Genomic DNA, 222,289 nt, shown 5'->3' on the forward strand with positions numbered 1-222,289 from the left:
TGTTGCCATTGGGGCGAAACGTAGCAGTACAGCACTAAGAGCAGAATTAATTGAAGTACCGTGATTTGATTTCAAGATGTTTTTAATTTCAATTACAATCTTCAGCATTACATTGCGCAAATATTCACAATTCTCCAGCAGGCGGCGGCATGACCTCAAATAGCCATAGGCTGTATCTATTCCAGATTTATGAATCAGATGAAGAAACATCGGGTCATTCTGATGTTGGATTTTAAAATTAAAGCCTCTTTAAAGATCGAATAATCTCATTCTGCAAATTCGAATTTGCAGAATTGTCTATTCCATTCTATACCATTCTGATCAAAATGGTATTAAAAGAAAATTCCCTGTTTGCACAGATTAATTTCACTTTAGACTATTAGTACACCACCTCACCTCAGTGTCACTGAGAAAGTAAGGCTATTTACCCCTTAATCCAGAATGAAACTATAAGGAAACTACTATTTTTTAAACAGACCATTTTAACTTCAGACTGAATCTAGACCACCTCAGCATATCACTTCATCAAATCAAATCAAATCATGAGAGGGTTTAAAATGGAAAGCCCTCAGATGTCAGACCGTTTATTCTGTAAGGAGAATACTCCGCTAAAAGCTTAGTCTGGTTCAGGGTCATGGCAGCAAGAGGAGGACCAGGCTTTAGGCCTCCTCTCTAGCATTGTCCTGCTATTTGTCCAAATTCATGGCAACAGATCTGAGTATTTACACAGTTTGACTGATAAATTAAGAGCTTTGGTCTTTGGTTTGGTGTCCTCTCCAACACCAAGGTAGATGTATCTTCTGCAGTGTTGCTTTACCATAAAGCTAATCTCTCAACCATTTTCCTTTCACTTGTGAACAAACCACTGAGGTACTTGAACTGCTCGTCTTCCTGTGATGGACTTTCCCTTTACACCATGAAATTTGGGCCATGAAAATCAGTCTTGGCAAACTTGAATACACTAAATAGTTTGACTTCATGCCGACCACGTTTAGGGACCAAACTGACATAATGTGAAGCAAGGAGGTAGTATCCGAGTATAAGACGCAATCTGGAAAGTCATGCTGAGCAACTCCAAGTAAATTTAATGATGACTTTAATATGAGTAATATCCCAAATAACAGGTTAAATCCAAAAACACAAATCCAACAAGAGGTTACATTCACACCAAAGACAAACAAAGGTCTTTTAAAAACAATAAACTAGTTAGACAGAATCAGGTAGAACAGGCAGGAAAAACTTGAAAATAAGCAGGTTCGTCATCAAACCACATGAGGGGAAAGACACTGTATATTATATTTACTGACTGTTTTCATCCCTTTTTGCACCAGCCACTTTATGTCTATTTGTTATGTGCCTTACATTTTTGTTCTATTTCATTTATACACATTTATATATATATATATATATTTTTTTTTTTCTTCTTCTTTAAATCTCGCATTTGTACATTTTATGTTTAAATTGCTGCACCATAGACCTTTTAGGAAGAAAAATTCAAACCTGTGTATGTGCTGCACATGTCAGAAATTACAATAAATTTGATTTTGACTTTTGACAATATACACTGAGGCTGACAAGTCACAGGTGAGATTCACTGGAGGACCAATCAGACAAAAGACACAGCAAAGACAGGTGAGGGTAATCACAAAGCCAGGGAAAAGACAAAGATAGGAAGTAAAACGAACTTAAATGCAAAGAGGAACCCGAGTTCAAAATAAAACAAGAAACCAACTCTCTCCAGACACTCCACAGCACCCTAAAAGAACCACACTGCACAGTTTTTTATGATGTCTTAATGACATTAAGGTGATTAGCTTAATAGTCTGATGCGTATTTGGAAATGTATTATTTATGTTCTAATCAAATCTATAATTGCAGGAATGCATGCCTTTCAGCATGAAATGGTAGGCACAAAATAAGATCAGTAAAGGTTTGATATTGTCTAATAAGGCTATTAATACTGTTAAGAAAAGAAAAAGTAAAGCACTATCTGGAAATTGTGTTGGCTGATTTGTGATTGATTTATTAGTTATTATTTGTGAAAATTTGTTGAACCACCCAGCTAAAAAAACTTATTAATTATTCAGAAGTGTAAGAAATGTCCTTCTATATCAGGTAGGTTTACTGTAATTTAACTGCAGTTTAGTCTATAGAAAAGGCTATTTTATGAGTTTGCAGATGTTTCGGTCTTCATTTTACTTCAAGTGTACAGTTGATAGAAATACTTGTTTTGCATATATAATTCTGTTTTGTATCACTAATGTTTTACGAATGAGCCATGGGGTGCAGTTATAAAGTGATTAAACATTTAAACTTTAATTCTTATTTTCACTTAACCTATGGTTTAGTTGAGCCCAGTGCACATAGTGTACTCATGCTTCTGATACTGATGTAAGTGCACAGTGTGGTATATTACTATCATGAATATAACTGCTGAGAAATACTATCTTTTTGGTACCTCTGTTGATATTACAAGTCATAGCCACCTGTAATGCCTCCTCCACATCTGCTAAACAGAGACGGAACTGTTTAGCAGCATTTTGGCTACTTTGAATTTTGAGAGGTGATATTAATTTGACTACCAAAATGTATTTAAAGAATGTCATCTATATTTCACAGTGTTCTCTGTTCCATTTCACCTTACGCATGTGACGTAATCGTGTTGTTACTTTTTGTAATCCATCACTGTAAGTATTTATTATATTGGCCTTTTCCTCCACAGTTACAGTATGGATTGTTGATGACAGCGTTGTCCATGGTGGTTCACAGAGAGCTGCAGAGACAGAGGGTCTGTTGTATGGCTGATGTGCACTGCCATGGCAAAGTCTTTCTTTTCCCCTTCTTTCAAGGAAGAGCAATGCTGAATATCCTCATCATTCACTGTAGTGGCAGCGACAAGGGGGAGGTCACCGACATGAAGCGGGTCATGATGAAGGACATGCCCCGGTTTCACCTCCAGCACCTAGGCGTCATAACATAGATTTGTCTTCGACAGAAAAGGGACCAGGGGAAAGCCAGTGCTAATCCAGACAAAACTGATACTGCCAAGAAATTCTCAGCAGTGCTATGGCTACAGATGCTCATAATATTAATGGTGCCATGATTTAGCACTGTCACATTGGACATGCCAGACCTAGGTTATTTTTAGGAGACGGTAAGTAGTTAATTTGATGATGTTTTTAAGTACACTGGTCATGTGACTTGACTTTCAATTTGTGTCAGGCCAAAGACAAACAAAGCTCTGACTGTTATGTTCATAAATGTGGTTAAAGAAGAGCTGTAGCCATAACACTTACCACCTCTGCTCTTCCTCATTCCTATCATTATCATTAGAAGTTTGATCATATTTGTTCACATTTTACCACATGCCAAAGTGTCCTCGGGCAAGACACTGAACCCTGAGTTGCTCTGTGTTAGTTAGATTTATTTTTAATAAACCATTTTGGCTATACAAGCTGTAGTTTAATAAATAAAAGTCAGATCTTGCATTCGGGACATCAATAACACATTTTGGACCGACAACAATGAAGTCCTGTTCGGAGTCCTGTCCCTCGTCTCATGTTGAGTTGGTTCACTGCTGCAACCTGTCCTGATCACCTGGGGCAAACCTACACAGGCAAGTATGTAAAGTAATGTAGATATAACATCACTTTATTTTACCCTCCAACATGTCATCATCTATTTAAGGAAACGAGATTGTGGATACAGTAGTCATCACATTCTGTGTGTTCTAGTCTATTCTTGTTTAGTTACAGGCCTATTTCCAACGATTATTTCTAATAAAAATATATCACTCATGTAACACACCACTGATATTAATTTAATACTTCTGTAAGTGACAGAATGAAAAAAAAAAGACTTTATGGCACAAGCTTAGTTTTCACTGTCACTCACAAATCATTATCGCCAAGTAACAAACTCAGGGACACATTTTGGTTGAACTTCAGCGTAACATACACACATGTCTGAAGGTTCTCAGTCATCCAGGTCATGGCATATCCAAAAATGCTAAAGTAAGGCAACTGGACTGGAGAGTTTCTTGAAGACGTTTCTCCACTCATCCAAGTAGTTTCTTCAGTTCTAAAGGGCTGGTGAGGAATTGGGTTTAAATAGGAACATCTCTGTGTGTTACTCATCTGAAACTTAGTGACTTGTGTTTGTTAATTGCCAGATACCTGTTGTTGGAGGAGACCCTGTCCTTTTCCAATGAATGGTTCTCTAAAGACCCACCTTCAGTCAGAGGCTCAAGTCTCATGGTGTGGACTGGGTGAAACTTCTTGTTAGTTTCTTCGAACAATATTTCTTGAAATGCAAGCATATGTAAACTTCCAGATTGTATGTGATCACAATCCTCTTAAAATGGTTTCATTATTTATTAGTACAAGTGCTTATTTTTTTGGTGCTTTCACTTCACTGTTACATTATAATATAGTCTACCTTCCATAAACTGTACGCAAACTGCTCGGCTGCAGACAGAGAGGATTTGCAGGATCAGAAAAGATTGAGAAAAACTTATTTGTCCACAAGGGTGCAATTAAGGGCACACAGTGTGTGTGTGTGTGTGTGTGTGTGTGTGTGTGTGTGTGTGTGTGTGTGTGTGTGTGTGTGTGTGTAAATGAACAACACAAACCTGGTGATGAGTAGTGCAAGTGAGTGAATATTATACAGTACATTTGGGTGCAAAATGAATACGATAGGTAAAGTATGATGCGCAAAATGCAGTCGAGAATATAACAGCAGATCAAGATAAAAGGCAGCCGGCGTCATGAAGGACTCTTTCCGTCCAGCTATAGTCCATCCATCCACCTCCCCTCAGAGCGAAGGCTGCCACAGCTTCAGATCCTGAACCAACAGAAGCTGCTTTCCAGAAGCTGATGCACAACCCAATCACTATGTTCCAGGTGCAAGAAACTTTGTATGTGGAACATCTGTATATCACTTTCTTATTTATTAATACCCATTTTAAGCCCATTGCAGCTTTACTTATTTTTTTAGTTTGTTTATATTTTTAGGTTATTGTTTATCCTCTTGTGGGTGGACCTCAGTGCTTAGTTTCGTTTCCTTTCATGTACCTCATGTATTAGAATGACAATAAAAATCTCGAAACCAAAACCGAACACCGGGAGGCCATTATTGACCTTTGACAGGCTCATCCCTCTCACTCACAGCCACCACGCCCCCTACGCAGACCTTTAATCCTTCATAAAAATACGAATGAGTTATAAAACAACTCACCACCCGAATAGTGATATTAACTACATTTACAGTTGCAGGCTATAAACACTTTTATTAATTCTGTAAAGTAGAGCATTTTAACAAGGAGATCTATGGGGGTTGGCTACCTTTCGGAGCCAGGGTCAAACGGTAAATGAATGAACTGCAGTTTTTTACACATCCGGACGTGTCCACTAATGCTGGTGCTCCAGTTCCAAACATTTCTCCCCCAGGGTCTAAACTCCAGAGTCGTACTTGTGACTTGGCCTGTAAAACTATTAAATTAAAAAAGTTAAATAACAATAATAATAATTTTCCTTTGGCCGGGATTCTTATACTCACATTACCCACCCTTGCCACAGGACGTGAAGGCAACATGGTACTGTCCCGCGAAAGGTGACGTCAGCAGGTACAGGTAAACGGCACACCTTTACTTCACTTGAAAGCACACACTCACGCCACGGAGAGGGGCTTGCTTGCGGAAGAGAAGTGGGGACAGCTGATACAAGTGTTTTTATGTTTTTTTTGTTTCGATCCATGTTACTATCCGAATGATGGAGACACGTTCATGACCCGGACGCAGAACTTCACATCTACATCTGCATTACTGCCAACATGTTCTTCAAGGAGGTCGAGGTAAACAACTTTTTCTTAAACTTATTAACATTGCCGCGTTAGGAAAAAATATCTCCTCCTGGCTGGACCACACAACGCAAACTGCAGTGTAGACTACTTTTACTTTACATTACATTAGACTGACTTATCAATTGACTGTATATTGCAAACTGTCCTTAGCTGGGGACCCGGTGTTATTGTAAAAACACAAAACACAAATGCTGGCTGCGTGGAGACAATACATCAAAATCACACAATCAGACCATCTATTATCAACACATTATCAACATCAGTTCAATAATCTCTCTTGCATTACACCTGAGCCTTGCATAGAGTCACACACACTGTACACATATTGTACTATTTAATTTCTTATATTTAGTTATTAATATTATTGATTAATTAGTTACATTTACAAGGACAGAGTATTTTAAAAAGCTCTCATTACATTTGAGCACAAGGTCTTCTGGTCATCAGCTGTGTCTAGACTCAGTGCTTTCTCATCAGATCAAGGAACAGATGTTCTCACAGAGGTGTTGTTCAATGCTGAGAATCTTCCAAGAATTTTATTCACTGAAGAAAAACTGTCACTGACTGTCATTACATGGTGATGTTGGAGCCGCCTTGTGGTCTGTGATGTGTTCACTTGCTGCTCAAGAGTTCATGAAAGAACTTCTGGATTGCCTACTGTGATTTAAGCGTTAGAATATTTATTTCAGAAAGATATACAGTAGGTAAAGTTTCTCCATCAATGGAGGAAGAGCATGTCCAGAGGTCCTAGCAGAAAATACTGATATGAATACATTTTGCATGGTCAAGTAACTTTTTATCTGTTGATAAAAGCATGAGATTAATTGCTTAGGCTGAATATTTTTAAGCCATCGTCATTGCAGTTACAATTGATACTTATGATGTAATGCAAAATGAAACAAATACTGTTAGCTGAAATACTAAGGTATTGTAAAAATGGGGAGAGAAGACATGAAATTAAGATACCACTCACTTTTATTATACAGCAATATTCACTTTGTGCCACTAATGTACCAACAGTGCAAGAAACAACAGTGCATTTAATTTGTTTGCTATGAATTTAACATTTTGTTCATAAGAGTGTGACTCCTGTCTGGATCTCAATATAGATCTCTTATTATGTGATCGTTTTCTAATGCATTGCAAATTTATGTAAACAGAGATGATCAAGTTGAGTATTTTAGTGCTAACCTTATTGTGTGCGTGTGTGTGTGTGTGTGTGCAGGAAAACACAGAGCTGCTGGAACTACGGAAGGACAGCTTAAGCGCGGAGCGTTTACTTCCTTCAGTGGTATGAATTCACCTTTGGTCTATCTTCTCTCATCTCACCATTTCCACAGGTCGCTTTAGTGTAAGATAGCAGTAGACAGAACCTTGTCAGTACCATGCAAACACAGAATATGTCTTCTTGTATGAAAGGACTATTTTGCCAAAATACAAATTAACAGATCAAGATAACACTTGAAAAGTGTTCTTGTCCCTTGTCTCATTTGCTTATCTTGAGCGCATTTGGAAATGTTACTGGACCTCACTGCTTCCTTTTAAGTCCACTTCTGTCCTTTAATGTATACTTTACATATTGGGGCATCCAGAATAACTTCACTTACACCTTCATTTCCTGGTACTTTCCCTACCCTAACCTGGACCTCAACCGTAACATTAACATAACGTTTTCATTAACCAGTAACCCACAAATGAGTGATTTTACAATTGAGGACACCACTTTTGTCCACATTTGCATCCACTGTTCATCAGTAGAAGTGATGTAAGTGAATCCCATGACCTGGATTACACTGACAGGCTGCAGCATGTCAGACTGCAAGTCTATCTCTCAGACTCACTAGCAATACCGGTATACCCCAAGGAACGGTACAGTCACCTTTTTTGTTCACAGTCTACAACTCAGACTTTCTCAGATGACTCCTCTATTGTTAACTGTGAAGTAAAGAGACATAATTGAGAACTTGATTGAGGATGGTGTGACAACTGTCACTTTCGCTTAACATTGGGAAAACCAAGGAGCTAGTAGTGGACTCCTGACACAGCCGGGGGTAGGTGATGGAAATGCTGGACTGGATTGGTCAGAGAACATAAGGGCACTCTACAGGGCAGGATAGAGTCGACTTTTTTTTTTTTTTCTAAGGGGGCTCAGATACTTTAATGTGCACTAGGCTGCTACAGAAGTTCACCCACTCTGTAGTGGCCCACATCTTCTTACTTGCTGTTGTGACCCAAGGAGGTAGTCTTAGAAACTTGTGCTTCCAACAGAGTGGGCACGCTGGTGAGGAAGGTCAGATCTTTGGTGCAAATGGAACTGGACATTGTAGAAGCAGTGAGTAGAGAACGAGAGGAAAGAGGAAAGCTATCGTGGACAACCCCTCTCATTCTCTATGTCAAGCTGAGGCCTTTAGAGTGCTCTTTCTTGCCACCGTCCGTCAGGCTGACCTTTCACCTAAAGTGCCGTGTCTGGAAATACTGATAGATACACATACACATACAATACTTTTTTTTCTTAGCAGATGTCCTGTATGTATGCAGACTACTATTTTCTTCTCTATCTTATTGTAATGTTGCTCTGATGTCTGATTTCCTTTAATTTTATCCTGTGACCTTAAGACATGTTATGATATTAACATAACATAATAACATTACTGTATAATGTTATTATGTGTATACACAAGATAGATATATTCCAGGTCCATGTTCTGGCATCTCTCTGACAAGTCAGTTACATCTGTATTAATTGGGTATTTTGTCTTTGTTTAGCCCACACAGAAGACATTTGACTACATACTGGTGGGACACAAAGGGCACGATGACTTGGACCCGAAGTCTCAGAGACAGAGCGATTTTATCCAACAGCTAAAAAAGAAAAACATCTCAGTCACTGTGAGTTTTTTTTTTCTTTTTCAAAATGCATTAATGTAATATACTATTAAAGAATGCTTATGAAGAGAACCTACTAATATATGTGTGTTGTGTGTTAGACAATCATCCATGATGACAAAGTGTTTTATGGCCTGCGGGCTCCCAAGGAGACGTTTGAAGACTACCAGTACCTGCTTAAAGTCTCAGACTCCTGCAACTGGCGTGGAGATGTAAGAGGAGAGATCCCCCAGGCCACCAGGTAAAGCACACACATTGGTGAATTCTGTACAGTTCATTCCAGGAAGTTACATTTTGAAGGTTGACCTTCTGAATAGTCTACTGTTCCCCAACCAGAGGACTCCTACCCTTTGCCAAGTCCCCATTTTGTATGTTATTGTTGCCAGTTTAGACAAACAGTAGCAATAAATGTTAGCAACCCTGCAAACGTCGGCAGATACTGGAACAGTTTAACAGTTTTCAGTCACAATCATGGTAGTTTCGAGTTTCATGCTGACATTTGTGAACAGGGCGTAGAGCCAGACGCAACTCAAAGTATTACTTTCGTTACTGAATTCTTGGCGAGCTGCAGAAGATAATGACATAAATTGCCTTCCTATTTATTTTGTACCTCTGCTCCCTTAGCACTGCCAAAAAGCACAGGGTAATGCCTTTGTTTTTCTTTTAAATAGAAATACCGTTGTACAATTTTTTTTCCCACCACAGCATAGTAGTGCTTTCACAGTAGGTTTTTCATAAAGTTTTCTCTTATCTTACTTCTGTTCTCCTAGATCACATGTGAACTGAGTGACTGTATTAAGTCCAATGAATAGGGCTGTCAAAGCTGATGTGATGAGAACACTTAAACCCAAACACCTGTTGTAATATTTAGGTAGAGCTGTAGCTGACCTGTAGGGTAGAGAGGATAGCTTGTACCATAGCTCCAGAAGCTCCAGCAGACAGTGTAATCATCTATTCTCTACTACAGAGATCGGCTGATCATCAGAAACTCCATGAACTCAGTAGTATTCTCTGTAACTCAGTAATATTTTTGACCTTGACACTGTCTTGAGTGATCTAATAGTATAATATATGTATATAGGGCTGCTTAAAAGTATTTGCCCTCAGAATTTCTGCGAGGAAGTCGCCCAACACATCAGTGTTTTAGTCTCCAGACATGAGCCTCTCTTTTAAACCAAACGATTCTACTTTGGTTTTATGAGTCCACAGAATATTTTCCAATAGTCTTCAGCAGACTGGCAGAGCAGTGGCTTTGTCTTTGCCACTTTGCCTTGAACACTATGGTTCTTCAGTGTTCTACTGGCAGTGGATTTATGAACATTAACATTAGACCTTTAGTTGCTTCAGGCCCTGAACAACTCTGTTGTGGAGTTTCACCACATTGATTGGAAACACTTGTGAACAGATTGACTCTAATGTAGTGCAATTACTGAAGAACTTTTTATTGTTCCTCCAGGATCCGTATTGTCTATTTCATTCTCCATCATACGCGCCTCGACTCAGGAGGTGAGTTTGATTTGTTCAAGAAAGTGTAGTTAATTTTTTTAACCTCACCTCAACCGGGCTATTTGCACAGATTTTTAATTGTCAAGAACGAGTATGCATTTTTGTCATAACACATGACTACTTTTATGATATGATATCGAGTTGTGATTGTTTATGTGGACGTCTGCTTTCTTTTTTCTATAAGAGGACCTAAACGACCTGTTGAAGGACAATGTCTTTGAAACTTTGTTCTGCCTCCATGAGGTAAGTCAACCTAACTTCCTCTCTGCATTAGGGATCTTAATTTTGAACACTGGCTGACACCCATGTGTCCCTTGCTTAGAGCACAGTCAACCTCAGTAGATCACATTGTGTTGAAGTCATGCTTAAAGAAATGTTTAAAGCAATAATAAGAAAAATAAGATGATCTCTCAAGGGCGCAGTTAATGAATTATCAATATTTTTTTAAGAGACTTCAGAAATACCTTCTTTGCATGATGTTTATACTGATTTCAACTTAGATCTACTTTAACCTCATTTCTCAAAGTGAAAAGTAACAAATTCAAGGATTATCTTATCTTGTCTATTGATGGATCATGTCCACTGTTACACTTTAATTACACTATTCTGCTACACAGTTATTTATTCACAGTAAGGATCTGATCTGCTGCTAATAAATGAGACCTTAACAGATCCAAAAGAGTCCAGAAAACCCCAGGTTTATGACGTCCATACCACACCAACATTAGTGAAATGCACAGCAAACCGTCCTAGTTCTCTGTTTAGCTTGTGATTCACATCTATTTATTAAGAAAGAATATTGTCAGGCACACACTACTGTTTTTTGGGTGAATGTATCCGTCCGACATTATTTCATGTGATGAAAATAACATCAAACAAGTTATTTCCATCACAGGGAATCATCAGACTCAGGCTATGTGCCTCATACAGTTCGAGAATAAGCGTATATCCCTTTAAGAAGGATAGAAAACTTCAACTAAGCTCAGTGAGTTTAATGAACTAAAAGCATCTTAACTTGTTTGCTCTACCTTCAGTTGTTATTTGGTAGGAAAAACTTGAAAGACTAATAAGGATGCAAATGAATACACAAATAAACATATACAGTTGGGTACGGGAAAGAAACACAGCAGAGAGAACAATAAATACATGCAGTAGATCACAGAAAGGAACACCAGTCAAGCGCAGAAAAAAGGGAAGTGAATGGAAACAAAACAAAACAATTTAGCTAAAGTTCTGTATTCATTATAGTACAGTACCGGAAGTGGAAAGGTTGACATTTTTGTGATCTCTCCTTTAAAGTAATAACGTGAAATTTTAACGTGTTCTTGCAAATGTATTTCTGTCCAGATGTTTCCATGCTGATATTGAGTGTGCTTCCATGTCAGATTCAAACAACTGATTGTATGTTTATTTTCCTCATCATTCTCAGAGGAAGAAACAGAAAGAGCTGAGAAAGAAGTGGGCTCGTTGGTCGGCTGCTTTTACACCACAACCGGTCATGGACATCCAGTCAGTATTTGTCTGCAATGTACTGTTTGTCTACTGAAAGTTACAGACAGACAGGCATAGATGTCTACCTGTCTGTAATTGTCAGTGACTGTCACTTCAGAAAACACTTATACCTCTTTAAGTTATGTGCACATACAATGCTGCTTAATACTTTTTCCGCCGGTCAGAATTTTCTACATTTCTGCATAAAAATGACTCAAAAGTCCTCAAGGTAGATATGATAACCCAATCAAACAAAGGACACAGAAATGTGTTCAGAAAATGAATCATTTTTACATATTATTGTACATCATTGCACATTTGATAAATGATGACAAGCTGGCCAATAATTTTCACATTGTCAACAACAGTGCTGTGATCTTCTGTTTTTGTGTATCGTAGATAATAAAAAATATAACAAATTATGGAACCATAGTGATCCTTGCCAGTAATAGCAGAACTTGTAAACTGTATACAGGTGTATACTGTCAGCTTTCTGTACTACTAACGTGTTGTGTCTTGTATACATGTGGGTGAGACAAAACTAAATTTAATGTGTCTGGTGGGTTCATCCCTGTTTGTTTTCTCTCTGCAGGTCTTACTTTGGGGAGAAGGTGGCTCTGTACTACCTGTGGCTGGGTTGGTACACTACACTGCTGGCCCCTGCTGCTGCTCTAGGTGTTGTAGTGTTCCTTTATGGGCTAGCCTTTTTTAACAGTAGCCCTCTCATGTAAGTCAGTTATATTTATACATAAAAAAATGCTGCTTTTGGTGTGACTCAGCGATAGGTGTATGTTGTTTATAAACTTGATCTTTTTGAATCCTTAGTAACGAAGTGTGTCAGTCCAACATCACCATGTGCCCTCGCTGTGACAATAGGTGTAAGGCGTGGGAACTGTCCGACACCTGCTCCTACGCAAAGGTGAGCTTATTTTTCAATCAGCTGTTGCCATATCACAATAGAATATGAAGTCAATGTATCGGTGTGCCCAAGTACAAGTACACTAACAGACAAACAGGGTGTTATAGTAGCAAGGATTACATTGACTGGGTTAGATTGGGTTATTCTTACAGAATAATTAATCAACTATACATCTCTTGAAATGTCAGAGACCCCTGCAGGGAACCAGTTGAAGCAGTTACATGAAAGTACAGGCAGCATTATTCCCCACTGGTAGAAAACTGGCCGCTGGATCCTATAATGATACAAGTAAACATCGAATTCCAGTGTCAGTAATCTGTGGGAACTCCACAGATCAGTTTGTTCACTGGGTGATTCTAAACTGAATTTTAGCCTATTATGTTTACTGTTAAACATCTCCATTCTCCATGTCCTCCATATCCTCACTCTTACACACATGACATTGGTCCACCACGTGTCCTCGGGGAAGCCTGCCTAACAATTCCTCATTAGCCAATGATGCACCGATAAGCTATAACACTCAGACATTATGTAGAGCCTTGTTGTTACTGCCACATTTTCCAGCTGGAGTCAGCTGGACAGGCATTGGTTTGCATCTCAATGACTGCACGTTGACATTTTGGTAATTAAAAGATTTCTTTCTGTTCTTTTCTTTAGTGGTCCAGTCTGCTTTATCTACCAACTATCTTGTGTATTTTGTGTTGTTCCAACACATGGCTTACGATAATGTACTATGCCAGTTTCACAGAGGTGGAGGTCCACTGAAGTTTATTTCTTCTGTAGCAATTATCAAGATTAACTTGTTACTCATTGACTAGTGTGATAATTCAAATACTTGCTGTTATAAAATGCTTCTAAATGTCCACAGGCAGACCCTGCCTTTCAGTGTAAAGTCGTCGCATAAAGGCTGGTAGAATTCCATAGTTCAAATAACTAATAGTAAAGTAATTTAGAGGCCTTACATGTTGCAACCAAAACTTCCACCAGGCTAAAGTACAGATATCTACAGCGGTCTAATGTTCCACTCTTGTGTTTCTTGCCCCAAGCAATTCTCTTCTTATTATTGTTCTTCTTAGTTAAGACCTAGCTCAGAACATTTTAACGTCCAACCATAGTCATGTCAGTGTGATCCTATCTGCTTCATTTCCCTTGTTCATGAAAAATTCATTCCCTCGCCACTTGGAAGGAGGGAACAATTACCAACTGACACCTTTGGAATGTAAACAGCAGTAAGATAACCTCTCGATACTCAGCATCTGCTTTATTGGCCAAATACGTGTGCACATACAAGGAATTTGACTCCACCCACTTTTCTCATTGGAACAAAACAAAGCAGTGTAAAAATGAATACATAAAAAATAGAAAACTGTACAACGTGAGACTGAAGATAATGCCGGTGGCTTGCAAAACAGTTGGACTTGCCAGCTCAATAGGTGAAGCATTATACAGATGTACCGCCTCAAAAGGTCACCCTAACAGTGGCACAAATGGGTGACAAAATGTGCAGTGGCCTTATCTGTCACTTGCATCAGCATTCACACAACAGAAGCAGTTGAATGCCAGTGAGCCAACTAGCCAAACTTTAGAGAAAGAAGTGAGACAATGACTTCAGTTTATTCTTCAGTTTGCCAGACTCCTTCACTACTGTTCTCCACCAGCAGGTTCTCTGAATGCATATTCCACATCTTTTCACAGCCTGTACAATAAGCATTTTAATGGCATCCCTGTAGTACTCTACTCTGAGTAGGCAATGGAAATTATCTATCCAGGCCCAGGCCAGTAAAAGAGCTTGGATAGTTCTCCAACATTTGACCAAAACTTCCCTCAAATGCTTAATGTAAAACCAAAAGTCCAAAAATAAATAAACTTGAGCTTGCTCCAGAAACCAAACTGAGGAGAGCAACAATATTCCTCCTTAAAAAGTCTTCATTGTTCCCTACTAGGCTCTGCACCTTATCTTGTGGAATCCATCCCTGCCTTTGAAACAATAGTGTCACACCTCTCAAACCAATCCCTTACACTCTCTGGGCAGATTTCCGTTTGTGTCCAAACATTACATTGCCTCTAAACATTACTTTGTGGTATTAAGTTATACCCTGCCAAACCAGTTTCAAGCTTGTGTTGACTTATCTGTCTGAACACGCTTCAGCATACAAATACCTGTGTCAGAACTGCCTTCTTTTGCACCCTGCTGTACACAACAACACACAAGTTTTCTTATCACTTAATTAACTAATTAACTTCATTATCACTAGAAGACCACGGGCTACATCTTTCTTGATTGTCACACCTTTTCACTAAAGGGATTTTCTACATATCCCAATAAGAATACTGAAGACATCAAAAGTATGAAGGAATACATGCGGTGATATAGTTTAGTGTTAAACAAAGCAGAATGTGTCTTATACTTTAGTTTCTTTAAAGTAGCCACCTTTTGCTTCAATGCCACCTTTGAATACTGTCATATTTTCAATCAGCCTCATGACGTAGTTAGCTGGGATGGTTTTCCAACAGTCTTTCTAGAGCTGTTAAGTACTTGTTGGTGCCTTCAGTCTGTGGTCCAACTTATCCCAAACCATCTCAGTTGAGTTTAGGTTGGGTGATTATGGAGACCAGGTCAAATAACCCCTACCTAGCCTTTCCTGGAGGTGTGTTAAAATACATCTGAATCTCCACAGACAGACCCAGTAGCAAATCTATTTAGAGGAAACAAAAGCTCTCATCCAACCAAAGTACAGAGTTGCGCTGGTCTAATGTCCACCCTTGCGTTTCTTGGCCCAACCAATTATGTTCTCGTTCTTCTTCCTCAGTATTGACTTCTTTGCAGCAATTCAACCACGAAAGCCTGATTGACCCAGTCTCCCAAGAACAGTTGGTATTCTGATATGTCTGCCACCTGAACTCTGAAGCATTTGTATGAGCTCTAATTCTAGGTGCTCTTAATTTGCAGATGGTATGGGTTGGTAACTCTAATGAACTTTTCGTCTGCAGAAGAATTAACTCTTACTCATTTCATTATAGCTCTTTATGGGTTTTACAAGTGCATCTGATATAGATTCAGATTTCTTTAATTGACTGTCCTTCATCCTTCATAAAGTAACAATGGACTGTAGTTTCTCATTACTTAGTTGAGTAGTTCTTGCCATAATATGGATTAGAACAGTAGTTGAATAGGGCTATTCACTCTAGTGCCGTGAACCAACCGCGCCTCTGTCCAAGACAAGAAATTCCAGAAGTTCATTATTGATGAGACACACCTGTTTATGGAAAACCATCCCAGATGACTACTTCAGTGAAGTTGATTGAGAGAATGTCGACAGTGTACAAAGCTGTCGGCAAAAGTTGTCTACTCTGAGGAATCTCAAATATAAAGCCTATTCTGCTTTGTATAACATTTTCTTGTGTACTGCATAATCCCATCTGTAGGTATCTGCAATGTATCCACAACATAGAAAAAAAAATCACTGAATGGGAAGATGTTTCCAAAGTTGTTACTAAAGACTGAGTATGATATTAAATGAAGTATTTCCATTTATGTTAGTTTACATGAGAATGTCACACTCATTTTCACACTCATCTTAATTGCATTAATATTCCACTGGATGATTATATATAAACATATATGTATGAAAATGCCCTAAAATTACAATTATATTACATTAATTTCTTGGACTGCATTTTATCCTACAAAGAAATTGGGACAGTCCTACTCTCTAGAGAGGAGGCTGATAAAATTAGAAAGATTACAACTACATACTCTCTTTATCACTTGGCCTGGAGCTACACAAGAAGACAGAGATGCAATTCAGTGCACTAGAAATTATATTTAAAATAAATGGTGGCACTAATAAAATGTTACATTAACTGATATTTCTGATCCTTTTATTTTAATCAAACCTTGGATCTATTTTAGACACAAACATAGCAACCCGGTCCTGATTTGTGTGCTTGTGTGGTACAAGATCATAAGCTTCTCTCTTCCTTAAATACATGGTGTGTTTGTATCTTCACAGGTCAGTCTTTTGTTTGACAACGAGGGCACTGTGGCTTTTGCTATGTTCATGGCAATCTGGGGTGAGTCTCTAATTGAATCTAAGTGGATTCACTCAGGACATCTAACGTGATGTACTGTTTATTAAAAATTTTAATTAATCGTGTGTTTTCAGCCACGCTGTTCCTGGAGCTGTGGAAGAGACACAGAGCCAGACATGTTTCTAAGTGGAATGTCTATGACTGGTGTGAAGAGGAGGTACAGTTTTCACTATGACTTGTAGACAATCATCTGTTTTCTGATACAGTGTAGTCACCTGTATTGTTAACTGATACCTTGGCTTACAGAATAATGACTGGCTAGACCTAATTATGATAGTACATTTTCTGTGTTGTTAAAGCTCAGTGCATTTACTTTGATTTAACCAAAAGTTTATCTAAAATTAAAATTGCTTTGTGATGAGGTACCTGCTGGATAAAGCTGATGTACCCTCATGTTAATACACAATACAACCACATACAACCAAAACTGAACTGATTTTCCAAAACTAAAATTAAGTACAAACTTATCTCCAGCTCCTTTCCTCCCTAGCTGTGTTTTTTTCTGACTTGTTTTCCCATTTTTTGTAAGATTACAGTATGAACACTTTATGAAGAGTAACACTGTATGTCACAACTTCAGATTTCCATTCTTTTTTTTTAAATCATGGTCTTTTTCTTTCTTCACACATACATAATACAATCATCTATTTGACTTTTCTAATTATCTTGTTGGTCTTTCTCAGTAGTGACGTCTTTGCAGAAATTCAACCATAGAAACCACAAAACAGCACCAGTAGAACTGTCCATACCATAGGTCAAATAAGTAACCCCTTTGCTATGGACCCTCTTCCAACCACATAACAATAGTTTAACACCTTAGATTCTAACATAGTGCAATTCTAGTGGAAACATAAACCCTTCCAAATGTTAGAATTTACCACCGAGCAAGTCATCATCGCTCTTGTTAAGTGCTTCATTTCTGGATGCAGCATTCCTTGTAATATGTGTGTCTTAAAACTTTGCTCTCTTGTATCAACAGGAGGAACTGATCATGGATATAGTCAATGATAAAAACTGTACACCCAGACAGTTCACACATTCATACTATCGCAGTACTCTGGTCCTCATCCTGGTCACAGTTATGGTAAGACAAACAGTCATGCATGGATCTACTGTATTGCCCTTCAGAATAATTGTGGTGCAAGGTGTGGAAGTTTGCATTTCCAACATTATTATGACCTCATTATAAAGATGCTTGTGGACTCTACTCTTCAGCTTATCAAACACATCATATCCTCTTTTATTGTTCATTCTTATGTTCGCACATACAAGTCATTTGTTTTGATTGTTGCTACAATAACAAAAGTCCTCTCAGCAGACAGCAAGTGAAATAGGAAGTCATGAATGGCTTATTTAAGAGGTCCTAATCAAACAGGACCTGAAAAAGTGACCTGAAAAGTTCTTGTCTCAACAGTCGTAATGTGTTTTTTCACTGTTAACCCATCTTGCCTACTTCCTGCTGATTTCTGATAAAGTAAACTTGGTACATCTTATCAGTGAAAAAATTTAAAATGATTAAAAGAAGCAACACGTCTGTCAACTTAATGGGATTGTTGTGTTCCAGCTAATGGTGATCATCGGCATAGCTCATGCTCTGGTGGTCTTTCGAGTGGTGGCTGCCCCCTTGATTTCAGAATGCAAGTGGGAATTTTTGGAGGCCTACGCCAACCCTGTGGCTGTGATGCTTGGGGCCGTGCTGCACTACGTCACCATTCAGATCATGACCCGGGTATGTATACCAGTTTTATAGTCCTCATGCAATATGCACTGAATGTAGAATAAGAGGACAGGGGGGAACACCAGAGCCTAGTCCAGACCAAAATAATTCAAGTCAGCTTCACTTTGAGTGGGTTTACATGAACTGGAAATGCAAAGCCAGGCTGCAGTACTAAAAACCATATGAACAGTAGCCTTTTGGAAATAAAGGCCATGGACCAAATAAACCTCTATCAAACTGATGACAAGAGGAAGGTGTTGTGATAAAAAAAAATAAAAATTAGAACAGCTCATGAGCCAAAGCTATCAAATAATTTTTCAAACATGATCTCTTTTGATTGACCCACTGAAGAAGTCAGACAGAGCCACAACAAGCAAGAGCAAAAATATATGGCTATGAAAAATACACACACATACTCCACTTGGAATGTTGTGTGTTTGAAAAAATCAAGAAAATGTTAGTTTTGACTGAGTTCAACCAGAATGTACAGGTCATCTAAACTGAGTTGGATTTGTTTTGGAATTTGGGGCCTCTTATTGTCAGCGGTTTTGCCTTTTAAACAAGGCCCTGTCTCATCTGGAGAGTGCAAGAAGCACTGTGAGAGTCACTTTCTTTGACTTCTCCAGTGTCTTCAACAGCATCCAACCCATCCACCTGAGAGACACGCTACTGGACATGCAACTTCACCCTGACATTGCTGCCTAGATTTTAGACTACCTCACAGGACGGCCGCAATATGTCAGGGTGGACAGCTGCACATCTGAGGTCCTGACGAGCAACATGGGCGTGCCCCAAGGATGGTACTGGCACCATTTTTCTTCACCCTCTACACCTCCGACTTCGCTACATCTCTGGCACCAGCCACCTCCAAAAGTTTTCAGATGACTCTTCCATAGTCAGACAGTACAGAGGACTGATCGAGAGCTTTGTTGACTGGAGTAACTGGAACCACCTACAACTCAACCTCAGCAAGACTGTGGAGGTGGTGGTGGACTACAGGAGGAATCGGAGGAGTCCTGCCCCAGTCACCACCCAGGGTGAGGAGGTGGAGATTGTGGATGCATACAAGTATCTTGGGGTCCAAATAAACAATTAACTGGCCTGGTCACACAATACAGATGCCCTCGACAGGAAAGGACAAAGCAAGATGTTCTTCTTGAGGAGATTGAGGTCGTTTGGCGTCTGTAGTAGACTCCTCAAGACCTTCTACCAGTCCATGGTGGCCAGCGTGCTCTTCTCTGCTGTGGTGTGCTGTTGGGGCGGGGCCAAGACTGGTGAGATCAACAGACTCAATAAACTGGTGAGGAAAGTCTGCTCGATGGTGGAATTGAACTTGGACTGCTTAGAAACAGTGGCTAAGAGGAGCATGAAGGACAAAATCTATGCAATATTGGAAGATCTCTCTTACCTTCGGCACGATGAGCTGTGGCTGATGGGCAGCTCATTCAGCCAGCAGATCATCCCACCCCGGAGCAGAACTGAACGCTTCAGACGCTCCTTTCTTATCTTATCTTATCTTATCTTATCTTATCTTATCTTATCTTATCTTATCTTATCTTATCTTATCTTAAACTGTTCATGCTGTGTCTTAACTTGACATACTATGGTGCACTACTGAATGAAAAATCTCACAACGTCCAAGCCACCCAACATAGCCTACCATCTTGTAGCTTCAGAGGGCCCTTCTCGAGTCTCTTAACTGGCCATCCACAGTCATCCCAGTCCTACTTCGTCTACTACCACTAATGACTACAATAATGCTCATGACTGTTTGTGTCTTTCATTTAACAAACCTGCAGGTGAACAGATGGGTGTCCCTGAAGCTATGCTCCATAGGTGAGAACAGAGGCTTTATTGATCATGCATTCCTGCAATTAATAAAGAGTGTTTTTAAAGATTTAAACTAAAGATTTTTACTAACATTTACGCAGATGAGCCACAACATTCTGATTACTCACAGATGATTAGCTGATAATAAATGTCTTTAAATTGTCTGGGATACAGCACAATAGCATGGACAAGGCTTGAGGGAAGCTCCTGGTCAATGCTGTCCTTATCAACATAGATCCAAGGAGAAACACAAAATGAAATAACCACAGGAGGGGATTAGGTGTTGAAACATTTTTGATGCGTTTTGATGCATTTTTGATGCGTCAACATTGTAGAGTCAACTTCAAGTCAGGATTACAGAATTTCTTGGTAACGTCTTGATGCCCCTTAACTTGGTTCACACAATTTCAGCAGTTGTGGCAGCAGATGAAAAATGAGCCACATATTTGCCAGGTGATCATATGTTCTGGCTCATCGGTGTAAAAATCAAGCATTCAGTGGTTTCAGAAATTCCCCACCACTTACTGTACATTGTTGTGCTCCTGTCCATGTGTCCGTTCAGAGAAGCTGAACACCACTGCTGCAAAAGAGAGGAGCTTCACAGTCAAGATGTTCACTTTCCAGTTCTTCACTCTCTTCTCCTCTCTCTTCTATGTTGCCTTTTTTCTGGGCAGGTACTGTTTATAAATTGTTACAGTCATAAATTGTGAAAATTATGAGGTCAAGTGTGTACTGTTGTTCCTCAGTAACCGCAAGCGCTTCAGATAGTATAAAATATGAAAGAGTTTGGGTTCAAATCAAAGCTTGTTTTTTACTCCCGCAACCGGTCTATGCAGAGCCTACTCTGATGAAAGCATTTATACATGTGCTGAGGTGTGTTGGCATTGTTCTCTAACTATGCCACCACGATGCTAGATGGCGACTTGTCTGCTGTGTTGAGTTGAGGAACTGAGCAGACTGATACTTACTCTGATATATTGATATCATACCCACTGCTGGTTATCTTTGGACAGACGCAGATCAGGAGAAAATGTTCCCATGTCAAGATGTCCCAAGGATTGTATCGAAAAACATACTGAGCAGTGAAATGAAATCAAACTCTAAATGTGTCACATTAGTTTTCACTGTTGTTGTATAGTTTGTATTTTTATAATGAAATTTGTTAAAGGTCTCATGTGATTTAGCTTAGAGGGAAATATACTGGTAGATTGTTTTTAGGTTACAAAAATCTGTTAACAAGGAGGGTTCAGCTGCTGATCTGAAGTCTTTTTGCCTCAGGATAAATGGCCATCCAGGAAACTATGTACGTCTTGCTGGGTTCAGACTGGAAGAGGTAAGAAGATTCATTCAGTGTTCCGAGGTTAAGCTACACCTGCAGTGTTTAATGTTCACCTGTGTTGTGTTTTGTAGTGCCATCCCAGTGGTTGTTTGACAGATCTCTTTATCCAAATGGCAGTGATCATGCTGCTGAAGCAGACTCTCAACAACATCTTTGAGTTTACTGTGCCGTGAGTATTTTCAAGTCTCATTTAAGAAGGGAGCTGATAAAGTTGAACTAACTTCAAGACCTCATAAAAAAAAAAAAAACTCTGAGTGGTAATGTTTCATATTCTCCGTTCATGTGGTTTTCCAGCTGGCTGAAGAATTGTGTGCGCAAAAATGCCGCAAAGAAGCTGGAAAGGAAGTGTGGGTACTGTTATAGAAAGGCCTGCCGTGATGAACAAGGCCGGATTGAACCATGTGATATCTGCAAAGTTAGGGACTGGCTACGTAACTATCACCTGGGCAACACTGACTCCTTCAGCCTGTTTAATGAATTCCTTGAAATGGGTAGGTCCACAGGCCTTATTACCTTTGCTTATTAATTATTCTGGATACAACTATCGATTTGGCTTGTTATTGTTTTCACATACACCAATCAGCCACAACATTAAAACCACTGATAGGAGAAGTGAATAACAATGACCTTTGTGGACCAGATGTGAACATGTGGATGTTCTGGCTTAAATCTGGACATGTACCAACCACCTAGACTAGGCCAGACACCCCCACCCCATAGCACAGACACACACGCAAAAACAGTTTATGAACAACTTAAAAAAACAACAACAAAAAAAACAGAACAGGGTGTCGATCTGGCCTCAAAATTCACTAGATCTAAACTGATCAAGTATCTGTGAGATGATCCACAGAGGCCCCTCCCCTCAACCCATAGGACCCAAAAACCTCCACTAACCCCCACTAACATTCAGTTACCAGTCACCACAGGACACCCTCAGGAGGCCCATGTCCATTCACTGACGAGCACAAGGGAGAGCTACATGAGCTACACGTGATCATAATTTTTTGTCTGCTCGCTGTATGTCAATGACACTTAACACTGTTTTATATTTCATTTTGAACTCACTCACTTTTACCCTGTGGAAACATCTCAGAATAACAATGCTGTCTGTACCCTCCAGTCATCCAGTTCAGTTTCACCACCATATTTGTGGCAGCATTCCCCCTCGCTCCCCTTCTCGCTCTCTTCAACAACATCCTTGAGATACGCCTGGATGCCATAAAGATGGTCGATCTGGAGCGACGCATGGTTCCTAGGAAGACCAATGACATTGGTGCGTCTGTTTATACCTGTATCAGGCAAACTTGTGTGAAGTGTCAAAAGACTGAACCAGTTAAACATATAAAAGTTACTGACATGAAACATTCAATCTTCCAAATGTATAATAAACATAATAAAAAACCATACATATAACCGTTCATAACATATTTCTTGTTCATCATGTCCCTACAGGTGTGTGGACGAAGGTCTTGGAAGCCATTGGAGTGTTAGCAGTGATCGCTAATGGTCTGGTCATTGGAGTCACATCAGACTTTATTCCTCGTCTTGTCTACCGTTACCATTATGGCCCATGTGCGACTGGAGCCTCTCATACAGAGTCAGCCATACTTCATCTGATAGAAACATGCCAAGCAGACAATTTAATGTGTTATCTCATTGTGCATTTCGTGCTCTTGTTGCAGCTGCATGGAGGGATATATTGATGACACTCTGGCCACGGCTAATGTGACGCACAAACACCAAGAGGGTTTCAACGTCACAAGTTGCCGGTAAGACTAAGACTGAAGTATTCTGCTCATTGTAAACATGGACATACTTTATTTGCGAATGTGACATGGCAACTTGTTTTATGTGTGCAGCTACAGAGACTACAGGAGCGAGGACTACAGCCTGACTTCTCAGTTCTGGTTGGTCCTAGCTATGCGGTTTGGCTTTGTCATCCTCTTTGAGGTTTGTCTCTTAGGTGTGGTGGAGACTGTGTTGTGTACATTACAGTACATTGATAAAGTCAGTTAAATGGTTCTGTCCTGTGTGTTTCTACAGCACGTTGTGGTCATCTGTAAATTTGTAGCTGCCTGGTTCGTCCCCAATACTCCTCTTAAAGTGAAAAATGAACGGCTGCGCGACAAACTGGATCGGCTGAAGAAAGAGCTGTCGTAAGTTGGCATCAAAGCAGGACATGTTCAAGTTATATTAGCTGACATGAAACTAATGCTATCAACACACAGCTTACAGCTTACACATACAGCTATGATATGGAAATAACTGTAAATTTGGTGTTTTCTTAATAATAATCAGTTGTTATTTCCCCTGTGCCTGCTCCAAAGGACTATGCAAGATGAGAACTCGATCTAAATGAAAATATATCACTATTTTAAACTCTAATATTGTAAAATAACTGCAACTGACTAATTTTCTCTAAGGATAAAGCAAACTGATACAACTTATATTTAGAAAAATAAGGGAATGTAATTGCTAACTGGATTCTTATACTTATTTATTCAGGACAAACTTTTCTATGGGCATTGGGAGCATTGTTTGCTGCTCCAGTAAATAGGACAGAAGTTTACTTACAGCAGAAAGCTGGCAAGACCTCAGCTGGAGAAGTATAGAGAATGATGTAGCCACCTAAAAATGTCCACCTAGTTTGCCCTCTTCAGACACCAGACTCCACTACAATTAGTGATGTGTTAGCGTATTGTTTGGCTTTATAAGGGAGCAAATGTGTTAGCAATAATTAATACTCACTGACATGAATATTAATTATTAGAATCTGAAATTTTGACATTTTTATTAACCCTTCCCTTACCCTCAAAATCCCATTCTCAAAATATCCGTCTGGATTCTTTTGCTCATGTTGACTATATATAACAATGTTTAAAGGGTCAGTAATCACAGGGCACCACCTTGGCATGCGGGAACAATAAAAAATAGCATACTCAGCCTCACTGAAATAGTGTTATTCAGTTTGAAGTGATCAATAATTATATTATAACTATAACAAAAAGTAGCAATCAATAGTAAACATTGAAGGATTTGGTGATTTAAACAACAGTCCTTGCTCCTGCACACTACAACAGTGAAGACATATAAATGAGAACATGCATGTGCATGTGTTGGGTGCGCAATGTTCTTCACGGGAAGTGGCACTTCTGCGTCTTTGCGCAGGACGTGAACCCATGATACAGGACAAATGAATCTATGAAATAGGAGGTTTAACTCTCCCCTGCACCTGTGTGGTTGTGTTAGAAGCTCCTCAGAGGCATGATCCTTAAGATGCCCATTCAGAAGAGAGGATTGTTAGTTTAGTTGTGACTTGGATAGATACAGAATCCTGACAGTTTACACTATCTAATGACAAACCCCCACCGCCTGCACTCCTGTTACAATAGTATGTGTGACTCACAACCTCCAGCTGTTTATCATATTAAGACTTGTCTGCGTTGTTTGTAATTGTCTGCTATGGAGAGTGTGGTCAGCCGTCAGCACAGGGACATGTTATATGAAATGAATTTTTAATACATTTAAAATCCGAAGACTATAGCCTAATTCAGCCGATAAGCCAGCGTAAGGTAGAACTCGAAGGAGGTGTGCTGTACTGAACACTGAACATATCATAAAGCTAGTGCTCCTTGTAATTACAGACACTGTTTAACTGAACAGTCAAAAATACATTACAGTGAAGTATTGCTTCCAGTGTCTTTATCCAGTACTATTACCATGACAAAAAAGTGCCACTTCCCTCTAATAGCTTTCAAAATATTGACCTTCTCTTATTCCCTCAAAGATACCAATGCATGAACCATGATGTGAAACCAGATGATGTGGAATGGAATGTCTTTCTAAATGAAACTAAAGCTTGTTTTGGCTGGGATAGCTTTTAGCTGTGTTTGTTCATTCTGTGCAGAAAAAAAAGGTACATTGAAATGTTGTAGGCTTATTTTTGAAAGACTTAGTGTACAAAACTAATAACCTGAGAGAGGAGGTACCCTACTGAATACCATTTGAAAAAAAAACAAAACATTGTCTAGATTTGTAGACATTCAGTGTTGGTTCTGGTGAGAAAAAAAATCATACTGTACAATACCTCTTACAACCAGCTTCATTGAACTGATGGAAATTGGTCATTAATGGACTTTTATAATATTTCTTTAGGTGCCCCAATAATAAGGAACTTCAGAAAACACTGCATTGCCGTTCACTTCAAACCCTGCAACACATGGGCATGGCTTCCCATGGCAGAAATATGTTCACCCACAGACAAAACACCTAAGCAAAACAGAGAAATGTAGTTTATGTTGCTCAGTGCAGTGAAGAAAGTACAGATTTTAACATTGAGGAAACACAACAACCCCTTCACATGCACATGGCTCATGACAGGAGAGTCAGCTTGTCAGGAAACGATTGAGCGGTCCACCTCACCTACACCTGAGGGGCAAAGCACCGAGGAGGAAAGGGATAGGAAGCCATCTATGTCAAATCAGGAAATTCTTCTCTGCTACTTGCTTGAGTGGAGATCAGTCTGCCCCTGTTTCAACTTATTCGGATATACCATGACCTGGATGACTGAGAAGATTTAGTGTTATAGATGAACTGGGATAATCTGTCAACAGTAACTCTGCACCATTCATTGTCAATAAAAAAACAAAAACATTTCCCCCAAACATTAGATATCTCTATGTGTCAAGGCCCCACCAAATACAAAGACGGAGTGCGAGATTTAGAGCGACTGCTCAAGTTTTCCTGCAAAATGAAGGAGTCACGTTAATAAATTAAGCCCCTACAAGATGCATGGGCCAAACCTGTGGGTACTCAAGTCATCCTGTGAGGCACCAGGCCCACCTGTCAGTACTTAGGTTTATGATGTCATGTCTAAGTTCCTTTTATTCATTTTATCCTTTTCCATCTTTTTATTTTTTCAGTGAAATTAAACGGGCCAAATCAACCGATGTCTGACGTCCCAAACCAGACCTCAGATCTGCTGCCACTGACGAGTCCTGGCCAGAAGCATGAAACAGGGGTGGTTATGTGGTCTTGTTTTTGTGGCTCATATTTGCTGGTGAAATCTAATCTAGAGTGCGTTGTTTATGTGTTGAGATACTATTGGACTTTTATTTTTTCCTGCCAACATTTTACCATACAACCATCACCATGCATTCAGCACAACTGATAATCTTGCGAGGTATTTATATCATTCATTCATTTGTTCATTCATTCTTTTGTTTGATGTAACCATTTGTCTTCTGGAGGGTTGTGGATCTCATCCCAGAGCTAACACAGAGACACAGACGACCATTCACATTCACATGCATTTTTATATTAAGTTGTACTGAATAATAAATGTACTAAAATATTAATTTTTTATTTACTGTTTTCTTTAAAGCAGATTCACAGACATGTTTGCCTCATATTGGAAAAATATCAGTTTTGTAGTTCATTGAAGACGGGCACTGAATTAAGTGTCTTCTGAGATTACAACAATTGCAGTCGGGGAAAGAAGGGGCATTGCTGTTCATTAGGGGCTTTTGCCATAATGATGTGTCACTCTTGAAGTGTTAGTAGACAAATAGTGCCAACGCACTGCAAAAACTACAAAAAATGTAAATGTTAGTAGCCAAATGTTAGAAGCCACAAACCAGGAGCGCAGCACATTGTGAGAGTGACAAACATTTTAATTTTATTTGCTCGTACAATAAATATGCACTAATATTTGTACATCAAAACATAATATATACATAATTATAAAATATGATGAATCTAGCTGTGTTTTTATGATCACAACTTATTTTACGCTTCAACCAGTTAAATGCAGTAGTGATAAACTGATATAACGGTATACTGTGTAGATATCGGGTATTGTATTGTGTATATATACACAGTGACACTTTTTTGTGCCCTTCACAATTTTTAACGTTTCACACAAGGCCCGAAAGTAGACAAAGACATGCCAGTCAAACAAATGAAATAGAAATGTTGAAGTGGTTCTGCAATGAGGAGTTATTATTTCTCCCAGCATCCGCAGACAACTGATCAGATGCTACTGGAAATGTCTGTCTGACGTTACTACTGCAAAAGAGGGTCACACCAGACAATGAAGGCAGGGGTTCACCACTTTTACAACTGACACATATGTACAAATAATTAGTTTTCTTGAATAAACAAATGCAGAAATAGAATATTCCAGTTTCATTTGTTTTATTGGGTTGTCTTTGTCTACTTTCAGGGTTCAAGGACTCAAAAACACTCACATGTCTTGAGGCATTTTTATGCAGAAATGTAGAACATTCTGAAGGGTGCAAAAACTATGTACACACTAAACACCGAAATACATAATAGCAAGCGGGTGATGTCAAGGTTATCATATGTTATACGGCAATGTAATATTCTGTGCTCTTGGAAATATCAGTCAGTAGACGGTACAGTTGGCAGAGGAGCGTTGGGTGCACATGAAGTCACTGGTCACCTCTTTATACCCCCTGGATTCAGTTAGGCCACTTCCTGTTCAACAAATGACAGGAGATATGTCAGGTATGATGAGCACGTGTCCACAGAACACAAAAACTGCACAAGAATAACAACTTAGATCGCGGTATGCACTGTGTGAAACCTTTCAGACACTGAATTTGTGGAACTACCTTTAATGATTAATTCTATCAAACCGGACTACTCACTGCAACTAAAGGGTTTTAATAGACTGTCAGAGGTTTTATCAACATACTGTTAAACATCTTACCTTCCATGAGGTTGTAGAGGTTACAGTAGTTGGTGCCATGGTCTTTAATGGCATACCAGTTCTGGGAGATGGACATGGCCTAGAGACAGAGTTAAATAGTACACAGGTTACACAGACCTGACGCAGACAAAAGGAGAATAAAGGCAAATGCCACAAACACAGGCCTACAAACTACAGGCTGACTAAGAGAGTCTCAGAAATACCAGAAACAAAAATAGGAAGGAGCTTGGACTCATACACTGTAGATCATTTCAAACCAGAAACGAAAGTTAACCTGTTGCCTTAAAAGTATGTGAGCTGAAACAACAAAACAAAACAAAACTGTGGTTGAACTGGTTTTAACTAGTTATAATATTTCTTGCTTTAACTTGATACTATGAGTTAAAACAGCCCATTATGTTACATTATTCACTGAAGAAAACTCATGTTATCTTGTCAAATGAACTCACAGTTCCTCGCTATTTCAACTAACATTTCCAAGTTAAGATCAGTTTAACTGAATTCATATCAAATGCTGTTTTAAGTTGAGAGCGCTAGGCATTTTTGTTTCTCCTTAGATTTCTCATCTTGACCACAGTGGTTTAAGCCTCTTTTGTAGGGCCTTGTTTCAGAGGTATCACCATTTCACGGTTATAGTTCTATTGTATTAAAAAAATAAAATGTGAAAACCGTGACAGGGTCTATATTTCCTAGTATTAAAATCATATCACCTTCCTCCTCACTCAAAACTTCAAGGCATGAGTTAAATGACTGACCACACAGACACAGAAAACTCACAAGAAGTCAAGCCAATGGATCACTTTAAGTTTAGAAAACTTACAAAATTGAGTTCAATATCAAAAACTCATCATGACTATTGGAGTTAAAAATATGAAATACATTCACATAACTTAATGGAGCTGTAATGTTTTACAGTGTAGGAACTATGATTAGGATTTGTTTGTCAGTGGTTATATGACATTCTTGTGGTGGCTAAGAGCACAACACAACGTCAGTTAGGAAAATGTCCCTATTAGTTTGACAAAACATACACTGCAAATACAACACAACCAGATAACGAAATCCAACGCAAACACTCAAACCCCAGAATATACCAACAAATACATATCCATGCTGCAAATACTGAATGTTTAAATCTGTATTTCTGGTGTTTGACAGAAACTGTCAGGCAGTGCATTATGGGTGAAAACCTACCGTAACATGACAGGAAGTGAAGAAGTGATACGAGACCAGACGGAAGTTGAGGATGTCCACATAACTCGTAAACGGAGTAGTGTGCTTGGCAGCTATGAAGTGGACAGAGGCAGACTGCAGCTGTAGACAGAACAGGAGTTGATTAAATTTAAACTATGATTATGATTAAATAAAAACTAGTCGGCAGAACAACACTAGCTCTGTCTGCACAGGAAGTCAGATGCATCACTGAACTGGAAAATGGGTGAATAAACAGCAGGCTAGCTAGACATCGTCACATTCAACTACCCGATTCAAGAAATACAGAATGAAGTGATAGGAGGGGAAAGGTGCTCGAGCTGCCTCATGCCGTTGCTGTCCTTTGTTATGCCACCCCCTTAAGACTAGTCTTGCTAATTAATACTTTTTTCTTCTTGTTTGTTGAATGATGTCACTTGAACCGTATAAAAACTCACTGAAACTCACTGAACCAGGAGACATATGTGTAGCATATTATATATTATTGACTATTAATATTTTGCATGACATTTTGCTATCATTGGGCAGTGGCTATTTCCAGCTAACACAGATATGAGCGGTAAGGCAGATGTGTATTAACAAGACTGTCTCTCAATTCAGTACCATGTGCTGTTCTATAGCCATAAACCACTGCTCATCTAGCACCATTAATCAACATCTTAATTACTCAGTATGGATAGTATGGATGAAATGCAAGTAAGTTAAGAAATTCACTACACCTAAGAACAGGACATTTAATAGCCTCGGGTGTTTCTTAAATGACCCACAACAAAAATAAAGATTCTACAGCTCAAGAGTCAAGTGTTTTGTATTATACAAGCACACACGCACACACACACACACACACACACACACACACACACACACACACACACACACACACACACACACACACACACATATACATACCTTGTACAGGCACTTTTGTCCTCCCATGGTGCAGCCAGACATTGTTCTCCATTTCTTAATCTGTGAAACCAGGGATTCATAAACCACTTGACATGGTATCCCAAAGTACCTGCATGGAACAAAACAAGCACAGATACTGAATGTGCTTTTGGGGAATTGTCAGTAGGTAAATTTAAATTGGAGGTGTGTAACCTGTCGGACACAGCTTTTTATCTAACAGCTGCTCCTTTTCGTTCTATCGAATCTTTCTGGAATATTTTAAACAGATCCACTGTCAGAAATATTCCACATTTCATTGTTGTCTTGAAGAACAACAGCGTTAAGTACTTGGCTTGTCCAGACAACCCTTTTGTCAGTTAAAAGCTTTTCTTTCTATTGTGTATCTGCTTTATGGTAGATAAACTAAAATGTCTGTGTCAAGATGGCCCGAGCCAATTAAAAACTGCTGATATGAGACCAAGGCTTTTCATCACAAGAAATATCTCAGTCCACTGTCTTTTGTAACACTAGCTGACGAACTTACACAGCAACATTTACCAAATATAACACATATCAGTGTTTTAAACAGGAACACCAGAAATGCCTAGGAGTTTCAGATAAATTATGCAAATAGCTAGTATGTCCTATTAAATGTGATATTGCCAACAAAGTTGTGGATACATTCGGAATAATAAACGAAGATTGTTTTCATTTCCATTTCTAAAGCATCAGACACAGGAATTATGAAAAGGTTCAGTATGCTACATACAATAAAATAAATAGAATTAGCAAAGTGAAGCAATAATCACATGCAGGCCCTCAGTAACAGTGGAATGATGACTGAACATAACATTTATTGAAACTCACTAGAACTGGAAACAACACTACTAATACATATTTACCACATACTCAGTATGTTCTGTCCATACAAGACATGAAAAGATGGAAGAGTAAAACCATTATGGCTTTTATAACTGGTATAGCAAACATAACACTATCAGACTATGTACAAAAGAAATTATACTATACCATTCTACTTTGCACTGTGCGTGGAGAAATCCCTCACAACACAGCCCAGATGAGCCGACTAGGAAAACTGCAACCACCCAGTGGAATAAATGCATTTTGCTCCAAACTGCATCAACAACTTCAAGCTCGATTCACAATGGCAATGGGTCCAGTGACCGAAAAACATAAAAGAAGAAAAAAAAGCAAGAAATCACAAGATTATCATGTGCTTCTCTAAACTGAGAAACAGTTTAAATTGGATTAACTTCTGTCAGTAAACAGAAGCTACACAGATACTTGGCTCACAGAGACACCTAGAGACAGTCTGTAATGGAGCAAGGGAGATGCACAATGACAGCCATAGAAAAATTTACCTATAGGTGGTCTCCCACTGTTGATACTGCTGCTGACGGTTGTCGTGGGAAATACTGTAACATATTATTTGACAGGTTAAAAGGTAGTCTACTAGGAAAAGTGTGCTTTGGATAACAGACCTATACTTCAAATAATGTGTCCTCTGGTAACATGTTTAACCTACATTATTATGTAAATGTGTGAAACTGTACAACAATGATTCTAAAAATAATCTTAAATCCCTTGGTATAACAGTGAGGCAGGATGGGGCCCTCATAGACCAGTGTTGTACTACATTTTCAGAAGTCAGGACATCAGAAGGTGGTTACTGTGCATGTGCAGCGCAGATGTACAGAGAAAAGTTCCTAAAAAAAACCCATACATTTGGAACAATAACATGAGTTGAGAGGATGGAGAACAGAGGTGAAGAAATAACGTATTTTATGGATGATCAGAGGAGTTATTTCAGTTGTTTAAATACATATAATAAATAATCTATAGAATGTTAATGCTGGTGTAAATGCTATCATTTGTATTAAGTCATTAAGAACATTAAGAAACTTACAAGTTGATTTGGGTAATCTGCCCCTTCAAATGTAAAACTCTACGTTACCTTTGGCGCCATCTTGAGGCTTACATTTGGTGTTACAATAATGGGGAGTTGTCACTGAGTTAACAGGAAGTATTATTATAATATAATTATTATTATTATTATAATTATAAACTGGACCGGGTTCTTCATCAGAGGCAATTCCCAGTAAACGCGACGTTCATTACGAACAGTACACATTTTGATGGGATGTATAAGTCTGAATGACTGATCCAAATCAGAGTCTAATTTGGTCTGAATGACTCAAATTAGACTGGCATTTTAAAAAGTCTTTTGAACGGTTCTTAGAAAGGAACGGATGCACAATACCCAGTCCTCACATACGAAGAGAAATAAGTCCCATCTCTTGCACTGCGTCTTCCCTAGAAAACTACCATTGTTTACCTGAAAAATTATGGAAGAGTCCCATTGACAGCAGGATGTCTCAATCAGTGTACGTGAGCGTCACCACTGACAGCACGTGTCATACCCTGACCATGAATATAAACAATGACGTAGAACATTCAACATATTTCCTGAACGTTGCGTAATTCACATGGTAATTCAACATATAAATAATAAAACAAATAATTGTTGAGCATACTTAGATAAATACACACATACATCGTTAGATATGTACTTGGATACATTTTATTTAATTATTTTGTATAAATCCATTGTCCTCGCTATCAGTTTCAGCCGAACTGTTTTTGTGAGGGAACAGGAAATACGTATCTATGCCTATTATATACGCGTATAAATGCGTTTAAAAGCGTATAAATGAAGATTTATTTTCCGGCACCAGCATGTCAAACTCTTGCGTGAGCCTGAAGACGTGCGTTTAAAGCCGCAGCTCGAGCCGTCACGTATTACACGTAGCCGGCGGGAAATGAGGAAACATCAGGAAGCAGAACACCTCCTCCTCCTCCTCCCTCTCGCAGACCTACTGCCTCCTCCTCCTCCTTTTATATATTTGCTACCACCGAACAGCTGAAGCTTTACTCGCTTGTCCGAAGAGTTTTCTCACAGAGGTCTGCTCCGACTGAACGCAGGGGTCGCCATGAAGCTGCTGGTCCTCCTCTTCCTCCTCTTCCTCCTCAGTCTGTTGAGCTCCGTAGACTGCAGGTGTTTCTGTCAGGTGAGTGACTGACTGTAATATTCTTCCTGTAGTTTCTGCTGTTGTGTTGTGTCGCTGCCTGCATTACGAGACGTATGTTTATTTTATTTAAAAGCTTTAATTAGAAGTGAACTCTTTATTGAAATAGATGTTAAAAGCACACCTTAAAATCAACCTCCAGCTCTTTTAGGAAGACTCTCAGTTCTCCAGCCATCACGATGAAAACACGAGGCAACTGCATATGTTTGAACTTGTTCAAGTTTTAAATGACTGATGGGGAGTATAGGCTTTTATCAGGAACTTCTGTGGGTGGTGTACACCTGAATCCGCCTTAAACTCACATGATTCTAGACTGACTCACCTGAAATAGGTGGACCTCAGATTAACGTGGGTAGTATTTTCTTCCTCTTTTTGTTTATGATTAGCAGACACATGTTGTGAATGGTGGTGATATAAAAGTCCTGCACTAAATCTTAACTTCATGATTGTTTAATGTTGATGTTGACACAGTGTCAGAAAGGTGGTAATTAAGCTGGATGATAATTTTTTGGTGATGGGACTAGTAGCATTATAACAAGAACATGCATCGGGACAGCACAATATAAATCAATAGCACTACTAACCACAGTGTCATAAAAAAACATTAGTAATTTATCCAATGCATCTCTAGCTACAGGATGCAATCGAAAACACTGAACAGGAAGTTCAAATACCAAGAGCAGATAAGTAAATCTGCTTGAGCTCAGTCCGGAAGAGAGAAAGAAAGGCAAGATAACTTCAGGGAATCACCTTATTCTCATAATATTAATAATCATAACAGTTCTGAGCTTTGAGTGTTGCTGAAACCAGGGGAAGTAGTGGCATATTTTGTGTTGTTGTTCAGTTTGTTTATCTCAAACCAGTAGTTTGTGGTTCCTGTTTAAGGTGACCGGTGACCTGGACGACTGCGCCTGTGACGTGGAGACCATCGACGGCTTCAACAACGATCAGCTTTTCCCCAAACTTCAATCTCTCCTTGAGTCAGACTACTTCAGGTTCTATAAGGTGAGATGAACTGAGCTGATGCAACCCCCTTCACACACACACATATACACATTATGTGCGTTACTCAGGATGTGTTTGGACTGAATCTTCTGCAGGTGAACCTGAATAAGCCGTGTCCATTCTGGACGGCCGACAGTCACTGTGGCCTGAGGGACTGCGCTGTGAAGCCGTGCTCTCTTGTGAGTTCATCCACCTGCTGTAAACAAACCCAGTTAAACCTGTTATTAGTGTAGATCTGTGCCCGGATAACTTGGCAGTGAAGTCCATACACGCAGCAGCGTTCCTCCTCTGAGCATCTGTCCAACGCATTTTCACACTGAGGTCAAACTGTGGACACAAGTGAAATTACGAGAACGCCTTTAATTTTAATATCCGGTGCAAATGCAAACCCCTAGATTACACGTGTTAATCATTGAATAGATGTAATGATGGATGAACCCTCCATGATGGTGGCGTCTCCAGCCATCGCCCACCTTGAACCAGCTAGTTCAAAAATGGTCAAAAAGGTGAAGACGAGGCAGACAGCTAGGACTGTTTTAGCTACGTTTACTTTAATCAATCATTTTAATTCAGCCTTTAATATTTCCTTTTAATGTGTCTCTATATGTCACGCCAACTTTGAGCTCTTCACCTGCCCCACCTGAAACCCAAATGTTGCCAGAGTCAAAACCCTGCTCAGATACAGTTGTCATGTTGAAACTAGGTGAAATGCGTGACAGTATTTACATCACACTGACTAAAACTCTGTCTACGCACAGAATGAGGTGCCTGAAGGGATCCGATCCTCGTCCCAGAACAAGGTGAGTCAGTCAAACGTGCTTTAAAGTCCTATTATTGATACTATTTTATGCACAATTCTGATGTTAAATACATCTGTATTGACAAAGGGGACGCACAAAAGAGAAAATGGGAAATCTTTAATTAAAAGCATTTTGAAAACAATAACAGTTTGGTGCTGCAGCATGTGACTCAGTTGTAAGTGCTCTAACAATTGTAAATGACTAATTTTCTGTAACAGATTAGGGATCATGACCAGTCATAATATTGATATGTCAAACTTTAGGATTGTAAAATAAGTACTTGGGACACCCATGTTTTGACTTTTTCCCTTTTCATTCTCCATGACGTTTTGTGTTATTATTTTCCTTAGTTTTCATAGTTGAATATTGCTCTTGAATGTGAGGACGTACATTTCCTGTTTATTTTACATTTTAATATGTCTGTGTTTGTGTTCAGTATTCAGAGGAAGCAAACAGGCAGTCTGATGAGTGTGAGCAGGCGGAGCATCTCGGAGCTGTAGACGTGTCTTTAAGGTCAGTTTTGTCAACATTCTAACTTACAAACAATAAATATATTCATACAGTTCTTTATCCTTGTATGAAATTCATGTTTCATCATATCAGTACAGGATTTTTTCACTGGCAAATTATGTTGTGGAGTTTTTTTTTTTTTTTTTTTTTTGCTTGCTAGCCTCTGAGCTAGACTTAGATTTAGACTTAGACAGACTTTATGATCCTCGAAGGAAATTACTTGGTCACAATAATACCCATTGCTGTTATTTTACTTATGATTAACAGACTACTGCATCCTGCTGGTATCAAGAGTTATTTCCTTTTACTCAACTACCCAGATAAGCAGAACCTGGAGCATCAGGCCAACAAGACAAATTACAAATGAAAACTATACAGTATATAATACTGTATAGTTTTATATCATATATAATATATATATATAATTTAGTTAATAAAACAGCATTGGTCTGCATTTAATCTTCATAATCTTTATCTTTATATGAATTTCTTTCCACATTTGATTTTGTAAAATTGTATGTTGAAATCTAAGCTGTTAGAAAGTTTCCATTTCTTTAATCCGTCTGTTGTCGTGATGATAAGAAGTTGTGAAAGTCAAATGAGATCCTGCAGGAAGTCGTTGGAACACCTAAAGTAAACAGGTGAAACTAAACACACCGACTTCTCTGTTTTCATTCTCAGCGTCGAGACCCAAGAGGCTCTGCTTGAATGGAACAAACACGATGATGAGACAGAGCGTTTCTGCGTGGTTGATGGTACAGTTCAGCCAATCACTCAAACAAATGAATGAATCAAGCTTCTATACCACTGTAATAGTGTAAACCTCTGCATTCAACAATATACATAAAAGTGTGGGTCAGGATAAATTACATTTTTGATTTGTAATCACAATACATAATATTTCTGGAAATATAAAAAGAAACATTGTTGGTATGATGACAGTAAGACTACACCATGTTTTAGATGGTGTGGAGGTAAAATTAGTAGCAGCATAATTAAAAGAACAAGAATGACTGCAGTGAACAGGAAGTGAGGAATATTTTGCAGGTACATGATAAAATCAGATCATATCAAAAAAAGTTTAGTGTTTATAGAATATGATGATGAAAATATGTCAACTTTAATTTTTTTTTTTTTTTTTTACATTTTTGGAAATATAAAGATGAAAAGCAGCACAGGAATCCAGAAAACTAGAACAAAAAACTGATTTGCAAATATAATGACAAGTATAGTGTTACTCCTATAGTGTAACAGTACACCAAAGTATTAGCACATGTAATGGAAACTGTTTTGGGTTTTGATTTCTTAACACATTCATGAGTCATCCATCACTACACAATCATGATGGACTGTTGCAGCGTTGCTGGGGTGTAACTCCTCTAATCAAACAGATAATGTGACAGCTGACTAAAGTGTTACTGTTTCCCAGACGAGCAGTCACCTGACTCCCAGTACGTTGACCTGCTGCTGAACCCTGAGCGCTTCACGGGATACAAAGGACCAGAGGCCTGGCAGATCTGGAACAGCATCTACGAGGAGAACTGCTTCAAGTAAACTCTTTATATTGTACATGTTCATATTCTGCCTTAAGAGCAGACTCAGGAGTGTTTGATTGAAGCCACATGGAGGAGGGCTAAAAATCGAAGGGAGTAAAATTCAAAGTCCTCCCTCACAGAATGAATTACCTCTATTTTTGTGACATATTTAAGAACTTTACCTCACTGGGTCTTTGATGAGAATATATAGAAACTCTTAAGTAACATAAACTAACCAAGTGAAGCAGAATGAAGCTCTGCTATTGTTGGATGGTGTCATTATTATGGTTAAGCTCCATCAAAAAAAAAAAAAAAAAGCCATCATCCAGATGACAACTCTTACATAATGAATGCATTTATCAACTGAAATAGACACGAGACATAAGAGATTAATGACTTCCTTTGTTTCCCCTTCGCAGGCCGTACACTGTCAGACGACCTCTTGTCCCTGAGTCGTTCCAGAGCAGCTCAGGAAGTGAAAGTAAGACCTCTTTAATATTACACCCCACAAAATAGCCACCAGTGCATTAACAGACGGAGAATATAAACACTTTTTTTCTGAAATATGTCACTTTACCGATGTGCAAAAGTCCAGACATGTTTTTTCTTAGTTTCGTTATCTGACACTAATGAAACCTGCTTTTTCAATAACATACACCAACATATGTGTAGATCATTGACTGTATAAAAATGAATAAACTCTACATCGCGTTGACACACAGTTTGATTCTCAGTGCGGACTGTGGAGAACGGTCACTGACGTCTCTGTGTTTATTTACAGCGAGGACCTTCTACAGCTGGCTGGAAGGTGAGCTGATGTTTCAGCTGTTGTGTTGTGTTGTGTTTTTCGTTCTCCTTTCGTCAGCTTTCTCTCCGTCTTCGTCCACCAGGTCAGTGTGTGGAAAAGAGGGCTTTCTACCGGCTCATCTCCGGCCTCCATTCCAGCATCAATATACACCTGAGCGCCAGATACCTGCTGGATGGTGAGACACACAATCGCACACTTTTCCCAGGGTCATGATTTAATAAGCTTTGCTTTAACTTGTCCTCTCTTTCCTTGCAGACACCTGGTTCCAAAAGAAGTGGGGTCACAACGTGTCTGAGTTCAGGCAGAGATTCGACTCTGAGCTGACGGCCGGTGAGGGACCCAAGAGGCTCCGCAACCTCTATTTCCTGTACCTGATAGAGCTGCGAGCGCTGGCCAAAGCTCTGCCGGTCTTCCAGCAGCCGTCTTTACGACTGTACACGGGCAGACCTGAGGAGGACCACAAACACAAAGAGCTGCTGCTGGAAATCCTGCAGCTGGCCAGGTCAGTCAGTGAGACCCCTCCAGGTGTCCTGGTGTTTTGATCATAACCAGACCCGAGCGACTCATCTTGTAATAGTCCGTCTTTTAATATCACACGTCTTTCCCTGCTCCTCTAGATCTTTTCCTTTGCACTTTGATGAGAGGTCTCTGTTTGCTGGGGATGAAAAGGAAGCAGCAAAACTGAAGGTAAACACAACATCTTGCAGAACTAATATCCAAAAAATAATTTGGACTGTAAATATTTTATAATAAACAAGCTGAAGGTGACATTTATATCTCAGTTTCTGTAATGTAATGCATTTTCTTCCAGCTCGTATCAGAACAACGGTTACGTTTACATCGACAGTTTTCCTAATTTGAGATTCAAACTTTATCCGTTTACATGACAACTCAGTTGTCTACAGCAGCAGCTGGAATTTTAGCCTATTCCTCAGTTCAGAGGACTTCCTCACATGAACTGCTTGTTTTACGTCTGTCCACAACATTTCTATTGGATTAAGGTCAGGACTTTGACTTAGTCATTCCAAGACATTTATTTTGTTTTTCTTTAACTATTCTTTTGTAGAGTGACTTGTGTTTGGGGTCATGTCTTGCTCCATGATCCAGTTTCTCTTTGCCATCATAGACTTCGTTTAACATGTGTGGTGAAGTTCAGACTGGGAGATTTCTTTTTAAACTAAACAGAGCATTGGACAACATCTCATTATAACAGTCTCATTATACTGAATAGAAACACACCAGTCTTTCAGAACTGAAGAAACTACTTGGATGAAACGTCTTCAGTCTTCAGAAACTCTCCAGTCTAGTTGTCTTTGTTTCAGCCTGTCCTTTTGGATTGATCTGGTTCTTTTAGCCCCGCTGGACAAAAATCACTTGACAATTTGATTTAATTATTGTGTAACTCCACTGTTCATGTCAGGAGGACATCAGACTGGCCTTCCTCAACATCTCCAGGATCATGGACTGTGTTGGCTGCTTCAAATGTCGCCTGTGGGGGAAACTACAGGTAAAATGTTCTGTTGCTTGCCAACCTCCCAAAGTCTCCAATATGCTTTAAAATGAAACCTCCTGCCAATTATTTAAGTCAATAATATAACAAAGGCACAAGGATTTTCTGCTAATGCGGCCGTATGGGCCCAAACACTGCCTGCAGACCTCGCTTGGTGTAGTTTGGAACCATCTGCTGCATAGTGACCCAGCCTTTATGCCCCTCTCTCTTGTCATCAGACTCAAGGATTAGGCACAGCGCTGAAGATTTTGTTTTCAGAGCGACAGATTGAAGCTCTGCCCAAATCCAGCAACCAGCGACCCAGTTTCCAACTGAGCCGGCAGGAGATCGTCTCCCTGCTCAACGCCTTCGGAAGGTGAGGAAGTGTTACATGTCACGTTCTGTTCTTCAACATGTGGCTGGTGTGGACCTGGTCACTTCAGGTTGGCTTCAGTTTTCTGACCTTGCATCAGGCCAGCAAGTGTTTGCCAGATTAAAATAATAGAATTATCCAGCTGATAATCAGGAATGTATGAACCAGCTCCATCTTTCAGTCCGGGAGGTTACTGCTTAGTGTCGACAGAACTCAATTTGTCTATTCATTTATATTTAAAATATTGACTATTGATAAAAATTGTACCAGAGCCAACCTAAACTCTGCAGGAATTAAACTCAGAACCTCAAACTTTCATGTATGAATTGACTTTAATGGGAACATATGCTGCAGTCAGACTTATGTTTCTGATGCCTCACAGGATTTCCACCAGTATCAGAGAACTGAAGAACTTCAGATCACTGCTAGCGGAGGAGCGATGAGGACATCAAGAGCCTTTCAACCATTTTCTGATGAGATATAAATTCAAATCTGCACATTTTTGGCAGTGATGCAAAGGTATCCGTCCATTTAGCTGACTTAGACTTGCTGACTTCAAGTGTCTTTATGGAAGCTCTAATTTTAACAGACAGAAAATGGTCATCAGCTCCAGAAACATTCATTCAGACTTAATTTTTTTTTATATGAAAACGTGCTTTAATCAATGAAATCAGGTCAGATGTTGTTCTTCAGTCATGTGTTTTTGTGTTTATGCTTTTGTCCTGAAGATGGCGATGTTTATAAAGAAAACTTTTCTTTTGTCCTAAGAAAAACTTGAATGTAAAGACACTGTTAAGATGGAAATGAACATGTTTTTCCTACCTACTGTTGATGTTCTGGTTTACTATGCCTTTAGGTACACTTTGACGTTTCTTCTTCCACCCTCCATAGCTTCTTTATGTAAGAATTCATTTAAACCTACAATAATAATGAAACCTGTTTGTGTACTGGAGGTGAATTTTAGAAACCTGTTGGTACTAACCACAAATCGTTCATTTACATTACAGAAAGTTGAATCTGGCTTACTGGTGGTTTAGTTTGGACTATGATGAAGAAATTAAATGCATTAAAGGACTGAAAAAAGTAACAAATTGTTTGTAAAATGAATTTATTTTTATTTATATGTGTACTAAGTTTGGTTTGGAAATAAAGGCTGATTATGTCATTTTATTTTTTTTACTACTGATCTTTTGTTCACGTGTTGTAAACAATTATTTGTTTTATTGTTTTTTATGCAAAGGTTTTTGTGAAATGAATGAACTTTCCCTTAAATATAAAATTTTAATAAAGAGATATTTGAAAGAAATATAGATTCTCTTTTATAATTTTTTATTATAGTTTTATTTCATTATTATTTTCCTCATTGTCTTATTAATCTTACAAGAATACACAACTGAAATAAATGTATTTTGCAAAGACAGATAAATTCATTTTTAAATGTAAGCTTTTGCTAACTTCCTCCCTTGGTTTGAAGATATAGACTAGAGATAGTTTAATGTTTACTTGTCAGTTTATCTTACATCCGTTGTAACAATTAAAACTTAATTTTATACAATGCATTAATTAAAAAATGTAATTTTAATAAGTTATGATATAAATAATATATACATTTTATATACGTTTTATCATTATATTAACAATTAATCACTTATTATCATTCATGAAATGTTTAATGTTTAGAACATTTAAATTCAGTTTGAGTTTATTTATTTTTCTAAAAATTCTGTACACTTATTGAAAAATATATATATTTATTCATCTTGTAATTAATTAAGAGTGATTAAATAAATTGTATGATCATATCAACAAGTAGTCATTTCATTTAAAAGTTAATTTAATTTAATTTAACTGAAGTTATTTTGCATATAGTCTCTGTAATTAATAAAAAATTATTCTTTTTAATTACCAGCTCAGTTTTCTGTCTTACTGTATTATAGCCTCCATAGACTATATGGTTGTCACTCAGTCTGAGCTGGTATGAAGTTAGCCGCAAATACAGCACACCATTTCCTGTCTGTACTAACAATTGCACGAATACATCTCATCTCATCTTTCATACCACTTAATCCTCACTAGGGTCGTGGGGGGTTGCTGGAGCCTATCCAAGCTGGCATCAGGTGAAGGCGGGGTACACCCTGCACAGGTCATTGCGCAAATACATATCAAAATAAAAGTCTGCAATTATCTTTCACAAATAAAGGAATGAAACTGAGTTCTCGTCAGGATTCTAGCTTCGACTGAGAGAAATGTTTATGCTCTAGATTCAAAGTCAATAAATAAATTCTCAATTTACAATAGAAATAAAAGCCCTATATAGCTCTAAATATTCCAATTAACTTAACTGATATTTACAGCAAGGCTACGACGCTGTCCAGTGTTTCTGTTATTTTAGACACACACAAGGTAAGACAGCATGTTAAAAACACTTACAGAAATAAGAACACAAACCACAATATACAAACGCATATTTTATTGTAACACTGATAAGAATTGTAACACAATGAGGTAAGTTAAATAATCCACATCTGTGATGTTCTTGAACCACAAAATATTCACCACCCTATCAGTAACAACTCCACAAAGTCCGCAAACAGTGGCTGTTAATGCCCTGTCAGTTCAGTTCACAGTTTAATACAAACACATTTTTTCTGTTTCTTATGAGGACAAGAGCAATACTGTTACTGACAAACCCCAACCCCTCCCCCTGTCCTTCAGTCACAGACCAAAACTTACCGGTTGTGTATTTGTTTCCTTTTTAAGAGATGAAACTCAGTAGAAAATATCCCCTGAGGGAGGAACATTCTTTTGAATTTCTGATGAGAAAGAAGCCACTACAGACACTGGCAGGCTCAGTCTGAGTTTGCTACCATTTCTGCTGATGACTTGGCACGGTCTCACAGGGCACTAGGAGATACAGTAAGCCAGCATTTAAGTTGCTCTGTAGTGTGGCCAAACCGTGTAAAAACGATCTTACGATGCCTGATGAGTTATTAAACACTCTACAGACATCAGCTGGACAGGACAGCGTGTCTTAAACGCCAGGACCCTGCCCTCTGAGCTCTGACCAGAGTCCTTGTTGAGAGAGTGGTCAGAGAATAGTTTCTCTGCACTCAAGGCTTTGTTCAGACGACGGGGAGCCCAGTGGGTCGGTGGAGGCGCTGGTTGTTTGTTGGAGATGTTTTGGACGGCGCGTGGAAGGGGATGGGGATGAACTCAAAGCACCGCAGCTCTGGAGGTGAAGGTCCTCGTGGCCACGCTTCCGGGGGCTGCCTATGATGCGTTGGGTCATCACCTGGCACAAAGACACGCTCGAGTCAACATAAGTCAGTAGTTGTGATATGTAAAATTCCTGTCCACCAATCAACTTCTTTACATCAATTAACATGTGATTTTTGTTAGTGAAATGTATTTAGTAATTGTAAAATTTGTGAATCTGTCAAATGAAGTCAGGTTCTGATGCTATTCTCTGTACAAATTCCCACTATGCTTCCAAGCTCAATTATTTCCCATAATACAAACCTCTGTAGGTATCATTTGTTGGCCCCACTGCTAACAACACAGGGGTCTTCAACGTTTTTCAGGCCAAGGACCCCAAACTGATAAAGAGATTACTTAGTGATCCCCTACATATTATATGCTATTTATAAACATACATTATTATTATCATTTTGCATCCAATATTAAGCTATCCCTTATCCCTTTACTAAAATATGTTGGATTCATGGTGATGTGTATTTAAAGAAGTTTAAATTTGTGAGGGAAACCAAAAAACATATGAAAATGTCTGATCAAAGATTTTGCGACCCCCCCTGCAGTACCTCTGTGGACCCCCTAGGGGTCGTGGACCCGCTGTTGAAAACCTATGCATTGACACACCATTGGCATTGTCGCTCAGCTCAAAGAACACCAATTCACCTACAGCTCTATTATGTGTTTTATGTACTGTGGTTGTGCCTTTGTCATGTTATATATATGTCACATCTGTAAGAGTATTCTGTTCATCACATTAATTTGAAGTGGTTTGATTACCAATACCAGTTTATTACTGGGAAGCTAACATGTCTGGGACCAGCTGCATTTCTTAATTTTAGAATTTTGTCTGAACAGACCAGCTCTATAGGACCATCTTCTTAGAGCAAAGTGCCCTGTTGTCTGGTGGAAAACCAAAGTTTACATTTGGCATTCAACCTCCGAACCTATTCCAGAGTCTCAGCGTTTTATTTGTCTTTGTTTGTTTTCTGGCTTGTACAGAGCATTAGAGCTTCACAGGGCCTCTAGCATGCTATTGACCTTAGTCCAATTCGATCACTGCACACAAACAACCATCAAAACCAGAAGAAGACCTGCAGTTTTCTAAATTGCACTGAAGCACCACAGCCTGTTGTTCACCATCTAATCCAGTTACCTGATCTATGACATTGGCACTAAAGATGGCCTCCTCCATGTGTTTCTCGTCCGACTTAATGACACACTTGATGTTGTTGACAACCTGCTGGACTTCAGGAGGTAGACTGCAGCTGGAGTGCTCCAGGAACTTGGCCACTAATATTTTGGTGTCTTTGTACATCTTTAGGTCAGCCAGGGAGTGTGGACGGTCGTTGGAGGAGTGCGTGTGCGCGGATCGGGGTTTGAGTTGGATGTCAACTTTCCTGCCCTCCTTCTGCTGCCTCCTGGCACATAAATGACCCGGTTTCGCTTCGATGGCCTCTGTTGAAGCGTCTCTTGGCTCTGAATAGAAAACAAAAAACAAAACACATGGTATCACATACAGTTCTTGAAAGTGACGCTCCGTCTGTGTGTAGATTGTCACAAGCCAGTTAAAATTAGCGAGGACTCTTTTTCCACATGGATGCATTTATATCAAATATCTGTAACAGTGTCTTGTGAAAATTGTAAATTTCTAAAACACAATGCATCAGTATAGGTAATCTAATCGACTCATTGTTTCTTCAAATAGTTATTATTTATTTTTATCATGTCTTTCCCAATAATCCTTTAGCTAAAAATATAAAATGGCTAAATCCAGAAACACTTTGTGGTTTGCACTGGACAGTGACAATACCTAGCAAAGGTTTAGAAAGGTTTGTGATGTGCAGTTTGTCCACCAAGATTTTTGACAAAACAGACAGTGAAAAGCTGTGTAGCAGCAGACATGCAAATTGTAGATGTCTGATTTCCTCACCAACACCACAGGAATTCATAATTTGTTAGTTCATACCCTGTTCTGGGGATGTGTGAGCTGAATCGTCAGCAGCAGGGTTATTTCCAGAGGCGCAGCCACAATTCTCTCCTGTAGAGGGAGAGAGACATCTTAGTAAGGACCTAACATTTCTGAGAATAACACAATGCTGTAAGGCTGCAACTCATTTCTGTAGGTCTTCCACTTGATCATTTGTTTAGCCGATAGAAAAAAACAACTGTGGTTTCTAGAAAAACGGCAAATGATCACTTTTGAGAACCAGTAAGATGGCAACCTAGAGTCTAAATCCTGTGTAAAATATTTCTCCAGACTTACTTCCTGTTGTGGTGGAGCAGGAGATAGGGTCGCTGGTGGAACGGACAATGCGTGCCAGTTTGCGGTACCTCCTGGCAGCTCGGAGCATCCGAGGCCTCTCTGAAGGTGAGTGGCCACTTTGGGCTGAGGTAGAGGGGGGCTGTGATGCTGAGGAGGGTGACCAAACACTGAAACACAGTCTCGGGCCACGTGGCCTGTTAGGAGGGGAAGGCGAAGGAGACGGAGCCAAAGGGCTGATAGCCGAGGTTCCACCAGACGATGCCACAGACGTGGGGGAGCATGGCTGAGGAGGCGGGGGGATAGTGACAGGGAGTGTGAGCTTCCGGCTCATCATTCGTGCTTTAATGAGGGAGTGTGTTGACGCTTTAGCTGGCTCCTCTGGTAAATGTTTAGCTGAGGCCAGCTCATCACACATGTGCATTGCTGCCCTGAGCTCCTCACACGGATGTGTGTTCTCCGCTGGATCCTCCTGGTCCAGGTTGCTAAAGTTCTCTGACGACCAGTCCGGAGAGCGTTCCAGTGACTCCTGGGTGTGTGAGGACTCACTGTAGCCGGTATCACTCGGGCGAGGGTCCGTATTGGCCAAGCCACGATGGCGCCGCGAGGAGCCGCGAGTGCAGAGCTCCAGGCTGGTGCAGCTTCCATCAGTGGGCGCCGTGTGGAGGGTGCCATAGGGTGAGGAGTCAGAGCCCTGGACCTCCAGGGAGCACAAGTCCTCGGAGGAGCAGGTCTGGTCCTGATCAGCCACCTCTGACACCATCAGGGACGCACTGTCCACAGAGGCTGAAAATAAGGCAGAAAGTATCACTAGCATGACTACTAGTAACATAGTTAACAACTTCCTGCAATGTTCAACGGTTCCAGGTGTCTTTACCCTGAGTGCTGAGTCCTGCAGTAGTGTTTCTCTCACACAGACTGGACTCAGTGGCCTGTTGCTCTATGCTGGTGGTGACCTGCAAAGACAAAATGATTAGCAGAGACATAACACAGCAGCACTGCTTAATAAAATATTCATGTCTTGCATGTAATGTATGCATTGCATAACAGCAGTGTGGCACTTAACCTACAATACCACTGACTGGTCTGTAGAGGGCTCTACCAGACCACGACACAGTCATTCCTATCTTTAAAGGGCAGGGGTACCAGAGCAGAAAACTACTGTGTCATGTAGCGCTGAATAAGAAACTTTAATTAGAATCACTAATGCCCTACTCAAGGAACAGCATATGACATTTCAGGTGCGAAAAGCGTTTCTGCTAATTCCCATTAAGGACACTGTTTAAAATAGGTACGAAGACAACTATGGATTTACCACGCGCTGTAATTGAACAGTGGATTAAAAGCCCCAGGTGTTAAATAATGTCGAGAATATAATAGATAATAGGATAAAAGGATTTTCTCACATATTAGACCGTTATTTTTAGCAAAAAACTGCAGCAAAACCTCAGAGTGAGGGAAAAGAAGGCTGTGATCACTTCAACCTGACAGTCGAGGCAGACCGCCCCAGTCAGTCTGAAACAGCAGGTGATAATCAGCTTCAATTTGGCAGTGATTTTTCGACTCACAGACTTGACAGGCAACATCTCAAAATGCAGACATGAATGATGAAAGCCGTATTTGATACTGATAAATATGAAATACATACCGTAGTAGCAGTACTCTTTTAACACATGAGTGCACAAAACACTAAAGTTTGAGCTGTATATCCACTCGTATGGATAGACAGTTTTAACATTCACACCTCTATCTGTGGAGGTTCCCAACCATTAAGGTCAGAACAAAACAAAAGCAAAGCTGAAACAAGGTCAGTTGGACTCATTTGGTTTCTTGGAGATGTTCTGCACGTGTTCATATTAGGAACATCTGTGGTGTCCATCTGGTGTCTACGACTCACAGATGTTTCCAGTCTAACTCTTGACTCCACACCAGTCATTCAGAACTGAAGAAGCTACCTGGATGTGTCACGAAATATCTTCAAGAAGCTCAATAAGTCTACTAGTTTAATTTTTTTCTTTGATTCACGAATCTGACTTTCCAATGATTCACCTTGAAATTATTCTTGTCTTTGAAGAATATCTCATTAAAATTTACATCATTTCCAGTTTTAACTAAAGGGCTACATTTTTAATAGCACCACTCATCCGACTATCTGCTTAAAATAAATTAAACTGATTTTAAAATGCCAAATTAATAAAGAAAAGAAAGTTTAAACCCAGTGACGAAAAAACGATTTTACTGCTTTCTTAGTTGCCTGCTTACAGTATAGACCCCTTGAGGGCAGAGCTTAACTGGATGCATGTCAAACACTATAGCTTGTAAATGACGGTAAGTATATTTTTATGGACTGTTTTGGCAAAAATGGATGAGGAAAGCACATATTTTAGAGAATATACTAATACACTCGCTCTTCAAAACCGTGAGTGTTATTTTAAAAAGGTGACTGACTGATGGGACTATATTCACTGGATGGACGATTTGACCAAAGGAAGACACAGAGGGGACGAAGTCTGGTCTGTCTTTATCAAGTGAAGCCTCTCCAACAAAGAAATTACAAGAAGTAAGTTGAGCCACTGTGGAGGGTAACGTAGTAAATGCAACCTCTGCTTGGACACCCATGAAACACACAACTTACATTGCACTACCTAGCGGTTAGCATTAGCATTAACATGTAACAAGACCCAAATAAACATTAACTTAATGTAATTTCAGTCACGATTTATTCTAACCCATAATGTTTTCCAGGCGTAAACTGATGATGCATTACATATTAATCTGACCTGATATGAAGTGTGCCTGTTTTTGACTGTCTCACTCCAGTCTTTCTTTTAATCGCCAAAGCCAAACCAAAGTTGTCTATGACTGGCAGTGGCTGGTATGTGGTAAAACTTAAAGTCACTGTTTTTGATTTTTCAGTTTTGGCACCAAAAAAATAAAACAACTGAGACGACATTTTCATGGTTGAAAGTAACAGTGTTCGCCTCAGACTTCCCTCTGTTTTGCCTCCAGATAACGTTGTGACGTCGCAGTGATGTAGGCCATGAAGGGGTCTATAGTATGGTGTTTTAAAGACATGGTTGTTTTTCCTCACCTGACTGGCAGGGGTTTGTCCCACCACAGACTCATATGGAGGGGGCAGGTCAGTTGGGTACAGTGTCCCTGGGCTGTTGATAGGAACTCCGTAAATGGCACTGAAGGGGGAATGGGGAAAGTCCAGGTGCAGGCCTCTGCCACGGACATACAAGCAGAAATTCAATAAAGCAGTAGAAACATCCAGATCATATCTAGTAAAGCTGGAATACAAAGAACTGAGACTTCATTGAGCCAGTCTAACTATGCTGAGTGTTTAAGCAACTGGAGCATCCAGCATGGATATATATATCGTCTATTAAAATGCTAAGAGAGAATGGATGAAAGACATATTCTGGTCTCCAACACTCCAGCCCAGACAATATACTGTATATCAGTGCTGCACCTCTCTACGTGCACCGCCACCACCGTTTTATATGGTGCCAATTAAGAATAAGCAGCCATGTGTGCTGTCATATCTTTTAATTACAACCCAATTCTCCTCCAAAGTGGCAGAGCGTGAAATATAACCAGAGAATCTCCACCAATCATTCGAGGCATGATGATGTCATGGCACAGCCGTGAGCAGAGACACCATAAATGCTTCCTCTGCCTTGTATATATTTATGGCGTAATTGACAAACAGATGTGGCATTGTGCCAAATGGCCATAACAGCGTCTCTCTCTCTCTCTCTCTCTCTCTCTTTCTCTCTCTCTGTGGTAAGACTGAGAAAATGGAGGGAGTGATGAGGGAGGGGTCAAATGATCTTTCAGGACAGCTGAGATTCACGGATGTCACAGCTGTTTAGTGGCAGGAAATTGTCTGAGCTGACTGCAAATGACAGTAACACATGTGATAGTCACAGTGAAAGAGTAAATAGACATGATGCCTTTGTATTTGGATTGACTTTATTTTCTGTCACGGTTTACAGGAGTCTACATTAAATATTAATGTTGAATCACGTAAGTAAAGAACGTATCATACATCTTCTGTGCTCCTCCCAAGCGAAGCATTCTGCCTGATTTGTCTAATAATCTAAGATCACTTTTGTGTCACATAAAGACATCCATACACGATTTCAGGTGCCTGTGGGTGAGCAGGAACGACACAGCATGATCCAATTCCATAAAATTCTAGATAGTCAATATGCCATATGTGTGAATTATCCTGTGCATCTGTTACAGAGTAAGCCTTGAAGCTGGGAAATGAAAATGCAGTGCACAAGTATCAGCTCTCATTCACTTGAATAGAGCTGCAAACTTGCACAACATTAAAAAAAAAAAAAAAGACTAGAAACACAATCATCCCTACATGAAACAATAGTCTCAATTGCCATATAACATTTCATATAGAGTTAGCTACTAAAGTATTTTAGGAAACAAGGCTATTGTGTAAAATTATACTGACTTGTAACCAGTGGACTGTGGTCAGCAATAACAGACAATCTTATTCTGTGGAAGTGCCCACACGTCCCAGGGGACAGGTTGGTAGAAGAGTTTCAGAATGATGGTAATCAGTAGTATTTTGCTTCTCACCTCTGTCCGTCCATTGAGGGGGTGCAGGTGTACTCTGGGGGGTAGTATGGTGGCGGGGGAATGGGAGGAATAAACTCATCAAAGTCCAGTGTCTGGTGGAGGATGGTTCCATGGGGGGTCATGCAGTCAGCATTCAGGGCTCGAGCTCGGTGCGGCATAAACTGAAACGCAGCACAGAAAATAAAACAACCAGGCTTTTATTCCAACTGATACTGAGCTGTTCATTTCTTATTTTAAACCATAATTCATCCAGGCATAACTAATTTCTCAAATAAGAACTGTTTATAGCACCTTCTTGGTGTTATTTCACACAATTACATGTTTTCAGATGCGTGATGCTGGTAACTGATGGAGCTCTGCTGCAGGAACTAAAAGTCAAGGGCCTTGCTCAGTGGGCAGTTTTCTCAGTGGGAAAGTAATTTTTTTTCTTTTTTAATCTCCCCTGCCTTAATTAACTTGTCTAAATTTACTGAGCTAAACAGTAAGGTTAACAACTTTTGTGGTGAATGAGCCGAATTAGAGTCACACCCTTGGAAACTCGACAAGACTCCTGGTGATAAGACACAATGGTTTTGTTCTTTTCTTCACTGTGACTAGCCAGATGCCACCATGTCCAGTTGATTCAATTTACATAAGTTTTTGTGTTGGTGTTAATGTCTGCCTTGGTGTGTGATTGTATACAAGGTTATCGTATCGTATCGTATCGTATCGTATCGTATCGTATCGTATCGTACATTCTGCTTGATGTAGTGTTAATGCATCATTAGGCAGTATCAGGGCAATTATAACATTAACAAAGTCAATGTATTTATGTCTCCACATCGCTGTTATCAGGTTTTTTCTGACTACATCTCAGAGTAAGCTCCAACTAGGTCTTATATGAGGATGAGAAGGATTTCCCATTTACATTTTTAAAAATTGTATAGTCCAAACAGCTTCTGATGTATTTGTCTCAGCTCTTACATCATTGCATGTCTCTTGTTTCATAGAAATAGATCTCAAAGATAACTAATAGACCACAGTTGCCTTTATTTCTATGGTTATTTATCCCAATGTATAGAATAGCAGAAACTGTGTAAATAATATGTAGACCGTTTCAAGATCGTTTCATTCACCAGTTTTATTCATCAGTTCTTTTTTTTGTTGTTGTTTTTTTTTTTTTTTTGCTTCCAGTTGCCAGAAACATTATAGTTTTCACAGAACTTAAATCTCATGAATTTTCTGCAGTCATAAGGGTTCACTGGATTTAAAACTTTTCTAGTCTATTTTACCAGCTACTATACATCTAAGATCAGTGACCATTCCCTACCTCTTCGGCGTGCACAAGTTATACATCTTAGATCATGAAATGTGTATTACTCTTGCTTCAGATGCTGACAGTTTTGCAAATAAAATCAAAAATCAGCGAAGTTCTTCAAAGCCAGCACAATTTTTGTTGCAGAGAGAGGAGGTCCTGTGGCAAATGACCTTCACTCTGTGTGTTTACATTAACTTGTATTTACCAAGCAGATTGACTCTGGTATCTTAAAACAGATGAAGGTTGCCTGTGTGTTTGCCTAGAGGATAGTAATCTTCAAACCAAAAAAAAAAAAAAATTTTTTTGGTTATATTTTGTTTTAGTTTTTAACAGCAGGAGGTCACTGAGAAGAAAATAAATTCAGGTATTGTTGTCGTCTTCCATTGCACCACGCTCACCATCTGCAGCACATCAGTTGAGACCATCTGCATACAGCACATTGCAGTGGCTAGAGCACACACAATGGTGGAGATGACGTTCAGGGCGCACACGCTAAAGAGCAGCTCCTGCAGGAGGGAGAGAGAGGGAGGGAGCGGGGGAGGGAGGAGACTGTTATAAAAAAAATGTGACAAATTACAGTGGTGTAGTGAGTAGAGGAAATAGGAAAGGAAGACAGTAGAGGCATGATATTTGAGGAAAATGAGAACTAAAAGAGGCAAATATGGAACAACAGGGAGAAACACAGAAAGGGCGGATGGTGACAGAAACAGATGCCATGAGGTAACCAAGAGACACAAACAGGCAGCGCTGGAGTCAAACAACCCAAGTAAAAAGGTTAAAGACTAATGGAAAGAAATATGACCTCTGTATAAGTTCAGGTAATAATTCAATATGTGGGAAAATCAGCTCATTAAAATCCAAGGTTAAGCATCAACACACTCGCACACACTGCAGGCTCTGCAGAGAACCACGAGGGGACACACCAGTACTGAGGCTGTCAGCAAAAAGAAATGTGCAAGCTTGTGAAATTCTAACCCAGCACCCCGAATCAGAGGAAAGACTTATATAACTGCATCCACATTACGCTGCTGCTGGTGTATTTACTTATCTAAAAACAAACTGTTCTATTTAAGTGGCTCATTTTTTTGACATCCTGTCCTGACAAATACACCTGCAATAACATGACTTGATGAATTCATTTCCCAAAGAAGAGCACGGGAACCGTAATAATATCTGCCTTGAAATTGAATCCGAGAATAGCTGCCTGGCGCATATAATGTGCTGAGAGGACGGAGGGTGAGATTAGCTTGTGTTGCTGGTTATAACATGAGAAATATATATATATATAAAAAAAAATCATATCAGCATGTGTATAAAATATGTGTGTGCAGTCCATTCAGATGCATGAATACAATCATGAAACATATGCTGATGTTCCTCTGTATGAAGATCACAGAGCTCATCTGTTTTAACAAATTCACTTACACAGTCATTATCACAATACTAGTGTCAGAGCTATTATTATCCAGCAGCATAAGACGCTCAAAATCACACCGCTGCTGGCACACCAAACAAAACACATCCATAAATATAACAATATTTTTCCTTAGAGGCAAGAAATAGACCAAATAGACTGGATTTAAATCTCTGCATGTTCTTTGCAGACAGAGGCTCATGTATGAAGCTCCTCAGCTTCCACACAAGGCTTTTTCCAGCCTGTCGCACAGATTATTCACCAGATTCAGTACGCACGTAATTAGCAGTGACATTACAAACCCCGGCTTGTATTAATCCTGCGGAGAGGACAGCCATCTCACCTGCTGAGGTTTACCCAGTCATGGTTTGTAGTCAGGGCGTAATAGACGATCAATTTTGGTGTTTACAACGGGCAGTTCGTTTTTTGCCAAACAGACCGCGCTACCCACTTCAGTTCCTTTTGAAGTTTTTGATATATAATGGATCATGTTGGCATCAGAGATGTTTAAAGTTTCCAGCCCTGCAACCGTTTTTTTTTTTTTTTTTTTTTTAAAGCATGTTTGATAGTAGCTGCCAAAGATCAAGTCTGCATGAGCCAGGAGTTAAAGCAGAGATGACGCTAGTTGGAGCTGAGGTGAAGTTGTGCCAATTATAAACTACAACAAATGCATGTTTGTGTTGGAAACTCTCTGGGTTGGAGGGAAGTTTGGAGGACATGTCTGACATTTTAAACTTCAAAAATCCAAACTAGTCACAAAATGGAATCAGTGAGAGGAGATTGTCAATGGTTTAGTGATGATTGTTCTTTATACCCTTAAAACCACTCACTGAACACTTGAATAAGGCCCAGCACATCACAGTAAACCTGTTTTACCATTGGTAACGTTATTACACCAATCAGCCACAACATTAAAACCACTGACAGGAGATGTAAATAACACTGACCATCATGTGACAATACAATATTCTGCATTCACCCACCTAGACCACCCCCCCCCCTGCATAGCAATGACATTCCTTGATGGTAGCAGCCATCCCAGCAGGATGCAGGCTGACACAGACACACACAAAATGGTTTAGGAACAACTCAAACAACATGAAGAACAGCACAATGTGTTGACCTGGCCTCCAAATTTACTAGATCTCAAACAACCCAAAGACCCCCACTAACAACATTCTGTTTCCAGACACCACAGAACACCCTCAGAAGACCCATGTCCACTTTCTGATGAGTCATGTTGTTTTTATCAAGCAGGTGGTTGTAATGTTATACCTCATCAGTGTAGTTTGACTTCACTTCAGCATGTTTTTGTATACACATAATTTTGAAAGAAACAAAAACATGCTGGAGGCAGTGTGGCCATACAGATCTAAATCACAAACCAATTCCTTTGGCCTTGCCCAAAGATAGTCTTTGAGATGAGTGTGAGTTCAGTATTAAATTAGGTATTAGGATACATAAACCCCAAGAAGTGTTGCATATTATATCTTGAAAATGCAACTTCGTCATGGCGATAAAAGATAATTAGTCAAAATTCTACATACAGGAAGGACAAGAAATAGACCCCATCCAGATGTAAACTGATTATGTTTAGAAAATAACATCAGCCCTGAATTATTGCAGTGACAATAATGTATCAGAGATTTATTACATAGTTAAACTGTACTAGTATTTTTTTTTTTTTTTTCACATCACTAATATTCAGCTGGGCACAGGCTTCAAATAGCTGCTCCAAAATACTCCAGATTCAGAGGAACAACGGTGTGCACCCTGCTTTGCTTAATAGTCTCACATTACCATCCTCTGTTCTGGCATCGCTATCCAGCTCTATATAGGATCTGACAGAACATTCAGAAGCCCTGCAGCAGTTCCAGGGAGGTCAGTTAGGTCTGTTGACAAAGCCCTTGGGAGATTTCCTAACCTCTGATGACAGTAACACAGCAGAAGTTCTGATCTCTGTGATACCAATTCCTTTAAAATACTAAGTACCAAGACTGTGCAGTAAAAAAGGGGTCTTTCCACATACACAGGCTCTTCATCCCCTACGGCAGATCACTATTAAAGATTAGCTCTGCAATCGAGGAGGGTCGTTTCCTGACTTTGTTCTTACATTAGTGGTTCTTAACCTGACTCCCAGGAATGCCTTGGGAGCCCCATGAGGACAGTGTTCGGGTTGGTTTACTGACAAACCTCAAGTTGGAGGGATTTCTATTTAGTGGCTGACATATTCAGATGACATGATCAGATGAATGCAGGCGGCACAGTGGAGTAGTGGTTAGCAGTGACAGTATCTTGGTGCATATATCTGGATTTGAACCCAACAGCTGACTGGGATCTTTCTGTGCGGAGTTTGCATGTTCTCCCTGTGTCTGCGAGAGTTTTCTCTGGCCACTCACACTGACTTCCTCCCACCGTCCAAAGACATGCTCGTTAGGGTAATTGGTGATTCTTAATTGGCCGTAGGTGTGAGCGTGAATGGTCGTCTGTCTCTGTGCGTTAGCCCTGTGATAGACTGGAGACCTGTCCAGAGTGTACCCTGCCTCTCACCTGATGACAGCTGGACTCCAGCCTTCTAGTGACCCTCTTGAGGACAAGCAGCCACACGAAAAATCAAGTGTACTGCTTTAACGGAAGCATGGATCAGAAAACTGTTAACGTGAAGCACTACCTTGATACTTTCCCACTAATGGATGTTAATCAGAGCAGTAACAATGCTGAACCAGCAGCTCACTTTCATTGCTCATTTCAGCAGAATGCACATGCAGTTTCCCCTATAAGCAAACAGTGTGGCACAGAAGAGTAGATTAGATACCATTTTGCTGTAACAAATTTGACACAAATGCCAAATGAGTGAGAGAGGTCAGTGATTAATGTTGCACCTGATTTGACTCTGAAGTGAAGGTTTGGAAGTCATTAGCTGAGATTTGGACGTCAGTACAAGGTGAATAGAACAAAATGAGCAACTCAAACGCTGTGACTTCTCAGTGCTGATGTAGGATGAGTCAAGCATGTCAACAATTAGATTTCATATTATATTTGCTCGCTTTAAATCTGTGACTATGACAGCGTTCTGCACACATTGTTTCTGCGCTTGTCATCACAAAATGTTCATATCCTCAAATCCAGTTGCACAGATAAAAGTGTAAACAGCAAAAACACAGCCACAATCAGTCACATAAGGCTCTGACACATCATCAGCACCTCACGACAGTCCAACAAAGACAGATTGGCGGCACACAACATCACATCAAAGGCTACAAATGATCACCAGCTGGTGCAAGGCATACAAGCAAGGTCTGCATCTGTGGGTGAGGAAACAACTGTCTCTGTGCCTTAACAGCAGGATAAGAAGATAAGTCCCATTGGAATATTATCACCAACTTTAAACTGCCAGTTTATGTCCCTAAAAACACCCACAGAGGTGCGACAAAAGATACTGGCAAGAATTTAGTCTGGATTCTTTGGTATTTGCTCAGAATACAAATTGAGAACATGTCAGAGAATATGGCCTTGCTTCTTAGAAACTTAGAAAAGGCAGAAAATACAATGACTGAAAAATCTATTGGTAGAACAGCCGGGATTTTGGACAAGAAGAGCAAACATTGCCAAAAGCACCACAAAAACTACAGGCGGCAGCAACAAGGCGGTTGGTGAGAGGTTGGCATATCTGTGAAGGGAGCGAGGAACAAGACATCAGCTCTGTTCCTTCATTCACTACACTCCATGTGAGTTAGCTGACTCAAATGTGTTCACAGTTGATCATTTATGTGTCCTGTTGTGGCAGCTTTAACTGTGAGGGATCTTTCCTGGGATGACACTGAAATTTCATCCTCCACAGCATAAATTAACCTGTGTGAGCACCAGAGCTTCAAGCTTCAAACTTCAAGCATCAAGCCTTGACAAGGAAGGCTTGTCCTGAAGGCTTAGGCTGCGCGCTTGATCATTATTGTTGTGGTATTTAATCAGCCGCACAGACGTGGGAAAGTGCGTTTCATTGATTTCCCTTGTGAGCACAATGTACACGCGAGAACACAGCGAATCCAGCCAGGCGAAGGAACATGATAACACCACAGCGTAAACCGTTTCCTGCTCACTAGATATTTAACCTCTAGAAGATACCTTGCCTCAGGTCAATCAGGTTAGTGAGTTACAGAACAAGGTTACACATGCGCCCTTCAACAGGAAATCACAAATTACCTCAACACCCCCTTTCACCACTTATGATTTACAGCCTGCAGGCATCGAGGTGAAAAGAAAAACGGGATGGAAATGAAATTTGTCTGCTAAAACTGACTGGCAGCTTTATTTTAAAAATCAAGTTTCAAACAGATGAACAAAAGTAATGGATAAGAAATTAAGTAGTCGCCTGCAACTGAGTGTATCTGCTTTGATAATTCAGTGTTCCCCCATATGCCTTGTGGTTTAGTGACAGAGGAACTCCACGGCAGCTGCATCAGGAGTTCATTAAGACCAGCAACAGTCTAACAGCCATCTGAAATGGCCAAGGACTCCTGGGACTGACAGCTTCCTCTTAGACATAACTCAATACGTCTGACTAGGTTGGCACTTAATAAAGGTTTATAGCACCAATTCCACTTCTCTTTTAATGACTGATGATCACAATGACAAATGTGCTTGGTCTTTCCTCTTTCTGTTAGCGTGCTTAGTACTAAGAAGCCTTTTATTTGGTTATCATGGTTTTCTAAGGGACATAAAAATGAATAAAATGAATGGTAGAATGGAAGTAATAAATACTGTTATGTCATTCCTCCATACACATGGTATAAAGGAATTCTACCGAGGTCATGAAAGCTACAGCCTGACCACGCTGCACACCTTATACTCAGAGCACTTCTGTAAAAACAAAATGCTGTTTTCTTGCTAAATTAATCCGATTCTGATTAGAGAAGTCGGATTAGTCTGGTGAGGCTGTATTCATATATGCAGAAAATTGCAAGGCAATTTACACTAGGGTGTTTTGAACATTTTAGTCTGGACCAAACTGTGGATGGACGCATCACTGATATCCCTCAAGCCGCACCATAACATGCCTGAAAATGGAGAAATAAAATCTCAAAAGTTAATGTCTGCAGACACAAAATCCACTTTTCCCCTAACACCTCAATCACATTTCAATTTCCAACTCTGGATGGAAGAAAAGTATAAAAAAATAACAAAATAAATCCAATTTCTATAATCAGATTGGCATTATGAGATTTGGAGTTTGGTTCATGCAATTGTGTTTTTTTTGGAGTTGTGTCTCAGTCTGTCGTCCCACGTGGATTTCAGTCTCTAACAACTGCAACATAACAGAGAGGATAGAGGCTAGATGTTCTGGAGAAATGTGAAACTCAAGTTTTACTCAACCTTTGTAAAGCAAAATATATTGTTAATGTAGCTACCACTTTAGGTTAGACATGTACAGTCTGTACAGAAATGTTTTCTGCATGTGATTATAACTTGAAGAGTCAACTCCACAGAAAAACATGCTGGGTTCCACCCACCTTGAGACGTAGACGAATGGTATTGCAATCCCTCAGTGGGTTCAGTTTCAACGTCTCTCCCAGGTTGTTGCAGCTCGAGCTCTGCTTCTGCAGCTCGCAGCATACACACACTCCATCGCTGTCAAACTTGAGCTGGGGGGGAGGAGGGGAGAACACGCATCCACACTCAAGCATGCCCGCCACGTACACAAAAACACACAGAGGTACAGAAACACACACGCACACACAGATGCACAGATCAGACCTGGGCTTAGCGTGTTCATGTGTTAATTCTGACAGTCTCAATTAAACTATGCAGTCAAAACTTTAGACACACATCACATACTCCGAGTGAGAATGTCCAATCTACGTGTAGAAGAAGACAAAAGACTGTGAGATATGATGAGCTAACCAGGAAGGAGTGGAGGTAGAGCATACCTCGGCTATGTGTCCCAGATTGAGAGAAAGCAGGACATGAACCCAACAAGTGTGGGTTAATTACATTGGGGAGAGGAAATGAGGAACATTAATATTTCAGTCACGACTGGGGGAGGGTCTCAGGGGAGCAACGTAAAGCAGCAAAGTTGGTGTAGCTGCTCGGGAACGTGGTCCCTCTTGTGCAAGGAGAAAAGCTGCTTATAATGTGGATGAGGTGGGGTTAGTGGGTTGTGTGCTAGGTGATTCACTGGGGACGTCTCCAGGCATGAAACCGATAGGAACGGCGCTAAGAATTCAGATTAAACAAATCAGCTAAGCATCTCATTATGAGAAGTTTGGAATACAGCCACTTGACGGCTGAATTAACTTATGAAACGGAAGCTCATGATGCAATTTTCTACTTCACTCTGCTACATGAAAGTACTTCATACTAAAAGCCACTTGTGCTTAAAAAGAACCGTGTCAGAAAATGGAGGCTAGAGGAAGCAATTGTGTTGAGATATACGGATAACAGTTCTGTTCTAATGTCGCACTCGGTTGATCAAATGAGAAGTGATGAAAATGGTTCTGTATGAACGTAATAAAATAGCTTCAGTGAGAAGTCAAACCAACTGTTTCACCTGCACACAGCTGACCGATCACTGCGAGTAGTGGAAGTGGATGTTTGAATGCCAAGTTTCTGAAAGGTACAAATATTGTTGGAGATAATGGGAAAAGGGCATTTCTGACAGGTGACAACTGACAAGCACATCTGGTGGAGTATGCTAGGAGTTTAATGCCGCTGTATTTATGATCGCACCATTACAAAGTCAGGGCACCTTAGAATATTCTGCTGTGGGTTTTTAACCCCGACTTTGAGTTGGAGTCACTTAACTCTTCCAAAGTTGTTTATCTATATTTTGGCTAGTTTTGGTTGCGGCAAAGCTGGAGCCATTAGTCACCGACAGACAAATAGCTCAGTTCATTTTTGGTGGTGACTCAGATCTGCTGCCTGTTTACAACAGAAGTGCTGCCTCACGTCCTGGCATTCATGTTGGCGGAGTGGACTGGATGCAGACAATGTTCATTCCCCACTGATGTCAAAGTTACTGGTTTCGCAGTTGACATCAACTACAACAACAAAGTTGAAACGCTTCAAGTCTTTCCCTAAGAAGTGACGTCTTCTGAAATGATCCACCTTCTTTTGCTATTTGTGACATTTTTTACTTTATGTAACTGTGCGAACATCATATAACAAATTAAATCTGATCTATTCAGTTCTGATTAGGACCACTTCCTAGGTTGGACACAGGCTGGATGTTTTCTAAACTGTAATACTAGAATGAATGTGATATTTGTAATAATCCTAATCCCTTACTGGTAAAAACAAAACAAAAAAAAGTTTAAATGAAGCAACTACATTCCAAACGTTTTCACAGCATTCCTGACATTCCTGTCTCCAACTCAGTACAAACACCGCTTCATAAGAAGTCACAACTTAAACATGTACTCCACAACATTTGTGCCTCTTCCTCATCATTTTGTATCACGTGCTAACAAATTCACTGGTTTCTACTGCACACCAGCCTATAAATGAAACTGTTAGCACTTATTTCAGGGTCTAAGTCCGTATGACAACGTGCTACGTGTGACATCTTGTTATTTCGCACACGTGGGAACAGTTTATAAGGAAATCTCACATTAGCCCCTTTATAAAAAGATAATTAATTATTTTATTTCATTACATTTTGGCAAATGAAGGTGGAATGGTGTTTTTAAGGCATAGTAAATCAATCATATATTCACGGAATATAAAAAAAAAATGTAAAAATGTGTGTATATAGTGTAGTGCACATATGTTTAGACCAGTGGCTCTGCATCCTATTTTTTATAATGCCAGAGGTGTATAGGAAAAGTTTTCAAGCCTCACACACTGACAGCCACATTAAATGGCTTGTCAAGACGGACATCTATCTCGTCCACACAAAAAAAGCCTCAGAGTGCACATGGGTTAAGGTCCAGTTGGTCTCACCAGCTGACAGTCTTCCAGAGAGTTGACAAGCTGAGCGTTCTGGCAGGAGAGGATGGAGCCCGCCAGGTTGAGCATCACACACACCGCAGAGAGCAGCATGAAGAATGTGATCTGTGACAGAGAAAGGAGAGAGAGGCAGAGGGGAATTGACAAAAAAGGACAACACAATGTCAAAATGTTGCTGCTGAAACTGATCCAACACCTTTGTGGTACTGCCTCTGGAAGCAGTTGTAAAACCAGAGCCACAGTGTACTCCCCTAATCAAACACACTGATTTTAACAGATCATCAAAGAGGAAATTAGAAAGGATGTCAAGAGAAATCGATAGACTGTTCCTCCTCTGAGATCCAGTGTTTGGAGTGGAGAGAAATCATAATTACAGAAAAGCTTATTGATGAATGGAAATCCTAAACCCACCGTGGACCTTTTCTGTGTTCCTCGACGTCAGAACACTGGTGAATGAAGTCGTGAATGTCTGTCAGTCAGTGTAAATGCACCCATCTCAGCAGAACCAATATTTAAGCCGGAATCCCTTCATCCCCTTTTCCCTGAAGGTGAAGTCCTCTTTTTATCATGGATATCAGTCCCGTTTCCCGAAATACGGCTATGTTTAAATTACAGGTCAAGTGTGCCTGAATGAGTTTTATAATTGACAAGCAGCTCTCTCGCACTGTGCGACCAGAACTCCCTCCTCAGCTCTTTGATTTGGAGAAATCTGATGACAGCAGCAGTCTCAAAAACTCATAACTGACCAATTTTAATAAAAACCACAGTAAGGCCAATGTTCAAAGTCTGCTTTAGCAAAGCGTTGGAACCCCGGAACAGTCTCGGTGCAGGACACAAAGGGCACCAGCAGGAGGAGTTTGATGGACACGAAGGTTATTGAGAACACACATAAGCAGATGGAGAGGAGGAGACGAGGACAAGGGCGGAGAAGGGAAGGAACCGGAGGTGGCATGTAATAAACAGATGGAGCGATAAGTTTAAGTGCTTTTCACCGCAGCAGAAAATTGAAAGATTGAGAGGCCGATGGATGAGCTCAAGGGGCAACTCCTGGGATGGCATAGGCTGAAAATCAGACGGAAAGCAGCAAAGACAAAAGGAAAGGACAAGAAGCAAGTCAACCATTTGTAGGTGTTAATGGGCATCCAGGAGAAGAGACAGACAGATCAAGTCTCAAGAGTCTCTTGATGCATCAGTGGTAATGATGTGTGGATCTAATTAATTAGTACTTCATTTTAATGTGATATCAGCTGTCTGGTTCCCTGGTTGATCAGCTGCATTAGAACAAGGAACAGCTCAGAGAAAGTTGGCTCTGACACATGCTAAGAAGGAAGTACTAACCATTTACAAATTCATTTTGATGTTCGATGCATTTGATGTTTTTCTGAGCATTTGGCTGGCTCAGCCACAGGAACTTTAATACACTATTCTACGAATTCAAAAAGGAAAAGCCTGAAGATTTGTTGTGGGTGTGCTTGTATTCACTCAGTGACAAGGCAAAAAAGACATTATCGAGAAGAAAAACTCGCTGTGTCTGAGCAGATTGCACTTTGAGTCTGTATCAAAAAAGTGACAGCAAAATAAACAGTACCAAACAAAACAGACAGAAGACGAATGAGGCGATTATCGGAATTCACTAAACTTAACAATTTTCTCGTACAAATCATGTGAACATGTTTAGATGTCTTAGATGAACTAAATCAGTTATATATGATATTGTCAGACAGTGTGAAGTTGCTAATTTGAGCTACATGTACACAGTGTATTACTTATGTTACATCCTGTCAAGCAGATTTAAACATGACAGCATATGACAACAGGATCACCAGGGTGTGTTGGAGCTCTGATAAACTGTCATCATGTCCAAACATTAGTTTTGTAGTATTGATTAGATGCCTGTGGATAACAGATATTGATTGTGTGTTCTGGGCTGGTGGGATCTGCCTGTTACTGTGGAGGAAAAAGACTAACATTTAAATTTGGGAAGCGTGTCACTCTTCATTCACCACGACAAGTGTTTTGAAAATCTCTTATGGAGATTTATGAAAAGCAGACGGCATGCAGCATCATTAATGCGAGAATGCCTTTCTCTTTCAAATATTCAGACAATTTCTCGGCTGGCGATTTGAATTTATTTTTGACATGCAACACGCACCTCTGAGTGCTCTCCACAGTGGAGTTTAGATTTGTTTGGTAGATGAGTTCTGTAAACAGTGGTTATCCAGAATCACATTATACAGGCTGGTTCGTATTGTATTGATGAACCTGACAGTAATAGTTAAGGTTTACAGTGAGCTGTGCTGCAGAGATGAACAATAACTATCACAGCGAGGATATTGTAACGCACAAACTAGTGAAAGGAGAAGCTTCTTCCAAGACACGCAGGCCTTAAGTTGTAGTTTAATGAACGATACAGTGCTATGCCTCAAACAATAACCAGAAGCAATTCCAGCAGAGAACAAAATAGCTTCTTTAAAAAAACAGTTAAAACATGCTCTAGATCAAAAATTTAAATATGCACAATTGTGTTCCTATTAAAAAATGGCCTTGTGTGACCAGAGTGTCACCTGCATGCCCCGACACTTTTTATGTGCCGAGCTGATTGTCAGGCCTGGTCCCACACCGGTGCCTTCTCATTACAATGTAGGATCACATAGCACCATTTAGCAGCCAGTCATTAATTACTGCTGCGCTGCTCTCTGCATGCTAAAGAGGAAAACACACACACACGCACAAAGAAAAGGCCACATACACGCCACTTGGTCGCCGTAGCAGCCGAGGCAGATTTACGCCACCCGTCATCATCACATCGTTTAGCACTCACTGCGGAGGACAATACAATCACCATCCATCTTCATCACTGCGCATAGACTACAATATAAGACCCAAGGTTCAGGTGTGCTACTGTAATTCTCCATAACTGTCACTGAGGTTAGAATCATTTGGTTACTGCTTTGCCTCTTCTCATTCTGCATCCAGCCTTTTCCTGAAACCGCAGAGAAAAGAGACGACGGTATGGGTGGACCATGCAAAGGCAAAGGCTTAATGCACGTCCCTCCTAATGGTTTTACTTAATTCCATAATAGCTGACCGCAGGACATGTGTCAACAAAGAAGAATGCTAAGTAGAAAATTTCCTTTAGTGACAGACCTTTGGATAGAATCAGCTGTTCACCTATTTCCTGTCTGAGCCAAGCTGACCGGTTTCTGGCTGAAGCCTTACATTTAACAGACATGTTATATCACCAGTGAAATCGATTCCCGGGTCAGGACAAATATCAAATTATTCCTTCCGATGAAAGGTGTGGAGTTTCACTGGCTTTGGAAAGTCTTTGTAAAACCATGTCAGATCAACATTTTACACAACTCATACATCAGCATTTACTTTCAACAAAACTGCATAAATAAGCAAAGTCAGAAATAGATTCGTGCACGTCTGTAACTCAAAAACATTTCATCTTTCCATCCTAAAGCTCTTCTCATCTCTCTGTGCTGCCGCCAACACAGAGAAACAAGCTTATTTATCACCTCTGTTTATTTGCAGTAGGATAAATCGGAGATAAGATAAGCAAGAGTGAGGAAACTTGCCTGCTGCAGCAGCAAATAGCACCTTTCATTAGCCTTTCATTGTTTCATTGCAAGCCAACTAATAAAAACCCAAATATATTTAATAGAAATAGGACCCAGGGGAATTAGGGGGCTCATATATCACTAACTGACAACTTCAGCAGTATTTTAAGCAGAGACCAATGAATATTTCATGGCCTCAAGTTTGCACACTTGCACAACTGTCATGCAGAAGTACAGTAGGTTATAATGAAGACATTACACATATTTCATTGACGGTCGGACCCCTGACAAATTACTGTACATAACAATAATTGTGGCATGTAAAAAAGTTTCAGCAGCTTAAGTCACTACTTGGTAAGCTCACGTTTAGCAGGTTTCATAACCTTTAAATGTTTTTCTAGTGAGCTAAAAGGCTTTGTGTACATGCCTTGAGAATTGTCTGACATGCTTCCTTCCACCTCTGAGATCAGGCTGCCTTGTCTCACAGCATGTTTAAGAGGTACCTACAGATGATGCTCAAAATTGTCAGCTTGTTAGTTTGGGATCAACAGCATTCCTCTGCCACTGAGTGTTCCACAACCCCTGGCTTCACTCCCAATTCTTAAAGGGATACACCACCCCTGTATGAAATTTAGTTACTCACAGTGTTCCCCAGAGTTGGATAAGTGAGAAAAAGCTATTTTCAAGCGATCGGTCCAGCATATGAAAACCCCCAACTTCCGTCAGCAAACCGGCGTGACTGGTTTTCAGGTGTTGCGTTGTGTCTTTGTGCTCGGCAGCGGTGCTTTGCCACAATATAGACCCCAGTCTATATCTGCCCTATGTAATCCCTTCCTGTTAATTACACTGATATTTGTCCTCGATGTGAATGTACACTACACAATTAGTAATTAGGAAAATTCTTGAGTTTACTTATCAATTTTGCTAATGACTGGCTAATTGGCGCCACTACATTACAGCGCCTATGCTAAGTTAAAGCTAACAGCGGATTAGGACAATGCCTGGGCCGGTTTAAAAACGCTTTTTTCTCACTTATCCAACTCTGTGGAATACGGTGAGTGACTAAACTTTTGGCCAATGACCTCAACTTTAACACATTTGTTCACAGTCTTGCATTCCAAAACTGCTGTAGTTCATGCAAACGTTGCTTTGCGTGCTTTAAATGTTGGATTTTGTGATGAGGCAACGTTTTTTTATCCGAGGACACCTCTATGCTGACACTCTGTAGCCTACATCCATTGCTCCACCACTCCTGTCAGCTAAACTGTCATGCAGTTCTTTTGCAACAATGCCAGGCTTTTAATTTGCCTTTTTTTGTCCCTGTATCACATCATAATATCCTCTTAACGTGTCTTTTTCTTGTTGATATTTCAGACAATTCAAACTGAAAGTTGGATTCACTCACTTGTAAGTTATCAGCTCTAGCTCTATTCAGTTTTTGACCTGGCTTCTTAACATCCTTTCAATTAAGGCTAATTAAGTAAATTAAGTAGGAGGAGCCTCATTTAGTCTCATTATGTCTGCAGGGGCTGTGTTAAAAAAATCACTTAAAAGATACAGTAGTTTCTGAATCATCACAACTGGAGCCAATTCTGACAATGTACACGATGCATGTACAATTATGTCTACATTTTTTTTTACAGTATTACTGTTGACGGCAGCGCATAGAAAGAAAGAAGAGCACATATACACATGTGCAAAAAAAAAAAAACGCAACATGTGAGCAACAGCGAAACCCTTATTATTACAGAGATGCATTAAAATAACCTTGTGCACAACGACCTTTGTGAGTAGTTACAGGGATTATCTGCCTTTGCCTCGTTGAGTTAGGCAGATGCTGCAATTCCGACATTCATCAGCTAATCAAAGATGCATTAAAAGTGCAAACCACAGCATGTTATGCAATTCTGTGTACACTTCATTCTCACAATGCTCACACATTCAGAGTGAATGTGGTGCATTAGTAGCCTGCATAATAATAACCATAGGGAATCTGTCTGCTCGCGTGGTAATGTTAATGCTATTGTACCTTGAATGTTGGTAACAAAAATGTGTATTTTTATCAACAACCCTAAGGAATGTATACTTCTAATAAAACTATGTAATCTGAAGTGATTCTATGTTCTTACTTTGGTCTTACTTTGTTCATTTTATAAAGAAAATAAATCAAAAACTCTGCTACTTCACATGTAACTGATTAGTAAAACGCATCCAATAAAAATGACAGTGATTCAAAACATTTCTGTTGTTACTTATGCCATCAGACTGTCAGGGTTAAATAACCACATCTCCTCATATTCAGTGACTGTACTAGTGCATCTAGCAACATTTAAACAAGCCTCTTTGAAAAGAGTTGTGGTCTGCAGTTGTGGTTTGGACAATAAAATACCCAAAGAATGGACAGTTTTGAGCACATGTTAATTGTACAAAAGCAGGGTTTGAAACGCATCCTTTGACTGCAGCACAAATTAGTATTTAGTCTGCAGCAGCACTGCGCCACAACACTATTTATTTTCAATTATCGTTGAGCCACGAGAGATGGAAGCAATGTTGTTTTGTTTTTGCTGCTGCTCAGCAGATCACTGGCAGTCTGATTCAGTTCCTCTGTGACACTGTCTATCAATCCTCAGGCCCCTGCAGAGCAAAATCCACTTTACAGACAATAAGGCATCATCACTGTATATTGATGAAGAGGAAGGAGCGCTATATGGGCATTATGGAGTACACTGGGAGTTCCAACTTCAAAAACTAAAATCAGAGCAGTAGCATCGCTGGTTCCCACTGCTAACTATCAGGCTGTTGTATATTTATTTATGCGTGTGTGTGTGTGTTAGGTGTTGGTTGACCCTGAGTTCAGTGAGTCCAAATAAACAGTGGAGGTGTTGATATTAACTTTCAGCAGCAGAACCCAGGGGACATCACTATGAGGCATGTGTAATGACCTAATGGCCCACTATTGCTGCTGGGAAAATTAAGTTCATCTCTGGAGAACGCATCACTTTAAAACCCTCAGACTTGTTCAGGTATGTGTTTAGAGATACATAGACACACATATGAATGAGCCACAATTCCAACTCGACAAAATTATTGGTGAGAATCAATGAGGAGCTGTTTATTTGTACTGTATGGGCAACATATGGCAACATGGGGTTTTCCATCTGTAAAATATCTGCAATATATCATCTTTTAAGTAAACAGCATGTGTGAAACTAGTTTGGATTGCCATAATTTGAGTAACCTTTATGCTTTTTTTCCTTTTTAAATGTAACAAATACTAACAAATACAGAGAAGTCTAGTGCTATGTAATTCAATTAAAGTTCAGATTCATATTTACACAATCACCACATGGTAACAAATTCAACTTAATATTTTACAACAAAATCAGATTTTGATTTGTGTGGTTTAAAAGATGAAAAGTAGAAGTTCATTTAAAGATAACACTTTTTAAAAATTTTTTTTATAAAACTTGTATGGTGTCACGTGTGCATTGACACTGAAGGGCGCAAACAGGATCAAATATTTGCCCTTTCAAAGTAAAAGAGCATATAAATAACACACCAAGTCATGTTGCTTTATGGTGCAAAATGACACATGAAGAGCTTAAAATGAGTTGTCGGGACACATGAAATATGCCTTAAGGGGCATGCTAGAGTACTTATACGCAATTTACAGAAGCCTAATCCTGCTGGGAAATAACTTCTTTTCAGAACACGTCACTTTGAGCCCTCAGCCATGTACGGATATGGGCTGAGAGATACTTAGACACGCACATTTCCATAAGCCACAACTCTAACCCAACAAATACACTGCTGAGACTCCTTGAGCAGAAAAACCGAACCAGTAAAATAATCTGCATGCTTTAGACACTGCATAGGACAAAGGTTTCAATTCACAACAAAGAAACATATAAGAGCATCTTTTTTCCTGACGTTAGTGAATTTGTCATTAAATGTCTTGACCTCTCATTAAACCATTATGGTGGACATGATCCAACCGTTTTCACAGTCAAACAGTAAGACAGTGGACTCCAGCGACATCAGCCTAGAAGAAATGTTTTGATGTTGATCTTTATCACTTGTTCACTAGATGTTTTTTTTTTCTATTTTCGTTGCCTGTAAGAATGGAAGGACACCTTGCCTCTTGCCGTAGTATGCTTTGATATGTAGTTATCTTGACAGCATGTCCGACTTCATCACCACAGGATGTGATGGATTAGTTCCTGTGGTTAGAGACATCATGTGGACATTGCAGTCTAACAACTTTTGCTTGTGGCAAGTGGAACAAAAGACAGGCTAGGATACATATTACAGGCTAGAGCGCCTTTTCAATTTAACCATTTGACTTTTTAATAATGTGCAAAAGCCTTAGAGCTTCGTACCACCAACCTTCAACAACAGGGGAGACAGCCAATCACACAGGCAGTTACTGGGTGAGTGAAGAAAGTAGTTGTGCAGGCTCTGCATAAGCAAGCATAAGAGTTGATCTCAGTGCCAGTGCTCACACGTATTGATTAAAACAGACCATGGAAGACAATATCACCCCGAGGGTCAGTCGCTGATTAACCTCCACTTCTCAACATTTTAATCAACCACTGACCTCTAAAGAGCTAAAACAAGGAGGCTCTGCCTTCTCTGCTCCACTCCCCAGGCTCTTGGTGGGGGGCTGCTGTAATGAGACAGGCCTATAATGAACCAGGTCCCAGCAGACATGCACACCACACAGGCTTACAGAGGGAACTTGCCGCTTGCTTGTCATTGGAAATTAACAATGTTGTCTCATGAGTGAATGCGTAAGTCACGGAGTGTAAAACAAATATGTCAAATGTGATACACAAAAATCACAGTACACGACCAGCGTAAACAAGTTTGGAAATCTTATAAATTGTTCTTTTAGCTTTAAAATCATGTTCTGTGCCGTGGGTCCTCTGATGCATACTTAGTAGAATGGGACTCAAACTGGGCTTTGAACCAATGCACACTGTATTTATTGACAACTGGAGCTTATATGTTCTGTCATTATGTTTCTCAGTCCAAATAACACACATTATATATAATATAAAATGTAAATGCAAACATTTTTGAAGTTTAACATCATATTAAACAGATTGCTTAAACTATGTATTTCTCATCTTACTAAGAAAAAAACTCCAATGAAATTCTATATAGGCATTTATGGCGCTGTGTTGTGTCATATCAGGTTTGGTGGATGAAATGTCTCCATAACTAGTGGATGGATTGCTGTTGCTAAAACGTGGTACAGAGATCTGAATCATTCAGTTTAACGCCTGCAAAAACAAAACAGGTTACATCATTCCATCTGTTTAACGTTGGGATCTTTGTTGACATTAGTGTTAAGTATCTCTCTTCCGAAGATGAGTATCACAACACTGCCATTATGGCAGCAGACACTTGTTATTTAGCAATAGTCTTCTGAAGGAGGGTGGTTAAATACAGTAGATTTATCACCTTGACATTCGCTGCCTGCAGTGGTAGTTCTTGTGCTTATCCAAACCGTCCAACATTTCATCATAAGAGCACAAGTCACAGAATTAAACTGTGAGAGACACAAACCTTAACAGCACTTTGAACACTATTCTAAGCATTTCACAATGAAACATTGTTCCGTGTGCAATTTCTTTGTTTTCCCCGTGTACTTGCGGAAGCAATACTATATAATACCATTCAACCACGATACTTGGTTATTAAATCTTGTTTTTTTTTAAAGATTTTTATTTTAAGCTAAAATTGGTCGTAACTACTGAAGGAAAGCGATGTGAGCTGAGCTATAACTGTTTGCTGAAACACCTCTGCTGCTGGTGCCCGGATCATGCTGCTGCTGCCGCTCCTCTGAGACATCAGATAAGAGGCTCTATCTAATTCATATTATAATTAATATGGAGCCTCCCTTCCTGCGTCTCAGGGCCTTAGGGAAGAACACCATTCATCAGGCATTATCTCGAGCCCAAAGGTTCCTGTTCACCCAGCCAACCGTGCTCGGCTGCACTCTGCTCCCAGCTCACACTCACACGCTCATACCTTTGTCCGATCCCTCACCTGTCACTTCCTGTCATTTTACGCATAATGGGACCATTGTGGAGGACAGAACTGAAGAATCAGAGATGTTTAGTGTAGGGGGTGTGCTTAGGTGGGGTTTTAATATGCAATGAGAAACAATGCGATATAAATGAAAGGGAGAGTAATGAAGAGACAAAAGGAGGCAGCCAGATTCAAAAAGCCTCCCGAATTGCCTTAAGGGAGGCTTCTTTCAGTCTGTGTGGGAAACTGAGCAAAGTGGGTCCTGTTTTTGTTTTTTACAATATGCTCAAAACACTTCACGTATGTGTTTCCTTTTAATAGTGTCTGTTCGTTCACTGACGTAGTATAAGAAGAAAGAATTTAGGTGTGCAACCCCCAGAGTTAAATGCACAATAAAAAATAATAAATCAAAAAAAGCAGTGTATAGTAGCAGCAGGGGAGGCACAGACAGTGATGTGATACAACGTTTACCCACCAAGATCTCTTGCTTATTGAAAAAACATTGAGAAAAATTTGTCTGCTTTGAAGTTGTGGCACCCTGCCGAGTCTTATTTCTAGGAAATATGATGCTAAACAAAAGAAGCAACATATTAGTCATTCAGAGATGTGGTCCACAGCAAATCTCGGTGGAAATTGGACTACGTGAGCATAAAACTGAGTGATAAAAACCACAGTAGCTGTAGTTGATATTATACTGTGTACCCACTGTATAATAAAGTATAAACTGTAGTTTATATATGCTCATTTTAGGTTTTTAAAACTTGTAAATGTAAAATACATCTAGGTGAAGTATAAAAGTTCCATAAAAAACGAAAACCTGTCCCTCAGCTGATTTGTCAGCAGCAATTACTGAAGGTAAAAGCAAATGCAGTTTAATACCACAGGTCAATGATTTCTGAGGTCAGCGAAACACACTACTGATTTAACAAATTAGCCAGAAGTTAATTGACCTTTGTTCATAATTCGGTGAGTAGCAGTGATCTGATTTTCTGCTTCACACAGCACGAGTCTGAATCAACAGTTTAAACATTTAAACTGAAATGTTTATTGGCTTATTTTGTAGACACATTTTGATGAACACTAGAGCCAAAGCGTTTCACTGGCAAAACATATTGGATTTCCACATCTGACTACTTCATTATTAAAGTCAGCTTGTGAAAAGTGAAAAGCTTTTCAGGCTTTCTTTAGCAGCAGTCTTGGAAACCATGTTGGGTGGCAGCTCACTAAAAGCATGATGACTCTGGTGTGATGCTTTAAAGCATAATATTTCAATAGACACTGCATCCCCCGTAAGTAAAACCCTTTCTTCGCATAGAAATATGCAACAAAGTAGGATAATGAGTGGGTTCAACAAGCTAGACACCAACCCAGCACCTTACAAACGGTATAAACTGCTATTTGAAATTACAAAAGGATTCTAATACATGCAGCAGAATCTAAGAATCAGTGCGTTGCCTGAGGCCTACACAGCTGACTCTACAGTTTACTACTAAAGGGCTGATGTGAGCATGTTCCCTTGGGTAGGAATCACTGCTCCGAAGTCGCCCCCTTAATCACCCTCTTCTTTTTTTTATCAGCAGTTACGACTGAAGTTGTTTCACAGAGCCAAGATGCTCTGATTCACTAATCTGAATGCGTTTTTTGACAGTTTTGCAGAAAGTGAGAAGAAAAGAGGTAGGCTGAGGAGCAGTGGGAGACGGAGAGTGGCAGTGCTAATGCAAACTGACCAGAAGTGACAGGCAAACCGCGACCAGAGGGAGGACACTCCTGAAACACACATCCATGTACTCTCTCTTTCAGTTTGCCTGCTGTACAAAGAACAAACACGCTCTCTTTATTCAGGTTGGCAGCGAGGTGGATGAGAGGCCACTCTTCAACAGGAGCACTTGGGGCGAAGCCTCCATGTTGGCAGGCGTCCACCCTGCTTAAGTGTCCCTTAAGAAAGACACTTCAGCTCCCTGCACCAGGTTAACAGAGCTCACATTAATAGCTCTGGTTAAGGGTTAATTATAGGCTGTTTATTGCTGATCTTGCATCCTGATTGAATAGGAGACACTCTCTAATAGCTTTTAAACACACTTATACCCGACTAAGACCTAAGCTACATCTATTTGCTTTCGTTACACTTAATGTACCAAAATCATAACTTGTTGTGACTTATCATAACTGTGGCACTGTGATATATCTTTCATTGCACCAAAGAAACAACCACGTTTTTGGACTTTCAGATTTGATGTTGCCTGGCAACTGTGAAAATGCTTCTTATTTATTTATTTATTTGAGGACCAGATAAAATTTATGGAAACAAACCCAAAGCTTCAGTACCTGTTTTTGTTCCTGTGCCCAGGGCACATCACATTCTCACATGTTCTTTAGTTTACTGAACCATTGAAAACGAGACATGAGAATGGATAAATGGGGAGTAATGGAACTAAAACATCCATCACACCATTCTGAGTGAGTCTGGTGGTGAAAATGAGAAATTGGAGTACAATAGACCACTTTTCTGTTAGTAGACATGATGATGCTTTTCGGTTGAATGGACAATTGTATAGACAATCTATCATTACCACCTCTGCAATGGCTGGGCATTTACACAGACCTGATAAAGAAACCAAGTGTGTACACGACATTGAAAATAAGTGTGAAATCTTTAGATGCCCACAACTGTGTTCTGAATGGTGATGAATAAGACTTAACTTACAAAGACTTAACAGATGTGTTTTTTGTTGTATGAGCTGATGTTCTGCCTAGCTAGCAGCAATACTGGAAAACAAACATGTTCTCCTTGGGCTCAGGCCAAGGAGAACCAAACCAGCGGCTATTTCTTGATAGCTAATTGCACTTGCATGTCTGGATAAGTAACCTACATGTCATATTTGTCGGTCATAAAGTTAAGGTCATGTGCTATATACATGTTGCCCATAAAATTGGAATCATTTTGTTTTCAGACACATCCCTCCTTTATTTCATTTTCATTTACATAAATCACAATGCCACTCTCATTTCATGAGAAGAGGCAAAAAATTGTTTTAACATAACATTATGGGCACATACAGTCTATGTGATTGTTCTATAGGCTAATGAATATGCTAATGGAGTCTATGATACAGGCCGATAGCTATAAGGCTAATGAAATAGCTAAATGTTGCTAGCTGTGCTATGTTTAGCGACATGTTTCACTTTGGTTTCCCATCTGACACCGCAGCAAAGGTGTTGTTGCAGTCATGCAGTATCAACACCCTACTGTTCAAGGTGAAGCTGCCAACTTACCTAATGTGCTAATTTGTGATGACACCAACCTTAGAGGAGCTACCAAACTTAAAAAAATAAATAATAATAATTCAACACAGCAAGATGACATTCTGATAACGTTAAGTGAACTGTAGCCGCCCATTCTGAATACTAGTTGCCTCCATTTCTCAGTTGTTTTGCCTCCAGTTAGCCGTCATTATGTAGTCATGAAATATGATGTGAAGGGTCCATATAGAGGGAAGTGAGGACTCTGGTCTGTCCTATTTAAATACCACTGGTACACGTCTTATCAATCATGTTGAAATACAGTTAGTCAATGAATGAAACAGTAAACACAACTATGGCAGGCCAATGCCAATGCCAAGGCCTGGAGGCCTGGTGTCTACAGCATGCTGAAATCCTGTACTTTAATCTGCAGATCATTATGCAAGTGTGCTGTTGTATGATTTCTATACAGTAGCAATCTTGGCAAAAGTTGGGATAAAAGACAAAAATAGCATAATTTGGGATTCAGAGAGGCTGTTGAGCTACTGTTGAGTTCTTGTCCCATAAATGTATTGATTTCAATTTGTATTTCAGAATCTTATTACTACTTATACTAGTACTTATCACGTACTATGCTTATCACTAGGGTTGCGGGGGTTACTGGAGCCTATCCCTGTTGTCATCGGGTGAGAGGCGGAGTACACCCTGGACAGGTCGGCAGTCTATCACAGGGACACAGAGACAAACAACCATTCGCACTCACACTCACACCAAGAGACACACCAATTTAGAGTCACCAATTAAGCTCACAAGCATGTCTTTGGAGGTGGGAGGAAACCAGAGTACCCAGAGAAGACCCATGCAGACACATGGAGAATATGCAAACTCCCAACAGAAAGGCCCGAGCTGGATTCGAACCCAGAACTTGCTGGGAGGCATCAGCGCTAACTACAGTTGTTTTTTTCTTCTTTTTTTTTCAAAACTTATTTTACATGCAGTATTGTGAGTGGCTCTCATTTCCAGGCCTTCTCCTAAAACCTTTTCCCTGCCAGCTCCGTAGATTAACTCAAAAGAACGGAAAGGAAAATCTGACTGTAAAATCATAAAGTCCCACAGAGAACATGTGAATGGGAGTAATCGTGTCCCAGAGCTATTCTGGAGTGTTTTCCCTCTGTTTGAAGCAGTGCAACGTTTCCTGCAGATTTATTCTTTGTACTGTGTGTCTGTACCCCTAAGCAACACCTTTCACTCATACTTCCTCAGCTCACACATTTGCAAACGTCTGCACTTTTGTTTTCATCTCTCTCTCTCTGTCTGTCTGACACACACACTTCCTGCCTCCCTGTTTTCCTTTAGCAGCTTCTGACAGGTGGTCCTGCGGGGCCCATATCAGTTGGCAGTGGGTTACATCTCCCACTAAAACCTCTCCATCTGGGTCAAGTCAGAGAACAACAGGCCTCTAAGGAAGCGGGAGATAGAAGACACACACACAGATGCACACACATACAGAAAAAATGCAAACTGGGATGCTGATTTGAAATCAGTGTGGATGAATTATTTATGTGTCTGCGTATGTGAATGCATGTGTGCATCTTGGACTACATGTGCGTACACAGTTGTAGTTAGAATCCTTGAGCCTGGAGTTATTTCACGGTTCCCTAATTACATGATGATAGATCAAGATAGAGAATTTTACAAAGTTTTACTACTGTATTATCAAGCCAGTCATCCATTAGCCATTCGTCAACTTCCAGCCTGGTTGCCTAGGTAACCGTCCTGTACATTTCTCACCCAACTTTTTATTTGCATCATACATATCCTTAGCCTAATAGCATAACTGCCTAAGTCATATTGGAAAGTTTTCAGAAAAATTGAGGATCAATGTTAATGTTCATGAATCCACCAACAGGAGAACACTGATCAACCATGGCGTTCATGGCAGAGTGGCAAATACAAAAAGAACATTTCTGCCCGTCTGCAGTTTGCTAAACATTGTGTGCACTAGCCAGAAGACCACTGAGTAAATGTTTTGTGGACGAACGAAACCAAAGTAGAATTGTTTGGTTTAAATTAAAGGCTCATGTCTGGAGACTAAACAACACAGCCTTCCAGCACCAGAACCTCACCCCGTCTGTGAAACATGGGGGCGGTAATGTCCTTGTTTGGGTCAGGTTTGCTGCATCTGGGCCAGGACGACCTGCCATCATTAATGGACCAGTGAATTCTGAATCATATCAATAAATGTCAGGACATCTGTCTGTGAGTTGAATCTGACCAGAGACACTGGGTCATAGAGCAGGACAAACATACAAGTCATTCTGTAAAAGAACGGTTAAAGAATAACAAGATGAATGTTTAGGAACGGTTGAGTAAAAGTCCTGACCTGAATCCAATAGAAATGTTGTGAAAAGACCTGAAAAGGACGTCACATTGGATACTGAAATTAAGCGTTCAAATACTTGCACACAACACTGATATGTACATATAATTAATTCTTTTCAGTCATTTTTATGTAGAAATGTAGAAAAGTCTGATGGGTGCAAATACTGTTAAGTGTATGTTGTCCAAAATAAGAGATGAGATCGGCACTACTGCACAGAAAGAGTTTTTTGACCATCGTACTGCAGTTAAGATGTTCTACTGCGATATTAGACGCCACAGGTGAAAAGTCTGTCACACTGGTTTTCCGTACCCTGCAGCCGTACCGGGTGAGCCTTCAACAGCTACAAGCTTGTCAGTTGTGAAGCATAGTGGCTGTAGTCGTGCCGCAGTATCAACTCACTCATCTGTGAAATATGGCTGACATGACTGTGTGCAGACCACACTTACATTTCGAGTCCCTGACAAGTGACCACAGAGCGCTAGTTGTTCAGTTAACTGTTGAACGTGAACTGGTGGACCCTGCCTTTTGATGCCAAGATGCAATCACCACAATGTCACACACAGTTCTAAGTGTTTGCAACAGAAAGAGATTGTCACCGATGTGGCAGAAGGGAGAGGAGAGAGGAGACTGTTTGTGATGCGTAACAATGGCTGAAAGTTGGGCACACGCTATTTCTTTTCATGTCCTTGTGGTTTGACTGACTGCATAAAATTTCTCACTTGCTGCAATTCTATTGTCATTATCATGGGATAGTTTCAACCAGTTTCATTTCAGAGACTGAACAGGACGACGATGCACAGAAAAAGCATTGCTCTGTCCAGCAAAGGTGTGTGTAGTCGGTTTTAGACGCCAGAGGACTTTTGGCAGGTAGATGACACACAATATGATTAAATTTAGCCTACGGTGAGTCACTGGTCTTTAGGAAGCAATATTTTGCTGCATCTCCTTTATTTAATTCCTATTAATCATATATAGAGTTCATAATGACAATGGTCGCATGTTAAGACTAATTTCTACCAATTGTCCATTTTTGCAGCAGACATATTATTTTAGTTTGACCCGCTCACTGTTCCTCATACAGCTGCGAGCCTATGATGCTGTTTGGGGAAAGGGTTCAGCAAACATTTCTCAATTAATGATTCATACGAAATGTGTATTGGTAGCGCACATTTCTCTACCACTTAAAGTGTTTGTTTGTTTTGTGCTAATAAATGGCTCAGGTAATCCAACATCCACCAACAGTAGTACTTTGGTGTCATTAGCTATTACAAACATCTGACATATTCTGAACTTGCAAACATGCAGCTTTAGACTATATATATATAAGACTAACAAGTATCAATCATTTGGCATAAACCTAGACTTCATTAAAGGTGCAATGTCTTAACTGTAATTCATGTAATGCAATACTAAATTATTCATACTTATTACACATAACATGTCTTCATCATTCTTTATCTCCAATACTTTCTTGTTTGATCCAATGTTCTGCAGAATTATTCAGACATTCAGCATCCAATACCTCCAGAAGAGACATCATAACATGTGGCTGATATCTGATAACTTTGAGCGTCCGTGAGCAAAATATCTCCTTTGGCAGAAAAGTTACACCATCCTGGAAAGTTTTCTGTGACTGGAACAGATGCCAAATGTTCAGGACACTGCCTCGTATGCTCATTTCTCTAATCAGTTTAGTAGATGTTATTTTAGATGCAACTTAAATCAACAAGTCCAGCCAAATTTACAGTACTTCTGTTTTAGTTCAATCAGGTTTGGTATAAACTTGGATTACATCAAACTAAAGCAGTGATTGTGCATTGCTGCTCACTGGTAGCAGCACAAGAGACGTCAAATCAGGTGGTCACAAAATCTAGTGTTTGTTGTTGAGTATTGTAAAGTGAACTAAATGGAGACAACACCATGAGAGGGCCTTTTATTTTATACCTTTCTTGAAGTAACAAATTCCAGTCTTATACGCAGTAATGAGGCTTTACAGTATTTATCAGTCTTTACAAAATGATGTAAAGATGTCCACAATGCACTGTAAATACTGTGGCCAGTGAGTGCATGTTGGAAAATGCGATTAGAGATTGCATTTTGTGTCCAAATCTAATAGTTTTAGACGACCGAGGGAAACAATAGAAAAAATAGTTGGTGAATGAAATGTGAACTTCAACTATTGACGCTGCGTTTCATGAAATTCACAAGGGTTTAAATCTAACATTTATATGGACAAATATTGTCTGGAGTAGTTTTGAAGACGGAGCAGAGGAGGATTTATCGGCTTTTTCACAGCTGCTCTTCAGGAAACTTTCTCTGGTAATTATCTAGTTCCGTGTTGAAACTCTGTAAAACTCAGCTCATCCATCTGACATATAAAACGTACGTGCAGACGATGGTGCACAACGACTTTAATAAAGACGAGATTATAAGCTTTGTATGAAAACAATAGCTTGTTTGCTTGCCTGGATGCCTGTGTGTGTGTGTGTGTGTGTGTGTGTGTGTGTGTGTGTGTGTGTGTGTGTGAGTGTTAGGATGACTAGCCACACCACATGCTGCTCATTCCTGTAGTTTGCTGCGTGGACATGGGGATTAGCATTTTAGGTGAGCGGATATTTTTTTGTAATGTTCAAGGACAGAAAAATGTCGATGCCCTGGCTTGTGTGATTTATATTCAGAGAGGAGATACACATAATGGCCACTATACCACAATATTCCCATTTCTACACATGCAAAAAATAAAAACAGCAGCCAACAAATCCTCTCACATGTGCACAGCCGTACAGTCATGTCAACACCCACCTCTGCATTTATTGCAGCATTGCTATAAATAATCTGCTGCACGGTCATTATGATCAAAACACAACCAAACCGCTGAAGATTACAAGCTGAAGTTCTCATCACTGCTCCTTTGTTTCTAATGATTCATGAATAAGTCAATAGTCACCACACTGCGAGGGAAATTTTGAAAATACAATGTGATGTAATATAAGTATACACTCAGACCTCATGGCTTAGACCGGTGCAGACAAAAACACACATATCTAAACCTGCTTTCGACAGAACCAGGGACAGAAGCTGCTAATGGGCTAATTTCACTCCCAATTACAGGATTAATTTTTTCATCTAGGTCCGCTTGAAAAATGCTCAGCTACCGGAGGGTGAAACTGAGTGGAGAAACCCGCCGTCTCCAGCTGTGGATGGCCTTTTAATCCGTCAATTAGCTAAATGATAAGAAACTGCGCTCGCCAAGTACATAGTAGATTTTCATGTTGTTGTGGTTATTACTGATTTTAATTCCACTGGTGTAGCGAGGTCTGTTTCCTCATCACAGTCAGCAAGCACGCCTCTGCTTTCTCTCTTCCTCCCCCTTTCATCTGTTACAGGCAGGAATATTTATGGGCTGTCAGGGTCACAGGCTGTCACAGACAGCACCTCATAAAACCTTTCACCGATGTCCTGCTGGCCCTAATGTAGTTATGGGATCGTGATGGAAAGTCAGATATATGTTCGCTCTGTTAGTGATTTGCGTTCCTCCTTAGCTATATATTTATAGATGGGGAAAGTATAGATGTGTGTTTATATGTTTACTATTTGTTAAATGTGGGAAGCTGCTGCTCTCACGACACTATGGTGGGTATGAGTTTTGTGTGTATGTATGTGTGTGCGTATGCTTGTGTGGAATAAACATTGACCAAAGACACTTGGATTTCTCCCCAGGAAACCTTTGGCCATTAGTGCGTCGTCTGAAGTGTAAATCTTAATGCAGTCTGAAACAAACTGACACACACACAAACACACTTGTTAAACTAAGTTCAAACAGCAGGGATATCCCTCCATGAAACTCTCACAAATTTCTCCACAGCCCCTCAGTCTTCCAGCATTCAATCCAAAACACATCCATCAAGATAAAGCTCTTCTGCATAAACACACCATTCTATTACTCATTCTATTAGTGAATCAAAGCAAAAGGGAAAATGAATGAACAAAGTTTAGTTTTCTGAACTCTTCCATCTACTAGGCAAATGCCAACAAATAAAGGAAGAGGAGTACAATCAAATGACTAAATTGAAGTAATACTACAATTTGTAACTCTGTGATACCTGCATATATGCCTATTTACTTAAGTTATTGTATTTAAAACACATGCTAATGACTGTGAGTCTTTACTAAATGAACATGTTATGAATGATCTTATTGGTCACTAAGGATCACTTCAACATTTCTCTCCGTATATCCACACATATCCGCCTTTCCTCACACTTGAATGAAAACTGCCTGTTTGCGTAGCTATTTTCTTCAAAGTTGACCATACTATAAGCTGTAATTTGACAAATGCTAGAGCAGCGTTTACAAACGCCCCAGACTTAAAGTACCTTGGTGTGTGGAATATACAATATTACTAAAACCCTTGGATGGATGAAATGGATTTGGCATCAATTTGTCTAAACCTCCTTCCTATGCAAACTTTGTCTCTCTGACAACTTCTGCAGATTTCCTCCTTTGTCTCCAAGGTAACAACAGAGGGCTTTGACACTTAAAAACAGTAGTCCTCAATATTGAGATTGTTTCAATTCTGGTAGGTAAATACCGAATCATATTGCCTAATAGTAGTAAACAGAATAAATTACTATAACAGAATATGTACTCTAGTCCTCCTAGTCCTCTAGCTTCCCAACACCACAACAAATGATGTCAGTGTCCTCATTGGTAGCTACCCATAGCTACCCCATACAGCATGATTACTGAATGACATGTTGTGACATGAAGGCAGGCACTTATGTCTAAAGGTTTAATGTGAATGATTGTCTTTAGTGTCCATGGACTGTACATGCAGGCAGCAGAGGTACCACCATATTCGTTGGATCAGCCAGGAAACATGCTCCGGCTCCAATCTGTCAATCTAAAGGTTAATGGATGCATAGGAGAGTCACACCACATCACTACTGAGGTGACTATCTTGGTGGAGATGAAAGGTCTGCACTCTGTGATGGCACAATAGCAGTTCAAGAGGTGCTGGTCAAGGCTAGATCTGCTATAATTGAAGTTTTCTCCAGGAGTCGACATTGTTACAAGGGGTGAAACATGCTTAGCTTTAAGCGCTTTTGGGAATGTACAACAGCACCTGTTTTCCTTTCAAAACAATGAAACAATAAGGCCAGCACTGAAAAAAGGGGTGATAATCCCAGCAGACACATAATATTCTCATGGCACACAATATAGGTCAGGCACCCGCTAGTGTCAAGATAAACCATTCTAGCTAGGTTAATTAAAGTATTATAGTGGAAGATTGCCATGTACAGTTCTTCGGACAGTAATTCAATACAAAAAGAAAAACCCTCTAATATATTTCGTTTGATTATTCCACAAGTTCTAAAGGCCAGATGGCTTCATCCAATGTAATGAATTAAAGTGAGAATCTGAGCTTTTTAGTTTTAGCCACATCATTATTTAAGAGCTTGTCAGGCATGTGATTGCCCACACACAAACTACAAAACGTTTGGATTGTTCACAGCACATCAGTCATCCAATTCATTCCCTGCATCGAAAATGAAACAAGACTTGGAATCTACACTCTTGAAGCCCTGTGAGGCTGTCACAGCTTTGAACAACATGCTAACGTCAGCATGCTAGCATGCTCACAATGACAAGACAGTGAGGAGCAGTCATCAAAGTCAGTGCAATACCTCCTCTGGACACCAAGGATCTCCCTGTGTCAGACATACTTTAGTAGGGTCTGAGGTATTAACTGATGTACTATCCATATATCGTCATTGCTAACATCACAAAGTCACAGTCTATTTAGAAAAAGCTCAATGGTCAGACAGTGAAACAAGGAAGTACTCAGACCGTAGTACAAGCCTTCAGAGTCTCACAACAATGTGCACTTCAACCCCTTTGGGGACATGAACATAAAGTAGCTGCACATGTACGACTCTGTTACCTCCTGACACCTCACAAGTGCATTGACCGTTTCACCTCGAGACAGCTGTGCTTCTCCATTATTTAAATCCATCCTGCTGCACTTTCACAGAAGTACCCGGTCACTATAGCGTACATATCGTTTTCTTTTTGTGAATGGACAAACTGAACTAAAATAGAGCATGAGATGCATCCTCTGCACTTTCATTTGTGTCATTTAATTTGATTTTATTTTTATTTTTTTAAATCATTTGTCTACCTTATTATGGCTTCAAATTTTTCACTGTGGTAAATGAAAAGGGTGACTGTGAGATATTCACGGCTGCAGTGTGTGTTATATAGTTAAACATGGGACTAAGAGACTGATTTAGGGAACTCCTCCTCTCTTTTGATCATCTTTTCAGGACACAACCCAAGATCGCATCTTTTGGTACCTATTCTAAAATTTTTGCATGTTGTCATAAAATACCAGTCACTTTTAGGAATAACAACATGAAGAAAGGTCCCTAATCAGTAGCCCACAGATTGATTGGGGCTATTATGCAAGTGATTATACAGGGCTGCTGTTCTCAAATAAAATTTTTGAACCTGTAATGTCCGTAAAGATATAACTTTCAGCTTTCATAGTTCTGTCAGTGTAAAAACGTGTCTGTGTACAAATAAGTGTTACAGGTTTGTTCAGAGGTGTTTGTATGTTCTCAGTGCAGACTGGATCAGGCTTGCCGCTCCGACTTCCTTTCAGTCTTGATGTTAAGCTAAGTTAAATCTCCCCTAACCCAGACACAACAGTGTTTGTGATCCCACTCTCAGTCAGAAACAGAATGTATTATAGAAAATTAGCTAAGGGACATGACATCCCAGTTGGTAAAAGAGAAAAAGGCAATGAGAAGAAAGGAAACAGATGATGTTTTCTGAGACAAATGCTAGACTCTGCAGTCTATTAAAAAAGTCGTTTCCAAACAGGGCAAACAAGGACTTCCTGCCCTCAGACTCACTCTCTATCTTTCTGTCTCTCTCTAAACACATAATCCATCACAGTCACAAACAGCAGAAGACTGCAGGTAGTCTTGTCTCGTCTCCAAGCTCAGAAAATGTGACACAGCATTAATGCAGCAGACAAGAAAACTAGGTGGAAAAAGTTTATTAGCCATTTTAAGAAAGGGTGAACAAGGAGTGTTTCCTTCAAACATGAACACAGTGCGTTTTCTCATTCATCTTAACGGAATATCTGAATAAATCTCTGACATGGTGTTCACAAGAGAAGTTTGGGTTTGACAGAAATTCTTTCTCAGCACGTCTCATTTCTCCACAATCGTGTTTTTCTCTTCTGGCATACAAACATCCTGTCTCCAAACATTGCTCTTATGAGTTGACATGACTGCAGTGTGTCAGAGCTGAAGATACTGCACAAGCTCGCTTCGCTAAACCCTGTCTCACCTCTTCTATTTATATCTCATACCTACCTGTTCGAAACATATGCAATATGAATACAAACATCTTTGTTAGTCTAGATGCTGCAAAGAGCAAAACCTATATTAGCATAAAACCACCCTTGCCAATAACTGAAATTTCTTAGACATGTATCTTCTATTTGGAGAAGCTTTTAACTTAGCTTAGGCTGATTTTTATAGACTCATTACAAGGGAGCTCTAGGGCCAGTTGCAACACCAGGGTGCTAAAAAGTTGGATGTAAAAGAAGCAACATCCAGGTAGACTCAGAGTCATGAGGGCCCCCACCAGCAAACTCAAGCACAGCTTTTCATCTGAGCTCAAGCTGCTACTGGAGATTGCTGCCAAACTAAATTTCATTGTAACTTGTGTGCAATGACCATAAAAGTTCATCTCTTCAAAATAGACTTAAGAGAAATACCACTTTTCTGAACCGGACTACAATATCCCATCTTACAACATGCTGGGCAGTACTATTAAATGCTATTGATGGTGCTGAGTTGCAGCCTGTTGTTATACAGACTATACATATCTGCTGCTCACAGTATTTAGCACACAAGTTGTCTGTTGTCAGCATTCAAGAATATAGATTTCACTGTTGCAAAGCATTACCTTCGACTGTATTAGTGCTATCATCAGTTAGTAGTCGATGTTGAGTTACCATAGTGATGAAAGCAGATGTCCCTGGTAGCCTGTTTCATATATTTCTGTACACATTAAATGAACAAGACCTCAGTTTTAGTTTCCCTTTTACCATTTTGTACAAAGCTAAGCCAACCAACTTCTGGTTTCAGCTATAAACAGATATAAAAGTGAGCAATTCTCTCATCAAACACATGAAATTATTACTTCTCAGGCACTGTTCCTTAAAATCTTTCACCTTCTTGTTGTTTGGTCGAACCAACTCCCCAAAACCAGAATATGAGAATTTTATACAATTTGGCCATAAAACAAAATAAAAACACCCATTCACGCCAACTATGCATCAAAATCTAACAAACTGACCATTTGCTTGATAAATGACAAACACTTAAACAATAAAAGATTTGCAGATAAATCCTGGCTGGCTAACCGAGTTATCAACTAATCCTCTGAACACAAAATAGTTTTGCAGGCTGAAATCCTAAACCCCACAGACCATGCGCTTATCCCCTGTTATCATATGGAGAGGAGGGAGAGCCTGATCTCTTAACAGCCAGTTGAGAAACAAGTCTTTAACACACACACTTAAACAATCTGGAGAAACTCCAGATATTATGAATCACGATGCAGATCATAGCCACCCACAATTGGCAGATGGGATAGTGCAGTGTTGCCAAGCCTGAAGGCGTCCAGCCGGTGTATTAGTCACCTGCCAGTCATCACTGGGTCAAGGCCAGAAAAACTCGCCAGTCAGGACGGAACATTTGATGGTACAGTAACAAAAACAGGATCAGATATTACCTTTGGACCCTTCTGTGAAGCAGCAACCATGGACTGAGAACTCTGCACACTAGTGGGCACAGATTATTCCAGTGAATTAGTCTTGCTTTTAAGAAAAGACTAGTGAGAGGATTTACAGTGCAGAAAGTGTGACCAATGTCTATGCACCCCTCGATGATGGGATGTTTCTTTTGATCCCTGAGAGCTGAAATGATTCCAGTCTCTCTCTCTGGCCTACTGTTTCACAAAGGGGACGAGATGGAGGGGAAAGAAATAGAAATGTGAAAAGAGAGGAAGCAGATATGAGTAGCAGGGAAGCAAGGTGATAAAAGTAAAGGGAGTGAGACAAGATGGGGAGGGGTGTGAGATGATGCACTGTAGGTAAACTGCAGTAAAGCAATGATATAATTTATGGCATTGAGAGAGTATGAGATAGCTTTGGACAGGGGCTTTTACTTTGTGCTCTACTTTAAAATACAGACAAAGACGTCAGTAACAAGTATGCATGCAGTATATGTCCTGTAGTTAAACACAGGAGGAGAAAGAAATAATTCATGTTATGTATAATATCACACATGCATGTAAGAGAAATGTGGACAATATGGCATGATCCCCCATATGGCAGTCACTTCAATGTTTCAAAAAGCTGCTCTATAATATCACTACAATAATTTCCTGAAACCATCAACACTGTGATGTAAAACCACACAACAAGCATAGGACCTACATTAGCCATAGTTATTTTAAAAAAATAACAATAATAATATCCTTCACTTTTGACCATGTACTTAAAACGATAATCTGTGACATGCAACTTTTAATTCATAAGAGCTTTCTTAAGTTAAGTAAAAGTGGCAGTGCAAAAAAAAAAAAAAAAAAAAGTGAGCTGACACCTTCAGAGGCGTGTTCTGAAGCGACTCCCGAAAAACTGTTGGTCACTATGAATAATACATTAGCTGAAGCATTATGTATAATTCAGAATGGGCTATTATTTGATGGGAGGTTACAGCTCTTTTTTTCTTTATTAAGGGTGAAAGCAACAACAACAAAAAAAGCTAGAATTGGTTACTTCACATGTAGCTTCATCACTCGTCCATAGAACTAAATTCTCTATATTGACAGAATGTGATTTATAGGAGCAACAGCATTTGTTTTTATTTTAATTTCAAATGCATTTTGTATTATATCATGCCACTTTGAATAACTATTCTTCTCAACCATGATGGGTTTGAAATTTGTTTTTCTCCTAAGTTCAAAATTTCACTTTCATCATGTGCTTGAGAGTTCAGAGATGAAACAAAGGATTCTGTCCAACTGAGAAACAATATTTTCCCATCTACGTAGGATGAGAAAGGAAAAATGGAAATTGCTAAGACTTCTAACTGACTTTGGTCGTGTTATTTCCAGGTCAGCTGCTATGGATGAGAAGTACAACACTGAAGCTGCGATTCAGGGACTTTACCACAACCTGAAAATAACACATAACGACATCCAGTGACTGTTACGGTTTCTACAGCTGCTAAACCACAAGTGTGACTAGCAACAAGGTTTGGACTCATTGACTCTGTCACACTGTGTTAATAAGCTGAGATGACAGCTGAAGGACTCTTTAGCAGGCTCAGCAATACACTGCAGCAAGAAGACAGGCCTGCACTATGCGCAAATAAACAGTAAGCATTAGTTAATGCCAGTATCTTTAAACACTGCAAGTTGTTCCTCCACAGTCAAGTTCCAGTTTACAATGATTTCCGTCCAGATTTATAACATAAAGTGACGATTTCCTAAGGAGTTCTATTTTTGGCAAGGAGGAAGCTACATGTATGAGACCAGCAAGACACATGCCGTGTCCACATTGAGACTATTTTTTAAAATAGAACAGAGGACTGGTGGAGGGCTTCATCACACAGTGCATCGACGATCACCTGAAGCTCAATATCAGGCGAATCTAAGCGCTTGTGGTGAACTACCAGCAGAACAGGAGGAACCCTCTCTCTTGGCTGACATCCAGAGACAGAGAAGAATTGAAGAGAGTGGGCTCCTTGTAGATATTTATGTGAAATATCTACAATTAGCATCATCTAGTCTGATCATTTGATCTTTTTATTTTTTGTGAAGAAAGTATTTCAAAACTTACATTCTGAAAATGAGACAGTTAAATGGACAACAGACAGTGATTCCTCCAACTACGGTATCATAAACTTGAGGGCTTTTTTTAACTTTATTTTGATAGGTGGCAGTGAAGAGAGACAGGAATGATGTCCTAGATATGCTAGCTCAGCCATATGAGCTATCGGGGCGCCCACAAGTCTTGATTTAAGAGTAACATCAACATGCTTCTACTTCCAAAAATTGGCACCATTTCTACTTATACCACTTCGACAGCACTGTCTTTTGCAGATAGTATGTTGTTTACTCAGCTAGAATGCGGTGACAAGGCATCAGGTATCACTGGTTTGTTTAGAGTTGTGGACATTCAGAGGACACTCACCACGAGAGAGAGCGGCCTCTTCCATGACACCACTCCGATGAGTCCAGAGAGCAGAACCTGGGAGAGACAAACCCAAAACAGACGCTGTGAGAGGTGAATGACATTGAAAATGTACAAATGTACACACGTAGAATGTATTTTTGTACAATCTAGATCTTATTTTCTTAGTTTTAGTGATGCTGATAAAAATTATATAAGAAATAATAACCTTGTGAGAGAAATAAAGGCCAAAACTACAAACATAAATATGAAGATTATAAAAATGGTCAACAACAAAACCACACTTTGTACAATAGCCCATTCATACACAAAACACTGTTTTCAAAGGTCTTTGTCTACATGATGGGGTGAATAATAAAAACAGTGCTCTCTTGTTTAGATATTACATATTCCGCCTATCATTAGATCAGTCCCAGGTACATTTCCTTTGAGCAAAAGAAAAACAAACAACATGATTCTGTAGTTCGATGAGTTGAGAAACTCAACCCATCATGTTTTTGTAGGGCTATTATGTGCGTATGTCCACATGTCCTGAGTATCTCAGGATGTTGTTTGAAATTGAAGGTAGCGAGAGCAAGAGATGGAAAAAGTGGTTTGGTGCAGTGGCCGTAGCAATAGAGGCGTTATATCGAACTGTTGAGGTGGAGAGGGAACCGAGGCGTAAGGAAAAGCTTTCGATTTACCATTCGATCTAAATTCCAACCCTCACCTATGGTCATTAACTTTGGGTAGTGACCGAAAGAATGGCACTGTGGATACAAGAGACTGAAATGAGATGTCTGCTAACCTACTATCACCTAGAAATGGGGTGAGCTCAGAGTAGATCGGCTACTCCTTTGAATAGAAAGGGGCCAGGTGAGGTAGTCGGGGAATCTGATGAGGCTGCCTCCTGGGCATCACCCTGTGGAGGTTTGCAGGGAACAGAGAGCAGAACCTGGGCTACACCAAGTATTTGCTGGAAGCATTATATATCTATAATGACCTGGGAATGCCTAGGGATCCCCCAACAGGAGTGTGAGTACCTGGTTTGGGAGAGGGACTTCAATTAAAATTCACTAAAATTTAGCAGTTTGACTGTTAATCTTTTATCAGTCCGAGGCTTTTATAATTCCACCTACAGCGTGACTCAAAGGAGGAAGATTACTAGATCTGTGCTTTTATGAACTGCACTGACATTAGCGGCAGGGACAAAACGTGGATGGTCACCAAGGTGAACTAATCTCATCTCTGAAGTGACGACAGATGGGACCTACTGATATACAGTGAAGTACAAAAGTACTTACACGTATACACATGTGGTCTACCGGGAGCAGGCTTGGTTGTACAACCTCGCAGCAGCAGGAAGGGAAGTCCTCTGGTAACATAGTGCAGGTGACGTTCCCCAAAATTTTACCACAAGGACATATAGTCCATGAGTTTGATGGACTTGAAGCATCAGGAGAGATAACATTAAACAGCTGTGTCGTATTTTGCTTTCAAGAAAAGAGCAGCGAAGGCAAGTGCAGCTGGCTCCGTCCATACAGTAACAATATTTTATGCTCAGCTTGTGTCACTGAGACATTTTTGGGTGGAAACAAGAGCATTATGTAGGCATGCCTGCAACACCTAGTAGAAACTCAGTATTAACTTGAAGTCCTTCCGCAGCTGAGAGTCTCTTTCAAAGAAATATGGTTAACAAACACAGCAGATAGATGTTTATTTCCTACTTCCAACAGCAAACATGTTTTTTGTTGTTTTCTCTTTAAACCACGAGTGTTACTTAATCTCATCTAAGTAGTACTTAAACTCAAACCAGGATGTGTTTAACAAGGTTAGGTTCATTCTGGAGGGCAGGTACAAACTCTGTGTGTTGTTTTGCACTTTGGAGGACAGAAAACGCAGCATCTTGTATTACTACAACAGCGGCTTCATCAGATTGTCTCACAGGACTTACTGGAACTCCGGGTTTCTCCATTAGCAGTGATTTGCTTTTAGAATTTGTGCTCCATATACATGGAACCAGTTTCCCTGAAGCTTTGCGTCAGGGCTGACATGAAACAACTCAAGCCATTCTGTTGCGTGTTTCCCTCTAATAACACTTATCACTCCCACGTGTTATCGGTTATTGTGTCCATTTAGTTTTAATCAAACAAATCACGTTTTTAAATCAGATTTAAATTGAAAAAAGGAGGAAGAAAAAGCACCCATTGGTTTTCTCAGGACTCTTCTCTCAGGGTGTGGGACTGCATTTTTACAGTGAAGGTGTGAATTTGCGTATCATCGAAAATGTGTGTGAACAAAGGGTACTCGTAGCCTCCAGCTCTCTGTTCTTTCACGGTCTCCCTCTGCCTTTCACCTCTCTTCACCCTCCATTAAACACCAACATGCTCTCTTTACTTCCCCCATCATGCTCTGCTTCTTCATTGCCTCGACTCACTTCCTTGATATCCACCTTCTCTCTCTGAGAATTTCTATCACACTCCGTATCCGTATTTCTTGCTCCTGCTCTGCACCCACGCGGTCACACTATATTCTGCACTTACACACTTCCACTACACTATATCCAGCCTTCGCATTTCTCTTTCCCTCTCCATCTTGTTCCACTTTCTCGTCAATCTTCTTCACACAATTTTATGCCCACAAGAATGGGAATGGGTTGTCAATATTTCATTTGAGCATGCAGGTACATGCACACAAAATCAAAGTTTAAAATAATGTGTGTAGAACATTGAAACAGTGTAATAAAGCAAAAAAACAAACAAACAAAAACCAAGATATGAATCAAACTAATATAAAATATGTTTCCTGAAGTTGTCCACATTCTGCGTTTCTGGAAAGCTCTTCTATGCCAAATGCTTTTACACTGCCTCTCCTATTATTCGACTGTCTCTACAAGCTCATTTGTATTCTTGACAGTTCGCATTAAACGTTGGCTTTGAGTCTAAACGGCATGCGCTTTTGAGTTTGTCACTTTCACTCCAATCTCTGTGAGGCAAGACGCTACGTGAGGATGCTACTTAAAAAAACAAATGATGCTGCACAGTTGAATCAACGGACAAAAAACAGCCACAGAGAAGAAATGTGGCTGACTTTTAGGAGCATTGTCTGAAGATGTTATCCACATCCAGAGGACTTGGATGTCTGTACTAACTGTGTCCGCTCTGCTCATTGCTGACATAAACTGCATCAAGAGGACGAGGCTTGTGTTACTGCAGGTACTATTCCCTCTCTCTATACTGGTGCCAAGCACTGCGACAAGGACTCCAGAGATGTTGTGTCACCGTTTTAAAAATCTCTTCCTCCCGCCCCCCCACCTCTCCTGGCAGCCGACAGAAAATGCACTGCACAATCAGGGTTGAACGAGAGCATATCATAATGCAGTTCATGCTTTCTTGTCCAACTCTAAGCGAAGATTTCTGTACTGTGCAACATGAAGTTACTTCATATATCTACACGTTTTCATTTTTAATAACGTTTCAGTTCCTATACATTATATATGGTGTTTATAATATTAACTTCCTGCTTAATGCGATGGAGTGGGATGACTTCCAAGATCACGGGACTGCAGATAAATGGAAAACAATCTGGACATGCAAACGTGCCTTATTTTACTCAGTGTGTACATACAGTGTAAGTCTGTGAGAAATCTCTGACATCCAGATGACGTTGTGCCTGAAACAAAGCTAAAGCAAAGGGAACGGGACTTGAGAAGAAAGTCCAACTCGACTTAGTGTCTGCGTCTAATCCATTCTGTTCTCTACATTATGATTCTTATCACACTGATGTGGAAGCATGGAGCAGATGCCCTGCTTTTTTAGTAGTTATCACACACAGTGATGGATGACTGGATGGGCAGCAGCACTGCAGCAGAGACTGAGACATAAATCTAGGGAAGCTTTTCCTCTCTTTGTCTCATTTTTGCTCGCACCATGCTTCCTGTCCCTTCAGCATACGATGCATGCCTGTGGACCCATGTACATGTGTGTGTGCGTGGGACAGTGTGTGCGTACGTATCTGTGTTTCGCGCGATGTGAGGGCAGGAACCATGTGATAACTTTGCTGTCTGTCAGTCGCTGGAGGCTTTTCCTCTTGGCCGCTTCCAGAACAGGATTAACATTAAATACTTAGCAGCATTAGTCACCAAAACCTGGATAGCACACACCCACTATCAAACTTGGTGGGTGGGGGGTGTGTGTGTGTGTGTGTGTGTGTGGGGGGGGGGGGGGGGGGGGGGGTGAAGATATGTTGATATTTTATGCTATTCTGTTTTAATATAGTAGGAATGATCAAAAAGCCCAGTATAAGCAAAGGAAACCAAAAAACACAAACACTAACTAAACGTTTTCTACAGAATATGGGTTCATGTGTATTTATATATCCATCATATACAATGAATAATTTGTTCAGGAATAGCATCCAGAGCCTTACGTTGGGGTTGGATCGCATTAAAGCTTTGATGTTGTTAGTCAGCAGAGGGGGATGTTTGCATCCTTGAGCTTATCAGCTTAAGTGACACACAGGCGGTAACTTAAAAATGACGAATGATACGATAAAGTAAGTACAAAAACCTAAATAATTTTTACACTTTTCAGGACTATATAAGGCTATAAGATTTTCTTTGTGGGGATCTGACACATGCAGTTTCACAAGGACACACGCATGCACAGTAGTGACAAGTGCAAATGGAACAGAGAGATAAAAGTGTGGCTTTGGTTTGTCACAGGACTAGAACAGAGAAGCCAGTGTCACAGCCATGAAATAATGTATTGCTCTGATACTGTGACAGAGACAGCTAATACCTATCCACACACACACACAAAAAAAAATGACTTATAAAGTAAAACTTTTAAAGATAAGCATTGTGTTACAAAGTCAGTGTGAAAAGCACGGGATCCTCATTGGATACCCACACGAGAAAAAAAACAGTGAGTAACATAGCTGCTGCAGCAAATTCCTGGTGTGCACACAACATGTAGCACATATACACAGTTCGGCGCACAATTTACAACAGACAGATGCATGGCATTTATGATGAGTAATTGTCATTCTTTGCGATGTAATTCTGTCATTTCTTGCTTTTTCTTCACGGATGTATTTGCTAGTGATTCAGCATTAGGTCATGTTATTGCAGTCAAAGAGATGAAAGGGGTTCATAAGTAAGGATGGTAAATGTCACCCCCAGTAGAGATACAGTACTGCACTTGTGAAGACATGTCAAAGAATGTACTGTTATACCTAGAAATCAAATTCAGCTGTTTAAGAAAAGGTTGCTCAGATGTTTGGTTAAGGGTCCTCTCCTTGCATTGATGTAGCACCCCAAGACACACCACTGTTAAAGAAAATTATAATTAAGCTTTTTTTTTCATGAAAATAATCCCTTTGTGTCTTATGAGGACCTTGAGAAGAAGAGAAGGAAGGAACTGCACAGGGTGATATATTTTATATATTGCCTTCGATGTGAGAAAGTTAACATGATCTTCCAAATGTATTATAACAGGTAATAACGTGGCACTAATATTAGATTATCCTTAAGATGAACCTTAAGGTTCACCTAATATTAGCCCAGCTACCTTGATAAGATAAATATTCAGATGAGCCGGTATGAAGCAATGCTTTGAACACAGCAGTGAGTTTCAATTAGGGCCTACATGGATGACATGACGACTATGATGTCAACTGCTCCATGTACTAGCGGACTGCTGGTTAAGTTAAACAGCAATCTGCAGTGGGCTAGGATAAAAGTGAAGCCAAAATCTAGGAGTATTTCAATTGTTAAAGGAAAGGTAGTATATAAGAGGTTTGTTATAAATGAAGGAATGGTGAAAATGCAAGTCTTAGTGATAAAGCGCAGTTTGAAGGATTGAGGCAGGAAATGAGTCAAAGCATTTTGAGCATAAACTGGTCAGGGCTCTCAGGAAAGTTAAGGTTATTGTGTTTTCAATTTGGTCTATTGCCCCAGCTGATGTGGCCACTGATAGTATATGAGGTTCCTCTGTCAAAGGTGGAGAAGCTAGAAAGGATGATTAACTCATCTATCAGTAAATGGCTCTGCGACCAGGTTGCTTAAGCAGTGCAGCCTCGTATGGGAAAGGCATAATGGAACTCCCAGTAACTAGTCTGACATTGGAGTTTAAGTGTGTTAGACTGGAGATGACTCTCACTCAGTCGAAGGATCCAGTAGTTATGTGCACAGCTCCCACAGTTAAAACAGGGAGGAAGTGGTCTCCAAAAGACGCAGTGCAAGAAGCACAGGCCGCCCTCAGTTATAGGGAAATCATAGGTCATGTACAGCAAGGGTGTAGAGGCCTGGGGCTGTGTGCAGGGAAAAATCTGTGGAGCAAGGCATCATTATTATTATTATTATTATTATTATCATCAGTACCAGAAAAGAGAAAGATGGTAGTGGAAAAGATACATAAACAAGATGTACTAAGGCAGTGTTGCAGGCTAAGGAAGGACAGTAGGTGAACTGGGAGAGTGTAGAGAAAAGGAAGAGAGCTGTGGAGAATTGAAGCTAGTAGGATTACGTTTACGATGGCGGCTATTTATGATGTGCTGCCATCTCCCCAGAACCTAAACCAGTGGTTAGGGGAGGATGCTGCCTGCCCACTGTGTTCTTGTCAATGTACACTTAGCCACATTCTGACAGGTTGCAGGGTTAATCTTTCTCAAGGGTGATATACCTGGCATCACAACCAGGTTCTGAAATGTTTAACAGCTGCAATTGAGGAAAAAATAGTATGAGTAAATTCCTTATCTGCTAAAAAGAAGAACAGGCATTTTATGTTTACAGGAGGGAGAAAAGGCCTGAACAGCGAGGATCAGACATAGCGCAGGGCAGCTAAGGGTAGGTGGAGTCTGGGAGTTGAGGGCCACCTTAAATGGGCAGCTGATTATCCCAGCATCCGGCTACATCTGGACCTGCTATTGTGGTCGGAACCAGAGAAGGCAGTGTTACTTACTTACTGGTTACTTACAGTTTACTGTCCTGTGGGAGGACAGAGTTGACGAGGCTAATGAGCGCAAGAGAACTAGATGGCAACAGAAGCTGAGCAGAGGGTGGAGTGCCTATGTGCAGACGGTGGAGATGGGTTGTCGTGGATTTGTGGCAAAATCCACCATTGCTCTCTTGAGTGAGCTGGGCATTTGCGGGAGAAAACTGAGGGTTGCCGTAAACAACATGTCCCTGGCAGCAGAGCAAGCAAGTGAATTTCTGTGGCAGGAAACAGGCTAGCTGGGAAGCTTGCTAAAGGTAAGGCTAGCTGAGTAGTTGTAGTAGTTGCTACATGGTTCAGTCCGAGCCAAGGGTACGAAGTTGTGCATGTGTTTTTTGTTTGGTTTACATGTGCAGGGCGAACCGCAAGACCATTTGCTGGTTTGATTTTGTGTTTGGGTGGGCGGATCGTGGTTTAGTCTTGTATCCTCAATCTCCATCCCTTACCCAAACCTGGGTCTGTATCCTTCTTGAGGTGTCATAGGCCTAACTTAACGAAACATCTGTGAAGGGAGGTCCCCACTTGAAAACCCCAGTGATGTGCCACCTACTGCCTTCTGCCGTTGGCTAGGCTAGTTAGCTAATGTCTTCTTGTTGGTTGCTAACTGGTAGCTGATTGCTAGCCTGCTGGCTTTCAGTTGGACTGGTCCTCTAAACGTGTTTTGCCACAGATCGTGGCACAAGGGATTGTAACATCTTTGTAGTTATGAATAGGGAAAGAGGCATCTAATTCAATGAAACACTGAATGTCCCTTCCCAAAAAGTTTTTCCTTTTAGTTTTGTTCATTTATGTGAACTGAACTAATCTAACCTGTGAATACGGCCAGTATTAGTATATAGTATAGTATATATTTTCTTTATAAAAGTATAAAAGAAAATATAGGACCATAGGTGCAACTGGACACAGTTATAAAGAGAATATAATCACATGCACATTAAAATCTTGTTAGAATTAAATTGTGAGCACAAATCTCATAATTTCATATTTCATGTCATTACAAATATTTTTACTTCCATATGGACACACTGCATGTAAATGATACGTGGATTTATATTGTTGTGCTCCCTCTGTGCAGTGAATGCAAATAAAATCAGGTAGAGTCAGTTATAGAGTCAAATCGAGTCAATTTTATTTATGAGGCCTGATATCATAAGTCACACATTTTCCTCAAGGGACTTTAGCACGTGTACAGAATATGACACCTTGGTAGTTTGGTTTTGGATATGGAAAGCTAATCTCAAGAAAAGCAGGATGGACACACCTGCAACGGATGTAGCAGAGAAGCGTGAAGTAAAAATACATTTCTATTATATTCTGTTAAGATATTTATTGTTTTAATTGATTTTTATAGTTTCTTTTATTTCAAACTGTTTTTAAACCTTACATTCAAATTTGAGACTTCCTGAGATAACAAGGCCACAGTGGAGGATAACTCCATATTATTAACTGGAAATAGAAAGATATGCAAGGGCTGAAACTGCCATGGATTCCACCTAAATCACAGTCTTGACCTATTCTTATTCATTTATGCATGGCACCAATCAAAGAAGCCATTACTGAGAGTGAGGGTTTAGAAAGCAGGCCGTTTCTCAAACATCATCACTGCCAAGATGGATGGAGCTGGCGCGGTTGCTGTGGTAACCACGGACTGGCCATTTGCCAAGATCCATAATGATTTCCCATCAGCTGCTGCATTGAGAGGAGCAGGGATCCTCGCTGGTTCAGAACAGGCTCGTGTTGGATTGCACAAGAATCCCCCATGACCTCATCACACACACACAGATACAGACCATATATTGTATAATCCTGGTATTACATGGCAATGCTTCACACTAGAGCCAGAGCAGACAGCTCTCCGTGACACACACAAACATATATTGCACATATCCATCTCTGAGGCACTTTATCTCCAGCAACTAAGACAGTCAGCTTTTATTTTCTTTCTCTGGACCTTTCTCTTGGTTCATGTTGGAAAACAAGGGTTTTCATCCTCTCTGTGTTCTTCTTGCTCTGCAGCCTCTTTGCAGGGTAACCTGAAACAATATATGGAGGAGTGTGCACAGCTTTATGTGGGTTTTTCTTTGTGTGTGTATCCGCCTTTAAGTGCAGGAATGTGTGAACTGAGCAGAATGTGTCCAGGGAAAGCTCCTCCAGTGTCTGTTCATGAAACGAGGATATTCTGATTAAATATGTGCCTTTTAAGGGTATTGTGTGTCAGAAAGTTCACTTAAAAATGCACCTCGTTAGCATGCTGATGTTAGCATTTTTTCAAAGCGCCACTTAATGGTTTCAATGACCTGCTGTCCTTCAACGGTAAAAATATTTACCTATGACTATCTTGAACTGAAGTGTAATTATTTATGCTACAAGTGATCCAGTCTTTCACAAATTTAGGAATTCAAAAACAACAATTAGTTTCCTACATTTGATTAATGGTGTAGTACTTAATTCTCTTGTCTAAAAAAAACATAAGCCTAGGAGACACAGACGGTTGCTGTAAAGATGAAATTTTAAAGAAAATCACCTTGTGTTTCTCCTTGAAGAACATTTGACACTTTATGGTTGTACTGTACATGTCCCCAAACGAAAGACAAATGAAAGTGAGCTGTAGTGTCAGGGGAGCTGAACTCCTAAAGCTTGTGTGACAATTATTGGTTGTAACCTTGGCGTAACCTTTGGTGGCCATGAAAGAGCAGCCTTAGATGTACCTGTGTGTAAGCATACTGCATGCGTGTGGGTGCCTGTATGATCATATTAAGTCACAGACGGCATGAAAATCACACGGACAGGTCATGCTGTAGTGTCCCTACCTCCGCAGAGCGCCTACAATGCAGCTAGTCTGACTGAAGCTCATGTGGACAAAGCTAACAGACGCGCACGCTTGGCTTCCTTGTGTTCCTGCTGTTTCAACAGCAGCAGCCGTCCTCCTCCACATTCCTCCTTTTTCCTACAGTATTCCCTTTTCTCCTCACCCACCACCTGCTCCTCCTTCCTAACCCCTCCCCCCCCCCAGCCTTGTATATCATCACTTCACTTTGGAGCTCAGCAGCACCCCACCGGAGTAACCATGGAAACAGTGGAACAACAGCAGGTTGGCTGTTGCTGCTGCCTGGAGGCGTGGCATGCCAGCCACCCTTTGCTCTTCTCCTTGCACTCCTACCAGTCTATAGCATCTCAGCTGAAACCATGAATCAAGAATGTCCTACTGAATGTCAATTAGTCTATATCACAACAGTAACAGAGGGCCGATATGTATTGTACTTCCCCCCAGTGTGCTCCACCATAGCAACAAGAACTGTAGTATGATCATGCATTATACAACATTTACAGCATTACAGTCTGGAAAGCTACAAACAATAACTTTGCCATTTGTTGCTAAGGGATACACACACTGCACTGTATGTGCTTCTCTCCACTCAAGGTGGTGCCTCCAAGGTTTAAGATGCAATCTCAAATATGGACTTCATAAGCATGCCCAATAAAGAGTGGGTAAAGGGAAAGATGGATCAGTCCAAGTGGACGTTGCACAGTTCATCAGAATGGGCCTTAAAGTATAAACTTAGGAGAGCTGTGCCATATAACCATCGTTACCATCCTAAGCTTGAGTTTATTATCTTGCTGTGTTAAGGCCAATGTAGCTCCTTCCCACATTCCTTGAGAAATCCTTCAAAAACCAATGTTCTGAGCAAGGCTACATGTTTTCAACTGAAACCCACCACCTGTAAAGAAAGACAAGCTCTCTGTAATGTCACCCAAAGGATTCCTGAAGAGGAGATTTTAGATCTGTGTGGACGTTCTGGTCATTGCAACCCTGGCAGTGCCCAACTTAATCCGTGCTAATTCAGAGATGGACAAAGAAGTGGAGCATAGGTGGAGCAGGCTACAAACCTGTTTTTTTCTGCCATAAAGTTTGGGCGTTTTAACCTCAAGTGGCTTTTCAAAGAACTGTAGCTTTTGGCACTTCAGCGCTGACTTTGAATTTCTCAGAAAGATCCTAGTTACTGAATTCTGTCATTATTCCTTCAGCAATTATTGAAACGAGCAAATAACCTCCTTGAATAAAGTACAGAGAAAAACTAAAGTGCAATGGTCCCATTGCCCTGAATATTGCTGCGTTTCAACTTTACCAATATGGTATTCATCTTGACTATTTCCATGCTGGTCCGCTCTGGTCTTCCTCTAAATTCGCTTTTAATACTGCAGTTCATCTACACACAAGTACAGGTTAGTGTGTGAACAAGATGATTGCTTAAGACTTGTTATACTGTAGTACACTCACTTCATCAATTATTTATTCATATAGCACTTTTAATTTACTAGGGTACAGTGATTCAAAATGCTTTACATAATTTAAATTGAAACAATAGAAACCTTTTTATGTAAATGTAAAGCCAAGAGCAGAGATACATACAGGATAAAAAGAAAAGGTGGTTCCATGATTGAGGTTCAGGTGGAGGTAGTGATGGAGAAGTATGTTTGATGCCTTTGTACATGATGAAAAGTAATAAACAGTAAAGGAGCATTCCATAGATTAACAGAGACCCTACATCGTTGCCCTGTCTGGTCAGCAAGTGTCCTCCAGCTAAGTGTTCATTTCAGACGAAGTGACTGAAGCGAGAAAGAAGAGAACGGTGAGGTTGAAAAACCCTTGACCTGTTTCTGGGAATTGGAAGGATGGTGAGAAGACAGCAGATCTGATTGGTTGTGAGTGAGCTGAGAGAAAGAAAGAGCGGGGAGAGGAGAGGCTGCTCTGTGACTTTTTCTGATTTAGATCACCATCGGGCCTTTCTGTGCCTTGTGATCAGCCATGGCACGGATACGCAAGCACAAGCTCACACACTGGCTGCCATTCTTGATTGGTGCAGCCAAAAAAAAAAAAAAAAAAACTGAGACAGAAAGAGTGAAAAAATCGACCAACGTTTCCTTTTAATTTTCCTGATGTTTGCTCTGTCTACTCACTGCATCACTGGAATGAAATTCAGAGCCTCTTAAATCCTCAAAGCAAAGGACAGTCAGCTAGAAGACATGACATATGTACACAGAGGAGACACAGAGAATTACTCAGAAGTACATTTAAACAATGGACCTTCTCAATGGCATGACTTTGAGCTGTGGGAAGTTTGGACTCTTTATCCATCACCAAGCTACTGGTCAGAAAATGTTCTCTCTGTTGTATTCTAAAATTGTGTATGTCTTTATGAATGCAAACTTTTAATCATTATTATTTATTTAGTTTTTTGTAATATCAGGCAAGGACTTTAGTTTTGTTCATTTTTTTTCAGTGTTGTCTTTCTTTAAGAGTTGAAGCTGTCAGAAATGAACCAGCACTAGAAATGTGTGATAACTTATCATTCACAATTTACTGGAAAAAAAAAACAATCCCCACAATGGGAATTTGCCATTTCACAATAAATATGTCAAACACAAGTTGATGACGCAATGTGGGATCGATACTAAAATATCAGTACTTCCAATACCAGTTCTTTATGCTCTAAAATCATTCTCAAATTAAAATATCGATTCTTTCGGTGCTAGTCATTGAAGGAAATGCAGTAACACAGTGGAAAGTAACTAAACTATTGAGTTGTGGCAACACAACAAACCTTGTGAAACACCACAGGTTAAACCACAACACAGGATATGAGGCATTAATGATGAGGAGGATAGAAGAGGAGAGCACAGTGTCAGAATTAAGATGAGTTATCATTTTATAGTAGTTCTTCATAGTTGAACAATGATTTATTTTAATGGTTTTATTATTTTACTTATTTCCATTTAAAACAGCATTTTCACATATTTTGTACGATTGTGTCTCTGTTTTTTCTGTTGTTGTATTAGCTCAGATATATAGTAAATAAGGCCACTACCTCAGTATAGTTTAAAATAAATTACTGATGTAATATGGAACTGTGGAAATTGGTGGTATCGAACAACACTACTCGCAGCTGTAGCTCACCTGTGGCTAATGAGCAGCTTATTGCAAAACAAGGCTCGTCATCAATAATATGGAACTGGTTCAGATATCAGAAGGTGGATGTGGAACAAACTTACTTGAAAGAAGCCACATCCTCCGGTAAATTAAAAAAAAAAAAAAAAAAATCAGCAAAAATTTGCAGACACATTAAATGAGTATAATTTTAGAGCAGTGTTTGTGGGTCTCTCAAGACAGAATGGAGTGACAGATTTGAGTCTAAAACTTGGAATGGAATTAGAATATTTTTATCATCATTTTATATTTTTATCATGAATTTCTTAGCCCATATCGCCCATCCCTAACCAGCACATATCCATAGTAACAGTCATGCATCATACGCTGTGGCACGTACACTGCATAGTGTGTGAGGATGAAAGCAAGTAAGCTATGAATTCATCTGGAAATGAAACTTACTGACCAAACTTTAAACTCAAACTTCTGCCCAGAGTTCTGATGGGTACTTCTGGGGCCTCAGCGGTCATAATTCACGGGCCCAAACCTCACTGCTGCGCACTGCAGTTAACCAGCCACACATTCATCCTGGATCCGACTGCAGTGACACCAAAGGCTGAATCAGGCTTTCAGTCCTCTGCTGACAGGATAATCTCGCCCTGCAGCCAACTAGATTTAATGGGAATGAGTGGTGGACACACAGCGGAGAGAGAGAGAGCGAGTGTGTGTTTGTACTGTATGCATGTTTAAGAGTGGCAGGTGGAGGTGTTGAGTTGGTGGGTGTGTAAACTGTATCCTCTCATCAGCATCAGCTGGATCTCCATCCAAAACGTAGAGCGTTGTAGTACATTGAGATGATTCTATGTGTCCCAGTGTGGGAACTAACACTATTCAGCGCTCAGAGCTGTTTTTTTTTTTTTTTTGCCCGATCACATCTCTTTTTTGTGGGGGAAAATCAAGTTGGTAGGTCTCAATAACAATAATTTTCTTTTCACAGTTTTTTTTGGCAGATTTGAGGCTAGTCAAGTACTGCTGAAACAAAAATTCCTTTCTTTGCGAAAGGAATTACAACATGATACAGACTCTGTGTGCTTATCGGTCCTCAGAGAGTGTTTGTGATTTCTTAAGCAAATCTGTTTGCTGTCAATCTTTAAAAAGGAAAGTGTTGAATGGAAACTGTTTCAACCAACAGATGCCTTTCTACTGCAAGAAGATGCTGTTTCCTGCAAAATACCACATGCCATAATCAAATTATCTCAGGCGACACTTAAGTTTTATTCCCAGTGTTGGTGGGAAATCTTCCTCACTGTGTAGCCAAAGAATCTCTGCAAATCAAACAAAGAAAACCAGCAAACTGTCATTCAGAGTGAGGCTGCTGAGCAACACTTTCAAGTCAAGAAGCAATTACAGAAAAGAAAGGCCTGTGCGAGTGATTACGGCCACAAGTTCCATTCAGCGCCTTCTAATTTATCCACCACACACATAAAAGATGATACATCTTCCTGAAAAACGCAGATGAGTGCTCCATGACTCGTCTCAAGCTCACTGAACCAGGGTGTCTGAGTGTCGCAAGCCGTGATTTGAAAGAAATTAATTTGGGTGACACTTAAGGGACGGCACATCTCGATTTAAGGACGCAATATTCCCACTACAAAGTAAACACATCTAAACGGTGATTGCAGAAAAAAGAGTCAGCTGGCATCCGTTGGTTTGGACAACTGTAATTAAAGCTAAAAGATTTACTTCCACTGTGACTGTAATCAGTTAGCCTTTATGAGCACACATGTGTGGCACATTGGTTACACTACATTAAAGACTGTAAAGTTAGAATACAGCCCCTATATGTCTCTAACCTTGCTTTTACATCAGTCTGGCTCATGTTACATCTGAGCAGTTCTCTTCTCTATAAAAGAATTGTTGCTTGAATATCTCCCTGCTTAAAGCTCTACCAGCCAGTCACTCAGCAATGTTCTCACTTACATATCAGCTGGGTGCAGTGGCCTGGGGGGAGAACGGTTCATACAATACGACCCTACACAACGTTTGAAGAGAGCGGATGAGACAGGCGGCGGCACCCGCAGACTTTATTGTGTACCCACTCCTCGCCTCCGCTCTCCGAGAATAAAGCAAAGTCCAGGTTGTTTAAAGCTCTACTATGCTTCGAGTGTCAGACACTCCTCACCTCCTGGGTTTGAAATGTTCATGTAAAACTTGATCATTTCCTCCTTTATGGACAACAGCAGCAGAGGTCAGCTCAAATCCTTCTCAGTTGCAGGATTCATAAAAACCTTTCAAACATGACCTGCATCATAATCACCCACTCTGTTGTCCGTTGAATCATAGGAAGACACTACTCACGTCCATGTCCAATAATGCCTTGGGGTCAGAAGCTGCGCTGAGCCACATTTTCATGATTACATACTGTTGTGTTTATTGTATTTCTGCATTAGCGACCTCAGTCTGAATGGGAATGACATAATGATTCGAAAATGCAGGCAGAATATTTGCGTAAATGACAATAATATATGGCCTTTCTTCTATAATTAATATTCAGCAGTTTAGCTACAAGCTGCTGCTTTTTCACATCACTGCAAAAGTGGTTGATGACTGTAAACTACAAATATAACACTCACTGGAAAAAAAAAAGAAACACCTGAACCTGAAGTTCATCTCAACTTTTCACCATTTTTGTTTGCAGGCTTTAAAAAAGCCGCTTAAAGCCGCTGTGATCCACCTGCTCAGCCCCCGACTGCACACAGTCACAGATAGTGACTGTCTGGTGAGCATAGTAAAAGGATTTAGCAGCTAAACAGACATATTTCCCTCGGGAGGCGGTAGAGACCAAAAATAGAGCAAAAAGAGAGTGAGGAAGGGAGTTTCACTGAGCTCACGTCTGTTCTACTAAACTCAAACTAAAATGGTCCTAATATATCAGTTAATGCATGATTACTCGTTCTAAGAACTGACCTGTGATGTCTTTGCAAGCAGCTTTAAAATACGTTTATTTTAATGTAAATAACGCACAGTATTCATCAACTTTTCCCACTGAGATTAATTTTATATCACTTAAAAGCATTATATACCGGCCTCATCTTATGGGTGCCCACATAAGGAGTTATAGCTATTGACAAATACATCAAGAAACTGTGTATGTCCTTCGTAGTGCATTATAAATAATTGAATAAATGTTTGTATGCTTATGAAAGCTCAATAGACAGTTTAAAGCAGAGTGATCCCCATTCATTACTTATTAAAGCAGGTGGAAACATGCCCCGATGTTGACTTCCTTGAGCGATATGCCCTCCTTTCATTATGTAGCCAAGTTTGGCCTTTTTCAGACTCAGACATCGTTGCAGAATTACACTTGTATTCTCTAGACCACCGAGTCATTTTGTGGCAACATGCAGCAAAACGACAGCACCCCTGAAAATGTAAACATCAATTACATTCACTTTACTTTTCACATAACACGGAGAAGCAGAACTACTGTCATGGAGCAACCTGAATACAGAGGATATTTACAGCAGAACCTTATTTGATTGAATTGAATAAGCCAGTCGGGTTGAGTCAGCTAAAACAACCCTGAACTCACTCAACTTATTGCAGAGCTGTGACGGATTTGGGAGGATGTTGGTTTTTGGTTTTGTCCTTGGGTGGGAAAATCCGAACCATAAATTGAGAAGATGTTTAGGCTGCAGACATTAATAGTGTCATCTAAACGAACCCAATTTAATTTGAGAGGCAAAACCACACATTGTGCAGTCATTTCGGTAATTCTGAGCCAACCCTGTAATTGTCAAGAAAACTAATTCAATTTGCCTTGTGAACAGTAAAGACCGAAATGTCTCAACAGGCTACTAATGAACACCACTGATTGAAACAAAACACATTAAGTAGAAACTAGAAGTGGAAGCATATATAGAAACAGACTTTTCAGACTCTGATTAAGGGGGTGGTGAGATGTTTCCACAGCCCTCTTATTACCAGAATAATTGCACGGCAACACCCAAGAAAAGCACGCTAATGAGCACGCTTTACATTGTGTATCCGCAGCGGTCCACGCAGCGCATTCATCATTTCATCAGTGAAAGAATAAACATCTGAGCAACGCTGACTCCCAGTGAGACGAAGATTACCAACATGGCCGAGCGTTTCCATGTGCAACGATAATTACAGTTTACGTGAGATAACGCAACATTACACACCTCTAAAAAGAGCAGCTGAACCCAGATGGGCAGCTTCACTGAGTTACCTCATCTGAGCGGCATTCTCTGACTTCATGGGAGATCGCCATCTCAGGATAATTTCTATACCTAATCTAAAGAAATGTAAATGGAGAATGTGCACCTATGGATGTTTGTTGAAAATGATTACTGTCAAAATCCTCAGAACAACTGCGATATCTCCTGCCTTTTGCAGTGGATCTCTTTCCTACAGAAAAATATTCCTTAAAAAATGAAAATCAGCTAAACCATTTTGTACTGAGAAGACCCCAGAGGAATAATACTTCTGCAGGTAATGTGATTCATGGTTTTGCTCTGTGATGCATTTTACTTTTAAGACGTAGGAAATAAAAAGGCATTTGGCAAAATCTCCATTTGTCCCACTAACGTGTCTTTTCCTTGTAACACCGCTGCCTGCACAGTAAACGTACAAACATACTCACTGGCCGCATACTGAGATAAATAGGTGGATAAGGCCGAGATGCTAAAAGTACAATAAAATGATAGCTGCATTACTAATTACATTATGATTTTATTTGTTTTGTGAGTGAAATCCTTTCTGTGCTAAGCTAAACAGCTATAGGCTGTAGCTTCATTTAGAACGAGTTTTCCATTTAACTTTGAACGTCAATGCGCACAATTCTTATAATGAATAACTGTTTCTTTAACAGCGCAGTTTATAATGAATTCTGATGCAGGTTCAAAAGGTTGGAGCGAAGATGATGATGATCATCTTTCCACATAATATTTCCTTTTGCAGTAAACCCAACTAATGTATCTCTATTAACCAACCCTGACTTGGAGGAAAAACTTGCATTAGTTAAAAGAAACCACAGAGTACGTGCGACTTTTTCACCTTGATTTTGCCACATATTTAATTCATGTGGTAGTGGCTCCCCAGTGCTAAAAACTTGATTAAAACCAAGGATGGGTGGGTCCTTCTGAAACCACAGCACAGCTCTGGATGAAAGACAAGTCAATGCCACATGAAGACAATCGATCCATTGAGCAGTCGTGTTTTAGACTGCTGCAGCACATTCACTGTCCTCAGACTGAGTTTGGGTTAAAGGAAAACACAGCCTTAATTTGGGTTTTCTGCTTGCAGCAATACTTACTGTATGTTAAGTATGGGATATTTCTTTTTTTAGCACAATACTGTGAATTGTGACACAGATCAATGAGATGCAAAGTGTTTTGTCTGGATACTCAATACAACAAAGTGTTTTTATCCACTTTAGTGTAGTTACAGATAATGCATTATGTCTGTATGATAACATGTCATTACTTTCCTTTACTCCTGACGGAAATTATGATCCTGATTCTGCTGCAGGATTTACTTTGTTCAATTAGGTTTTTGCTTGTTGTTGATGCTGCGAGGCGCTTTGTGCAGAGTCAGCGTTTCACTCTGCTGCTGGTTCTGTGCAGCTGTGCGTTGTTTGCCTCCTCTAGTTTAATTTCACGGCTGTGTGATTAACTTTCAAGGGCGTTCCCGCCTCAATTAATATCTGTCCCTTCACAATGTTGTCTGCAAAACACCTGGATAAAGCATCACTGAAGACATAAGGTAAATGTCAGCTTACTTGCACACAGGCTCTACATTCACGAGTACTGAAATCTCATTATCTCTGTAGACAACTTCCTGACTACTAATGAAAAATAAATAACAAAAGAAAATTTTAAAAAGCAGTGGGTCACATCTGCACTCACAAGAAAACACATCCCACCTCTCTTCAACTAGTTGTTACAGACATTTCTTTTTACTTCGTCACTTGGAATTATGATCTACCCCCACACTTTCACACATATTAATGAGGACTGTCACCCACACACTGATCATTAACATATGAAAATAAGAATATAAGAGAATAAAGTACTTTCTCTCTTTAGGTTGTCAGAAGACAAAGAGAAATAAGAAGATAGGAATGGATTAAAATACAGACGTTACAGACATTTATACTGTAGTCTGATCCATAGGCATCAATCGACACACCCACACACACAAGAACATCACAGAGGGAAGTGAGCACTGCGCAGTGGACCAACACGAAACCTAAAACCCCTCAATTTATCAAAGTGGCCCCACAAATCAATGTGGATTACTTTGGGAGAAAGCATTGCTCATGTGGCCGTGCATTTCCATTACCACACAACAATATTGGTCTTTTGGGAGGCAGCGGTAATTTTGTCTATTGATCAAATCACAGGCGAAGATCACATCACCGTGTCGTAGTTTAAGCAATAACTCAAATCTGGAGAAAATTCAAAACCATCACGTCTGCGTGGGTAGCGGTGTACACACAACACGCGCACACACACACACACACACATCTGCACAAACACACACACTAACAGCACAAACATCACTTTAGAGGTCATACCATGCTCAGGTAAAATATTGCCAAATAATAAAGGGATTATCCCTGTAATCCAAATGGTGAACACGTCAACCACAGCTGGAGGTGTCACCTTGTCTGATGCCGAGCTAGCCGCCCCTCCACAGCCATGAGAAGACAACTTTGCAGCTCGACATTTCAGATAAGACAACTGTTTGAGGCTCACAAGAAAAAGAATGGGACGTGTTTGGAGAGTTAAATGGAAAGATGGTGCTCATATCTCATATACAGCTGAGATAAAATAAGCTAAGCCAACACACTTCTGGCTGTATGGATGCATATTCCAGCAGCGTATGACTCTGGAAAATTTTCCCACCCCAGTTTCCTTGTTTCAGCTTCTTTTTTCTTCTTCTTGACATATGATTGTTTACTTGCACTTGTACTTTTCAATTGATTCCAAATTGATTTTTATGTAACTGTTTGTACTATAACTATGTATACCTCTTGTAAAGCACATTGAGTCTGCCTTGTGCATGAAATGTGCTTTATAAATAAAATTGAATTGAATTCTTACAAGCAATGCCATTTAATCCTGCATTATTTCAAGAATGCACCTGACCTTCATATTTCCTTAACTATTTTAAACAGTATGTATTTCAATGACATAGCCACTTTATGCACAACTGTTGTCACTTTGTTCTTGTGTAGTGTCTTTTTTGTTGCCTGCTTTCTGTGTCCTATTTAATTTCTCTTCTGGTCACAGTTTTTTTTTTTTTGACTTGTGCTGCTGTAACATTTGAATTTCCCCAATGGAATAAGTATCATCTTGTCTTATCTTATCTACGTTGCCAAATTAAAAACAGAGGAGGGGGAGTTTTTGTGCGGATACAAACGCCTACTGACTTTGGAAAGAGGCACAGATGAGAGTGGAAGAGCCAGACACACACTGCGAGGGGAAGATGCTAATAATGGGAATCCTGTCAACACCTCTTACACTCTCCAGTCATCCATCTCACACATACACACACACGCTCCTCTCTGCCCTTAAATTCAGTTGCAGTTCTAATGACAAACTGTGAACAGGGCTACAAGTTGTATCAAAAGGAGCGGAGCGAGCGTCGGAGAGATGTCGGCAGCAGTGAAACACTTTCGCATTTGCTTGGCTGCATTTTATAAGAAAATCAAATCAAGGCAGCAAATAAAATGTCTGTCAATCTACAAATGGAATATTTGGCAAATAACCTCAGATCAAAGTGGACATGCTGCATAAACATTTCTATTCTTGTGGAATTTGTATGAAGAAAAAGGAGCAAGTGTGTTTACAGATGGACAGAGATGTAGTAGAGATGTACACCTGCACAGAGCTCTGGAACATGAAGTCAGTGCTGTGAAGCAAGACGACATCTACTTCCACCTGCTTTATCTTGTCCCCCTATAAATTTCCACCGAGACAACACACACTATGCTACATCACACACAACTTTGTAACTCACTCTGGGAAAAAAAAAAAAAAAAAAAAAAGTTGGTGTTGTCAATTAGCATGCTGACTCTAAAAGCTCTGCTTCCAAAACTGGCCGCAACACCAGTGATTGATCCAGATGGTGTGTTTGTCTGATACCGTCTACAGAAAGCTCCAGACAGGAGTCAGAGACCTCAGAGAAAAAAGGTGATCAGTGCAAAATAAAAAAAATAAAAAATTGTGGCCTAATACAGGAATCCCCCGACCAGCCCCGAGACAGTCCCAGCTGTCAAACCAATTGGAGTGGCCCACTTAAGATCCCAGACTGCATCTAAACTCAGCCATTTTTTAAAAAATTTAATTTCCTCATATCACATATCCGTATTTAATGGATTGCATTCTAAATATATTTCATTATATACAACAATATTGTTATATATATTGTTATAAATATAATATTTTAATTATATTCATAAAAGTGTCTCACCTTCAGCCTTCACACAATGGTATATTCTGACGTGTCTTTACTCGTAACCGAACCAACTTATTCGCTATGCGCGCTATGTTTAACGACTATTCAAAGCCCTCTGGCGACTTAAGAAAAAAGAAAAAAAAAGCGAGTACTGACAAATCTAGCAGCTTATTCTGATGCCCATGGAGTCGCCAAATTGCTCTTCTTACCCTTTTCAATGAGCTGCAGGTGTGCTGCTCCGCCCCCACCTAAAAGCAGTCCCTTCCTTCCTCCCAGGCGTCAACATCCGGGTCTGAGCAATGGGTCTGAGTGATGAAGCCCATGCGGAAGTGCAAAAAGCTGCAGTTCATTGAGTGGCCACTTGAGGCTTGATTGTGTGTAATCTGCAGTGATACAGTGTCGGTGTTCAAAGGATTTAACATTACTGACTCTATGAGACCCGCTACGGGGGGCGGTATGCTAGCCTGGCCCATATAATTCTCTGTTATAGACTGACCCCGGCCCCCCCATCACAGAAAGGAAAGTTGTTGTGGCCCACAATGAAAAAGGTTTGGGGACCCCTGGCCTAATAACTGTATCAATACATTTGTTGTCACTTTTGGAAACACAATAGTGCTCTTTTATACGTAGTCTAAAAGTTGACAGTGCCAAACACTTCTTCTAGCAACACGCATTCATAGCCAAGGTATAAAGTTCTCCTCTCGACTTCTTCCAACAGTGTGACATTTTGATCAGTTCCTCACTCGTCGTGTTTCAAAAGAACCGCCGCCCCTCAATGTTTGAAGCCCATCCTCTCTGTTGTTTCATCACTGTAGCTGTTCAAAAACCAGGGCTACGTCATTCGCACATACGCAGACTAGACTCAAACATGCATCCAGGTCTCCTTTCAAGTCTTCTGATCAACCCACTCACCGAGCAGAAGGACTCTAAAAATAAGATCAGATGAGTCTTAACAACAAAGGAATCCGGTGTTTGCTGCACTAAAGGTGGTGGTTCACAAACCTGATTTGTCTCCGCTTAGCAGTAGTGGACATTAAATTAGTAGAACAACCTTCAGACATCAACGATGTTACTCACCAGTACAAGTTAGTTCAACTTTTGTACACACACCCACAGAAATAAACACTTATCAGTTCATCTTTCCAGTCTGGATACTGATATCACCAGAGCAGAGTTGTTTAAATTCCTACATAAATTTATTCAGCTTCACCTTCAGTTTGAGCAGTTACCGTCAGTACTGAGCTGAAAAACATGAGCAAACGGACAAAAAGCAAGCAGCACAAGAAAAACATCTTTACCGGTTTAACACTTCTGCATCACTGTGACGTGACGATGATGATACCAAATAGGAAAGTGTATTTATTTTATGAAATTCATAATTCATGTGGCCTCACTGTTAAATCATCTGTCTTTGACATTAAGCCCAGTTCATCCACCTCACTTTGTTTTTCACCACAGCTTCCTGCACCAGCAATCAATCACTTTGGATTTAAACGAAAACACCAAAGTTCTCTAATACAAGCAACGTTTTATAAGGACGTATGTGATGCAGCGTCTCGCTACCAACAAAATGCTACTTGGCTTGATCGCGTTGCTGGGGGCAACCAGCGATGGTGAATAAGATGTAGCACACGCAGACAGAAGCACACAAGACTGGGAACTGAGAAACGCAGTGAGTCATAGATACAGAATAAGGCCTCGCACTTATTATCTGGTCCGACTGGATCCTGCAGAAAGTACAGGGGAAGGTTATGAGCTGGTCACACATACACAAACACACATACGCACGCCGTGTATGAACAAGAGTTGTCAAAACACTGTTTTTTTTTCCCCCCTCCAGTACCAGCTAATGAGAGAAACACAGAGGCATGAGACACGGTCAGACTCATTAGTCCACTGAACCGCAGCTGTAATTGACTTCAACCAAAACATTTCACTCTCCCTCCTCGTCCCGCTAATAGAAGTCACTCTGCTCTGAACCCTTTGTTGTGGCGTCGCTTTCATATTCCCTGTTCTCTCTCTAACGCAGCCTGTCTGTCATTTCACCCATGACAAGCCTCCCGTTGCTCTGATCTTCATGTGCTACGAGTTCTCGCTCTCTTTCTTATGTGAGCTTCTTCTGCCCTCTTCAAGCTCATTTCAGCAGGCGACAGAGAAAACACACACACACACACACACACACAAACACACACCTCGATTCCCTCCCCACCTTCAAATGATACTGACTGGAAGCAAGCCATAGTAACTGGTTGCCGTGGTAACCGCCCTTGACAAGATCACAATCAGCGTTGATACTGCTTCTTTTTTTCCACATTTAGAGACTTAGTCTTAGTGTCAAGATGCTTGGAATTTAAAAACTATATTTGAGTTTTATTTATTTCTTTTGTTGTAGGTGTACTGCAGGCTGTAGCTTTGCATGGATCTGGTACAGTTCTTATAGTAACATAACACAACAACTACATTTCTCTGTATCGTCTGTGTCTGACTGAATGTGAATGTGTGCGATGTTTGCTCGTTATTTCACCTTCCATGTCCCCTTCAGGTATCGCTATCTCCTGCACAGACAATAACAATCAGTTATGCTGAAATGCCTGCAAAAAACCTCTAATGCTGCATCATTTTACTGTGCATGCTGGGAATCTGTTCAATTTCAAGCCTTCCCTTTAGATGGCTGTACAGCGGAAGCCACACTAAAAAGGAAAATTAAAAAAGAATCTCTTCCGGCAGAGGTGTGTAAAGATGTATTACAAGCTGGTGCACATCTGCTCAGATTTGATGTCTTTTGATAGAATTCTCCTGAATGAGCGCATGCACATGCACTGATGAGCGCATACACTCTACCTAAACATTAAAGAAAACTGTATTAATTGATCTCCTAAATCAGTCATCACAGTTTCAGAGCGCAGGGTAACATCTTCATATTGTTTAGCAAAATCAACTGATATGCAGATAAAAATTACTGCAAGTCTCTCTGTTGATCAGCAAATACTTTTTTATATTTATTTGTCTTTGAAACGCTAGCACACCAGCCTGGCATAGCACGACGTTCGGTTTTCATTATGGCACATTTCAACGGGATACAGAGAAAACGATACCTGCATAGTGCCATTTTATCGTTAATGCAACCTGTATGTTCCTGTGGGACATAATCAGTTCGCAACAGAGCGACCCCGGACTAACATAAACGTTGTGGGTGGGGGAAGTTCAGGCTGGTTTCCAGGATACACACAGTTTTCATGCAGAGGACTTTCTGGCTCTGGTTTCTCCCTGACTAAGCACAGTTGGACATGAAACGATGAGAGAAAAAGCTCATAGGCCGCATCGTTTTAGGTTACACACTGCGGTGCTGAGGCACTGATGGAGACCTGTGCTGAACAGGGAAAGTTAAAGTATCGGTTTGCTAAAGAAAAGGAAATACATATATAAAGATGATACGCAGCAAATAGATATTGAAGCAGAAACTCAGAACGAGACGTGCTCGTAAATGCACAGAGGACGGATAGAAAAACATCCACACAAGGTCTTACTGTATGCGCAATGCTTTAGACTGAAATAGATCCTTCATTTTGCCTACTAAGCACTAACCCCCTCCCACCCTCCATCTGAAATTTAAAAGTTAAATCCCAGAGGTGTTCCCACTCCCACAGCCACAGCTGAAGCGTGGATCCTACAGAGACAAAACCTCCAGGGACAGAGACAGGCAGCGAGTCGGATCAAAAAGGGTGTAGATTATCGGAGGGTGGGTGGGGGATGAGGCATGCTAACCAAGCTGAGTCGTTGCCAAAAGAAGCACTCGGAGCTGGTAAAGAGGAGAGAGCTGAAATATCAACCTGAGGGAGGAGCTAATGGCCCGGGGGCAGCCAGCCTCCTTCATGCTGAGCAAACACCCACATTCCCCGTGTTTCTCTGCAGCGTAGGATCGAAGTCTGCCGCAATTCTCTCTTCATCTTTTATTTCGGCATAAAACAGATCTGTTCTTTCTTTTAGAGTATTTTTAAAAGGCCAAATAGTAAAAAAGAGGAAAAATCAACTTGTGAATTAAAGGAAAAAACAGCAACCCCACCGAAATCCACACGTGCCCCAGGACAGATGGGTATAAATAAGTCTATATAAGACTATTCCCTGTAGCCAGAGACCATGAGGAAAAACTGATCCCCCGAAAAAGGCGTGAAGTATTTCTAATGCATCACATCAAAGTCAACAGAAAGATGTAAATGTGTAAACTGTTGGGAGGCAGGACGACTGCAACAGTTTCAGTCACTCCATTACTTTAGTTAAGAACAAGTGGTCAGTGAAAGATTTACCACTAAATAATGGCAGTAAAGTATTTATTTGTTGGGCCTTTTCATTTGAACCTTATCACTGGAGGAAGAGAGGAAGAGAAAGACCTGTGTCACTGCACCACTATAGCCAACACATTTTAAAAGCTGCTGTCTCATTGTTTTGAGGTTTCAGGGGCTGTGCCAATACAACCAACATCCATTAAAGTGAAATCTATGATGTAGACTAAATTAGAAAAAATGTCTTTTAATAAATCCTGCCATTAGCAAAAACTGTGCTGAATAAGACTCAACTTTAACTGCTTGAGTTGACTCTAACAGCAAAGGCACTTATATTATTTAAAGACAAAAGGCGGTTCATACCAAATTGGCTTTTAATTTAAAATGTAGTCTTATAGGTCTATATGAGAGTATGAGTCTACAAAGAAAGGTGCAACTGCACTGGGAAGCAACACAGTAATTATTAACCTCAGTTCTACTGTCTTGTTTGTCTGAAGCACAACAGAGAAGAACACGATGCCTCCCACACACTCAGCACCAACCAAGAATCAGACTGAACTCTATTACAGTGCACTGTAATAGTCTTATCCTGCTGTTTGGAGGTTGGATCGCCAGTGAATCGTCGTAGTCGAAATGCTGGAGCAAAAGTTTAACACACTAACTGAGTTCAAGTTTCTGTGGTTTTCATGTTTGGGTGCAGACGTCAACATAGTTTGGAATGAAAGCAAATCCGCACATTTACCTCATCAATATGAGGACGAAGATACATATTTCACTGTTTATGTGATAATAAAAAGGGAAACTACAACCAAAGGGAATACTGAAAGGCTGCCAGAGAGAAAGGCTGAGATGAAGCCACAAGGCAGGGTGATGTTTCCAGCAAATCACCTCAGCTGTGGAGAGAAAATCGGACCCAACCTGTCTCTTCTGGAGGCTTTTGCCGTTACTCAGCTCTGGCTGTGGCTCCTCTAAAAGGCAGACGTGTTAGCCTGTCAGATCAATCGGTCGCGCAGTTTGTTCTCTCCTTCTCCATCTTCTTCTCTAATGTTTTACACACTGATACACACACTTGCGCGAAAAGTCCTCGGAAGGCGTACAGAGAATAACTTATTGGCCCGTGTCGCTCCAGCCAGTCCCATCTGAATTGATGGAACAACAGGAGGAGCAGGAATCCATGAGGAAATGCATCAGTCAGGCTATTAAAATGAAAAATGACTCGAAGATTATGCTGCTGGACTCTGCTGGGAGACAATGCTGACTACATTATGCATTAGGTGACAAATCTGATCACTGCTGGATGCTGAATGGCCATGCGCGCGTGTGTTTTCTCCTCCATGGTAAACTCCCCCTCTGACGGCGTGACCCCTTGTACGCCATTAACTGCTGCTAAACGTTTTACCTCTGACCTTGTGAATTTCTCTTCAAGGCTCTTTCATCCAAACAGGCAGATTTCATACCCACCGGGTTATACTGAGGATCATGTCTTTTCTTACTTACTTCTTGATTTGAGTAATCACTCTACAAAATACTTCTCTCCACTTTTTCTTGGAACCATCAGCGATGTTCTTCACAGTACCCGAAGAAGGTGTTTTTTTAAAGCATTTAATGATTTCTCTGTGACCTGAATCACACAGTTACGTTTCACTTTGAGCATATGGACACTTTCTTAGTCTTTACAGTTAAAGTGAAGACTCATCTCATTCTACATCTAGAGGGAAAAGTCCTGACAAATTTTTGAGCAGGGATATTCTGTAAAGCTGGATTGTTTTTAATTATTATTAATTTGCGCAATTAGAAATGTCCCTGTGATTCCCAAATCAAGTTTTCTGCTTTTAGAACACGTTTTGACTCGAATCCTGCAGGTCGTCTTGGCGCTATTCATTTATCTGCCTTACTGTCTGATTAACCTCTTCAGACTACTTCAAACAGCAGAAAGGATGGCTACTTCATTGGGATGCGTGAGGCACCGAGAGCGGTGATAAAAGTTCCCTGTTTCCTTTTCTGTCTTCTGTAGCCTGCCTCAAACACAAATTACCACATTGTTGCTCAGCTGTGTACACGGCGTGTGTGTGGTCTGCATTGAAACACATAAAGGAGGATGATACTGTATATCACTAAACTTCTCTTGCCCTGTATAGACAGACAAGTACACAGAGGACACATTCACGCACCTACAACCTCCCCTCCCACATGTGTACACACATAAAAGCACCATTAAACACATCACTGGTTGCTAATCATAGAACAAAGAGAGCCTCCAGTCAGCGGGCTTTCCCATTGATCAGCTACAGAAAGCAGCCGGGAAGGTCGACACTCAGCTTTGTTACACCAGGAAGAAGTAAAGACAGGTAGAGGCTGGATGTCACATCAACAAAGCTCCATTTGTCTGTTGAATTTCTGCTATCGCAGGTTCGCACTGATGCTGACCTGTTGCAGCACGCCACTGAAAAGCGCTTTGTTGCATATATATAAAAGAAAGCTCAATAAACATATTGGCTCAGGTCAAAGCCTGAGCAATGGAGGAGGAAGCAGACGTCTCTGTTCACGAAGCTGCTCTGAGCTGACATGAACACAGCTGAAGAATGAAGAAAAGCACAGATGTCATATGGTTGCGCTACCAGTGAGCGTCTACTTCAGTGCAACGCTCTCATATTATACACAAGCAACGAAGGAACAGAATCCCATGGCAGACGTTTACCTCTGATCGTCTCCCACTTCCCTCCCTCCCTGTGAGCTTCCACCCTGTTGGCCTTTTCTGTTCAACAGTCTGCAGACAGACCTGCTGGCGGCCGGGTCCAAGCTGTTTGTAAAGAAGTGCAGCATCAAGCATTCTGTCTGACACGTCCCGGGCCGCAGGTCAGACTAACACACAGGCACACTACAAACAGGGCCGGCAGAGGGAAGGAAGGAAAGGGACGGATCTCTGATGTGTGCACGTACAAATATATCATGCATTCAAAACACAACAACCGTTTCCTCAGACACGTGAACCCCGTCTCTCCGTCTCCTCTTTTCTGCCTTCTCTGATGTATTCACAGCGGTCAGTTCAGGAACCGAAAACGTCCTGAAAAACCGAAAACTTGCAGCTTTCATCACACATCAACCGGCTTCAGTCCACAAAGATCAAAATGAGGCATAATGGAGCCTGTTTTTGTTTTATGTGCGTGCATTTGGGCATGCATGAAAGTGCATCTGAATACAAAAGAGCGTGTCTGCGGAGATGTAACGCATGTGCACACATGTTCAAGTACAGATATGTGTTTGATCATTCTGGTGTAAACATTTCCTCCAGTCGTGTTTCTCAAGATAAAAATACTTTTTATAATTTGTGTACTTTGCTCACAGAAAAAGTCTTTTAATTAAATTGTAAAACAATACATTTTCTCCTTCATCACACTTGCTTTTGAACTTGAAGCGTAGCTATAAAGCCATACTTCCAAGCAAGCACAAGCATTATCACCGCTGTGCTGGGAACATACAACTATACAATACAGATGTTTGCCTTAAAGCAGAGATGCCAAACATACGGCCCATGGGACCAAAAGTGGCCCGCCAGAGGATTTAATCTGGCCCGCAGCACAAATTTGCAAAAATTATATGGAAGACTGCAAATTTTCAATAAATAAATAAATAAATAGCTGCTGTTCCTAATTTGTCCACTGTTTTAGTAAGAGAAGCGGACAGAACACTACACTGAGACCCAGGACTAAACTGAAGACAGCAACATGCCAAATTGCAATTGATTTTCTCCATTTTTTTAAAGATGTTTCCCTATACGAAAAAAAAAAAGAATTCTCTCTCACACCACACACATAAGAATATACAGACTGACAGATCTAGCTGAACAAAATGCAAAGGAAAATAGACATTGTGAAAAAATCTAGTAAATAATTGTTCGTCTTTCAACTAAAACAAATGGAAAATCTGGAGTTGTCGTTTTGTTGTTATTCTGTTGTGTTGCCGGTCCGGCCAGCTTGCGATCACCTTATGTGGCCCCCAAACTTAAATGAGATTGACTGAAACACAAGGAAACACCATCCACAACGTTGGTTCATTCCACTCCAACAACATCAGAATGGACGGTCAGCTCATCAAGCTCTCTGCAACAAACCTGCACTATACAACACAGCTCACCAAAGTAAATTGTGCTGCCTGGGTGGCTAAATCTGAGCTCATCCTGCTCATCATGTGGCTTAGCTTGTTAAGGAGACAGTAGGACCTAACAAGAGATTGCGAGTGCCAGCTGCCATACACAATGTCACAGGATGAGGCTTCTTTAGCAAAATCTAACAAAATCAACATGTTGACAGCAGACTTGGACCATCACGGGAATCCAGATGGAGCAGCAGAAACACAGATATAATTTTTGCTCCGTCCATATGATATAAATGTTTTTCATGTTGTGCTCTTTTCATGATAAAACACTCAGAGTGAGAAATATACAAGAGGGCTAACTCAGCAATCAGAGCCCAGAACGTCCACTAGCAACAGGAGAAGACTGAATGGCTCCATATGAAACATCCAGGACCCAGGTCAAGTTCATCACCGTCCCTCATATCCTCATATCTACAGCTACAGCTTTATCATCTTCTTATCACCACCACAAATGGTGCACACCATGAAATAAAATATCTATTGCTCACTCAGAACAGTCTCGTATAAATAGGGATTTACTGTCCTACCTGTGAGACAATAAATGCTGGATGAGCTGAGTTTTATCCAGTCTTAAAAGTTCCATAACACAAATTGTCCTCAATACTCCACCAAACTCTAGAAACAATATCAACTGCTTCATGTCAGGTCTGGGCCCAACCTTAGGACCTAACCTGACTAAACAAGGGGCCCAAAATCTCAGAGTAGTTTTTGATTCTTGTCTGTCTTTTAACAGCTCGGCGCCAAAGGCTGTGCAGTCCTGCTTCCTTCAGCTCAAGCTAATCTCTAAGTGTGACAGTTTGGAGAAATAGGACCCAAGGCCCGCAGGACACAAGAATCAGACAGATTGGAAAAAAAAAGAAAATAAAAAAAAAGAGCAAGCTTTACTTTCAAGCTGATATGGTGCACAGCATCAACACAATCAATAAACCACAAGGAGCTGGCCAAAGGCAGAAGATTGAGTAAACAGGCAAAGGTCATCCACAAAGAGTCCAACAAGAAATTAGGAGAATGAGGAGAAAATAAACTACCAGTCATTAGACACAATCTGCGTAATGGTCAGGGAAAAACAAAGAGTGTAGGGTAAGTAATTAATTCAAAAGACATGAGGTAGCTAACTCTAAGTCGATGAATCCAGAGTCAGTGACTTATTTTTAAATAGCTTCCTTCCATTCATTCTGGCCTGTTTCAGTGCTGGTCTGTCTCATAGCACTGGGGTTGCTTCATTTATTTATTTATTTTTTCATTCTGTTGTTACTCTGGTGCATTAATTTGGTACTTTTTAATTAAATTTCTGCTTGGCTCAGGACCTTGTAACTTTGTTTTAGAAAGGTAGCATAAAATTAAAGTTATTCCAATTTATTTAATACACAATAGGTCTTGAGCTAAAATTCACAGAGTAGCCCTCTCACTTGAGCGGATGAATGTGAAACATACTTCATCTGCACAGTGAAGGTTAAACATTCGTGTTAGATAATAAAAAAATAAGGCAGTCAGTTTAGATGGAGAGGAAAATTGGTTTTCGGGATGTCCTACTAGTCAGACTGTAACACAGTTGTGAGAATATAACAGCAGCAGCAGTTCATGTATTCAGACTACATGTATACCGACATGTATACAGACATGTACACAGACCGACTCCAAACAACCCTGAACGTACAGTTTTGTAACAAGTCAACACACTTCTGACGTCATATGATTCAACACCCCTGCAAAGTGTGATGGTAACATATATCTTTCACTCTTCTTTGTTTAACATAAGAGTAATTTCAATATATGTCAGTCAACTTTCTTTCTTATTTCCTCAGCATGCTGCTCCTTTTATTCAGTCCCCTCAAAGAACACAACACCAGGCAGCAGTGGACACAATTAACACTGTCAGATCTCCCACAGAAATACAACCCCAACATTTATTTATTTTTTTCTTTCCACTTCACAGATGAGCGCTTTGTCAAATGGGCATGGTACAGGTTTTCCAGCTAGGTTGCTTCTTTGCTTCGTTAGATAAAATATGGAAAAGAAAGCGAGGACGGTATGATACAAAGGATTCACACGCCCGGACCACCCTGTTCCTGGCATCAAACACAGATTATGAACAGCCCCGAAACACAAGCAAAGAGCACCCACGGCGTCTAACGGCTGAAATGAATTTGGCAACTTGAAATATTAGCGTTCGCTGCGTGCATGTGTGTGATGCTAGGAGGGACACGCTCCTCTCTTCACCATTACGGTGCTCACTGGTGACACTGGAGTGGGGGCAGGATGCACTGGAGGGTCCTCGGAGTAATGAGCAGCGGCAGCCTGAGTGCTACTTACTTATTATGGAAGGTCCAGAAGGAAAGTGAATTACAGCAGCTGAGCAACACCTCAGGATGGACTGGGCGCTAAAACTACATGACATCATCACACCGCCCGCCTGCATTAACCACTAGAGTGAGGTCACCGCAGACATGTTGAGAAACCACCAACGGCTCCAGCAAAAATGAATAAAAACACAAGTCAGGTGATTGATGCGGCGGTTCATCTTATTAGCTGATCGACGTGAGATTTAAGACGAGGGGGGACGAGACATGAGTGGTCTGGTCTGGGAGCACGAGTGCCGACCACGGCCTCCATTTAATCTAAGCTGAAGAGATGAGTACAGGGGCCCAGGAGCCACGTCCTCTATTGACAGCTGAGAATAAATGGCTGCACCAAACCAACAAATACTGAGCTCTCTGTCTGTTGAGTCCCGGAGCAACGCCTCAGCTGCACTGGTTGCAACTTCCTGCTGGGCTTTTTCATGGTTTCACTACTCACAATGCACAGTTGTGACTTAAAATCAAATTAAACCACGAAGAAAAACTTTCTTCGACAGCGGTCATCTGTGAGGAGGATTTCCTCTGGACTCTTCCTCAACTTGTAATTCCTTTCAGGGCCATTCCACTCACAGTACTATGCATCTAATATTAATATCTTTTCTGGGGTTCACAGCATTGAAAATTATGCAAATCACTCCGAATAATTTTGTGTAAAGTTTTCATTTGGCCATCTTTCTGTGATTTTACATCTAATGCTCCTCGCTCTTACCAACTAAATCCCTGAAGATTTACAACTCATGGCTAAGTAAATCAGCTCTGGAGGACTTGGTTCCACAAGAAAGTGGGAAAATGTTTTGCAATTAGTTTATTTGTAAAGTGACTCTTTACTGGTTTCCGCATTATGCTGATGAGTATTTTATACAGACCTGAAACAGATTTCTGAGATGGAACAGCGCTTCACATACATGCAGTACAAAAATAAATAAATTACATGACTGCATAGTATTCAGAGGGGTCTATTAGAACATTGTTCAAAATGATGTTTTCATTTATATGGAATTACCTGAAACTATTAATTGATAAGTTTTTGTTAGGTTAGAATAAGCACTTTATCTCTACCTAGGAGTCCACAGTCGACATACACTGGATTAGCAGAGAGTTTGAGTTCGTTCAGTAAGTTTAGACATTTGTGCACTACATCATACTATCCAGAGTTTGACTGGAGCTGAAACTATTACTCATTTAGACCTCTCTTTAAAATCTTACAGCTCAGAAATGCTTCACATTCACTTGGCACCGAGGTGAAACTACAGACATTCACTTTGAAGGCAGAGAGACGCCGACTGAATGTAATGTTAACACTCCTCCTCTTTGTTGTTATGAGCCATGCGCGACACCAAAAGCGAAGCATTTCGCAACAAATACCGTGTCAGTATTCCTGACAGCCATCACATCCGAATTCACTTCATTTGTATGCAACACGCAGAAATCCTTTTCATCAGAATCACCACATTTTCAAACTGGCACTGCGGACTGCACTTACGTATGAGCGCATGAGTGTGTTGGTGTCTTAAGACCTGTTGCCAGGATACTACCTAAGCCTAATCCACCAGTTAATTAATGATGACTCACACTCGCCTGCTGCCAACGAAAAAAGCAGAAACAACAGAACTAATCATATCAAATTCTTTGCATCTTTGTTTTCACCTGTGACTCGAGATGATCTGTTCCTCGCCAAGACCATTCATCAGAACAATGTCCAGTAGATACACGCAACCCAAAAGAGTTCCAGTGAATTTGTTTCTTGTGAGGTGACTATTTTATTTTAAAAAAAGAAACATACGTCATCTGTCTCTGCCTGCAACAGTTGGAATGTTCTGGTTTTCAAGTCTTAAGCCAGAGAAAACATAAAAAGGCCCTACGGAGTCAGTGTTGTGTTTAGAATCAAGACAGAAATCAATACAGGAGTCAACGGCCATTTTATAGTAGTCATACTAGATTACTTAGGGCAGATTTGTTTGCATTCTGCAAAGTATCTAGAGACTGAGGCCTCATTTGTAAGCTGAGTAGAAAAAGAGATGTACGATAGACAAAACGGAAACTTAAATAAAAGAGGTAGTATATAACAGCTGGTGGTTAAATAAGATGAAATGAATCATTTAAGTTGCCTCAGGGATAAAAGCGAGGCAAGCTTTAGGTTGTTCTGATTTTATTCCAGGTCGCCAGCGCTTACTGAGTAAAGGATGGAGGACGGTTATTTTAGTAGAATAAAAATAGCAACAATTGGCATTTATCTAAGACAGCTAAGAGGGAGTGGCGTTGAATTGTACTGTGTTGCACTGACGCATGCTTTTATCACTCGACAACCCCATGCTAATCAGTGGGCTAGGCTAAATAACAGCAACAGTTTAGTCTTTGATTCAATACAGTTCAACAGCACCACAAACTACACTTAAACTCTTTGAACATAAACTGAATGATTGAGTGCAGTGCATATTGTCATGCAGTCATTTTCACTAGTGCACCTCATGAACTGAAATAACTGAAAGGTTTGGTATGTTCTGATTTTATTTCAGGTTCTCAGTGCCTAGTGAGCAAACACTGACTAGCTGCAACATAATCCAACATTCTTCTCACTGCCTTCGTCTGGCAACTTATTGTATTTGCTTACTAGCATGAAATGCAGAGTACAGGAGAAGTCATCCCAAGCAGATGTTGAGATATTCCACAGCAGGATTTACACTCCAACCAGTAGTTGTAGAGACCTGACCAACTGACTGCATCACATGGCTTTTGTGTTGCCACATTTAGTTCAAAGACAAAGATCCCCCTGCAACACAACAAGCCCCTACAAAACACTTGTGTTCACACACTTCCGCAGATTAGTGCAGAATCTGCTGACGGTTGGGGCTGGAAACACAGGAAGAGCCGCCTCACAACAAACACCAAGAATGCCATCCAAAGCCGTCTTTGTTAAGGCACTGTCGGTAGATTTGAGATGTCAGAGTGTTACTTTTAGACGGAGACACAAAATCAACATTTCTCTTCTTTTACAGAACCGGGAGAGCGGGGGAGGAGTGAAGTAAATCCCTTTCTGGAGCTCAGTGATGATGCACAGAGAGGCTGAATTTGTAAATGATACATGCAATATGTCTTTGTGATGGATTTATACATAGACATATTATGTCTAAAGCAATTTTATCCTCGGGAGGCAGTTTGTGTTTGGACGCTTGGATCGGTTCCAAGCTTAACTCACGCAGACGCGAGGTGGACGGTAATTTGTCCTGCATGCCAGCCGCTGACAGCCGCAGTGGCCTTTTAGCTCTCGCGGCCACGTCGGCTCATTTACCGGCCAAACCTGGCAGGGCTGCATGATTCAGAGCCAACAGGTGAACCCGCTGATAACCTGGCCTCGCTCAGCCCGCAGCGGCGGAGCGAGGCCCTGCTCGTCCGAACAAATCGGCTTCGGCTTCTGTTACGAAATTACACCGACAGGAAGAGACTGGCTGCATGTCAGCAGAGATGAAGAGTTTAAGGAGTGTGGGATGATCACAAGAGCTGATGCGAGAAAGAGCAAGATATTTGGAGGAGTAGTTGTTGGCCAATTGTGTGTGTGTGTGTGTGTGTGTGTGTGTGTGTGTGTGTGTGTGTGTGTGTGTGTGTGTGTGCAGCCACATCTAAATGTGCCTGTGTGATATTCCGCTGTCAAAGATGACTCTGAACATCAAAGCTGTGAAAAAGCTTTTGTCCGGAGTGTGGAAAATAGGGATGAGGGAGACAGATCAACTGATATGCAAAACACTGAGATGGCAAATGTGACTTAATGTTGCTGAGTGTGTGTGTGTTTGTATGTATATATAAATATATGTGTGTGTGTGTGTGTGTGTGTGTGTGTGTGTGTGTGTGTGTGTGTGTTTGTTGGAGGAGGAGAGACAGCCAGGCTGCACTCAGCAGTCATCGCTCATCACTCTTTGTAGGAAGTCAAGATTACTCTTTCTCTCACTGCGACTCTGATGAAATCCCACAGCACCAGTCGTCACACAGAGATCCTTAATGGTGACTCACAGTGAATGCACAGACTCCCGCAGAGCACACACACAGGTTTGGGAGGTGATTTATTGTCACCTTCATCATTAGCTCAGTTCAGCGGCACGGCAGGAACTACGACATCAAGGCCCCACGCTTCAGCACAAACTACATGTTCACGTTCAAAGAGCCACATTTGTGACGTAACACACTTCACAATTCAGATGAGACCTCAGCTAGTCTACACATTAGGGACGATTATTCATACAGCGACCTCCTTTCCAGTTCTTTTCGTCTGGCTCACCACCAGGACGACTATTAACTGCTTAGAGACATCACTCACACACATCGTACTGGAGAGAAGGAATACCATACCCCACTAAACTTCAATTATAAATGAAGCTGTTGTTTTCATATACATGTGTCTTACATGATTATATCCAACAACTGAGCTGTGGAAGGCTTCCTGTTTTTCACCCACACAAAATTACTGGTCAAGACGTACTTTTGTAATGAAATCACCTTCTGGATACTTTCCAGTAACAAATAATGCTGCACTTTATTCTGCTATACTTCTATCAGCCACAACATTAAAACCACTGACAAGTGAAGTGAATAACACTGAGCAACTAGTCAGTGTCCTGCTGGGAAATATTTGGACCTGACATTAATGTGGATGTTACTTAGACATGAACCACCCACCTAGACCAGACCAGACACCCCCACCCCATAGCAATGACACTCCTTGATGGCAGCAGCCATCCACAGCAGGATGCAGCCTGACACAGACACACACAAAAACAGGAATAACTCAAAAACACATGAAGAACAGCACAAGGTGTTGACATGGGCTCCAAATTCACTAGATCCCAAACTGATCAAGTATCTGTAGCCCTCCACTAACAGCATTCTGTTACCAGACACCACAGGACGCCCTCAGAAGACCCATGTCCATTCTCCGATGAGTCACAACTGTTTTGTAGGAACAAGGGAGACCTACACAATATAATGTTATGCCTGATCGGTGTATTAAGACACATAAGGCCAAATGGCAGACCTGACTAGTGTTATTTTTCAGAACATATATTTTGAACAAAAGCCTTGGAGACACTTCTGTCACCTACTCAGACGCGTCTGGATTTTGATACGACTGAGGCTGACGTTTCCTGCTGCAGGTGTGTATACACCTGACTCAGCCAGTCCCGACCTTCTGCTCACCAACATTATTTTCTCTTCATTTTGCCCTATTCATTGATTGAGTCAGCGTCGGTTGATATAATCTACAACTCTAGCCTTGTGAAAAACATTTTGATGTGTCTCACTTGAGCACAGGTGCAGTACATTCCCATTAGCCCTAAAATGCTAGTTTATGTGATACTGGTGAAACAGACTGTGAGGTTCATTCTATGCCTTTCGAGGACAACGGATTTCAATAAATGTGCTTCTCTCTCTGAAATCTAAATGGGTGACTGTGAACATTTGGACACATGTGCGTTGGGAACTTGTAAAACTTGTGGAACAAACAAATAAAGAGCAGAGACGATGATGTTTTCTCAGTACGTGCATCTCAACGGTGCATCAGGTTTCGGTGCCCAAAGATAACACAAAGGTTGACAGACCAACGACGACCCCTCCACACTTCAGACCAATCAGCTCGAGGCACCGATCAAGAATGTGCTTTGACCTTTGAACTCCGACCCCAGCGGTTACTTGCCATTCCCCTGTAACCATACACTCCCACACAAACAGGCAAAAAAACACATGCTCTGCCTCCCCTCCACCCTCCTCTTTCTCTCTCTCACATGCACACACAGATGGCCCTGATGCCACAGACCTCCCCTCACCCATGCACTCTGCCCCACTGCCTCTATAATTAATGGACCAGGCCTGCTCTGGGTCTCTGGCAGAAAATCAAGGAAGTGTGTATTCATAAATATTAACAGGAGCCAGGATAGAAATTTCACATAAAGGAAAACAACAGCTCAGTGGTGATTCTTCCAGAGGTATCATACTGTACGCTCATTAAAGGCTCCAGTACTGTCGTTTTAAAAATATCCTCTGTGTGTATGTGTGTGTGTGTGTGTGTGTGGTACCATGGTATCACTGGTTACCAGAGAGGCTCTGCATCCTCAGCTAATTGCAAAAGGCTGGCTCCATCCTCTAAAATCCATTCAGAAACCTCATTTCCCATTTTTCATGGCAACGGCACAACAATTATTTTAGCTCTCTGGATGAGAATAAAACATCTGGACCTCTTTGGAATCACTACATCCCGTTTAAATGTTTCAACTCAGGGGAAAGCTTTTGCGGTTAGTCTCTCAAATAGGCTTATGATTTTAGTATTACACCCTTTTTTTTTTTTAAGCTGGGAAAACTTAGGCGACATGATGAGTGATTCAAATACAAGCACCGTGTCATTGTTGTACTCACAGAGAAACCTGCCCAGAAGGGACAGGAGTGCCGGACTCTGGGTGATGTGGTGAGAGCCAGAGCTGCGAAGCTGACAGCCAGGATGAGACTCCCGAGGACCATCTGAGAGACCCCCAGAGCCAACATGATCCTCGTCCGGGTCCGGTACTCCCTCAGCCGGGAGAGACTCCGGGACAGCGACGCCGGGCTCAGGGATCCCGGGCCGCCCATGCTGCTGCTGCCGCCGCGAGGCAGCGCGTTCACCGGCATTGTCAATGAAGCGAGCAGCCGAGTTAGACAAACGCAAGTGTGGAGTGTGAGCACAATAGCATCCAAATAAGAGCAGAAGCGCCGCGTGTCCACCCGCAGTGAGCTGGCGAACGGTGTAACTCGAGGTCAGTGCCCGACGTGGATGATCTCCATCAATTAAGACGCTCGCTCCAATTAGAGGTGCGCCGAGGCTGAGGGGAGGAGAAAGGTGAGCGCAGAGAGGACTGGACCAGGCACCAGATGTTTACCACAGCACATAGCACACACAACGACGATACGAATACGCTTAAGTCAGAATTTACTAAATAAACCTCCGGAGTTGTCCTTGAGTGCTCCAGCAGAGATCCCATTCTTCAAAAGTCAAAGCGCAAAAAAGAAACAAACAAAAAACAAAAACGCATCATCCTGCTGTCAGCCAGCCTTGCACCATTGTCATGCTGTCATGCTCGCCTGTGCAGGCTCCCCCAACAACTCAAAAGCGAGAGATGCGCGCACTCCTCGAAGATTAAAACACGGAAAAATAGAAACGCTGAAGATCACGCTAATATTTGACGGTTTCTGAGTGTCCGAACAGCGAGCAACGCTTCTCCTTCTCCTCCTTCCTTCCTTCCCTCCTTCCTCTTCTTCTTCTGCGTGAGGCACCAGCCGTGGTTTTCACAGACGACAGCAGATCTCAGAGCCAGGACAGGAGATGCACACTGCGCATTGGAGATGTGCCACTCCGTGCGTGTACATGGCGGCGAGCTGCAGGGAGACTGTTTTACTACGACCGTGAAAAGGGGGAGGTGGGTTCTCCTACTGTAAGACAACATCAAAAAAAAAAAAAAAAAAAAAAAAAAAACTGCTTGTGATTTGTTAGCGCGGCCGGTGATGTAGTGATGTAGTGATGGATCAGGTGGGACCTGATGTGCAGCCGAGGATCATCATATAACAAAAGACATGAAAAAACAACAGTTTCTAAAATGTTCTTTTGTTGAGAAAAAAAAAAACACATTAAAGAAAATTTAAGTCCAGGTGGACTTCAACGTGACTGATGCGGCCCAGCTGCAGCCGCAGTGTGTTGCAGAAGGACTGCATCGTCATTTAACACTGGCTCCGTGTTGCCCTTCATCATGCAGGCTGGTCCTGTCAGGTATGCGACACACCTGAGGAGGATTTTTACCATAAGAGCTCCTACAAGTCAGACTCCCTGCTCTTTAATTTACAGAAAAAGTCTTGACGGGGTTCAGTTTGTAGCTACTTGGTGCTTTGGTGAGACCCGGTAGTTCCAAACCTTCCAAAGAATCAAGTGAAGATAACAGATATTGTTATTTTAATGATGTTTCCACAAATAATATCAGATTAAGAGAAAATCAGATAAACGTTCTCCTTCTTGCTCTACATCCTCCAAAAATCCGTTCAGTGGGCAAATATCTTAATTACTTGTCATCAATTAGGACCGTCTAGTTCTCTAGACATATTCTATATGAACCTATAATTTGAATGATCTACAGTCTGCGTATGCAGGTCTAAAGGTCTAAAATATTTTTTGTCACTTATTCGTAGTTCATCTGCGCCATCTAGCGGTGATCCGTGGGAATGGCATGGTGCACCATTCCTTTATTGGATCAACACTGAAATACAATAGAACCACAAAATTAACAAGGAACAAACACGGCGTAATTTTTAATTAAAAATGCCCAAAGTGTATGATCTCAAGCAAACTGGTTTGGAGCTGTAATTTATCTCATGTGGCAGGGAACTGGATAGTTTAGAGTTTCAGACTCTCGGCTATTTGAAAACAGCTCCAGTGGATCTGATGAACATTTTTCCCTACATTTATCAAAATGATGTATAATAGAAAGCCTAATAGCAACCGCCATCATTATAAGTGAGAAAATACATCAATCACAGCTGCTTATTTTAGAAAAAAGAAAAGAGGTTAAATTTGCAGTTAAAAAAAAAAAAACTTTTCAGACAGCCTTTATTTTAAAAATGATTTTATTTATTAATACAGTGGTATACTTAAAATTGTGTTGCAGAGGAGGAAAAAAAAGTCAGCCAAACGTGAAGAGCTAATAACCAATTAAAGCCGTGTTATATCTAAAAATAAAACAGTACTGGTGTGCCATACATAATATATTGTCTATTAGTACAAAAATACATTTAAGGGCACACAATATAGCATCCAGTATCACAAATCCGTGAGGGGAACACTTTGAGAGCACACCCTTCCAAAAGAACATGTTTTAAATGTGTTTTAAGCCAAGTTCCTGATCGGTATGTGGCCACAAAAAGACCTTATTGTAACATGGCGTCAATATGATGGTAGAAAAGGTGTGATGTGTTATTGTTATGGTTACAATTCCAAGGCTCGAGGGTATCTCACAATATCAAGATAACCACGCTCACTTTCCTTTGCTTTTTAAAACATGTTTTCTCTAAGTTTTATACAAAAACAAAAGACATACAAAAAGTTCATTTACAAACAAAAGAAACAAGGCAATATGCTAGCTTTATTTACAGCCACTTCTTTTCATTTTTTTTGTTGTTTTTAAGTAATGCATAGCAGATAAAAGAAGAGCATACCTTTGTTATCTTTTATCAACCGTTATTGTGTGTGCTAAACCCAAGTTTCTTTTATACAGTGGGTTCACAAAAAATGGCAACACAAATGACATTATACCATAATTTATCATAACTTATCTTTTTAATGAAAAGTGAATAATCTGCAGATAAGGCATCACTGCTTATTTGTGTGTGAGTGCTAGAGTGCACAGAGAACAGGACAGAGGGAGAGGCGCAGAGGAGAGGCAGAGAGATGTGAGGAAGGAAGTGTAGATGCTACTGGACCTGAGTAAAGAACATGCATAGATCTCCCTCAGGCTGGAAGGAGAGACGCGGTGCTTGGCAAGAAAGGAAGCTACAAGGGATTACTGTAGGAAAAGGAAGAACAAAGGAAGGAGTGATGGAAGAACGTCTCTTTGAGTGTGCTGCTCGGGTTCATATCCAGCTCATGTTTTGCCATCTTTCCTTCACCAGATACTTGCAAATGTCTTCACCTGCCTCAAACCTTCAATATAATTCCCTCAATGTGGAGAAAAAAAAACAAGAAAAACATGGCGATAATTCTTCATATTCAGCCCCAGCTGTCCGCTGATAATTCAATTCATGAGTAAAAATTTAGTAAGTCTTCCCTATACTACTATATATACTGGTGGCATATATAGCATAAATATACTGACACACAGTTTTTTGAAGCACGTATGTTGCCTCAAACTCCATCCATCCATTTATATTCATGTAAGAATTACATTAAACATTGCTTTATATATAGTGTCAGTCCTCAGAGACATGGGGCATGCATCAACCGTTTCATTTCACATCAAAACTTCAAATTGAGGAACAGTTTAAAGAGAAACTTTCATCTCGCCTTCATCCATGGGTGCAGTAAACAGCACTGACTGGTTCTTCATGCTCCTTTGTGTGTCGCGTTTGTATGTTTGGAGTGCATCCGTCAGTGTATATACACTATGCGTGTGTATGTGTGTGTGCGTGTGTGTGTTTATGTGCGTGTCCATCTTCTTCATTTAGTCCCCCATGGTTCCACACTCAGTAACATCACACCGGCTGGTCCGTCCTTAAAAGTGGTCAATGAGCACAGACACACAGTTGGCTCCCACCAGGTAGTTGGGATCTCCGGGGAGAGACTTGTTCTGCCAGCTTTTTGGGTCACCTGAGGACAGACAGATGGGGGGATGATGAATGATAACAGCTGCTTTATGTAAAATTCATGTTGGAATACATTTCGTTAGCACCAGCCGCTACTCTTTATATCAAACCTTTGAAAAAAAGAAAGAAGAAGAAGAAGCCAGGACCTACTGTTCACATTTAGAAAAAAAAAAAAAAAAAAACGTACTGCTTGACAACATCTACTTTGCTTTGTAAGCCATGTGGAGTGCATGTTTGTGGCATAGATCCGAACGCAGTGGCACAAGGGACTAGTGAAAGCTCTTTCATATTTTTATTGATTGTCCTCAGACCCTTTTAGACAGCAAATTAAACCTCAGCCACTGTGAGGTCTGGGTCTAACTGCTATTATAAACACACAGGTCTGTGCCAAGAGGAAAGTTCCAGCAATCAATCAGAGCCAGCACAGCCAGCTTGGCAGAGGTCCACTGACAGAGTGCAGCGACCACAGAACATGTGACAAAACATATTTGCTTTAAACATGTTTTAAAGTGTTGAATATTCTCCAGTCCCAGACTTCATTTAAAAAGGTAACCGCTGAACAAGATGTTTCCCTCCCAGTGTGTTTGATGGAGGTTTTAACTTTCTTCTAAACTGTTCTTCTTACTGTTACTAATCCTATTTCTACGTATTTACTACACACATAGTTGTGCTGATTTCACACATGAAGTTATCAAAGATAAACTAGGCGGCTGAATGTGAACAACTTTCTACTGTTTTCATGTCCTGGAGTGCTGCATGTCAGACCTGCGTGGTCTCATCAACCTGCCCGGTCTTCACGGCCTCCTACAGTTGTCCACTCCTACCTGGATGAACAACTCTCCAACCTGCCCATGATTCCTCTTATACTCTCAAACTGTCACATAAAATCAGCAGGTAGGCAAAATAAGCCAACTTCTCACATATCAAACTAATTTCTTTAGTCCACTTTTTTGCTCAAACTACAAGAATGTATATCACAAAGAAACCCAGGGGATCACTGTTATGACGTTGAAGGAACCATGGGGATGTTTTCAGGTAGATATTTACCTGCATGGTCAAGTTAAATGAGCTCAAATTAAGGAATTTACTTAATCCATATGTAATACTTAATTTTGCTTAAAAACAACAAGTTGCCGATACAATTTCTGAATTAACTGATTGAACTCCAGTGTATCCTCAAGGCACAATATGTACAAATGTATATGTGAAAGTACTTGTAATGTGCCTTTAGATGAATGAAACTAAATGGGGCCCTCACTGATTAAAGCAGCACACACATACGGGTGTTGTACACCTCTACAGTATACCTATAATAGTTTCTGCAGATATCAATATCAAATTCAGTTCTTCATGGTGGAAAATCAATCATTATAAAGTACTAAACTGTATCACAGTGGTTCTGTTTTAAGTATTTTAACAAACACAGCGATCATGAAGAAGAAAACACAGTACAGAAAACACGTAGAAGAAATAAGATGCAGAGACTTGTATAGGAGTAAAAGAGAGAGTCAGGGAAGCAAAGTGAGAAGGAAAGCACAGAAGGGGACATAGGAGGCCAGAGAGTGGCCTTGCTTTACAATAAGAGGATTACGGCACGGCCTGATAATCCTCCAACAATTCAGAAGGACAACAGAGTGAGCCGACATCTCATTCAGCCCTTCAAGTCTCATCCTTAAAATGAGGCTAATTAACAGCTAATCCTGACCACTGCCAAAATTACCACTGATTTGAAGACGGGGCACGACAAGGACAGCGTTAAGACAAGTGAAAGGAGACATTAGTTACTTTCTATACTTCTGTTCTTCTTATCCTCAGCAGAAGCTCCACTTCTGAATATACCTCAGGCCTTTCTCAGGTTTAAACCCACTTTACTGGATTACATTACAGATGTAATAACGTCCTCCTTCAAGCAGTTTATCTTGGTCTTGATTTCCATGAAGTAGATTTGTAAGTGGTTCTTTTATCTCGTGTGTGCCGTAAATCATTTGGTGTTTAACAGTATTCTATTAGGTGGATTTAAACAAATGTATGTAGTGGTCAGCTGTTCTACTGCACCATTATGTCACTCAGATGTTTTGGGTGCGCAGAGCCTAAAGTGATGAGCAGGTGATTAAGTGTAATCATCTAAATTATGTGTTGCTGGAGATAGTTCATTTAAGAGATTTACTTAAACATAGCTTCTCCCAGTGAGAGCTGGGAGGGAGCTCATCTACGGTATTAGCATCTTCTTCTGCCTTCCCTCATTCTATACCTCCACCACACTCTGCATTACAAACTTTAAAGCTACAGTCTGATAAAAACACGTTGGAAGACAGACACTAAATTTAGAGAGCTGCATTTTGACATGATAACAAGATGTCTTTGTATAATTTCTTTCTATGCAGATAATGATGGGAATTATCGGTCATGACCGTGTCCCTATTTCTATGAAAGATCTACGAAAGACGTTTGTTCTTCAGGTCAGGATTTGGGTGGCTATGTGAGAAAGATCCTTCTGAGCAGAAAAGCATGCATTATCATTGTACATGAAGAAAGTGAATCATTGCACGGCCAAGCATCCAATGCATGCATGGTGAACAAACTGAGAGAAGCTTGTTAAGATGGTTAAGAAAGCAAAGAGAGAAAAACTGCACCTATAGCAGGTTAAATGAATGGAACGTGAAAGAAACAGTGATACAGCATATGAGACTGCGTGGATAAGTTAACCAGCATAAATGATGAAAATGAATCAACCAGAAGCCATACTTAAGAAAAAAAACAAAAAAAACAGATTTTCCCCCAAGATGGATTCTCAGATTATGATCATATGTAGAAGATTTCATCCCTGGATGATGTTTGATAGGAAAAAAAAGAGAATCAAAACTAGGGGTAAAAGCTGATTTAACAGTGAACCAAATCAATTTTTCACAAAGCCAGCCCAAACGACCCCAGAAGAACAGAGAGAGCACAGCATACCCGACGAGGAGTCGGAGGATTTTAGAGCAAAAGACCAACCATCAGGGGTCATTGACGCACAGTGAGGTAAGCGTAGCTCCACAGGCTTCAAAAACTTGAGGCCATGAGGTCCACACATCACCAGTGGGCTGAGCAGAGTCTCTCCTGTAAACACAGACAAGAAGCATGTCTTTAATTTCAAGATGTACACACACAAGTTTCACAAGTTTTATCCTTCAGTCTAAGTTGGTGCTGGATTTCTACTGAAAGAAGTCGCGCATTATCAAATACTGATTCACATCAAAGAATGACACGATCAGGATTAGGGCTGGACAGTGTCCTGTACTTAAGATCATTGTATCGCCACTATACACCTATAGAGATTCACTGTCACAAGACACAGCAAGAGAAACAGAAGCAGGCCACACAGTGAAGACTCATCTGGACCTGACTGACATGGACTTTACTGGACTTCTTAAAGGGGGACAAACAGAAGGTGTACCTCATCCACACAACAGCCACTAGGATTTCTATACAAATGGTATATGAACACATTTTAAAACTCTGTTGAGCCAATAACAGAAGCAGTTTAAGGTACTAATCTCAGAAGGTGTGTCACAGAAAGCAACCACTACACAGTGACACTATATTTTACATTGATATCACGTATTATATTAAGTACCAACTAAACCAGCAGTAATTGACGATCGTCTCTTTAAGTACAGTACTTTAGAGTCTTATGCACAATTAAACTCGAAAATGGAAAATGTCTTTCTCATTCATGCATTTTCAAGGAGTTACCTTTCTCCTTGTCCAGCGGTGGCAGGATGCTGTTGTCTCGACAGACCTTAAAGTAGATCTCCTGCTCCACACCTTCAGGGATGGCGCCCTGCGGGATAATTATGCTGACACCAGTTTCAATGGAGCTCAGAACGCCACCGTTGCTGTTGAAGATACCACGAGCTGTTGCGACCACTGTGTGGCCCTCATCTTCATCATCATCATCCTCCAGGGCACTGGGGCTGGAAAACAAATATCTTTCCTGTCACACTTTCATATCCAACAAAGCCTGATCGAATCTGTCCAGACAGAGTTCGTTACCTCACAGGGATGGCCTTAGGCACAGCGTTGACATTGTTGTGCTGATATTTGGGTCTGTGGTCCATAGTGCGTGTGAAAGTGTCCAGGCCACTGTCGTGGTCTGCGTTCTGGGGCTGCGGGGGAGGCTTCACTGGACTAGAGCTCCGACCCTAATCAAATGCAGGAGAGTTAAATGTGGTATTTTATTGATTTATACAAAGCCCTTCCTTGTTGCTGGGAAGTGCTTTGACCTTGTTTGTCCTCACTCCACCAGAGGTGGAGTCGTGTCACATTGTGTTCATTGAAATCTGATGTTTATGATTGAACTGCACCAGCACTCCAGCTAAAACCTGACTAGTCTTATGATATAAAGCACAAGACAAAGGACTGTCAGAAAATGGCAGCTGCAGGACTGAGTCCAGTCTGAAGAAGCTACTTGATGATACTCAACAAGTCCGTTTGCCTTTGTTTTAGCTTTGTTTTTGTTTTTTGATAGACCCGAACATGGATGCCTATCTTTACAGATATGCTCAACAGTGTTTGACTTACGTACAACCTCTGGCCAAACTACGCCTACCTTTGGAGCAATCTCCGGCTTGTCATTGGGAAGAAGGTTGTGGTTGAATTTTGGACTGTCAAACATCCGTGCAAAAGGCCTGGCAGAGGTGGTGTAGGGCTTGGGCACGTAGCGGTTGTAGCTGGATGTAGGTGGAGCCCCGGTCTTTGGAGGCTGTTCACTTGTGCCATTAACTGGAGCCTTCTCAGGAAAACTCTTGTGAGGCAGAAAGTTGGTCTGGACAGTGTCTTCTCGGGCAGGAGGCTTGGCTGTGAAAGAGAAAGAGTGTGTGTCACTCTGGTAGTGCGTGTGTGTGTTTGTATTTGGGTGATGTCTTATTATGTAGAGTGTGCTGTGGATACCCATGTATCTTCGCTAGGAAAGAGTGAATCTTACCTTCAGTTGAGGGTTTGGGCAGTGTGGCTGGTGGCAGAGACGGTGTCACCTGGGGAACTGGTTCATATTTTTTCTCCACTGGACTTGGTTTCTCTACTGACTCCATCCTATATCATAAGATCAAAACCAAAAATATGTGATTCCCAGTAAAGTGGCATGAATATAAAAAGGAGTCTGTCTCCTTCAAGTATCCTGAATGGATGGGACTATCAATAGGAGCAGCACCTGGGGTAGCTGTGCGTTGTTTGTGCTTGTGGTTTGGTGGGGCCGGTCTGAAGTTTGTCAAAATAAGACAACTGTTTCCTGTAGTAGTCCTCATCCTCATCAGGGTCATAATGGTTGGAGCGCACGATGTCGTCAGCCACCTTGGACTGTGGCTCTGGAGCTCTGGGAAGGTGCAACAAAAGAGTTAAGAAGGGAAAATACAAGGGCCAAGTGAGAGCACCAGAAGAAAAGTTTACAAGACCAAATGAGAAAAAAATGAAGTGTGTGTTAGAGCAACACAGCTATTGTTTACCTAAAAGTCTTTTCTTGATCCAGGTTACTCAGAGAATTCGCCTTAGGGATGACTCCACCTGCTTTCAAGGGTAAATCGGCTGCCTAAAATAGTAAAAACAGTGAGCCTTTTCAGTAGGATAATAAATTTGAAGGTTCTCACCATTCGATGTGCTAATTTACTGAAAAAGGACATGCACAAGGTAACTTCTGTAATTGCTAAGCACAAATTATGAACATAGATGAAGCCAAAGAGTTTACCTTGCTTCCAGGTGGATCTGCTGCATCTCTGGCGCGGTCCACGGACACGGAGCGTTTGTTCTCAAACATCTTGACCCGTGTTAGGACTGACTGCGGCCGCATGGCAGGATCATCCTCCTGTTGGTCATCTCTGGCGGGTGCAAGTTTCGGAACGTCAGCAGGGGAGGGCGAGGGGGCTTCTGCCTTAGGAGGAGGTGTGGGGCTGGTTTCAGAGTTCAGAGGAGTAGAGTCATACTGCTGAGGTTTGTAGCCTTTCTGTTGTGTCGTTGGTCCCTGGTTGTAGGCAAACCGCGGGGGAGCGGGCTCTGGGGAGCGGGCAGCTGGTGGGTACGAGTTCAGGTGAGTATCTGGGTCGTAGTGCAGATCAGACACCGGAGCGGGAGGTGGCGGGTCATCGTAACGAACAGGTCCAGGACCTGTGGGTTTACCGTAACGAGGCCGCCCGTCGAATGGCTGATGTGGTGGCGGCTCATCGTAGCGCAGTGGAGGTGGGTACTGGGAATCGGGGCCATCACCATATGGCAAACGGGGATCGTAGGGTTGGGAATTGGCAGTAGAGAGTGACTGGTTGTAGGGGTTCCATTGCTGGTCGAAGTGAGGCACACTGTTCTCGTACGGCGGGTTAGAGTCATAGTTACGGTACTTTGGCTCTGGGTAACCACCTCCACTGCTGACTCCACTGCTGCTGACATCATACCGATTGGGTGGGTGGTCGTAATCTCTGTATGGCTGCTGGTCAGGCTGATACCCCTGCTGATGGCTGTAAGTCGGCGGCTTCACGGTGTGACCAACTCTCCCTGTGTTGTCTGCGCTGTATGGATCCTTCTGAAACATCTACCGGGAAAAAAAAATACACAACAAAGAAAAAGGGTTAAAAGCTGCACAGGACTCACTACCACACTGCACAAATGTAAAACATGTGACATGAAAAACTGGACAGACAAAAGTCAGTAAAAAGTTAAAAGAAACTTTAAAACAAGTCCGTTAAAATAACTGCAGAAGAAGAAATAAGAAGGGAAAGACCTGAAATAGAGAAACTGAGAGGGAGGGGTTATTATATTATATTAAACAGAAATAAGAGCACAGCCAAATGTTGCAGCTTACAAACTTCACAATGTACTCACACTGCAAGTGTAAATTAATCACTAAAATAAAACACAAAAAAAGAACAACAAAGTTGTAAAAAGATGCAACAAAACAATGGGATCCATTTATCTTATGTATGAGAATGTAATATATATAACTATACTGGTAAAACCAAAATATACACGTATATATACACACAGTGAATAAACTTCAAGTCTGTGGTGTCTTCACTCGTAACACATGCACTTCTACACGTGTAGTAGCAAAACAAATGTCACCCATTGTCTTGTTGCAATTATGAGACAACGTAGGCATCCACAATATTAAAAAAATACAAGCACATAACCATTGTACCAAATAAAAAAGTAAAAAAAAGAAAAAAAGAAAAAAAAGAAAAACATGTTTAAAATACTGATATTTGAGAAGTAGCCATTAATTATCCATCCAAATCTCAAGAACATTTGAGTCTCACATGGTCAGATTTTCCCTGCTTGTGGCCAGATGCTGGGCACAACAGAGATAAATTGGCGTGAAAATGAATGGCTACTTTTACAAGTACATTCTGCACCGATAAATACAGCACAAACAGATCTACCTCTAGTGGTTAACAGAGAAAAAAGGCAAACAAGTTGCAGCCATGCAAAGAGGATAAGCAACAGTGCAGGATTCTCACTACCGGCATTTCAGTGCAGCCATCACCTTCAAGCCCACTGCTGTTTACCGGCATTCGCTTGCACTGTGGCATGTGCACAAACACACACACACACAAATAAACAATCCTGCACAGCCTCACTTTCTCTCACACACGCAAACACACGCAACGGCCTCTTCCGGGCAGCACCGTGGTCAGCAGACATGCAGGGCGGAAGGAGAGAGAGAAAGAGAGAAGCATGACAGCAGGAGGCAGGTAGGTAGACAGGCAGCAGCAGCAGCAGCACAGGAGGTCAGCCGAGTCAGACCGAGCCGAGCCGAGCCGAGCCAGACCAGGTCCCGAAGCGTCCATTGGTGGTCAGATGAATACCTTTGGTTCTGAACTGGCCAGTCCAGGATGCAGAGGTTCTGGCGAGATGCTCTGAGGGGCCAGCTCAGGGGTTGGCCTCCTAAGTGAGCCAGCCTCTGGGATGGGGCTTGGGTGGCTGTAGGGAGCTGCAGGAGCCACATCAGGGCTCAGAGCCCCTACAGTTTTTACAGTAACGTCGACAGCAGGGGGCATTGTCTCAGTCAGGGGATCAGGCTGCTGGGAGATGCTAGGGATGGCAGCGGCCTCTGCTTTCTGTGAAGTGGTTCAGAAATGTTTAATAACACGCGCTGACACACTACGGTGCAGCACTCACAAGTGTCACTAGCTTCTGAGCCCCTGTACAACGGCCTGCTCCTCATCTGTACCTACGGCTTAACACTGACGCAAACGGCCAATCACCCGACCTCCACAATTAGCAGTAGCTGTAGACCAATCGATCGCACGTGAGGGTTAGGAATTAGCAGCAGGACAAGTTTTCATCATTGGAGAATACTAATTGGATTTTAATTCTACGGTTACAATACAGGAGTTTTTCCGCTTTTAACACATCATGAGACGACAAAGATAGATTTAGATATCACAACTGCCAATCGGGTATTAATAAATACATTTCACAGGTACACGGGATTAACACTGGCATTTCCAACATGCACATAATACTTTCTGGTGTCGTATTGTCAGAGTCCCAATCATAGGTCAAACAAAGGTAGGAAGTGCACATAGGTGAGTACTTGTACAGACACTTGGACAAACATATACTTTTTTTCTCCCAGTGATATTAGTAACAGTCGCACTGATAAGACAGCTTGTGGTAATACACAGTACCAGAGTAAAACTTATCAACTTCTCCTTTTCAAAAATAAAAAAACACACTCACAAACATCAATCAACAAACACATCGAGGCAAATAGATAAAATAAATATCATAAATATAGATATATATATATATATATATATATTATATATAATTTATATATATTGTGATAAATACCTGACCACAAAAGTTTTCACTTTCCCACTGATATTGTTGTGTAACAGTAGTTAGATGGAATAACTGTAAAAATAAAAAAGTGCCTTCAATAACGCCTCCAGAAAACCCTTCTAACGCACACCACGTCCTCCAGACAACAGGGAAGACGTACAGCTCTCAGAAACGCTACCTGCTGCGGCGCTGGTGCCTTGAACCCAGCTGGGTCGATGCGGTTCAGGGGGTCCGGCTGCACTGTGTGCTGGTAGCCAGCATAGCCCGGGGGCTCCTGGATGACAGGCGGGTCCTCGCGGACGGGCTCCGAGGAGCGGGTGATGGCGGGCTCCGTGGGCGGGCCCACATCATCATTCAGCGTTTCGTCCAGCTCCTGGTCGGTGTAGGCTCCGCCCTCTGTGTCAGTGTCCTCGTAGTCGGAGGTGTGCCGGCTGTCGGTGCTGTACATGGAATACTCACTGCCTGGCGCCGACAGGTAGGAAAGGCGGTCGTCGTGGATATCCAGGTCATCATCAGTTGCCCCATCAGCCTTAGAGAGAAGGAAATTTGAAAGTGGAATTTGAAATAATCCAGGCCAGTCTATGTTTGCTTGTTCGTTTGTTTTTGCATGTCTTACCTTGCCCTCTGAAACCCACACCAGCTGGTTCTGTTGCTGCTGGATCATCTCCTTCAGTCCTCCAAACCAGCCATCATTCATGCTGTTCAAGTTAATCGTTGCTGAAATAAAAAACAAAATAAAAAACAAAACAAATCTCTCCAGTGAGAATTCATTCAGTATTCATCTGTATAAACATATAGAACTCTAGAGACTTTTTCTTGCTGCTTTGACCTTTTACCCATTTTAGAGAGAGTTAAACTTTGCTGGATTCTTTAAGTGTTATATGAAGCATTAACAGTAAAAGACAAACTAAAGATGATGCGTGAAGAATGCACGTTTATACTTCAAATGTGAGCAAAGAGGAATGCTCTCTAGGACTCCATCAATAGATGCTCCTAACGCAAGATCCAAGCACGTTGATGGAGCGAGCGCATGCTGAGTGAAGGGCCTGGGGAGTGTTACTGTGTGACAGTGCTCAACGAGCATTTGTAATGACTTTAACACAACTGAGTAAGGCACAAGTGAAGTGTTGCGACAGCCTCCAACACAACACTGCAGTACTCAACTGTCAAGTGTGTGTAAAATGTGTCTTTGTCCCTTGAGAAGTCTTTCCCAATCAAACCATCTCCTCCTCCAGACTTGTGGATTACATTCTAGTTCGCCCACTGAACTCACTGGTGAAAAGGTGGTGGTTGTTTTTCCTTAATTTGAGGGCTCGGTCATAAAGCTTTCTGGCACTCTTCCTGGACTCAGGGCAGAGCCGGGTCCTCATGTTCTTGACGCCTTGCTTGGTGTCTGGGTTGAGAAACACCACGATGGGATACCACTGAGCGTAGTTCAGACGGTCCACTGCATTGGGGGTGATGTCCAGCACAGCATGCTTGTCCTGCATTCACAAAAATCAAAAACAGAAAAACATTGACACATGCCAGTTAAACCTAGAATTCTACGCAGCTCTTGGTATTTTTTCCACATACTGTGTGCAGCAGATTATGAGGTAAATTTCACAAATTCAATGATTTTCTTAAGTGAACTGTTCTTAAGTGAGCCACAATAAAAATACACAACTTTCCCGAGGTTCAGACACATGGTAGTGTTAAGGAACCCCGTACACCAGAGGGCAGCAGTGAGCTTTGCATTTTTTTTTGTCCTTACCATGTTTTTAATACCACAACAAATCTGTCAAAACACATTTTTCCCTCCGTCCTTCATATTTTTATATCAGCATGGGTGCTTATCTAGTTTCACTCACTCTGTCAATGATCTGTTTAATCGTGTGCAGGCGAATGATGCCAGAGCTTTTCTGGTCGGTTCCAGCATCCCTGGGTTCACTCTCTATGGAAGACAAACGGACACTGTCACTGCATCACATCAGCACGAGAGACCAACAACAATAAACACAGGCTGTGTCCCAATTAGACATCCTTTTGGCGTGCAGTTGTCGACTCCCATAAATAGATCAGTTAATTACAGAACAATAATCTTCGTATAGGAGTGGACAAGTGTGCCTTTATGGACACAGCTAGGTAAAAAAGACAAAATGAGGACAGCAGCCAATTCATGCAGCAGTCATTAGGTTTTTTTTGGGTAGATTTAGGAGATGGAATTAAGTGTTTAATGAATGTGTGTGTGCAAGTGCATGTAGCAGTATAAATTATGGTGCAGGAAATGTGTTATGTGAAGAACACTGCATTAAATATGCACAGACAAGAGCAGGAGGGTCATCTTGGATTAATGAGACTACAGTGTCATTGTAAGCCTTGAGGATTTAAGCAAGGATGTGAAGAGGAGTTTGTGATTCAAACAAAGATAAGCAATGGTTTCCTGCCTAGAAACACAAGGTTCAAAAGAGGGCAGTCATCTGAGCTGGATGTTCAGTACAGTACAGACTCCGACACATGGTGTGGCCGGGCTAAAGTTCTAATAGGACCTATGATCCACAAACACTTCTCATAATTATCAAATAAATTTTGATGCTTTAGAGGAGCAAATAAACATAGCCATGCACGCAGAGTTTCAAGCGTATGCAGCAACGTTTAACACCACATGTGAGCTTGTCTCTGTTTTTCTGCTATTTGAAGGGTCATTTTTGATAGTGACTGAGACATCTGCCGGTTTTCCATCGCTTCATTGCATTAATGAGACCGTGGCAAACACACACACAATCACACACACACACAGACACACACACACACACGAATACAACACTGACGGCATTGTATGAAGAAACTTAATAGCACCACACTTTTAGCGCATGCCCCCTTTTCACTGTAGTTGGAACTTTGCGCCATAAAATAGCAAATACTTTCTTGTGCCCATTTATTTTTGGTCCTGCATTCACTTAGGACAATAACTACACACAAGCAGAGTTTCACCTTATCATATGAAGACCTCACATATATAGAACATCTTTAGTATTTTCAGAGATAATTTTATCCTAGTTCATGCCACCCATGTGCTTAGTCTCATGGGTATTTTTTAAAAACAGGATCCATAATGGTGTAATTTAATGGTCTGAACAAAAATAGATGAATGGGTTTTAGAACTAGCTTAGAAACCACCTTTAATTGGCACTTCCAAAAAAGCCACAGTTTTGGTTTCTTTTTTTAGAGTGATTTCATTCATGAACAAATCGGGGTGGTAAAAAGATGGCGGAGAGGTCAATACATACACAATACATAAAAATTAAATATTCATTGTCTAGTAATTCCTGGCAACTTCCTATTATGTTGTGCATTTACGTGTACATGGGGTTTGTGAAACTTTAAAGAAACCACGACACACATCTCAGTTTGTGCTGCATATTAAAATGCACAGCTTGACATGCAGCTTTGCTGTTGTCATTCTGCATAATTAGACCTGCATTTAGCAGAGGAATACCACTGAATTTAATGATATGATCTTTTCTTCTTGCAGACATTTCCACTGACTAATCTATTTATATAACTAATGACTAGAGAAGCTATCACACTGACACACAGCTACATAGACACAAGTTTCAAATGTTGAGAGTGCTCATGGTTGAACCTTGAACTGATATGTTTTTGTTTACTTTCAATTTGAGCATTAGACTTCACTCCCAGAAAAACAAAACGCAATAACACTCCCAATCACCACAGTGTCTGGGAAGCACATGCTATGTGTCAGTGTGACATTTCTTCATGTCTGCTCTCTTTAGTTTTGCAATACTGGGTGTCACTGCTGAAATACAATGATAGGAGAGTCACTGCCAAATGTCTTAAAAGAAAATTAAATTAAGTGCTATTCCCCTGTATACATCAACCAGGACAAGGCTGTTGTTTAAACATCTACAAAATAGGGAGCTAGCCACCAAACACTAGTTCAGAGATGATCTGCCATTCACTGAATCAAATAAAAGAAATAAAAATTTGATACACTAAGTGACATACTTTCCCCTCCTTGTTGTTGCTGTGTTTCTGAAAAGAAAATACAGTTACACAGACATCACTGGAGTGGTGCAAACAAAACATCAAGGAATGGAAACACTGTTTTACGTGGGTGCGTTCTGAATGTTTATCTGGTTGCACTGGCATGAGCAGAGCACTTCCAAGTAATTTCAATTCAGTACTGAGTGTCAAAATAAAAAACCACACACTAAAGACGCTTCAAATGTGAAGAAGTAAGGGGAGGTGGATGAAGACTGAAACTAAAATGTTTTCAGCTCTACTTCAAGTCTGAGAGAGTGAAAGAAAATCAGGAAGAGGGACAATATAAAATCCTGACTAACCTGATCAACAGATTTACTGAAACAAACTGGAATTAGTTAGTAGTAGTAAAACTACTACTGGCAAAAGAGAAACTTAAAAGGCAAATTATATGGGTCCAACTGTCTATAGGTTGTAACTACATAGGAAAGACAGGGGTTGTCTTTACACTCCTACAGCATTTCATGTATGTATTTACCGTACTATCATCTGACCTGGTATATTTACTTTCTACACTACCTTGGTTCCAAAGAGCATTAACACATATGCACAGACATTTCAAGCTATACATACATTTTAAAATATATAGGCTACATACAAGAGACACAGAGCCAACAGGGACGTAACAGTAATGGGTAACTAAAGTAAATAAGTAAAGTCTGATCTCAGACCAAAACACACAGTAGGAAACTACACAAAACATTGGACAGAGAGACGGAGCTTTTTTTATTACTTACTTGCTAGTTCAAAAATGTCTGGCTCCTCCCTGGCCAGTTTCTCTCTGGCCACATCTGCTATTGGTCCAAAGATAACTACAGGCCTCAGGAACCCAGCTGTGTTAGAAGGGGATCAAGATCACCAACGGTTAGCATGACGCAAAACTAGCCACTAATGTGGCTGACAGTCTTTTACATTACCTGTGCACTTAAATATCTATGCTGTGCTCTTAGGTTTACATATCATCAAATTCACAATTTATTCAGTGCTTACAAAGATCTTACAGATCTAAGACCAAGCTTAAGGGACAACAGTATGTTTGTTTCAGTTGTAATAAATCGGTTTAATTCTTTGTAAATTATTGTCCTACAATAAAAAGAAAATCAAATCAAGTGTCTTCACTTTATTGCTGTAACTACCTTGGCCTCTGTACTCTTACCTTCCCTCAGCACTACTCTCTCATAGGCAGGGAACTTGGTCTGAACCGGCTGGGCTGACAGGTCTTCCCTGCTTTTCCGCAAATTCCTCTTAGAACTTCGCAGTCCTCTGAATCTCCAGAAGTCTGCTCGGTCACCCCCTGGTGTTTTAGGGAGGGTGTACTGCACACTGGAAAGCTGCTCCGCTCTGGACAGGAAAGAGTGGGTGTAAGGTCAGCCTAAAGGATTTCAGTCAAAACTACAATCTAACTGTACTGGGTTGTAAATGGGCGTCCGGTCATGATAAGGATTCACTGACTGAAGACATGTTGAGGATACCCTGACTTCAAATCAGTATAAATCGTAATAAATGTGCAAAAAGCAACAAAAAGCAGAATAACTGAGCAGCTGTTAAAAATAAAACTCTGTACTCAAACCTTCCCTTCCAACCGTCAGATGTACCACAATGCTTCTAATTCCTACTGCCTCTGCCCTCGCCCATTCATCAAGTGCCAGAACAAGCTGTACAGGTATTAAAAGGTGTGACCTCAAACATCTTTTACCTGTTCTTGTTAGGGATGATGCCCCTTTCCACCTCCTGGTGGTTCTTGCCGATACGGATAGCGAGCCAGGAGCCTAATTTGCCATTGTAGAGTGTATCCACCACGCGGAATACCTCGCCTTTGTTGAAGCTCAGCCCATACGGCGACTCCTTTTCATATTCAAAATGCGTCCGAATGTAGAAGGAGTCACCCACGTCTGATTCCACTATCCTCCGATACACTGGAGCAAAACAGAACAGAAGAGAAGTGATTAAAGTGTTAGAGAGCAGGTTTTGTGGTTTGGTTCTGATGAGTTTAGGAACACAGCACTACACCCTGACAACACTCACCATCCTTTTTCTTCTGGGCCAGAATAGTAACCTCTTCTCCTCTTGGGAGATCCAGCAGAAACAGCACAGCCTCCTCCCGGATGATATTAGCAAAGTCCACATTGTTCACCTACAGATGCAGAGACAGAACAAATAAATTCAAGGTTCTTTTTTAAATCTGGTCGACTACACCAATTTGAATCTTTCAGTGGGGTTCGGGTTAGCGGAATAATCAGAAGGACTGTTGAAAGCTGCAAGGCTGAACTGTGACACCTTTTTTGCCTTTCTGCAACTTTCATTTGTTTTTTGACCAAAGCTTTCACTCAGCTTCTATCTTAAAGAACACAAGGGAAAAAAAGAAAAGAAAAACAGAAGCAGGGCGATGCACTCCCCCCACAGCCGAGCAGCCTACCCCTGATCTCCTGCTGCTGTCCTGAACACAATTACTGCTGTTTATTGACTCTGCCTGTGGGTCAGCAGGGGGACCAGAAACACGTGGACTGAGTCACTGAACCTCAGAAAGACACCTTTATCTTTCCCAGAAACAAGGGCTTGACGTCTTTATCTCCAGCTAGCACACCGTGACCAAAGGGAAGCCAGCTTAAGATGGAAAACAATATACTGGAAGTCTTCAAGATGTGTTTGTTCAGTGGGGAGGACATATGCAAACACAAGGAGAGGGCTGCAGTGTTGGGTGGGAGGAATACAAGATGTTTTACATGCATCAACGGAAGGTGACAAAACACAGTGACAAAAGAGATCTGTGTATCAGATACAGTTTGTGGAGGTTAGTTTCATACTGAAAACAGCAGAGCTACGTACCAAGGCTGTGAATGAATAATTGTTAAAAGAAAATACAGAAATCTGGAAGAAGACGAAGGACAGAGTGTAGCTGTCAGAAAAATAAATACAGACTTTCTAAGTTGTGTCACTAGGTTGATGCCTATGTTAAACAAGCATTTTTAAGCACAGCCCATGAGCAAGCAGAGAAGAGCTGTCCAGGAGCAGAAGTACTCTGATTACAAGCTTCAGACATTAATACTAAAGTGATACTGGAAGTGAAGTATTTCAGTTTCAGTTTCACTCCTTACTAGTAGAAGTCCGTGTTAGTGGCGGTTACCACTGACGGATTTCCTAGACTGATGACATGTATGCAACTGTATTTAGGAACATCTGTTATTGTTTATCAACTCTTTCCAGCAGCTAGAGAAACAGTTAACAAGTCAATCCACCATGCATCAGGTATGAGGACTATTTTCTATGAAACCAATGTGACTCCATTTTAAAAAAGATCAATAATGCCACAGGGTGTGGTGCTAACTGAGCCTGACTTTTAATATAACCAGGTCGATTTGTTTTATTACCGTACAGAAAAACAATGTCCACCATTTAATTATTAATTTATTGTTGACAGGGCCGACTACTGGTAAAGGACAAAATTAGCATCACTGCTAAGGACAATCACTGGTTACTCTGTTGCACACAGTAAGTTGAACTACACAGAAAGTACGACACTGCTGTATAAACAAGTCAGAATGGATCCAACACTGACATCAAGAGGGTTTCCATCATCCCAACAACAATGTTTCTCTAGTGTCCAATGAAACAGACAGTCAACTGTTCCAAGGTCAGAATGGAAAAAGGACCTCTATTGTGTCCTCACATTGGAAACAAGGAGAGTTCTGACATAAAGCACAGCCTGGGAATGACTCATATTGACACATTGTACGGTATTCCCTCTTTATACAGAAGTAAACCAATTGTGGCCTTGGATCACATAAGTTCACCATTTATTGTCTAAGTTAGTGTGGGCAGCTATGGCTTCTCTATTTTTACAATAACACCAGATGTTCCACCCACTTTCAGTTAAGTGAAAAAATGTGCAACAGTTGATACTTTCCAAAATATGTGACTGAACTCTGAAAACAATAGCTTAGAAATGTCATTTTAGGTACAAAATACTAAGCCGGGATAGAGCAATTACATCGCATTAAAATGAAAACATCTACACTGGACGTTACTCATTACTTTAACAATAACTGCAGTTGTGACAGCTTCCGTATCTAAATATGTATCATGTACACGAGGGTTGAGTGGTATGTTAAATATTCCAATTTGGCCAACAACTGCCAACTTTCAATATATTCACAGATGTGTGTAGTGTTTTTAACCACAGCTAAAAGAGTTATGTTATGTTGCCTTCACCTTCCATCCTCACACATTAGCCATCTTAATTAATAATGGAAATAATAATTGTATTGATGCATTATAGCCTATAGCATACTCTTCTTTAATGTGACATAATAAATAACCTTAAAATGTAAAGATACGCAATAAGCTGTAAAGATCAATTAATCAACTATTCAACAGTAGGAGGAGGCAAACCATTAAATTAGCAAAATGAAATGACAGCAACTACATGCTCACATCTAAAAGCTGGTGAAGCATATACAGTACATAGACAATACACTTGGCTTTTTTGTTGCTTAAGTAATGGAGTGTAACATACCCTGAGAATCTGGTCCCCCTCCTCCAGCCCCTCCTTGGCTGCAGGACTGTCTTCCAAAACTCCTGCCACAAAAATTCCCACGTCGTTCCCTCCAGCTAACCGCAGGCCGACACTCTCTCCCTTCTTGAACTTGACCAGCTTCATACTTGGCCTGCAGGAAAACACAGGTAGAGAGATCGAGTTAAGTAAAGAGGTCAGCAATGCACAATAACACAAAAGCTCAGCCAGCTATTCAAGCATAGCATAGGCTACTCAAAGCCAAAAAGAGTAAGGTAAATGGGCTCACTCATGTTTACCAGTGACTAGTAGAAGTTAATTCCTATTTTTTACATAAATATCAGCAGCAGATATACAGTATACGCATTAGGCCTAGCGTGCATTCATTATTGTACAGTGACTTGATAGACAACAACTGGACGTTTACCTGAGAATGCTGTCATCATGAGCAGCACTTGGTACAGGGGCGTCTGACGGGCTGACAGGAAGATCCACGTCAGGCTGACCAGGCTGTGCATACACTGGCTTTGGTTCTGGCACACATAGGAGAAGAATGTCACACTTACACACAAAGAAAGAAAACACTGAGCTCTCAAAACTGCATCACATTTGCTTCTGCTTATGGTAAAGATAGCTAGCTAAATGTAAGTACCACCTTAATTAATACCAGACACAATAATATACTCCACTTGAATTAAGGCTATGAATTAAGATGTAAGGCAGTGAAAGAAGTCAATGTTAGAAACTACAGTAATTCCTTTTTCTTTTACCAGGCAGTGGAGGTAACTGTTTGTCATCTCTGGAGCTGGCCTGGTCGCTGGCCTGAGACAAGACACCATCATCAGAGCTTTTGACCGGTGTGGACATGGCTGGTTTGGATACGCGTTCCTCATCTCGACTCCGATGACTAAAATAAATACAAACACACGACAGTTCGGTAAGAGTGGATTGTCAGTGCTATAAACGATCCCAGTTTGAAGCAGGTAGTCTATATTAATGAACAGTTTAAATGTGTTGACGGCGAGTGTAAGAATGACCTGTGTTCTGTGTTTACTGGTAGTTTTGCATTGCACTGACATTACCAGGAAGAGACAGACAATAATAATGAACCCAAAAGGAAATAGCATAGACCATGGATTACGTCATAGGGTACATGTACAAAAAAGTTTAATGAAAAGACAATAAGCAATTAACGTAAGGATGTGCAGCTCTGTCAAGAACAGTGTGCACGTTCACCACTGTTTGTGGTTTGTTGTGTGTTCTTAATGATGCATGTTTGTCTTTCTTTTGAATTGTACAGTCTTTGTAATGTGTCAACACACATGTGACCCTCGACATTCCAACCAGGGTTCAAAAGAAGGAGACAGAGCTTATGAATGTTTTATTTTCCAAGTTACAGTGATTGATATAAACTCCCATATTACCAACCACACACCATCCTTTCCAATAAAAGCACACTGACAGAAATAGAAAAATCTGACCATGTCTCCCAACATAAATTCAAGTTCGGATACTTTTCAGCCTGAGTTCCTGTTTAACCTGGATAAAATAAATAAGGAAAAACAGCATGTGTGAGCCTAGCAAGTTATGTCTAACAGGGTAGAAAGGGCTCTGCTGCTTAAAACAATGGTTGAATTCCAATGTGGTCACATGACTGCCTTCTGGCACAGTACTTGAGCTGCAGTCAAAAGCTTTTGTACAAGAACATGAAGGTGCAGGCTGTGCCACCAGCTCAGACTGCACAACTTCCCTCATGTCTGGCCTTCCATGTTTTTCTCTCATGCAGTATAAAAATATAGAGTGCAGCGAAAATATGCAATGTAGCTGTGAATGCATTAATACAAGTAAACTCTGTAAAACCAAAGGCAACTAAAGTGTGTGCACATCCACTTAAACTCAAACGACTTATTCTCAGGATCAAACTTGTTAGCTGTGCAGCTGCACTTATTTTGAAAAGCACAGTTTGTTCTTTTTCTTGGTCCTTGAATTTATCCAGCAGTTTTCACTACAATTCCGCTTCATAAATTAAGCTGGCTTGTGCAATTTTACGTCAGCAGAACAGGCAGAACAGCAGAACTGTTTTAGAGAAGGGTAAATAAGAACTGCATTCCAAGAATAAATAACAGAATTGTAATGGGAGAAGGAGACTTGTAGTGTGAGAAAGAGAGGAGGGGGGGGAGAGAGAAACAGAGCAATAGCGAGGGACAGAGAGCGAGAAAGAGAGCGGTGTGGCCTAAATCTGCTGCTCCTTGCTGCAGAATGGCTTCTAAAACAGGCATCACACTGACAAACGCTTTCTGACAGAACCCTCTGTTTAATCTTTTCGCAGATTTTTACAGTTTGGGTACAGGAAAGAATTAAAGGACCAGGAGAAAAGTGGCTGCATAGCCAGGCCACAATCTCTACACTGCAAAACAGTACTGGTCTCTATGATAATATATTCACTCACAAGGCCTTCAACATTTAAAGGATAAAACCCAACAGAAATAATTAGATATCCAAGACCAGAATTCCACTCTTGTCTAACAACCTTATAACTAAAACTACTTAATATTTATATTAAAAATATATATATAAAAATGAATTACTCACACAAATGTTTCTGTAAGTTGAACCATGATGCCTATAAACAAAGAATACTCAAGCTGAGAGGGACTTAATGAAGGACTTTTTTAATGAACTGTCGTATTCCAAAATCTCAACCAGTGTTGTGTCCTGTTGTAAAGAATGCCTCTAAGTCCTACGGCCAATCAGCTTTAGTGAACCATCTGGCTTGGGGCAAAGCACTGTGGGAAGTATGTCAAATTCCTTTTACCCCTCATAAAGTCGGAGATAGTAACAACGTTCCCTTACATCACAGTCTGACAGGGAAAGATTCAGTTACTTCTTAAAACACAACTATGCGAGATGCAGGTGACGGTTTTGACGGTTGACATTAAAAATGATACACACAAAAAAAATTCAATTTAACATCTAGTGTGGTCAAGTGGGAGAAAATGCAGCTCAAATATTACGGCGACAGGTGCTCAAAACAAAGACGCAGGCCTGTTGTCAGACAGATGCATTCACTTACATTGGAAGCAACCTGTGCAACAATGACCCAGCCCTCATCCTGCATTGAAACAAGTTAGGTTATTTGACAGTTTGCCACGATAAACCATTTAATGAAATGCCAGGGCACATGTTAATCTGATATGACTGGCAAGCAACTACCAAGTCAAGCAGTTAAACAAGTAGCAGCATAGTGAACTAACTAAGTATTTGCCCTTTAGTATTGGCACCTCACAGTCACTCATCCATCTCATCAAAATTAGTGAAACTTGAAGAAAACTGCCACCACTTTTAACTCAATCAATGGGTATTTTGCTACATAGGCCGGTGACTGTTTAGTCCAGGACAAGTGATTGAGGGTCTCTGACGTGACTGACCACACAATATCAGAATGATTTACTTAGGGCTGTTGACAGGAAACAAAAAAATCCTCTGTCTTTTGTCACTGCAGTCGATGACAGAATCAGTATAGTGATGAATCTGCTCAAGTTCCCAGTTCTGTTGATAAATTGATTTAACATCTGTGATCCGATCCCCTGAGATTTCCAAGTGCCACACTAACTCAGAGAACCTGTAGTCACTTGTGTGTCTATCTGGAGCTGCTCTTTTGCCGTCTACTGGTCTACTACAAAAGCTATGCAACCTCTAATCTACAAGATCGATAACTTACTGGAAGCTCCATGTGTTGGAAGGAAAGGAAAAAGACAAAGGCAGCAAAGAGATTTCAAAATGGATCAAATTCAAAGAGTTTTCAGCTGGCCCTGTGATCTGTGAATGTGACCTGTGAAATTCTGAAGAATAAAACAGTGTTTGGTCTTACATGAACTTAGCTTTCCATTTCATTCTAATTTCAGAAGAAGACCTTGGTCAACCTAGAGATGGATCAATCCCCCCCTCTACCCCAGCTCAATGCCAGAAAAAGCCATTACTGGAACTCATTGATGGCTCCAGGGGGAGTGTGATGGTTTATGCATGTTACTCATGTTATTGATTGGTGGACAGTGCTAACTCAGCACCCACGCACCTGTAGGTGAGAACATGATGTATGAAGTTGGAGTGGGTGGGAGTGTGGACCTATGACTCTGTCATGTGTGACAGCTGTGTCTCATCACCAGATTTGCAGCCAGATGTGTGTGCGTGCGTGTTTCGCCTACCTGCCGTTGCTGATCTGCCGAGGAGAGTGACGGAGATGGTCCGATGTCTCAGGCCTGTCAGGTGAACGTGATCGACCTCGCCCATGGGACCGATTGGAATGGTCTGATGTCAGTGAATGTATTTCTGAAATGTCTGCGAAATGCAAATTAAGAATTTATTAGCATTTCATCAATGACATCAATCAAAATGAAAAATAATTAAGTATAAACATGTGTTTAAAAGGATTTTTTTGTGATTTTTTGTAATGTTTTTTTTAATTTTTTAATTCAGTCACACATTTATAGTTGAGTGCAAGCATCATCCAATAAGGCAATACTACATGTCTCACCGTCTCTGTCGGAGTTATTGGCTGATGGGATGCTGTCATCAAGGTCAGGAATGTTGAGCAGCGTGGCTCGCTCATCTCTCTGCACCACCATCTTCAGCTTGCCCTTTGACCTTTCAATCAGTTTCTTGGCATCTATCAGTGATAGGTTCTCTGTAACTGTGCCATTGATCTGCCAGAGGAAGAGGAGCAGGTCTTTCAGTTTCACATCCGTTTTTTTCTATCACAATGTGCTTTTGAATAGTAAGTGATCATCTCAAAGTAAAGACTTTGTCTCCTCTTCTCAGTTAAATTGGATTCTGAATGTGTTTCTCTGCCACTGAGTAAATAAATAAATGTAAGGAATAATGGACTTGGTGGTAATCCTGAGTCTGCATACTAATGCATACAACCCCTTGCTGCAAATCACAGATTGACTATCGATGGTGAACATTTTCAGTAACAAGGAGATCATATACTCTTGTGTTAGCTAAATTCTCTTATTATTTCTTCCCATTATTACTAATAAAACGCTAATTTTACCATTACTGCATTTAATCCACTTCAAAACACTCACGCATCCAACTCCTCTCTTTTCTCTGACCTTAAGAACAACATCTCCCTCCTGGATGTTTCCATCTCTGGCAGCGAGGCTCTCTGGAGAGATGTCTTTCACAAAGATGTGGCTGGCCAGTCGCAATCCATATTCTGTGTTCAAAGGGGATGAGCATAAAACATTAAAAGTTTATCCATCACATCATATAAATTGGATGCCTCCTCAGTATGTACAGTCAGTTTCAGATGCTTGGACACAGCACTGCCCACCTTCATTTTTCCGAGACTTTACAAGGGTGACCTTGGAAGGCCTGGGTGGAGCAGAAGAGGCTTGTGATCTACGATCAGAGCGCGGCGACACGCTTCTCTCCCGTGAGGCACTGTGATCCCTCCTCCCACTGTTGCTACGCTCACGATCTTGACGCCTGCCTGTGCCTGTGCCTCCGCTCGCTCCTCCGTAGGCACTTTGGCCACCACGAGCGGTGTGGGGATCGTAACCATCTTCCTCATCACTGTCTTCCTCCTCGTGCTCCGACATAGTCTCTCTGTCTCCTGGCCGTGAGACTGGGATTTGTACTTTCCTTTTCCTGCGAATGGTCTTGACAAATAGGATGTTTTATATGTCATAGGGTTAGATATTTACTTTGCAGACACACCTGAAAAACACTTGACGCCTCATTAACACGGAAAAGGATTTCTGACTGTCGGTACCACAATCTCATGGTTAACTGTGAAAATATTTCACGTTAATTGAAATTTATGAAATATAATATGTGTTGAACTTACTATCTTTGCATTTTTGCCACTCTTGCGAAGTTGCTGAACAGCATAGGCATGCTCTACATTGTCCATAGAGACTGCATTGACCATCACTACTCGATCATTTTCTCTGAAAAAATGATTATGAACAATGCATCAACAACATTAAACAATCATGAATCTACATTGCTCATAAAAACTGTTCTATATTTAATTTCTAACACATATCAACATTGGCCACTATAAAATAAACAAAAGTATGATGACAATACAGGGCAGAACTTACTGTAGCAGACCCTCTGCGGGGCCTCCTTTCAACACATCAGAAATCACAATGGATGTCTCTCCGCTCTGGAAATGAGGGTTGTCTCGTCCACCTGAGATGGCGATGCCAAACCCAAATCCTGGGGCCTACACACAATGAAATACACACAAAACTGATTGATACAGCAGAGACAGCAGATACATTAGACGTGTATCTGTGACTGCTGTAAACTTGTGCGTATAGGTTCTCCTCAGTGTAACCGTCATCAAAAATGCAGTGAAGGACGGCTGGTCTTCAACCAGACATGCTGCATTATGTGCAACCCAAATTTCAGCATTTACTATATGATAATTGCATGTTTCAAATTGAGAATAAAATAATCACAACAAAGTCATACAAGTTTGCTAGTTGGCTTCCATTGAGGTTTTTGAGCGTGCCACGTGATGTAAATGGCTAATCGTACAACCACAACAATACAGAAGAGCTTGAAGGCTGGGAGCCGCAGGTCACAGTGGGCCGCTCCTTCAGCCTCAATAAAGCCGCTTCTAATTAGATTATCGTAAGCAGCCCCGTCTAGACAGGTGCTCTACGCAATCCCACGACACAGCAGCATCAACTACCTCAAGTTTACAGCCTCAATTTGTGCTTCCAGAAATTAGCGTACGGTAACACAGTGAGTAAACTCAATTATTCCCAAGGGATCAGGGCTTCGAATAGTTTGAAAGTAAATCAGATGATGATGATTACACCACAGGGGGTGGTCAATGACATTCACTGTCAGCAATTGAATTTAAGAAGCACAATCTATCATTGTTACAAACAAAAATCACATGGACTACTATAACGATGTCCCTCTTTTTTCTGGAGTTCTATTAAGAAGAAGGAGCATTTTGCCAACAGGAAGGAAATGAAATGAAGTAGTAAGGAAGTGGATGCTGATTTCTGTCTTCCTTAGCCATGTTTCCTGCCATCTGGATTCCCTGACTATTGTTTCACTGCCACACATCCTGCTGCTACAGCTGTGCCTCTCAGCACAGAGAGAAAAGAGACATGGCTGGGCAGAAGACAGCAAGGAACAGGGGGGGAAAATGTGAAGAACACGTAAGACATGCTACAGGATTAGGATGCGAGCGAAGATGGGAAAAGACTAAGGAGAAGAAAAGGGAGGAGTGGATTAAAAGAGGTGAACACTTACCCTGTGAAGGGTCACTGTGTGCTGTTCCCATATGACCGTTTCCTCCATTGCTGCACTCTGCAACACAAGACATGAGAGGGAGAGGATCAGTATCCGGTGTCATCTTTGTGAAGCCGTTTTGATTTGTTTTCTTTGGTCTGTTTAAGGTTTTGAGTTAACTCTGGTCATAGTATTGGTGTGTAGTGTTTTGTTACATATACATAATAGATTAAGGGAGAATATTCAAGTCTTATACATAAAAAACATAAAATGATCAGAGTTAACTCTTCTAAAATGTTAGGAAGGCGTGTGCATGCCAATCTGCTACATACAAGAAAGATGGTATACTACTGGATTTACAATATACTGTATATACACACATATATATACACAACTTATAATGACCACACCAGTCTATAAAGTACATACAGTACACATTTCAATAACCTGTTTTCTTTCAGTAGACACAGTGCTTGTTTGGTTACCAGCAATGCCAGCTCTCTAACTTATTTGCATGACTAAGCCCTGGAGTTCCAAAAGTCAACATGGGAAAAGATTATGAATGACAGCAGTATGAGTAAAGTGCTGGCAGAGACTGAGTGAGCCCTAAAAACACTGAGTGAACATTCCTATATTATTTCTGGATGGGTTATCTGAGTAGAGCTGAAGCAACTAAAGTCTTTAGCCGCTCCTGTGTCCTGCCATGCTGGATTAAACTGATTCTAGGCAAGCATGTTTGGCTTTTCCTAATTGAATGATATTCTCTTTAGGCAAGATTCATCTTGTAGAACAGACTCTCTTTTACTCTTATTTTATTCATGTGTTTCATGTGAATTCTCTGTTGCCGCTTCCTTCACGTAAGGCACGGGGAATACCACAGAACTCCCATTAGGGACGACAAGTACTGTAATAATGTTTATGAGGTTAAGTGGGCACCCTTCAATTTGTTGATGTATCATTACTGTTTATTTAAACTGCCATACATCCAGCTTTAAATTACAGCTTCACTCTGCTCCTCTCCAGCTGATGAAGCAACACTAGTGCCCTGTGTGTCAGCCTGCGGGGAGCGACGGTACAGCTGTCTATGGCAGAGTGCTGAGCACAGTCCAAAACAGAAGGGGAAGGGAAAGACATAAACAACACCACACGTGGCAGGGTGCTCATTTACTACACCTTCTATAATCAACCTTTTAAAATAACACACCGTGGCATCTGTCCACCCTGTCATTGTGATAATCCCACTGGCTCGCCCCTTCATCATCACCTAATCCCCAAACCATCTCACCAATCATCTTCAACATCATCATGGTCATTAGTGTCACCACCTTCCCTTCTCCAAATATAGTTTACAGGAGGCACACACACTGCAGTGCCGCCATCTGCATGTGACCAAGAGCCACTTCCTGATAAGAGTTTCTAGCCTGCGTGAACACATACTACTGTAAGTTTGAGAAAGAAGGTCGACCCCATATTAAATGTTAACTAGATAACAATACCATTTCAGGGTTTACTTGGATTTTTAGCATAAATATTTAACTGAAACCATGGAGTTATGACTGACAGAAAAAAAATAGCAATGCTTTGATAACCAATTAGTAAATCTGAATATTTTATAAGTGATGTTTTAAAGAGAGGTTAAAATAAATGTAAACCTATGCTACATTTGCTGCAGGTCTCCAAATCAAAGTTTGCAGCCAATATTTTCCTTTCATTCGTCTGCATCATATCCAATGGATCGGTTGGCCTGAACCTCTAGAATACACAGTTAACCTTTTGACTCTAATTTCCATGGCAGCTCTCTGTGGATGTTATTTATGTCCATAATTGGCGCAGAGGGCTTGACTGCCCCCACCTCTCTATCCATCCGTCCCCTCGTCCCCCCCCTCCTCCTGTCTGCCCCTACGACTCCCACAGCACTGCCACTATTGTGTGAGGGGACCTGACCCATTTAACCACGGCTCCCCCCGACATTCCCAAACACATCCACTCCTCCAAAGTGTTTTGTGATATATTCATCCATCCGTTCATCTATTCATTCACCCAACAGTCCGAGCAGAGAGACAGGGGCTACCCTATGAGAAACCACTGTGTGCTGGGGTCATGTGACCAGGCGGTCAGGCAGGCAGGTGGCCTTGTCCTTGAACTGTGTGTTGTGCTGATAGGGAGGGAGGGGGAGGAATGGGAGGAGGGGAGCAAGGCTGTGGGCTGTATACAACATACAGTACTAAGGGATATGGCACATAGAAGTGTAGAGAATGACATGTGAAAGAACATGTCCGTCTTATTCCCTGCTCCCTTGTCTCTTTCCAACATACACCCATACACATAATTGACGTCCATGAAATTAACTCTTATTCAAAATCGATCAAGCAGTATTTTTAAAAACGGTTTTGCAAACCTTTTATGTACCTTACCAAATGTCAATGCACCGACAACTGAATCGTCCTACACATCCAATACGCACCCGCACACTAATCATAATGGTGGCTAGGGAGTGTTCACAGGAGGTGGAGAGTCTGAGCCAAAAGAGTGTAGATAAACTTACAAATTAGTAGACTTACTTCAACTTCATTTCTAGTTGACTTCTATGTGAGCACTGTATTAGAGAAAGATTTAAATGTATTGCAGGTTTGTAGCACTGCAGCTGTACCTTCAATCACACCATATGACCTGACAACACAATGAATACAGCCTGTGAGATAACTACTACATTAAATAACAACAGCATTTAGTATGTACAGGCTATGTCACACAGGAAGTGCCACAACAATAAAACCACTGACAAGAGAAGTAAATAACATGGACCATCTTATGTCAATTCAGTGTTCTGCTGGGAAACTTTTGGACCTGGCATTCGTGTGGATGTTACTTAGACATGTAGCACCATATTTACTCTACTGGGACAGCTAGGCCTCTCAGATGAGATTATTGTGGTAATTAATCACTGCAGTGTGAAGTGATGATAAACAGGCTGCTTGATTGAGTATGAGATACAGTATAAGCAGGATGGAAATACTGGGAAAAAGGCAATTAAAAAGCCTCTCTGTGAGAAAACCAACTAGCACATCCATTCCAAAGAGGTATTAAGAGACATCAAAACAATAACAAACAATTCACTGTAAACAAGTTCATTTTAAATGCTAATTAAGATGCGATGTAGATGAGGGAGGCAAGTGCGGTCACATCCTTCTGAAAACAAACTAGATTTTCCCGTGCAGAAAAGCTCTTTCAAGCCATAGCACAGTATCAAAAGGTAACTTTGAGATTTCATATGTTTTTGTACCGGAATTTTTTCCGTGTCTAAATAATGAAAATCCTGATGGGAACAACAGATGAGGTTTATCTCTGAAGTCAAAGAGTGGTGTGAAACAATGGTGCACTTGATGTGGCACAATCTGGCGGCAGCCTAGTGTATTTATACATCCATATTAGTCAGGCTTGAGCTCTGGCCAGCAAGGCCCAGGGCTGGGAAACAAAGAGTAGCCATCAAATCACACACATGTGTACTTGTCTTTGCACACACTCACACTCTTTCTCTCTCTCACACACAAACACGCAGAAGCCATGATCTAACACTACAGGGCCTCTTTGTTCGAGCTACAGACTTGCTCGGCCCTGCCTGGCCCACCATAACACACAGTCAAGTACAGACGTTAACAGCTCACTCAGGCTCTTCAAAGGCAGAGACTAATCCAATTCTTTGGGGCAAACTGATGAACTGACTGGAATGAAACGAATGAGCTGGAAAATAATAACCTGCTGCAGAAAGAACTGATAAATAGGGTCAGAACTTGAACGCAAGTCATAGCAAGTTCAATTTATAGAAAATACACATCGACTATGTGCACACTGCCAGCAGCTTAACAATCTGTGGATTGTGAGCCAATCTTTTCCAATTAACATAAAAGGGAAAGGGACAAAGCAGCAGGTGAGAGTGAGGTCATCTTATGACTAATGCCATAGGCTAAGAGGAGGTTTAGTTAAAGCACAACACAGGCTCCTTATCAGTGCGTCAGCATTGAAACTGTTGTCCAGTGGTCCATTACTCACTACCTCTCATCATCTGCCTTCCCTTCTTTTGAACCACAGGAATGCTTCATAAAGTGGGAGTATCAAACGCAAAGTCCAAGACGCAGTTTTTCACAGGGTGTGAATGTGGGAGAAGCAAATCAGAAAGAATAGTAGGTCAGAACTAACCTTTCAGCCACTGAGTGAGAACACAACATCGCAAGTTATTTAGAGGTATAGAGGGGTAATACTGCGCAAAAGGACAGAAGCAGTGATTGTCTAGTGGACAACAAGTGTGAGGTAAAATCCTGAAAAAGCTTTAGGTCAGTGTGTCTGCTCTTCTCTGATAGCCTGAAGCAGGATGTAGGCAAGCACAGCCACAGCGCCCACAGGAAAACACTCCACTTCCTGTTTGCAGGAAATAGTTTCAACGTCCAGAGAAATCCCTGCACAAACTATTGAGAACTCCTCCAAGTATAGCTTATCCCTGCTTTACCTGAAACCTTAGAAAGCACCTCACTTGGTGTTGGAGGGAAAGTGACCATTGCATAAAAGAGTCCGGCTGTGCAGGACACATTTATCCCATCGCTTTTGTTCAAATCTGTTGGCCCTTTCTTCTTGGCTGTTTACAGGCTGGTCAGGTGCATATGTTAAAAGCTACAAAAGAAGAGAAGACTAACACCTTAGGAGGAATATCCCAAACTGCAAACTTCTGCAAAAGAGCCACCCTATCAGCCTATCGCTGGGGCAATTGTATCCATGGTAACCATATCTCCCTTCTACCAAGACCCAACGGAAAGAGAGAGACAACAGTGCACTGAACAACACATAATTATAATTAGACACACACAAACCCGCATGTTTTGCTGGAGGGCAAACACTCAGCAACAAACATGTGCAATGTGTAAGCTTTTACATTCATACATATTCTTTCAGGTCACTGAAAATAGTACTGAGTGAATTATGATGTGTACATTTATTAACAAACCAATACAAAGCAATTGCTGCCATGTTTGGCTTGAATTGATCAGCAGCAGTTTTTTGGTGCAACTAGTTACTGCGATTGGAGGAGAGACGGCTGAACACGTGTGTACACACAGTGTTGAGATGAGGCCAAGTAGCCAATAGGCAGATGATGATGATGATGATGCAGAGCCTCAGTCAGCACTGATGTACTGTTGTGCTGACGTGCTCAAATATGTTTGAGTTAATTAGTTTCAAGTAGCAACTCTACACTGGGACACAGCTCCATGAAAAAACGTTCCAATCTCCTCAACACAACATCCCAGATCCTCACTTACACGTGCAAGCATACACAGAAACGTACACACACACACACACACACACACACACACCTCTGCTGGAAAATTATCTGACACAGAGTCACTGCTGGAATAGTGAGGGTAGGAATAAAATACAAAACCTATAATCCGGGCTTTTGGATTAAAATGTTAATCTGAGCCATGCTTCCCTCTGAAGTTTACGGCTGCTGTCTCATGAAAACAGACCAAATGAAATGAATAGGAGGACGGATGGATGCAGAGCTAAACAACACTGTTATTAGCGAGCATGGTCTGTGGAGGATAGTGTACGGCTTGTACAGTATATGGTACATCCATGCAAATGTATCGATCTTATTCTCTCTTTTAACAGAATAAACACCCAGAGTCCTGACTCAAATGTAATCCTGTTACATTCAAGAGGCATCAATAAAGCCGACTGTAAGATATTATGAGGGAAAATCATGAAAGCTTCCTTAAAATATATATTTTTTTAGCTAAATTTATTACACTCAAACAGTCAGAGGTGTATATGGTTAACTGTAATGATTTCAATACACTACCCATTATTAGCTGATATTCTCGTCTGGCCTGAGGAATTCAAGTGAATAATAAGTGAATGAAGTGACAGCTTCATCAGAGTCTCTGGGTCAGGTGCTGGCTCTGGATATTTTCGCTGGCCGCAGTGCAGCTCTGCAGAGCTGATGTGCAGCGAGCTGTTCACTGCTGTCCACTGACCCAGACACACAGCTAGGCCAAGCTAACATCTCATGTGCAGCTTGTCCAGCAGCAAAGTCATCCCAGCTCAACCACACTAATTGTTCTCTGCCTAGAGAGACAGGAAGTGTTGAGGTCACAGAGGAGAATAGTAACTTCTGGTGGGATTCTGACTTTGTTTTACCACACTCGTTCTTGTTGGTTTAGTTCAAGCTGTGTGTTTTTCTCACAAACTGCAAAGTTTCAAAGAGCCTGCTACACAGCTCATCTCTAAGATTTGAGGCACCTCACTCTCAAGAGTGAGCCGTTTATATAACGGCTGGATAATGTTTTTCTACAAAGGCTGGAACTTACACCAGCTTATATTCAGTCCATCTTCCTGTTACCAGTCATTTGAAACTGTAACTGTCTTACCTTTTCCAAGAAAAATTAAATTTAATCAGTTTGTTGACAAGAAAATCTTGGATGGGAATATATCTGACAGTGTTATCAGAGGTCCTTGTCTCATCTTAGTTATTTATGAGTATTAGCACATGTGGGCTGGTATGAAAGAGCTCATATCAGCAGAGAGAACTGAATGTTGTCAGGATACACAGATGAAGTCTTGTTTATAACTGTTGTTTCTAGTGGAGTGGATTAAGTGAAACACACACGCCCACTACAACTGTGCTTTATTTTGTGGAAACAAACTGTAAGCCAAGGTACTGAGAGCGATAACCTGATCCAGCGCTGGAACTGGAGTCAGCCAATCGTTCCCCACACAACTATCAGTATTCCCACCCTTCCCCTCCCTTCACACATACATAAATACACTCCGCAGGAATGTGCAGATAAGAACACAAGGCCCGCCTCTCTCACTCGTTTCTCATTCCAAACGGTTTCCCCCAATTTTCCTCACCTCAGGCTTCTGCCACAACCTCTCTCTCACCTTTAGTTTGTTTCCTTTCTTCTGAAGAAAAAAAAAAAAGGTGTTCCAGGTTTTTGTAGATAATGGTTTCTACTTATCCAGCCATCGTGTGACTAGATTTGACAGTAGTGAAATAAACTGCACCACATGAGCACGCAGGGATGCACACACACACACACACACACAGTAAACAAAGCAGTGATACAGCATGGGTCTTTCAGTCTGCTCACGTTCGCCTGCCTCCAGACAGAGAACCAAAATTAGCTACTACCAGCAAAGAGCAATGTGGAGTCTCATCTGGCACAGTCCAACCACAAAGACGAGCATCATTTCAATATTCAAACGTAAGCTTGGAGCAGACGTTTAGAATATCTGACACAGAAATAAAAACATTAGGGCTTCCAAATTTCACAGCACAATATGTCTCACACTATGCAACTCTGAGCCACAACTCATAGTCTGCAGAGTTGCATGGTGCCATAAAACAAGAGGCCAAGCCCACTCGATGACATTCCCAAGCCTTCTGAGGACTTTGCTACAATAGGCATGTTGTGGGGTAGAATCTATAGTGAATTAATGAGTTACTGTTGTAGCGGCCATTTTCCCAGCACTTAACTGGGGACATAATTACCATTCCACCAAAAGATGAGGGGGGCGGTGCATGCATTCTTTAACAAGATGCATAAGGACAGAAAGATAATAGATACAGAAAAGAATTTCTTACAAAGGAAGCTTAAACCCCTCAATGTACCTCATGAACTAATTACTGTTTGCAAAGGACAACTGGTGCAAATGTTCAATGAAGTCTTATCTCGTTGATCAGTAATGCACATACAGTAACCAAACATCATTAAGCTGTTTCAGCTTTGTGAATGAGGGAAACACATCCAAAGTGTCCTGATCACATTCTTTGCCCCACAATCCAAATATTTTATGCTTCAGTATCTGCTGAAACCAAGTCAGCGGATTGTTTATACAGCTGCGCAGTGCAAAGTTAGAATCAGGTGACATGCTACACTTCCTCTCTCTTTTCTCTTTATAATGTAACAATTTCAGTCACTTAAAAGCTGGTATACAGTAAATAAGAATCAAATGTGCGTTACTCTCCATTGTAAGGTTGTCAAGTATAAAATAAAAAGCTTCAAAAAGAGTATGCAACATATTCAGAATTACCTGAAACTCATAATTAAAGCAAGCTGAGCTATTTCAGATTTTGGATTGCAAAAAATAACAGTGTGACTATTTAGAGAGGAGAAGTTGTATCGGTATGTGTCGGTGGTGCAGGAAGGCTGATTAAAATTTGTGGTGGGAGTTCACAAAAGACAATTAAACGAAAAGAAAAAACAAACATCTGCAAAGATTTAAAGACTAACCAAAGCAGTATACCACAACTAATAGGACCAACCCACATCTGAGTTATCCTTTCTCTGATCCTAGAGGCTCCCTACCACCATGATACAATGTATGTTCATAATGTAGAGAATTGGGTTCATATCCAATCATATGTTTAGCTCAGGTTCATTACAGCAGACAAAGCACATTCAACGCTTTATAGTCAACATCAAACCTGGCAGGTGTAAGATTCATTAAGATAGTTTTCAGAGAAATGTAAACAACACTGCTCTTGTCCTGCAAAAGTTGCTCATACTTTACAGGAAAGGGTTATGCAAATTAACAGTGAGGAGGTAGATAAGGCTACACACCACACCAGCATTTGAAAAATTTGTAGTTATCAGTCTAGTGTATGACTAAACCTCTCTTTCGTCCCAGCAGTACACTAAAACAGTTACCTTCATCAAGAAGGAATTCTGACAGCTGGGAAATGTACACACCAGTTTACTGGGAGTGATGATTATTCCTTATTTCAGCTGCAGACAATGTCTACCACAGGATGATGACTGTATTTTTTACTACCGATTGTATGGAGGATAAGCAAATAAATACACAACACATAGAGCGTGTGTGCGCAAAGGGATGTAGGGCAACAAGCCTTAGGATGAATCTGTTCCAGTCTCTTTCTCTCTTCCCTAACCAGCTGAGCCATGGTTGCACTCTCTCTCCTACCTCCGCACTTCCTCTCTCTCTCGCACACACACAAAACAGCCTGTGTCAAATCCCCTATGCCTGTAGTGGGAATAATAAATCCCTGCAGGGACCTGCCCTGCAGTGTCCTACCACAAACACTGCAGGATTGGTTTGGAGTGTTCTAGCGTTGCTAGACCTGCTGACTTGCTAAGCAAGATTCAAAGTTGTATCATGCTTTTATCCTTCTCAATTAAGAGCCTCAGCAGGTGAGTGAAAGCTGTTCAATCAGTTTATTCCAGGAACAAAAATCTTTGATTGATTTTCAAACGAAGGACAAATCACAGTCTGGTCTTCCGAAGAAACCTTGATTATATAATATTTAGACTGATCCCTGCTAAGATCATTCTGCCTGCAACAACCTGCTTGTGTAGCCATGCAAAGCCACACTACAACTGCCAAGTTCAGTGTTCACTCTACAGTTTTCAGCCCAGTCACATGGAAATTTGACAAAACATTTAAATGAAAACAAGCATCTCTGTCTCAGTAAACCTCTAAACCTTGCTGACCGCTATCAAGATTAAGCAATGAAGATCTGAGTACGTTTTATTGTGATTATTAGACAAAATGGACTGTTTCCTGCGTCATTTGGGTGAAAAGCGAAATTAAGATATTTACCAGCAATCCAGATCTCTAAACAGTGGCCGCCAAGTAAGTGGTGTGCTCCTCCAATAATGTATAAGAAGAATTCATGATGATATCTTAATGGGGTAGATTTGAGTCAAAGATCTACTGCCCTTGGAATAACATCCATCTCAAGATAACTAACGCACAATGCTGCCAGACCACATTGAGCAAAACAAAAAACGGCCATTTTTGCAAGGCTTCTGCTGCTCTTGTCCACAAAAGCCTTCGACAACACTAGCACTAACAACTTGCTTGAACTCAGTTTAAATTAAATTAATATGAGCTACAATATTACAGATTTAATGCTATGATTATAGAAGAGAAACAGTCTTTATAAGATCAGCCATGTGACTCAGATTATAGCTGGTGTGTCTCTCTCTCCCACTACTTGCTCCCTCCCCCACATAACCCTCCTCCCTCAGAAGGCATTTTCTGATTTCTTTCTTTTTCCCCTCTCTGGTATCCACCTGGCTTTGCTGTGTGTATGTGCTCTGGATTTCCCTCCAGAGATGAAAGGATAAATGGGTCAGATATCACTGATAACTGCCACACGCTCAAGCACCCTGGCATTGAAACAACACAAACAGCTGTTTGTACCAACATTATGACAAGCAGTAACAAGCAACTCTCTTCATCACGGCTGTCAGACTCTCTTACAGGATCATTTCTCCAGTTAAGCTTACACTGTATGTGAGTTAAAGTCTCTCATGTTTGATGGACCTATGCCTACACATTTATTCCAGACAAAATAAATTCTGTGAACACATATTCAGAAGGTCACAGGCATGGACAAACCAGCCAAAAAAAAATCCGAAGGCCAGCTGAGCCAACATGCCCCGGGCTGCTGTCTTCAATATGGGCAACTGACATCCCTCTCATGTTGTACAGAGACAGCCTACACCTGCTCTTCTTAAGGACCGAGAGGACTTTGAATCAAGGACCTATAATCAAAGACTTGTTTCTTACTGTGAGCAGGAGTGAGTGACTGAGTTTATGCATCAGACCTGTCTTCTGTGGATCTCAACAAATCTTAGCCGCTGCAAGCAGCAAACAACCCTACATTTATGAGCCCGCAGACAGACATGTGTACTCACATCTGTAGGTGCTTTAAATGTGTGTGATGTATGAGTGTGAGCGTGTATGAGTGTGTCCTTGTTCATGCACCAAAGCCGAGTATGGATATAATTGATCAGATTGGATAAAGATTGGATAAAAGATTTAGAAACTTAAGATTAAACTCTTTGCCAAAGACACACAGACACTGGATGTTCTCTACTACGTTGATCACTTGCCATATCAACCCCAATTCTCCAAAAAGGACGTGGAGCTTAGGACACAGAACAAAAACGCCATCAAGACCATTTTTCTCTATCTAGCACTTGCTTTTCTAATTGCATTTCCCTACTTCAGTGATGTAAATGGAGATGTGTAATCATCAAAGCAAAACAGAGGCTGCTCTTGGCCCGCTGTGCAACTCTAATTAATACAGCCTCCTCCATCCATCCAAGCGCATTTTCCACTTATTTCAGCCTGTCTTCTCAAAATACACCAGTCTGAAGACTGGAGGGATTGCTGTTATTCCAAATTAATTTTTGTGTGTGTTACGTTCTTTCAAGTATACAGAAATGACTGAAGGCCAAACACAAAGAAGGAGGCCACAATTTGCCGTAGTGAAGTAAAGTTCCAAGGATGTAAAAAGCAATAAGACTGAGTCACACACTTTATAACTATAACTTCATTAGTCTGGGTTTGAACAATTAAACGTTTTGCATCATTGCGCATGAGTCAATCCATCATCAAATGTAAGAAAAACCTGTGTAACCAGAATATTTTTTAACCGTAACCATGAGGAAGAGCCTGTGTCCTGGGCTGTTGGACTGACTCAACTTTCTAACAACTATTGTTCAAGGGTACCTCTGAGATTTGAAATGAAAAATCCCAAATCTGCCTCTCAGACCAGTAGGTTACAGCGACCCCCAAATACTCAGTAAATCGCACGCTTACTAAAAAATAAACAATTCAATATTGTAGCACAGCCTCTACGTGCGAGCATGTCAACAGACAAGATCCACAAGCTTTATGACGTCAAAACAAAGAGACAGCAGCGTTTGTATTTGGACTGCTAACCCAAGTTTTGTCTGGTTGTTGGTTGTGTTCAGTGTCTGGGAGCTGCCGTTGTGTCATTGTGTTTTGTTATTCAGACAAGAACTCAGTGAAGACGGTTAGCACGACGGCACTGCTTTCCAGTACATATACAACCTGTAAGCAGTTTACTTCGGCACTCGTATCTAGACTACATAGATTTCCAGTATAATGTTACACTCTAAGTTGGTGTATGCAACCTTTTGTAAAGGAAATTATGTCATGTACAAGTCATTGAACATTAAATCACCATCAGCAACATCTTTCCTAATTAGTTACAGAATGTAGTAGGGAACTACCTTTTCCTCGCTACATTAGCTCTGTAGCCGTATTAATCCAGTCGCACAATGCACAGGTTGCCTTCGAGGATAAGATAACAGTAAAGCCTTTATGAATCTCTCGACTGTGATTAGTCGATACTAAATATTAAAGGATCTGTATTGGTTTAGGGTGGCAAAAAAAACTTGATTATGTTATCGCTAGAATATAATAAACTAACGTTTTCTAGTTATGTTCACGCATAATACATTTTGAACAGAATCATAAGGTGAAAGTTCAAATGTGAAATGGGTTCTTTCATTCATACATATTACATCAAAATACATTATAATGATTATGTTTGAATAAAGATTTAAATGTTTTGTAGGGAAAGTTAATTTATTTTGTAGTAATTGACCAAAGGAGTATTGATCTAATGAAACAAATATAATTTGTTGTAGCCCCATTTCAACCAACTCTGACAACATGTGTGAGTAGATGTTTCCCTTCTATTTCTCTGAAACATAAGCTGCTATAAACAACAAATAAAATAAACTGATAAACTGCCATTTTGTGGTGTAGATCAACACTATTAGGTAAGACAGAGTACTTTCCTCTCAAAAATGTGTAATAAGTACGTCTAAAACATAATACTAACCTAGTGACACACTATGAGTACACAGGATTGTGGAATAATAACATTACTGCCCCCTGAGGCATGAGGCCAACACACCCACAGATTTTAATCTATTCCCAAAAAACCACACTGCAACATTTTATCACAGTTACTCATCAACTGTAGCTCCATGTGGTAGGTGACCAATACCAAGATCATGACAGTTCACCACCTAATCATCAGGTGGGAGAGAAAATGTGAAAACTGTGTGATGAACTGACAAGAAATCTAACCCACAGTGGGAATCATACGTCTCAGATTATTTCCGAGAGTCAAGAAATATAATATTCACTTTTACTGTACACATTTCTGGATTTGTTACGTTTTAATATTGGTTTTCCTGGATTCATTAACTACAACGGTTTGTTAAAATGTTTAGTTATGATTAAATTCAAATTACACTGGCAGATGATAAATGATTGCACTTATTTACTGTCCAGCAAAACCTAGAATGTGAATCATTGTGTCATGATTTTGTTTGTTTTTCATAAGAGGGAGAGGGAGCGAGAGAGAGAAAAGCTAGTAGGATAGAGGTTAGGAAAGAAATGCTGAGGTAAATATAAAAGAAACATCAATTCCCCATACGAAACATCAGAAATGATAGTATCCCTGGTAATGTAAAGAAGTTAGCTAGCTCTCCACTGGTCTCAAGCCACTGCTGCCTATGAACAATGAGGCATTAAGGTCCTTTCATCCACCTGACAGAAACCAACTTTTATGAGTGTTGGAGTCAACTCACTCTACTGCTAACACTTCAACAAATACTTTTACCATCACTGTGTAGGAAAGCCTTCATTCAGAAACAGCTAGAGAAATCATGCGAGATTACTGATAAACAAAATATATATTCTGAACCTCTGCTCATTATCCAGCATGTCCTGTAAATGACTAAAACCTGTTGCCTCAAGGAAATGCAGTCCGAACTGTCAACCTGCTCCTATAGTTTCACTTTAAACTGAAAGAAAAGAAGTGCTCGAAAAGTCCTACCTGTTGAAACAAATCACATGCGGTTCGAGACGAGTTTACGAGACAAAAATAAACCGAAGACCATGTTAATGCGAATCACGTACTAATTAGCAAAAAAGAAAAAGCCGTAGGCTCACCACACACTTCAAGTAAACTACAGCGGTACGCTCTCTGTCAGGGTGTTGCCACAGCCATCAGGTACGGTACAGTATGACGCCACCAGCTGATATGATGGTTTCGTCTAACTAGAAAAACCGCCCTGACCTGAATAGCGCTACCTCTGTTAGACAAACACAGCACATTCCTCACCAACATTCATAGTAAAACAGAATATAGGGAGAACATGCTTTTTAGGAATTTTTTGAATTATTAAATTCAAATATTTATTTATTTAAGGCGACAGAATCACATGGTGCACGTGTGGAAATGTGGCATCGGTTGATTGCCCTGCTGCCCTTGTCATCAATGTAGGGAGGCTGTATTAATGACTTACAATGTATAATATATGTACAGTACCATGTACCAAATATTGCACTAGCTTAGAAACATCAGATAGCTACTGCTTATTATTTATGTACTGGTTAATGCTCACTTTTTCTGTATTTTGTATCACCTAATCTATCATCTGCCACAGTGTAAATTATGTTATAGTTTTTGTTTATATTCTGCTTACATTACAAGTCCATCTGTATAATATGTTCATAGTAACTCGATCAATCATTCTGTATCTTGCTCACTCACCTTAGTATATATGACCTCACCTGTACATAGGTCTCCATCTATAAATATTGTCCATATGCTATAAAAACAACCTGTACCACGCTTATACAGCACACTATTTATGCTACATGCACTTATTGCACTTCTGGTTCGATAAACTAGACTGCATTTCTGTACCTCTGCACCACTGTAAAGACAACAAAGTTGAATCTAATTTAATATATGATACAAAACTACAAAACCTGCAGGTCTTTACGGGTATAAATCCAGGTGATTTAAACTGAAGAACAGGCAAGTCCCACACACAGTTGGGACTTCACCAGAGTCAAAAATAACACTTTAATTAAGGTTATTAAAATAAGATTCATTATAAGGGTCTCTGTCCCCCATGTTGTTTCCATTAAGTTATCTTGATCAGCAAAGATAACCTACAACCAATGTTATGTTCTTGATCAAAGTGGTGGATCAAATGTAAAAAGCTGGTGGCAGTTTCTCTCACAACGGATGAAATCGAGTCAGAGGGATTTCCTGCCGCTGTTTTCAGAAAACTGGGACTATCAACAGGTAGCTGAACTGGGACCTGCCATGAACACAACTGGGTGAGTAAGCACCACCAATACTAGACTGTAAGATTAGCCCCTGCTGCTATTTTAGCAAACGTTAACCTTTCGGTACAACACACATTACATAATCTAGCATCGCGACGTGAACGCATGGCTTATACCCGGCCAGGTTACCCACCTTATTGGAAGCTTTGGAGGACATTTTTCTCTATCCCGCTTCAAAAAAAAGTGGCAGGTTTTCAAAGTTGCCTCCGTCTCTGTTGTGATAATCACTTGGGTCGAGTGCGCTATGTTCCTTGCAGCTGAATATTCGCCCAGCTGCCGCCACGCCGGGCTGCGTTGTTATTTTATTTTATCCAGGACGACGAGAAACATGTCACGAAAAGCCGTGCGGAAAGTCCAAAGTTCATTATCTTATCTCCGCCGTCCTGAACGCTAGCGTTAGTGCGGCCAGGTGTCGAGGCATGGAAGGAACTCGGGGAGAGTCAGGGGGAAAACAACACACAAAAAACACGGCCTCCTTTCTTTTTAACGTCCCGTCGCTAACCTCTGGATGAAAAGTTGGGGAGAGTGGGCATCACTAGGACGGTTTCCAGTAATGGCAGGCTTGGTAAACCTCTCCCAGCTCTCGGCTCTGTGAGCAACGGCCGTGTCGTCTCTGTGCGGAGCGGACCACTGCACGCGTGTAGGGGTGCTACATCACTGGGAAAACGGGGGCATCGTTCATTTACAACGACATTTACGCTTCTATGTGTGTTTTCTTTTCTGATCACTCTCACAACATATTATTGCACCGCAGCATTGCTTACTTATTTTGCTTTGTGTCTTCTTTCATGGACGCGAATAAAGTGGTCACCCCTGTTTTCCTTTGGAATAAAAAGTCCGGGATACAATAAGGAGAAGGGACGTCGCTGTCCCTGCTGATGCTGAATGCTCACTTTCACTGTATGGTGATGGTGCATGCTATGTGACACAAGGACTGCATTAGTGCGTAAAGATTAAGTGTAAAAAAAACCATACCATGTATTCTGTTTAAACACAGAATGCAAGATCGCCGCATATATGCGTGAAATGGGCCACAGGAAGTCTGCCCTCTGGACAAAACAACGTGAGCAGAATATTTAAAAAGTTAGTTGCGTAAGAAATGATCGACACTGTTTTCCCTGTGTTTCTCGTTTTGGTCGATTACAAAATGAGTCAACGAGCAAATCGGGGAGCTCTAATTTATATTTAAAAAAATCGTAGCTCTGAGAAATTGGCAGTGTTTGTGGTTGATAAGTCACCTTACAGGAAACCACAGAAGCCATCAGTTAAGTTCCTAAACCAGACCCCACCCACAGGATGCAACAATCTCAGCTTGTATTGTTCCACAGTTAACTTCTGTTTCCAGGAAAAACCATGTACTCTATGCAATATTAAAGTAGGCCACAAGAGAAACACAAAATGATGAAGCAGTACATTTTCTTTCTCTATTCGTACACGTAATTGAGGGCATATGAACCCAGAGACACACCCTATCTTTTCCAAACAAACTGAGCAATCACACTCCCCCATCTAACTCCTCTAATGGTTACTTCCTCTGTGTCTTTCTTCCTCAACTGTGGAGGAGGGTTTGGCAACAGTGTAGGTGGTCCAAAGAGTTAATTCCCACCAGACGTAAGCCTACCAGGCTAAAATGCCGCCAACCAGGAGTAGCAGACATATCTCGGGGATTGCAAGCAAGGGATGACCTCCTGAAAGGGGAGGTCACGCCAAGATGAGGATCGAGACATATGAGCAGCTCTAACACCGGCAGCCGTCCTTCAGCAGCGAAACGCACAATCATTACTAAGGCATATCTGAAGAAGACACTGACTGTGGCACAGTGTTTAATCCCTGCAACCTCTTGCAAAACAGACACTAAATATATAAATAAACACATAACATGCTCAAAAAATAATAATACATACTAGTATAGATGCAAGTCGCTCACTCCTTCTGAAGCTCCTCAAACGCCTGTCAGGATCAATCAGTGCAGACAGCAGGATGTTTAACATGATCACTCGGGATAGGCAATTTTAACACAAGAAATTATGCTAATCGCCTTTAAAAATGAAAATAAAGCGCGGCCTTCTCTCTGCCGCTCGCTTCTCACTCTCATCCACACCTGTGATGATACATCAGATGTTCTTATAGAGTGGATCAAGACATTAGTGACACTCCAGTGTGATCAAAGCTATCTTTGTCCCTGCTGCCATCTCTCTCTTTTTTTCTCTCTCTCTCTCTCTCTCTATTACAAACATACAAACACAAGCGCTGAGACGCAGCTCTTTCGGACAACGGGCAGCTTCAAAGCTCAGGTGCGCTCATGGAAGAGCAGGCACATGGAAAACAAAGGCGAACATGTGGGCCTACATTTGGTTGGAGCACATCACAAGGTTCACTCAACCTAGCATCTCCTGCAGCCAAAAGGCTAATGTAGAGTGAAACCGCATAATGTGCACACCTTAAAATTGCAAAGCTGACTGCTGATGCACACAGAGGCAACCAAACACACGCAACTGCACGATGACGCATACAGCGATGATGGATGTGAACCAGTTGTCTTACACTGGTGAAAGTTCCTAAGCAGATGTTTTCATCTGCACCGAGTTAGGTTTCTGTGAGAGACTGTGTGATCCCTCATACGTCCTGTTGTCTCATGGCCGCCCTGCAGATCCAGCAGAAGCTCTTTATTTTTTCATGCTAATAAAAACCTTATGGGGCACAAGACCATCTGAAGTTCCCTATCCGTTTATGTCCCATTATTGTAGCCCACAGAAGCAACACCTACAACTTCTACAAAACCTGCCATGTAAATAGTGATATCGAGTTGTAAATTAATACATTTTTGTTTTTTTGTGAATCTTTGCAACATGAAATCACTACCCTGACAACACTTTTCACAAAGATCAGCCAAATGCTTCTATTGGCCTTTTCAATTGATACACATTCCCAGATAAATATCTCAAATATATTTTCCCCACTGATTGAGCTTTGAGAAACGTTCTATCACTTTCACTCAAAGGGTACTAATCAGCTCAACGAAGGCCACAAAAGGAAAGGTGGTGGTGTAAATCTTTAATGACCTGTATAACAAATGTCACATCTCTGCTTAGGAGGCCAACTGTTTGTGGCCAGATTAGTATCATATGACAGGATTAGCAGGCATCTCACAAATGCACCCCAGACCTCCTGGGTAAATACTGCTTTAGCTTTTGTGGGGATTTAAACACTCAACACAAATCTCAGGAATTTAAGAAACATGACTTTTACATGTGAGAAGAATTCATAAAATCTTGGACATTGTTGTGAATCTATCTTAACAAACCAATACTAATAAACAGCCAATAAAAACAGCATGGAATAGATAATTCAATCTATAAGAAAAATCTGTTGCTTCACAATAAAAAGGCTTTTCAGAGGGTGCAAACATGGCCGACGTGAGGTTGTAGTGTATACATGAAAATCCCAAACAATAACCCAGGTCTCCATCCACTATGAGAGTCTCCAAACCGGATCTTCCACATAAAACTGTCATCTGTTTCCAGTCACACAGTACCTCTCTTCCATATTCGGTCACTGTGCATGTGATTCATCAATCACGCCCCCCCCCACGCCCTGAGTGAGCACACTCCCAACATTTGCAGGCAGCATCGCCCAGGTGAAGTAAATCAAAAACTGCATGGTTTAACGCATCGATGGAAGCAAATGCTTTGAGCTAAATTTATAAGCAGTTGATAATCCTGCCATTGTCAGTTTTGTTCTTTTGAAATTCATTCATGGCAGAAGTAAAGTAAGAGAGTGGGGGAATAGCCTGAAGTGCTGTTATTTTGAGTGACACTTCCACTTAGTTCCTGTGATGAGGAAGAAAGCTTTTGGAGTTCTAAATTTACCACGGTGGGTCAGTCGCTGATACTAGAGGACCAGGCTACTTTTAATCTTCTGAAGACATTTACTCCAAGAGGCAGCCTGTGATCAACCAACCAAGAAATCTCATGTTTTCTTCTTTCTCTGCCTCTTTCTCGCAGTTTTTCTTCTCAACAGACAGACAAGGGTTGCTGGGCTTTTATAGCCAGAGAGCAGAAACTACGCTGCAGTGAACCTGGTTGAACTGCACTCAGTATGCTCTATGAACCTGGTGAAAAAGTAGCCATTACCTCATGCTTTCCATCCTGGTGACAAGCGCGCCGTTTGCTGCAGAATGAGACTGTAAATTAAGAATATGTCAAATTCCAAGGTACAATCCACAATAAACTCAGCTCAGTCAACTCAGTGTGTGCGTGCGTGTGTGGGGTTTACCAGTAAATACCTCATGAGCAACAATGCAACAGTTTCCTTTCATTGTTGCAGCAGCATATCCCACAAATGCAACTTCAAGCAGCATTTTGTTACGACCAAGATAAATTTAACGCAGCAAGTCCTCTGAATCATGATACGGAGAAGAAGAACAGACTGTTCTTAAGAGTTTCATGTCACAGTCTATGCGCAGTCATGTTATCGTCTATCATAGTGGTCCACTTTGAAAAACTGACAATTCATTCCTGCAACCTTGCAAAAACTATACAGAAGTAAAAAAATAAAAAAAATATTGTTGTTGCAGGAATGTGTTAAATAAGTTGCACTTCTATGTGACTTCTATCATCTGCCTCCACAGAAAAACAGAAGGGTGCGTAAAAATATTCGTCCATGCTTGCTGCAAATTCCGCATTGTGAGGCAACAGTAGAAGAAGAGGATTTTACAGTTTGTTGCTGTACCATATAATTACATGAACCATGGTCTATTGTTGCTTTTAAATCACGCCAACTCCACACAAACTAAGAGTGAAAGAATGCCAAATTGGATGCACATATTATTATAGTCTCAATTTACATACATTCAGGTGATGTGCTTGCAAAAGCTGATTATTGTTATTACTGTATGCTCTAAAACCACAGGAACTGAAGTGTATGCCTGGAAATTACCCTCTGTTCAAACAGGCTGATAGTGTGCAGTGTGATTGTTGGAGTTTAGTTGTGCTCCCGGTTAGAGACTGAATGGGTCACAATAATTCTCTGCACTTTGTTTTAGCATTTCATGTCATCTGGTAATACATCATTTGTTAGATAAACTAAAAAATGGGGTATTCATCTTTCTTTGACCGGCTGCCAAAGAATCCCAAGGAGACCAACCAATGCCCTTCCAGAGGGTGCTTATCATATGTATGCAGCTGAAGATACACTGCAATGAGTTATTGCAACACATCATGCATAAAATTCAACACAGGCATCAGAAACACATTACTATTCTCATATTAGCCAGCCTAACAGAAACACACATTTTACTGAACCGTTGCTACATGTTTCCACAGACAGAATAAGAGGATGTAATAAAAGCAGCTATTAACCCGTCTGGCAGCATTTACAGTAAACGCTCACCTTAGGACATAATAACAGCACAGAATAACAATATATACTGTTCAAGTTCACCAGAGTTTATCTCCTAAATCACCAAGAATCCAAACCACATTCGGTAATCTAAGGTTGTGGATAAAAACACTGAAAAATAGTGCAGTCAGACATTATGAGAAAAGGGTAAAGTTTTTCATTGTTTAGGCTTCAGTCCAGCACACTGGATATGAAACAAAACAATGTCTACACAGCATTAAAGCTCAGACTCTCTTGAGGGTCTTGAGGGTAGTTGTGGCTACATCACACGGACAGGAGGAATTCAAGCTCCTTTACTACTCAGTCCAAGGCCAAGGATTTTAATGGAACACAGCTAGATGACAAAACAGCATGTTTAATACTGTAGTTGTACTCATTTGTAATCAATTACAATTTGATTACAAATACAATACAAATACAATTACAAATACAGTGTGCTGAATAAAGTGAAATCAATCAAAAACAGCGATGTACAGTGGTGTAATAAAGTGTTGGCCACCTTTTTGATTTTTTTCTTATTTTTCTTGTGTTTGTCTCATGTTTGTCACACTTAAATGTTTCAGATCATTAAACTACTTTAAATGTTAGTCAAAGATAACACAAGTAAACACAAATGCAGTTTTTAAAGTTTAAATGAGATTTTTATTATTAAGGGAAAACAAACTTCAAACCTACATGGCCCTGTGTGGAAAGTGTTTGCCCCCTAAGACTAATTACTGGTTGGGCCACCCTTAGCAGAAACAACTGTAATCAAGGGTTTGTGATAACTTGCCATGACTCTTTTATAGCACTGTGGAGGAATTTTGGCCCACACTGTAGAGTTGTCATAATTCAGCCACATTGGAGGGTTTTCCAGCATAAACCACCTTTTTAAGGTCGTGTCGCAGCATCTCAGTGGGATCCAGGTCAGGACTTTGACTAGGCCACTCAAAAGACTTCATTTAGTTTCTTCAGCCATTAAGATGTGGACTTGCTGGTGTGTTTTGAATCAAGTCCTCTTCAGCTTGAGGTCATGAACATATGGACGGACATTCCCCTCAGGATTGTTTGGTAGACAGCAGAATTCATGGTTCCATTTATCACAGCAAGTCTTCAAGGTCCTGAAGCAGCAAAACAGCCCCAGACCATCACACTACCACCACCAGATTTTACTGTTGGTATCATGTTCTTTTCCTGAATTTTTTTTGTTTTTGTTTGTTTTTTACGCCCTCCTAAAGTTCAACTTTTGTCTCATCAGTCCACCGAGTATTTTCTCTTGTCTTGGAGATCATCAAGATGTTTTCAGGGCAAACTGAGATGAGTCTTTTTGTTGTTTTTGCTCAGCAGTGGTTTTGGTCTTGAACTCTGCCATGACGCCATTTTAGCTCAGTCTCCTTCTTATGGTGGAGTCATGAACACTGACCTTAACTGAGACAAGGGAGGCCTGCAGTTCTTTGGATATTGTTGTGAGGTCTTTTCTAACGGTAATTTTGATCGTCCGACCTGGGAAGGTTTACTACTGTTCCATGTTTTCTCCATTTGTGGATAAGGGCTCTCTTTTGAGTCCCAAAACTTTAGAAACGTCTTTATAACCTTTTTTTCTTTCTTATTTCTCCTGAATTTCTTTGGATCTCTGCATGATGTCTAGCTTTTGAAGATCTTTTGGTCTACTTCACTTTGTCAGGTAGGTCCTATTTAAGTGACTTCTTGACTGAGTCCACTGGTGTGGCAGTGATCAGGCCTGGGCGTGCCTAGAGAAATTGAACTCAGGTGTGACAGACCACAGTTCAGTTATGTTTTAACAGTAGGGCAAACACTTTTTCCACACAGGGCCATGTAGGTTTGGATTTTTTTTCCCTTGATAATAAAAACCTTCATTTAAAAACGGCATTTTGTTTTCACTTATGTTACATTTGTCTTATATTTAAATAAGTTAAACGATCTGAAAGACTTAAGTGTGAAGTGTAAACGTATAAAAAAAAAAGAAAGAAAAGAAATTAGAGCACTGAAATATACCAGGGACGACACTGGAAGGACACTTATGTATGTGCAAGAGCCAATGTGTCTGTGTCTGAACCCAGCTATGTAAATGGCCAAGAATGGTGTAAATCTGCAGCTTAATAAACAGGCAATAACAAACACTCCAAAGCTCTCCAACTTAAACTGAGAGACAGAATTATGCCTTGGTAAGTCCAACAGCTGCAGCTCAAGTTACTGTGTTGACAGCAGGCAGCAGGCGCTTAAATGCCATTTGACACATGCTGTAAGTGGCATGTAATTGATTTTCAAGGAAGAGTAAAGATTTACAAGTCTATTACAGGAAGCAACTGCAGATTTGAGGTGCTGTCATGCTTTGGGAACAACTTGTCAGAAGATTTATTTTACCAGTGTCTAATAGCACAGTCGCACATCTCAACTGTTGCCTAGGCCATGCCAATTCACAGGCAATTTGTTTATCCTCCTTTATTTTAGGTGGATTCAGCCTAACAGGGTTTTCAGATTTGCTTTAAAAAGTTGACCAACCCAAAGAACAAGAGTGGAATAAAAGCTTAAATAAAGCTTAAATGTTGTTCCTTGTAATGAAACACTAAGCTTGACTGAAGTGTTTGGCTGATTCTGACACCCAGCATCAGGTTGTGGTCAGAGGTGTCTTTTTTGCATGCACATACCGTGAAGTAAACTTCTACCACCGCAGCGAGGTGAGACGTTAAACCACAGGAGGTCAGCAGGAACAAGCTATTTAAAGTGTGAAGGATTTAGGGCAGAAATGAAAGGGGGTATTCAGTTGGCTGCAATATGTAACCTCACCAGTAGATGCCATTAGGTGCTACACAGCAGTCCTTTAAAGTGTACAACTTTATTTGACGTCTGTTGAGGAGTTGGTTTGAATGACACTTTTATCAAATGCACCTTGTTTTTCAGCCTTGTATTTTGAAACAGGCAACTTAAATTAATTTATGTCTCTTTATTATATTAAAGTTGCATAAAAACCTGTCACTGTTGTCACATGATTGAATGAGCTACCATACTATGTTAAAACCATATCTATTGCAAAAGATAAAAACAAGTAAACGATATATACATTGTCAACATTACCCCCTGCATAGAGAAGACAATGGCTTATTCCACCTGGAGCTGATTATATTTGTCATTTGAAATCTTTTTTCACAGATGAACTTAAAATAACTTTTGAAAGGACCCAATGAGGCCAATGTCAGCGTCCGTGCATGTGGTTGTGTATGAAATGGGTGTTTCACTAACTTACACTTATGTAAGTGCCAGTAATAAAACCTACTGTGAATGGATCTACACACGAAGAGTCATTCATTCTGTCGTGTGTTGTCGTTTTATGAGGTGACCAAAAGAAATCCTGTCCAGCTACATAAGAGTTACACCACTGTTTCCAATGTAAACAGTGCAGCGACAATCACCCTGTTGTCTGCTCTGACTGCATGGTTTAGCAGTGATGTCTGTACAACTACACTTCATGATATTTATGGAAAGTCTTGTTTGACCATGTGTGAATGCTTCTTAGTTTTCCAGGTAATACTGAATTTGTGAGTGATGACAAACATGTTGCCCCTAGACTTCCAACTCTAACTAGATTCATTCAAGATATTTAGCTAATAGACACTTAACCTTCTCTATTGATAGAGAGTAGTATGGACTGTCCCCATTATGAAGCCACTGTATCAAAACAGAAACAAAACAGTCTGAGTGCAGTTTGTTCTGATTTGGTTCCTTTTAATCAAAAGAATAGATGCATAGTTGTAGCAGAAGCATCAGTCATTCTTCACAGAGTGATAAATGTTTCTGTTGTGCAGTGCAGCACTTCTGTCTGAGATAAATTATTACAGCCTAGTTCATTTTCTGACAGATAGAAACATAAGTGTATGTGAGTGTGTATATTTCTGCATGTGTCACCTCAATAGAACAAATAAAATTAGACACACATATACTACGACTGGATCAGTAAAACCCAAGTTGATGCATTTACATGTCTTTTTTTTTTTACATTTTATTTTATATTTACATTTATTTCAAACCCACTAAATGTTGTGTTTATTATGAAAGAAAAAGTAGCAAATCCTCATAGTTTAAGAAACTGGAAACCAACCATTGCTTTTCATCTTTGCTTGAAAAAAAGGTCTTTTATGATTAATTAACGATCAAAACAGCTCCCACAGCACATTAATATACTGCTTGGTTAATCACTTTATCCAGCTATTTTGTAGATTTAGCAAACTGAGCAGAGCAGGTTCAGAAACTCAAAGGTACACATGTGTATATCCACAGTACAAAAGAGCAATACAGAATTCAAGAGGTCAGCTGTCTTTATCTGGGGAAGCATTACTGAGATCTGTCTGTGAGGTGCAAAAGACAAAAAGCCCATCTGATGTCTGATGAAAAGATATGACAATGGGAGAGGAACAAGAATGAATGAAAACAAATGGAACATGGAATATGTAAGATAATGATAAGAGGGCAGAAGGACAGAGGGTGTCACTTTAGTGGATAGATAGATAGATAGATAGATAGATAGATAGATAGATAGATAGATAGATAGATAGATAGATAGATAGATAGATAGATAGATAGATAGATAGATAGATAGATAGATAGATAGGCACTCAACACTATACATACTATATATATAACAGGAAAAACACATTCTACTATATACACATTATTTACAGAATTATATAACAAAAAGTGTATACAAGGAGAGAAAAGAAACAATGCACAGAGTGTACTAAATAACAGAATGAATGGGCTAACAGCTGATAAGATACGAGAGAAGTAGGTGAGATAAGAGAAATGAGTATTGGGTCAAACTAAACTACAGTGTTGTTGAGACGAAAAGTTTCAAGTTCAGTAAATTTAGGATTGGCCTGAATAAAGGGCGTGCGGCTCACCCTCCCTCGTCAGTGACTCTTCCCATGGTACTGCCTGTTACTGTTGCATTCCAACAGTATGAAGCTGCTCACTCTGGGCAAAGAAGTGGAAACAGCAGGAGCTTCCAGAAAAACAGGCACAGGCACTCTGCGCCCCGAGAGAGGTTGAACAGCACAGGCTGAGGAGTGCCCATCAGACAAAAGCAGCTGTAATTCTGTAAAATCTGTTCAGCTGAGTCTAAAGGCAAAAGCAGTGCATTGTTGCTGTGCAGTTAATGTGATTTAATGGTTCAGTGATAATGAGGTAAATTAATTTCTGACCAGTGTATTAGAAAATAATATCAGGAAAGGATTTAAGTTTGTGAAAATGATAGAGTAGATTGAGAAAATGAGAATTGAATGGTGCAGCTTTTTGGTGTATACTTTTCATAACACTTTGCTATGTTGCAAGTTTCAGCAGCCAGATAAAGTGCGGCCGGTCTTGTGTTGAAATGTGTGGAAATATATGTTTGATTGGCATTTTGACCTGTAATAAATCCTCCACTGGATCAGCCCCCACTTAACCCTCTCTGTCCTAAGTTTATGACATCATCTGCTCCTCCAATGACAACGCAACCCTACGAGAAGAGATGATGGTGCTTTCGGAACACGGAAGGAAGGAAGCGGTGGAGGATGGGCACCAGAGCCGGCATATCCGGCCAGAGAGGGCGCATGGAGACACGGCAGCCACAGGGGCCGCTCCAAGCCTGGTGGTGATGAGATGCGATGGGACCCGACCCTGCAGAAGCCCCAGCCAGTGTGTTAGCTGACTAATCCTCTAGCCGTCCAGTGCCAGGATCCAGACTCATCAGCTTTGGTGTTCTCTTGTCAGACTCATTTTTATAACGTCCCACTGGTCAATTCTAGCCACTAATGCCCAACACAACGGGCCCTAATGCCAAGTGATTACGGAGTGCTGTTTTAGCACATTTGTTGCCTGAAAAGAAAGAAAGAGCCACAAGGCAGTGGGCTGGCTCCCTGCTCAAAGGACCAGCCTGATGAACTCAGCACAAAGGGAGCAGAGTAAAAGCCAGTCTAAGCCACCTCTGTCAGGGTGGGCACTGTGGGGCCTGGGCTGGGTCAGGACAGCGCTGGGCAGTGGGCAGGGATTTACAGGGTCCCATTCTGCAGCCTATAGACAGTTCCTGTGAGCTCATACGTGAGGAGAGACTGAATGTGCACATCCGGATCCACTGGGCATGCCAATCACTGTGGTGTGAGGGTGGACGTTTGACTTTAAAGTCCGTCGGGACACAAGGGTGACTGAGGACATGTCAAGGCAAAAAAATATAGTTCTATGATATGCTTCGTTAGCAAAAAGGCTGTATTCTGTATCCATGCCGAAGCATTCAGTAAAATAAGTTTGGTTTGAAATGAGACTTCTGCTCAAGTACACTAAAACAAGTATTATTCATATCCAAGTCTTTGCGCATTCAGTCAGGCCAGAAACTCCACAGAGTAAGTTCTACCTGGCTGTGTGACTGGCACTGGACTTGAGAGCATTTGCTACCAGGCTACGAGGAAAAAAATACATCAATAAATAAAATTCCTACAGTAAAAATAATAACAATAGGGTTAAATTGGGACAGTTAAACCAAACTCTGAACTCTGAACAACTGAACGTCCGTGTCACCCCATCTAACCTGAAGTGTGTAATAAAATATTAAAAAAAAAAAAAAATGCAGCATGGACAGGATGGTGATAACTATAGAACAATGCTAGTTATTCTGACAGCAATGTAGATTCCCAGTATATTTCGAACTACCAACTACCATTACTACAACATAATGAATAACCAAAGGTAAATTAAGCAATTTTCTGTTTTTACAAAAACACTAACGCCACATCTTATAGATGTTTGTCCAACTGATTTATCTGAGAATGGATTTCAGGTTAATCTAATACATAGTCCAATAACGTACAGACATAAATTGTACAAAAATTGTTGCATGTCTCTGTTATACACTATTAAAAGAGAGAAAAAAAAAGAGAAGCACCCTACAAAGGTGAACAGAAAGTAGAGTTACACAGCACACATGTTCTATTTGCCTTAGCAGCACCACCAACAGTGAACAGAACTGTGTGTGGAGATGCTATCTTCTTGTGTTTGCCCACAGCTCCTGTATCACCTGGGGCCCCCCCACAGTTGATCCAGTGCCACTGGTCTAACCATGTGACAGGTACAGTAAACAACATATGGAAGTAGCAGTGCTGGTAAAACAACACCAGGGAAGTCAGACTTGACATTGCACTGCGCTGCTCTTCCACTAACACAACAGTCAGGCCAGTTGAGTTCCTCTGTCATAGACAGTATAGCTGTTAGACACTGATAAAGCTGAACACAGGCCTACTAGCATTCATTCAAGTTTTAAAATCAGTGGATAAGCTTACATGGGCACAAATAACAATTGGAATATTTGTCCACTTTAACCAGATCAGACTGGCTTTACAGGATGCAACGGTCTACATGTGTAATGTAAACTTTTCATAATTTATTTGAAGGTAAATTATTATTGCCCAATAACCATGCATAGCTAGAGCCAATTCTCTCTCTTTGGGTGGAATAAATGCATTTCTGTGCATTTTTGCGGCATGTGATCAAAATCATGTGATCTGACAAGTTTGCAGGGTGTAAGAAGCCAATAAATCTCTTCTTCTGTCATATTTCCAACCGATTTAGAGCTCCACAATGGGCAGAGGAGCTTTGGACCTGTCAGGAATGTATATGCTGATTGATGTTTTGAGTCATGTAAACGCAGCATATCAGATTGTTATGTTAAGTGTCCATGAAAGCAGACAGAAATCTCTGATAAGGATTGTCTCTGTCTGGTTAAAGAAATATGTGCAACTGCTGAGGTGGACAGCAACTAGAAATTAAATGTAAGAAAATGTCTGTTTTTCACTATTATCACCTGTGTTAAATTTTACAACAAATTCAAACCATTACTGAATTGCTAACTATAACTAACATTATAAAAACATAGTCAAGTGATTCAATAGGATTCTGTAAAAAAAAAACGACATAATACCATAAACGTCTTATTAATAGCTTGGTGTCATTGCTGATAAATAATGGAACATGCATATCTTTAATTGCAGAGCGTATCACAGGAAACACTAAGCGGGCCACAGCTACGAGGCTGTGATTAGTCGTGTTGTCATGCTCTTAGTCAGTGTCTAATATGCAGGGCCAGCAGTCCGGCGGGAAGGTCAGACTATGACACATGAGGTCTCCACAAGACAACAGCATTTTATACCAGAACGTACTTGAATCACAGCAGTTAACCTCTGCTTGGACATTGATATAAAACTATAGCTCACGACGACATTTTAAAATTTCTAGCATTAAATCTATCATAATGTGACTCCAATAAATTAATTTAGTCTATTGTTGTTTTCATTTATGTAATAAAAAAGCAAAATACTGCTGTAGTTGGTCGCTTGATATGTAACATGATAAGTGAGGACAAGGGGAATAGTAAAAAGATGAAATGAATCTCCTTTATATTGATATATGGGTTACACATATGGGTTACACAAAATTGTGCATGGTCAAAATTAAACAGATTTCATGGCAAAGGCTTTTCATTGAAGGTTCACACTGGAAACACTGAAGCGCTGGTATTACAAAGAAGCTTCACACAGCATCATTATGGATTATCTTTATGCTAAGTTGTGCATTTTTCTTGCGTTGCAAAGAGAAAAAAAAAATGAAGAGCAGCGGCAAGAGTCTAACATAAAGAGATCGGGAGTGTCTTCTGTATCTGAGCCGTTTGTGTTAGGGCGCAGCAGTTGGACACGCGATGAATGGAAGATCTGAACACAGAAGGTGTTTCAAAAACAAAATCCTCTCGTGTGAGTCAACACTGCTAACCAGCCACTGAGTCACCGAAGCACTGAAGCCTCCTCCCCGGCAGCGGTCAGAAGACATTTCAAAATTAGATGCTAAGAAAATGCAAGCGACTGCAAACTCCAGAATGTTTTCTTTGTCTGGTTTTGTTGAGAGGCGCTTCGAAGGCATTTTGGTTTTATCTCATCAGCCTGGAATTTTGGTTTTGTTGGATTCATTAGTGTTCATGAGCTCTACGCTGCTGCCTTTCCTTTTCTTCAGTTCTAATTTACTGCCATCAAGAAAGCCCACCACGCGGATTCAATGACTGACAGATGACGACTAATCAGTCAGCACACAAAATACCACCTAAACCTCAACACACTGACTTAATGTTAAGTTGCACAGCTCAGACTACAGAGTTGCAGAGCGCTGACATTTACGCTTTTGTAACACTCGCTCAGACAAGATTGGTAAGCATTTACCCTCAAAAGCATCTCTAATTCCTCTAAGACCAAACTCTGAGGCAACACGGCCCGTATTTAACATATTATCAGTCACAAATAACAAATACCAGGAAAATAAGACCACAGTGCTGATCTATTACCCTGTAAAACACGGCATTTTGTTCCCTCTATGCTCTTTAAACAATGTCAAACAGTTTTTCACGTTCACTCACCGCACATGCGTGCATATGCCTTCACGCGGTCTGACTCCACTCCAGCTACGGCTGACCCAGAGGGATGCTCTTGCCCGTGTGTGTGTCCCTCCCCACACACGTGCAGTATGTAAGGCCAGCACGCACAGTGCACTGAGAGCAGAGCCAAGCTGGTGTGACATCTGTGAAAGCTGTGAGATAATCTGCATGACACTGCCACTGATCGGAGTGGAGATATTGATTTAAAAAGCGGAAGCTCTAAAATTTGATTCGTATGTGTTCTGATTGGACCAGAGGCATGCACCTCTGAGGTAACCTGAGCCTATGGTCAGACGTGATCAAAGCTTTGATGATGGAAACCCAGCAGCTCCGGCACTCGTCACTGAAGTCGACCTAACAACGGTGGGGCCCTCTAGCCTGACCTCCTGTTCCCTTCCTCCCTCCATCTTCTCTTTCTGTGATAACAGAGACATTCCTGAGCTCGTTCTCTGCCTCGCCACAGGCCTCTCCCTTAATTCCAGTGGAGTGTGTGGAATGTTGGACCGGAGAGGCGAGCAGCCAGGCGGCCAGAAGAGAGGAGACGAGAGGAAATGAACAACGTTAATAAACTCAGGTCTGTTATGGCTCCTGGTGTTAGAAGCACCTGAATGCCCACAGCAGGATGGACCAGCGACCATTCATGCACACACACCCATGTACACACAGCAGCACGAGAGAACATCTGCCTTACAATGTGCAAATCTGGAGCGAGCCAATCCATATGTAGCCGCGTAGTTGGATTAACTATGTAAGTGAATCAGAGGGCTGGATTACAGCAAATGACAGAATCTTTTAAGTATGTAGATCAGACAGATCAGATCAACCGACTGCTTCAGATCCCAGCGACACAGTGTCGAAGAACCAGCAAGACGGGGAATCATGACAACATTTTCCCAAGCAATTTATCAAAATTGCGTTCAGGATTTTTCTATAGTAAATACTTGTACAGTGTTGTTCCAGATGCATACAGTGAGGCTGACATCTCTTCTTTGGCTTTAAGGCTGTTCAGCTCCGTAGCCTAAACCAGTCAGACAGAAAAGCAGCAAATTCCAGAAAGTCAGAGGCAGATCTGTTAGAGTCTGGCCAATTTTACTTGGACCTTTAAAAGTGGATGTGTGTGTGTGTGAGAGAGAGAGAGAGCATGAGAAAGGAGAGAGGAAAATAATGCAGCTAGAAGCCAGGTGAGCGGAACACATGGACGATTACATTGAGAAGAGAGGATCAAAGGGGAAAAAACTTTGGCAAATGATATAAACAGAGGGAACGCTCTGTCCTGGATGTTAAAGTCAAAAGTAGAATGATGCACTGCAATAAATAAATGAATAAATAAATAAATAAAAAATAAAGATGAAGGGCAGAACATATCAGAAAGAGTGATATACAGCACTGCAGAGGACTGACTCAGAGCGTAAATCTCCACAACTCCTCCGTGCTTCTGGAAATCAATTCTCTTCATCGGTTGCTGTTTTATTTATGGGCCACCATTAGGGACAAGCCATCAGCAGCTATGATGACTGCGTTGCCGTCACCGATTCCTGGAGCTTGGGGAGTCACCAATACGTCCAGCTGCCTCCCCTGATGATCAACTGAGCATTTTAAGGTGTGAGCTAGAATTGTAAGTGTTGCAACTATGCGGGGAATAAATCACACCCAACTCCTCCTGCTCTTATCTTTAAGCTCGTGGCCGTCGGATTTGAGGATGCAGTCAGAAGCAGGTGACGTGTCCCCTTCCAATCATGTTTGCTCCTATAGCCAGTGAGGCTATGGCACGTCTGTGCATGTGTGCATCTCCATCTAGCAGAATGTGGATCCGGCTGCCACTCTGCCTGACAAGAACGTCGCTCTTCAAACGGAGACGACGGGATGGAAAGCGACAATGTCACAGAGTGGTGACGTTTGCCGCGGCTCCACTGAACAGAGGGGTTTGCAGCACTGAGACCTTTCTTTTTAGCACCCAATCAACACGTCTCCCTCTTCGCCCGGCTCGCCTGGCCTCACACCACGGCTACCTGTTTTTCCTGCCCACCTGCTTGGCGTCTTGTCTGCCTGTCGGCCTGCCAGCCTCCTTCAGGACTAAGGAGGCTAGCCTGCTTTATTAAAAGAAAACAAGCAGGAGACATATCAAGTGATGCGAGGATATGAGGACAGTTAATCTGCTGGCAGCGTTACTGAGGCTCAGAGGGAGCTTCCACTGAAAACAAGCCAGAAGCATACAGTATACTGTGTGAGGGCATCTCTTTGAACAATCTGACAACACTTGTAGGTTTAAGCCGTAAAAAAAAAAAAAAGGATAAAATAACACTTTTATGCTTTGCAGCCCAACTGAGCTTCTAGCTAAATATAGATGGCACCAGGCCGACTGCGTCCATTGTTCAAAAGAGGCAAGAGAAAGGTAGAAAGAGCTATGGCAGGCTCAGATAAAAGGCGCTGACCCATGGATGAAAAAATCCCTATCACCTGATGCTCTTCACTCCTCCCCCCTCCCTCATTTTCACTGAATCGTCTCCAGTTAAGACTTGACACCACCTCGTGAAAATGAACACACTTGCTGGAGAGTTCACATCTCCCTTTAGAGTTTCAAAACATTTGCATACGTTGTGTTTCGTTGTCCACACGGTCGCACAATCCAGTGTCTTTGGCTCGGACCGCAACATCCAGAATTAAAGCTGTGTACAAGATGTTAAAGAGCAGAGGAATCTGCTGCCATCTCTCTCGCCGTATCTTTCTTGTTTTCGCTCTCCGATGCTGCACAGCCACTCTGCTTGGCAGCGAGATCCCCAGTGGGCCTTTCTGGAATGTCAATTTCAGTTAATTAAATTTTCTGGCATCTGCTTTGCCCATGAAGTCACAGAGGGAGGCATAACAGCACGGGCATCAGCAGAAGATCTGTCACAACTTTTGCTGCGAGTAAAACACACACATTTGTCGAACATGAAATTAATGCGGCTGCTTCCTTGAGTTCAGACAAGCCGTATTCAAGCCACAGACCGCACAGATATCCACCTGCTTTTGAATGATTATTCATGAAAGCTGGTGAAATCCCCCTCTTCTTTCCTATCCGCCCTCTTTGAACGAAGGTTCACAAAGTTCACACATATGGTAGCGATATATAAAGTGCGCACGAAGAGTGTGTGTAAAGACAGGTGGGTCACACGTTACATACTCTCCCTCTGCAGTTCATTATTTTAAAAGTCCTGCAATAAATCTTAGCTTCATGAATGCTACGGCATTAAACGACTGTTGTAAATAACTAAGAAAGCTGCTGATTTAACCGTATGATAATTTTAAAGGGTCTGTGGTGCTGTTAAGCTGCATTGAATTAAACACAAAAGAGTCTCTGCTATTCACAACATGTGTTGCTAAAACACAATACAATATAACGGTAGGACAAACTGCAGCCTCTAAAATGAAAACAGAGTTGAATCAACAGCTCTCTCATTTATTTTTACAGTTGATGAAAAACCAGAACCTTCCCGGAGCTAAGATTTAGTGCATGACTGTTATATTAGAAAGTTTTTACTGGTGCTGTACTTAATGAACTGGCAAGTGAGTGTATTCCCACGAACGGACGTGTCCCCCCCTCTCTCTGACAGTTAAAATGGAGACCAGCGCTGAGGAGGAGGTCAGGGGTCCGCTCGACGGCAGCTTTGAGATTGTTCGTGGTGAAACTCTGCCCTCTGCAGGATCCCAGCCGTCACTGACCTGTTCCTCAGCTGGGCTGATGGGAGAGGATCACATGTGCCACAATAATTCTTTCTGCGTGGCAAAAGCATTGTTAGTGGCCACACAGGTGTACTGCATAGCAGAGCTAGAGGAGGAGTAAGCAGTTCTGGCATCATCTATAAAAAGCAATGGACAGAGCTGGCGTTGTCGGTGGCTTAGAGATTCTAGTTGAAGTGATTTTAAACACTATTAATAAGCTCCACAAAGTTTTTTTTTTCATTATTTATTAAACATATACTGTGCTACAAACTCTACAGTCTGCCATAGACCAGTTTTAAATATTCACACGAACTATTCAGCTGAAAAAATGGTGAGGATCTAAGGTCTATTCTGGTCTATTTATTAATTTAATTGACTACACATCAGCAGAAACATATTGAATAATTTGAAACAATCACTCAAACTGTTTAATGCAAACGTGCCTCATAAATCTCCAGCTAAAACCTAGCTGTGTGCGACCTTTAAACCCTGAGTCCTCAGGGGTCAGATTGTGCAGCTGTGCTGTGGACGTCAGTCAGGAAAGAATGCTGATTCATTTTCCTCAAAGAAACACACACACACAGTCGCACACACTCAGGCGCACACACTCAGACACGCAGTCGTGTTTCCATCACTTCAGAGGACATTAGGCCAGGATGAGATAAAAGGACGCAGCAATACAGGGAGTTGATATTAAGGAAGACATTTCCATAAACCTACACGTCAAAGGTGCACAGAATAAAATTAAACTGGCATGATATAAACGGAACAAGTGGAAAGATGAAATAGTGTCCGTTCACTCTGGACTCGTTTCCATTTTGAGTTCTCATTTTTCCACACATCATGTGGAGAAGTTTGGTGTGTTTCGACCAAGATCTTTGGAGTCTGCAACCTGATGGACCCTTCAATAAACAGCAGCAGAAAAGAATGTAGTGCTCCGTCTAAAGTATAGACAGTTATGTAATCTCATGAAAGGTCACGCCTAAGGGCAGACGTGTCAGTTGAGGATAAAGCTGCATATGCTCACAGTGTCACAATCAGTCCAGAGATAAGTCAGAACGTTGAGCATCTACAGTCATTAGTGAAAATGTGCAGTTATCAGTGTTGTAAAAATATAACTTTGAGCTAATATACCTGGACAGCTTGCGAAAATTGTTTCTACCCCAGTTACTCAGCAGCAACACAGGCCATCTCTGCCTTGTTTAATGGACTTGGGCGGAGGGGCCATGAATACTGTGAAAAGAGTACATCTCTCAGCAGGTAGCATCCTGAAATAGCAACCTTGATCCTAATGGCGCACAGCACAGCCCCTGGTTCCTGACGAATCCATCCTGAGTGGCCCCCTGTCCCCGAGCCAGCAGTCCTCCCGAGGCATTCTCATACAAAGACAGACACGGAGACACACTTCCAACGACAGGCGGAAAGACAAACACACACACATCTCAGCATCCCTCGACTCTTTTTAACCCACTTGATTCCCTTTTTTTCCGTTTTCTTTGTTCACTCTGATTGGCTGACTTACTCCTCTCTGCAGACCGACGCCACAAACGCAGATCGAGGTTCGGCATCGTGACTTCCCGCGGGGGCATCTCGCTTGACACAAAGTTTCACATTTCTGGTGGTCGATGATTTAGTCGCGAGGGAGAATAAAAGTCAAACTTGAAACGAGAGCCCCTGCAGGTGCCCGCATGATGGAAAAGGTTGGAGACGTATACTGTATATATGCAGCGCTGGGGAGACTGACACTGCAGAAAGGGCGCCGCATTCACAGGAGATGAAAAGTACAGGGACAGAGGTGACACTATAACCTAGCCTTCACATTAGATGACAAACAGGTACACTGTGTTTGAATATTTATCATATTTGAAGATTTGCGATCTGAGATGACAACAAAACGCGTCGATGAAGGGTATGGTGTACCCAAAAAACAAGCTGAAGCAAAGCCACTCGGATTTGTAGAGTTTCTCAAAGACGTTTCGCCACCGATCCAAGTAGCTTCTTCAGTTTTTGGACATTTTCTCGACATGTCTCTCAGTCGGAAAATTCGGAAAATAACTAAATATGTTTTTGATGCATTTGCATGTTTCTTTCATTCTTCTGCCTGGTTCTTTGTCAATACAACAACATTTCATTTGTTACAATTAAATACTGTAACGGAGAGCGAGGAGGACATGTATTGACAAATGTCAGACTGAAAATATGAAGTAGAAACTAGAAATTCCTTTTCATAATTAATTCCTTCAAGAAAAAACTAAAAGCGCTGTTTGAAAAATATGAGAAAACGTATCAAAACACTTATTATTTGATGCTACTTCGGTACTGTCTATCCTAGCCGTGTCAGCTATGTTATTCATCTTTTAGGAGAGACAGGAGGATAATGTTATTTTCAAAGAAAAAATCAGGAGTATCTTGTTTTCAGTTCCATCCTTTCTCTGGATCACTTTAGAGTCATCAGTAGGGCTCAGTAACATGTGGCAAATATTCTTTGAAAGAAGCATTAGTGGTGCGGCAGAAGATATTCTCTAGCTTGGAGCAATAATAAATAACGCAGGTTATTGAAATCTCTCACCAAATTGATATAAACGCACACCGCCCGTTTCCTCTCCGTGGCCCTCAGCGTAAAAACTGACCATTCACATTATGTTACTCGGTGTGTATTGTCACCCTAACCTCCCACACCCGGGGCAAAGTAATTGGTTGCCATGGAAACACAGGAGACAGGCCTAAATTCTGAGCTGCTGAGAATCCATCCCGTCTCGTTAGACTGGGCTGCTGCTGCTGCCACGTGGTGCAAGACGAATGCTGAAGTCATAAATTAACCCAATCTTCTCTTTTCATAATCCAACACATCTCATGCAGGAGCCACAGCTGAAGCAACGTGGTTCACACCAGGGTGTGTAAACCACAGCCCAAAATGAATACAAAACAAAACACAAAATGCATAATAAAAATGCAGCTTAGCTTAATTTGGCTCAAGATTACAAGGCATTGTTATTGCTTTAAGGAGTGATAAATTATTCAGAGCAAAGCATTTCAGCACCGAAAGCAGACATGGAGCAAGGGCAGCGCTGGGACCCAACCAGGGATGGCTGAGAACGCTAAAATTACATCAAAAAATCCGAGAAGGTCACCGAGTTAACACTGTCACTCACGAGACCAAAATCGGTTGTGAAATATCTACTAAGATAAATGTGTGTTACTGTAACAGCATTAGAGCTCCTTGGATGGTGGCTGAACACTGAACACAAGCGCCTCGCAAGAAAACACGCTTTGTACCCGTCATCAGATCGATGAAATTAATTCCTCTGCTCCGTTAAGCAAACATCGCGGAGCAAGAGCGGTGCTTGGTGTTATTTATTTAGTGTCGAGCTAACATTTCTATCCATATACGGCAAACAAACACGTAAACAGAAAGTATGGAGGCCAGAACAATAGCTCATCTTTAACCAGCTGTAGCACATGAAATCAATACTATGAAGCGTGGAAGTGGCCGGGCCGGGCTTGTAGTCATGTGAGCAAAACAAAACTGATACTGTAACTCTTCCGTCTGTCTTCTCATCCGTCTCGTGCCTTTTCATTTTCTGTCCTTCAACACGTGTTGCCCTACTCCCTTTTTTCTCATCATATCTTCTCATGCCCCGTAATCACTCCTCCATGCCTCCTCTTCACACTCCTCCATCTTCTTCTCACCCCATCTGAGAAACGCTGACCTGCAGACTCCCTAATGCGACCAATCAATATGGCACAGAGGACAGCAGACTGCTGAACATATTAATATGAAGACACACTTTCTGTGACGCAGGCGTCCCTTCAGACACTTCTCCAAACGTGTCTCCGAACCGAGAGTGATTGATTCATTTAATTTAATATGAACAGTTCCATATGACCCTGTATTAAATGAGGCCTTCACACTTTCTGGCTGCTGCTGTGGATGTCGTAGATCATCGCTTCGTCTATCTATAGAACCGACATTGATCCTGCCTGCCCTTCCTGCCTGACATTAAGGATGCACAGTGCCGGGGGATGAGCTAACATGAGGGGCAGGGAGCACGTCATTATGCAGAGAGCTTCATGTCTTTAAAAAGCTAATGAATCACTATGATCAAAACGAAAGCCATAGGGGACTTGAAAGCCTATAGATTTGCTGGTGGTTAATGGGGAACGCCATTAATGAGAGGCTTCACTGGCTGTCCCAGATGGGCAAGACCCTTCATTAATGGAAAGCAGCACAAGCACAATTACTTTTACAGGCAATAGTCCTGCTTAATATCAACAAGTCAAAGTACTTGTGATTGTGTAGCCAAACAGCTGCAGGTAGCTTGATTTTCATTTTCATTAATTGTTGCATTATTTATGTAGGTGCACTGCACATCTGTGGTGACATTAGCCGAGACTATGCTGTATTAAGTTGCTGCTTTATAAACAGATGCAGTATGAATGCAGAATGTTAATTCGTCATCGCTGAGAGGTTCAGAGATTGCCGCTAATGAAAATCCAACATCTCCTACGTCCTTACAGCTTCACATTTAACTGGAAAAAAACACAGCAGGTGACGGGCTGCACACCTCCAACTTCTCAGCAACCATCTCCTTTCTCCACCGTGCCTTGATGCTGTCTCACAGACTCCTGCTGCGAGCTGCATAAAATCAGATCACAGCAGCTCACAGGAGGATGAACACATGTTCAGTTACTGAAACAGCAAAAGTTTGTTTACCCACCCTCACAATTCACACCTGTAACAAACCACTTTTACTGTTGAGTAAAAAGTGAGTTATAACGTCTGTCAGATAAATGTAGCTGTATGCATACAGTATGTAATGAAGAGGTTATGTAGAGATATACACAGATCAGGCATAAACTGGCATGACCACCTTCCTAACATTGTTCAGGTCTCCCTTGTTCCTCCAAACAGTTGAGACTCAACATCCCACAGATACTTGATCAAGGATCAAGGAGTGTCATTCCTATGGGGTGGGGGTGTCTGGTCTGGTCTAGGTGGGTGGTACATGTCTAAGTAACATCCACACGAATACCAGGTCCAAATGTTTCCCAGCAGAACTTTGAATTGTCACATGATGGTCAATGTTAGTTACCTCTCCTGTGAGGTTCAAATGTTTTGTCTGTTCAGTTTAAATCAATGTGGAAATACTGAAAAAAACTACCCTGAATTTGTATTTAGGCACATAGTAATAGCAGCAGCTGTAGCTGTAGAAACACTTGGTAAAACAAACAACATTTATTGTATTTGATGTGTGATTATTGGAAGAAATGTCACATTTTTGTTTCTGCAGCTACAACGGAGTATAGTAACAATGTGAAACCACAGTAATTAACTATCCCAATATTTGTTTGTCAGGAGGCGGTGTTTTTCTCAGAGGTAGCTTTACATGTGATTCATCTTGCTGTGAAAACAGACACCTTTATACTTGTATTGATATTCTATATGCAGATGTACAACCTGCCCCCTCCAATCCCACCATGCATATCATTCCTATTACAATGACAGCCCCGATCAGATGTTGCTCTGGTTCTTACTTTGATGTTTATTTTCGTATTCTGTTCAACATGATGATTAAATCAATAGTGAAAACAAACATACAGTGTCTCTAAAGGAGCCAGTCTTTGTGTGTCACTCTCAGTAATAAATGTATCAGTGCTGCCCCTAGAGGCGGGCTAAGACACAACTGGCAGAAGGTGTAGCTTTCTCTGTATTTCAACACAGATCTTCGTAAGATGTGAGTGTGTGTCCATGTATCACTGCACACACAGACAATAATCACACCCTGTAACAGATTAACTAATATGTCTTCAAATGTGTCGCATATGAAAAATGTACTTTAGTTACATTTGCTATAAAAAAAAGAAAAGTGTTATCCACCAAAGCAGCCAATCCTGCAAACAAAATTCAGCGGGTTTAGTTAATTTTCCAAAGTAATGATCATCCGAGAAGCTTAGTGCTGCTGTGGAGTTATTAATTTAATCAATTTATTACCACTGTTGCAGCTGGAGCAGCTCCAGTCGAGACAAAAGGCAGGAGCACGTGACATAACCACAGAGGCTGCAGGTGATTTTCAGCAGCCCGTTTCAGTTCAGGTAAGACAAACGACTTGTATGTGGAATGCAATTTTGCACCATTGTGCTTTGAGAACAAGGGATGAAGAGAATGAGTTATAAGGTGTCTGCCGAGCCTCCCGTCTGTCCAGGAAAATATATATTCATCTAATCCTAACATCCTGTACTCTGCTGTCAAACCATTCTCTCATCCCTCACAGATCCCATCCATGTCATAACCTCCACTCCTCCCTCACATTTATCACTCGCTTTTTCTCTTTTCCACTCTCTCTCCGTCAGTGGGTATTTGAGGGTGTGCCATCTCTGGCCGGCAGCCATCAACCCGGCAGAGAACTGACAGATTTGTCCCACCATCAAGTACTCAGTAAAGTTAATACTAGGAAAATGTGGAATATTTGAAAACAGGTCTGGAAGCTGGATTAAGAAATGCTGCTCAACTCTGGATAACTTTAAGTTGATTTTACTGGGTTTACCTCTTGGAGTTTCAAGAACAAACAATATATCTAAGTGAACATCTACCATTTGTTACTAGTGCTTTCGTCGCCTGTTAAAAAGTGCAGATCTTAAGTTCAACCACTAAAAAGGATGCTTTTTGAATGACTCATTCTGAGTATACATAGTTTGAAAGCATTTCTAATATGGAGAGTCAGTCTAATTAGTATATCAAATGCAATACAGAATACATAGTATTATATAAAATCTATAGCCCCCTACAAACCACTTAATAGTTGAATTATAGAAATGATGTCCCATTTAGAATAAAACATCATTCAAGATGACAAAGCATACTGACACAAGCCAACTGAACTGGCTTGTAAGAATGGCCGACACGGGGCTTAACAAATCTTGGCTGGTTGACAACCGTCGCTACTCACGACGCATGCAGGCCAGAGACAATAGATTTAAAAACTCTGCTATACTCTGGAATACAGGGAGCTTTACCTGGACTGCACTAGCCACTCACAGGCTAACAGTCATGCATTGATTTCTCACATATTTGATAAGCTTTACAAAACTTACAGTAGGTGACAGACCAGGAAATGAACATCTGGAAACATCAGCATCTATAGCATTCTTTTTACCGTAACTCTCATGTAAAACTATTTGTGTATTCTTGGTGTCTTTCTTGGACATAATAACCAATACATACAAAAGCCAGAGGCCAGGTAGGTCTACTGGGAACCCAACCAGAGGGCCCAGTGATCAGATGCTGCCCTGTGCCACCAAAACACTGTGTACTTTCAGCTCAAGGACTCTGCATATCAGGTCATACTTTACAGCAACGCACATGCACACACACACATCTATCTAACCAACCGAGTGACAGTGTTGTGAGGAATCAATCCCTTCCTCCACAGCGAACCACACACTGGCAGCTACTTTGCATTTGGAGACAAATAGAGGAGCTATTGGTCGGTATTGAATAAATAACAGCTCCTCAATGAGCTCGCCCAGTTTAACCAGAGAATTTTCATTTTCATTTTCTTTCATCACATAAAAATAGCTTCAAACTAAAGGAAGAATACGCTGCATTATTAAGTAGATCATTTCTTTCATCCATTATTCATGCTTTAAATTTACGATCGTGGACATCTTGCGATGTTCCACAGCGGGGAAGAGAGTGGAGGCTAATGTGTTTGTGTAACGTGCCACCAGCAGCCAATACTGATGCACGGAGTGAGAGGTCCGTTGGGCGAAATGGACACTGATGTCTTTTTTTATTCTGCACTTTCTACGTTTTTAGTGCAAACAGAGAGGTGTAATCGAGAATCTCTGTGCTCAAAAGTCATATGAAAACAAAGAGCCAACCAGAATATTTTAAAGAGAGAATGTTTACACATCGATATTTAACGTTACTATAAATCTTACAGCCGGAGGACAGAACAGTTGGAGAGACCGAAGAAAAGGGAGGTTGATCTCCAACGCACAGGTTCTCTTGTGCCTGTGTTTGAGGACTATCCCTGCCGATGGAAGGTCTTTAGAGGCAAAACTGTGAAGCATCACTTTGATTTTCACTCTCTCCACAACTCTGGCTTCGATGCCTGAAATACTTTCAGCCGTAATTACATCAGTGTATGTTATAAATTCAATGTTTGACGGCAGAGAAGGAAACTAAGGGTTTGTACCAGAACAAATACTGATAAATGAGACTGTATATGTGTATTGAAAGTTCAATGTAATACTGCAGTTTTTTAATCTAACAAATGTGGTTTAATTAGAACTTGTTCCAGACATTGAAGGCTTGAATGCACTGTCTGTACTGTTGTTCTTTTGAATGATCTGTGGTTAACTGACCTCCCTCACTAAAGACATGTGAACTATCTTTGCACAGATATTGTCCACGGTTACTGCTAAATTAACGATGACTCTGAAAATGAATGAAATCTGAAAGATGTCATCTGTGAAAAAAAGTCTAACATGGCAGTCCTGCTACTATTCATGGTTGGCCAAAAAATGTGAAGCAGAGAAAGGAGCCTTACAAGAAGAAGTTCAGAGGAAGGTGAGTCTGACCTACTGATAAATGAGCTTCGGAGTTATTTCAGCCATTTCCAGGTCTTTTTCAGGATGTCTGCGATTCAGTTGATCCTGAGCAGAGGTTGGCAGCATGTCTCTGGGAGGGGCACGCGGTTTATTTAGCCAGTCGATTTCACGTGCGGTGGGTCTGTGCTTCAATGCAAGCGACACAAGGTTGCATTTACAGTTAGCTGTAGTGTAAATTAAATCTTACACATCTCCTTAAAACTCGGCATTTGGAGTCACTTAGGTAAAGCACCTGGTGCAGAGCTATAAATACTCCAGCTCATCAGTCAAACCCCTGTTATTTATGATTTAGTAGCAACCAGTCGTCACTGCCATAGCCGTTGTGTGTCCTGTCCTGTGGCATTAAAACACTACATTAAAACCGTCTGCATCCACCCTGCTTAACTATGTTTCTCACTCACCTATTCACACACCAATGGTAGAAGCTGCCAAGCAGGATGCTGGCCTGCCCCCGAGAGCAAACCCAGGTTCAGGTTCAGCCCAAGGACACTTTAGCCAGCTTACACTTGGCAAGGGATTGAACCGCAAGCACCTGAGCCACAGCCACCCACACGACACCATCACATTCACATAGTACAGCATTAGCGTAGCGTCTTAGGTGTGCGCTCTGACGCTAGTAAATTTCTTCAATTTCAACAGTTTGAAGAAAAAAAAGCAGCTGCAATATCTATTTAATTGTTATATGAAAATATACCAAGAATTGAAATCACAGTGGTGCCATTGTCAGTACAAGATAAAAATAAGACCTTTCAACCCAGCTTTAATCCTCAGTAACAGTGTTGCTATATTTGGATGACATATATCTTACTCGACCCAAAGTGTGCCGTGACCACTACAAGTTTTTGTTTTTGCAGACGACGTAGGTGCAAAGTCACATCTAACTTTCATTCGCCATCTGCCTCTACAGCTCCAGTACAAGCCACCTCTGCTCACTCATGTCTGCATGGTTAAGGAAAAACAACCACCTCTGATTTAAGCCAGACGGCTGCCTGCCAAACATTTATGCCGCAGAGCACTCAAGGTCGTTTTAAAAAATCTATGAGTTATATTTTCACCTCTGTCTCAAAATTAGAAACTGACAGGAAACTTCATGCCAGCAGTCAATCAAACTCATGCGTCTTCCAGTGTGTGTTTGTGTTAGTTGCACCCTTCAGGTTGGTGAGGCTGTGCTGTGTCATCTCTGAGCTCGTCCCTGACTGTCACCCCCACCCCGCGACTTCCTCCATCCAGCTTCACCTTCAACTCTCCTTCACATCAATAATGGAGTAATTCCTGTGAACTGCAAATGCTGCCTCGCTTAAACGTAGCCTTAACGAGCCTCACTCTGACGACAGGCTGGCTGATGTGCAGGAGAAGAGCCATAATCACTCCAACACAGACACACCAGGCAACCCTCAATTAAGGCCATCTAATGTACTGGACACCCACAATGAGCATGCACGCACTTAAACACATGCACATATATACGCTGCACACTGTCAGCATGGAGAGGAAGGATGGGGGTGGATGAGGAGACATCACACTGTGAACATTTATTAAAGGAGACATCCACAGAGGGTCAACACATAAAGAAAGTAGCAGGAGGGGGCAAGGAAGACATTCAGTGTGCTGTGCAGAGAGAGAGAGATTTATCTGTGTGTCCACTGTAGTCCCCACGCCCCCAAAAAAAGAGCCCGCATTAGTAGCAGGTTGGCACGCTTTCACATCATAAACCGTTGGTTGCTTTCCCAAATATCACACATCACTCATGGTCCAAACACACACACACACACACGCACACAAGCACGCATGAGTTGACCAGTGGACGGAGAGGGCCAGAGGCAGTTCTCAGCTCGATGGACAATCCCAGAGTTAGGAGGGGTTTTTAGTTCCAAGCAGCTTACCCAATCATTTATCAGATTAATACTTTTCATGAGAATAAACCAGTCATAGAGAGAGGCATATGGAATGTGCTAAAATGTGCTCATGCGAAATATTGCATAACAGACGGCCGTCCTGTCTGTGAGTGTGTGCGGGCGCGTGTTTATAAGCGTGCACTCGTATTAGTGCTGTAGCCTGTGAAAATGTTAAATCTGAATGAAACCATTAGGATAAAAAAAAAAAATCTGTTTGGACTTCTTGGACATTTAGTCTGCGTGGAAACAACAGGAGTTATAATTTAGTAAATGTAATCACAGCTTTTAACACAAGACTACCACTTTACTCATTTTAAATCAGGGTGTCCAGGCCAGAGTTATTTCTAAGCATATTTACATGGTACTGTTCTACATCCAACTTCTCAAATCCTAAGGATCTAAATGACTTGAGAAAACTGAACTTCTTTGGATCTTGTACTGCTGTTAAAAAAAATAAGCTCAGAATGTGACCAAACGTGAACAATTTTCTGACATTAGGGTAAACAGTTAATCAAATAATTGACTTAGTCAATCAATCTACACCATAAATGCACTCAGTTCTCCTCCTATATCGTGTGACGTGTGAGGGTCTTACGTTGGAGTCAAGCAGGTCGATGCTGTCCAGGCTCTTGCTGCGGTGAATGCGGCCTTTGATGCGACGCAGGGAAGGTTTACCTTGGCTCATGGGCAACGAGAGGGTGGAGGTGGCAGGCATTGCCATAGCACCAGCGCCACCAGTAGCACCTAAAGGCCCATCTGAAGTCCCGGGAGCACCTGAGGGGGACGTATCTCCATCTGGTGGGGTCACCCTGCGAGAGACAGACGAGGAAGGAGAGATGGCGTCAGTGATGCAGGCAAAAGATACCAGGTCAACAAGGCATAAAGGATCTTCAGTTATTTTTGCTGCAGCCATGTTTCCCCCGCCTTATGTTACAGACAATCTGTTGACCCAATCAAGTAGAGAGGCATCTGTTTACTATGTTTGTCTTCCTACACCATGTCCCTGACTGAAATCACATGGCCACAGAGAGCTGAAATGATTTGGATACTTAAAGCTGCACAATCTGTATACATCACCAATTGTTTTTATTGTTATCATTATTATTATTATTATTTTAAATCTTCCTGCTCATCAATCAACATTTTTAGCCAAACCTCTGATAAACTGATAGTACAGCATCAAAAAATCGTATTCCATGCGCAAATATACTGTGTATCAACTGAATCTACCTGTTATCTCCTGTGGTTGTCTAACAGTCACGATGACAAAGATGACATACTGTAGTTATATTGCTTCATTAGCTTAGATACACTATCGAAACCTTCTGGGTATGGCTCAAATCTTGAATGTGGACTGAAAAGCTTGACGTAACCGCACCCATTAAATACCACACGGTTCACAATGACAGTGGTTTCCGCCAAGAAAGAGCAATCCACATCACACACAGGGCTAGCAGGCACTGTTGCATATCTGGGGGAAACCAGAAAGATGCCCCGAGGATGAACGTGACGTAACTTTCCCTTTGCTGCCTTTACTTTTTTTAAAGGACATCATCTCCTGCTGGCTGTAGTGGCATTCAAGCAACTGTGAGTAATTGGGCTGAATGTCAGCGGGTATTATTAAGCCACAATGAAGCTGCTTTGCTTCGTACATGCTATTAATGGGAATTTCCAAGGCAAACTGAGGGGAAGTGTCAGGGAAAAAATAACACTCATTGTAATGACCATTCCAGCCTCATTCCTTAAAACGAAATTAAATTAAAAATCGAAGTGGACCAAAATAACCGTCCCTGAGAGGAGAAAATGTCTGTTTGTTGTTAATAGCCTTTAACATTTAGTTAAATTGTATTGGCACGGTCAAGGAAAAGGAAAGACATAAGGAATGACTGTTTTGACACAGTTTTATGTGGGAAGTAATTTCTATTTCTATGTCTAACAACACCCAGCTAAATGTACAGCTTCACAAACATATACTTCTGTCATGCATCAGAGAAAGAAGAAATATCCAGAGCCGACATCTATGAATCCTTCATCTAACATCAAAACGATCTAGATGTATAAATAGCACTGCAGGCCCAAGGGAAAGCAATTGATTCATATGTACATTTCAGAATGCTCCCAATTTATGTGTTTCTCTCTGAAACGTCTTTCTTGGTCAAACATATTTGGATTGTAAATGTTGCTTTGACAAAAGCTATTTCAACTGGCAAACTATTTGGTAATTATTGTTTTTTTTTAATGACGATTCACTGAGAAAACAATTAAGTAGCCAATCGAGTTAATATTCAGATTAATGAAAAAGATTATTGGTTGTAGCAAGAATAACTCTGCAGCACATTCATTCTTTGTGTCATATCACGCAGGAGGTAGACTATTTGTTGCATTTCAGAGGTATCACAGTGACAAGGCATCAGTCAAAGCCATGTGCCAAGCTGTTAGACTGAGTTAAGGTTGACAACACATGACAGTCACAAGGGAGGAGGAGAACTTATTGACAGCCTGTCGGCCTTCCTTAACGTGAGAACACATTGAGACGTGTTGATAGTCTGTCAGGCATTGTCATAGGGCTACTACTCTTATATTCAGTCGTGGAAGTTGGAGAACCGAGGCAAACAGTTAACTCATAACTGAATGTATGAATGTGTTCATTCGTCTGTAATTTGACTCGTTTTATTCAGTTTGAGGATTTGTCTCACCTGTAAAAAAAAAAATTGATTTGCCTTTCGTTGCACTTTAGTTAAGACCATAAAGACACTTACCGACACATAAGAGCCCTTCAGCAGGAAAACATAATGATAATATAAATTGATTCTTTGAAGTCCAAAGAGATGGACATGGGGATTTGGACTGGGCTAATCCCTTCCCTCTGAACTTTGCCTCAATAGTAATACTTGATGGTTTTCCAAAACATATTCATCATGGTAATTCTGTTGCTGTTTATTGACAGGCCTTAATGCTTCCAGTGTTGCTTCATACAATATAATCCAATAATGCTGACTACCTGTAGCTCATTACTTGTACCACAGCGTGTGCCGTAAGCACTTTACACCTGAATTTAGAGCTGAGGCTTGTCAATACATGTGGTCTCTGCTGTTATGTCCACTAAAGGGTATGGATTTCAAAATGTGTCTTTTGATAAAGGGTTCAATACTGACAACAGAAGGAGTGGTTCGATTACAACCTCAAAACAGGCATTCATTCTGCCGTCACTTGTTTTTCTTTCTTTCTTTCTTTTTTCTTTACTTTATTTGATGTGAAAAGGCTAAAAAAAAAAACAAAAAAAAAACGTGAGGCAGATCAATACCGCGCACAGAGTACAGTGTAATAGCTGCACAGTATCTCAGCAGAATACTTTTTACTTAATAGCCTGGAGACCTGTTTTGTATCAGCCATGATTCATAACAAACAGTCTGATTTAAATTACACACGTGCTGATTTACTACCTTGTTGTTCCCATGGAAAAATTCAGAGCCAAAGCAAGTGGTAGGCACTGTGCTCTGATTATACCCTGGATCCTTTTAATGGAGGAGGAGACGTAACGGAATAGACCAGAATTACTGTTATCATCCTCGACTCTGTAAACTGAAGTTTTACGTTTTAGCAAGAGTCTAAAGCCATGGTAACAAGCCTTTGACGCTGTGTTTATTGCACATACAGGGCAAATGCTGGTTGTATTCAGACATAATTACAGCATAGTTAGGTTGCCAATGACTCACAAAACAACACTTACAAATGTGTAAGGCCTTTGGTTAGAATTTGATCAAAATCGACCCCGTTCAGAGGGTTAAATAGAAATGTTTCTGATCTCCATCATGGAGACTACAGCCCTGGACATGTAAACATTTCAACCTCCTTAAAAATTCAATCATTACTGTTTTTTATTTATTTTTATCAGTTTAGCATGCTGACACGCTAACAATTGCTAATAAGCACTAAATACATGGTAAAAGAAAAAGAACTGAGGCTCAGCAAACATCTTAGAATGAGGAGAACACACGTTAAATTTAATCACGATACGTCTCCTAGTAGCTGAAAAAGCTCCCTTGACTGAAGTGATACCCTGACCATCACTTCATGGTTTCAATTTCTGAAGTGTTCAGAAACTCTGTTTAAGATAAACTGAGAAATCAATAAACATAAATGTGCTGCCAGTAAAGCCTTTTTGGTGCAGCTTTGCACATTTATCAGCTTACGCACAAATAACCATGATAGGAGATTATTTTATTAACCTCCTGTCATGTAACAGCCAGCAGGCTCCGAACAGTACTTTTAAAAAATAGTTTTCCTTAAATCTCATGATATACGTACACCAATCAGCCACAACATTAAAACCCGTGACAGGGGAGTTAATAGCACTAACCATCTTGTGACAATATGTTCTGCTGGGAAACCTTTGGACCTGACATTCATGTGGATGTTACAGATACATGTACTGCCCACCTAGACCAGACCATACACCCCCACCCCACAGCAATGACACTCCTTGATGGCAGCCGTCATCCCTAGCAGGATGCAGCCTGACACAGACACACACACAAAAAAATCCTTTAGGAAAAACTGAAAAAAAAAAGAAGAAGAAGAAGAACAGCACAAGGTGTCAACCTGGTCACTAGATCCCAAACTGATCAAGTATCTGCGTGATGATCCGCACAGACCCCTCCCCTCAACCCATAGGACCCAAAGACCCCCACTAACAACATTCTGTTACCAGACACCACAGGACACCATCAGTAGGACCATGTCCATTCTCTGAGGAGTCAGCTTTTTTTTGGCACAAGGGAGATTTTGAGTCACAGTCCAAGAGTGCAGTGCACTCTCTGTACCTGAAGCTTTTGTGTATTGACTTTCACTGACAGAGAGCAGCCGGGCCCCTTGTCCTGGTAATCCCAGTGTAACCTTCACAACCTTTACAGTATTACCTCTTCACTGACACATCAAGCAACAGCTCATGAATCTCAGAGAACCTCTAAGAATGAGGAGTGCTGTCAGGGACTGCATCTGTGTGGTGGTCACCAACCCGTAGCGCACGCTGCTAATCCCACACCAGTAGATAAAATAAAATCACAGACTGGAGATGAGGAAAATCTGGACACGTTGGCACATTTGATGCATCATTTCTTCCATGACACATTGTTATATGACATGAAAAATATGTTTTTTTACAAGAACACATAAGGAATAATCAGTTTCATAACTTTGTTTTTAGGCTATGTTCTGCAAAAAGCTTGGATAAAAACTACATCAGACACGTATCAGTATATTATGTTATGACACAATACAGACTAAAAGACCACACCAATTTAACACTGCAGCCCAGTGTTGGACTCATGATGGGTTTTACAACAAAAAAAAAAAAGTTGTACAATGTTGCAAAAACTGTAAGCATACTTTAATGATTCCAATCAGCAGAATCCTCTTTTAAGACCAACTCATATATAAGTATATATATTATAAACTGTACGTTTTATAGTCACAAAAAGCCAAATAAACTGGGTGCAGATGTCAAAACTATACAGAATTCCAGAAGTAAGACTTCTCATTTGTCTCTAGCCTATGCATGATTTATCATCATTGATTATGCAGGATTTTAGGATGATACATTGAGCCACGCAAGACAGTGGATAAGACATAGTCTGGCTGTCAGTGCAGACAGAAGTTTCCTTTTTCACTGCCTCTGGAAAAATATGGTGAAACTCACAAGCAGGCTGAAGTGCACTCACCAAGTGTACCCAGAGTGACCTTCTGCGCTAAAACAAACAAACACTGCCTCGTGTTTTACAGCGCAAAAAGAAAGAAATAAGACACATTTGGCACTAACTACAGTCAGAGGTGAAATTTATGAATATTACATGAACCTTCAGCCTAAAATAGAGTCTCCTCCTGCCCTGGATTTAAGAGATCACTGGCAAAGCTTTACAGATTACCCCATCCCAGAATCCCTGCAATGTGTAAATGCTACAGACTAAGTGTGGAAAAATCATTCCACAGAAAGGTAAAGAAGAGAACCTTAGCATATCTCAACAGAACACCTATTGACATATGCATGGGCTGTCAATGATATCACATGACCTCATCAGATGTTGACGTAAGAGTTTTAAAATTTCCATTTTGGTCCGACTTAAAGGACTGAGGTTCAAATGAGGGTAATCATGTGACACTATCTTAAGAACAGCCACAAAGTCATCTTATGCTCAGCTGCTGCTTCCAGGGTCAGACATTCCCTTCGTATCTAAGTTTTCCCAATACGAATAAGAAATCAATAAGTTGTAACAGAAAAAGTAGAAATTGTAAAGTCGACCAAACCAGCAAGCAGCAACAGGCAGAGTGGGGCTGGTGCACTTACAAATCTGTCAGTCTGTCAGTGCTCACTCTGTCACCATGGCGACTGTAAAATAGCCACACAGGAGAGAGACACAATAGAAGTGTTTGAATAAACAAGCAGAGAACAGACAAATCAGTGAAGAAAACCCATACTGGAGCAGCGTGAGTGGTCTCAAGTCTGATGATCTACGCTGAGACAATAAATAACGTTTATGGTACTAATTTGAAAATCCTGCTCAATTAATTGCGTCATATTGCTAGTCGTTTCCTCTGTGTACCCACGTGATGAGATTATACTGCGTGGATTGCGGCGGCCTGTTCGGCTGTAAAAGAGCAAAATATGCAATGTGTTCATCACAGCAGTTAATCTTATGGGCTACCACCACAGAATAAAAGTGCGACCTAGAAAGTGATTTGTGGTCTAAAATTACCGTATATAAAAGTTTAGTATGTGTAACAACTGAGCTGCCACTGCTAATCGATGCCTCACAAAATACAATATCTTCTCTTTAGAGCACCTCGACCTCATTAAGGTCAAAAATGAGGCTGATATATAACTGTACAGAGTATGCATACTTACAGCCACACACATTTAAAGTCAGCAGACATCTACAAAATGTAATATTTGAACATACACTTTTGAGAATTTTGAGGAGTCGTATTGACTATCTTTAGAAAAACTGCAGTGAACTGAAAAACACAGCACAGATTCTCTAGCACAGCTTTTCATTGCTGTTTCTTTGCTCTGAGTCTGTTCATGTAAAGCCAGACTGACTCCGTGTTGCTGGGATCAGCGCTCTGCAGGGGTCAAACCATCTGTTGGCACAATGCATTGCTCTTGTTGTTGCTGAAGATGGTGTTTTTTGATTGTGGCTATTTGTTTGGGCTTGTCGTGCTGCAGAATGCATCTGGATAGACTGATGGATAAAAATCTCAAAATCTGAGGTGCCAAACGCACTTGCACAGTGCTATTTTTAAATTAGCCTCATTTATGGGTGTAGAAAGGAATGGGGTAGGCCTTTGAAGGCACCCAAGCACCATCCAAGATTGTGACATGTCTTCAGATGGAGAGCACTTTGCAGGGTGACTGGTTATAGTTAGGGAGGACTGCCGGGACAAAAGCAGTTATGTCGCATTCAATCCGGACACTTTTATGGAGGCAGCAAAGCTCTCAGTGTCACATGCAACTGCTCACAAACTCTAGGGATGTATTCTCATCACATTTACACCTTACCACTGTTCAAAGATGGATTGATACCAGCAGGCGTCCTACAACACATCATCCTAGAAACCACTTTTTTTTCTTCTTTTTTTTTGTGGCAAAAAGTTGTTTTCCTTCAGCAGAGATTTGCTGGGCCAGTATAATCGTTTTGGTAGGGGCTGTGTGCAGTGACGCTCAGAAGAGTAACAGCAACATAGTGATACACATCATCTGAGCACCATGGAGCTGAATTTGGAGTTGAAAACTAAATGACTGATTGGTTGTAGGATCATCCACACTATCTGCTGCATAATGACATTCAAATGGTGACTTCTGCTAACAACACACAGGAACAGAGGTGCAGGAAATACAATCTGGACGTATGACACACCTCTGTAGACGTAGATTATTCCATCTACGGAAACTTAGCTCTTTTGATATTTGCTTTAAGCGGTCTATTTATAAACTGCACTTCTGAGGCGACTGGCTTATCATAATAATTTACTTTTCTTCATCTACTACTTAATATCATGTCCAGTAAAATGGACGGAACAGATCCACTTTTCTACCCTAGCCCTATCATAAACTTTACCCTAAACCCCATCCCTAGCTTTAAAGATGTAATCAGACCAGCTGTGTTCCTATGCCACACATTGACTAAGGGATAAGTTGAGCACCATCAGCAACTCATCTCCTGCAGGTTTGCAGGTGTGTCGTAGGTCCAGGACATTATGTCTAAGGGAGCCTAATGGGCGTTGGCACGTTAGACATTTGCTTTAAGTCTATTTATAAACTACACTACCTGAACAGGTAACATAATTATTATGTTATTATGCAGTGACAGAAAAGGCTTGCAACATATCTTACTGCTACTACTCATCTTCATCTGCTTCTTATATCATGTCTGATAACACTGCACTAGGATCCAAAGTACTAGGAACCAAAATGTTAAACAGAGTGGGTCCTGGTATGCCTTCCGTCCTGCAATTTGTCTTTGTTCGTTTCTTCCAGCTCATCGGGCGACAGTGTTGTGTTCCTAATAGCTCCTCTGACTTTTTTATTTATATTCTTAGACCTTTTAAAAGAGGCTTTTACCCAGCTGGTATGTTTTACTTTCCATTTAAAAACAAAAACATACCAGGGCCTCGAAGTCACAGGTGGGAAAAACAAAAGTTAGGCCAAGAAGTGACAAAGAAGTTGCGACTAGAGGAGACAAGTGAATGAAGCATGAAGGGCCATGGTCCTGATGGGCAAACTTGGATGAAAATGGGCCTGAAGACAGAAAGGGAACAACCATAATTCAAATGGACAAAGGACAGAGGGACACTGTTAGTGTATCGCTCAGGGGTCACTCTGACTGCTTTGTAATGCCTGACTGTTCAGCTGGAGGTGATGGTAACTGTTCAACATGCATCATTTTTCTTCTGGTTTCTTCTCCTTCTCCAGGGGACAAGTGACAACAGGAGGCGTGTGACACATCCTGCTTGATCTACAGTAGATAACCTCACCAAGAGCTCCTAACAGAAGAATGAAACTAATGACTAATACAGTATTTGGATGGCTAAAACATACTCAGAAAAGTCTGAGGAGAAAGAAAACACATGATTCAAAGGACACATTTGGAGTCACCTGGGTAGAGTAGGAATGCACTGGAAATCTGTGGTGGGATCAAGTGTCTGATGAGGCCAGACAGGCCTGACAGATGGACGGACCAGATTAGGCATATAGACACGTATCAAATAAGGCAGGACAACGGACATGTCCGAGTGACCCTGCTGAGACAAAGGTCACAGACAGGTCGGTGGCTGGTTTCTAAAACCACAACGTTCAAACAAAAAGTCAACATCACAGCTCATCAAACATCTGCGTATGAGCTGGAATCTGCAGACAGGTCAAGCTAAAAGGCTGAAAGATAAACATGGCTCCGTCTTTTTCTTGAAAATGCAAAATCAAACTTAAATATAGAGTCAAAGCATATGGTTCATTTGTGCCTGAAGGCAATTGAAACATGACAAACAATAAAGCAGAACTGCCACAGGGTCTCTAGGGTCTGAGGCCATTATGGAAATGTTTAAGACATATTAACAGAAACAACAAGTTTTCGAAAACTGCAAAAGGCTAGAGGACGTTCAAACAAATCTCAAAAATCCAAAAACTGAAAACTAATTACGGTATATCCTATTTTATCTAAATATCCATGCTTCCTTTTACCAAAAATAGAACAAGTACAACAGAAACTACTCATGAAAGACAACAGAAAATGCTGGCTCGTCGGCAGCTGTGTGCTCCCACCAGCTTCAGTTTTAGCCACATCATCTTTGTTAGCTTTGATAACTTCATCAAATTTAAAATGCTTAACAAAATGATGATGTTACAATGTCAAATTAGGTTTTCTGTTCAGTTTTTTGTGAAATGGATTGTTGGCATTCATGTGTATCACTGTGTGCAAGACCTAAACCACTTTGTGGCTCATGAATGTTAATTTGACGTGCTAGTCTCCGGTCATGGCCGACCAAGCTCATGTTGGACTCTTCGATGCATCTCTGTTGTGTCCTACCAATAATTTGGGAAAGTTAATCTCAAATCTTTCACAGTAGATGGAAAGTCAATCTGAAGGCACATGAAAGATTGAATAACTGCCAGAAAATAAATGCAATTAGTAATTTATTGTCTTCAAATTTTTAATTCTGCAATCAATTCCAGTGTGGTAATGTTTGCAACATGTGTTGTCATAAATTATTTGATTGCTGAGTCAGTTTGTCAGTCCTGAAGTAAAGAAAGTAAATGAAAATAATTAGGAATGATGCTTCATTGGAAAAAGACCCATATGGACCTGCTTTGGTGAGTATCAAACTATCTCACACATCCCCTGTGACTCTTAGTATAATGTTACGTCATACTAAGAAAAATGAAAAGCCTCAGTTATATAACATTAGGAGATGTAAACGAAAGGGACAAAAAATGGGATCTCTGTCAAACAAAAGAGGATCCCCTCTGCTGTGTCCTTCTCTGTTTGGGGGGCGGCAGTGATGGATTCCATCTTGTCAGCCCCCTGTGAGCCGTCGTGACAGTCGAGAGCCATCAGGGGCCGAGAACGTGTGACTCACAGATTCTAAAAGTCATTGTTGCTCCACGTCTGAGTCTGGGCCAGAGACGATGAGCCTCTGATAGGCCTCTGTTAACATCACTGCTCACCACAGGCTCTTTATGCTGCCATTACCAGACCCCTTTTAGCCACAACATTCTAAGTGCAGTCAGGCTGGTTATTTCATTACTGAGAGTGAAATGTGGAGGGCTAAAAAGAATAAAGCATATTGAATAGCACCATGGTACATTGGCACCTAGCCATACTATAACAGGAAGGTAGGGATATTTCAATTTGGTATGCGACTGTTACATAAAACGTTAAATATTTCAGTATGTTTGCTAATAAGATGCTTGGAGGTGTAAAAAACAGCTTGAATAAACTGCAATATAACCTTAGCAAAATATACCATGACATAAGAAAGAAACATTCAGTTGGTCTGAATTGTTTTAACCCAACAAAGCAAATATAAGTCATTTTTTTCTCCGTTATATGTAACTAGATTGAACCCAAAAAAAAGTTAGAACTCAAGGTCTTAACCCTTAAATCAACAAACACACTCACACTGGCACAAACATTCAATATCTGCTCCCAAGTACAGAGGGACACACACTAATAAACATACCCACAGGATGCTCAGAGAGCGGGAGGGGTTAAGGGGGTGAGCCACGAGTCAATAAAGCCCATGTAATCTGTTCCCTTTAGTGGCATAAACCATCTGAGAGGAGATTACAACCGTTCTGCCAAAGTAAGAACATGCGAGTTCCTAATGGCGAGAAACACTGAATACAAACACACACAGGCAAGCACGTGTGTGTGCACCTTTGCACATACTCTATGAGAGCTGTGGAGGCTGGAGAGCAGGAGTTGTATGCTCCAAGAATAAAGCCATGACTTCATGTTTTCAAGATCAGACTTCATGACTAATACAAAAAGGCTTATTTTTACTTTAGGGAGAGAGATACTGTGAGTGAGCAGAAAAAAAAGAGAGTACTTCTGCTTGTTTTTCAGAAAAGCACTGATTATCATGACAGGCCCACCCTGGACCTGGGCTCCTGCTGAGGTAACTAATGCAAGACATTGTCGGTTTGTGTGAGATTACGCATCATGGAGTCCACGAGTGGAACTAAAAGAGTGGAGGGGGTAAGGCAGGAGTCGCTGAGTGTGTGTGTGTGTGTGTGTGCGTGTGTGTGCACGTGTTCGTGCGTTCTCCTGAAGAGCAAAGAGGCAGGATGTGGAGAGGCAAGCGGGGAGAGGGGCTGCTGCACGTGTGTGTGTGTGTGTGTGTGTGTGTGTGTGTGTGTGTGTGTGTGTGTGTGCTGGGGAGTGGGGGGGAGAAGGGACGCTGACTTTATGCATCATTAAGCAGGTGGACTGAGAACACCAGGCGGAGCTGTCACAGTGGAGGCGAGCAGAGCAGACATCTGGTACACAATACAGGACGAGACGCCCATGTGTTCGGAAGAGTCGCCACCAGTTCAAACGGACGTCATCAGGCTGATTATTATTTATGGCTGATCTCAGACTAATTACAGTGTGTTTTGTATAATATTAATGCGCTGGAGTCCTGGAGTGAAGAGACTCCTATAATGCAGTCTGGTTGCTACAAGTAAACTGACATTAATTATAAAGGAATCAAGCATAAATCTAGTAACTGCGCTATTAATTTATGCACAGTCTTTGCATCATCTGCAACTGGCAACATCTTGTACTTTTTACATGCTCTTAAATTATGCACTTCCTTTGCAAGATGGAGCCAACGAGCCTGCAACATAAACTTGTAGCAATCAAAACCCATTCCTCATTCAGTGAAACGGATGACACAGAAGTGTCATTTTGTGGTCCTTTGTTTGGTTGTCTATGCATTGCATCGCTCTGGCTAGTAGGTTTCTAATAAAGTGTTTTGGAAACCATTAGACGCACAACCATCTTTTCATATACTTCTCATCTGCTGGTAGGCAAAAAAGAAATGTTTCCATTGCTCCCTCTGAGGCAAAACATCATCTCCCATTAGCCAAGAGTACGTGAGTCAGTTTCCAATCATCTTCCTCCTCCAAGGAGAGAGCATATCTGCATCACTCCCTTTTTGCACATGTGAACACAATTCAAGCTGCAGATGGCATCCATACACTTTATCAAGCACTGTTTATGCTTTTTGGATATTTTGAGGCATTGTTCCTTAATGTGTCAAAGGTCAAAGACTTAACGCAATACGAATCAGTGCACTAGAAAGAAGTTGCGTGTCTAAAAACTGTAGTGGATGAACACCGCATACTCCTTTCCCCATTAGCTCCAAGGTTACCACACATCCAGCGCAAACCGAGAACTTGCAAATGCCTTACATTATTGAGTATCACTTCATCTTCACTGTGAGCGAGCGACTTGTGTGCACGCAAGCCTACTGATTCAAGGCCCTGACTTCACTCTTAATAAACACAGAAATGGCATGAGGGTGAATGCATGGGGTGACTCCATGAAACACACACTGCAGACGCGCGCTGGCTCAGCTTCCCTCCGTTAAAGTGGCTGTCGGAGGAGATACAGTAATCCTTTTTTAATGGCCGCGTCCCTTCCCCCCTCCGTGATGTGATGGACCCAGACATACTACTGCGCCTCTCTTAAGGGAGAAGTGTCGAAACCAAGTCACCTTTGCAACACATTTGACAGCGGTCATATGAGCTAAGAGAAGAAGACCTATCCCTTTTCCCCTGTGAGGCCAGTTCTGACACGGTCAAAGTTATAAAGCCATTTGTACCTACAAACGGCATGATGGCACTGGAAACCAGCTTGGCCTTTAAGGATAATGGTTCCAGCTTGATGTTATCTGTGTGGATTACAAAACAGCTGAATGAGCCCACTCTCATGTTTTTTTTTATTATTATTATGTTATTTTCCTTCGCCTATGCATGAAGCTCCAATATTGTTATCATGGCACACCATATAACAGCCAGTCACGCTGTCAAAAGCGAATCAATTTACATAATTAATCTCAGCATTCGTTTACAAAGTGTAGAAAAGGTCAATTTATTAGGTTGAGTGACTTAAAGTCATCGACCGTATATAAAGATGAATGAAACATCAGTGACAACACCTAAAGGATTTCTGAAGAGTGGAGCACCGGCCATCACCAGCTTGTCAGTGCAGGGCTGCTCCTGAAGCCAGACTGATGATGGGCGCAGCTTTAAACCCTACACCGACTACTGTTCAAGCAGCGTCATTACAAAACAATGCCAACACACCACGTATAAACCGCCATAGGCTCTGTGTGATTTGTTGCAGGCATATAAACCAAGCTTAAAAACAGTGGAGTGTGAGTGGAGATGAGGCGGGAAGCTGCGGCAGACAGCTTGCAACCTGAGATGACACCCGCCTATCACTGAAAGTGGCTACGCCCTAAATTATGCATGACTAGCCTATAGCCTTGACATAGAGTTAGATATAAATTAACCTCATGTACAGTTTCCATGAATAAAGAACACGTTACAAAGACCAACATCGCTTACCGTAGCAGGCTATAAACCTGTTTCTGTTGTTAACGTGTGAACACCAGAGAGACTGACTCACTTTTGGAGTCAGCCTCAAGTGGCCATTTGAGGAACTGCAGTTTGTGGCACTGTGCGCTAGCTTGATGTATTTTGTTTTGTTTTTTGACAAAGGTAAATAAATATAAAACAAACAAAATATATAGATTCTGCTTCGCACATGTAAATATAATGTGCTTCTGTGTGTTTCACTTTAAAGATACTTGTTATGCGATAGGAACCAAAAGTTCCTCAAGCAGGCCTATGTACAGTATGACGAAAGAAAGCATACATAAACGAACTATATTAAAATAAAAAATAGCAATAACTCCATATTTTATCTTTATTTTATTTTTTTTTGTATTTAAAAAAACTGTCGGCTTTATTAACACGATGAGGTGACATGAGGTGACAGAGAGCGATAGGAAACGGCGCGTCACTGGCTGGACCCGAACTGGAGGCGATGGTTTGCAATGTGAAATAAAAATACCAGCAGAGAGAGAGAAAGACATTGGATGGTTAAGACGAGTGGATACACGATGAAGCGCGTAAAGACTGGTAGACAATGCCCGATTTTAATATGGATGAATCTAGGTGGCAACATTCAATTGAAAACACTCAGAGACACAAGCAGCCAATGAGAGTCAACCACTTATCATCGCCCATACACATTGTGATCCAGAAGCAGGTGGCAAGAAGCTACTGAATAAGTGATGAGTGGAGAAATCCGCCGACATTTTTTTACTACACCAAAATAGATCTGAGACCCCAAAATGCAAAAAACCAAAATTTAACTTGAAAGCGTCAAACGAGCGGCACGCGCAAAAACAGGGGAGGAGGGGGCTTAGGGACGCATGCAGGTGCGGCTGAAATCATTTCAAAGCGCGCTGTATCGGAGCATTGTCTTGTGAATACACCTGCTCTGTATTGTGAAACTCGTCCCTCGCCAGACGGATCACAACAAGCAGAGTCCACCAAAGGAGAACACGGAGCGACAGCACGCACGCACTGATGCCTGCTGAGCGTCTCGCCGGTGTGAATATGAAACAGTTGTTGATGGCAAATAGAGATGGAGGCGGCTACTTCCGCCAACAGCTGCTCAGCTTTAACTTCACACGAGACACGGGTAAAACGAGGACTCCGGAGTTATTATTATTGTTGTTGTATTTCATGACAACGCAGAAAAGAGGCTAATTTTAAAGCTACCCCCTGCACAAGAAAGCGCACCTTTGGCACTCTTTTCAGCAACACACGCTCCCATCCACAAGCGCACCTCCTCTTTCTCCTCCTCCTCCTCTTTCTGTGTATACTCACCACAGCTGTCTCTTAACGGGGAGGCAGTCTTTGTTGGAGGCTGTCACTCCCATGGCCATCTGCATCACCGTTATATATTTCTGGTACTTCATTTTGTCCTCCTTTACCACTACTGCCGCGACTTCTTCTAGTACTACTTCTTCCTCCTCCTCCTCCTCCTCCTTTTCTTCTTCTAGGATTCGGCGCGCCCCAAAAGCGGCACAGGTGAGCGTGCATTCAAATGTGTGTTATTGTCCCCTGGCATCCGCGGCATCCTCTGTGTCAAAAACGCCATTTCCACGCTGGGAGGACTGCTGACAGGGAAAATGATCCCCGAGGAGATCAACGAAAGGTACCACGCCGCCACGACCCATGTCTGCGCTGACTCTTTAATCTCATTAGAGCTCAGAATAGATTGGCTTATCCATTCATTTTTAGTCAGGACCGACTCATTGTTGTGGTTCGCCTCGTAGCGGCCACTTTACTCCCTTCTCTTTCCTTCTTTTTCTTTTATTTAAAAAAAAAAAAAAAACCTCTGTGTAAAAGAGTGGAGAGAAAGAAACAGTCAGATAGGATGGAGCGGCGACGGCACCCAAACGTCTGCGAGGTAGGAAAGAGAGTGCGCGTGTGTTCAACAGAGAGAGGGAGAGAGGAGGGGAGTGACAGAGGGGGAGGGGAGGGGGAGGAGAGAGGCGGCTATGTAACGGCGTAAGAGGGGGGAACCTCGGTGATGCTGAGTAAAATCTCAGGCGTCTGTTTTGAGATATTTGTACGAGGTTGGTCCATTACGCAGGGCCTGGATGAAAATAGTAGGGAGGGACATAGAGGAGCCAAGTAAGAATAACACACAGCAGCCTGGGATGAAGCTAAGAACAAACAACTCAATTAAATAAATAATTTCAAGACAAACTACAGGTTTTAGCCAGTGTGAGCCAAGATTTTAGCAATTAAAAACAAAACTTCCTTCTACTACTGTTCTTCATTTACTAGCCTTTCATCCATCTATCTCTCTGTACTTAATCTTTTTTTTTATATAGTGTAGCCTATGATTTATGTATGTCTGCATGTATTGGGTTTCCATAGTTCCCATAATTTAAGCTCTTTGTGTAAGTGTAATTAAAATATGTTCTAAACTATACAATTTATATTAACATTTACATTATTCCCTTTGGTATCAGCCTCAGAAATCTAGCACCATTTGTGCCATATTTTATTACTTCCCTCAGGTTTTCAGTGAGAAGGCAATTCTTGCTGGAAAGCGCCAGCCCTGAATCCGCACCGTACATGCTTCACGTGGGACTCCTGAGCAAGTGATGTGTCGAAGTCATGTGCGCAAAAAGCTTGACGGTCCTGTAGTAAATTCCATATGTCACCACTGCTAGGATACTGCTGGCATCTTGAAGCTGCAGAGGCTAACAGTTCAGCAAGCTAACATCCAGACTTACCACGTCCGTCATTTCTGCAAAAGTCAGCAAACACAACTCATAAACAAGGACCTTACCAAAAATCTACACTTACGAGGTTAATGAATATGAAAAAGAGGGTTACTCATATAGATATTTATCATGATCAAGGTCAACACAAATCCATGTGAAGGTAGTATTCATCTCTTTTATGTGGAGGCTGCAAATAAATGCCCTCCGCTTTTACTCAGCACAGTTCTGGCAGCATTTTTGTCCCCCTCACTGTGCCACCATGCACCTCAGCTTGCAACAGGTCTATCTCATTTTTATTTAGTCTTAAGCTAGAAGAGCAGACCTGTTTTCATCGCATATAACTGCTTACCTTGTTGCTTAAATCTCAATCGCCTTAAGTAGCCACAAAGTCCTGCTCTGCAGGTCTGAGTGAGCGAGGAGTCGAGTCAACTTGATCTTATTGGGAGCTCAGTGAAACTGATCCAAGTAAAGCTACTTAACAAACAGACCTGAAAGGACAAAAGCAAAACAAATGTTGCTGTTAATTCTGTACGTCTTTGCTGTGGTATATTGTTAATAATGTAATCGCATAAAACATGTTTCTGCACCGTTTTATTATTATTTTTGTCTATACGCTAACATGTACTACATGTACATACAGCAAACCCAGGGTAAATGTGAGTTTCAGATTACTTTTACTCACCCTTTAGGAGCAGATAGCCCACAGTCTCTGTAGATGCTAATCAATACAGTGATTGATTTGGTGTCAAATTTAAATTCCCAGTATACATGAGTCTTTAGTGAGTCCTGAAGGACGAGAGGGGCACAGAGGAGGCCGTGTGCACAAGATTCAAGTCAAAGTGAGTCCCTGTGTGCCGGTTTGTTTATGTATGCCTGGCATCTGTCAAACACGCAAAATGCTGTTTTTCAGGTTAACGGTAACATAAAGACATTTCACAGACTGCTGCAGCATAAACGCTTGGGGCAAAAGCATTAATGATTAAAATAACTTGGTAGTGAATCTGGATAGTGTCCCACCCTTTTTACAATGGAGCGGCACGGCGAGGTGAGACGGCGTGTCACCGCCACTGCCACTGTATTTACATATTTGTCCCAGCTAATAAACAGAATGAAGGAGAGGAGAACGACAGTGTGTAAACTACGGTCCTCTTGAGATGGCCCATGCACCGGAAAAAGTAAATCTAGGTATAAACCCTATCAGGACTGAATAACACCACAATGAAATGACTGAAGAGAAAAGTCTGACAGCCAGTGCAAAGGCAGGTAACTCTTGTTGGATGGGCCAAGCCGGTGAGCAGCTGGTGAGGAAGGTCAAGGGGAAACTGCTGTTATCAGCACTGCTTGATATTGGCAACTGTGAAAACAACAGAAAATTCTCCCAAAAAAAGTCCTCCAAGTCCTCTGATGTTTATTCACAGTTCTTAGGGCTGGGAAGAGGATTAAGTGAACACACACAAGCACAAAAACACGCACCAGTGGCCTGAAGGAGACTGAAGAGGGTGAGGTCACCACAGCAGTGATATGGTTTTAAGCCAGAAGGACAGTGGAGACTGTAAATGACGCAGAGTCCTCAGTGGACCGGTAATGTTCCCTTTAATCCCTGCAAATAACACATTTCGCCACTTCCACAGCTCACATATTCAAAATGGATTCTCTGTCTTTCTTCACTTGCTGAGCGCTCCCATTTGTTTGTTGCTCAGACATTTGCGTGATGGCCACAAGCAACTGTTTTCCTTAAATAAAAAACTACCCCAGCAGTCAGTTTCATCCTCTTTATAGTCACTTTCCCAAAATACACTTGATATGACGGTGGGTTGGGGAGAAATGGAGAAGAATGCTGGATTGGTTTAAGAGTGAGATTTCCCTCAGGAGCACCAACCATCCAAATGTGTTGATCCCCCCCCCCCCCCCCCGCCACCATAATAAATTACACTATCCCCTGGCCCCTGGCCACCATTAATCACATGACCACAGCAGCCAGATTAAATCTGTAGCCTTGGACTGTTCTCCTGTGTCACTCTTGCTCTGCCTCTCTTTCATGTACATGGTATACCAATAATCAACAGGCACACAGCGCAAGGAGACACATGGGCAGCATCAGCTGGGCATATAGCAGCGTCGACACAAACATGATTGTGTTTGTCAGCTCAGAAATTAGTTAGTGAGTGGCCAATATGTGTCATCATCCATCTGTTTTGTGTCCCTTTAGTTGTGGTTATCAGTAGCCATCCTGAATACTGTCGGTAGGCTACAGCTCTCACTGGGTGTGCTGACATGTCCCACGCATATTCACGGTTTTGAAGTTTCCTTTTTTATGTCTGTGAATTCCCTTATATTAGAAACAGGAATATACCAGCCAGGGGACAACAGAAGCTGGGCAGCTGTTGCATGTATACATCTCATTTAGTTTTGTGAATGCTGCCAACTAGCAGCGCAGGCGCAGAACCAACCAGCAGTAGAGACAGTGTCTCACTTTGGGAGCAACGAAGCCACTGAATTCTGTCTTTCTGTAATGAAAAAGTTGAATATTCATTTAATTAAAATGTGGGAAAGTTAAAATCCAGTGTAATTATAGTCTGGTGTAGACAGGTTACATCATGCTACTCTCCCAGAACATACAGTGGAGCAAGACAGGAAAGTCACAAGGACTTCACTAATGTCAGACTGACCTCCTTAAATTTGGAGATTTGTGTTTGCATACATCGAAGGAACCCACAGATGACAGCATTTCATACATGTATTATGTATATGGAGATATGTATAACTAGATTTATTTGAGTATCATGTAAACATCATATGAAACAATAACAAGATCGAGGGTGAGCCTCATAACTGGGAGACCTGTGTCCTATCGAACAAATCCAGGCGGTATAACATGGATGCTGCGTGCATCCTGTAACTCAACACTCCACTGCAGGGCTTTAATTTCTCGCTGCCAGACCTGCATCTCCACGGCAACACTGGCTCTGGGCTTGGCTGAGGTGGCCCTGACACATGATATGCCTTTATATTCAAAAGCAAAATGATGAATGATGAAGTTTATCTGGTGTAATGAAAACAGCTCTATTCATTTCAACATAGAAATGAACACAATCACACAGCTGAACAATTTTCTAACTGATTGAATGCTCATTTAAATATATTTATTTATTTTTTTTGATGAACTGACCTGTTGGTTTTATATGTTAGGTTTTTTATGCTTCACAGGCAAAACAATAAACATTTGATTTAGTCTGAAAGTGGATTGTGAAATGAACTCTTGCTGTTTTGATTTGCCCCAGCTCTCTTTGGTCTGTATACCAAACATTTTACACCACAGTGTATTGAAATCCAAAAATAATGCTCATTAGGCTCCTGTTGTGTCTGAATTCAAAGGTACACGCAGGCATTACTAAAAGTGTCACACTAAATTAAATGATACGGGCAGTGGCAGAATGTCAGAGTGAAGAACATCCCTTTTAAATTTGGATTGTAAATGTGGAGCTAAAATTAGATCTAAGACTGCACCGTGTCTGTTTCCAAACTGATTTGAAATGCAAGACTCTCTAACAGTGTAAATAATACAGAGTTTATTATACATTATATTTATTTATTTATAGAAAACCCTGAAATGTATGCAGAGGGTCTTGCTTAAAGCTAATTGGTATGCAGGATCTGAGCAAATGAAAAGACAAAGTGCTTATCCTAGAATGGTAAAAATGAAGTACAGGTCTTTTCTGTAATGTACAGTGAAATAGAATATGACTAACAGGGGTATCTGCATAAAAAAACACCCCTTAGACTGTCGTGAGACTTGCCAGAGAGCAATGAAGTGATAAGAAGCCACACACGGACGGCGGATATGGAAGCTGCACAAGCATGAAGTGTATGAATCCAAGCAAGGCTAATGCAATATGTAAATGAAACAGTTATTGAAGTGAATGTGCCTGCTGTTATTTCTACAAAATTGCATGTGAAATGCATGAGGCACGAGTCGCTGAAAACAGCTGCGCACGATACGTTGGGTTTCCCCTCAGTTTACTTCTGGCTGTGCCTGGTCTTTATCACAAAGAAACGGGTTTAAATGTGTTAAAAAAAAATGTTACATGCATTCATTCGACCCAAAGTGCTAAATGACAAGTTGAAAGAGCTGATAAAGAAGCTCAATAAAATACTCAGTAAAAGAGTTTTGGGTGGAGAGGTTGAGCGGAAGACAAACAGAGAGACTGAGTGGGAATCAATGCCAGGAGCCCTGGATACTAAATGGCTGCTGTTGCTGTTTGGACGGTGATGTATGGAGCTGCTTCGGGGGGTATAGGGGAAGCAGTGAACGAAAACAAAAATAGTTCCACTCGAAGAGGGATCCCCATGTAAGCAGATCTTCTGCCTGACAGCGGCCTGGAAAACAGAGTTCTCCGCTTGTGTGTCTATGACGAGGCAGATGTTTAGAGACAGTATGAGTTGACAGTAAAGTGAAGCTTTGTGCTCCGCTGCCTCCACTCAGCGGGGTTTGACACCAGACGCTTCCTTCCCTCCCGCCCTCCCACTGTCACCTTTATTAACAGACTGCCAGGTGGAGACTGTCTCTCCCGAGTGTCCCACTGTAGCCTCAGATTTGCTGAGGTAAGTGACGAACAGACACACAAAGAGCCCCTGGGAGGGAGCAGGTCCTTTTCTAGAGCTGTTTACAGGTAACATGCAGCATCAGTACTGTTTACCACACTACAATACAAAATACTAGGTACTCAGCTCTGTTACTGACATATGTCACAGAGATGATAATCTGTAGAGAGGAACACCATACGCTGTTTTATGTAAACACACATGATGTGACAACCCCTCATTACATAGAGTCAGCAAATCCACCAAAACAGAAGTCCTGAGCTAATATGAACTTTAATTTCTTGTTACGTACTGCATATTTGGATGAAGTGAAGACCCAAGGCGAAGACGTACGTATTAGTTTGTGATCTCCACTGTGAACCCTTCATAGATTTGATTGATTGGCATTGCAAAATATGCCAAAAGGTAAGCAGTTAAGTTAAACCACTTTTTTTTGCTTTGTTGGTAGTTGCACATTTAAAATAAAATAAGACATATATGCAACTGAAGGATTTCTATATTGCTGGTCTGTCGGATTGCTTTGAAAGTGCTGTAGACTGTGAGAAGTCTACCAATGTGAATGTGGCCAAAAATCCTCAACTCCTCCCATGGAATACTGTATTTGTTTTCCAGAAGTTGTTGATGGAAATCACCAAGTCAGCTTCTTATTGGAAATTTGGAAAGAGATATACCCAGATACCATACTAGATGGACATGTCCCCAGCCGTCCTCAGGTTCAGATTTAACCCTCACTCCTCCCCAAGCCCCTCCATCTCATCCACACAATATCATTTCAAACAAAACAAAGCAAGATTCGGGTGAGCAGATTTGAGTCCGGGACAAAGAGGAACTTTCAGCGGGACACACACAGAGAAGAGCAACGCAAACTCAATGTAAACTTGTTTGGAGCTCTAATGGAACACAATCCTGGACAACTTTGAAATTGTTTCAAAGTTTGTCTATGAGACATTTTATTGAGCCAGATATAATATAAACACCTCCTTTTTTGCACAGCTTAAAAGACCAAGACATGACAAAACTCTGATTATCAAAAAGAATACGAACAGACATAAGTTCCAAAGTAGTGAAGGCCACCAATTTGACATTGATCTTTTTATAATACTGGTAGCCTGTTTCATAACCCCTGAGAGGCTTTGTAAAGGCCCAGACTATTAAAAGTCACAACATAAATTCACAAGGACTTTTTATTCTATCGACGTACTGCCCTTGGGATGGTATGAAAGGTCTAGACTAGACAATAGAAAAGGTAATAGAGGGGTTACAGGATAAGATCTGCTGTCTTTAGTCAAAACCCCCTTGACTCAACCTTCACGGCAGCTGAATGACCGACAAAAGAGAAGCCACGATCCATGTTTTTTGTTAACTTGGTGAAGGTTATCAGAGCATGCTTTAAAGTGACACCCTGCTAGACTTTCCCACATGTGCACATACAGCGTTCCGCCACAACATTAAAACCACTGACAGGAGAAATGAATAACATCGACCATCTTGTGACAATTCAGTGTTGTGCTGGGAAATGTTTGAAACTGACATTCATTCATGTGGATGTTACGTAGACATGTAGCACCCACCTAGACCAGACCAGACGCCCCCACCCCATAGCAATGACACTCCTTGATGGTAGCAGTTGTCCTCAGTAGGAAGCAGCCTGACACAGACACACTTGTTGTTTTGAGGAACAACTCAAAAAAACATGAAGGACCCAAAGACCCCCACTAACAACGTGTTGCCAGATAACACAGGACACCCTCAGAAGACCCATGTCCATTGACGAGTCACAACCGTTTTGGAGACGCAAAGACCTACACAATATTAGGAAGCTGGTCATAATGCCTGATCGCTGTATATACAGTACATTCGGGAGTTGTGCAATATTTAAATGTTCAGACAAAGTGTAGTTACATTTTTAGAAAAAAATTTAAATAATGAAAGACATGGATGTGAATTCCACTGTGGTTTTATCTTATTTTCTTTTTGTTAATGTAGAATCACAACTTAATTGACTTCAATTATTAATATGCAACATTTCATTCCCTTATTCGTGCATGTGGTCGGTTGTGTGTTTGTATACAGTGCAGTGCTTTAGGTGCTGCCATGTGGCGTTATGCGTTTGCCGCCTAGGCTGTCGCTGTGCATCTTATCACGGCATTCTCACTGAAGAGTGAAAACACATCATATCACACCATCTGTGTGCGCCTACATTTATGTAAGTAAGACATATAGAGTGGCGTCTGTTACCGTCCAAGTGCC

General features: G+C 41.0%; 5 protein-coding genes across 15 annotated transcripts; 2 read left to right on the forward strand and 3 right to left on the reverse strand.

Annotated features, from left to right (window-relative positions):
- Window positions 1–5,640: 5,640 nt before the first annotated feature.
- Window positions 5,641–26,999, forward strand: LOC125005977 (anoctamin-9-like). The gene is made up of 24 exons (XM_047581678.1): window positions 5,641–5,850; window positions 7,085–7,150; window positions 8,626–8,748; window positions 8,847–8,986; window positions 10,202–10,251; window positions 10,436–10,494; window positions 11,681–11,760; window positions 12,335–12,469; window positions 12,568–12,661; window positions 16,675–16,735; window positions 16,828–16,910; window positions 17,733–17,837; window positions 18,318–18,482; window positions 20,270–20,306; window positions 20,863–20,974; window positions 21,579–21,633; window positions 21,711–21,808; window positions 21,934–22,130; window positions 22,763–22,915; window positions 23,095–23,239; window positions 23,325–23,411; window positions 23,502–23,592; window positions 23,686–23,798; window positions 26,565–26,999. The coding sequence occupies exons 1-24, from the start codon at window positions 5,830–5,832 to the stop codon at window positions 26,596–26,598; spliced, it is 2,304 nt and encodes a 767-aa protein (XP_047437634.1). The 5' UTR covers window positions 5,641–5,829; the 3' UTR covers window positions 26,599–26,999.
- A 297-nt stretch (window positions 27,000–27,296) lies between these two features.
- Window positions 27,297–31,794, reverse strand: LOC125005978. 2 transcript variants are annotated; one of them, XM_047581680.1, is made up of 5 exons: window positions 31,505–31,794; window positions 30,497–30,556; window positions 29,570–29,689; window positions 28,376–28,454; window positions 27,297–28,140 (listed from the first exon to the last, which is right to left on the reverse strand). In XM_047581680.1, exons 1-5 carry the CDS (start codon window positions 31,505–31,507, stop codon window positions 28,049–28,051), a joined length of 354 nt encoding a protein of 117 aa, XP_047437636.1. In that variant the 5' UTR covers window positions 31,508–31,794; the 3' UTR covers window positions 27,297–28,048. The 2 variants fall into 2 exon arrangements, with proteins under 2 accessions (XP_047437636.1, XP_047437635.1); XM_047581679.1 differs by having other exon boundaries at window positions 30,497–30,605.
- Window positions 31,795–33,370: 1,576 nt separating this feature from the next.
- ero1a (endoplasmic reticulum oxidoreductase 1 alpha) lies at window positions 33,371–41,408 on the forward strand. The gene is made up of 15 exons (XM_047581495.1): window positions 33,371–33,564; window positions 34,468–34,587; window positions 34,683–34,766; window positions 35,346–35,387; window positions 35,824–35,900; window positions 36,579–36,652; window positions 37,327–37,447; window positions 37,852–37,913; window positions 38,214–38,240; window positions 38,323–38,415; window positions 38,496–38,742; window positions 38,858–38,927; window positions 39,661–39,747; window positions 39,969–40,105; window positions 40,485–41,408. The coding sequence occupies exons 1-15, from the start codon at window positions 33,487–33,489 to the stop codon at window positions 40,543–40,545; spliced, it is 1,380 nt and encodes a 459-aa protein (XP_047437451.1). The 5' UTR covers window positions 33,371–33,486; the 3' UTR covers window positions 40,546–41,408.
- Window positions 41,409–42,557: 1,149 nt separating this feature from the next.
- Window positions 42,558–127,009, reverse strand: fam189a1 (family with sequence similarity 189 member A1). Of its 3 annotated transcripts, none has more exons than XM_047581706.1 (12): window positions 125,953–127,009; window positions 87,378–87,434; window positions 60,866–60,976; window positions 58,438–58,602; window positions 51,915–52,022; window positions 50,220–50,380; window positions 48,706–48,841; window positions 46,492–46,570; window positions 45,618–46,400; window positions 45,321–45,392; window positions 44,508–44,830; window positions 42,558–43,394 (listed from the first exon to the last, which is right to left on the reverse strand). In XM_047581706.1, exons 1-12 carry the CDS (start codon window positions 126,199–126,201, stop codon window positions 43,191–43,193), a joined length of 2,448 nt encoding a protein of 815 aa, XP_047437662.1. In that variant the 5' UTR covers window positions 126,202–127,009; the 3' UTR covers window positions 42,558–43,190. The 3 variants fall into 3 exon arrangements, with proteins under 3 accessions (XP_047437662.1, XP_047437663.1, XP_047437664.1); XM_047581707.1 differs by having other exon boundaries at window positions 58,438–58,569; window positions 125,953–127,007; XM_047581708.1 differs by lacking the exon at window positions 125,953–127,009 and adding an exon at window positions 108,780–108,939.
- A 1,154-nt stretch (window positions 127,010–128,163) lies between these two features.
- Window positions 128,164–214,586, reverse strand: tjp1a (tight junction protein 1a). 8 transcript variants are annotated; one of them, XM_047581719.1, is made up of 31 exons: window positions 214,023–214,586; window positions 199,176–199,389; window positions 154,562–154,618; window positions 153,388–153,512; window positions 153,129–153,231; window positions 152,613–152,940; window positions 152,392–152,495; window positions 151,812–151,980; window positions 151,483–151,615; window positions 148,048–148,184; window positions 147,705–147,810; window positions 147,281–147,431; window positions 144,793–144,901; window positions 144,464–144,683; window positions 143,924–144,108; window positions 143,505–143,600; window positions 142,732–142,758; window positions 140,574–140,656; window positions 139,997–140,207; window positions 139,340–139,440; window positions 138,902–139,252; window positions 137,742–137,993; window positions 135,635–136,468; window positions 135,396–135,478; window positions 135,104–135,265; window positions 134,879–134,985; window positions 134,504–134,751; window positions 133,948–134,096; window positions 133,648–133,868; window positions 132,868–133,011; window positions 128,164–129,916 (listed from the first exon to the last, which is right to left on the reverse strand). In XM_047581719.1, the coding sequence occupies exons 1-31, from the start codon at window positions 214,112–214,114 to the stop codon at window positions 129,822–129,824; spliced, it is 5,397 nt and encodes a 1,798-aa protein (XP_047437675.1). In that variant the 5' UTR covers window positions 214,115–214,586; the 3' UTR covers window positions 128,164–129,821. The 8 variants fall into 8 exon arrangements, with proteins under 8 accessions (XP_047437675.1, XP_047437676.1, XP_047437680.1 ...); XM_047581720.1 differs by lacking the exon at window positions 142,732–142,758; XM_047581724.1 differs by lacking the exon at window positions 142,732–142,758 and having other exon boundaries at window positions 132,907–133,011; window positions 214,023–214,585.
- Window positions 214,587–222,289: the final 7,703 nt, after the last annotated feature.

Source organism: Mugil cephalus, chromosome 3 (assembly GCF_022458985.1).
Source record: "Mugil cephalus isolate CIBA_MC_2020 chromosome 3, CIBA_Mcephalus_1.1, whole genome shotgun sequence".
Taxonomy (NCBI): Eukaryota; Metazoa; Chordata; class Actinopteri; order Mugiliformes; family Mugilidae; genus Mugil; species Mugil cephalus.

What these genes read in the sequence shown, in the direction of transcription:
- tjp1a (XM_047581719.1), bottom strand. Translation starts at nt 214,114, where the DNA reads ATGAAGTACCAGAAATATATAACGGTGATGCAGATGGCCATGGGAGTG. An exon ending in CAGATCCACCTGGAAGCAAG is followed by an intron (nt 135,479 to 135,634) that starts GTAAACTCTTTG and finishes TTACTATTTTAG; the next exon opens with GCAGCCGATTTACCCTTGAA. An exon ending in ATCCTCCGACTCCTCGTCGG is followed by an intron (nt 129,917 to 132,867) that starts GTATGCTGTGCT and finishes GTCTGTCCTCAG; the next exon opens with GTGACCCAAAAAGCTGGCAG.
- LOC125005977 (XM_047581678.1), top strand. Translation starts at nt 5,830, where the DNA reads ATGTTCTTCAAGGAGGTCGAG. An exon ending in AGCGTTTACTTCCTTCAGTG is followed by an intron (nt 7,151 to 8,625) that starts GTATGAATTCAC and finishes GTCTTTGTTTAG; the next exon opens with CCCACACAGAAGACATTTGA. An exon ending in CTGGGTTCAGACTGGAAGAG is followed by an intron (nt 21,634 to 21,710) that starts GTAAGAAGATTC and finishes TGTGTTTTGTAG; the next exon opens with TGCCATCCCAGTGGTTGTTT.
- ero1a (XM_047581495.1), top strand. Translation starts at nt 33,487, where the DNA reads ATGAAGCTGCTGGTCCTCCTCTTCCTCCTCTTCCTCCTCAGTCTGTTG. An exon ending in ACTACTTCAGGTTCTATAAG is followed by an intron (nt 34,588 to 34,682) that starts GTGAGATGAACT and finishes AATCTTCTGCAG; the next exon opens with GTGAACCTGAATAAGCCGTG. An exon ending in CGCCAGATACCTGCTGGATG is followed by an intron (nt 38,416 to 38,495) that starts GTGAGACACACA and finishes CTTTCCTTGCAG; the next exon opens with ACACCTGGTTCCAAAAGAAG.
- LOC125005978 (XM_047581679.1), bottom strand. Translation starts at nt 31,599, where the DNA reads ATGCATTTATTCCACTGGGTGGTTGCAGTTTTCCTAGTCGGCTCATCT. An exon ending in GCACAGTGCAAAGTAGAATG is followed by an intron (nt 30,606 to 31,504) that starts GTATAGTATAAT and finishes TGTTCCATGCAG; the next exon opens with GTACTTTGGGATACCATGTC. An exon ending in TCACTTCCTGTCATGTTACG is followed by an intron (nt 28,455 to 29,569) that starts GTAGGTTTTCAC and finishes CTCTGTCTCTAG; the next exon opens with GCCATGTCCATCTCCCAGAA.
- fam189a1 (XM_047581706.1), bottom strand. Translation starts at nt 126,201, where the DNA reads ATGCCGGTGAACGCGCTGCCTCGCGGCGGCAGCAGCAGCATGGGCGGC. An exon ending in CCTTCTGGGCAGGTTTCTCT is followed by an intron (nt 87,435 to 125,952) that starts GTGAGTACAACA and finishes TGTCTCTCCCAG; the next exon opens with GTTCTGCTCTCTGGACTCAT. An exon ending in CCATTCGTCTACGTCTCAAG is followed by an intron (nt 52,023 to 58,437) that starts GTGGGTGGAACC and finishes TCCCTCCTGCAG; the next exon opens with GAGCTGCTCTTTAGCGTGTG.